Here is a 245,698-nt window from a genome sequence, read left to right as displayed (position 1 = left end):
TGTATATTCATTATTTCAAAACAAGAAAAGTGGACTTCTAATGTGCTTTTAAGGCACATTGTGTGAGTGTGAATTATTTTGATACTGAATTAGGTAACAAAGCATCTATACCTGAGCTGAAATACAACGTATGTTGACATTACCAATAGAGGCACTCATCATAGGATTTCCCTCACAAGCAAGCCAACTGTCAGAAAAACTAGAAATTTAATCTGGAAATATCTCAACATAGCAGAACTTCTTCACAAAATAAAAAATGAAAATGAGGGTGCAACTGAAGTCTCCAAGTGACTCTCTTGTAAGCCAAGCAAGGAGAGCCGTTTACTATTGATGGTGAGTTAATTGTATTTGAACGCAGCAGCCAAAGAAATGTATCCAGAGAAAAATTGTTTAGGACTATTGGCCTTTTGGCAAGAACAGTTGCTCAGAGAGTTTAGGACTTTGTGAGCAGAATCAAGTCAATTCAGAAAGTAAATGATTTTGACTCTTGATGAGTTGCCAGATGTTACTAATACTGTTCAGGTCTTGTTTGAGACATCAGTGCTGAATTTAGAGTTACTGAAGAACTAGCTTCTATGAATACTCTGTAAGGAACAACTATGGGTATTTTTTTAAAAGTTGAGAAAACACCAATTCTGTACAACCTGAAGTGGAATCTGCTATGATGTGTTACAACTCTGGTAAAACATGCAAAGTAGAAAAAGATCTAGTTGGAAAAATATATAAAGCTTGTGAAAATGTAACATATTAAAAACCTGTGGTTATTCACTCTATTATTCACCAGCAAGTACCCTGCAGAAGATATTTGAATCTGTCATGTGTTACTGAACCAGTAGTGTTAATGGTAAATTTCATTTGCTTTCATGGATTCTAACCATGATTGAATTCTGTCAGAAATTGCTCAACCTAAATTCGATTTGCTTAGCAATTGTGAAGTTTGATTGCAATTTTTTGAGCTCAGGGTCAAGACTGAAATTTTTCTTAACAAGAGGAACTACTCTTAAACATTATTCTAGAACACTGAAAGGCTCTGGAAATTAGCTTTTGCTAATGACTTGAGAGTAATTCTTAAAGATTTTAACCTATAATTATTAGGCAAACATAACTTCATTGTGAAACTGTGGTCATCATTTCAACAACTGACATTTGAATCGCAGTATCTTGTGTTACACATTTCTCATGCTATCGAAAATTAAGAAACAAGATTTCCCTCAAATTAGCAGTGGATACATTTTCTGTGTTCAACATTTTTGGGACCTTGGTGAAAATGCAAATAAAAGGAAATTTACATATCTCAAAATCCATTTACCTATAATTGAGCTTCTACCTGCAATTGGAAGTGATTAATGTACTATGTAATGCAAATACCAAGGGAAGAATCTAATAGGGTTTTACAAATGCCTTCTAAGTGATGAATATGCCCAGTTAAAATCTTACACTTCTAGGGCGCCTGGGTGGCTCAGTTGGTTAAGCGACTGCCTTCAGCTCAGGTCATGATCCCACGGTCCTGGGATCAAGTCCCGCATCGGGCTCCCTGCTCTGCGGGGAGCCTGCTTCTCCCTCTCCCACTCCCCCTGCTTGTGTTCCCTCTCTCGCTGTGTCTCTCTCTGTCAAATAAATAAAATCTTAAAAAAAAAAAAAAATCTTACACTTCTAGACTGATGCCAGTATTCTGGCAGTATCTATCTGTGTGAAAAGACATTTTTAGAGATGAAATTTGTAAAATCTCATTATAGATAACCATTAACAGGTAATCATTTACAACTGATTTTGATGATAGGAAACACTTAGAACCCCAATTAAAGGACCAGTGTTATTCCCCCAAAAAGGAGTTACAAACAATGCAATTATATATAACCAATTATATTTTGAATTTTGTTCATTAAAATATTGTACCAACTTATTTTACCACAAAGCCTAAAATATTTACTGTCTGGCCCTACAGAAAAAGTTTGAGGACCACTTATCTAAGTCATTACAAACTCAAATGCCTTCAGAAGCGAGGCAGGTAATATAAATAGATGAAGGCAATAAATGGTAAGAAGTGTAGGAAAGTAATGAATTGGAGCCCTCATTCCTTATCTAAAGGCACTTAAAAATGATTTTTGAAACTCAACCAAACTTCCTCTCTGCAAGACCTTGGGGGTTAATTCAGCCAGGGATTGCCAGTTTGGGACTTCTAATTTTCTTCTCCTCCCTCCCTTCCAAGTGAGGAGTATGTAGGTGAAGGGTCGGAAAGCTTTCAGTAAAGGACCAGGCAGTATTTTAGGCTTTGCAAGTCATAAGGTCTCTTTTTGCTGCTCAACTCTGTTGTAGTAGCCCCCCAGAGCAGCCATAAACAATACAGAAACACTGTATGCCAAAACAACTTTATGGGCACTGAAATTTGAATGTCATATGCTTTTCACTTGTTAAAAAGTATATGATTTGGCTTTTTTCAACCTTAAAAAAATGTAGACATCAATCTTAGCTCATGAAGCATACAGAAACAGGCAGCAGTTGGATTTGGCCAGGGGTCTACAGTTGGCCTGATCTAGGTGAAGAGAATTTTAATTTGCAGGTAGGAGTAAGAATTTTTTCCTAGTACTGTACATTGATATGCTAGGTTATAATTATTAAATATGGGTACAAATGATGTTTTTATTCATGGAAAGTGGTAAGATTCTTGCCTCTATTTAGTCAAATATGCAGCCTCTATTAACATTTTAACTCCTCCCCCTTTTCCCTCAGAGTGGATAAGTGAATGTATGGAGTTATTTCATTATTTAAATCTAGGCCCACCCTAAAGTTTTAAACGTGATACCTGGTAACTGAACTCTTGATGTCCACTATTAAATGACAGCTATAAAGCTCACTGGATACAATTTTTTAAGTTTCTTAGCTTTTTGACAAGTTTTCTGTCACCTTAATTGGATTTTGAAATAATTACCACCAGTTGACAGCCTAAAGATAAGAAGCTTAGGTCAAATATTTATTGAATGAAATTAAGGAATACTAATAGTGCATTCCAACTATGATGTAAATGTATTCGATACCATTAATATCTGTTTAAAAGGAAGGTAGTTAATAGTTAAATGATGTTCTACATAATGAATTTCTCAGAACTTCTCTCAAGGATATAAATAAGGTTATTAAGTTGATGTCATTTATATGCCATAAAATAACTAGACACTTGATCTGTAAAACTTCCTGGAAATCTTAAGAAGTTTGATTACTCAGACTTGGTTCTACACAGCCTGTTGTTTATTAGCTTGACAGTTTGATATTCAACTCTGGAGCATGGATTCTGACCACTTGGGTTCAAATCCACTCTGCTACTTTTAAGTTGTATTGACCTTCTGCAAGTTAGTTAACCTCCCTATGCCTCAGCTTCTCCATCTGCTAAAATAGGGAAAATAATACTAGCATTGTAAAGATTAGGTAATAATACACAATACATGAAGCACAGTGCTTGGTGCTTAGGTAATGCTCAGTAGTTGTTAGCTATTGTTTCTGGGCTAGTATTGTACGATGTTAAAAGACTTAATTGATGTCTATGAAAGGCTTGTACAGCCTTTTGTCTCTGATAGAGGAAATCACTAGGGGGATGGGGATAACCTCATCAATTTAGAGTATTTCTGTTATTTAGTGAATTGTCATTAAGTTACCTTTCACCATTCCCTTCGCTCTAATAAGGTCAGTTAACAACTTCTTATTTGGCCTATTGAACAAAGCACAGCAATAGTAAGAACAAAATATTTACAAATGTATAAAGGTTTTGGAATTCAATTTATTTGCCAAATCAGATGCAGGCAATTTCCACAATAATGAGGTAGGCTCGAAAAACGTTTTGAAAGACTTTAAAGTGTTCTATTAATTAGTTCATTCATTTAAATACATTATACAAGGTACTGAGAACAAGTAATAGTATTTCTTTTGTAAAGGCTGGATACTGTACTTCAGCAGCTGAGTACAGCAAAGTCCTAACTTTAAGTCAACGTTCTCACTATTCTTTGAACAGATTTATAGACTGTACTTAAAATCCCACTCCTCAATTGGGGAATGCTAATAGATACGAAAAATAGAAGGCAGCCTGTGAAGTACAGACAGAACTAGACTTAAAAACAAAAAGCAAACAATTTTAATTCTGACTTTTTACTAACTTGTGTATATGATCTGAGCCTACTCAATTATTTGATGCCTTGGTTTTCTTAGTTATGAAAGACTGTTCAGGGGTCAACTATACTTCTAACTAACACAGGGGTTAGGGACACTGACCACCCACCCCCAAACACACACTGGAAAATCCACATACAACTTTTGACTCCCCCAAAACATAACTACTAATAGCCTACTGTTGACCAGAAGAAGCCTTAACACAAACATAATAATCAATTATACATATTTTGTATGTCATATGATACACTGTATACTTACAATAAGGTAAGCTAGGAAAAAGAAAATGTTAAAATAATAAGGAAGAGAAAATACATTTACGGTACTGTACAAAAAAAATCCACAGGGATGCCTGGGTGGCTCAGTCTGTTAAACGGCTGCCTTCGGCTCAGGTCATGATCCCAGGGTCCTGGGATCGAGTCCCGCATTGAGCTCCTTGCTCAGCGAGGAGCCTGCTTCTCCCTCTGCCTGCCACTCCCACTGCTTGTGCTTTCTCTCTCTCTCTCTAATAGATAAAATCTTTAAAGGGCACCTGGGTGGCTCAGTTGGTTAAACGACTGCCTTCGGCTCGGGTCATGATCCCAGAGTCCCGGGATCGAGGGCTCCCAGCTTAGAGGGGAGTCTGCCTCTGACCCTCTCCGCTCTCATGCTGTTTCTCTCTCTCGCTCTCTAATAAAGAAATAAAATCTTTAAAAAAAAACAAAAACAAGGTAAATTAAAAAAAAATCCACATACAAGTGGATTCATACAGTTTAAACTTGTGCTGTTCAAGGGTCATCTATATTGTAAAGATGAAGATGTATCTGAAATTAATACCTGCTTAAGCAAATAAGCTGGAGCTGTTACCTGTGGATATTCCACCCTAATGTAACCACAAACTTTGTTTCACATAACTTCCCTCCCATAAAATTAACATCTGTTATAATGGACATTTGATAGGAAATCCTTTAATTTCCTTGAGAAACTATGTCTCATACATGGTGGTCTATGTAACAGACTCATATAAGGTTGAGATGCTACAAATATCCATCCTCTCCACATCCAACTCTAAGCAAAATCCTGGGTATACTAAAAGTCTTTGAAGTTTCAACAGAAACTATATCAGTCTGCAATTTACTCAGAAAAATTTTGTTTAAAATGTATCCATTCCAGTCTCCAAGGTTTCATCATAAAATGAGCTCACATTTGAAGTGAAAGGTGCCATTTAAGCATTAAATTTTATTAACTTACTTCTTTGAATTTGTCATTAAAGCAGGTTAATACTCTCGTCTGGTTTATCCTAAGTGTGGCTCACAGCTGGGAACTATAATACCTTGATCAAGGTTTGTCTCACTTTCCACTGCTCAAAACAGGCACTGAGTCCTTCATATTGAGAGAGTGGCATTATCATAGGTCAAGTTTTACTTGCCACAACCTGCTGGTAGAAGGAAATATATCCACTTGTCTGGACTAGTATTAAGAACATAGGGGGAAAAAAAGGAACATTTTATGAGACGAAATAATAGACTTGGATATTAACACTAAATGTCGTGTTCAAAATGGCATTTTAAAATGTGTTCAAGTAAAACACTGTAATAAGAGAAAAACCACAAAACTTAATATAAAGTCTAGCTTTATTTTTAAAAAGATTTTACAAGTCTGTCAACCTCAAGCATACACAGGTGAATTATTCATATCTTCCATCAGGTGAAGTTTACAGCTTCAATCCCTCTCAGAAAAATACAAGTAAAAAATAAATCTTTTTCACATATATTCATCCACTATATTACTCAGCTTAGTTCTGAAATTTTCTCATAAATACTTTCACACCGCTGCTAGCGGTAGTACTGTTGCCGGGCAGCTGCACAGGGCTCTACTTTTACACGTCTGCTTTACTTTTGCTAGCTCTCTGGTTCGGCTCCTAGGTCCAAATCTTATAAAGGAGAAATAAAGGTTAACTGGGCTGCCAGAAAAGCCCACTGAATGCATCCTGTAGTGCTCTGTGACAAGCAAGAGAAGAAGTATAGCCTCCAGCAAGGTCCTGTGGAGAGGCAGCTCTGACATGGTTTAAATACCTAAAAAAAAACAAAAAGTGTAGCATTGATATAGAAAGCATATATAAATTGGTAACATTTTTAAAAGCAATAATAAAACTGATTCACGTTTTAAAGGGGAATTCTGAGATTGAAATGTTCAGACTTTATAAATGCATTATTACCCTTTAAAAAGAAACATACCAACTATATATAGAGTGCCTAAACCAGTTCAATTGTTAAACTAAATTATAAAGCAAATTACATTAAGATCTAAAAAGAGCTCTCAAGGAGGTTTCAAAAATAATACTTGCTATTAAAATGTTCACTGTTCCCAATTTTCAGAACTTGTTTTGTTGGCTGTTGTTTGGGTACCTAACTGCTATTGTCCTCCTGGCATACTCTTTTTTTTTTTTTTTTTTTTTTAGAGATTTTCTTTTTTTATTTGACAGAGAGAGAGAGAGATAGGGAGAGCAGGAACACAAGCAGGGGGAGTGGAAGAGGGAGAAGCAGGCTTCCCACCAAGCAGGGAGCCCGATGTGGGGCTCGATCCCAGGACTCTGGGATCATGACCTGAGCTGAAGGCAGACGCTTAACGACTGAGCCACCCAGGCGCCCTGTCCTGGCATACTCTTAAATAAATAAATATATGGTATCATAATACTATTGTATTATTAATATTTTTACATAAATATTGACTATTTTACATAAATATATTCTGAAATAAATATTAAATGGAGGAGGGGAGAGGAGAGACTATACTAGTTACTTCAAATTTACTTCAGCATTACAAAAATATATTGTCTCCTTCCATGCAGGAAGTGAAACCTTAGACAATTACATGCCCAAGAAATCTCCGACAGCCTGAGTTCAACAGAATGTCCCAATTAGTAAATACAGAAGTCTTTTGAACTGATCTCAAAAGACAGTGTAACAGACACCATTTTTCTTCAATCACACATATATTATTTAGCAATTAAAACTTTCTACTTTGATAAAGGTAAACAAACAGACCTAAAATATGGGATAATCCTAGCCAAAGAATGTCAACTTGTTAGCATGACTAACAGCACTGTTGGAAAACAAGTATTTCCAGCCTTGCTTTAATGTCTAGTTTAAGAAACCACATTGTTTCTTCAGGCCTCAGGAAGTAAAGGAGCTTCATTCGCCTTAGAATTACGGTTAAAGCAAATGAATAAATCAGGTACCAGAACATTTTAATAACTTGGAAACTTTTCTACTCATTCATTCAAACTTCCTGTGTGTCAAAGTCTTGATGCATGAGCAACTTATTATTTCTAACATAATAACAAGTCTGTTTTTCATTTGTATCCATGTTTAATAAGGTTGTGTGATTAAAAAATATATGGCAATATAAAAGGCCAATAGAAAAAGTGGTCAAAGTAAGACACAGGATAAGCTCCTGGAATTAGCTATAATTTATTCACACTACCACAAATCAAGGTGTTAACTCAATTCTTTGCTTCTCTGCCAACGGTGAAAGGGGAAAGTGGAAGGAGAAAGGAAATTAATATTTATTGAGCAATGATCTAAAACTTTTTTTTAAAAAGTAGGCTCTATGCCCAGCGTGAAGCCCAGTGCAGGGCTCAAACTCATGACCCTGAGATCAAGACCTGAGCTGAGGTCAAGAGTCAGACGCTTAACTAAGCCACCCAAGCACCCCTACAGACTTTTGGTACTGTACGTATAGCAGTAAAAATACTTGAGCATGTATCTCTAAAATTTGTGTACTTATTTATAAATCATATACCTATTGTATTAATACATAGTTATATAGTATATAATTATACATAATATACTAATATAGAAGCATATTATAAAATATATATAAATATTTAAAGGAGGAGATAAAGCTATTTCAACAAAAGTTCTAATATTTTCTCCCTACATCCCATCTTATAAATCTTGACGGGATGCATCCCACTTTCATTGTCAAACTCTTGATAGAACCTTAGGTCCCATGGGACTTAAACAGGGATTCACCAAATCTACCACATAGCCAGAAAAAGTATCTGCTTATTACATCCCAGGACACAATAAAATGTCCACTGTTAAGATTATGATGCATGAGAAATGATGTAAATTAAGTCATCTCACAAGTCTAAAAATCAATCTGGAACAAAATAAAATCGATTTCTCTTCCCTGAGAACTCACTATCACACAAACAAGTAATATTTAGTAGTATTTTTACAAGTATCTTAGAAATGAAACATTCCATTCCTAATATAAGTTTCCAAGTAAATTTTATCCATACACCAGATACCGCTCTATTTTTCCTTTCCTCAGACCCTCAAAAGAAAAGCACAGTCTTAGCTCCAATGGCTCTTCATTCATGGCAAAAATCAGGTACCACAGTAGAATGTCTGTCAACCTTAAGAAGCCAACTATCATAAACAGAATTGGCTTTCATAGCTGTAATGCAAACCACTATGCAACTAGTTGTTTTGATTCATCACATTTTGGTACAACTTGCTTCTGGGAAAGTTGAGTCATACCATCTCTGGCTTGGCAATTCAAGCATAAAGTTGCAGTGTACATACAGCTTTTTATATGTTATCCTGAGAAACCTGAAACAGCTGCATGGCTGGCAGGAAAACACAGGACCACCAGTAAAATATCCAAAACAGTTGCATCTTTTAATTTATGACTGTGCACTGTTTCCATAAAGAGTATATAAAACAGTTCAACTTTTTATAGGTAAAATGTAATAAACAGTCATACTCATTGATGCCATAAATGTGTAAAAAGAGTTTATTTAAAATGATTAATTAGTGTTTGAAAATAGTAATTCTTGAACAGTCATAATCCAGAGCAATGAGCAAATACTTTAAAATTTTAGTTATTAATGCTAAGTTGGAGATTCTTACTGCCAAAATCAAGTCAATTAAAACTTCTTTGCATAGCACTGAAGAAAATACATTTCCCTTCTAGCAATCATTAAACATGTCTGTGAGTATATTCTTTAAAGACCTGCTTATTTACATTACTGTTTTTGATCTCTAGTGCTGCACAAAACAGTTACTGTTAAATATTTCATTCTATTTTCACCATGGCAACCTACATTAATTCCAATTTAAAAAAATAAAACATAGTTTATTCTTGTTACTCAACTGTAGGCTTTTATTTTCTAGGTATTTTAACGTAATGTTCTTAAACCCTTTAATTATTGTGGTACACCAAAGTATTTTAAAGGATCTGCCACATTGAAACCACACAATGAGAATTTAGCATTTTGCCTACTTTTTCACATTAATTCACATCTGTGTTGTTTTAATTCTTTCATGACCATTACAAGTACATCACTGAATAGGATTCCTGGGGTTTCTGGCAAAGGTCAGTATCATTCATGTACACCTTTATAGAACAGAATGAGGAAGAAGTCTTAGCCAAATTTATTTCCAAAAGTCAAGCTCAGTTGGATTTTGGAGCCCGGAGGTAATTGCTCTGACTATTTAGTCAATCCCAGGACAGTATTTCGGTTTTTCATAGGTTTATTTTAAATACCTGTAAATCTTATAAGCAGAAACCAGGAAAGAAAAAAAAAAAGCTTTGCTTATTTTGGTATCTATACCTTATTTTTACTGAAAGCAGACTAAACTCAAAGCTTTAAGAATCATACCTTTGATTATTTTCTTAATAAGACTAAAAAAAAGTATGTTTTCAAAAGCAAGTCTAAGATAATTCCTGTACAAAGGGCATCTTGTGCCCTAATTTATACTCTGTCTAAAGTTGCCTTCCTTTGCCATTACCCATCAAAATCCCTTTCAAACAGACTTTGGAGGAGGGGGAGGAAAAGGAGGCAATGGATCCTGAGAGAGGAGTAAGAGAGGATTAAGCATTTGAAAACCACACTTGAAAGTTTGTTCCTGAACTTTGATTTCCTGCACTGTCATTTTCTTCTGTTACATTTAGCAGCTTTTGCTCCCAAAGAAGGTGGTATAATTTACACTTAGCTTCAGACAGACTTCATTTTCTCAGTTCTTTAACATAAGAGAGTTCCTCTGAGATTACTCTTTTACTATTTCCCTTCCTTTAAAAGCCCTATATCGACCATCTGGCTAAAGTCTTGGACTCAGCTCATTTTAGTGCTATTCAACAATGCTTTGAGTTCTCAGCTGGGGCAGAGGGCAGGGGTTGTCACTCAAGACCAACAGGCAGCACTCTTCCCCTCCAGTCATAACCTCCGCATGAAAACCCGTGAAACACTTTGGCTCTAGAGAATCAAAGAATCTTGGAATTCAAATTGAAATGAAAATGTGAAGTTCATATTAGTTTCCTTCACCTCAAATTACCAGGACCAATGGATGGTTAAAAAAAAAAAAAAAAAGTCCAAGTTCTTAACTCCATAGTGTTTCTCTAGAGTGAACTCTAGAGATTAAGACTTTCTTTTTATAAATGGGCCCATTTTTAAACCTGAATTTAAAGCCACCATGCATTAAACAGACCAGTTCCAAGTAGTTCTTTCTGCCTCCCAGCCTACAAAATTCAAATCTAAGTGCCATTAAGAGACATGAGCCAGCTGATCTCAGCTGTCAAGACCAAGAGCTGTTGTAAGAAATTCAGCTAAGGCTATAAAATATTTACATTAACAATGTGAAGTGTATCTCAACAGATTTAAAAACAGAGCAACAGGGTGCTCAATTATCACTAAAAAGCAGAAACATTATGAAAATGGAGGTTAGTGCTCAGGTGTCCTAAACCAATCATAATGTCAGAATAACGGACAAACTGTCTACAGAGGGAAACTGATAATCATATATTCCAACATAAATGGGGAAAGCACTTCAAGTCAGAACTACTGTCCATAATTCTATGGGCAGTTTGGTTATAAAATACCAACCAAGGCTTCATGAACTCAAACCAAAATATCACGAACTTCCACAGTCATCGTATTACTCTTCACTTCATTATCTAACCAGCAAATGAAAAACTTGAATAAACTATTAAAGCTATTTTCAGATCTATACTAATATACTTGGGAATCTAGTAACCAATTTATTCCAGACATTTAGACCAACTAAACAGCAAAGCTCAGATTTGGAAATTAAAAGCCACATGTGGTGCCCAAGTGTACAGCTGAATACAGATTGCTCAGATAAGCCTTCCTGAATTACAACTGAAGTAAAGTGTGCAATTTATTGCTATCAAATAACACAGTGGGCATTTTTAGGACAGGATAGCTGTTACTGAAAGTTAATGTAACTACATAGTGAAAGGAAAAACGATTGAACACATAAAAGAGATACTTAAGTTTAACATATTCTATGAACAATATTGTTGGTAGTTCTGGATATCTCAAATGATAGACCTCTAAGGATACACTCCATCTGTATAATACAGATAAGTACAAGAATATCTCAGGAATCGGGTGCTATCAGATAAACTTGAATACAGCCATGAAAACAGATAATACACAGTAGCAATAAATCTTAAATATATTCCTCAAAGTCAGAAGTTTATCTCAGTTATAGTATGTTTGGCTAATTTCAGTATCGTTCTTATATGCTTAAATGAGATTAAGCAGAAAACTGCTATAAATAATGTTTTTACTTATTGATTCTTAAAACATTATGATACTCATGAATTTATTCAAGATAACCTGAGAGAGAAGGCAAAGTTTCATGAAAATCTAAAAATAACAAATCATATCAGAATCATAAAAATAACAAATCACATATAGATTTTGTATATCCCAGAGAGGGACAAGAGCCACCACTTCTGTGGGGGAAATATAATAGAGATCATAGAAATAAATATCCTAGTTTCTGATTTTAAGTTCCTAAAAATTCTAGTGCCTCATTCTGGCTTGTCTAATGTAATTTTTTTTTACTGTGAATTCCATGTTAGTAACACATGTATGCCAGAAATTCCATCATATCTATAAAGACAGGGTGGTAATTTTTCCCCAAGGGTGTGAGAGGCAAAATGCAGAAATTCATATGTATGCAGTGTATTCCTTCTTAAAAAAAAAAAAAAAACTGAGTATCTACTGGGTGTCAGGTATTGAAGCAACTCTAAGAGTAAAACAGAGAGCAGCCTCCATGTTCTAATGGACCTTGTAATTCAGCAGAGGAAAAAAGATGTTAAACAACGAATATTATGAATGAGAAAGTCAGGGCTCTATCAGTGTAGTTTAAAAGGAAGCCAACATGAACAAGTTCAGAAAAGGTCTCGCTAAGGAAATTATAGTCCCAAAGGATGGCTTAGACACAAAGGATGAGGAAGAGTTAGTTAGCAACCCAGTGGAGGGAAGAATGTAGCAGCAAGGAGTCAGAGCACATATTGAGAATATGGAGGAAAGATGGCTCAGGATGAGGCTAGAGATGTTGGAAAGTATTCAAAAGAAATGTTAAGAACTATGAATTTTATTGAAAGGGCAACGGGTGGGGGGGGGCGCCTGGGTGGCTCAGTTGTTTAAGCAACTGCCTTCGACTCAGGTCATGATCTTGGAGTCCTGGGATCGGGTCCCACATCGGTCTCCCTGCTCGGCGGGGAGTCTGCTTCTCCCTCTGACTCTCCCCCATCTCATGCTCTCTCTCTATCATTATCTCTCTCTCAATAAATAAATAAAAATCTTTATTAAAAAAAAAAGAAAGAAAGAAAAAGAAAAAGAAAAAGAAAGAAGAAAGAAGAAAGAAAGAAAGAAAGAAAGAAAGAAAGAAAGAAAGAAAGAAAGAAAGAAAGAAAGAAAGAAAGAAAGAAAGAAAGAAAGAAAGAAAGAAAGAAAGAGTGGGCAACGGGAAGCCACTGAAAAGTTCCTATTAGGAACCTGATAATGTAAGCTACTTTGGCTACACAATGGATGGAAGAAGAACAGGAGTCAATTACTGAGAGACCCCTTATAGTTTCTCTATTCCAGGCTTAAGATCATGGTGCCTGGATTAGGGTGGCAGCAGAGGGAATAAAGAAAAGTACTGTTCAAAAGACATTTAAAAACCTGGGGAGAGGCACCTGGGTGGCTCAGTCAGTTAAGCATCTGCCTTCGGCTCAGGTCATGATCTCGGGGTCCTGGGATCGAGCCCCATGTTGGGCTCTCTGCTCAGTGGGGAGCCTGCTTCTCCCTCTCCCTGTCACTCTCCCTGCTTGTACTCTCTCTCTCTGTCAAATAAATAAATCTAAAAAAACCCAAAAAACCCAACTGAGTAGATATGGGAGCAAGAGAAGGGGAGAAGAAAGTAATGGCAAAGGCAACTTCCAGCTATCTAGTCATATGGAACAGGGAAAATGCCCTCACAGAGACGGTGGGAAACTGGAGGAGAAACAAATTGGGGTGGGAGAGAAGAGAACAGAAAGATCATGAGTTTAATTTTGGACTTAAGTCTGAAGTGATTATAGAAGAGAGATACAGAGTGGCAGCAGGATATATGGGTCAAGTGCTAAGAAAATTATGGAATGAAGGTAACAGTTTGGGAGTTATCAGTATTTAGATGGTATCTGAAGCCATCAGGTAGATGCTAATATTTAGGGAGAGAGGACAGAATGAGAAGAGAAAGAAGGCAAAGACCTAGAGAACAACAACATACAATGATATGACAAAAGAAACCATGGTGATTAATTTTATGTATAAACATAAAATTATGTTGAGTGAGCCACAGAATGCCCAGATTTTCTGGTAAATCATTTCTGTGTGTGTCAGTGAGGTTATTTCTGGAAGAGATTAGCATTGGTGAACTGAGGAAAGCAGATGGCCCTCCCCAATGTGAGTGCGTATTATTATCCAATCTATTGAGGACCTGAGAGTAACAAGAAGGTGAAGAAAGGTTGAATTCACTTTGCCTGACTGAGCTGGAACATCGATCTTCTCCTGCCCTTTGGTGCTCCAGACTGACATCTACACTATTCATTCTCTCTCAGGCCTTTGCACTACACCACTGGCTCTCCTGGGTCTCCAGCCTGCAGACAGCAGATCATGGGCCTTCTCAGCCTCCATAATCACATGAGCCAATACCTAATAATAAATCTCTTTCTCTTTCTTTCTATCTATCTATCTTTCATCTATCATCCATCTATCTCTCTTATTGGTTCTCTTTCTCTAGACAACCCTAACTAATACAGAAGCTAAGATATTTTGAAGCGAAGGGTATGTGTTCAGGTGTGGTAAATGCAAATGCTGCCATCCCCTACCAATACCTCATGCACTCTCTTCCTGTAGACTTGCAAAGGAGGTAGAAGGAAGGTGTAAGCTGCTTGGAAAGGACTCAACCCGCTACTTGTGCCTGACTCCTTGAAATTTTGAAGAGATGATAACAGCAGAGACAGAGATGGGAAACCCACTGGATTTCTCCATCTAGGGGCTCCAAAGGCTCTCTTCATGATATTTATAGCACTAGTGTTTTTTATAGCAAAAGAACAAAAGAAACAATCCAAATGTCCATTGACAGGAATATGGGCAAATAAATACTGTACAGCAGTGAAAACAAAGGACATATAGCTTTATGCATGTATCAACACTGCTGACTCTCACAAACAATGCTATAAAACAATGCTGTAAAAGCAACAACAAAAAATAAGTTACAGAAAATATCTACAGCATGGTCCATTTACATAAAATTCGGAAATGCAAACTACACATGGAATATATAGATATGACCGAACTATAAAAAAAAAAAAGCAAGCATATGATAATCAGCCTGTTCAGGGTGACTGAATCTCTGATGTGAAGTGGGACCACAATGAAGAGAAGAAAAATACACACAGAGAGGGCTTCTACAGCATTGGTTATGCTCCATCTCCTAAGTTAATGAGTGGAATTCAAAATACAGGACTTGAAGGAGTAAAGGAGGGAGAAACAGTGAGAATGGAAACAATTCAGCAATTGTTTTATTATTACTCTTTGTAAAATATAGATCATATATTTTTTCTATGTATGAAATACTAAAAAAAAAAGTAGTGCAAAGAGCATAGTCACAGCTTTAACTGCCATTAATCCAGTAAATAACCTGCATGTAAACACCAAACCATTCTTAGTTGGCCTTGGTTTCATAAAATATTACTACTTTGATTCCATTTATAATAATTCATGTTAATTATAATTATTCATCTTAAAATATGTTTAATACTGCAATATGTTGTGGGGCCCCAGGGTGGCTCAGTCAGTTAGGCATCAGACTCTTGATTTCAGCTCAGGTCATGAACTGAGGGTCACCAGATCAAGCCTCACCACGGGCATGGAGCCTACTTAAGATTCTCTCTCTCTCTCCCCCACAACCCCCATGAGTACAAGCTCTCTCTCTTAAAAAAAAGAAAAAAAAGGGGGCACCTAGGTGGCTCGGTCGTTAAATGTCTGCTTCGGCTCAGGTCATGACCCCAGGGTCCTGGGATGGAGCCCTGCATCGGGCTCAGCGGGAAGCCTGCTTCTCCCTCTCCCACTCCCCCTGCTTGTGTTCCCTCTCTCACTGTGTCTCTCTCTCTGTGTCAAATCAATAAATAAAATCTTAAAAAAAAAAAAAAAGAAAAAGAAGAAAAACCTGCAACATGTAACATTCATACTGTTCTCTGTATTGGTTTACAAGCAAGGTCAATATATTAATTTAAGATGGGAGAAGTTAGTAAAATCAGATTTATTTGCAAAGAAACCTTTGAGGAATATACATCTAAATAGCAAACCTAAGTACTGATGAGTGGTTAAAAAGCTGATCTACTAAAGCAGCAAAAATAAAGTGGCAGATGAAATCAGTTAAGTGGTCAAAGAGACCTCAGCCAAAGCCCTGATAATCAGGAATTTTCCCCCATGATAATGCTTCAGATGTCTATTTCTTTAACAGAATGAAACATAATGTGCTTTCTGTGGCTAATATTAAGGTAACAGCCTAGATGTATAAACCAAATCCAATTCCTCTCCCTGTCCAATGGTAGTTAAACACCCTCCCAAGTTTGCAGAAGAACTCTCCCCATTGGTGGTGTTTTTTTTTGCTGAGTGCTAACTCTCAAAATATAAACAACCTCAGTCTTCTCCCCTCTACCATTCCGTTTTCTTCCCTGTACCCAACATAAATACATAAGGACATCATGGTTTAGTAGAAAGGACAAAGATTTTGGAAACAGATACATTTGGGTTTGAATCTCTCCTTGGACAATTCCTAACATTATGATTTGGAAAGTGCTTTAATTTTTCGATCCTCATTTCCTCATCTGCAAAAGGGAGAAAATAAAACCTCATAGTAATTTTCGGAAGATTAAGAAAATGTATCTAATACATCTGGTGAAGAACAGATATTCAATAAAGTATATATCCCTGACCACCCTACTTAAATTTTCTTTGATACTCTTAATACAAAGTATACTCTCACAAGGAATAGGCCTTTCACAGCCCAAATTTTCTAAGTGTTTTACCTTCTGCTCATTAATATGTACCTCTCCTTTGCCAACTCTGTGACCTTACTGTCCATTCCCACATCTATTTCAACAATAACAGTGTTGCCTTCTCTCTTCCCCCTTTCGCTGTACCCTAAGTATAAAGATTTAAGTGGAGGTTATTTTTTAAATTAAACAAAAGGTAAGGAGTAGTCCTGCTTGTTAATCTTTTATCCCAGAGTAATAGAATAATAACCCAAGGATGCTAATACCTTCATATTAAAAGGCAAATGGGAAAAATTTACATACATACATATACATAATACCTTTATATATACATAAACATATTTGTACAGATCTGTATTTCACAAATACTATCCACACCCTAGTTTTATTTCAAAAGTGAAACTGCTACATTATTTCCACTCTCACATCCTGTATTTTGACTCTAATCACCATTAAGTGACCATTGCTCTGTCCTCATCCTCCTCAACATCTTCCTCTACCTCTCTAAATCTGGAGACAGCTTCCAGCTGTAAAATGGCCTTAGCCTATGACTTCTGTAACATATAAACCTATAATTTGGGTCACACTCCTACCACTTTCACACAGGATTCCTCAAATTTCTCTTTATCCACTTGCTTCCTAATTACTAGTTTTCTTCTTGGCTTTTCTCATCTTCTTGACTATCTCTGAAATGTATAGCTTCATTTATTACCTCTGTTCTACTAAACCTGCAAATCTTATCTTTTGGTCTTTTGGCCTTCTTTGTTAGTTACAGCCTAGCATTTTTATTTGCTTGGGTGGCCTTTCATACTTGGCTGTCCCACTGGCACTATAAATTTAATATTTTCATAACTGAACTCATCTTCCTTCACAAACCTAGCCCTCTGTGTGTGTTTCTTAATTTCTCTTAATAGTTTCAACATACTCCTAGGGTCATCTTGGAATCCTCTTCTCCCTGCATACAAATGAGAAATCTGCATCTCAGTATCTCTCTACAAACATCTATTTACTTCTCACATCATCTTCATGGCTGCTACCTAATTTTAGCTCTTTTTTACATGGAAGAGGTAAATACTCTCTTAACTGGTCTCCCTATTTCCAGGATGTTCTCTCCATTCCAATCTATTCATGGTTATCAAACTAATCTTCCTAGGGCAAAGCTCTGCATCTCTCTCATACAAATAAACATTCATTGGCTCCCTGTTGTTATGTAGAATAAAGTCTAAGTTCCTTAGCCTACCATTCAAGGCCTACTGTACTTGATTCCAACCCACCTTTCTAAATGTATTTCCCATTAATCGTCTCCATGTACCCTGAATGTAAGCCAAAACCAACCATGAGGTTTTCAGTTATTCTCTACGAAAACCTCATAACTACTCACTTCATACCTTTGCTCAAGCTATTTCATTATCTTGGAATGCCCTCACCATTGCCTGTCTCTCAAAGCCATGGTTCAAATGTCAACCCCTCAATTCTGAACAAAGACATTAAAAGCTTAACTATGCCACACAGATGTGTTATATGTGGAATAACAAAACAAAAATAATAAAATAAACTAAGCTTAAAAGCAAGAAAAGAAACTCCAGGTGCCAGAAATTATACAGGAACTCAAAATCAGAGCATAAGCAGAGCTTGAAGTTCAGGAAGATGCTGGGTACCAGTGATTCAATACCCATACAGTGACAGGAAACAGGCCTCAATCCTGTCAGATGTAGAAGCTAGAACTGGGCTTGGCTCACTGCATATAACCTGGATCCACAAAATGTTGTCCCATCTATAAAACAACTTGTAGGAATATTCTGCTCACTGGCCTGGGATAGTCACAACAAAGTCTAGGAGCATGGACAGAAAAGAATCAAACATAAAAAAATCACAATACCCGAGTCTGTTCCATTCCCAAGAAATTAAGAATAATAATATGTCACGATCCAGTGAAGCCAACAGCAGTTTGGCCAAAGCAAATAATCTCAATCCAAGGTTCATGGGAATACAACACCCACTAAAAAGAGATACACAGTTGTTTAAAAAAAAAAAAAAAAAAGGAAATAAGCCTCATTTATTAAGAGTCAGAAGACACAATCAATGGCAGCACAACCACACCCAGATAAGAGAAACTGAAAGAAACTTATTTCATGTTAGAAGAGATGAGTAAAGAAATAAATGCCGTAAGACAAGAAATCAATATGAAAAGAACAAGCATTTTCTTAAAAAAAAAAAAAAATCAAACAGCAATTGTTAGAATAAAAGTCTCAATGGACAGGTGAAGCAGTTGGTTATAGATGGAGAAAAAAATTAGTGAGTGGAAGACTATGTGAGGAAAACATGAAGAATTTAGAGCTCAAAAGAAGAAAAAGGGAAATTTCAACGAGAACATTGAATCCCAAGGAGAAGAGCAGGACACAGGGAACAAAGACGACGAGACAAACACACCAGCACTTCCACTACTACCGCCACAAACTGCTACCAAGCGGGAAAGCAGAAGGGGAGGTCTCAGGTGAGGCATTCCAAGGCCTTTGTTTTGTTCAAAACAAGGGCGAGATTTAACCTTTAGAATTTGGAAGTAACAGCTGTTAAGTCTGGGCGACATAATATTTAATATATATTACATAAATAATAATATCACTCTGTACGTCTCTATGTTTGAAATAGTTAACAGTTTCCTTAGATTCTACCTCCTCTGGATTGCCCAGGTGGAATTACTTCCTTGCTCCTCCTAATCCGCACTGCATCTTATCTTTGAGTAAGTACTGTGGCAATTTATAGTTACAAGTTCCCTGTCAGGTAAGTTTCTTGATAGCAAGATAAATACCTACTCACTAAACAGCCATTACTCTTTTAAAAATCATCCTAACTTGTAAGCAGAGAGTATATAATTTTTTTAATTAAATGAAAATTCTGGTTAGTTAAGATACAGACCTAAAGAATGGCCATGATAACAGAGGGCAAACTAAAATACAGAGGATATAAAAAGAGTTATCACCACAAATTATGAAGATGTGGAGGAAAGACAGCATAGGATTGAATGGAAGACAGACTGCACATCAGTCCCTAAGGAAGATGAGGTTTCCTGGAAATCAGAAGATGCCTATAATAATAACAGAGAGATGGGATACAATGTATAGTGTAAAGTGACTTTATTTAAAACATAAATAGGAGCGTTTTCTTAAATAGGTATATCTGAAAATTGTTTGAGATTAACATCCTCTGTCTCATAACCTAACATCTGTATGTTAACCAATTTTATACTTAAATAACATGATGGAATATAGCTATGAATGCAAAGAAAAACAAGAAAATCAAACAGAACTAAACACACCCAAAGCAAGATCTTTTGTAATATATTTATTTTTCCATTCAAAGCACCTTCTCAAAAGCTCTGTTTCATACACTGGAATCTGAATCATGTCAATAACTTAGATAAATCTCTAAAGCAAACAATAACAAGCAAAGACAAAGTCAAGTGGATAAAAATAACTGACGTTTTCTCTTAATTATGGAAAATTCTACTTTCTAGCAAGTAAAAACAGGTTCATAAAATATCTACTCAAGGGACAAGTGACTATGAGTAGTAAAATCTAAAAAAGCTCCATGAATCCTGGTTTAATGCATAACAATTTGAAGTTTTTAAGAAGCATTTTTAATACTTAAGCCCACAGAAAACCTGCACTTTCTTCCAAAAGCTAAATCACAGCATCGCTTTGGGAAAAAAATAATTCATGCCCATTATCGTAAGTAATATGCTAATGCAATCAGTTTTACCAAAAATGAAGCTTTTCTAGAATAGAATGCTTTAAAAGACTAGTTAGTTGGTTAAATACCATTTGGCCCAAAACCTTCATGTGTATAGAAAATATTTTCCTCTTACTTAAAAAATTATAGCATTATTTTCAGTTTTCTGTTTTGCTTCCAGACTACATTTTTTGGCAATGTGTTAATAACTCTGCACATGCTGGTATAATATTTTAAGTAAAAACACATCCTAATCAGTTACATATGACTTATTTTGAAAATCAGAAGTTTTAACAGTTTAAGTGTATAGAACCTGCTTCAATATTATAAAAATTATTACAGTAAACCTGGATTTCTTATTTTATCACCTGAAAAGATTAAAATAAAGAAAAGAACCCTACTGTTTCCTTGAATTCTACCTTTTGGGGGGAAAAAATGTATTTCCACCTGTCATTCCAAAGTTAATAAAATAAGGCACAGTTTTCTCATCCCTAGATTATACTTTGGGTATGTGTCAACAAAAAGTAAAAAAGAAGCAAAATCCAAACTAAGATTATTCCTGATATATTTTGTCCCTAAGCCTCCATTTGCAAAAAACTAAAGATACGAAAAATTTTAACTGAAATTATATAAATACCAAGGGGATAAAATCCCATCATTTTAAGATGGATTTAAGATTAATCAATCCTACATGTGGTTCCTGAAAATAAATTTTAAATGTTTTATAAAATAAATGAGAATACTGAGTAAAGACAGTACAGATAGTACAGTAAGGGAAATAATGCAGAATCCTAAAACTGGAAGGGAACATTTAAAACCATCTTATCCCACTGCCTCATTAACAGATAAAGCAGCTGATACTAGATCATGGTTAAACATTTTTATCTTCTTGGAAAGAATTCACTTATTCAATGAATATGAATAAATCTTGGAAACTTACAATGTGTTAGTATTATGCTAGGTGTTAAATGAGAAAACAGTCTTTGTTCCTAAGAAGCTCAAAGTCTAGTGTGAAGAAAGACATGAAAATAAGCAATTTTTAAATGTAAACAAACCAGAAGTCTCAAGAAAGGAGTGTTTGCAGAAGATATAAGTTAATATATGAAGGGAGAATGATAATTTGCCATGTAGATCAAGCGGCAAAGAGGGTATTCTAGAAAGGAGAAGGGTATACGATGCCTAGAGGCCTGAGAGAACATGGTATATTCTGAGTGTCAAATCTGAAGGGACTTTACATGTCTTGAATATTTCTTAAAATAGATAACGGGCACCCATGAAAATGTTAGTAAGTGAGTAATGCAAACTGACCTGAATTTTAGAAATCTTTGTACAAGAGATGCCTGGGTGGCTCAGTCAGTTAAGCGTCTGCCTTCAGCTCAGGTCAGGATCCTGGGGGGAAAAAATCCTTGCTCAGCAGGGAGCCTGCTTCTCCCTCTGCCTGCCATTCCCCCTGTTTGTGCCTGCTCTCTCTCTCTCTGACAAATAAAATCTTTAAAAAAAAAAAAAAAGAAAGAAATCTTCGTATGGAAAGACAGATTAGAAGAGAGGGTGAAAAGGAAGCACAGTAAATGACTATGAGCACCTCTAGGGGCTATGACCCTAAGGACCTTAATTGTCTAAATATATGTGAGACTGAAGCAAGAGGATATCTTTAACAACTCCCAAGTTGGGCTGGGCTAGGAAGTTTCACCACAGCAGGATATACAACAGAAGACGTTTCACAAAGAAGCTAAGTTCCACTGGGGATTTAAAAAAAAAAAAAGGTACTTGTCAGACACACAAGTAGAAAGATATGTCCAGGGTCGAGTTGGAAATCTGAGTTTAAAACAAGGAAAATTAGTACAGGCTTGGAACTTAATAGAAATCACTGTATTTTTTTTAAGAGAACTTCCCAGAGTCCTTGGGTTCTGAGTAAGTGCCTTCAGGGCGTCATCGAGGGCAGAATGGGGAGGAGAGCCAAGCTAGATCTGTCACCTCCACTGTAACAGAGTAGTTCTGCTTTCATCTATTTTATATTTTGAGGTCCTAAGTAAGATTTTTAAAAAACTATTCTGTTTCTTTAAAAGTTTGAAAACTGAGGGCTGCTGGAGGGGAGGGGGAATGGGGTGGCTGGGTGATGGACACTGGGGAGGGTATGTGTTGTGGTGAGCACTGGGTGTTCTGTAAGACTGATGAATCACAGATATGTACCCCTGAAACAAATAACATATTATATGTTAATTTAAAAAAAAGTTTGAGGGCCCCTGGGTGGCTCAGTTGGTTAAGCGTCTGCCTTTGGCTCAGGTCATGATCCCAGGGTCCTGGGATCGAGCCCTGCATTGGGCTCCCTGCTCTGTGGGAAGCCTGCTTCTCCCTCTTCCACCCCCCCTGCTTGTGTTCCCTCTCTCACTGTGTCTCTCTCTGTCAAATAAATAAATAAAATCTTTAAAATAAATAAATAAATAAAAATTTAAAAAAAGTTTGAAAACTATTATAATATAGCTTTAGAATCAAACAGATTTGGTATTAAATCATGACTACCCCTTAGCAGTAGACTCTGGAAAGTTACGAGTTGTTATAAATTATCAGGAACAATGTGAAAGAAGTGCCTACAACAGAGTCTAGCACACAGTAGGTACTCAATACTGAATGAGACTAAAAGATCAGTGAAGAACCTTGCACAATAACAACTTTATTAAGAAAGAAGAAGAGTTAGCCAAAAAAGATTTAAAAGAATTCAAAGAGGATGAAAGAAAACCAAAAGCCAGTCATGTCACAAAGCAAAGGAAAGACACAGTTTGAGAAATATTACAGGTAAAATAAGATAAAGAATGCAAGAACCCCACCAAATTTTGTAATTGGGAAGTCAATGGTGAATGAGCAAAATTAGATTCTAAATAAAAGTCAAGTTGTTTAAGTTTAGGGAATTAACCAGAAATAAGGAAGTGGAGATAGAGATAGCAAGCATAAAACTTCTTCCAATAGTTTGTTGTTGAATATGGTACAAAGGGCAGTAGTTAGGGGAAGATTCAGGATTGGCAAAGCGATGAATATGTTTCAAGACAGAAATTTGAATATGTTCACGTGGTAAATTAAAGTTTCAGTGCAGAAGAGAAGATCTGAAAGAGCGATGGAGACCAACTTGATGGTGTGATATCCCAGAGTTGAAGGGCCAAGTAGCCACATAACATAGACAGCCGGATTAGCCTCAGATGCAGGATAGGCCCCCTTGCCTCTATGGAGGGACAGGAGTTAACAGTGGCTGCAAACAAAGATAAGCTTATAGTTAGGGTGTGGCTTTTGAGAGAGAGATTTTCTCTGTGTACTAGGTTGAAAGATTAGCTGCTAAATGTGAAACAGGGCAAGTGGGAGTGAGGTTTGAAAGAGTGGTGATCTGGGAAAGGCACTGGGAGAAAAGAGAGAAGCCAGCAACGGATATGTAAAAATGACTGCTGAGGGGCTCCAATCTGCTCAGCTCAGTTGTATAATTTTCTTCAGCTGTACTCAGAACAAATTTAACAATTCATATATATATTTTAAATTTCCAATTACTCTGTGTATTAAATGTCATATACTGTCACAATATAATTAAAACACTAAAAATACTCATGTGATCTTGACTTATTAAGGATAATGTACATGCTTATAAAGGAATATTAGAAAGTGCCTCAGTGGCCTATGCCATTCTTGTCTTACGGTTACAGAGAAGAATGACCAAAGATTCATTTAACCTTGGGTCTGGGCTCATATTGTAAAGTGTTCCTTAGAAGAAATCCATTTCGTATTCAAATGTATTCCAAATAAAAATAAGGAATATATGTATTGATAGAATTCCTTCATATAAAGATCCACTATCTTTTTCTTGGCAAAGAGCTCTAAACAGAGGTCAAAGTACCTGACTACTATCTTACATAGTAAGTTTTCTGTAACACATTATAGACTCAAAAGATGGATTTTTAAAAATGAAAGTGCTATCTGTGTTTCAAAAAAATGTTTCTGAACACAGTAGGAGGCCATAGTTTTGGAAATACCCTTACTCCTAATGAAGTTTACCTTGAAAAAGAAAAGTACACTGCTGAGACTTGATGAGTGAAAGCACTTGAGCCTACATGATGATAGTAAGTGGTACTTAGTAGCTTTGAAACTCTGATTCATGTCTTCACATTAGCTGCTTAATTACAGACTGAATTTTTCATTAGCTGACCAAATACTTATTTTATTGGCTTTGGGAAACTGTTATAATCATATTTACAGTAAGAATTTTCTAAACATTTATTCCCTCACAGTCAACAAAGACTTAATACTCTTTAATAGCTACGTATTACATGAATATTCAGGAGTCTTACTTATTTATTTTTCTATGAATAGTTAAGACAATAAAATGGTTCTCAGTACTAGCCAGAAAACCAGAGATAATTTCTCACAGAAAATTATTAGATCTAGAAACCAAAACTGAAGTGCCTGGCTTACCAGAACTTGGACAATTTGTAGCTTTGTAATTCTTATGAAATTTTGTAATTTTTAAGGGACCAGGAGGAAATCAGCTTTTATGCTGGTATAAATGAATATATCCTGTGAACTTAAAAAATGGTTACATGTTGGCTAATTTGGGCAAACACTTCAGATACTACCTAAACAAGAAACTTTAGTTTAGCTTTAGCATTCACATTTAGTATTTTTGAAATAGCACAATATGCTCAAATCAATATAATGGACTCCCATATATATATATATGAGAGTCTACTGAAATATCTGTCAATGCATTACAGTGGATATATATAAAACTCAAACATTTAATTAGCTGTAATACATGAATGCATGAGGGGAATTCTTTAAGAGGATGGCAAATTACTTAACATACATTAGAAATATTCAGGGACTGAATACAGTAAAATATGTCTATGGAAGAGTTCTGTATTTCTACATAAAAGAACATTATATAAAACAATCAAGACCATGAAGTGTCAAACATTAAAATACTATTATAATTATGTAATAAAGATCTTTAACACTGCTGCATTTTAAGAGACAGTACGCTAAGTAGAAAAGTAATGTAAGGACATCTTTTTTCTAAAAGGTACATCATTTTCTTAATTTGCATATAAGGAGTCTTTTAAATAACAAAAAGCAGCAATAACACTATAATCAGACAGTTCAAATATGTCTACAGTCCATCTCCTCAATCCTATTGTGTTTTCCTCTAAGAGGATAATACTTTCAAGTGATTGACAGAGCGTCTTTGGGTCTTGTGTCAAGAAAATGGAAATTTATACAAGTATAAAGACAACAGAAGATTAAGAATGATGTCTAAGATGCAGAAAACCACCCAGCATTTTAATCAATTTATGCTTTAATACTCCAGATAACTGGCAATGTTTAAACTCAGATTTGATTACAGAAGACTGAAAGAAATTTAGTGATGTGAGTTTTCCCTTAGTTTGCTTCCTGTTCTTTCTCTGCTCAAGGGCAGCATTTTAGTCTGCAGTGATCCAAAAAATATGCATGTTCTGCAGTAACCATAATTTGCTGACAAAATATGTTGAACAGAGAACAGATTCACAGAGCTCCCAGTTTAACTTATTTCTACTTGATGGTTTTTGATGATTCATATTTCAATGACAAAAGAAAATAAGCCATTGATATAGTTCCACATCAACAGATTATACAATTTAGATTAACTTTACAAAGATACTTTCATGTTCAATTTCTTCTTTGCTCTTCGTAAGAACCCAATGAGAGAGGAAAGAGGGGAGGAAAGGAGAGTATCCTCAATTCATAAAAAGCAAGTTAAGGTTCAGAGAAGTTTCAATTTGCCTAAGATAACAGATACTGCCCTACCCAGAGGGGGTAACAGAAACATGATTAAGGCTATCTAGAAAGTGATTAATAATGATAGTCAAAGACATATAAATGAATTATAAAAGTGAATCAGAAGCCAGAACATGAGGAAAATGGTGGAGAAGGCAGTTCCAAGCTTCCATTCCTCCACAGAAACACAGATCCAACTTTGTCAGAACTCTGGAAAATAGCTAAAGGTTTACAGCAACCAAGGGAATGCTGAATCAAGAAAAAGGCAACTTAAAAACAGTTGGAAAGCTTTGTGACCTGTTTACTTGCCCTGCCCCACACCCTCCCCAGCTCAGCAGCCTACCTTCCCTGTGTGGAGCCATGGTTCCTGGGTCCAGAGGAAGCAGAGCAGACATTATAAGCAAATTACTGTGTTTGTCTGCTCTATCCTGAGGGCTCCTGAAGGACTAAGACAAGGCACTCATCTCTACCTGAGGGAAAAAATTACAGGTGAGACATACAATAGACCACCTAAAGCCTGGGAGGAAAAGTTAAGGAGAGACTATACATATTTTTTTAATGCACATGGAACACTCTCAAGGATAGTGCATATGCTAGGCCATAGCATATATTAGTCTCAGTAAATTTTACAAAGACTGAAATCATACAAAACATCCTGACCACAATGGAATGAAGCTAGAAATCAATAAAAGAAGGAAAGTGGAAATTAAACAATATAAACTTAAGCAATGGGTCAAAGAAGATATCCAAAGGGAAATTAGAAAATACTTAGTGATGAATGAAAATGAAAATACAACACACAAAACTTATGTGATACAGAGAATGTAGAGGCTGCTTTTAGACAACAGGCTTGAGCAATGGAAACTTCAGCAAAGCAAAAAAGGGCCCACGGTGACCACCACGGAACTAAATGCAAACAGGTTCATTAAGCAACCCAATCCGAAATAGCCATAGGCCCTAACTGACCCATTACAACCAGGCACAGTTCCTAAGATTACCAAAAAAAGGTACAATTCCATCCATCCCTATACACTCTCACTCCGCACTATTAACTGTGGCCCCTCACCACCACCTCCTCACAAAGTCTCTCCCTTGCTGTCCTGCCTGTTGGTCCCTTGCAAGGTAGTCAAAAAACTTATCTCTCGTTTGGTCTGCCTTGGTGAATTCTTTCACCAACCCCCCATCTCCACCAGCCCCCCAATCAACCAGAGACTACAGTGAACATAAATAAAAGAGAGAACATCAAAAAGAGAATCAATAAAAACAAACAGTACTTTGAAAAACAGCAACACTGACAAACCTTTAGCCAGACGGACAAAAAAAGAAGATGCAATTAACTAAAAACTATGAACAATTATATGCCAACAAACTGGATAACCTAGATGATATGGACAGTTCCTAGAAACACAAAAACTGTGAATGTAATGCATTTATCTGCTTTGGATAATTTTAGGTCTCTGACAGAAATATTTAGGAGTAAAAAAATAAAGTAAATGAAAACTCCTTTCCCTCCTCCCTGCCCCCGACAACCCACAGGCCGGACATATAAGTGATCCTAATGAGAGGATAGGAAAAACAAAAACAAATAGATGAAAGATCAGCCAGAAGGTGACATCCTAATTCTGCTGCCTGTAGGCCATATGGCCTAAAGCAAATGGCTTTGCAGCAGCTTCACCACCTGTAAAATGGATGTGACGGTAATTAAACTTCCCTGATTATCTACCAGGATTGCAGTTATGAATCAAATGAGATGATGTGCTTTGAAATTGTGAAGTGCTCTGAAATTATATCACAGTGTTAGTATTAATGAAGGCACATTTACTCAGTTAATTTTCTTTTTTTTCTTTTTTTTTTTTTTTAAAGATTTTATTTATTTATTTGAGAGAGAGAATGAGAGAGAGTATGAGAGGGGGGAAGGTCAGAGGGAGAAACAGACTCCCCGCTGAGCAGGGAGCCCGATGCGGGACTCCATCCCGGGACTCCAGGATCATGACCTGAGCCGAAGGCAGTCACTTAACCAACTGAGCCACCCAGGTGCCCTACTCAGTTAATTTTCAATTATTTTCAGTAGCAATTTATAAAGTGGCTCACAGATTTATAGCAGTTAAACTCGAAAGGTGAATTATATGTTTAACATTCATCAGAAGAATCACACATATTGATTTGCAAACACACAGGGTTCTCTTCAATTAACATAAATTTATGCTAAGTCAAAAAGGGGCACCTGACTGGCTCAGTCAGTACAGCATGCAACGCTTTACCTCGGGTTTGTGAGTTCAGGCTCTGCACTGCATGTGAAATCACTTTAAAATCTTAAAATAGAAAAAAAATAAAAATAATAAATAAATAAATAATAAATAAATAAATAAAATCTTAAAATAGGGTGCCTGGGTGGCTCAGTTGGTTAAGTGTCTGCCTTCGGTTCAGGTCATGATCCCAGGGTGCTGGGATCAAGCCTGCATCAGGCTCCCTGCTCAGTGAGGAGCCTACTTCTCATTACCCCTCTCCCTCTGCCCCCTCTTGCGCTCTCTCTCTCTCTCTCTCTCTTTCTCGTGTGTGCGTATGCGTGTGCTCAAAAAAATAAAAAAATCTTTTTAAAAAATATAAAAATTAAAAAAAAATAAAATCTTAAAATACTCATGTAAAGTCAAATGACAAAATAAGATACTATCAGCAGATTAAAAACACATCTGTAAATAAATAAATCATTTAATATTATGTAACATTCACTGTAATAAAGTGTCTTACAACTTAGTTCCATTGAAAAAAGCATTGTATCAATCAGGATAGGCTCAGTTCTGCAATAGTAATGAATAATACCTAAATTTCAGTGGCTTGGGGGACGGAGCAAGATGGTGGAGGTGTAGGACACCTGGATTTCGTCTGGTCCCGGGAATTCAGCTGGATAGGGATCAAACCATTCTGAACACCTATGAACTCAACAGGAGACCGAAGAAAAGAATAGCCACAACTCTCTCAACAGAAAAGCGACCACTTTCTGGAAGGCAGGATGTGCGGAGAAGTGAATCCGAGGCGATATTGGGGAGGATAGACGGCGGGGGAGGAGGCCTCCCACGGCCACTTCTGGCAAGTGATAGAGCCGCGGAGCACAAAATCAGAACTTTTAGAAGTCTGCTCCACTGAGGGACGTCGCTCCAGTGGTTAAGCGGGGGATGGATCCCTCGCTGGGACAGTGTGGTCTCAGGACTCTCAGGGTCACAGAAAGACCTGGGGTGCCTGAGTGCAACAGAGCTCCCAGGTATCAGAACGGGGAAGGTGGCTGCAGAGACAGAGCCGAGGAGTGGGCTCTCAGCTTGGGGTTGCCATAAACCGTGATCCGGGGCACAGTTGGGCCACTGCTCTTCTAGCAGGCACCCAACAAGCAGCAGATCCAGGGAGACTCACCTTCCTCCCCCAGGAGGAGCGGCGGGGAAGCACACTGCAGGGATCTGCTGGGTTTGGAGACTCCACTCGGGGTCATGTGCCAGAGATAGAAACACTCCGTCACAGGCCTGGTGAGCACGGAGTGCAGCCGGAGACCAGAGAGATGGGAGTGACTGACTGCTTTTCTCTGGGGTTCACTGAGGAGTGGGGCCCCAAGTTCTCGGCTCCTCTGGGGCCGAGACTGGGAGGACGCCATTTTCACTCTCGTCCTCCAAAGCTGTACAGAAAGCTTGCAGGGAACAAAAGCTCCCAGGAGCAAACCCGAACAGATTACTTAGCCCCGACCGGCAAGGGCAGGGCAATTCCGCCTCCAGCAAAGATATTTGGGAACCACGGCAACAGGCCCCTCCCCCAGAAGATCAGCAAGACAGCCAGACAAGACCAAGTTTATGGATCAATGAGAACGGCAGAACGCCAGCACTAGGGGAATACTGCACATAGAATTCATGGCTTTTTTACCATGATTCTTTAGTCTTTCAAAGTTAATTTTTTTTAACTGTCTTTTTTTTTTTTAATTTTTCTTTTTCCCTTTTTCAAACATCTTATCAATCCCTTTTTTAAAAAATATTTTTTATTTTTCATTTTTAGAGTCATATTCTATCCCTTCATAGGAGTTACCCTTATTTTTGGTATATATATATATATATGTTGTTCTCTCTTTAAAATTTTGAGATACACTTTCTTCTAACATATCAAAATATACCCTAAATCTCTAGTGTATGGCTTTGTTCCAGTCTCCTGCCTGATAACATTCTCTACCTTTTTCGTTTAAATCCTCTTCTTTCTTTTTTCAACCAACTTCTTATCTTATCAATTCCTTTTATAAAATCTTTTATAATTTTCATCTTTACAGTCATATTCCATCCCTTCATCATATTAATCCTTATTTTTGTACATATATGTTTTTCTTTAAAATTTTGGGAGGCACTTTCTTCTAACAGACCAAAATACGCCCAAAATCTAGTGTGTGGCACTGATCTATGCACTAGCCTGATCATATTTGATCATGTTCTGGTTTTTTTGTTTTGTTTGTTTTTATCTTTTTCTTTTTTTTTTTCTTTTCCTCTTTTCTTTCTTTCCCTTTCTTTTCCCCCAGGTTAAGGTCTTTTCTGATTTGTTTAGTGTATATTTTCAGGGGACGTTGTTACCCTGTTAGCATTTTGTTTTCTCATTCATCTATTCTCCTCTGGACAAAATGAAAAGATGGAAAAAATCACCTCAACAAAAAGAACAAGAGGCAGTACCGACTGCCAGGAACCTACTCAATAAGGACATTAGTATGATGTCGGAACTAGAGTTCACATCGATGATTCTAAAGATACTAGCTGGCCTTGAAAACAGCATGGAAGTTATTAGAGAAACCCTTTCTGGAGAAATAAAAGAACTAAAATCTAACCAAGTCAAAATCAAAAAGGCTATTAATGAGGAGCAATCAAAAATGGGGGCTTTAACTGCTAGGAAAAATGAGGCAGAAGAGAGAATTAGTGATATAGAAGACCAAATGATGGAAAATAAAGAAGCTGAGAAAAAGAGAAATAAACAACTACTGGATCAGGAGGGCAGAATTCAAGAGATAAGTAATACCATAAGACGAAACAACATTAGAATAATTGGGATCCCAGAAGAAGAAGAAAGAGAGAGAGGGGCAGAAGGTATATTGGGGCAAATTATAGCAGAGAACTTCCCTAATTTGGGGAAGGAAACAGGCATTAAAATGCAGGAGAGAACCCCTCTCAAAAATCAATAAAAATAGGTCAACAACCCGACATCTAATAGTAAAAATTACGAGTTTCAGAGACAAAGAGAAAATCCTAAAAGCAGCTCGAGAGAAGAGATATGTAACCTACAATGGTATAAACATTAGATTGGCAACAGACCTATCCACAGAGACCTGGCAGGCCAGAAAGGACTGGCAGGATATATTCAGAGCACTAAATGAGAAAAATATGCAACCAAGAATACTATATCCAGCTAGGCTGTCATTGAAAATAGAAGGAGAGATAAAAAGCTTCCAGGACAAACAAAAACTAAAGGAATTTGCAAACACAAAACCAGCCCTACAAGAAATCTTGAAAGGGGTCCTCTAAGCAAAGAGAGAGCCTAAAAGCGACATAAACCAGAAAGGAACACAGACAATATACAGTAACGGTCACCTTACAGGCAACACAATGGCACTGAATTCCTATCTTTCAATAGTTACCCTGAATGTAAATGGGCTAAATGCCCCAATCAAAAGACACAGGCTATCAGACTGGATTAAAAAACAAGACCCATTGATATGCTGTCTGCAAGAGACTCATTTTAGACCCAAAGACAGCCCCAGATTGAAAGTAAGGGGGTGGAAAACCATTTACCATGCTAATGGACACCAAAAGAAAGCTGGGGTGGCAATCCTTATATCAGACAAATTAGATTTTAAACCAAAGACTGTAATAAGAGATGAGGAAGGACACTATATCCTACTTAAAGGGTCTATCCAACAAGAAGATCTAACCATTGTAAATATCCATGCCCCTAACATGGGAGCAATCAATTATATAAGGCAATTAATAACAAAAGCAAAGAAACACATCGACAACAATACAGTAATAGTGGGAGACTTTAACACCCCCCTCACTGAAATAGACAGATCATTTAAGCAAGAGATCAACAAGGAAATAAAGACTTTAAATGACACACTGAACCAAATGGACTTCACAGATATATTCAGAACATTCCATTCCAAAGCAACAGAATACACATTCTTCTCTAGTGCCCATGGAACATTCTCCAGAATAGATCACATCCTAGGTCACAAATCAGGTCTCAACCAGTACCAAAAGACTGGGATCATTCCCTGCCTATTTTCAGACCACAATGCTTTGAAACTAGAACTCAATCACAAGAGGAAAGTCAGAAAACTCAAACACATGGAGACTAAAGAGCAACCTACTAAAGAATGAATGGGTCAACCAGGAAATTAAAGAAGAATTAAAAAAATTCATGGAAACCAATGAAAATGAAAACACAACTGTTCAAAATCTTTGGGATACAGCAAAGGCAGTCCTAAGAGGAAAGTATATAGCAATACAAGCCTTTCTCAAGAAACAAGAAAGGTCTCAAGTACACAACCTAACCCTACACCTAAAGGAGCTGGAGAAAGAACAGCAAATAAAGCCTAAACCCAGCAGGAGAAGAGAAATAATAAAGATCAGAGCAGAAATCAATGAAATAGAAACCAAAAGAACAGTGGAACAGATCAACGAAACTAGGAGGTGGTTCTTTGAAGGAATTAACAAGATTGATAAACCCCTGCCCAGATTTATCAAAAAGAAAAATGACCCAAATCAACAAAATCATGAATGAAAGAGGAGAGATCACAACCAACACCAAAAAAATACAAACAATGATAAGAACATATTATGAGCAACTATATGCCAGCAAATTAGATAATCTGGAAGAAATGGATGCATTCCTAGAGATGTATCAACTACCAAAACTGAACCAGGAAGAAACAGAAAACCTGAACAGACCTATAACCACTAAGGAAATTGAAGCAGTCATCAAAAATCTCCCAATAAACAAGAGTCCAGGGCCAGATGGCTTCCCAGGGGAATTCTACCAAACATTTAAAGAAGAATACCCATTCTTCTGAAACTGTTCCAAAAAATAGAAATGGAAGGAAAACTTCCAAACTCGTTTTATGAGGCCACCATTACCTTGATCCCAAAACCAGACAAAGACCCCATCAAAAAGGAGAATTACAGACCAATATCCTTGATGAACATAGATGCAAAAATTCTCACCAAAATACTAGCCAATAGGATCCAACAGTACATTAAAAGGATTATTCACCACGACCAAGTGGGGTTTATCCCTGGGCTGCAAGGCTGGTTCAACATCCGCAAATCAATCAATGTGATACAATACATTAATAAAAGAAAGAACAAGAACCATATGATCCTCTCACTAGATGCAGAAAAACCATATGACAAAGTACAGCATCCTTTCTTGATCAAAACTCTTCAGAATATAGGGATAGAGGGTACATACCTCAATATCATAAAAGCCATCTATGAAAAACCCACAGTGAATATCATTCTCAGTGGGGAAACACCGAGAGCTTTCCCCCTAAGGTCAGGAACGCAGCAGGGATGTCCACTATCACCACTGCTATACAACATAGTATTAGAAGTCCTAGCCACAGCAATCAGACAACAAAAAGAAATAAAAGGCATCCAAGTCAGCAAAGAAGAAGTCAAACTCTCACTCTTTGCAGATGATATGATACTTTATGTGGAAAACCCAAAAGATTCCACCCCAAAACTGCTAGAACTCATACAGGAATTCAGTAAAGTGGCAGGGTATAAAATCAATGCACAGAAATCAGTGGCATTCCTGTACACCAACAACAAGACAGAAGAAAGAGAAATTAAAGAGTCAATCCCATTTACAATTGCACCCAAAACCATAAAATACCTAGGAATAAATCTAACCAAACAGGCAAAGAATCTGTACTCAGAAAACTATAAAATACCCATGAAAGAAATTGAGGAAGACACAAAGAAATGGAAAAATGTTCCATACTCATGGATTGGAAGAACAAATACTGTGAAGATGTCAATGCTACCTAGAGCAATCTACACATTCAATGCAATCCCCATCAAAATACCATCCACTTTTTCCAAAGAAATGGAAAAAATAATCCTAAAATTTGTATGGAACCAGAAAAGACCCCGAATAGCCAGAGGAATGTTGAAAAAGAAAAGCAAAGCTGGCGGCATCACAATTCCGGACTTCCAGCTCTATTACAAAGCTGTCATCATCAAGACAGTATGGTACTGGCACAAAAACAGACACATAGATCAATGGAACAGAATGGAGAGCCCAGAAATGGACCCTCAACTCTATGGTCAACTCACCTTTGACAGAGCAGGAAAGAATGTCCAATGACAAAAAGACAGTCTCTTCAACAAATGGTGTTGGGAAAATTGGACAGCCACATGCAGAAGAATGAACTGGACCATTTCCTTACACCACACACAAAAATAGACTCACAATGGTTGAAAGACCTAAATGTGAGACAGGAGTCCATCAAAATCCTAAAGGAGAACACAGGCAGCAACCTCTTCAACCTTAGCCGCAGCAACTTCTTCCTGGAAACATCGCTAAAGGCAAGGGAAGCAAGGGCAAAAAATGAACTATTGGGACCTCATCAAGATAAAAAGCTTTTGCACAGCAAAAGAAATAGTCAACAAAACCAAAAGACAACTGACAGAATGGGAGAAGATATTTGCAAATGACATATCAGATAAAGGGCTAGTATCCAAAATCTATAAAGAACTTCTTAAACTCAACACCCAAAGAACAAATCATCCAATCAAGAAATGGGCAGAAGACATGAATAGATATTTCTCCAAAGAAGACATACAAATGGCCAACAGACACATGAAAAAGTGCTCAACATCACATGGCATCAGGGAAATCCAAATCAAAGCCTCAATGAGATATCACCTCACACCAGTCAGAATGGCTAAAATTAACAAGTCAGGAAATGACAGATGTTGGCAGAGATGCGGAGAAAGGGAAACCCTCCTACACTGTTGGTGGGAATGCAAGCTGGTGCAGCCACTCTGGAAAACAGTATGAAGGTTCTTCAAAAAGTTGAAAATAGAGCTACCCTATGACCCAGCAATTGCACTACTGGGTATTTACCCCAGACACAAATGTAGGGATCCGAAGGGGTATGTGCCCCCCAATGTTTATAGCAGCAATGTCCACAATAGCCAAACTGTGGAAAGAGCCAAGATATCCATCGACAGATGAATGGATAAAGATGTGGTATATATATACAATGGAATATTATGCAGCCATCAAAAGGAATGAAATCTTGCCATTTGCAAAGACGTGGATAGAACTGGAGAGTGTTATGCTGAGCGAAATAAGTCAATCAGAGAAAGACATGTATCATATGACCTCACTGATATGAGGAATTCTTTTTTTTTTTTTTTTAAGATTTTATTTATTTTTTAGAGAGCGAGCGAGAGAGAAAGAGCATGAGAGGGGAGAGGGTCAGAGGGAGAAGCAGGCTCCCCGCTGAGCGGGAAGCCCGATGTGGAACTCGATCCCAGGACCCTGGGATCATGACCTGAGCCGAAGGCAGATGCTTAACCATCTGAGCCACCCAGGCGCCCGATATGAGGAATTCTTAATCTCAGGAAACAAACTGAGAGGGGTGCTGGAGTGCTGGGGGGTGGGAGGGATGGGGCGGCTGGGTGATAGACATTGAGGAGGGTATGTGCTATGGTGAGCGCTGTGATTTGTGCAAGACTGCTGAATCACAGATCTGTACCTCTGAAATAAATAATACATTACATGTTAAAAAAAAAAAAAAGAAGATAGCAGGAGGGGAAGAATGAAGGGGGGGTAATCGGAGGGGGAGATGAACCATGAGAGATGATGGACTCTGAAAAACAAACTGAGGGTTCTAGAGGGGAGAGGGATGGGAGGATGGATTAGCCTGGTGATGGGTATTAAAGAGGGCACGTTCTGCATGGAGCACTGGGTGTTATATGCAAATAATGAATCATGGAACACTACATCAAAAACCAATGATGTAATGTATGGAGATTAATGTAACATAATAAATAAATAAATAAAAATAAATTTCAGTGGCTTAATCTAACAGAGGCTTATTGCTTGCTAACACTATCTGTCTAATGTAGGTCAGGAAGGGAAGTATCACTTATCATAGTCATTTAGGGACCCAGTCTGATGGAGACCCCACCTCACTTGCTTCCATGATTACTGAGCCAGGAGTAAAAGAATATAGAGAATCTTACAGCCATGAAAGCTTTTGCTCTGAAAAGCTCGTATTTTATTGGCAGAAGCAACCCATGTGGCCCTCTTCAAAGGGGACAGGGAAAGAATTTCCTACGTGTCCAAAGAGAGTGTTTATAAGTTGACCTTTAGCTAGCAGATATCAAATAGTAATTCATTAAAATATATATATAGTTCTGATATATTTTTATATAGTAAAAGATTAAAAGAATCATATACCCTTCTGAATTATAATTTCAATTTAAAACATACACTATTTACTTGCCATTTAGTGTTTTTGTTGCCATTTTTTATCTTTTCAAAAAATGAATTTTTATTAGTATCTCTACAAAAGGCTTAAAACATATTACTAAAATAAAATCTTTGACTTTTTTACAGATAGGACTTCAAGAGTACATTTGGTTTACTAAAATCAACAACACAAGATACAACAGGTGTTGATGAAGATGTGGAGAAAGGGGAACCCTCTTGCATTGTTGGTGGGCATGCAAACTGGTGCAGCCACTATGCAAAATAGTATGGAGTTCCCTCAAAAAGTTAAAAATAGAACTGCCCTATAATCCAGAAATTGCACTACTAGGTATTTACCCAAAGAATACAAAAATACTACTTTGATGGGATACATGCACCCCTATGTTTATAGCAGCATTATCAACAATAGTCAAATTATGGAAAGGAGCCCAAATGTCCATCAACTCATTAATGGATAAAGAAGATGTGGTATATATTACAATGGAATATTACTCAGCCATCAAAAAATGAAATCTTGACATTTGCAATGATGTAGATGGAGCTAGAGAGTATTATGCAAAGCAAAGTAAGTTAGAGAAAGACAAATATCATATGATTTCACTCATATGTGGAATTTAAGAAACAAAACCAATGAACAAAGGGGGAAAAAAAGAGTGAGGGAAGCAAACCAAGAAACAGACTCTTAACTATAGAGAACAAACTGATGGCTACCAGAAGAGAGGTGGGTAGGGGGTTGGGTTAAATAGGTGATGGGGACTGAAGAGTCCACTTGTCAGTGATGTGCACTGGGTGATGTACGGAATCACTACATTATATACCTGAAACTAACCTTACCCTGTGTGTTAACTAACTGGAATCTAAATAAAAACTTTTTTAAAAAGTACATTTGGAGAAAGCGTCTCCCAATCTTAGGAAATTCTTATTTTGAGCCTTTACAATATTCAACATAGGGTGGGGAAAGAGTATATTTAAATGAAGTTCATTGTTTTTAAAAGTGTCAAACTTACCATTTGGAATAGTAGGAATCAAGAGATAACAAGCACAGTCCTTGGAATTTATGATTTTTTGAAATCATAGGCTTATCACCTAATGCATTTTGGAGTAATCAGGCTACTACATTTGCAGTTAAAAATTACTAACAAAAACTCATTCCAGGTATCTCATAACCACGTTCTATGCCTGGTATTAAAACCTTGAAAATTTAATTATCTTTAATATAAATAAAGTAGAAAGATAAATGTTGAATACTGATAATCAGGATTATAAATTTCAGGAACAAGTGAAAACTGGACTATTTGGGATTATGAAAAACTAATGAATATTCAGAGCTCTGAAAGACCAATGACAGAGTTTTAGGTGGAATTATTTTGTGGGTAAAAGCACCAATATTTACCCATGTCCCTGACTCCTATATGTACAGAAGATTTGCTAGTAAAGAAGGTAAAGAGATGCCTTGCTGCCACCATGGTCCCTGTCAACAGAAAACCTCCCCCCTAGTGCCCTGATCACAGGCTTTATGAAAAGAACTGAGTTCTTTCCTAAGTTCTCCTTTAATAATATGACAAAAACTTTCCAATATTAACATAGAAGAATAAACAATGATAATTATTTGGTTTACTTTTCTATTTAAGGATAATGAAGGATAGCATGTACTTATTTATGTTTTATGATGTTTCGAACAGTGAAATTTTATCTGCCTCAAAACACTCATTTCAATTATGACTTTGATATATTTTCCCCTTGATTTTACATATATGTTTTTTAAAGTATGTTTTAATTTCTTTTTTTAAGTTTTATTTATTGAAGTAATCTCTACTCCTAATGTGGGGCTCAAACTCATGACCTCAAGATTAAGAGTCACATGCTCTTCCAACGGGGCTAGCCAGACACCCCTTAATTTCTAAAATAAATTGTAATGGGCATAAAATGGTCATTTCTGATATGCAAATTTCTGCCTACGATTTTGTTCATAAAAATGAGCTGATTTTTTAAAAATTCCATTTGATATAAATATCAATACAACAAAATAGAGAGACTCTTAAGCATCCAAAGTCAAGCAAAAAAAAAAAAATTTACTATTTTGATAGTTGTCACAGATTGTCTTATGCTGTGCTGGTAGAAATGTCAGTACTGCAGGACTACTATTTGAATAGCACTATTTTAAATAAGACTAAAAAGTCCAGGTTGAAAAAAAAAGGCAGGGGTGAGGAGTAACACCAGGGCCCTGCTTCCCAAGACTCTGCAAATGATGAGGACAACATCTGATTTTGGTATTGATGAACAAGCTTAAACATCCTCAACAAGTTATAGCATTTTGCTTCTGGACACTGCTTGAGAACAAGACAGAAAATGTCCAGAATAACAGGTTTCCCTATACTATTACTAGTGGATTAAGAATAAGAAGCAATGGTTGAATGAAGACAGATGTACCATTTTGGCCAAACTCTTTAAGAAAGACAACTTAATAAAAATCATTTCAATCACAGAAACCACTCCACTTCTGAGTCTGTTCCCGTAAAAGCATTTTCATCAGCTTAAGAACTTTTTAGTGGCGTGTGGAAAGAAGATATGAACAACCACTCCCTACCTTTGAATATAGAAGCAGCTTTCATTTTATTGACTTTTAATACTATGCTTTTCTTCAAACTCAACTAAGTGAGAAATTAAATAATATACATGTTTCTATATCTTATCATAATCTATGTTTTAACAATGGAAATCTTTATAAGAAACAAAGTTTTGTTTCATCATTCTAGCTATAAAAAAGTAACTTTACATTTTAAACTATTTTATTGAGAGTATAGTCAGTTTGGGGTTTTTTTTTAAGATTTTATTTATTTATTTGACAGAGAGAGAGTACAAGCAGGCAGAGAGGCAGCCAGAGGGAGAGGGAGAAGCAGGCTCTCTGCTGAGCAGGGAGGCCGATGTGGGGCTCGATCCCAGGGCTCTGGGATCATGACCTGAGCCAAAGGCAGCCGCTCAACCGACTGAGCCACCCAGGTGCCCCAAGAGTATCCTAGTCAATTGTATTGTCAATTCATTAATACAGTTTCCCAAATCATAGGGACTAACAGATCAAGGGAAGAGGGACCAGAAGAAATATTTTTAGGTAAGATATAAAGCAGTTATACAACTGAACAAAGTTTTGACTTGCTAAATTTATCATTTATTATTTAAAAATCACATAAAATAGTCACACCAAGAACTACATACTATAAAAACTAGAAATAAAACAAAATTTCTATATACTATGAAACTAACTGGAATTCTGTAAAATTGCCAGTACTTAACAAAGCCATTTAAAGAAATAATTCAAATATTAACACTAGGTGGCAGAAGGTTATAATATGTTCTTAATAATACACAGAGTTTAAATTATTCAATAGAAGCAATAAATTACAAGTCCAAAATTCACATTAAAATTTTTTTGGAAACTTGAGCTTCTCAATCTATTCTAATTTTGATCCTATTTCACATTTTGTAATGTTGAAGAGACGTAAGAAAGAATAAGGAAGAATTAAAGGGCTTCCTTTTAGATAACTCGTCATAAGGCTATCTAGTCACCGAATTCAGATAAATAACGAAGAAAGCTTGATGGTAAAAACTTCCTCCTTTGCAGTGACTTTCAAATCTAATATTGCATCCTCTACAGTTTGAAAACAGCAGCATCTGTGAGGGCCAAAAACCTATTATATAGAAATTACTGCTTATTCATTTCTCTTCCTACTCTGATCTGTACTCTTATTCCTGGCATTTTGTCAACCTTTGTCATTTTCTCTTTTCATCCTATTCTGTTTTGATACCTATATTTTTTTAAAAGAATTTTTATTTATTTATTTGACACAGAGAGAGAGAGAGCACAAGCAGGGGGAGCTGCAGGCAGAGGGAGAGGGAGAAGCAGGCTCCCTGCTGAGCAGGGAGTCCAATGTGGGGCTCAATCCCAGGATGCTGGGATCATGACCTGAGCTGAAGGCAGAGGCTTAATGACTGAGCCACCCAGGCACCCCTTGATACTACTAATACATCTGTTGAGTTAAAAAGAGAAAATAAAAAGTAATCAAAATGGACAGAGTTGTAAACAACATAAAGAATAGCATTTAGGGTTGTTGTTTTTTTTTTTTGCTTTGTTTTATTTTGCTTTGCTTCCCTTCCTTCGTGCTATAACATATGTATACAGAAGGAACTTGTGAATTGCAGAAGGAGTGGTGAAAATGGAAGACTGAAGTAAACAAATTTATGTCTTCTTCCTAGATTCCTTCCTGAAAATAATCAACGAATGAAACCTCGTATCAAAGCATATATTACTTTACAGATTAGCAAGTAAAGCAGATGATGGCATGCCCACTTTGATTAACCGCTTTCTTGAAATGATACCATTTTCTTTTTTTTTTTTTTTTAAAGATTTTATTTATTTATTTGAGAGAGAGAGAATGAGAGAGAGAGAGCACATGAGAGGGGGGAGGGTCAGAGGGAGAAGCAGGCTCCCTGCCGAGCAGGGAGCCCGATGCGGGACTCGATCCCGGGACTCCAGGATCATGACCTGAGCCGAAGGCAGTCGCTTAACCAACTGAGCCACCCAGGTGCCCGAAATGATACCATTTTCTTGATCTCTCTCAGTTGTTTTTAAGACTCTCTTACCTTAATCAAAGAATTTTACCTTATTCTTCATATTTTTGTTCCTACCATGGGATACAACTCTAATTCACTGCACTATATGACTTCAACACATCATAATCCCTTGAGACTTCAATTTCTTTGTCTCTAAAATAATAATCTTGAGAGAAATTATGTCTAAAGTCCCTTTTCTCTATAAAATTCTATGATTCATTCTTTGCCTCCCCCTAGTCTCTAAACCTTCTACTAAGCAGTATGATATACAAGGATGACTCACCTCCAAATTACAACAGTACTAATCATAAGATTATAGTGAAGAATGAGAGTGAAGAAAGTTCAAATTCCTCAACCTGACACAATCTAATTCCAACCTTTTCCCACCCTCACCTTCCACTATTCCCTTTTCTTTTTTTTTTTTTTTTAAGATTTATTTATTTGAGAGAGAGAGAATGAAAGAGAGAGAGAGCATGAGAAGGGGGAGTGTCAGAGGGAGAAGCAGACTCCCCGCCGAGCAAGGAGCCGATGTGGGACTCGATCCCAGGACTCCAGGATCATGACCTGAGCCGAAGGCAGTCGCTTAACCAACTGAGCCACCCACGCGCCCCACTATTCCCTTTTCTGCAACCAATTCTGCACTCAAGGTTCAATACTATTTGCCATTTATGCTGTCTTGCTTTCCCTTAACTTCGTCAGTTTTACATACCCAAATCACTATTTCCAGTTGAAATTCCTGAAAAAACTTTTAAGTTTGCCTGGATTTCTTCCAAAGAATAGGAAGAATATATATACTTTGGAGTTAGTTCTATGTTTAAATCTTACTTCCAAAGCTCTATGACTTTGACAAGTTATTTAGCCTCTTTAAGCCCTGTCTCCTTATCTATAAAACAGTGACGATTGTTCATTATAGGGTTGCTGCGAAATTAATGTAATATAAATGCTTAATATAGTATCTAGCAAAGAGCAGGTGTATTCAGTATTCCATGTTAGGAATTAGGGCTGTATATGCTCAAAATTAGTTCCTCTTTTTCATTCCCTCCTCTGGACCCCAAGAGTACTCTTTATTTAGTTTCTAATGGCTCACCTCACTTTTTACTTTTTCTTATAGTTACTTACTTATATGACTAGTCCGTAAGCTCTGAGAGCAGAAACCAGTTCTAATATATCTTGGAATTATTCATGATGTCAAACACATCATGTACCCACAAATGTACTCACAGTATTTATTAAATAATTAAAAATAAAGGAACATAGAAGATACTACTTTATGATTAAAGGGAATAACAGTAACACATCTGGAGGTTAATACAAAATAGTTTTCATTTCCTTCAACTAATGCAAAACGATTATCAGTAAGAACCAAAATGCCAACTTTTCATCAATGCCACATGTAAATACATTTTGTACCTTACATAAAGATTTCAATATTAATTGCAATATTAAAAAAAAAAAAAGGCACCTGCCTAGAAAGTGGCCACTAACTGTGGAACACAAATGATCCTTCCTTTACAGGAGAATATTTCTTACTAGATATAGTGGTCCTAATTGGCTAAAAAAAGGGGGGTGGGGGTGGAGGAAAACATTTACCTAGATGATTTCTGAGATTCATTTAAAATTCACTTAAATTTACTGCAATATATATGATAAACTATAAACCTTTAATAAACATCCAAGTGAAAACCCAGAAATACAGGGATGCCTGGGTGACTCAGTCAGTTAAGCATCCTACTCTTGATTTCAGCTCAGGTCATGATCTCAGGGTTGTGAGATCGAATCCTGCATTAGGCTGTCTGAGTGTGGAGCCTGCTTAAGATTCTCTCGCTCCCTCCTTTCTGCCCTCCACCCCTGCTTGCTCAGCACACTCTCTCTTAAGATAACTCAAAAAAAAAAGATAAAAAAAAAAGTACACAATTTGGTTTTTCCAAATCAGAACTACATACTCCCATTATATCATAACCTAAGATAACTTGGCACACATATTGTTTTGCTGGTATCAACAAGTAGATGCTTAAAGCACATAGCCAGACACTTTATCTTTTAAAGAAGATGACTAATTGCAGTGGGTACAGCAGTAGACTGCACAGCGGTGGTCGTGGTAGCGACAAACAGCAAGAGCAGTCATCATTTATTAAGATAGGCCCAGAATTTTCTAAGCCCCTGAACACTCTTATCTCATTCGTTCCACACAACAGCCCTACAAAGAAGATATTGTGGTTCTCATTTTAAATGTGAGGAAATTGAGACTTAGGTTAAGCCACTTGTAAAATGTTATATAACTAATACGTGATGTAGTAAGGTTTAGAGCCTACTAAGCATGGCAACTCCACTGCTTCCCCCAAACATATGCCTTAATTTTCTTACCATCTAAAATACAAAAAAGAAAAAAATAACTAATAAATAAACACAAATAAAAATGTATTAAGGTACAGAAAACTCTACCAGAATTCCTTTCATGGAAAACACTATCTGTATTTGTTTGTACTCTTTATTTGCTTAAAAAGAAACCCTTGATAAACTGGAGAAAAAGGTGAAACACTGCTCCTCCCAAGAGCACTTAAATGTGGAAGAAAGAGCCTTCCAAAGGGAAGGGAAGGAATTTCTGTAGGTAACAGAAAAAGAAAGCAAAAGAGAGAAGAAGCGAATCCAACAAAACGACACAGGATTCTAGTTGCAGGTAGGTGATACTACCCCTCCTTTTGTAACCCTCAAATCTCCTCAAGAAAACGTGAGGAGATTTTTTGGGGAATCCATAGAAGCAACAAACTTCTATATCCAAGGTACCACAGGCTGGGACAGAGCTTCTTAAAGGATTATTTCAGCATAGAACTAGAGCAGGGAGGTAAACAAGGGAAAGACATATTTACGAGGATGGCTATAGACTGACCATCAACAGCTATTGAATTGTTGAGATTCATGTTTTAGATGTGATTACGCTTTTTATTTAAATGACAAAGGAAGGGTGTATCATTTCCTCCTTTGACAACAAAAACTGTCATTAAATAAATAAGTGGGGAATTATCAGTCATGCTCCCTACCTTTTTTTCTTCACATCATTCCTTAAATTCTTTATTGTTTCAGGATTATCATGATTACTTTTTTCATTTGAATTCCTTTTCTTAAAATTGAAGTATTATTAACATAAGGTGTTATATTATATCACAATATCACAATATAGTGATTCAACAATTCTATTCATTGCTCAGTGCTATTCAAGGTAAGTATACTCTTGATCTTCTTTTAGCTATTTCAGTCCTCCAACCTACCCTCTGGTAACTACATTTATTGTCTGTATTTAAGAGTCTGTTCTTTTGTTTATCTCTTTTTTAATTTGTTAATTTGTTTTGTTTCTTAAATTCCACATAAGAGTGAAATCGTATGGTATTTGTCTTTCGCTAAGCAACTTATTTCACTAGCATTATACTCTCTAGGTCCATTGATGTTTCAAATGGCAAGATTTCATTCTTTTTTTTATGGCTGAATAATATTCCAGTGCCTATATATATATGTGTGTGTGTGTGTGTATACATATATCACATCTTCTCTGTCCATTTATCTATGGATAGGCACTTGGGTTGCTTCCATATCTTGGCTATTGTAATGCTGAAATACACACAGGGGTGCATGTGTCTTTTCAAATTAATGTTTTTGTTTTCTTTGGGTAAATACCCACTGGTGGAATTAGTGGATCAAATGGTAATTCTATGTTCCTTAAATTCTTACCTATGATTTCCCCCATTGTTTTGTTAAGAGCACAAATGAAATCATTGGGATAAAACTTCTTACCTACTACTTTGTCTGTTTTAAAACATTAAAAACCCATAGCAGTTTTCCTCAAAATTAAACTACATATTTCAATAATTAGAAAACAAATACTAACAATTAAACCCCAAAACTATAAGGAAGAATGGCAATTCAACCATTTATCATTGAGTTGATACCTTTAATTGATCAAAGTAGGGGGAAAAAAAGAAAGGAAAAGTAGGAAAACTCAATAGATCTAAAAACAGCATACCTAATACAAACAGATTCCAAGGGACTAGACTTTTCCATATTGTATTTTCATATTCTACCAGTCAGTATTCTAGGGTCTTAGATATATTGTCTCATTTGGTCAAAACAACCTGTAAGATAGGTGCTATTATTATATCCCTCTTATAAAGGAGGAAACAAAGACACTGAATGATTAAGTAACTTGTCCAGAGTAATAAATCAGCAAAAACACAGTCAAGATTTAAACCCAGGCAATATAACTCCAAAAACCCTTCTCACAATTTCTATACTACACTGCATCTTATTATTATTTACAAAGTGATTTATGTATCTTCAAATATTTATTTTTAAGATTACTATATTTATTATATCCAATTTTCAGAAAATAGAAAACATAGTGTCTGAAATTGTGATACAAAATTACGAATATTTAGCTACTCAGAAATGAGCACAACCTTTGAACATGGCTTTAAAAATGGTAAGTGCTAGAACACAGGATAAGAAATAGTTAAACAACTGTGGAGTGTGCTTAATTGTCTTCAGAATTAATGTCAATAGTGCAGACTAAGATTCCTAAGTAAGTGACATTAAATATAAGCATTATGTATGCATATAATTGTAAACCCCTTAAAATTAATGTTCTAAAGGGGTAAATTAAATGTAGCTAGCATTTAAAGAATGAAAAGGAAAAAAACAAATAGCTGAAATACCTGCATACTCTTCCTGTGACATTTTGAACCATACTAATCATTATTCAACCATATCTCTAAGGGGAAAAAAAAAAAAAAAAAACCTTCAAATTTTCTAAAAATGGTAACTTCTTCCTAAAAATGAAATGAAATGTTATACTAAGTGGAATTACATTTCTGAGATGCAAACCAATTTACGATGAACCAACACTGAACACTTACGGCATAATTTAAGGTGGTTGTAGCTTTGCAAGGAAAAAGAAAAACTAAATATTATTCTCTTAAAAAGTGTTTTATACAAAAAAAATGAAACACATTTTAAGAAATATGAATGAATAAGAAATTAGTCAGTCTAATTTTAGACTGCGCTTAACATAAAAAAAGTAATAGGGCTTTAATAACACTTGTTTGAGAGAAGTCATTTCCTGTTAAGTAATAATACTTTCCTGATGTCACTGGGTGGCAAAATATGAGTACTAAAACAAAGTGTCTGCATGCTTTTCGTAAGAAAGCCTCATTTTTTCCATGTGCAACTGGAACCAATATCATGCCAATTTGAAAGTATCTGTCTTTCATAAGGCTAAAAAAGCAGGAAGCAAAATGAGTAATACAGTTGAGTCCATAAAATGAAAAGGATTCTCTATCATTTTTTTCTGTTTGGTATCATCTATCAGTTAAGTTATGGAAAATAAAACTAGAATTAAAAATGAATGGCAATTCCATTTACAACAACATGGGTGGACCTAGAGGTTATCAGCTAAGTGAAGTAAGTCAGAAGGAGAAAGACTAATATGATTTCACTTACATGTAGATTCTATAAAACAAACACACACACAAAAAATCAAAGGCAGAAACAGACCCATAAATACAGAGAACAAACTGATGGTTGCCAGAGAGGAAGTAGGGGGGATGGGCCACATGGACGAAGGGAGTAGAGGTACAGGCTTCCAGTTATGGAATGAATAAGTCACAGGGATGAAAGGCATGGCATAGGTAATATAGTCAATGGTACTTTAACAGCATTGTATAATGACAGATGGTAGCTACACCTGTGGTGAGCATAGCATAGCCTATAGAACCGTCCAACCACTATGTTGTACACCTGAAACTAATGTAACAGTGTGTGTCAACTATACTTTAATTACAAAAAAAAAGTTTAAAAAATGAATGTCAAATAATCAATCCACTGATCATCAGAAAAGTAACATTAACATAATGGTAACTATACTGAGAGGGGCAACTTGTTTTAAATGAAGCTGTGATTTTTAAACATTAACTTAAACTTATACAGGTAGAAATCCATCAAATGGGGGCACCTGGGTGGCTTCAGTTAAGCGGCTGCCTTCAGCTCAGGTCATGATCCCAGGATCCTGGGATGGAGTCCAGCATCAGGCTCTTTGCTCAGCGGGGAGTCTGCTTCTCCCTCTGCCTGCCACTCCCCCTGCTTGTACCCTCTCTCTCTCTCTGTCAAATAAATAAATAAAACCTTAAAAAAAACCCATCCAATGATTGAAAGAGATCACTTAGCATATAAACATGATGGGGACTGGCTCTCATCACCCAATGAAGATGGTATTATTCTCCACATATTAAGAAAACAGAAGTATAAGGGGAGAGGGCAGGTTAAGAACATTACCCTGATACGATAAAATATTTTGTGCCACTAACTGTATATTTTACAAAAATGACATAATTATATCTTAGATTACAAACAAACATAACCAAATAGAATATTAAACCCAAAGACAGTCTTTGAAAGAGCTTTTGCTCCCCTGAGACAGATCACCAACTGCAGAATAAAGATTAGATGAACAGAAAAAGAAAAAGAAAAAATAAAGAAAAAAAGATTTAGCTTTCTAGACAGGAAAGCCCAAGGGGCTTATACAAAGCAAAATTAAAGACATATACTACAAGGGGGAAAAACTTGATAATTAAATATAAAGTGGATTAAAAGTAATATCCCTGTAGTATGAAGTTTGGACTTGAGAAAAATTAGTAATAGGAAGAAGTCTGAACATTGCAAAAAAGGCAAACATTTAAGTACAAGCTATCCTATGGACAAATAGCATGCTTATTCCCAAAATCAGTGAACCAAAGATTTTTTTTTTTTAAAGATTTTATTTATTCATCTGAGACACAGAGATACAGAGGGAGAGAGAGTATGAGCAGGGGGAGAAAGGGAGAAGCAGGCCTCCCGCCAAGCCAGGAGTCCGATGTGGGGCTCAATCCCAGGACCCCTGGATCATGACCTGAGCTGAAGGCAGACACTTAACCATCTGAGCACCCCTGAACCAAAGTTTTAAATAGCTGTGTAAATTTTAAGTTAGCTGTATATCTAAAGGAGTACATAACTAATTCATAATAAATATATGTATTTATATATGTATACATATATATGGATTTTAATGTAGGTAGCAGTATTCACCCACACTGACTAAATCATAAATATTAAGGGTTTCAGCATTATTAAATAAAAAAATTAGGTCTAAGGTTATCTACAGAAATAATTTTAAAATAAAGGACATTAAGACAAAAATTGGAGAAGTATCTTGAATACAAAATTTGAAGTTACATCCAATGCTACAACAGTCTTCGTTATGACAGAAGTTTTTACAGTCTACCTACTTTTACCCAGCCCAGCAGCTGTGGCAAGTGGTGACGGTGAATCACAAGGAAATGGCAGCTGCACATATTCTCTGGCAACAGAATAATGCAGTCCCTGTCCCTCTCTGACTTCTCTCCTTGGGCCTCCCTTGACACAGTAGGCAACAAGAGCAAGCTGTGAGAAATAAAGCCCGAAGCAGCTGCCTTAACATTCTGATGCTTGTTGTAGCTCTCACACATAGAGACTTGTGTCCAAGTGTCATATTCTGTAGGCCATGCAAAACTCTGAAGGAGTCCTTCTCTCTATGAAAGTCATCACAGAGTTGGGCAGGCATCCAAGCCAAAAACTTTGGCATTTTCCTAGACTATTCCTTACTCTCCACATGGTCAGTTGCAAAATCCTATTAACTCTATCCCTAAAGCTCTCTTGGATTCATTCTCTTAACTCCATCCTCACTATTTAGACCCCTCTATTTGGGGCTCTTTTTTTTTTTTTTTTTTTAAGATTTTATTCATTCATAAGAGACAGAGAGAGAGAGGCAGAGGGAGAAGCAGGCTCCCCGCTGAGCAGGGAGCCCGATGCGGGACTCGATCCCAGGACTCTGGGATCGTGACCTGAGCCGAAGGCAGACGCTTAACCATCTGAGCCACCCAGGCGCCCTGGGGCTCTTTTTTTATTTCAGCCTATTCAAATACATCATTCACACTGCTGCCTTGAGAAGTACTTTTCTAAATATAAATCTGAATATGTCACCTATTAAACGTTCTTCAACAGCTCCCAATTACTAAAAGTATTTGGTCCAGGGGTGCCTGGCTGGCTCAGTTAGTAGAACTTATGCAACTCTTGATCTTGGGGGTATAAGTTCAGGCCCCACACTGAGCGTAGAGATTGCTTAAAAATAAAATCTTAAAAAAAAAAATTAAAGGAATATGGTCCAAAACCCATATAGAGAGGACAGAAAAAACACTGGTCTTTCAACCTTGATTTAAGACAGTAATTTAAGAAGCAAATGGGAAATAAGTAGGGAAGTAAATAGGGAAAATGTGAATTATCTAAAATACTTAATATGGTAAATAAGACTCTTCATGCTCTGGAATCCTAACCAGTTTCTTGTCACTCTTTGTTACAAACCCTGTGCTCTAGTCAAACTGAACTACTTCTATCAAAGGCACCATGTTCTTTCAAATCTCGCTCCTTTTCCTCCAACAGAATGGTGTATGCATGCTACTGGCAGACTCAAATTTATCCTTTAAAATGGAGCTGAAATTCCACCATCTCTTGAAGCCTTCCTTGACCCTCTCCCAAATAATGATATACTTGTTTACGTGATAGTCTCCATCTCCACATGTCAGCTCTTGAGGGGGGAACCATGGATGATTGGTATTCATATAAGCACCCAGCACAATTAGACTTAATACACTTCCAAAAGAATAATAATCTTGGCACTTGGCACGATCATGCCTCTCTGTTATAGCTCTCAAATTCTCTTCAGTCTAAAAAGTCATTTCAGGGAAAGATGATTCAGATGATTTTATAGGACAGTTATGTCAAGAACATTCTTATGCTATTGAGACAGTTTCAGAACACAGAAAACAGTTTATGAAGTAGACAAAAGATTAACGTAAAAACCTTCAAAATACCATACTGCAATTGTGTTTAGGATTAAAGATTTGAAGGTCTTCAAGAAAACACTACCAATTTGAGTCTAGTGTTATACTAAAGAAGCAATAAAAAATAAATAAAAATTTAAAAATAAAGTCATTTCAGAAACAGTTAGTTGTGCCTTCAAGGCACTGTGGGAAGAGGTGAAGTGGGGTGCAAGGAGGTGAAAAAACAAAAATGAATAAGAGATATTCCCAGACTTAGAAGAACTTACAATCTAGAAGGAAAAAACTGACAAAAAGATAAAAAAGGAAGATGAATCTTTAGTAATAAGGATTTTGAAGGAAGATGTCTTAAGTAAATACTCTGGAATTAACTGATGATAGTATCTGCAACACAGCCAAAACTAAACACTGCCTCAATGACCTCTAATTTTCAACCTGGAAAAGCAATTAAGGGAGCCAGTTTTGCTTTACCAAGGCATATTATATTTTTCTGACCTCTGAATGCAAATATTTTGAGTTTGAAGACTGAAACAAAATTTAAACCTTTTGGCATTAGAAGGTTAGGTGTTTGAGGTTGAAAGAAGCTGGTTCCTGTCAAAATGTTTTCTGGCTTAGGAATCAGAGACCCTCTTGGATCTAAAACAGTAATAATAAATATTTACTTCAGGACTTAATTATAAATTGACAGCAAAGATGTGAAATGTTTCCTTACAGTTTTCACATTTAAAATCAAACATTCCTCATACTGAAAAAAAAAGGTGGGGGGGACGCCTGGGTGGCTCAGACATTTAAGTGGCTGCCTTCGGCTCAGATCATGATCTTAGGGTCCTGAGATCGTGTCCCACATCTGGCACCTTGCTCAGCGGGGAGCCTGCTTCTCCCTCTGCCTGCCACTCCCCCTGCTTGTGCTCACTCTCTCTCTCTCTCTCTCTGATTTAAAAATAAATAAATAAAATATTAAAAAAATAAATTAAACATGCCTCAAGCTTAATATACACCTCTGTCTAACACTCACTATTACTATTCCAGAGAGGCCCAAAGCTAAAAATGTAATTAAAAAAAAAGACAAGACAATATTCCTTAGGTCAAGAAAAAGTTCAGGACTCAACAGTCACATAGCTTTGCTTACAGTAAGAATTACTGAGGATGGTATGCAAAACACGTGGCTTTAAAGGAATTCAATGGGGAAAGGATAATTTTTTCAACAAATGGTATTGGGACAATTGGGTATCTGTGCAAAAAAATGAACTTGGACCCGTATCTCACACCATTACAAAAACACTAACTTGGCATAGATCAAAGACCTAAATGTAAAGACTAAAACTATAAAAACTTTTAGAGGAAACCATCGGAGGAAATCTTCATGGCCTTCAGGTAGGCAAAGTCGTCTTAGATATGACACCAAAAGAATGATCCGTGAAAGAAAAAAACTGATAAGCTGGACTTGATAAAAATTCAACTACATTTATGCTTCAAAAGACATCATTAACACATGAAAAAATAAACCACACTCTGGGAAAAAATAATGAGAAGTTATGATTCTAAAAAAGAATTGGTATCAGAATACATAAATAACTCTTATAACTTAATAAGACAAATGGCCAGATTTTAAAATAGGCAATAGATCTGAATAGATATCTCAACAAAAAAGATATTTGAATAGTTAATAAGCATATAAAAAGATGTTCAACATCGTTAGTCAACAGGAAAATGCATATTAAATATGCACTGGGATACTACCTTTCACCCACTAAAATGGTTAAAATCAAATTGACAAGTAATACTAGGCGCCTGAGTGGCTTAGTCAGTTAAGCACTGGACTCTTGACATTGGCTCAGATCATGATCTCAGGGTCATGAGATCCAGCCCTGAATCAGGCTCTGTGATCAGAAGGGAGTCTGCTTGAGATTCACTCTCTCCCTCTCCCTCTCCCTCTGCTCCCCACCCCTGCTTGTGAGCACAGATGCATGCACTCTCTCAAATAAATAAATAAAATCTTGGAGCGGTGGCTCAGTCAATTAAGCATCTGCCTTCGGCTCAGGTTATGATCCCAGGGTCCTGGGATTGAGCCCCACATCAGGCTTCCTGCTCAGCGGGGAGACTGCTTCTTTGTCTCCCTCTCCCTCCGTTCCTCCCGCTTGTGCTCTCTGTCAGATAGATAGATGATAGATAGATAGATAGATAGATAGATACCTTTTTAAAAATGACAAGTAATACTACCTTTGGAGCACGCTCACACCAGGGCAAAAGGGTAACAGTTTCTTAGAAATTTATTCTGTTTTGGGGATTGGAAACATTCTGCATTTTTCAAAAGCTAAACAGAAGCCCGCTCATCTCTTCCTGACTCCTACCCTCACCCTGTGCGCGCACACACACACATTGCTGAGGATATGGAAAAACAGGAACCCTCACGCTAGGGGGAATGTTAAAACATGTTACAGCCACCTTGGACAACAGTTCCTATACATACTCCTAAGTATATACCCAAGAGAAATGAAAACATATGTCCATACAAGGACTTACATACGAATATTCATAGCAGCACTATTCATAATGCCCAAAATGCAGAAACAACCCAAAAGTCCATCAACTTATGAATGGGTAAGACAGATAATAGTTAGATAAAATGAGGTACATCCATACAATGGATTATTATTCAGCAACAAAGAAAAATGAAATATGCTACAATATGAACCCTAAACCATGAAAGAAGCCAGACACAAAGGGCCACATATTGTATGATTACATTTACATGAAATGTCTAGATAGGCAAATCTATAGAGACAAAAAGGAGGTGAAAATGGTTGCCCATGTCTATGGATGGGAAATGGAGAATAATTGTAAACTGACATCTTTTTGGGGTGATGGAAAAGTTCTAACACTGGATTGTGGTCAGGCTAAGTACAAACTAAAAATGCTCAAAAAGAATTCTTTTTCTCTTTCTTCTGTGATCTCTCTAGACCTGTCATTGTACATTTTTTTTATTTTTTATTTTTTTGCTATTTAACACTGGGCTCCTTCAGGCATGAGGATATTCACTGAGTGCAGACCCTCCCAGGCATGCAGGGCACATACATCCAGTCCTGACCTTCCCTGTGTCCACAGCCCTGCTGGTGGTGGCAGCAGCAGCAGGAACTGAGCAGGGGCAGGGAGTAAATGGCCTACAACATGTTGCAGAGAGGCAGGTAGATGCATGTGGCTCCAAGCCCACTAAGGTAAGTTCCACTGTTCCATCAGACTTTACTTACAAAACACAAAATCAAAGATAAAATTATTAAGAATTTCGGGCGCCTGGGTGGCTCAGTTGGTTAAGCCACTGCCTTCGGCTCAGGTCATGATCCTGGAGTCCCTGGATCGAGTCCCGCATCGGGCTCCCTGCTCGGCGGGGAGTCTGCTTCTCCCTCTGACCCTCCTCCCTCTCGTGCTTTCTGTCTCTCATTCTCTCTCACAAATAAATAAATAAAATCTTAAAAAAAAAAATTATTAAGAATTTCAAGATGATGACCACAGAGCACTGAACTCCAAGTACAGGGCCCCTTTCTGAGCATGGGACTACACTGGTCATACATACACGAATCAGGACTTATTTGTGGTGATGGCTGCATAACTTGGTAAATTTACCAAAACTCACTGAATCATACACTTAAAATGGGTGATCTCTACAGTATGTAAGTTATACGTCAACAAATCGTTGTGGGTTTTTTTTTAGTGACTTTAAGTCTTTGGTGGCAGCATACTAAAATTTACCAAATGGGTGAAGCATCATAAGAGAGTACATGATGTCTAGAACTTTATGTCTGGGCCTAAGTGAGTAAAACAGCCTGAGGGCCTTTCCCACAGCCAGGCAAAAAATACCCTCTGATAAAGAAACTGTATCTCAGAAAGCTCCACGTGAGGTCGGAAGATAAGGTTCTCTTTTTGAATATGTAAACTGACTACCCTGTAGAGAGAACAAGGGTGATTTCTGAGGTAGTGAGTTTATCTCATAACTGGAGAAGATCTCTTGAATGTTAGAGGTTTCTAAAGAGAGAGTAAAGCCAAAATGAACAGCATTGTGTTTAAAGTCTACAATTAAGATTGAATCTCCATCGGGGAGCCTGCGTGGCTCAGTTGGTTGAGCATCCAACTCTTGGTTTCATCAGACTCTTGGTTTTGGCTCAGGTCATGATCTCAGGGTCTTGGGATTGAGCCCCGCAACAGGCTGGGTGTTCAGCGTGGAGTCTGCTTGCCCCTCCCCCCCCGCCCCTCCCCTCACTCACTTGCTCAGGCACACTCTCTAAAATAAACAAAATCTTTAAAAAAGACTCCATTAAAAGATCTCTTACACTGAGCAATTCCAAGTGCTGAATTATTTCTGACTGAGCCTACCCTGACTCAGTGAACCAGAGGCCTATACCTCTATGCTGGAGTTTCTGTGATAACGTAAGTGCTCATGAAAGACCTCACGTTCTGCCAAAATGCATCCCTAAAATTACGGGTAAAACAGGACTGAGGCAGTTCACACAAAACCTATGCAAAATTCATAATCACAGCACTAACAAAAACATTAATAACCCTCCCAAAAGTATTAGCATAGTTTATTTTAAAAGGTGGGTTAAGTTCCAAATAAATGGGTAATACAGTAAATATACCTTTTAGGATAAAGAAAAAGTAAATGTAATTTGATGGGAAAGAGTTGTAAGAAAGGGGTAAGGTAAGGTAAGGTCGCCAAGTCATGAAAACAAGGGCAAAATGCACAAAAATTGGGAAGAACTCCAAAAATAGCACTTCCAAGAGAGAGTGCATGGCAAAACTAAGCCAAAAGGAAAAACATGGTTAGAATGGGCATCATGTACAGTACTCTATTCATTCTTCTGTGGCTTGCTGCATGCATTCATCTATGTTAATGTATCTGTAATATCTGAGTTCAGCTACTATTACTAGGTAACGTAACACATTATCTACTGGAGAAAATCATGTGTGAACCAAAATGACTCTCATATTTTATAGACATCATTCCCCTATTAACATTCATATACGAGTTAATTTGTGTTACAGTGTGTGTGTTCTAGAAACAGGTGATTTAACAGAACAGACTGTATTTGATCTACTACCTGCTTCAACTTTTCTCCTACTTGTTAACTCTTTCCCTTACCCATTTCCTGGTTTGCTTTACCCAATATCCACAATGTTGGACACCTTTCAGTGATCACATCTGTGGAACATCTGTCAGATAATTTTTCTCTCTATGCACTTAGCATTTTGTTTTGAGAGCTGGGGGTGGGGATGGTGTCTACCAGGATGGCTTTAAAATACAGCAAAGAGATTTAATATATATCCTTATTTCTTCATTTTAAAATTAGATGAATGAATACAGTAGTCCCCCCAGTCCCCCAGTAGATGCCTGGAACCACAGATAATACCAAATCCTATATGTACTATGTTTTTCCTATATATACACACACATATGATAAAGTTTGTGTTTAGGCACAAACTAAGTTAGGCACACTAAGAGATTAACAACAATAACTAATAATAAAATAGAACAATTGTAATATACTATAATAAAAGTTTTGCAAATGTGGTCTCTCTCTCAAAATATCTTACTGTACCATACTCACTCTTCTTCTTCTGATTACATGAGATAAAATGCCTACATGATGAGATGAAGTGAGGTAGATGACAGGAATTGTACCACAGCATTAACCTACTACTGACCCTCTGATAATAAATCAGAAGGAAGATCAGCTACATGCAGACTTTGGATGATCTCAGGTAACTGAAACCACAGAAAGCAAGACTGTGGATTGGGGTGAGGAGGGGTGTGGCTATTGTACTTCATTTAATTCTCATATTGAAAAACAATATGTTAATTTTTCTTACTATAACACTAAATAGAAAAAAAGTACTTTCCCACCATAATCTATACCATAGTTTTGTTATTTTCAAGGCATGAAATATATTTTTTTTAAAAAACAGTCACCGAATTTGAACAGCTCTTCAGTGCTGGCAGAAGCTTCATAATATAATTTTTTGTGTAAATTGTAAGTTCTATGTATATGTGACATACCAATAAAGTAAAATGCTACTATCTCCCTAAATTAAAAAAAAAAACTATTATTACTCTAGAAATTATGGTTACAAATATTGACATAAATGTTTTTAACTTAGAAAAATCTACTGGTCAAAGAAGTTTTCATCATTAAAAAGATGCAAACTATTGGGACGCCTGGGTGGCTCAGTCGGTTAAGTGTCTGCCTTTGGCTCAGGTCATGATCCCCGGATCCTGGGATAGAGTCCCGCATAGGGCTACTTGCTCAGCCGGGTGCCTGCTTCTCCCTCTGCCTGCTGCTCCCCTTCCTTGCTCTCTCTCTCTCTGACAAATAAATAAATAAAACCTTTAAAAAAAAAAAAGGATGCAAACTATTGAGCCAAGGAAATGTAAAATACTTGTTTCCTGAAATAAGCTTTATTGTTTTACTTTTAATATTTCTTCTGTCTCTTTTAAAGTGGTGGTCATTATATTTATTAATGTTCACGTGCCAGATGTTAAAAGTTATTTACCCTCAGATGGGCCTTAGAAACATTTCTATCCTTCAATCCAGGGATTTTTACTAATGAAATAATAGGAATGTGACACAAAAATTGAGCAACAATCTATTTATAAAAACAACAAACGAAAAATGACCTAAATCTCCACAGTGAGATTTATCTCTATCTCCATCTAATATACAACTGCTCAAGTTATGATATGGAATACTTTAAATGATGCTATGGATAAATATGGAAAGATAGTCAAAACATAGTAACTTAAAAGAGGTAACAAAATAACATAGCAAGCCTACGTGTTTTTGTAAAATATATACTATACATGAATATAGGAAAAGGTCTACAAGACTATTTACCAACACTAAACCAGTGTGTTCTCAAAGTGTGGTTCCCTAATCAACAGCATCAGCATCACTTGGAACTTGATAGATATGAAAATTCTGGGGGCACATGGGTGGCTCAGTTGGTTAAGCATCTGACTCTTAATTTCAGCTCAGGTCATGATCTCAGGGGCTCAGGTCAGGATCTCCAGGTCATGAGATCCAGCCCCACATCTGGCTCCATGCTCAGAGGGGTGTATGCTAGAGATTCTCTCCCTCTGACCCTCCTCCTGCTCCTGCGTGTGTGTGTGTGTGTGTGCATGCACTCGCACTCTCTTTCTCTCTAAAATAAATAATTAAAAGAAAAAAAAAGGTATCACAATTCTGGGGCCCCAATCCAGTCCTATTAAATCAGAAACCCTGGAGGTAGGACCCAGCAAACTGTGTTTCGGTAAACGTTCCTATTGATTCTGATGAATACCAAAGTTTGAGAACCATTATTCCAGATTCCTTATTGGGATCAGGATCCCTTTGAGACTCTGATGACAATTATGAACTTTCTCCCAGAAAAATGCACATATGGAATGTTCAATTTTACATATATTTCAGAGACAAACAAGGCAGAGGGTATCTGCAGTGGTACAATACTATCCCCAATGGAGCATATCTACTGAGCCCTAGGGCTCTACCTACAACGAAAAACCATACATATAAGTTGCCAAAATTAAACTAAGAAAAATGAAGGAACCAGAAAACTGTAAACCAAACCCTCAAGTCTGGCACACCAGTATTTCTTCTGGTTTGTCTTCACTTACTCAAATTCCAAGGCTGACACAAAATCTCCTGGGTTTAACTTTCCAAACTTCTGAACTTTATTGAGTTTATAGGTTGAACTCGTGCCCTTTGCAATGGAGAATTCTCACATGATCACTATTCCATTTGACTATCAATCTGTAATTCCTGGCCTTAAGAGAAAAACTTTCAAAGTTTAAATATTTTTTTTCTGATTTCTGAACAATGTGAATGTTTTAAAAACAAAGAAGCATAGAACTCACATGTCCTATGATTTAAGCAGATCCCTGATTTCCTTTAACTTATAATAAGAAGTAACATCAACCTACACAGACTTCAAGTTATAGCCTCATAAGAAAACAAAGGCTACAAATTAAAAGATTTAATTAGGCAATCCATAATTATCTCCTAATTATATTCTTCAAAATCAATTGCAGGCTTCTGTGGAAACATATGCATCTCCTATGATAATGAAGTTTAACCATAAAAAAAAAAATTATGTTATTCTAAGAAAAATATTCCAACTCATTTTTTTAAAACAGTATATGCACACCTGCTATTCTCCTATCAATCCAAGCAGGAAACTATTTCTCCTCTACATCATGAGCAATAGAAAAGTACTTATTAAAACATTAATCACAGTCCATTATATTCTGACCCACTGCCAAAAGTTCCCATTACATCACTGAAAATATCTATTAACCCAAACTTGCTTCTGACAAGTTACAGGAGTGCAGTGTTTAGAATTTAGTAATGTAAGTCAGTTTAAAAAGAACAGTTACACAATTGATTTTGCAGGGGCAGCAAAAATAATTTTTTCCCGACATTTATTACCAAAAGGTTGATTTAACTGGTGTTTCTACTGTAAAATTATTTTAAAATTATTTCAAATTTCACCTAGCATTATTAAACACATTTACTATGAAAGTATTAAATACAGGTGACTGGTTAAAGAATTTCAAAATGTGCTGAATACACCACTGTATGTAAAACTATATTGTCTTGTGTAAATATGGGCCTTGTTTAGAGCCATGTCTCACAGGAAATTGTAGCAAATGAAAACCATCCCTGCTTTTCCACTCCCACTCTTTAGGATTTATGTTTTTACATTTAAAACCAGTTATACAGAGAAACAACAACAACAACAACAACAAAAAACATGGCAACATTACCTTCGAATCGGAATAATGACTACTTTGGGCATTCTTATCATGTTAAAATAACTGAATTTTAATAGAAGCAAAGCTTAAATATATTTTGAGTCTATACCAGCAAAACCAACGATCTAGTTTTCATTTGTTGACTATTTGTCTGAAAAGTGGTGATATGGGCTTCTTCCAGACCAGGAGGAAGGAAATCAACATTTAGATGATACAATGCTAAGAAAACAGCATAGGAGATTTGAGTAATTATTTCCCAAGGATAGACACCACTGATGGATTATGATTTGCATATTGAAAAAAAAAACCTCAATCACAGAAACACGGGCAATTTTTCTTCTATTTACTTACATTTTTTAAGTTTTTCTATAAAGAACATACATTGACTGTATAACGGAGAAAACTTAATGGACTTATTTATTTTAATGGAAGCTCTCAAGAAAGCTACATACGACTCCAAGATGACTGGAGAAGATTCTTAGAATACAAAAAGCTTACCTGTCTTAGCAGATCATATTGTATACATTTTCTTTCAAATTTAAATTTTTATAATCTCTATTTTTTCTGAAAACAGAATGAATGACAATTTCTAAAGCTTATATAAAATCTAATGTTTCTTATGCTTGATACTTAATTTAGTTAGAAAATTCATGGCAGAAGGATTTAGAAAAATGAAAAGCATGAATTATATCTTAGTTAATAAAAAGACAGAAAAAGAAAACAGACCTAGGTTACAATCATGGAACATGTTAACTATAAATTAGAGGGTTCTTTAACCCAAGAATCAACATGTTTTACATTGGAAAGGTTAAAAGAGTCACCAAGCTACACATGTCTAATAATTTCCTAACAACTCAATCTCCAGATTATTTTTCCTTTTCTTAAGGAAATACAATTTCTACATATCTAAAGAAAATTAAGTTATCTCTACTTGAAACTGGTTTTTAAGAAAATATGAAATCTTTCAGGGCACACCTCAAAATAGTTAAACTGAATCCTAAGCCTGTGATCCTGAGTTCCCACCCAAAAAATGAAGAATCAGTAAGTGATCACACACTTTACAGTACCTTCAATTAATGGACTAGACAACATATAATTAAAAGAGAGACTCTTTTCTTGCTGATGTTTTTAAAGACCCACACTTCATAAAGGCACAGATATATTATCCCCAATGTGAATATAAATATTTAAGTGATTAATTTTAGCTCTACATTTTATTACTGAAGTCCTTATTTAAAAAACTCAAAGCTGCCTCTAAAAACATTTAACATTTTTCATTAAGTCTTCTTTAGAACAAATACAAGCAAAAAATAAATGACAAAAACCTCCTAGCACAGTCATCTCATTTACTTCTTCCTTATCTGTTTAAGTCTTTAACAAGCATTCCCTGATTACTACCTCTGTTATACAACATTGACTAGAAAATAATTCTCACTGGTATGATATGTGTAAATTATATATTTTAATATTTACCTATAAACTTGGATAAAAACAAACTCTAAGGTATGATTATCCTTAATGGGTCTTTAAAAATCATTATACTTAATAAAGTGTAGAGACTGTAGAAATTCATACAGTACTAAGATTCAAAATAAAACTTCACTTTGAAAAAAAAATTGATACAGATCATGCAGAACAATTAAATGACCTATGCTACATAATTTGACAAGTGTTTTTATATTAAAGTATCTTTAGCCTGAAAATGCAATTAATCATAATGAGAAAGAAAAACAAAATCCATCAACAAAGTTAAGCTGAACTTAAACTTTAAAAATGAGTTTAAGTTCAATATTTACAGAGTTCACTACATACTAGCAATATGCCCAGCAACAAATGTTAACTCCAATGATAGCATTTATCATTCAAATAGCTAACATTTATATAGTACTTACCATGTGTCAGATATTATTATAAGGATTTATCATTTACTAACTCATTTAATCCTCCCAACTCTATGACATGGGCAGTAATATTATCTTCATTTTGAAAATGAGGAAACAAAGCACAGAGAGATTAATAAACTGCCCAGGAAACTAATTAATGAAAAACCCAGTATTGAATAAACTTAAGCAGTGTAGGTCCAGAGAATGTTCTCTTAATCTCTACACGAAAAGGTTAATGTGATAATAAACCTTAAATAGTTTTGTATTACTACATCTATATTTGATAAATTACTACATCTATATTTGATAAACTAACAGAGGAACAGAAGACATTATTCCTACTGGTAATACATCATCCCAACTACTACAGGGCATTCCTTTTGCCTATGTTAACTAGCCCACAATCTTGGTAAACCAAAATTAGACTCATTTCAACAAGTGTCCACCTCCATGAACCCTCTATACCTCTCCCTTGCTCCATAAAACCTTTACTACCAAAACAACAATAACAGTTAACGTTTATTGAATGTTTTCTAAGAACTAAAATTACTAAGCCTTAAGTACCATAAATTAAGCTTCATAATCAAAACAATCCTGAGAGGTAGATTCTACTATCATCTCCATTTTACAATTAAGAAAAGTAAGGTTCAGAGAGGTTAAGTTCTCATAGCTAAGGTACAGAGCTTGGATTCGAAGTCAGGTATATTTAACACTAAATCTACGCTGCTTAACCCTGTGTCAGGCACAGTGACACTATGAGAGCACGTATCTCACATAATGCATTGTATCCTATTCATTCACATACCAACATATCCCTCGATTCTGTATCAAGAGTTCTTTGATGACCAAAACCATGTCTTATATGCTTTTATTTCCTAAAAATAAATTGGGCTTAATGAACATCTGATGAACAAATGAATGAACAAGCAGATGATTACAACAAAAGTTGCTTATCTAATGAAAAAAATATAACAGATCAGCAATTCTCAAACTTTTTCACCTTAGGACCTCTTTACACTCTTAAAAATTACTGAGGACCCCTAAAGAGGTTCTGTTTAGGCAGGTTATACATACCTATATTCTCTACATTAAAAGTTAAAATGGAGCACCTGGGTGGTGCAGTTGGTCAAACATCTGACTCTGGGTTTCAGCTCAGGTCACGATCTCAAGTTTGTGAGACTGAGCCCCGTTTCAGGCTCTGCACTCAGTGCACAGCATGGTTGGGAATCTCTCTCCCTCCCTTTCTGCTTCCTCCACTCCTATCTCAAATAAATAAATCTTTTTAAAAAGTTAAAACTAAAAAATTAGAAAATATTTATTCATTTTAAAATAACAATTAAAGCCTATTACATGTTAACATACCATGTAACACTAGTCAAAAGGAAGCTGTAATGGCTATTTTAATATCAAATTAATTAGATTTCACAGCAAAGAATATTACCAGAAATAAAGAGAATAATTTCATAATGATAAAGAGGCAATAAATGAAGAGGTTATAACAATCCTAAATGTTTATATTCCTAATGAAAATGAATTTTCAGAGGACATGATTATTTACACACAAAAAAATCCAGTGGATTCCACAAGAAACTACTAGAACTAAGTGAGTTCTGCAAGGTTGCAAGCTTTAAGATCAACGTAGAAAATTTAATTATACCTTCATTCCAGAAGAAAGCAATTATAAATTGAAAAAAAAAATTTACATACCATTTACAATAACATTAAAATAATATATGCCACATCTTCTTTATCCATTCATCAGTTGATGGGGATTAAGTAGTTCACTTAATGTGATGAGCACTGGGTGTTCTTTGTAAATGTTGAATCACTATACTGTACACCTGAAACTAGTATTACACTATATGTTAACTAACTGGAATTTAAACAAAAACTTAAAAAAATATATAAAATAGAGACAAATCTTACAAAATATATGCAAGACATGTACACTAAAACAGATGGGAGAAATTAAAGAAGACCAAAATAAATGGGAAAATAAGCCTTGTGCCTGAATCAGAAGTCTCTATTATTAAAATAGAGCCAACTCACTCCAAATTGATCTATTGATTGAATAGACCAGTCAATAAATCCCAGTCAAACTTCTAGTAGAATTTAGAAGCAATGATACCCCAGTAACACAAGCATACTTACAGCACAGACATTAGTTTCTAATACTACTCTCCAATGAAAGAGACCAGGGCTTCTTGGAGAATGTTTGATTCTAGAACTGAGTCAGGAAATACACGTGATGAGCCTGAGGCATCTTGTAGTACCAGAAAGTAAAGAAGTACTTAAAAAAAAGGGGGGGAGGGGGCAACACAATGATGTGGGAATGACAAATGGGCACTTGAGCCAACTAAAACACCTCAAGTTAGGGCGCCTGGGTGGCTCAGTCGTTACGTGTCTGCCATCGACTCAGGTCATGATCCCAGGGTCCTGGGATCGAGCCCCACATCGGGCTCCCAGCTCAGCGGGAAGCCTGCTTCTCCCTCTCCCACTCCCACTCCCCCTGCTTGTGTTCCTGCTCTCGCTCTCTCTCTGTCAAATAAATAAATAAAATCTTTAAAATTAAAAAAAAAAAAACACCTCAAGTGGCCAAAACTGGATTATAATCCAAAGTATAAAATAAACATTCATAAGTTCTTAGTGATAGAAAAAAAGAAAAGATTGAATAAAAAAGATGGGAGAAAAGAGTCAAATCTCCCATGCAGAAGAATTCCAAAAAATTTATGTAGATACAATACCCTCAAGAAAGTTAAGCATAACTCCCCACATTTTAAGTATGGTCAGTGCATAGTAACTTTCTTCCAAGGAGTACAAGAAAGGGGGAATAAGAGTAACTTTACAGAGGAGAAACCTGACAACACTACCTCAGCCATGTTATCATGGTTAACACCAACACTAATAAGACATATTGATAGCATGTACCCTTCACTGAAGTCATGAAAATGGCATTTTACCTCTATGGTCTTCCTTGAAAGAACATATAACACTAGTCGAACCATGAGAAAAACATTAAACATATTACAATAGAAGGACATTCTACAAAATACCTGACCACTACTAAAAACTGTTAAGGTCCTCAGAAACAGGAAGGTCTGAGAAACTGTCACAGCTAAGAGGAGCCTAAAGAGACATGACTACTAAGTGTAATGTGGTATCCAAATGAGATCCTAGAACACAGAAACGACAGTAGGTAAAAACTAAGGAAATCACAATGAAGTACAGACAGTAATTAATAAAAATTATCAATATTGGTTCATTAATTATAACAAATATATCATGCTAATGTTAAGTGTATTTAATAGTAGGAAAATCATATGGGGTATAAACTCTCTATATTATCTTTGCAATATTTCTATAAATCCAAAGCTGTTCTAAAACAAAAAGTTTATTTAAAAAAAAAACAAAAACCCAGCGGTCTTTTTTTGTAGAAATGGGACAAACTAAAGCCTAAAATTTACATGGAAAATGCAAAGAACCTAGAACAGTCAAAACAACTTTGTAAAAAAAAATAATAAACTGGAGGACTGATGTTCAGACTTGTTATAAAGCTATAGCAATCAAGACAATATAGTTTTGGCATCAGGATCAACAAACCACTGGAATAGAATGGAGTTAAGAAATAAATCTACACATATATGGACAACTGATTTTTGACAAAGGTGAAAAGTCAATTCAATGGAGAAGTAACAGTCTTTTCAACAGTGTGGAAACAATTCAATATTCATGTGCAAAAAAAAATCCTTCAAATCATATATACCATATACAAAAATGAACTAGAAATAGGTCACACATCTAAATAATGTTAACCCCTTGGGGCGCCTGGGTGGCTCAGTTGTTAAGCATCTGCCTTCGGCTCAGGCCATGATCCCAGGGTACTGGGATCGAGCCCCGCATCGGGCTCCCTGCTCTGTGGGGAGCCTGCTTCTCCCTCTCCCCTTCCCCCTGCTTGTGTTCCCTCTCTCGCTGGTCTCTGTCAAATAAATAAAAATAAATAAATAAATAATGTTAACCCCTCAAAATACAAAACCTATAGAAAAAAAGGCAGGAAAATTTATTTTGAACTTGGATTAGGCAAAAATTTCTTAGATATAACACCAAAAGCATGATCCATACAAGAAAAAAAATTGGTAAACTAGACTTCATCAAAACTAAAGCTTCTGTTTTAAAGACACTTAAGAGATTAAAAAAAAAAAACAAGCCACAGACTAGGAAAATTTGCAAATCATATATCTGATAGGTAGAATATATAAAAATTTGAATACAGCATATATACAAAACTCTCAAAACTCAGTAAGAAAACAAATCCAATAAAGAAATGGGCAAAATCGAAAGCCAAATGCAAAAGAATGAAAACTGAACCATTACCTTACGCCATACCCAAAAATTAACTCGAAATAGATTAAAGACTTGACTGTAAGACCAGAAACCATAAAATTCCTACAAGAGGACATAAGGTGGTAGGTAAGCTCTGTGACACTGGTCTTAGCAATATCTTTTTGTACCTGACTCCAGAAGCAATGGCAACAAAAGCAAAAATAACAAATGGGACTATGTCAACTAAAAAGCGTCTTCACAGTAAAGGAAATCATCAACAAAACAAAAAGGCCACCTACTAAACAGAAGATATTTGTAAATCATATATCCAATAAGGGGTAGATATCCAAAATATAGAAGGAACTCATACAGCTCAGTAAAGTGTATGACTACTTCCTTGGTGGTTGCCTGAGAGGTGTGAAGGAGAAATTACAAACTGACACCAGCAATCTTTTGAGAATGACAGGTATCTTGATTGTACACATATGTCAAAGCTTGTCAAACTGTTTATTTTATTTTATTTTATTTTTAAATGTTTTATTTATTTATTCATGAAAGTCAGAGAGAGAGAGAGACGCAGAGGCAGAGGGAGAAGCAGGCTCCCAAGGAGCAGGGAGCCCGATGCGGGACTCGATCCCAGGACCCTGGGATCATGACCTGAGCCGAAGGCAGACGCTTAACCATCTGAGCCACCCAGGCACCCTCAAACTGTTTATTTTAAATACCTTATTTTTACTATATATAGAAGTATGTTATTGTTTTATCATCCTAGGGATTATTTCAATTATTCCCACAACTCTAAAAAAAAAAGAAAAAAAAAACCCTAAAATAATGAATGAAAGAATGATGGAATCAACTGGAGAATGACAGTTAAATAAATCACAACTATAAGATCAATCTTCAGTTTTGTACTGCATTGTTCAAATTATTACATCTTTTTTTTTTGCATCATGTCTTAAGAGGATTATGAAAATATTCTAGGTAATTTTCTCAAACCCAAAAATCAGTGAGTTACCAATATAGTCTTAACTGTACAATTCAATCATTTTTAGCAAATTACAGAGTTGTAAAGTCATCAACACAATCCACTTTTAGAGCACTTTCATCATCCCAAAACAGATTCCTAATGCTCATCTGCAGTCACCCAAGGGTATGTTTTTAAGGACAAAAAGGAAATATTATATTCTCTCTCTTTAAAAAAAAAAGATTCATTTATTTATTTTAGAGAGAGAGAGTATGAGCAGGAGGGGCAGAGGGAAAGGGAGAATCTCAAGCAGACTGCACTGAGTGCAGAGCCCAATACGGGGCTGGATCTCACAACCCTGAGATCACAACCTGAGCCAAAACCAAGAGTCGGACGCTTAACCGACTGTGCCACCCAGGTGCCCCAGGAAATATTATATCCCCATCCATTCAGTCATTAAACAGGATGGATTTCATTCCATAATAAATAACACAGGACAAAAACTCTGTCATTTTGCTGAAAGAATGTGTGTCAACATTTCTTTATTTTTGATGTTCGTGTACCATAATTTACTTGCTACAGTTTTTAAGTGTATAAATGTTATAGGCTGGTGCATATCCTAAGGTATTTGGAAGGAAGGATATGATGTAAAAATGAACAATTAATTGAATTGAACCTAAAGGTTGACCGAATTTTCTCTAAATCTAAAGACAGCTCATCATTCCTTGGCAGAATCTTTTTTAAAGACTTAGAAAGCAGCAATCCCACAAACCCAGATGTTACTCATCATGAATTAGCAAAGCAGATAGATTGCATGCCTGTACCACAGGCAAACGAGGGCAGGAAAGACTAAGTTGTTAACAAAAACAGCACTGAAGAGCCATCTACACTGAGTAAGGAGGTTAAAAGAAAGTGATGAATGGTTATTCTATTGTTTCCATATTTATTAGCCACAGAAAGGGTAAGATGGTTTTAGGGCTTGCTGAGGTAGGAAAGATGCTGACAAATGGTGATATTCTATTTTGTTCTCATATCCATTGGCCCCAGAAAAGTTAAGATGATTTTAGGGTTTGATGAGGCAAGATGCTGATTAAGTCCAAAGAAAAAAACTAAAGACAAAAAACTGAGGACAGGCAACATCATGAGAAATCTAAAGAAACAAAATCATTGTATTATATGTGGCTCAACTGAAAATAGTATTTACATACTCACCATGGAAATAGTGAATACTGATTCAATTTAAAAAGCATGATATAACTCTATTGAGACAAGACAGGGGAATTGAAATAAGGATAGGGAAGGAGTTTTAGAGGGCTAAATCTTTCTCACATTAGGATGTTAAGAGACTGCAGCAAAATTGTGTTATTTAGAAATATACAGATAAATATAACAACAAAAAGCTAAGATTTAGAAGCTGGGCAGAGTCAAAATAGTTATATTGAGGTATACAGAATCTAAGAATGACAATTCATTGGCTTTGAAAAATTACCTAAAATAGCATCTTGTTCTCAGTAAGTAAACAGCAAAGCTACAGAAAACCAATCAGCATTTTTTCCCACACTGAAATATTTCAGCATGAAGAGCCCAATCCTGCCTGGTCATCTGATCCACATTTTACCATCTTATTGTCAATTTTCCTTTCAAAAACAGTATTCCTTAAAAAATTCTTTCATAAGCTAAAAAATGATTAATCAGCCATGTTCATTCTGTTCCCCAAAAGCATAGCCATTTGTTTTCCAGATTCAACAATCACAAGTTTTTAACCTAAATAAGATCTAATTCCTGACCATTACTTTTTTTTTTTCCAAATCTGTTGTACATTGGTTTGTTATGATTTCAAATCCACTTGTTTATGACTTAAGTTGTTTTGATCTAAGGGTGAATTTGTTTACACTGAAGAAGCTGTGTTGGGATGTTGTCATTGACACCTGTTGTGGTTGGTTAAGTACTCAATAGTTCAACTGTTGACAGGCACTGCTGGAGACTTACTGATAGTAACATATGGAAGAGCAGCTATGATGTAATGAACATTTAAATACCAAGAGTTTGTGAGGTCTTACTGAGGAATGATCAGTCTGGACAAGGCTACTCATTGTTGATCTAAATAACTCTTCAAAGATCTTGAGGCACTTGCTCCTGCCATGACCAGGCTTCTCTTGGTTGGCAATGGCGTTAAACCATGCAGCACTCCCAGGAAGGGAAGGGACATCTGTTCCTGCTTTGGCAAGGCTACTCCTCGTAGGCAGTGGTGCAAACTGTGTAAATGGTCCCTAGAGTATCAACCTTCACAGCAGCCCACCTTGCCTGCCAACACCAGTGCCGTTGCCCATTCGCTACATGTCCCAGCAGCAAGGGACCTAAGCCAGCAGCTGATACCCAGATTTTATTTCATTTATTTATTTTTTTTAAGATTTTTATTTATTTGACAGAGAGAGACACAGTGAGAGAGGGAACACAAGCAGGGGGAGTGGGAGAGGGAGAGAAGCAGGCTTCCTGTTGAGCAGGGAGCCCAATGACATGGGGCTCGATTCCAGGACCCTGGGATCATGACCTGAGCCGAAGGCAGACCCTTAACTGACTGAGCCACCCAGGCGCCCCTGATACCCAGATTTTAGTTGGAAAGACTGACTCTTCTGTGAACCAACTCACAGAAAGGTACACCTCAACTAAATTTGGACCTTATTTCTTTCACTGCTCCTTTGCCTGAAAAAATAGTGTAATTAATCTATCATTGATTTGGAATATTTCTTTATTGGCTTATTAAGAGACTTGTGAAATACTATCAATTATAATTTCCACAATAAACCTGTTTTAAATAAATTATTGGCAAAGACAATCTCAGTCTGAGTAATATTTGCCTCAAATAAAGCAAAATCTAAGTCATCACATTCTCCTCAAAGCAATAAGACCAAATATGGACAATACATTTTTACGACTAAACTGACAAAATGCTTTGGTTCTAGAAACCTGTGACACAGGATCCTGTTCTCAGGGCCTACTCTTATCAGTCAGTTACACACCTAGAATATTAAATAACCAGAGCAGATCATTTTTTACCATACCTACTCCTCTATACAACAAAATTTTCTGTAATAATCATGAAAGGAGAATAACAACAGGCCATATAGTCAATAATATTGTAATAACTTTGTAGGGAAAGAGATGGTAACTAGACTTATCATGGGGATCATTTTGTAATGTATAAAAATATTGAATCACTATGATGTACACCTGAAACTAATAAGATACTGTATGTTAATTATACTTCAATTAAAAAGTTTCTTTGCGCATAATCAATGAAGAATATGTTTAGTTAATTTTAATTTCCAGTTTCTTCCCTGAAGCAACACATATCCAAATAGCTAGGAAATACCTTAATGATAGGGATGACTTCAACAGAGTTTCATAAAGTATTTCACAATAAATTCCAGAAACTGTAATGTCTTTGTTTCTTTAGGATTGATTCTAGTAACACCTTTCAGATGTACCGCAATTGAAAGCTTTTAAACACAAATAAATGCTCCAAGAACTTAAGTTTTATTTCTTCATATTTACAATCACTGAGCTATATCTATCTATTTGACGTTTACTCCAAATCTGATACTTAAATTTTGGAACTTATAGTACAACAGGAGAGTTGGAAATAAAAATTTTGCCAGAAAGAAGGATTCTAAAACCTTACAAACTCACTCTTGAATGAGGCTAAATATAGCTGAGTGCATAGGTACTGGAGATAGTGGGAGGTGGAGTGTAGGGCTGACTATAAAACTGGGAGTTCTCTGAATTAACTCCTGTGTGCAATACAGCATTATTAAAAAAACAAAAAATAAAGATGTACTAATTGAAAGTTTACATATATACTGTGAAGTTCAAAAGTAACAACATTAATTGTTTAGAACTTGGACCAACAAAAGATGTTTTTAAGGAAGGAGTATTTGAAAACGGACATTGTTTAGAACTGCTAGTACATGGCTATAAAAAACAGACTGACTTTCAACTGGTTTTATTATATTTTAAATTTCTCTACAGACAATTCAATTCCTTATTGTTCGCACCTGGGACAGACTATTCCTGATGCCCCACCTGCACTATCAGGTCACCTTTACCTATGCTCCAACCCAAAAGCTTGTGAGTCACTTTGCCCAACCCAATCCTATTTTCCTCACACACACATGCACAAAAAACACTGAATGAAAACTGAGAACTTGGCTTATACTTAGAATAATCTTTTTAGAATATAAATAAAATTGCTATGTAACTTGAACTCACTGCCTTTAAAATACTATCTAAAATTATAATAATCTAAAAGCAGAATAAAAATAAAGCTCATTCAGATTTTGAAAGCTCTGTATATGGCAAAGGCATGTGGTACAACAGAGAAAAAGTAGCCTAAGAGACTAAAAATCTAGTCCTAGCTTTGCATGAACCAGAGATGTGACTATAAGCAAAGAGTTTTCTTCTCTGGACGCTTATCTGTAATGGACTCAAGACAGTTCATTTTCCTACAAAAGAGGAGAGTTGCACAGAGTATCTCTAAGGTTTTTCTCCAACTCCAGCACTCTCTTCAGAAACATTTTTTAGAAATGGTTTTTAATAATGATATTTGATAAATAACTTAAGGCAATTGGCACGATTATGCTGCCTCAAAGAACCCCTCCCCCTGATCTCCCTTATCACAGTAAATGGCAGCTCTGTTGCTCAGATAAAAAACTTTGGGAAAAACTTTTTTATATCTCCCTACATCTAATCCATCAAAAATTCTCTGGTCTCTATATCAAAATTATATCCATACTCTGACCATTCTCTCAGCAACTACACTGCTACCGTCTTAGTATAAGTCACTACCATCTTAACCAGGACAGCTGCAAGTTTTCTTGTTTTCACTCTATCAATTCTCCTATAATTGACCTTTCTAAATGTAAGTCATATGACACACTGCTCAAAATTCTCTTATGACTTCCCATCTCCTTCAAAGTAAAAGCCCAAGTCTTGGCCATTACCTAAAAAATCTTACATGATCTAACTGGGGAGAGCCTGTCTCCTTACCTAAAAACCTGCTACCACTCTGATCTCATCGCCTACCATTCCCCAATTCACTCTGCTCTAGACACTGGCCTACTTTCTCCTCCTCATATACATTCCTACCTCAGGATCTTTGCACTTACACTTCATGCTGACTCTCCCCATGATATCACATGATTGGCTTCTTTGCTTAATTCATGTCTGTTCAAATATCTTCCTATAAAAGATCCTATCAGTACCTATGTAAAAATAGCACTCTCCTCCAATCACTACATATCCCTTTATCCTTCTGTATTTGTCTTCAAAGTACTAATTACCACCTAACAGATTCATTAGTGTATTTTAATTGTTGGCTTCACCCCAGTGGAATGCCAGTAGATGTTCTCTCTGTTTTGCTCACTGATGTTTCCTCAGTACCTAGAAAAGTTAAGTGGTGTACAGAAGGTGCTCCATAATTGAATAACAAAAGTAAAGGAATTGTTAAATAACCATTTTCTCAATTAGCATGAGCTAAATACTGTAAGATTTCATTTCCCAATGGAGAATACACACACACACACACACATACACACACACAGTCTACTGTATTTTATGATTTGGGAAGAATTGACCAAATTCCAATAGTAAACTGAACTTACTTTTTTTAGGGTCCTGCAAAAATCTGAATTAAAACTATATTTCATTGGAATAATTTAGTTATAATTTTATTATTTAAACTAAATAATTTGGCTTATTTAGTGCTGCTTTTCTAAGATTAATTTTTGAATATATATTTTTAATTAATATTATGATTTAATAGTCTTAAAGTTCTTACTACAAAAAACCATTCTGGAATCAACTGCATAATTACATTTCCTCAGTGACCTTGTAATCTCGTGAGCATTTACTCTAGACTAAACAGCTTCATTCAGCTGCCCTGTGTCTGACTGCCGATGAAAGAAGCTTGTTTGACAACTGCTTCAAGCAGAAACATATTTTTTTCATGATTGCATAAAAAAGATTTAAAACTTACCAGACTAGAGCCAGACTAGAACTTTAAGCACAAAGGTTCATGTTAGATGTGTGAGCTGATTTCTAATTCAAATGCCAAGAAAAACAGATACTAAAGACATTTTGCTGTCACGGCCAGTGAAAAAAAAGTTAATTTAGTAATATGTTCATAATTACAACAAAATATAACATATGTCATATATTATATACACATACATATTGCAGTCTTTTTTGTGACTTTTCAATTTTTCCATATTCTTTTATTTTCTAGTATCCCTAAGACTTTTCATAAAACTAACATATAAACTTAGATGGAGAGCATCAAAAACAAAGATAAAACAAACACCTTTTCTCCATTCTTAGACAATCCATGTATAAGTCAACAGGTAAAGACCCTGATCAAAAACCAGAAATTTCTTCAATGTGACTTAAAAAAAATGCTTCTCCAAAATGGTAAGAAAAATCACTGACGAAACACTTGAAGCATCAGAAACAAGAAACTGCAGTTATCAGAATTAGATAACACCAGGTCAAGAAGTTCTAGCCAAATTCAACAAAATATAAAACTGAAGTCAGACATAGAATATTTAAAAGAAGAACTTCATTTTTTTCAGATGATTCACTTCCAAATAAAACCCAGATATTCACCTAATAGAAGAAAATTATTAGAGTTCAGTAAAGCAGCTAGATACAAAATAAAAATAAATTTAAGAATCAGAAAGCATAATGAAAATAATTTTATAACAGTATCACAACTATAACAAAAAATTAATTTCTAAGTGAGATATATGAAAACTCAGTAAATTTTAAATACCCATTCTTTTCTAATCAGTTTATAAGTTTAAAGCAATTCCAAATAAAATTCCAAAAGGAGTCGTGCTTGGTTATTATCTAAGGAGTGAGAAGAATGGGTATATCTTAGGTAAGTAGTTGGTGGGCTTTGGTTTTTTTTATTACTGTTTCACAACACTTTTATTATGAAATTTTTCAAATGGACAGAAAGCTTGAAAGAACTGTACAGTGATTTGCTGCTTTGGCCAACAAAGTTTACTTGGAAGAATAAATGTATAAAAATGCTAAAACTACTTTGAAAAAGATAAATAGTAAAGGAAGACTTGTCCCACCTGTGGTAGGCAGAATTCTGAGGTGGCCCCCAAGATTCCCTTATGTGCATCCTTGCAAAATCCCTTCCCCATGGGGCGATATGATAGATTTCACTCCTGAGATTATATGGCAAAAGGGATTTTGCAGATGTAATTAAGATCTCAAATTGGTTGACTGTGAGTTAATAAAAAGGGAAATTATCTAGGTGGGCGAAACTTAATCAGGTAAGTAACCTTTAAAAGTAAGAGATTCAGGGACGCCGGGGTGGCTCAGTCGGTTAAGCGGCTGCCTTCGGCCAGGTCATGATCCCAGGGTCCTGGGATCGAGTCCCACATCGGGCTCCTTGCTCAGCAGGGAACCTGCTTCTCCCTCTCTCTCCCTCTGCTTGTGCTCTCTCTGTCAAATAAAATCTTTAAAAAAAAAAAAAAAAAAAAAAGTAAGAGATTCAAAGTGGTTTTCTCTTGCTGGCATTGAAGATGGAAGCTACCATAAGTTCTACATCTGCAAAAAATCTAATTCTGCCAGGGGCGCCTGGGTGGCTCAGTTGGTTAAGCGACTGACTTCGGCTCAGGTCATGATCCCAGGGTCCTGGGATCAAGTCCTACATCGGGATCCCAGCTCAGCGGGGAGCCTGCTTCTCCCTCTGACCCTCTCCTCTCTCATGCTATTTCTCTCTCGCTCGCTCTCCAATAAATAAATAAATAAAACCTTTAAAAAAAATTAAAAAAAAAAAACCTAATTCTGCCAATAATATAAAAGCTTGGAAGACAACTCCCCCCACCCCACCACCAAGCCTCACTTACATGGAACCACAGCACCTGCTGACATTTTGATTACGACCATGTGACACCTGAGTTACAAGGATCTGGGTAACCCATGCCCTGACTGCTGACTCACAAACACTGAAAATGAATGAGATAAAAATGGATGTTGTTTTAAGCCACTTAAATTTGTGGTAATTTGATACACAACAATAGAAAATAAATGCACAGATTAATATTAAAACATATAAATTTAAATTAATAATTATGTGATACTGTTAAAAAATTGAAACATAGATTAATGGAAAAGAAAGAGCAGTCGAGAAAAAGTCTTATTATATTAATAAAACACATGAGTAGAAAAAATAAGTATTACTGGATATACTGGTCTGGGCCAATTGATTCACCATCTTGAAAAAATAGATTCTTTCATAGCTCCTTATAAAAAAAATAAATTCCAGGTGGATTAAGTGCCATATTAGATATAAAAATTGAAGCTACACAAAATTTAGAATATAAATGTATATAAAGTTCTGTGTTGGTTTAGGACTTCCCTAGTAGAAGAACAATGGAAAATTAAAACATCATCAATACATCCACTGCTCAGAATTAAAACTACTGCATATCATAAACAATGTAAGAATAAAAAACTAAGGGGCGCCTGGGTGGGCACAATCAGTTAAGCACCCAACTCTTGGTTTCAGCTTAAGTCATGGTTTTGGGGTCATGAGATGGAGTCCCGCTCGTCAGGCTCTGTGCTCAGTGCGGAGTCGGCTTGAGATTCTCTCTCCCTCTCCCTCTGCCCCTCCCACTCATGCACTTCCTCTCTCCTTCTCATAATTAAGTAAATCTTTTTTAAAAAGAATAAAAAAAATAAGGAGCACCTGGGTGGCACAGTCGGTTAGCATCTGACTCTTGGTTTTGGCTCAGGTCATGATCTCAGGGTTATAGGATAGAGCCCTGCGTTGGGCTCTGTGCTCAGTGCAGAGTCGGCGTGGGATTCTCTCCCTCTCCTTCTGCCTCTCCCCCATCCCCACTCTCTCTCTCTAAAATAAATAAATAAATAAATCTTTAAAAAAAAAAGAATAAAATAAAATTTAAAATCTTAAGGATTAATAGACTTACTACACAGCTGACTCATTTAAATAAATAAGGAAAACAATACTATCCCAATAAAAAAGGAGACAAGGGGAATAAACAGACAACTCATGCATAGGGAGGAAAAGAAATTACCAGGTGGACTGTGCCACAAATATAAGACAACAGGAAAATGCTAAGGAAAGGAAACAGCATGAGCAACAACACAAAAATATGTGAGACACTATAAGGTTCTTAAGAAACACCAAGTATAAGGGGGTAGGCTATATGACTATAAAGATAGGGGTCAGATTGTACAGGTGATGATGAGCCATTGAAAGATATTAATAAGAAAGAGACACGACCAGAATGATATATTAGTCTTCTATGGCAACAACGAGTAAGTCCTTAAGAAGGGAGACAGAGTGTTATAACAAAAAATTTGATAGACTAGGTTCAATGTCTTATCTCAAATTCTTGATATATAAAATTCTAATTTATCAATTGGAAAAAAGAAAAACAGTTCTTAAGAGCAAAAGAAAAGTCATGAAAGCATCTCCAAGGTTACTGTGAAGGTGGATCTTCTATTTTGGGGACTATACCCTGTACGATTCCCTCAAGAATGAACACTTCTAATTGCTTTGCTAACAGTAATGGATTTGTTAACAGGTTAGTTAACTTTTGGTTGGTTGGTTTTATCAAGGTAGTCTATGGCTACACAAGAAAACAAAACTGATAGGTGCTGACAGAGATCAAACAAAAAACTATCTTCTAATTATTCTTAGAGTTAACTAAGTCAATTCAATACTATTACTGTCACAAATTTTTTCACTATTGATTATGTAATAATAGCTAACTAATCTTAGCATCTGGTAAGGAAGGAACTCAAGATATTAAACCATCAAACTTTACATCTGTTTTTGAAAGCTCTCATAACTTGGGGCACCTGGTTCGCTCAGTCAGTAGAGCATGCAACCCTTGATCTCGGGATTGTAAGTTCGAGCCCCACACTGGGTGTAGAGATTACTTTAAAAATCTTTAGGGGTGCCTGGGTGGTTCTGTCAGTTAAGCATCCAGCTCTTGATTTCAGCTCAGGTCATGATCTCATGGGTAGTGAGATCAAGCCCCACATGGGACTCCACAGTCAGCATGGAGTCTGCTTGGGATTCTCTCTCTCCCTCTCCCTCTATCCCTCTCAAATAAATAAAATCTTTTAATAAAATAAAATAAAAATAAAATCTTTAAAAAGTAAAAAATAAAGCTATCATAACTGATAGCACACACTCATATCAGTTACGTTAACAGAAGAGATCTTAAAGATCATATTTTATCTTATAAAACAACAGGCTTTCCTTATTTTTGTAATAAGCTCACAAATGAAAAGCTCATATTAAATAAATCACTTCCATCTACCTAAAACAGTAGAGATATCTGATTAAATAATTTGAAATTGATGAACAAAATTGATAAGCACTCATAATTTATATCATTTAAGGGAATAACTCGTCTTTGGGTGGAAGGTAGTAAAACATTAACTAGAAATCCAGTTGATTACTAAAAAGATAGTCTCAGAGTGCCAATCAATGAAACTACTAGACTAACCACGAAAGCCATTGTTTACGGAATTTCAATTAGCATTTAAGTTTTCCCAATGCTTTCTCCCACTGGCACAGAATTAATAAACATGTTTACATATTGCCTTGAGCAAACCAGAAGAATACTACCAGTGCAATGTGAACTATAATTATCCATTCATAATACCCTCCTGAATGAAAAATTTTCATTTATTCTTCTTCTGCTTCTCAAGTTTAAGTAACTTTAGAAAAGATCTTAGTAAAAAAACACCAAAAATTTCATGACAATGTACTTTTGATTTCATCCTTTTTCAAAGTTATATATAAGGACAAAAACGTAGTTCTTTGGAGACACAATGCCACCTAAGACCTTATATCACCTACTCCCCAAAATACATAATTAATATTATTCTGAAAGTGCCTGCACATACTTTTGCACTAGCTAAAGTGAAAGTGCAAAGTGTACCATTCTTAACTTCACCAAGTCACACAGATTACAAAGAAGATATAAGAAAATAGAAACAAGGTAGTTAATTTATTCTCTGTTTGCCTCTAGAAAAATTGAATTTGTTCCCTCTGTAGGATAACATAATATAAAACAGAAATTTTGTTGTAATAGGAAAAGAGAGAGGAATAGAAGCTAGAGGACTGGGGAAAGGGGGAGATCCCACCATAAAGGGATAAATGGAGCTTATTTAGATGCAAGACATGGACAAATTTTAGGACAGATGTGTAATTATTATACCTTTAGTCAACTTAAATTTATATTCCTTTTACCCTAAGAGCAGCACCTTTGAGGATATAAATCATTCTTTGAAAAGTCACTTCAGAGAACAAATTCTTCAGTTTCTCTCTAAATGTTTCTGAAAGTTAGATTAGGTAAAAATATATCCTTAGATTTATAAAGTTTTCTTTAATAAGAAAAAAATAAGATAGCATATAGCTATCTTCAAATAATAATTCCAGAAGAGAAAATGAACTAATAGTATAAGAAATCAATTTAGAATTTATTTTAGCAAATGTTTCAGTATGAGGCTATAACTCACCAAAAAGACTGCTTGAGCTGATCTCAGCTACAAATACTAAAGCTGTCTGTATAGAATTCAATCCCTTTCTCAAGGTAGAAGGCTGAAGAGATGTGGGATGAATTCTATGTTGGTAGATAAATAGTTCTATATCAGGAAAAAGTCACTGTTCCTTTAGCAGTTCTGATATCACTGTTGATGATCTAGAAATTCCTATACTACTTAGCCACAGATGGCTAAAAGAAACTGTTACAGTCAAGGTCTATTGACTTAAACATACATATTTATTTGAAATCAGAACAATTTGCCCTTGTAACTATTGTGGATATAGAATATATGTATAGTCTTTGTTAAGAGAAGCAAAAGTCTACTTCAAAAAATTCTGGGGGCACCTAGGTGGTTCAGTCAGTTATGTGTCTGCCTTTGGCTCAGGTCATGATCTCCAGGTCCTGGGATGGAGCCCTGCCACTCAGCGGGGAGTCTGCTTCGCCCTCCCTCTGCCGGGAAGTCCCCACCCCCACCCCGGCCAGGTGTGTGTGCACACACGTGTGTTCTCTCAAATAAATAAATAAAATCTTAGAAAAAGAAAAAAGAAATTCTGGAACTAACTGTATTCTAAATACTCAATGGTTAATGAAAGTCCCCCACCCAACAACACCGAAAAAAAAAAAAAAAGTAATCCAGCCTCCTTTACTTAGCTTCAAGTAAGATTTCAGGTATGAAAAACTTGGGAAAAGTACAAATGCTATGGTTATATCTTATCTAAAGGACACTTACCCTACATTTCAAAATCTAAATCATAATGGTAAAGGCAAAAGGAAACCAAAAAGGGGTCCAACATTCAGAAGAGGTGCCAAAGTTTATTAAATGTAACAATTTACTCAAAATTGTTGGGCAAAAAAGCAATCAAGCTACATCTATTTTATACAGATTTCTAATAGAGTTAGTTAAATATACACACACATATATACAGCAGCAGCACAATCATAGCAGATTAAAAGAGGAAGATAAGCGGGATATTCCATTGAAAAGACCCAATAAAAATTGGCAATATAGAACACTAAATACAAGAGGAAATGAACTTAAAAAAAAAAAACCAGCCAGGATTCAGCTGCTGGGAAAGGCAAAGGTTGGCTGCCACTGGGCGAGAAGTAGAAAACCTACTGCCACCCTCCTCAGCTCTATACTGACAAGAGCCTTCAACCACTGAGGAAAGGCATGAAACCAATTCTTACCTGTGCTAACATAATGATGCAAAGCAGTGATGGGGGGCAGGAGGAACAGAAAACTGTCTTATAGCCAACACTTCCCGTGCTATCAACATAAGACAGTTCAGTTGTAGGGCTGGGAGAGGACTAGCAAACCCACCTGCACTCTGAAATAAGAGACAAAAATTGTTTGCCTCCAAGAAAGAGATAGATACACCAAGAAAACACTACCCTGAGGTTCTAGCACACAAGATCTCATAAGGCTAAAGTTGAGAACTAAGGAGAACTTAGAAATCCCCTTGTTCCCACCACAAAACTTATTCCAAGTAAAGAGGAAAAAGCACTCTATTGCTGGGGAGGAGCACCAAGAGAGAACCCTAATGTGGCTCAGGCGGCCAGAGCCTGCTGCTGAAAGCTGAGAGTGGAGCAAGACTGAAAAGATCCCTCCAGCACTCCAAGCCTCATACTAGGCACAAAGCAGCAATAGACTATCTGGAAGAAGTTGAAGCCTTTGAGCAACAACTGGAGCAACAACAAAACCCAAACTAAAATCAAACTATAGACTTAATACTCAATTCCCTATCTAATGCCCTGACAGAAGAAAAAGACATAAATATTTTGGGGCATAAATCTCAGTCTCTGCTTTCTGTGACACTGAATATCCAATACTCAAACAATAATTATAATGAACACAAGAAAGCAAGAAAAATAAATCTATCATCATGACATAAAATAATCAACAGAACCAGACCCAGAGATGTTGGATATCAAAAAGGCATTTTAAAATAACATGATTAATAAGTTAAAAGATCTAGGAAAAAAGGTAGAGAACATATATAAACAGGGAATTTCAGAAAAGAGATGAAAATTATAAAAAGAAGTGATATGGAAATGCTAGATATAAAAATAGCAAATCAGAAACACTTTCTTTGATGAAAAAGAAATCTGTGAAGAAATAATGGTTGAGATATTTACAAAATAAAAACAACAAATTATAGATCCAAGAAGTACAGAGAAACTTGGAAAGCTCAGAGAAACTATATTTTTTTATACAATGCCAGTTCCTTATAGAAAACATATAGTAAATCTTGTTTTTAATTCAATCTGGCAATCTCTGCTTATTATTTAGAATATTTAGACCTGTGCTACCCAGTATGGGAGCCACTCACCATACATGGTTATTTAAACTAAACTGAATAAAATTTAAAACTGAGTTTTTCAATTGCATTAGACACATTCAAGTGCTCAGCAGAAACATGAAGCTGAGGGCTACTGTGCCAGACAGCATAGACGTAAAATATTTCTATCATTTCAGAAAGTTGTATTGGATGGTGCTGGTTTAGAACATTTATATGCAATGAAATTACAGACAGAGTTAAGACTAAATCTACTACCATTTTGTTTCTTAATTGTTTCATTTCTTTATTTTTGTAACCCTCTCTTCCTGTTCTCCTTTTCATTAAGGAAGTATTTTTTTATGATTTCATTATTTTTCTCTGCTATTGACTGACTGTCCCTTTTTTTTCCACATTTTTAGTAGTTGCTAGAGGGCTTATATTAAATATCTTTAACTTACCACAATCTATTTCCAGACACTACTATACCACTTCATGCATACTGTAAGAACATTACAACAACAGTTATTTCCTCTTCCTATCCTTTGTACTGTTTGTCACACATTTCACTTGTGCATTGTTATTATGCATGCCCACTTCTATAATCTTTCAAATGTAATTTTGATGAAAAAACTATTAGAAAATGCAAAACCCTGTAACAAAGGAATACTATTTTAAATACTTTGTCTTCACTAACACTAAAAGTAAAGATTTTAAGAAAACTTATTTTACAGATCTAGAATTCTGGCTCTTGCTAACCCAATAAGAGATAAGAAACCAACATCTTTATCACTAATAACTTTTTACATCATGAAACCCTATATTGTCTATCTCAAGCTTCAATTTTAGCACTTAGGCAAATTATTTGATAAATTTGTTATCTCAAACTCAAAAGGAGTTTTAGGTTTTGTTTCACATCTCCTTAGCTTCATGTTTGGAAGATGCAGGACCTTAAGAGAATACAGAACTAAAGAAAATAATAAGATCTACTAAATAGCAGCTTAGTAAATTATTTATCATTTTAATAGTCATTTGAACTTAGAGCCTCCAGTTTCATATGTATAATACTATGAGTCATGTTCAAGATTTTGGTTTTGAAGATGCATATAGGTTTTTTGTTGTTTTTTGTTTTGTTATTTTTGTATGTAGGTTTATTATCTATTTTATCTATCTTATTTTTGCTGTTGGGGTCTTTTTTTAAATTACTTTTTAATCACTTGTTTCATTGTACCCATTATTTTCTTTTCACATTATATTCTTTACACTATTTTATTTTGTTAACAAGCAATGGTTTCTAGATCATCTTTTCATTCAAAACTTTAGCTTGAGACACCAGACCAAGAAATGACTTGTCTCATTCAACAAAGTCTGTGCCTGAACTTCTCAAGGACACTATAGATACCCACCTGCTTCCCTGAGACAGACTGTGATCATCTCCATCACCCACAAGAGTCACCATCCCAAGGTTCATTTCCAAAATAGATGCACAGAATATGGCTTTTGAGCCACTGGGCCAGCCCTACATTATACCTTAAATCTAAATAAGCCTTTGTGGCTTATTTCTCATAAATATAGTTACACTGTTATCAGCAGACAATGAGTAAATCTACTCCTTTTCATGGCAAGGTCACAACTCTCATATCTTTACTGGCTTACTAATGACTAAATTAAGCTCCTATTTCTAAAAAATTACACAGTAAGCTGAAAATGAACAGCTACTTCAGTATGGCTGCCAACAACATCATTAAAAAGAACTAATATAATCCAATCTTAATCTCAAAAGACCTAACAAAAACATTCAAAAAAATGTGTACACTTAGTATTAAGCATTCATTTTTCACAAAAGAGTAAAGTTCTAAAATTCAAAATCTAAGAATTTTTTAAAGTGTAAGTTAAAAATAGTACTAACCGATAAGGCCTAAACATCAGTTACTCAATGAGAAGTTCTTAGAGACTTACCCAAGTCTTCCCAGCATCTCAAGCTCAGGAACTTGTGGTCCACATGTCTCTATCTGCAGTGGTTGGTATTCATATAGAGCTTCTTCAAGCTTTTGAATAGGTGCTAATGAAATATGCTGACCCTGTTAGAAAAATGAAGGAAAGCAATACCTTTTAATAATATTTTCATATTACTACTATTTGCAAACTAAATTCCTTCCTCACTTTAAAAATATTACCCTGGGGCACCTGGGTGGCACAGTCAGTTAAGCACCGGACTCTTGGTTCCGGCTCAGGTTGTGATCTCAAGGTCATGGGACTGAGCCCTGAGTCAGGCTCCATGCTCCGTGCGGAGTCTGCTTAGAACTCTTTCCCTCTCCCTCTGCCCTCCCCCCTACTCTAAAATAAATAAATCTTTTTTAAAAATAAGTTAAAAATAAAAATATCCATTGGGGAAGTCTTGCTGGCTTAGCCGGTGGAGCATACAACTATTGATCTCAGGGTACTGAGTTCGAACCCCACATTGGGTGTAAAGATTACTTAAATGAATAATTTTAAAAGGAAATAAAATTTAAAAATATTATCCATGAAGCCTGCGAATTCATGGGTACAATTCATTATATTACTGAAACCCACATTTTATAATTTATAGTAATTGACACATGATTTAAAAGAAGAAAACTGGGGGGCCTGGGGGACTCAGTTGGTTAAGCGGCTGCCTTCAGCTCAGGTCATGATCTCAGGGTCCTGGGATGGTGCCCTGCATCGGGCTCCCTGCTCAGTGGGGAGTCTGCTTCTCTCTCTCCACCTGCCTCTCCCCAGGCTTGTGTGCTCTCTCCCTCTCACTCACTCTCTCTCTCAAATAAATAAAATCTTAAAGATAAATAAAAATAGAAGAAGAAAACCAAATCCATCATTAAATTCAAATTTAGCCTTAAAGAGTAAAGTTATTCAACATCAATGGTAGAATTCAGCAAATATAAAAGCGTAGTCCATCCTCACATTTTCCTATTTATTATCCAGCTCTGAGAGTTTTGGTAAAATCAGTGTTTTATTGAAAGCTCTAATTAGGGAAGAATACTAATGAAATTATTCTCCACAAAATTTTGCCATATAAACATCTACTCTCTTAAGTCTTTACAATGAAATCAAACTTACTTACCAAATGTGTGTATATGATGTCTACTTACATACACACACAGGGAATTTTGTGCTAAAAACTAAGTTGAATGAAACATCTAGGATTTTTCTGAAAACAAATAATTACTGAATAACCAAAATAAAAGGACTGTATTTGATTACAAGCATACAAAATAAAATACCATTCAGCCATATAACATCATTACACTGAGATTTATCATACATCTGAGCGTAGATTCTAATTTTTAAAAATCCCTATTTTTTATATAGTCCCTGTTTTCAGATTCTAATTCTAGTTCTGTTATTTTTCTTTGTATAGTGCTCATCAAGTTCTTTATTTCCTAACTTTTTAATAAAAACCAGCTCTTATAGTTACTAATTCTACCATTTTCTAGTTTATAGTTTATTTCTGTTGTTACCTCCCTTAGTTTCCTTTACTTTTCCCCTAAATTACTAAGTTGAATATACAGTACATTTTTCTATTTTATTTAAAAAAATAAATAAAAACCATGACTTATAAGTGATAAAGTGCAACTGAGGCAGTGAGGAACAACCACTGACAATGTTTGCATCTGACTTGTGGTTTTTCTCTTCAACAAGTTTTAATCCCATGTAGCATCACCCTAGCTAGTTCACTGTCATGTATTAATAGCTTCTCTGACAATGTCACCTCAAAAGTCCTTCATCAAACACTGACAAAGGACACGAATAGACATTTCTCCAAAGAGACATAAACTGCCATTAAGCACATGAAAAGATGCTCACCAACACTAATCAGTAAGAAAATGCAAATCACCATAAGAGACTCTTAATCTCAGGAAACAAACTGAGGGTTGCTGGAGTGGAGGGGGGTGGGAGGGATAGGGTGGCTGGGTGATGGACATTGGGGAGGGTACGGGCTATGGTAAGCACTGTGAATTGTGTTAAGACTGATGAATCACAGATCTGTACCCCTGAAACAAATAATACATTATATGTTAATTTAAAAAAAAAGAAAATGCAAATCAAAACCACAATGATATACCACTTAACACTCATGACTATTTAGGATGGCTATTATCCAAAACAAATAAACAAAACCACAGAAAATAAGTTTTGGCAAGGATGTATAGAAATTGGAACTCTTGGGGCGCCTGCGTGGCTCAGTCGTTAAGCATCTGCCTTCAGCTCAGGTCATGATCCCAGGGTCCTGGGATCAAGCCCCGCACGAGGCTCCCTGCTCTGCGGGAAGCCTGCTTCTCCCTCTCCCACTCCCCTGCTTGTGTTCCCTCTCTTGCTGTGTCTCTATCAAATTTATAAATTGGAACTCTTGTGCATTGCTGGTGGGAATGTAAAATGGCGCAGCCACTATGGAACACAGGAGGGTGATTCCTCAAAATATTAAATATAGAATTACCATATGAACCAACAATTCCATTCCTGGGTATATACATAAAAGTAGTAAAAGCAGGAACTTGGAACATATATTTGTACACCCATGTTCATAGCATCATTACTCACAGTAGCCACAGGAGCAACCCATGTGTCCATGGATGGATGAATGAATAAACCAAATGTGGCATATACACACAATGGAATATTATTTAGCCTTAAAAAGGAAGAAATTTTGACACATGTCAAAATTCACATGGGTGAATCTTAAAAACATGCTAAGTGAAAGAAGCCAGTTATAAAAGGACAAACATATGATTCCAATTACCTGAGATTGCTAGAGTAGTCAAACTCATAGAAACAGAAAGTAGAATGGTGGTTATCAGAAGCTAGGGTGAGGCAAGAAGGAGCTTGGGTGTTAGTATTTAATAGGTACAGAGTTGTAGTTGGAGAAGATTGAAAAAGTCTGGAAATGGATGTGATACAACGTGAATGTACTTGATATCGAGAACCATATACTTGGGGCATCAGGATGGTGGAGTTGGTTAAGTGTCCGACTCTTGGTTTCAGCTCAGGTCATGATCTCATGGTCCTGAGATGGAGCCCTACGTCGGGCTCCAGCTAAGCATGGAGTCTGCTTAAGATTCTCTCTCCCTCTTCCCCTCCTGCTCATGCTGTCTCTTTCTCTCTCTTTCTCAAATAAATCTTAAAAAAAAAAAAAAAGAACCATATACTTAAAAAAGAATTAATAATGGTAAAGCTTACGTTATTCATATTTTACCACAATTTTAAAAAATGGGTTTTAGATATTCTTATTTACTCATTTACCTGGCTAGAGTAATACACAGGAAAAAAAAAGAAGTAAAATACCTAGAAAACTTTGTTAACATTATTTTAAGCCTTAATCTCCATATGTTTCACAACTTTTCTAAATTAACATCAAACTGTCAAGCTAAATCTTATACTATCTCAGAGAAATCCAATCTCTGAACAATGGATCTGAGTACAGGGAGTTACAGAGGTTAAGAAGAGGACTGCCTAAGTGGGATATTTTGAGTGACATTTTGATATTCCTGTTTCGAAGTGTCTTCTTCATAAGCTGCCAAGTACTAAATTCTCCTGCCATGATACAAAAAGTACAGTATTAATGTCACATTGTTAGGTTGGGGGGGGGAGAAATGAAAAAGAAAAATTGTAAGAATTAAAGAAGGAAACTTTATAGTCCTACTAACATAGTAATGCAGATTATTACTCCATTTTCATTTTATAAATCATGCAAGGTCCAGAAAAGATGATACAGAATGGCTATTTTCAAGAGCTAGAATACTTTCCAGGGAAAATAATGTTCAAAAAAGACAGGCTCTCTTAAGTCATTACAGTGGGAAACATACTAAAAGTGATCATTCACTAAACACCACCTATAAAGCCCAAGTTACTAAAGTTATGAAATCATATAATCCAAAATCTTTTCTGCAAGTTTGTGGGCACATAAAACATCACCTAGTATAATCACAGTTAACATTATTTACTCAGTGCCAGGCACTGGTCTAAGGATTTTTTTTTTTTTTTTTTAAGATTTTATTTATTTATTTGACAGAGACAGAGACAGCGAGAGCAGAACACAAGCAGGGGGAGTGGGAGAGGGAGAAGCAGGCTTCCTGCTGAGCCGGGAGCCCGATGTGGGACTCGATCCCAGGACCCCGGGATCATGACCTGAGCCGAAGGCAGTCGCTTAACTAACTGAGCCACCCAGGTGCCCCGGTCTAAGGACTTTTTATGCATTATTTCATTAGTATTCACAATAGTTTTATGAGATAAATACTGTTATTCCTACTTTACAGATAGGGAACAGGGGTTTAGATATGTGACTTGGCAAGGTCACTCTGTATTAATGGCAGGTTGAAGATTAGAAGCCAATTCTTTTAGATTCTAAAGCCTGCTTTCTTTTCCCCTAACTTCTTTATTTTATGAATAAAGAAGCATTTAAAATACAAATTTTCCAAAAGTCATGTAGTAGTAAGAGTCAAATCTCCTAATTCCTGTCCAGTATGGGTTCTACCATATACCACTACTTTTTAATATCTTATTTTTAGATAATATAATCATGGTCACTCAATTTAAAAGTTTGATCTTAATAAGTAAATCCTAGATAGTTTAAGATAAATTTTTATACAAATTCTAATAACTTATATTTGGTCAAAACAACACAGGCTCAAAAAGGATTTTTTTTAATTATGGCATTTAGAGAACAGTAAACATCACTCAGTGGTAATTCTGTTTACCATGAGGATGATAAAACAAAGTTCATAAATGATGCACAACTTAGCCTTGTAATGTTCAACTGATCTTTCCCCAAATAAACTTGGTGTGAGATAGATGCCAAATTTCTCAAATCTAAAGCTGGGGAAGAACTTACAGGACAATCATTGACATAATTAAAATTAAATCACCAATATACAAAAATGTCTTAGCAAGTCCTATGAGGAAAGTGATGGTTTTTTTTTTTAAGATTTATTTATTTGAGAGAGAGAGAGCACATATGCAGGGGGAGGGGCAGAGGGAGAAGCAAACTCCCCACTGAGCAGGGAGCCCTACATGGGGCTCAATCCCAGGACCCTGGGATCACGACCTGAGCTGAAGGCAGACTCCCAATCAACTGAGCCACCCAGGCGCCCCAGTGTTGGTAGTTTTAAGTGACTGGAGGCAAAAAGGTATCTAAAAAGTTTCTGGATGCCATATGGTAACTGAATGTGATATTTCCACCAAGAGAGTAAGTATTATATTATCCAAATTATCAGATTAAGGAAATCAAACAACATAATGCACTAGTGATCTATCACATCTGAATTAATGAACATTTCATCAAAGAAGATACACGAACGGCTAATAAGTACATGAAAAGATGCTCAACATCTTTAAGAAAAATGCAAATTACGACCACAATGAAATACTACTTCACACCCACTAGATTGGATATAATCAAAAGGACAGACAATAAAAAGTTTTACTGAGGGGCGCCTGGGTGGCTCAGTTGGTTAAGCGACTGCCTTCGGCTCAGGTCATGATCCTGGAGTCCCGGGATCGAGTCCCGCATCGGGCTCCCTGCTCGGCAGGGAGTCTGCTTCTCCCTCTGACCCTCCTCCCTCTCATGCTCTCTGTCTCTCATTCTCTCTGTCTCAAATAAATAAAAAAAAAAAAAAAAAAAAGTTTTACTGAGGATGTGGAGAAACTCTAACCTTTATACATTCTGATGAGAGTGTACAATGGTGCCACCACTTTGGAAATCAGTTCAGCAGTTTTTCTTAAGTGTACAAATAATGTACTATAACTTAGTACTTCATAAGTGTCTAACCAAGAGAAATGAAAACCTATGACCACACAAAGACTTGTATGAGATATTCCTAGCAGCACTATCCATAGTAGCCAAGTATCCATAGTAGCCAACCTGCCATTAATACAAGAGTGACAGGAAACAGTCTACATGTCCATCAACTGGCGGATGAATTAGAAAATGAGGTATATGCAACCTCAGTATGAATATTAACTCATTATTTAATATTAATAAAATATGCTGAATACTATTCAGCAACAAAAAGGAATAAAATATTTATATGTGCTGCAACACAGATGAACTTCAAAAACATTATGCTAAGTGAAAGAAACCAGGCAAAGGACTACCTATTGTAAGATTCCATTTACATGAAATGTCAACCAAGGTTGGTAAAATTACATGGCTGTAATTTTAAGTATAATTTGAAATATATTCTTTAACTTTTCTTACTTAGCAAATTTCAAGTCTACTATAAAAAATAGTTTACTATTTACTAAAACTTAACTGTTAGAGCATCTATACATCATTATTGTTTCTCCTCAAATAAAGGAAAAGCACAGACTACCTTTTGTGCTGACTCTAAACTCAGGATTTAATTCCAAATGAAAAATTATATGATCTAGATTTCTGGAATCCACTCAATAAGAAATGAAATTAACTCTGAAATTTGCTTTAAAAAACCTCTGGTCATTATGTTAAAAGACACACACACACACACACACTTTTGGAATGCAGAAACCATTTAGAATAACATTACTAAAGAAAATATATTATTTTCTAATAAAAATAACAGCAACAGAAATAGTTCATTAGTAATCATTAGTGCATAGGTTGTTGAAATAAGCAATAATAAAAATACTAAAAATGAAGGAGTGAACTTGTCGTGATGAGCACCAGGTGATACAAGGAATTGTTGAATCACTATAGTGTACACCTAAAATATATTACTGGATGTTAACTAACCGAAATTAAAATAGAAACTTGAAAAAAATATTAAAAATGAAAATATCCTTTCATATAAATCAGTATACAATTTTTTGCTAAGTACCATGTAAGTTCTGAGGCTGTAATTTATAAAGTATTAGCAATTTAGGGTGATAGGTTGAATGATTCTGAAAATCCTTTAACACAATTTTAAGGACTCTCTTAATTTTTCTGTCTTACTTAAATGACTTACTTGCCAAGCTAGTCTCATCTTTAGTATATTTGCTAATAAGCCCTGTAAGTTTGTTAAACTGTGTAGAGTTATCTGTTTAACATCTGTCTCTCCCATTAGACTAAAAGGCCTTATGTTCACTGCCATGTCTACAGCACAGTGCCTGGCAACAAAGAGCTACTCGATGTTTTGTTAAATGAATGAATAATATAAAAGGGCATGTGAATGGTCATATGGTATAGCAATATGAACACTAGGAAAACTCTAAGAGTCAGGTTTCCATATTCAATAAATTTAAGAACACTCTTACTAAGCATAAACAATTGAAATTTTGTTAATCACATGTACTATAAGGGCACATAAGGAATACAACTCCACCTTCTCCACACTTAACTATTGTTTTCTTTCACTTATTCATTACAGAAAGTCTGTGGATGCTTTTTCTCCCTAGGCTGGAAATGTGTCTTTTAGCCACTTAAGAACTCATTTTAACAAAATTTCAGATGATACTGTGGTATTCTGTGGCTATCATCACCTATTCACATAACAAATACTGAATACTGGGGCGCCTGGGTGGCTCAGTCACTGAGCGTCTGCCTTCGGCTCAAGTCATGATCCCGGGGTCCTGGAATCGAGCCCCGAATCAGGCTCCCTGCTCTGCGGGAAGCCTGCTTCTCCCTCTCCCACTCCCCCTGCTTGTGTTCCCTCTCTTGCTGTGTTTCTCTCTGTCAAATAAATAAAATCTTAAAAAAAAAAATACTGAATACTAACTATATGTCCAAAACTAAAAACTCCAGCAGTGATCAAAACAGATACAAGCCTTGCACTCAGGGAGCTTACATTCTAATAACTTTTCTTTTTTTTTTTTTTTAGATTTTATTTATTTATTTGATAGAGAGAGATAGCGAGAGCAGGAACACAAGCAGGGGGAGTGGGAGAGGGAGAAGCAGGCTTCCTGCCAAGCAGGGAACCCGATGTGGGGTTCGATCCCAGGACCCTGGGATCATGACCTGAGCCAAAGACAGACGCTTAACGACTGAGCCACCCAGGCGCCCAGCATTCTAATAACTTTTCAATGAGACCGTGCCTTCTACTTTTAAGTCTCTGAATCATCTAAATGCAAAATAAAAACAAAAAACAAAAAACTAAAAAAAAAGAAAACAATGATAGTGGTAGTTGTTTTCATAAACTGAGTCCTCTCACATCTTAAATTTATCAAATCCTACAGAATGTGTCACACTGCCAAAGGGAATTAAAAAACTGAATATTTCAGTGTTCTCGAAACATTAAACCACTATAACCTGGTTACTATTTCCAGAGAAACTATCTATAGGAGACCTTTTAGAAAATCAACTCTTTTTTTCTGAAATACTGTTTCTATGTTGGTTAGTGTCCTATGTGCACATATGTACATATGATTCTATGTGCACATATGTACATATGATTTTCATTTGTGCATATATATGTATGCATCTGTATATGGATATAGATATATTTTTTAATTGTGTGGTATGTGTGTGTGTTCTCACACAATTTTGTAACGGCATAGAGAATACTTATATATCTGGCACTGCCTTCAACCTGCTCATTCTAAATAATATTTTTTTGGTAACTCAGTTGTTTTTAATTTTTTGGGTAGCAAGCACAGCAATTTTTATACTATGCGGTTCTGTATATTCTGAGTGATATCAGCTTGTCATCACTGCAACAGCTGCATGGTAATAACTTTCTGGTAGCACAGAATTTTATGGTAAGTACAATTCATTTTCCCCCATAGAAATGGCTTTCTCTAATTTCTTTCAAAATTTATAGTAAACAACTTTAAGGTCAATGAGGGATAAGACCCTGCATGTTAAGAGGTAACTCTGTAGGGGTACCTGGGTGGCTCAGTCGTTAAACGTCTGCCTTCAGCTCAGGTCATGATCCCAGAGTCCTGGGATCGAGTCCCACATCGGGCTCCCTGCTCAGCGGGAAGCCTGCTTCTCCCTCTCCCGCTCCCCCTCTTGTGTTCCTGCTCTTGCTATCTCTCTCTCTGTCAAATAAATATATAAAATCTTTAAAAAAAAAAAAAAAAGAGGTAACTCTGTATTTATGCTGGCACTGCCTCTAAACTAAAGTGAACTGAGGGAGGGATGCCTGGCTGGCTCAGTTGGTGGAGCGTGTGATTACTGGTCTCAGGGTTATAAGTTTGAGCCCCACATTGGGTGAAGAGATTACTTAAAAATAAAATCTTATTTTTAAAAAATAAAATAAAATGAACTGAGGTGATAAAACTCTCAGCTTCGTTTTCATAATCTAAAATGGGGAGGTGGAGAGTGAATTGGGGGTTGGACTAGATGTTCTTCCAGGTCTAACCTGCTATGATTTCATGACCACTAAGCAAAAATAAGCCACTACCTCATAATGTATCATAAAAATAAAAAGAATTTCCCCCAATTTAAATGATCGAAGAATGAGAATTGAGGAAGTAGAAACACTGAACAAACGTGATTATTATTTTCATCAAATTAGAAGATAAATAGAGAGCTATGGCAGTAGCTTAAAGAAAAAGTAGGGTCCAAGGAAGAGATTTTATTTTGTTTCATTTTTGTGGTCCTAGGTTTTATTTTTCCTTAAGCACTGATAAATTAGGCAGTGTTGAAAAGCATTATTTTTACATTCTTTCTCTGATGCTTGTCTTGCTACTGAACTACGATTTGTTGCCAAGAGGACAGAGCGTCCAGCAAATCATATCTGTTTCTATAAAAAGATCAGAAAAGAAAAACATCAAGGAGACTATTCGGTGAGACAAAACCTGCCTTCTTAAAAGAGTCTACATTAATTTTAAGAAAAACAGCATTTGCCAGAAATTTTTAAAACTTTAGATATATAGCATTTTAGTTAATTTACTTATAGTAATTACAAAAACAGTTTCCAGAAAGAATTCTTATCTTGGCACTTTAGGTGAACTTTTAGTTACCCAATGACAACTTACCTACATTTCTGAATGTAATAAAATAAGAAAATTGCTTTATATAGTTCTCTACAAATACTGTATTAGCAAAACAAAAAATATCATATGGTAAGATTATTAGTCTTTTGAAGCAGAAATATTTATTAGTGAAAAGGTAGCAGAAAGCTTCTTTATACCATAATAAAGACAAGTAATTCAAGGGATGATATTTTATTTAGAACTAAACTTTCTGTGCCTAGTACAGTGCTTGGTACATATTAGGAATGTTTGCTTCATGAATGAACAAATGTTTTATAATGACCCACAGTATCCCACTTACTCCAATCCCCTACTCCAAAGTTTTCTCCCGAGAAACTATATAACAAATCTGATTCTATTTGAGATCATTGAACTACAGAATGAGCGGTTAGTGTGCCATTCCCATTGCAGAAAATAAGTAAAAACCTAAGCCAAGCTGGAACTGACTTTATCCTTCTTCTGTCCTAAAAGGAAACACCAAATAGTATGAATACCCTAACCATCCCAAACTGCTTTCTTCAAACACACATAACCACTACCACCATCACCAGCACCACCACCACATTCACAAAAACCACTATGCAATTAGATCTACATTCTTTTTTTCCCAAGATTTTTTTTATGCAATTGCCACACCCAACGTGGGACTCGAACCCACAACCCCCAGATCAAAAGTCACATGCTCCACAAACTGAGCCAGCCAGGTGTCCCTAGCTCTACATTCTAAATGCATAATAGAATAGAATGTTTAGGATTCTCTGATTCCCTTTTCACTTGCAGTTTTGCCTAAACTGTCTTTTACTTTAGTAAAAGTCATGCATATATAGAATGTGATTATTAAAGTGGGGTTCCATGCAAAGGACACAAAATATTTATTGAACATCTACTATGCCATGCACTGTACTAGGCACTACACATACATTTGAAATAATAATTATTTTGCCTATTTTCGAGGAAAAGAAACCTACCCATATTTTAAAGCCTCTACTGCCAGAATCCACCAAGCACTCTTCTATTACAGGACTAGAGTATGAAAATTCAGTTATTTGTCCAAACACTTAGTGGATGTTAGGCACTGTGAAGGTATGACAGAAAGGATACACCACCAGAACTGATTCTACTGTCAAGTATTTAACAACGTATCTTTATATTTATGAAACATAAAAAACTCACTCTCTCTGTCTCAAATAAATGAATAAAATCTTTAAAAAATATATATTAGTATATAGGTAGTTTTTAAATGAAAGTTACCCTAGTTCAATAAAACATATAACTTTACTTTCAGAAAATATTCACATTCAACTTTTCCATAATACATTGAGAATGATGCAAATTTCACCTGTACTGAGATATGTGCTTCATCCTTTCTATTTTTTTCTTAATCCTTTTTAAATACTCTCTTAGTACAGTCTCCTTTTCAAACAAGCAAAAATACTACCTTCCTCAAACAATAATACAAATTGGTGCCTTGTTTATAAATCCATGTAATTAGAATGTAATTTGAAATATGAACCAGAAAGACTATTTCAACTAGAAAGAAGACTTCCTAACAATGCAGAAATAAACTACCTTCCTAGAAAGTTGACTATAATATCCCATCCTTTAAATCATATTTTACTATACTTTAACAGATCATTTTTCATAATTTACAGATATATTTTATATTTATGATATGAATTACAAAAGCAATGCACAGGTATCACAATACTGGTAAATTTTTCATCTGGGAACACTATGTGTTCACTAAACATAAATGATGGTTCCACAAATACAACAGTATACAGACTATCACATAATTTTAGTTTTTAAAATTAAAAAAATTAACTTTATTTTTATAATCTTCATAAATAAATACATAAATACCTACATAAATAAATAAAAATAGAGAGGTACATTTAGCAAAACAGTGCCCCAGAGGACAAAGAAAGTAATTAGTATGGGAGGCTTTAATGAACACAGCTTTGAAGCCCTTCTGGAAATTACAGGCTTGATGAAAGCACTAACATTCTACCAGTTGCTGAGACAGGTGCTACTGCCAATCAGCTGCATTTGCTGAAGCATATTCTAACAGATTACTAATTAATCTCTATACTGAAAACAATGGCTGCCTGCCATTTTCATCACCATTAAAAAGAAAAAAGAAAAAGTAAAAGAAACAGTCACTCTACGACCAGATACAACTCCAGGTAAAACATAACTCTAGGTAAGCTTTGCATCTACTTAATTACTTAGTTCTATCATTTTCTGGTGTTCATTATACTAAACTCAAAACTTGCATTGGCTGGAGTCATGGGTCTTATAGTCTCCACCTGCTATTTCTGAGTTATTTCTACTTAACACAAAGGTATGAAAGTACATATCTGAAGGAAAAGATTCATGTAAGATAGCATTTTCTTTGTTGTTAAAGTCTTTCAATAATAACCTCAGGAGCAATATGACCCCTGGAGGCCTTCTCCTTTAGATCACATCTGCGTTTTCATTAGAATTTACCCACACTCCTTTGGGCCCACCCCCCAACACACACACACACACATTCATTTTACCATGGTCATATACCCACACTCCTTTGGGCCCACCCCCCCAACACACACACACACACACACACACACACTTCATTTTACCATGGTCATATCCTACCTTTATTATACGAACTCTGTTCAGAACACTCCTCAGAATTTTACAAACATTAAAGTAGTCAATGTTTCCAAGTCTGGGCAATTATTATGAAAGTGATTATGGGGGCGCCTGGGTGGCTCAGTCAGTTGAGCATCCAACTCCTGGTTTCAGCTTAGGTCATGAAGTCAGGGCCCTGGGATCAAGAGGCCCGTCCACCAGGCTCCACATTCAGCAGAGTCTGCTTCTCTCCCTCTCTCTCTGACCCTCCCCCTGCTCTCTCTAAAATAAACGAATCTTAAAAAAAAAAGTGATTATGAAGTTATTTTAAAATATGCTGAGTAAGTTGACAAAGAAATTGTTTTAAATCCATTTGAAAACATAAAGTGAAAAATGTATGTGAGGGTTCTTTTTATGATTTTCTATCCTTTTAATGTTTTACGTTAACATCTATTCTTGAATCTTAAATAACACTATCTGTTTTACCATGTTTTTAAAGTTGCTTTCATTCAACTGTACATGCCTGTGACCTCTACAATGACCTCTACAAAAGCAGTTGTGCACTTTACTGTGGTGCAAATCCTCACAGACAAGTTGAACCTGTTCTTTTTGGCACGGAGCCCTTGTGCTGAACACACAGCTGAGATTTATTATAAAAGGGGAACTAAGGGGCATTATTGCACAACATTTATCCTTCACATATAGCCAAGTATAATCTTTTACAACCTTTGAGAACTCTTAAACAAACAGATCTTCTCTTAATTGCACAAAGACTTTCTTATTTGTCACCAGTCATATGGCATATTGAGATTCATTTTACATTAGGAAAAAGCTAACAACACACAAAGCATATGTACTAAGATGTTAAATTTAATCTCTTAATATTTATTCAAAAATAATAATACTTCTAATACTCAGACCTAGATAATTACCTGCCTTGCTGCTTTTAGCAAGGTCAATGTAATTAAGTAATAAATATGTCCTCAAGGATCTATACTTTAACAAGTTAAAAACAGTACGGTACTCTTATATAGACCTTTAAAAACATTTGAGAGAAAACACTAACCTTTGCTTCTACACTGTTTTGCGTTTTCTTTTTTTCAAAGTTCAATTTTAATTAGCTTTCCCATAGTGTTTTAAAAACACTTCCCATTCTAAACAATTCCAAACTCAGCTCAGATACACAAGACTGCTGCCAGGCTACTTCCTCGATTCAACAGCAGATCTGATACCCTGGGGGAAGGAGTTCATGAGTTCTAAGAAGTATCTCTTATAACAGGAATTACCCACACCATTTACATCAATTCTTCAGGATTTGCTAATTGATATATCATCAAGATTTGCCTTATTGAAGACAAAGAAACTAATATAACTTCAAAAGTATTCTATCCTGGAAGTCAGGTTCAAACTAGCTTATCGGCTAATTGCTCAACATAAAGGAAACTAAAATATGTTGATTCAGGTGAATATTTCCTTGTTCTAAATTCTTTTCATTTTTTCATTACTAGTAAGTATATAAACAATTGAAAAAAAATGTCTGTAGACCTATGGAGGGGGTGGGAGTACTGTTTAATGGGCATAAAGTTTCAGTTTTACAAGAGGAAGAGTTATGGAGATTGATGGTGGTGATTGTTGCACAGTATTAATGTATTTAATACCACTGAACTGTACACTTAAAAATGGTTAAAATGGAAAACTTTGTTATGTGTATTTGATTGGAATAAAAAATTTTATTTTATTTTTTTTTAAAGATTTTTATCTATTTATTTGACAGAGAGAGACACAGCAAGAGAGGGAACACAAGCAGGGGAAGTAGAAGAGGGAGAAGCAGGCTTCCCGCGGAGCAGGGAGCCCGATGCGGAGCTCGATCCCAGGACCCTGGGATCATGACCTGAGCCGAAGGCAGACACTTAATGACTGAGCCACCCAGGCACCCCTGGAATAAAAAATTTTAATTAAAAAAAATATTTTTTAAAAATTGACCACTGAACTGATTTTTTAGTGGTGAAAAAAATCTGACACATTTTAGGAATCAGGTTCAACAGTGAGAGAAACAGACATGTTCAGCGATGGCACCAAATATATTGCATAAAGACAAAATAACTGAAGAGTTAAATAAGAAATTTCTTTCATTAATGTTTAACATTTTAAGCAACATATTCATGTTGTTTCACTTCTAAGAAAGAATGTTTTAAACAGTTTATATCCCTAATACTTTCTCTATCTAGAGCATACAAGTAGAAGTTTATGAATTTGGACATATTTTTTATTCATTGCTGAAACATTTTTTCTCAAAATATATGATCTTTCAGGAAAAACTGAATTATATTAAATTTTAAGTGTTTCTGCAGGCATTACATCTTTAGATATAATTAACATGCAAGAAAATTACTAACCAGTTTTATTCATTGTATTAATCTATACCACATGAGACAATATAAAAATCGATGAGAATAACTATAAAATATGAATCAAATATGTAAAAAATGTCTCAAGACCTGATTTTACACTATGCTCTAATACTATGTCAACACGGGTGGTATTTTTTAAATGCCTAAGCTCTCTAACTCATTTTGAAATGCATGTGCTTCATGATTTCCAAAATATCCAAAACTACTCTTAAGTGTAACTGTAATTAAAAATAACATCCAAAGAACCCATAGTGACAATGTCAAGCAGGTTAACCCAGGTTAACCTCCAAATAACTTAAAGCAGCTGTAAGAACAATCCCAGTCTCCACTTATTGTGGTTCTTCACACTACAACAGCTTTCCCATCTATAGCTCATCTGGCCAGCAAGAATGCAAGCATACACATTACATGCCTATAATACCCTATTCTTTTAAATTCCCCATATTGTGTGTCCCCTTATAAGAAACAATGCTAAATACACAGGCTTTGGAGTCTAAAGAGTCAAATCCTAGCTCTACCTTAAGCAACTTTTTTTTTAGCAAGCCTCAGTTTCACTTGTAAAATTATTTTACAAGGATCAAATAAAATGTATTTAAAGGACATAGCAGAGTCAAGTGTCTACAAAAATGCTAGCAATTATTACTACTACTACTACTGTATCATCACCTTCATGAAGATGAGGAATATCTCACACCATCTTCACAGACCATCTCTTAGTCACTTTCACCAGATAGTCACCACAGGCAATCAATATATGAATGGTAACCTATCAAAAGTCTGCTTATAAGTTAGAACTCACTCAAAGCATCTTTCTACAGAAACAAAGTTGTAAATGATGGTACAATCCTAGGCCAACAATATATAAAACAAATTAATTATCTTAAATTTAGTCTTGAGCCTTGGGAGCAATACACGAGAGAAAACTTCCTTGTTTACTTCATCTTTCCTGGGTGCAACCCTGGCCTTAGGCAAAAATTCTGAATTTCCAAAATTTTAGCTTCTCTCGTTTTGCCTTTTGCATTCCTATCCAGCACCCAGCGCCTTTCCCAGGCATTATTATGTGCCCACAACACTGTTAATACTAAGATCCTAATTGGAAACACTCCACTCAAACTTACTGACTTGACTCCTAATGTGTTCCCCCTGATCTGAAGTCACCAACCTGTATCTCACTGCAATCAAAACTTCCTGATATCACTAAGGTGTTAGGAAGAAAGAAATTGAATTGCATGATTTTGCTTGGTGGACATCTGGTTTTTATTAGATTATTATTGCTTTTAAAAAGAACATTTGTAAAACTTTTTTCTCCAGAACAAAATACAAACCAGCAGTTGCTTTTTAAAGTCATGGGCTAAGAAATATTCACTGATCATTTTGTATCTTGCTTAATGTTTTTGTATTTTTAGTAAGTGTCAACAAATTATCTGGGCCAATTTTTTTCATCTTCATATTTTCTTATATAAAAAAAGACTCTCAAAAAGCATTAACATTTTTCACAAAGACTCAACTGAAGTACCATGATAAAGACTGGGAAGGTAGAAGCCCTGGCTAAAATCTAAGTGTCTAAAAATGAAATTCAGACAATCTCAGAAGTAGGTAGACAGGATGTTAAAGATCACCTCCAGTCTTAGCAGACACTGGATTTTTTAACCCCTTCTTCAATATCCCTGTCTATGGCTAAATACCTCACACTTACCAAGATAGGCCAAAGCACCAAAATACTCTTTAAACATGCCTCTGTACCCAAACAAATGCATAAACATACACACCTAACTAAATGGAGATGAAATGCAGAGGACAGAGATAAAACTCTACATATCTGTTAATACACACAAACCACAATATCTCTTATAAAAGTTGAATTAGAACTTCTCTTCAGTTTCTTTGTTTCATAAGACTTCCTAGGATATATGATTCTTATTGAAGAAAGGTATGTTCTGACTGAGAAAAATGGATTGACATATATCACCATAGTAATACAAAATACAAATTCATACTTAGGAAGCTTCTTAATCTACAGTTATTTTAGTAAAGAAAGCACCAGATTGTTTCTTAACTATGAGCTGATTTAAGGCTTTGACTTGCTCTGAATTCTTGATTTCTGCTTCCAATAATTCGAATTGATGGCCAGATCAAAGGGTTTTTTGTATATATATTCACCAGACAATATCTGCTCAATAGAAATTCTTATAAAATGTGAACCCAGGGGCACCTGGGTGGCTCAGTCATTAAGCGTCTGCCTTCAGCTCAGGTCATGATCCCAGGGTCCTGGGATTGAGCCCCACAAAGGGCTCCCTGCTCCGCGGGAGGCCTGCTTCTCCCTCCCCCACTCCCCCTGCTTGTGTTCCCTCTCTCGCTGTGTCTCTCTCTGTCAAATAAATAAATAAATAAAAATCTTAAAAAAAAAATGTGAACCCAATAAAGAATGGAGTTACTTTTGGGGTTCCTACTATCTGCAAAATGAAATTATCCTTAAGTCATCCTTCAACAACTTAAAGAGTCATCCTTCAACAACTTAAAGAGTCATCCTTCAACAACTTAAAGAGTCATTTTAATGAAATATACCACTATTTCCTATTGCATATTTATAACTTAGAATAGATGATTCTCCCTTTGTCTTTAGACCACTTAAAATTTGGGCAATTCTATATCTAGTTCTAAGATTTATCTTATATTTGGAATTAGTCACTTAATCACTCTCCCCCTTTTACTTTGTTGTTGTCAGTTTCTTTAAAACAATAATTCATCTACTGTGCTATCAATGGAAGAACTACTATGTTACATCTGGAAAAGAGTTTGTCTTTATAATTGATAATATCTAAGAAAATCATTCAAAATATCTTCTCTGAGGGACGCTTGGGTGGCTCAGTCAGTTAAGGGTCTGCCTTTGGCTCAGGTCATGGTCCCAGGATCCAGGGATTGAGTCCCACGTTCAGGATCCTTGCCTAGCTGGGAGTCTGCTTCTCCCTCTACCTCTGCCCTTCCCCCCTGCTCTTTTTCTCTCTCTCGCAAATAAATAAAATCTTAAAAAAAAAAAAAAAAAACCTGCCACACTGCAAGGTACATTCCAGTGAATAAGGTTTATATTATTCCAAATGAATAAAGTTATTTACCTATGTCCCATAAGCATTAACTTACAGAGCCAGAATTTTAACCCACTCAGTCTGACATTAAAATCCTTATCTATTCCTAATCACACTGCTATCCTACCTACCTTCTGTAAAAAGGCAAAAAAATAAACACAAAAATAAGAGGCACATTCTGTAATATTGAATAGAATGACAGGAGCCTACAATTACTTCCCATTACTTTCTCAAGTCAAATGCTCCTACTGGAAAAGTGCAAGTTGCCACTATAGAGAACAGAGGGGAAAGTTTGATAGCCTTTGATAAAACATAATGGAACTTTGCTAGAACTGGTGACAGCAGTGAAAAAGTATGCAACATTCTTTCACCATTTCAAAGATAAGAGGCCTTGCACCAGAAATGCGCAATTACACGTATGGCTCTAACTTCTAAAACTAAAATCAGTAATACAGAAATAAAAAGACTATTTCACAGAGCCATATCATTATCAATAATCCTCATTCAAGAGCCTAAGCATACACAAGGGCAATGTACCACTGATAATATGGTTGGTTCAGGTCTAACGTTACTTTTTTTTTTTTTTAACATTACTTCTTATAACAAATTATTTTCCTTCTTTCATTTCTGCCTTTACCCATCTCTCTCCTACTTTTCATTCTAACTCAAGAGACACTATGAAAATGAAAAAAGAATTGAACTATGAATCTAAAAGCTCTCTGCAAGAATCTAAATACTCTCACTCTGACTCCTAGTTTCCTCCTGGGCTGAGAGAACCTATCAGCTAAAAAAGGAGAAGTTAGGACTAGTAATATTTATGCTTCACATTTACATGCAAGTATATTAAATGATATACTCTTCAATCACAAGATCTTTTAATATGATTACAAATATAGAAATCTAAAACCAAAGACATTTCAAAATTCACTATAATGACTTAAAATGTACCCTAAAAAGTCCATTCCCACTAATAACATTCATTTGTAGAGCAGAATATAATTCAAGAAGGCTATACCCAGTAAGTTATGAATGAATGCCTAGCATATACTTGCATTAGCACCATCCAATTTAAATTTATGTTTATGATCCCCCAAATATATTGTCATAATAGGATTTGAAAGAAATCACTGTTACTTATCTTTTGAAAAGGTAAACCCCAGAGGGGCCCCTGGGTGGCTCAGTTGGTTAAGCGACTGCCTTCGGCTCAGGTCATGATCCTGGAGTCCCTGGATCGAGTCCCGCATTGGGCTCCCTGCTCGGCAGGGAGCCTGCTTCTCCCTCTGACCCTCCCCCCTCTCATGTGCTCTCTCTCTCTCTCTCATTCTGTCTCAAATAAATAAATAAATAAAATCTTTAAAAAAAAAAAAAAAGTAAACCCCAGACATGAAAAATTCCAGCAAAATAATCATAACTGTGTTTATATTACATGAATGATTTGCTGTTTCTCAAAAATAGCATATAGGAAGTCAGTAATTCTCAAATGTGCAAAGTATTTCCATGTGCTTAACAAGAAAACTATCCAAAAGAAACAATATTATGAAATTTTTTAATTATTTTTATTTCCCTGCCATCTGTTTTAGTCTTTCTTTTTTTTCTTTGTCCCACTCACCTTCTTTCCTTTTGTTGCCTGCCTATAGCTCATAGTAACACTTCTAAAAGAATAAGGCAGCAAATTAAGGTACCCAGCTGGGAACTCTAGTTCTAGATGTTCCTTGACAATGACACAATCCAGACTAAATATTTATGGACATAAACTCCTAAAGAGACTAATACATGCCTCAATACAAATACTAAATATGCTATGGTATCTTCTATGTAGTCTTAAAGATTATCATTCAATATTCATCAAAAGGAAAACATATTAAGATCATATATTTCTTAAGAAAAATGAATACATTTTATTCCTATAAGCTTTATTTTTTATATGGATTTTTAGCTGTCAAATATATGGAAAATAGGTGTACATGGATCTATGTGTATAAAATCTCATGAGGCAGGAGAAAAATCTGAAAGCAACAATATATAATGCCACAACATGAAATAAAACAAAAAAACTAAAACAGTACTACCATTTCTTGCTAGCAAAGATGCTTAAGTAGCCCCTCCACAAACAAGTATTACTGAATTACAAAGCTGTGAAAACTTGAGGAAAAAGCAAACATACAAAAAATAAGTTTAGGCTATAAGTATTTTTTTTTTAATTTTATTTTATTTATTTGACAGAGAGAGAGAGAGACAGCTAGAGAGGGAACACAAGCAGGGGGAGTGGGAGAGGGAGAAGCAGGCTCTCGGCCGAGCAGAGAGCCCGATGCGGGGCTCAATCCCAGGACCCTGGGATCATGACCTGAGCCGAAGGCAGACGCTTAACGACTGAGCCACCCAGGTGCCCCTAGGCTATAAGTATTTTTAAAACACAATGAAAATCTATGGAATTTTTCTTTTAAAGCTTAATTCTAAAGTCAATAAAAGCTGATAAAGTTAGGGAAGTTGAAGCCCTAGTGGGGCCTACAAATGCAGAAAGACAAAAGAGAAAATCTTGAAAGTGGCAAAAGAAAAATGGCTCCTCACAAAAAAGGAAACCCCAAAAAGATTACCAACTGACTTCTCATTAGAAACCCTGAAATCAGAATATAGTGGAATGCATATATTCAAAGTGCAGAAAGAAAAATTCTGTCAACCAAGACTTGTTTTCTCCAATTAAACTATCCAACAAAACAGAGGCAAAATCAAAGATATTTCCAAATAAACAAAAACTGTTGCTAGTAGCCATGCATTTAGAAAAAAGAAAAAGAAGCCCCAAAACCTAAAGAAGACCTTCCGGCTACAAAGAAACGACAGCAGGCAGTAACTTAAATTCTCACAAAGAAATAAGGAACACCTCTAAGGAACTACATAGGTAAATATAAAAGATTCAATGAAAATATTTCTTCCTCTTTTCTTCTCTTAACTGATTTTAAAAATAACTGCAAAAAAAATGGTAAGACTATATGGTTGGGCTTATAACAAAACATACCACATATGACAGTAACAGTATACAAGATGAAAAAGAAATAGAGCTAATTTGGATCAAAGATTCTATATTACTGGTACTGAATTGGTATAATATGAAGTAGTAAGATACATATTGTAACTACGAAAACATAACAAAAAATATACATAGTAAAAAAAATTACAATGTGCAACAGAAAAATGTCTACTTAACACAAAAGGAAGCAATAAACAAGGAAGAGGGGACCAAAAAGGACTATGAGATATACAGAAAACAAATACCAAAATCGTGATGTAAATCAAACCATATTGATAATTATATTAAGTGTAAATTGATTAAGCACACCAATCAGAATGCAAAGATTGTCAAACTGGAAAAGTAAGATCCAACTATATGCTGCCTACAGGAAAGACACCTTAGAATCAAAGACATAAAATAGACTGAAAGAAAAAGTGTGGAATAAAATAAACTATAGAAACAATAATCATGAGAGAGCCGAAGGGGCTACCCTAACAACAAAATAGTCCTTTTTTTTTTTTTTTAAGATTTTATTTATTTAAACGACTGAGCCACCCAGGCACCCCATGACAAAATAGTCTTAAAGGCAAAAACTTACAAGAGACAAAAATATTCTCAACTGTATAAAAATGAAAACACAACATATTAGTGCAGCTAAAGCCATGTATAACAGAGAGATTTGTATCTTTAAACGCCCATATTAGAAAAGAAAGATCTCAAATAAATAACCCAAGTTCCCACCTTAAGAAACTAGGAAAAAAAGAGCAAAGTAAATCCAAAGTAGAAGGAAGGATATAATATTAAAATGGAAATCAATAAAATAGACATTAGAAAAAACAATGAGAAAGAACTCAATAAAACCAAGGTTTGTTCTTTGAAAAAAATCAACAAAATTGCCACACTGTTAGCTTGACTGACCAAAGGAAAAAAAAAAGAGACAAACTACCACAAGAAGAAATGAAAAGGGGAGATCCCTCCTGACCATATAAAAATTCTACTTAGATGAAATTGATCAATTCCTAGGAAGACTGAAATTACTAAAAGAAGGGAGGGAGGGAGAGGAAGGGAGGGAGAGAGAGAGAAAGAAAAAAGAAAAGAAAATGTCTGAATAGAACTATACCAAGTAAAGAAATTAAAATAGTACTTAGAAATCCTCCCATTAAGAAAAGCCAAAGTCAGACGGCTTCACTGGTGAAATCCATCAAACATTTAACGAAGAAATAACACCAATCCTTTTCAAATTCTTCCAGAAAACAGAATATTTTCCAACTCATTCTATGAGGTCAATATTGCCATGATACTAAAGCCAGACAAAGCCATGCTGTAACGTGGATTAAGCATAAAAACATTATGCTAAGTTAAGGAAGCTAGACTCAAAGAACCACATACTGTATAATTTCCATTTACAGAAAATGTACAAAAAGGACAACTTTAAGGAGACAGAAAGCAGATGAGTGGTTTCCTGGGGCTGGGAGTGGGAATAAAAATTAAGTGCAAACAGGGAAATACTTCTGGAGCGATGAAATACTCTAAAACTAGATTGTGGCTGCACATCTCTTTAATATACCTAAAAGTCATTAAAATTTACATTTAATACATGTGAATTTTATGGTATATAAATTATACTTCAATAATCCTGTTTAATGGCTTACTGACTAAATCAACAACCTCTAGCTAGACTGATCAAAATAAAAGTGAGAGTCTAGGAATTTTTATTTTTTTTAAGATTTTATTCATTTATTTGTCAGAGAGAGAGAGAGCACAAGCAGGGGGAGCAGCAGGCAGAAGGAGAAGCAGGCTCCACACTGAGCAAGGAGCCAGATGCAGGACTCGATCCGAGGACCCTGGGATCATAACCTGAGCTGAAGGCAGACACTTAACCAACTAAGCCACCCAGGCGAGAATACTAGGAATTTTTAAAGGATCATCACTATAACTTATAGGCATTAAAAGAATTTTGAGGAAATATTATAAACAACTTTATGTCAATACATATAACTCATGCTCAAATTCCTTGAAAAATGCAATTTACAAAAAAATACAGAAAATCCAAATAGCTTATATCTATTTTAAAAATTAAATTTATGGGACACCTGGGTGGCTCAGTCAGTTAGGTATCTGCCTTCAGATCAGGTCGTGATCCCAGGGACCTGGGATTGAGTCCCGCATCGGGCTCCTCGTTCAGTGGGGAGGCTACTTCTCCCTCTGCCTGCAACTCACCCTGCTTATGCGCTCACTCTCGCTCTCTCTGAAAAATATTTTTTAAAAATCTTAAAAATTAAATTTACCATTATAGTCCAGTTTCTCTTCACATTAAATTTACCAAAAATCTATATATTAACAAAAGTAAGAGTTCCAGATGATTTCAATAGTGAACTCTAAACATTTCAGAAGAGGGACACCTGGGTGGCTCAGTCAGATAAGCATCTGCCTTCGGCTCAGGTCATGATCCCAGGGTCCTGGGATCGAGCCCCACATCGGACTCTCTGCTCAGCAGGGAGCCTGCTTCTCCCTCTCCCTGCCGCTCCGCCTGCTTGCGCTCTCTGTCAAATAAATAAACTCTTAAAAAAAAAAAGTTTAAACATTTCAGGAAGAAATAATGCCAATTTCATATAAACTCTTCTCAAAATGAGGCCAAATATCCTGACAAAAACCACTGTGGACATTACTGGTAAAAACATTATCAGTATTACCCTGATACCAAAGACAAAGACATCTAAAGGCAAAGAAAATGGTCAGCCAATACCCTCCTGACTACAGACACAAAAATCCTTACTAAAAATAAGAGCAAACTGCATACACACTCTTCATGACCATACAGAATTTATCACAAATATGCAGTTAATTTAACTTTGAAAAGGAATCAATTTAACTCACATTAACAATGCAAAGAAGAAAAATCATCTTTAATAGATGTAGTAAAAAGCATTTTACAAAATTCAGCACCTACTCATAATTTTTAAAATTTCAGTACACTACAAACAGAAGGAATTTTCCTCAGTTCAACTGAAGGCATCCATGAAAATTCTCAGCTAATACAATATATAACATTAAAAGACTAAATATTTTCCCTTGTAGGTGGGGAATAAAGCACTGCAATATGGCAAGAAAACAAAGTTAAAGACAGAAAGGAAGAAGTAAAACAGTCTCTACATGCAGATGACATGACTGCCTAAAAAAAAAAAAACTAAAAGCACATACTAAAAATAATAAATAAAATGTTTAAGTACACAAGATACAAGGCCAGTATAGAAAATACCTATGAGGAGTAAGCAATAGGAAAATGAAATCTGAAATAATTATTTCCTTGAAAACAGTATCCAAAAACATAAAATGCTTAGGAGCAAATTTGACAGTGCAATGTCAACCACTAAAAACCAAAAAACACTGCTGAGAAAAATTAATGAGGCCCTAAATATATAAAGAGATATACCAAGTTCACAGACTGCATGGCTCAATATTATTAAGATCTCAATTCTCCCCAAATTGATCTACAGATCCAACAGAATCCTAATCATAATTTCACCAAGACTTTTTATAATAATTAACAAATTGATTCTCAAATTTTGAATCTACAGAAAAAATAGAATAAAATAAAATTTTGAGTCTATGGAAAGCAATCTTGAAAAAAAACAAAGTTGGGAGATTTAACATTAACACTACCTGACTTCAAGAACTGTAGGGGCACCTGGGTGGCTCAGTTGGTTAGGCGACTGCCTTTGGCTCAGGTCATGATGCTGGAGTCCAGGAATCAAGTCCCGCATCGGGCTCCCTGCTCAGTGGGGAGTCTGCTTCTCCCTCTGACCCTCCCCCCTCTCATGTACTCTCTCTCTCATTCTCGCTCTCTCAAATAAATAAATCTTAAAAAAAAAAAATTGCTATTAAGCTACAGTAACCAAGATGGAGTTATAAGAACTGAATAGAGAGAACAGAAATAGACCCACATTTACATACAGACAATTGATTATAAACAAAAGCACCAAACATATGTAAGCAATCCAATGGAGAAAAGAAAGTCTTTTAAGCAAATAGTGTTAGAATAAATGGATATCCATGTGCAAAAAAATGAACCTCAACGAGTACCTTACACCGTACACAAAAATTAATCCAAGATGGACCAGGGACCTATCTGTAAAAGCAAAAATTCTAAAGCTTTTAAACAAAAGAATATCTTTGTGACTTTAAGGCAGTAAAGGTTCCTTATAGAAGATACAAAAAGAAGTAACCTTAAAAGAAAAAAATATCATAAATTAGACTTCATTAAAAATAAAAACTTCAGGGGCCCCTGGGTGGCTCATTCGTTAAGCGTCTGCCTTCGGCTCAGGTCATGGTCCCAGGGTCCTGGAATTGAGCCCCGCATAGGGCTCCCTGCTCCACGGGAAGCCTGCTTCTCCCTCTCCCACTCCCCCTGCTTGTGTTCCCCCTCTCTCTGTGTGTCTCTCTCTGTCAAATAAATAAATAAAATCTTTAAAAAGAAAAAGAAAAACTTCAGCTCATCAAAAGATAATGATTAAGAAAACGAAAAAGTGAGCTATATACAGACTAGGAGAAATCTGTTAAACAGGTATCTGACAAAAAACTTGTATACCATGTATTTTAAAACCTTTTATAAATCAATAATAAAAGGACACCAATCCAATTACTTAAATGGACAAAAGATATGAAGAGACATCATAAAGGGAGATATAAAAAAGCCAAACAAACAAATGAAAAAATCCTCAAAACCATTAGTTCAAAAGGAAATGCAAATTAAAATTACAACAAGATGCCATTAAACACCCACCAAAATAGCTAAAATTAAAAACGCTCATAGCACTAATTGATGACAAAAAGTGGAACAATCAAAACTCTCATATTATTGGTGGCAGTATAAAACTATGTAACGACTACTGGGAAAAAGATTGAGATTTTCTTCTAAAATAAACAAGTAACTACCCTACAAATAGCAATTTCACTTGTATATTGACCCAAGAGAAAATAAAAGATGGATTCACAAAATCTTGGGTAAGTTTACCCAAGGAAGTTCATAGCAGCTTTGTTAAGAATAAAAAAAAAAAAAAAAACAGCTCAGATATTCATCAGTAAGAGAATTGCTAAACTGCATATTCAAACAAATAAAATACTACAAAGCAATGAAAAGTAACTAATTCCTGATACACAAAACAATATGAATGAATCTCAAAATATTATTCTGTTTTTCTTGCATATGACCATTTTACAATAACCAGGACTGGATGGCCCATTCCCCAACTTAAGCAACTAGAAAAAAAAAAAAAAACCACAAGAATCAATGGTTTTACAAATTGACTATCAGCCAGTACAGGACTATGATGTCCAAAGGAAGGGAAGCAAACGAAGTGAGTCCTATATTGTCTCAACTTACTACATGGAGGCAATTTCCAGGCCAAGATATGTGGAAAGGAACCCAAAAAAAGCTAGGGAGTCAAAAAGACTGAGATCAGACATTATGGCTGTCAAGGTGGCAATAATTTCCAGGGCAGATTACTAGAGAGGAAAATGCTGCACAGAGAGAAAACTCTAAAGCAGGAGTCAGCAAATGTTTTCTGTAAAGGGCACATAAATATTTTAGGTTTTGCATGCCATGCAATCTCTGTCATAGCTACTCAACTCATTAAAACATGAAAGCAAACAAAGACAATATGTAAATGAATGAGTATGGCTATATTCCAATAATACTTGAGTTAGAATAACAGGTGGTAGGTGGGATTGGCCTGGGTGCTATAATTTGTCCACTTCTGCTCTATAAATCTACAAAGCGATGTCCTTAATTTATGCCTAGGTATTGATATGAATGTGACAAAGAGTAAACTTCTCAAGGCCAAGAAAATAACCTGGGACCCAATAGGTAAAACAATTTCCAAAGCTCACACAGTTATCAGAATAGTTCATATTCTCAATAAACAAGGTAAAAAGGTCTCAATACATGGGGCATCAGGTACAGTCCTCTAAATGTATCACCTTGAAAGTGGAGCTAAATTAGCCTAACATTAAAGTCTTCTCCTATATACCCTAATGATGCTTATAAACAATCCTTGCAAGGATCTAACAGATTATAAGTAACTTAACTGGGGCGCCTGGGTGGCTCAGATGGTTAAGCGTCTGCCTTCGGCTCAGGTCATGATCTCAGGGTCCTGGGATCGAGTCCCGCATCGGGCTCCCTGCTCCTTGGGAGCCTGCTTCTCCCTCTGCCTCTCTCTCTCTCTGTCTCTCATGAATAAATAAATAAAATCTTTAAAAAAAAAAAAATAAGTAACTTAACTACAACCTCAAACAAAGTCTGAAAATATTTACTGGAATACCATAAACTACCAGGGTATTCAAAACCAAGGCAAAAACAGATGACCCATACAAGGAGAAAAAAATCAGTCAAAAGAAGACACAGAAATAACAAATGATTAAATTAGCAGACAAGGACATTAAAAGAGCTGTTATAAATATGCTCTACATGCTTAAGAAGGTAGAGAAAAAACATGAACATGATGAGAGAAATGGAGATAAAAAAAAGACTCTCGGGGCACCTGGGTGGCTCAGTTGGTTAAGCAACTGCCTTCGGCTCAGGTCATGATCCTGGAGTCCCGGGATCGAGTCCCACATCAGGCTCCCTGCTCAGCAGAGAGTCTGCTTCTCCCTCTGATCCTCCCCCTCTCATGCTCTCTGTCTCCCATTCTCTCTCTCAGATAAATAAATAAAATCTTTAAAAAAAAAAAAAAAAGACTCTCAGGGGCACCTGAGTGGCCCAGTCAGTTAAGTGTCCAACTCTTGGTTTTGGCTCAGTTCGTGATCTCAGGGTCGTGAAATCAAGTCCCACGTGGGGCTTGCACTCAGTGGGGAGTTGGCTTAGGACTCTCACTCCCTCTCTCCCTACCCCTCCCCCTCCACTCCTCAAGCACACTCTTTCTTTCTCTCTAAAATAAATAAATAAATCTTTTATTTTAAAAAAAAGTTTCAGGGGAGCCTGGGCAGCTCAGTCAGTTAAGTGTCTGCCTTCAGCTCAGGTCATGATCTCAGGGTCCTGGGATCAAGCCCCACGTCAGGCTCCCCGCTCAGCAGGGAGTCGGCTTGTCCCTCTCCCTCTGCCCCTCCCCCTTACTCATGCACACACGCTCTCTCTCTTTCCTCTCTCTCAAATAAATAAAATCTTAAAAAAAAAAAGGTTCAAATGGAATATATAGAAATTTAAAATGCATACTACCCGCAATGAAAAATATAACAAGAAGGATAAACAGCAGATGAGGCACTAAGCAAAGTAAAAATCAGTGACCTTGAAAGCATAGCAACAGTAGTTAACTAAAGCACAAAGAAATAAGACTAGAAAAATAATCAGCAAAGCATTGATGAACTATGTAACAATATCAATTATATGTAATTGAATTCAGGGTGGGAGGAGAATAGAAAAATATGTGAAGAAATAATCACCAAAATTTTTCCAAATTTGATGAAGGTAAATTTAAACCAAACCATATCAATAATTACCTTAAAACAATAAGCAAAGGGAGATTGTCAGATTTAATTAAAAACCAAGATCCAACTGTACACATTAAGAAAGCAACTCACACCGGGGCGCCTGGGTGGCTCAGTCAGTTAAGCGACTGCCTTCGGCTCAGGTCATGATCCTGGAGTCCCTGGATCGAGTCCCTCATCGGGCTCCCTGCTTGGCGGGGAGTCTGCTTCTCCCTCTGACCCTCCTCCCTCTCATGCTCTCTGTCTCTCATTCTCTCTCTCTCAAATAAATAAAATCTTTAAAAAAAAAAAAGAAAGAAAGAAAGCAACTCACACCAATCAAAAAGCTAGAGTGACTATATTAACATCAAAAAAAGTAGTAGTTAGGAGCACCTAGGTGGCTCAGGTCATGATCTCAGGGTCCTGGGATCAAGCCCCACCTCGGGCTCCCTGCTCAGCGGGGAGTCTGCTTTTTCCTCTGCCACTCCCCCTGCTTGTGCTCGCTGTCTCTCCCTCTCTCTCTCAAATAAATAAAATCTTAAAAAAGAAAAAAAAAGAAATAGTAGTTAGAACAAAGAATATTACCAGGAATAAAGAGGAATATTTCATAATAAAGATGTGAAAGTATGAAAAGGATGTAACTATCCTACATGTCTATGCAACTAAAAACAGAGCTTGAAAATATATAATGCAAAATTGATTTTTTTAAATCCACAATCATACTAGAATATTTCAACACTGCTCCCTCAGTTAGAAAAGAAAAAAAATCAATGAGGAAACAAGACTTAAATCAGTTCACTTCACCTAATTCACATTTAAAGAGTACTCTGCCCAAGATCATAACACAAATCATTCCAAATTCACAAAAAACTTCACCAAGATAGACCATACTCTGGGCTACAGAGCAAGTCTCAATATGTCAAAGATGTCTAAAATCATACAAAGCACATTCTCTCACTACAAACAAATTAAACTACAAATCAAGCAAAAAAGTATTTAGAAAATCTGGAAACATTTGGAAATTAAACAACACATTTCTAAATAACCCATGGGTCAAGCATGAAATCGAAACCAAAATTACACAATTATTTTAACTAAATGAAAATGAAAACACAACTATGATGGCTACATGAATGCACCTCTCATCTCCCAAGTGCAGGAGCATAATGGAGTAAGAGTCCCAGCAGCTACACTATGAAATCCAGTTCCACATTTGCACTAAGGCCATCTTCTAGCCAGTGACTGAGTGAGGCAGGAATACGAAGGCAGTTCTGTAGTTAGGACAACTTGTGACAGAAATGTCTGTCACAAGAACTCCCCAGTCGCCTTGCCAAACTTTCCTTAGAAATACACTATAGTGTAACAAAACAAACAAAAAAAGAGAGAGAGAGAGAAAAGGGAAAAATACACTGTAGTCTGAGACATTTCTACCCAACCTTTTTTTTTTAATGTTTCCTTTTTTTAAGATTTTTTTTTTAAAGATTTTATTTATTTATTTGAGAGAGACAGACATAGTGAGAGAGAGCACAAATGGGGAGGAGAGGGAGAAGCAGACTCCCCGCTGAGCAGGGAGCCCGACATGGGGCTCCATCCCAGGACCCCGGGATCACGACCTAAGCCAAAGGCAGATGCTTAACTGACTGAGCCATCCAGGTGCCCCTACCCAACCTTGTTTCTTTCTCCACTTGGGATCAAACCCCCTTCACCATCCAATGATTTTCTCCGTCTCCTACAGCTGCCTCCTCATTTTCTCTCACAGGTATTTTCCCTAACACATTTCTTGCACATTTAAACCCATCTTGGTAACTGCCTCTCAGAGGACTCAAACCGTCAAAATAGCATGTCAAATGTGTGAGATGCAACTAAATAAATGGCTAAAAGAACATTTATAATAACATTGTCAGTAATAAAAAAATCAGAAAGTCCCAAATCAATCATCTAAGCCTATATCTTTAGAAATTAGAAAGGTAGAGCAAGTTATACCCCAATTAAGGAGAATGAAAGAAATAATAAAGAGTAAATATCACTGGTATGGAAAATAAATAACAACGTAAGAAACTGGTTCTTTGACGGGATCAAGAAAATTGATAAACCTCTAGTCAGAATGACTAGAGAAAAGAAGTAAGAAGATATAAATTACCAGTATCAGGAATGAAAGAGGAACAGTACTAGAAATCCTACAGGAATTTCCCAACTTAGAAAGAGTCCAAATAGTAATGTTGCTACAAATATTATTAGACAAATAGTAACAAGAACACTACAATTAGTTCAAGACAATACTGTTCGTGCGCTGATAAAATTACAGAGAAAAAATAAATTTGCTTAACTAAAAAATTAAAGTACCACATTGACAAGCACTGCAGAAATTATTTGGTCATGCACATGTGCAGATGCAGCCTTGTAAGACTGCCAAATATTTGTGGCAGCCAGACTTCTCAGAAAAATATTGTATGTATCATAGTCCTTAGCAAACACCAAAAAATGGATTTATTTCAGCATTTCCAAATATCAATTTTAGTAACCTTTAACTTATTCAACTGATTACTACTAAAAAGCTCTTACTGACATGTGAAAATAATTCTAGGTATTTGAATTTCATAGCATGACCTCAGGAGCCAAAGAAAGGATGAGCATTTTGAAATTACTGTGCAAGTTCATCAGAAGAAAACTCCTGGCTGGGAACCACAGAATGAACTTTGCTAAATTCACTCCTTCCATTCTTTTGCTCAGAATGCTCCTACATATCCATTTTAAATATGAAATGGCTTCTTTCTTCCCTTCCATCTTTCTTAAAGTTTACATTTCTCGAGGCTTAATTCTAGTTCACCATATTCCACAAGGATTTATTGAATTTGGGTCCCTTGGTAGAAAGCCTCACTGTTTTTAGAAACAATACTATTCAGTTCATTTTTACATGTTAGTTTTCACTTCCCACTTAGACAACTTTTGGAAGACAAAGACCATTCAGGTAAAGTAGCAGAAAACACTTGAAATCTGTCAGACTTGCCTGAGCCTAAATCCTAGCTCTCCCACTTAGCAGAATTATGAGTCTGAGAGACTTATTTTATCTGAGTCATCATGTTTCCTCATAAACAGTAATATCACTATCAACCTTGTAGGATATGTGTGAGGATTAAATGAAATAATATTAAGGGACTGCTTTAATCACATCTTCCTTCTTTTCCCCCACTTAATAAAATTATCATATCTTCAACACCAGCAGCTAACACCACCCTGCAAATATAATAGGTATTTGATAAAACCCTATTGTGAGGGGGTGCCTAGGTGGCTCAGTCATTAAGCGTCTGTCTTCGGCTCAGGTCATGATCCCAGGGTCTTGGGATCGAGTCCCACATCGGGCTCCCTGCTCAGTGGGAAGCCTGTTTCTCCCTCTCCCACTCCCCCTGCTTGTGTTCCTACTCTCGCTATCTCTGTCTCTGTCAAATAAATAAATAAAATCTTAAAAAAAAAAAAAAACCCTATTGTGATGGGCTGATTGGTACCTAATAAAAATATCTGTAAGACTGAAAAATCTGTCTCATTACATTAAGCAATACAAAATGAAGTGTATAAAACACTGTAGAAAATGCTTGTTGAATATATTAATTCAATCAGGAAACCATTATTTCTGCATTCCAGACTGAGTATTTCCACATTTTCACATATCTAGAAAGTCCTCCAGACTGTGACTAAAGGATCAAGGCTTCCCACTATTCCTATCTTACTGATTTTAACTTGTTCCTATTACAATTAAAATAACTGATATAATTCACAACTCCCTGATTCATTATTTCTGCTTATGCTCATGTCCAGACCATCAGACAAGTTTCCTGGAATAAATTCAACCACTGCAATAACTCCTATAGCCAATAGTTTGATCAGTAACTGCTTTTTTCCCTTCACCATAGTAAGGTATGGGAAAGAATATAAAGCTCACAGTATATAATTAGTTATTTCTAAGTTTCCTCAACTATGGACACTAAATATTTCAGTTTCTTACATGTCCATAGTATAACTGAAATGTTATCTAGAAATATGGAATATAAAAAAAAGGTTTCTTTTTTTTTTAAGAGTTTATTTATTTAGGGGCACCTGGGTGGCTCAGTTGGTTAAGCGACTGCCTTCGGCTCAGGTCATGATCCTGGAGTCCCTGGATCGAGTCCCGCATCGGGCTCCCTGCTCGGCAGGGAGTCTGCTTCGTCCTCTGACCCTATCCCCTCTCATGTGTTCTCTCTCTCTCATTCTCTCTCTCTCAAATAAATAAAATCTTTAAAAAAAAAAAAAAGAGTTTATTTATTTATTTGACAGAGAGAGAGAGAGAGAGCACAAACAGGCAGAGCAGCATAGGCAGAGGGAGAAGCAGGCTCCCCACCAAGCAAGGAGCCCGACTTGGGACCTGAACCCAGGACCCTGGGATCATGACCCGAGCCAAAGGCAGACATTTAACCAACTGAGCCACCCAGGCGTCCCTTAAAAAAAGGTTTCTAAAGGCATTTGGGGGCCTATAAGGAATATCTAGTCAAAAAGGTATGGTATAAATTTAGAAAGTCACAAACTCTACCTGCAATCAAAATTCACTGGTCTATTATAGTTTTTACCTATATCTATACCCATTTATACTTACAATGGGCCAGGCACTTTGAGTTTTATGTAATTATTTCAAAAAATACTCAACAACCCTATATTAATTCAAAGGGATACATGTACCCCAATGTTTACAGCAGCATTATTTATAATAGCCAAATTATGGAAACAGCCCAAGTGTCCATCAACTGATAAATGGATAAAAAAGATGTGGGATATATATACACACACACACATATACATATATATAATAGACTATTACTCAGCCATAAAAAAAGATTCTTACCATTTGCAATGACATGGAGGGAACTAAAGATTTTATGCTAAGCCAAATAAGTGAGTGAGAGAAAGACAAATACTATATGACTCCACTCATATGTGGAATTTAAGAAACAAAACAAATAAACAAAGGGAGGAAAAAAGAGAGAGGAAAATCAAGAAATAGACTCTTAACTATGGAGAACAAACTGATAGTTACCAGAGGGGAGGTAGATGGGGGTGGGTAAAATAGGTGATGGGGATTAAGGACACTTAAGTACACTAGCTGAGATGAGCCCCGGGTGTTGTAGGGAAGTGTTGAATCACTATATTGTATAAATGAAACTATTATTGCACTGTATGTTAACTGGAATTTAATTTAAAACTTTTTAAAATTTTTTTAATTAAAAAAAAAAGAACTTAGTAACTTAAGGCTTTATCAGGTTAAGTGATTTGTCCAAGGTCATACAGCTAGTCCGTATGTAGCAGAGGAGCCACAATTTGAACCCCTTACAATAATATTATATGACAACCCATTTTAAATAACTCTAAAAATAATAAAATTCAAATTTACAATTTTAATCATGAGCAACTATTCATTTTATAAAAGGTTTACGTATTAAAGTACTCAAGATTATCCTAATTTATAAGAACCTCCATTTCCTTCCAAATATGACTGAACTAACAAAACTTCTATATACTTACATATAAACTCTTCAAAGATATCTATGGTGAAAATTAGAATAAACTACAATTTTATCGAAATAACAAAATAGCTAGAGACATTTATTTATTTATTTTAGCTAGAGACATTTGTTAAGAGAAAGTAATAAATAGCTCAATCATTTATGTATTAATGGATTTCATAATGCATAACAACTGATAAGGCTATTTTTAATGTTAATTTTACTAATTGAAAACACATTTAAAGATAGAAACACACAAACAGAATTCATTTTTTTTTTTTTTTTAAGATTTTATTTATCTATTTGAAGAGAGAGACACAGCAAGAGAGGGAACACAAGCAGGGGGAGTGGCAGAGGGAGAAGCAGGCCTCCCGCCGACGGGAGCCCGATGTGGGGCTCGATCCCAGGACCCTGGGATCATGACCTGAGCCGAAGGCAGACGCTTAACGACTGAGCCACCCAGGCGCCCCCACAAACAGAATTCAAATACTACTTGCATCTTCATAAGACTTGATAAAGGACACATGACTTCTTTGGTTGCTACACTCTGATTTGCTACGTAAATGCAAACTGTCTATTAAAAACAGAATTAGGGGCGCCTGGGTGGCTCAGTCTGGTAAGCATCTGCCTTCGGCTCAGGTCATGATCCCAGGGTCCTGGGAGCAGGCCCACATCGGGCTCCCTGCTCAGCTGGGAGTCTGCTTCTCCCTCTCCCTCTGCCCCTCTGCCTGCTCATGTTCTCTCTCTCTCTGAAATAAATAAAATTCTTAAAAAACAAAACAAAACAAAAAACAGAATTAATGGAGCACCTGGGTGGCTCAGTGGGTTAGGCGTCTGACTCTTAATCTTGGCTCAGGTCATGATCTCAAGGTCATGCAATGGAGCCCTGCATTGGGCTCTGTGCTCAGCAGGGAGTCTGCTTGAGGATTTCGCTCCCTCTCCCTCTGTCCCTCCCTCTACTCGTGCTCTCTCTCTCTCTCTGACTGGTTCTGTCTCTAAAATAAATAAATCTTAAAAAAAAAAAAAACAGGATTAATAATATTTGGTCAAGTTTTATTCTCAATTTTTAGACAAAATGGTCTTAAAGCACTTAAACTGGCTCAAATTTATGGTTTTATAGGACAAAACTGACTATTCAATATAATTTTTATTTTATTTCAGATACAACTGGACATTAATTTTCTGTAACATTTTAACAAAGAGTTTAATCTTCAAATGAGATCAGAAGAATAAACAATGATTGATATAAATAGCTAAATACTATTTGTTGCAGTCACAAAAGCCAATGTATATCACAAATGAGCTCTGTTCTGGCTTACCCATAGATAATATAAAATTTTTTAAACATTAGGGTTAAAATACTCAAACAGCTTTCCCCTTTGGCAATGAATGGCACATTCCCCTAAACTACTCCCCAGTAATCACCCACAAAGGACCAAAAGCTATACTTAAAAATAATTCTTAGGGAACCTTTGTTGACTGTTTCCAGTTTGCATACAAAAGCACAGTGAAGTTTAGAACACCATCTTATCTGAAAAAGCACCAGATTCCCAGCCTTAGATTCTGGCTCCTAATTTTATGACCTGACCAATGTGGCTTTTCTCCCTCCCAAAAGACTAAGACCTATGGGGCGCTTGGGTGGCTCAGCCGGTTAAGTGTCCAACTCTTGATTTCAGCTCAGGGCATGATCTCAGGGTTGTGAAATAGAGCCCTGTGACCGGCTCCATGCTGGACGTGGAGCCTGCTTAAGATTCTCTCTCTCCCTCTAACCCTGCCCCCCAATAAAGACAAGACTAAGACTTAGTTACTTAAATCTGTAGATTTTCTGTATGGAAAATTTAATAATTTAACTACACAAATTATCAACAAATGGGGGTAAAAACCTGGTTTACTGAAGTCTATTCATAGGCTCACCTGAGAATGATGTAATCAGGAATGGTAGCCATATCTATTCTTTTGGGAAAAAGATTAGAATTACTTATGATATGAAGAAGAAACAGAAGACCCTAAAATTATATTGCTGGGATTTGAAACAATGAAATTAAAATAACAAATGCCTGACTGAGAAACAACACTGGAACTCTTATTTTAAAAGTTCAGGGGCACCTGGCTGGCTCAGTTGGTAAAGCATGCAACTCGGTCTCAGGGTTGTTAAGTTTGAGCCCCACATTGGGTATAGACATTAGTTAAAAAAATAAAACCTTAGGGAAAAAAAAAGGCTCAAAACTATCACTACAGTAAAGACAATATATATATATAATGAAGTTTCTTCTGGGGCACCTGGTTGGGTGGCTTAGACGGTTAAGCGTCTGCCTTCAGCTCAGGTCATGATCCCCAGGTCCTGGAATCAAGCCCCGCGTTGGGCTCCCAGCTCAGCAGGGAGTCTGCTTCTCCCTCTTCCTCTGCCTTCCCTTGCTGTGCTCTCTCTCTCTCTCAAATGAATAAATAAAATCTTTAAAAAAAAAAAATGAAGTTTCTCCTATTCATGCATAAGACAGTGATTAAATGGAAATCTCTAAGGAAGTCAAGTCACAAATTATACAAATAATTTTTCTAAGATCCCACCCCTAACATGTCCCCACCCACTGAGAGTTTAATTCCTAGGAAATATAATTCAAAGAATTCATCAGGCACAATATATGTGAACATCCCTAACCAAAATCTGTTCACTGATGACTGTCTCAACTCTACATATCTCAATACATAATAATTAAATCCTCATTTCTTACTCATTATATCATGCCAATTTTTAACCCTTTATCTTTCTCTAGGTTTAGTAAATAAATTTTGTCTTCTCAGTCACATCTCAAAGGATCTATTTCTAAAACCCTTTATCACATTTGTATGTCTTCCTTGAACCTTCTCCAAGTTCAGTATATCTGACTTAATTTGTTGTGTTGGACTTTCTTTAAGTAGAGCAGATCAGGAAAAGAAAAGGTCATTGTGCTGGCTCCTGTCTCTTACATTACCCAGTCCATACAATCAGCCCACTATTAGAAGCAGTAACTCAAATCCTAGCTCTCTTCAAATCAGAAAGATACCTGAAGGAGAATTTATAAATTCTGTTTTTTAATATTCTCATTAATTAAATAATGAGGTATAATAGAAAGATAATGAGTCTCGGTGTCACCTTTTATATGTGATCTAACTTCTCTGAGACTCAGTTTTCACATCTGCAAAAATAAGAATACCATTTCATGGAGTTATAAAAACAAAAGACAAGAACTTTTATTAAAAAGAATTGTCAAAGGTCACAAAGTCCTAAGCAATGTTGGCATCCTTACCAACATTTGCTCAATAAAATCAACCCCTGGGATATAGATGCTCAATAAATGTTACTTTTTATTCTGCATTTTAGGATTGATTTTTCCAAAGAGTATAAAAACATTCAACTACATAAACATTGGATTTTCACCTACATTACGTTCAGCCTCCCCATTCAGTGGTATTAATAAATTCACATAAAAACTGTCATTTAAAAATTTCACCTTGCCGTTGAACCAAAAGCTGAATTGTTACAGGACACAATAATAATAGGTATTCTATCATACACTTAAGTTACATGAATCTCAACAAGCATTAAAGTAATTAGATCACCTACCTTACATCATATCAAAAAAAAAAAATCAGGGCGCCTGGGTGGCTCAGTTGGTTGGGCGACTGCCTTCGGCTCAGGTCATGATCCTGGAGTCCCGGGATCGAGTCCCGCATCGGGCTCCCTGCTCGGCGGGGAGTCTGCTTCTCCCTCTGACCCTCCTCCCTCTCATGCTCTCTGTCTCTCATTCTCTCTCTCTCAAATAAATAAATAAAATCTTTAAAAAAAAAAAATCAATTCCAGGTGGATAATAAAAAAGTAAAACAATAAAGGTATCAAAAGATACCCTCAAGAAAGTGAAAAGAAACAAGCCAGGAGTGAATTGCTTGTGGGTTTTTTGCGGGGGGAAGGGGTAGGTAAAAGAAAACACTTTTATTTCTCAGAGCAAGTTGGAACAGAAGTATGAAGGTGTGCAACAGATCACAAATGCCACTACTGAAATCACACAGCCAAAAATCCCTATATCCCTTGAGAGACAGCACATGATTTTTTTTAAGATTTTATTTTGAGGTAATCTCTACACCAAACATGGGGCTTGAACTCACAACCCCAAGATCAAGAGTCATATGCTCCACTGACTGAGCCAACCAGGTGACCCAGCAAATAATTTAAATTCCTACAACACATATGATTAATAAAAGACTTAGATACAGAACATATAAAAAACGCCTACACATTAGCAAGTCTTGAGCAGGCATTTCAGAAAATAGGATAGCCAATGCTCAATGTCATTAGTGATCAGCAAAATAAAATGCAGATTAGAATCACAAAACACTACTAAATGCCCACCAGAATGGTAAAACTGGAAAAGACAGAAAATCACAAGTGTTGACAAAAACATGGAATAACAAGAACACTGCTGGTAGAAGTACAATTGGCAAAAACCACTTTGGGAAATGATTTGGCAATACTGCCTAAAAATCGCTATGACCTGATAAATCTATTCTTAGGTAAACAGCCACCAAAACAATATGTGTACATGTGCACCAAGAAATATATATTAACACGTTAGCATAATTCATAATACCCAAAACTCAAAGGGATCCAATCATCCAGCAACAGTAGAATGGATAAATAGTAGTATGTTCCTCCAATGGAACATTATCCAACAATGAAAAAGAAAAAAAAAAGCGCTATATGCAAAAAACATGGATGAATCTCACAAATATAATATGAACAGGCCCAACATTAATCAGGTTAAGACATATATGCTTAGATGTTAAAGTTATTTATAAGAGCAAGAAAGGGACTGCCATAAAAGAAGAATGACAACTTTGGGATGCGTGGGTGACTCAGTCAGTTAGGCGTCTGCCTTCGGCTCAGGTCATGGTCCTGGGGTCCTGGGATCAAGTCTGGCATCAGTGAGGAGTCTGCTCAGTGAGGAGTCTACTTCTCCCTTTCTCTGTCCTTCCCCCCATTTGTGCTCTCTCTCTCAAAATAAATAAATAAATAAATAAATAAATAAATAAATAAATAAATAAATAAATAAATAAATAAATAAAATTTAAAAAAGAAGAAGAAGAAAAGTGACTACTTTGAGGAAAAAGAATGGGGAACTTACCAAGTCTAAGGGGTCATAAGGCAGGCTTCTAGAGCATTGACAATACTTATTTTTCTTTTACCTCTGTGATGATTACACAGATGTTCACTCTGTGATAATTGGTTCTGTGTACTTTTGTGTATATACACTACATTTCACAAAACAAAAAGTTGTGAGAGAGGGAAGAATAAAGAAAATAAATAATAAGGTCACAACCTTTTCTAAAAAGATACCTAAGTATTAAAGTAAATGCTAAGAGCAAATGAAAAACTGATAGCAAATAAGCACATGAAAAAATGCTCAACGTCACTAGTCATCAGGGACATGCAAATTAGAACCATAATGAAATAACATTACACACCTATTTTGAATGCCTAAAATATTTTTAAAACTCAAAATACCGAGCACTGGCAAAGATACAGAGCAATTGGAACACTAATAAAAGGTTGGTGGGAATGCAAACTGGTACAGCCACTTTGAAAAACAATTTAGCAGTTTATTACAAAACTAAACATAGCCTTACCATATAATTCACCAATTTCATTCTTAGTATTTAGCCAACAGAAATGAAAACTCACGGACACACAAAACTGTATACAAATGTTCATAGCAGCTTCACTCATAATCATTAAAAAACAAAACACAAATCCAAATGTCCTTCAACTGTTGAATGGATAAAAAAACTGGTATATCCATAAAACGGTAATATTACTCAATAAAAAGGAACAACAACAACATGCATGATCTCAAATACATCTTGCTAAGTTAACAAACCTTGACTTAGAAGGCCTGTATGCATGATTCCTTTTATATGACATTCTACAAAACCCAAAACAATAGAGACACAGAACAAACCACTAGTTGCTTAGGGGGGTTGGAGGTACAGGCTATGAAATGGTAGAACAAAGGAATTTTGAGGAGGGATGGAACTGCTCTATATTATGACTAGGTGACAACTATGCATTTGTCAAGACCCTGTATACCACAAAGAATGACCTTTACTATATATGAATTAAAAAATAAATTTTAAAAAACTTTAAAACACTATGGTCACAGCACTACCATAGATTTATAGAAGTATCAAAATGACAAATTTATCATAAAATTCCCTCAAATTCAAGAACCTTGGAAATATTTTATTACCTAATTACACAATGTAAAAAAATCATTATGTAATTCACTTAGATATTTAACTATAATAATAACAATAAACATTACTGATGGGGCACCTGGGTGGTGAAGTTGGTTAAGCAGCTGACTCTTGGTTTTGGCTCAAGTCATGATCTCAGAGTCATGAGATCAAGCTCGGCATCAGACTCTGCCCTGGGCATAGAGCCTGCTTAAGATTCTTTATCTCCCTCTGCCCCTCCCCCTCCCTCTCTTAAAAAATTACTGATAACATTAAAGATGCACGTGGTTAACATTTTATATATATATATATATTTTTTTAAAGATTTTATTTATTTATTTGACAGAGAGACAGTGAGAGCAGGAACACAAGCAGGGGGAGTGGGAGAAGGAGAAGCAGGCTTCCTGCCGAGCAGGGAACCCGATGTGGGACTCGATCCCAGGACCCTGGGATCATGACCTGAGCTGAAGGCAGACGCTTAACGACTGAGCCATCCAGGCGCCCTATATATATATTTTTAATCCTCCAAACAATCATATAAAGTGAAAATTATCTCAACTTTACCAATGAGGAAACAAACCCAGCAAGAATAAAGAAGTATCTTACGCATGCATAGACATCTGGTGAGTGGTGAAGCTGAAGTTTAATCCCCTTGTACCTGAGTCTTTCCATGCCTATTTTCTTTTCTCTATACTGTCTCTTAATTCAAAAGCTTTTGTAATTCCTTAATAATTTTTTTCTTTACATTATATGAAAATGTGTTAATACTTCCTAAATTTGTAAATTTAAAATTGATCGGGAATATTTTATATTATTCAGGTACCCACATATTCATAATTATATAAAACAAAAAAATATGCAGCCTCTGCCCTCAAGATGTTATAATCTAATAGGCGGCACACGTATGACTAACAAGGTAGGCAATTTTAAAAATCAAAAAACAGTAGCTGGGCGCGTGGGTGGCTCAGTCGGTTAAGCGTCTGCTTTCGGCTCAGGTCACGATCCCAGGGTCCTGGGATTGAGTCTGCTTCTCCCTCTGCCCCTCCCCCCTGCTCGTGTGCCTGCGTGCGCTTTCTCTCTCTCTCTCTCCCTCTCTCTCTCCTGCAAAAATAAATAAATAAAATCTTTAAAAAAAAAAAACAGTAGCTGAATGGGCAGTTGGGGAGAAAAACATTGGTAGTGTGAGTACCTCATAATAATAAGACAGTTCTGCTTCCTCCTGTATCTTACATCATCACTGTCATTCACTTTACTTATATAAGTGAGTGTGTGTGTATACACATACACATAAGCAAACGTATTCAAATACAGTATTCTTATTAAACTGTTATCTGTTAGATTAAGAATAAAAAAGTAAGTTTTTATTTTACCTTCATTCTTTTCTTCTCTGATGCTCTTCCTTTATTTAGATTTGAGTTTCTGCCTTTATCATTTCCTTAGCTCTAAAAGAACTTCTTTTAACATTTCTTGCAAAGAAGGTCTACTGGCAAAAAACTCGTTTGTCTGATAGTCTTTATTTCTCCTTCACTTTTTAATTTTAGAAAGAGAGAGAGACAACGTGCATGCACAAGGTGAGGGAGGGGCAGGAGACAGAGAATCCTTGAGCAGAGGAGACTCCCCCATGAGCTTGGAGCCCAACGTGGGGCTCAATCCCAGGACCCTGAGATCATGACCCAAGCCAAATCAACATTAGGCCACTTTACCAACTGAGCCACCCAGGCGTCCCAATTTCTCCTTCACTTTTTTTTTTTTTAAAGATTTTATTTATTTATTTGACAGAGAAAGACACAGCGAGAGAGGGAACACAAACAGGGAATGGGACAGGGAGAAGCAGACTCCCTGCCGAGCAGGGAGCCCGATGCGGGACTTGATCCAGGGACTCCAGGATCATGACCTGAGCCGAAAGCAGTCGCTTAACCAACTGAGCCACCCAGGCGCCCTCTCCTTCACTTTTAAAAGATAATTCTGCATGGTACATTATTCTAGGTTGGTGATTTTTTTCTCTCATCACCTTAAATATTTCACTCCACTCTCTTCTTGTGATTTCTGAGGAGAAGCCAGATATAATTCGTATCTTTGCTCTTCTATAGGCAAGGTATTTTTCCCCCTCTGGCTGCTTCAGGAATTTTTATCTTCAATTTTCTGATATTTGAAAATGATGTACCTAGGTGTAGTTCTTTTGGCACTTATCCTACTTAATGTTCTCTGAGCTTTCTGGATCTTTGGTTTGGTATCCGACGTTAATTTGGGGGAAATTCTCACTTGTTACTGTTTCAAATATTCTGTGACTTTCTCTCATTCTCCTTCTGGCATTCCCGTTACACATGTGTTATACCTTTTATAGTCACCCCACAGTCCTTGGATATTCTGTTCTGGTTTTTTTTATCCCCTCCGGGCTTTTTCTCTTTGGTTTTCAGTTTTCAAGGAGTGTACTGATGTATCCTCAAAGATTTTTTTGTCAGGGTGTCTAGTCTACTAATAAGCCCATCAAAGCTATTCCTCATTTCTGTTAGTGTTCTTTTCTCTAGCATCTCTTTTTGGTTCTTTCTCAGAATTTCCATCCTTCTCCTTACCATTGCCCACTTTTCTGACATGTCATCTACATTATCCATTAGCACCCTTAGCATATTAATCACAATTGTTTTATATTCCCAGTCTAATCATTCCAACACCCCTGCCATATCTAAGCCTGGTTCTGATGCTTGGTCTGTCTCTTCCAACTTTGTTTTCTGCCTTTTAATATGTTTTATTATTTTTTTCTTGACAACCAAGGCATAATGGACTGGGGAAAAGGCACTGCTATAAATAGGCCTTTAGCAATGTGGTGGTGAGGTGTGGGGGATGGCAGAGCATTTTATAGTTCTATGATCAGGTCCCAGTCCTTTAGAGCGCCTGTGCTTCTAGACTGTGAACTTCACAAGAGCTTCTCAATCCATCCCACTGCCCCTTAGGCAGGGCAGAATGGTTAGAGTACGCTGAAGCTATTTGTTTCCCTTCTCCCATACAGAAGGCTTGAACAGCTGGAATTGGGTATTTCCCTTCCCCTACATCAGATAGGTTCTCATAAACTCCAGTAGGTTAGACTCTGACGAAATAGTTTATCCTGATGGTAGGCCTTATTAAGAAGAACGAAATGCTCTTGTATATTTCAAAATTGTTCCTTTTCCTTTTTCTCTGCTAAAAGCAAGAGGGGATTTTTCTCTAATATTCACTGAGAGAACGTGATAGAGATGCAAGAGGTAAAACTCACAAAAGTGCAAGGGCCCTCAATAACTGGTTCCCCCCGAGAGTTCTGAACTCTCAGAGTTGTCCACACTGAGCCTCCAGCAATTTGTCAATTACAATCAGACTTACCTATACGAGCACTAGTTCCTGGCGAGGTTGCTACTCTAGTTAAGTTGTGATTCCCTGTATTCTCTACCGATCTCTCCAATTTTGAGGGCAGTGGTTTGCCTTATGACCTCTTTTCATTCATGGATCTAAGAAAAGTTGTTGGATTTTTCAGTATGCTCAGCTTTTTACTTGTTGTTAGAATGGGATGACAATATCCAAGCTTCTTACATGCCATACAAGAAATCAGAAGTCTGCATTTTCTTTAAGAATGTTTTTCTACACTACAAGCTTCAAAATTTATGTAAAATAAGAAAAAAAACCATACAAACCCAATTTCACGTACAACAAAATTGTGTTATATACTTTGAAAATTATTTATTACTTTTCACTTTCCCCTTTCACTGCGTGTATTCATGTTTCTATAGGTCTAGCCTAGATCAGATACTGTTCTAAAAGCATCTGAACCTTCCAATTTAACTGCAGAAATCAGTATAAAGTTATAAAGTGCAATCCTTGAAATACATTCTTCAAACAAGCCATTAAAATACAGCTTACCATTTTGATGCCTGTGGAGAATGTCACTGGTTTTATAGGTTTAGGTTTCTCAAGTTGCATTTCCAACTGGGTAGATCGATCTTTATGCTGAGCCAAAAGGAGAGCAACAGGGAGATCAGAACTCTCCTGTAAGAAAAGTAAAAGTGCAATATGAAAGTTAAAAAGGAAAAACTAATGAGCAACAAGTCTTTTATTTTAAATTATGCCTTTTCATATGCATTTGATGTCAACCTAAATATTCACTTTATGGAGAACACTTCGCAAAAAAATTTAACATTCCATAATAAGAAAAGGCTGTTTGAGATTCATAAATCAAAATAACCTGCAAAAAAAGTACTTTTATAAAATCCACATTAAAGACAATATAATAGAGTCTTATTTCATCTAGCAAAGCCAACCATATTTATTAAACTAAAAAAATTTAAAAGCTGATCACAAAAAGAGTAATACAAAGTACTATAACTTAGATCAGATGTTTATCTAAGACACATTCTTCTACCAGTGAATTCAGACCAGTCTGCAATTGTTTCCCATTAGATTTCACCTGAGGCCGTTTGGAAATGATCCTTGTTCTGTTTTGCACAATGGAACAATTGTTAAGTACAACCAAAAATATATTTATTCTCCTTTATGGACTTATTTTTAGAAATTAAGTCTAGATTTTCTTAATTAACACAATGATAGTAAATATTTCTAGTATCTTATACTGATACTAAACCAGGGCTACTATTTACACAAATCTGCACACATACATATTAATAACAAGCAAATTACTAATTCTTATACATAGGCTTATTTATCCTGTTTAACATGAAGTTCTCTTATATGTTTAAAGTGCTGTGGAACTAAGGTCTAAACTAAATGTATCCAGACCTCTTCCTTTCTGAGTTTTCAGTTAAATAAGAACACAGAAACACATGCAGAAGGAAGCCAAGAAGGAAGGAGATCATATATACAAACACAGTACTTTATATGTGCAAACAAAAATGAAGGTTACAAACAAATTTCTATCTCCTATACCAAGGCTACCTACAAAAACACACATACTCTTCAAATGGCCTACAGATTTTTAAAATAACTACCTAGAATTTAATCCTTAAAAAAACTATATTGTTAAACATTTCATAGTATGAAAGTAAAAGTACAGCAGAATCTAATTTTCTTTCCAAATCAACAACTTAAGAATATTTTTAAGGCACAAATGTAGTTAATTAACATACTTAAAGGAATTGTTTTAAGGCTACAGTACAGAAGTAATTCAAATAACAACCAATTTATTTCAACAGAATTGCCCTAGAATAAATTTGTACCTAAAGACTTGGTAACAGAAGTGCTTTGCAACAGCAATTTACAAAGATTAAATTTTTTTTAATGAAAGAACACAAGTTTTATTTATAAAATAGAGCCTTGGGACCTTTAGCAATAATAAAGGAGAATGAATGAAATATACTATGAGAATATACTTCAATACCTTTCATATTCTATAATAAAGCATTAGTTCTGCATTAGTAACAGTATTACTGTGAATTTCTGCAGCTATTCTAGATTTCCATTAAGAATTTTATAAAAAAGGGGTGCCTGGGTGGCTCAGTTGTTCAGGTGTCCAACTCCTGATTTCAGCCCTGGTCAAAATCTTGGGATCATGAGACTGAGCCCCACATCAGGCTCCATGCTCAGTGAGGAGTCTGCTTGTCCCTTTACCTCTGCTCCTCCCCCCCCACCCCTACTCCCCACCCCTGCTCATTCACTTTCTCAAATATTTTTTTAAAAAAGAACTTTAAATAAAATGTAAAAAAAATTTATAATAAAATGTAAAATTAAGAGAGATTTTAAATGGGCTGTGGCCCAAAATAACTTTTGAAACCCATTACTATCTTTTCATATGTAAAAACTAACAGAAGAAAAATAAATTTCTTTGGCATTCCTTCTCAACTTATACTCTAAGTGAATTCAAATGCTCTTCCATACCTGGTATTTACTCTAATAAGTGAACGTCCTTGTGTAAAAGCAAGACAATGTGTTCACTTCAAAAAGTTGCTAATCAATACTTCGGCCCATTTTAATCCTGGTTTTGCTTTCACATAAAAGGACCTGAATATTAAAATGTCTTGGTAATACAGCTGAAATTTAATAAAAAATAAACGTTCTAGGAGTCTAAAACTAATTCTGACATTAAGGCATACAATTTACTTCAATCTGCTTTATTCCATTTTAGCATTCAAAACTCTGAAGGCTGAAAATCTTTGTGAATGTTAAATTAGAATGAAGCAGGAGCTCTAACAACAACAAAAATCTACAGAGTAAAATAAACTATGGGAACATACATGCTCTCAGGAATACATAAAATGCAGATTCAGCCTTGCAAGTTATTTAATTTTTCTTAGCTTTCCAGTCTATCTTGAAAGGTTCTCTAAACTACATTAATTGCCTGAAGGTATACTGTTTAATATTTAAAGAAATTTTAATAAGACTGCCTGTAATACTCATTAAAAGCTTTATAATGACCATTTTTTAAAGATTATTTTAACTGACTTTAAGCAAGCCATCTGGCAAACAATATTTCTAATAAAAATCAGCTACTACATTTGACAACAATATTAGCCCTTAACAAAATTTAAGACATAACTGAAGAGAATTTTCAAATAGGAATATAAAAAGATTTAATAAGTCAGGACCTGTTTAAAAATCTTTTCCCAAACTGTTAAAAAAAATTGAATTTACAGTTAGGATTAAATAAATGGACTTTTTAGGCAACATTATGGTAAATGCTAAGCCATAAACATTAAGACCATAACATTAAAATCCTGTCACATACAGTATAACGTAATGCGTTTTAAAGGTTAAAAAGTGACCATTAGCACAAAAACCAAACCCAAACACAGGAGAAAAAAATTCTAATAAGTAGTACTTGTTGCCTAAATTAGATCCAGAGAATAATTCTAAGATTTAAGCTTCTAGACATATTTACAAATGCCAAATTATCTATTTTATAGAATCTAATACATGAACAAACATAGAGAAAGAAATAGAATGTGTTTTTTTACTTACTAGGGATCCAGGAAGATAAAAAGAAATTTAATAAATACTTTCAATTAGTCAATAAGAACTAAAACATATGGTTACATTTTAACAAAAAATTTAATGATTATTAAAAAATTAAAGTAACAGAATTTTTAAAAATAAAATTACGAAACCAGAAATTCAAAACGTACTGATATTCTAAAACAATCTATTGTAATTCATTGTTCTAATGAATACAGTAAATTGCTAAGGATTATTTAACCACCATGTTACATGATCTAAATGGTGAAGAAAGTATGTGCAGTAATGACTTGCAGGTGAAGAAAACAGGAAGTTGCGGGGGGGGCGGGTCTCACAAAAACCAATATTAACTCCAGATTATACACAATGTACAACATTGGCAGTTTCACATCTTGCTTCATGCCCCACTGAATTAAAGGGGAGCTTCATGCCAATAGCAGCTCAATGAGGCAGCAAAACTTATTACTTTGAGGGCTAAAAAAATATGCAAGAGTAATTGCTATGCAAAGCTAGCTAACCTCAAAATTAAATCTAAAAACTATTTAGATGCAGTATTTTTAAATGTTAAACTGTACCTTCATTTCATATCTAAGTACTATATTTTGAATTAATTCAATTAATTGAACAAAGGAGAAGGGTTACCAAGGAAAGTGTGTTCTTCTTTGTATAAAATGATGGGGGAAAGAAACTTTAAATAAAATAATTTTAACACTACACCAAAAACTAATGATGTAATGTATGGTGATTAACATAACCTAATAAAATAAAATTTAAAAAAAATAATTTTAACATCAATATATACTAATTCATTCTTTAAAGTTTTCAATTTCTCACAAGATAATATCAACAAAAAATGTGAAATACATGTGTCATTTCAACTGTTAAAAGCCACAACTGGGCGCCTGGGTGGCTCAGTCGGTTAAGCGGCTGCCTTCGGCTCAGGTCATGATCCTGGAGTCCCAGGATCAAGTCCCGCATCGGGCTCCCTGCTCGGCGGGGAGTCTGCTTCTCCCTCTGACCCTCCCCCCTCTCACGTGCTCTCTCTCTCTCAAATAAATAAAAAAAATCTTAAAAAAAAAAAAAAAGCCACAACTGACACTTAATAGTTTCAAGAAAAATTAATGGAAATTGCTAAGGAAAATACCATATTCTATTTTATATGCTACTGTCTTCATTTTTAGAAACCAATTCATATTCCACTTATACAAAGTAGATAGGGTTTATGATAAGCATTTTCTATCTAAGCCTCATTAATGCCCTTACTCTTTCCTTTACTTTCTCACCTACTTCTAATTTAATTATCTTGCTTTCTCTTTTTATTCCTGGTTAGCTAACTTTTGGCCAAAAGAACAGTAGAAAAATATATACATACACATTTACCCAATCATACAGTAACAAACACCGTATCAACTAGACCAAAGAATTAAAGTATGTTAACACCACATAGAAATTAATTAGAGGGGAGGGGGATGGGGGGATGGGTTAGCCTGGTGATGGGTATTAAAGAGGGCACGTTCTGCATGGAGCACTGGGTGTTATACGCAAACAATGAATCATGGAACACTACATCAAAAACTAATGATGTAATATATGGTGATTAGCATAATAAAAAAAAGGTTAAAAAAAAGAAATTAATTATGTGGACAGAAAAGGAAAGAGAAGAATGCAAATAGATTTTCTGGAGAGGATCATTTCTACTGTGATTTTATCAGTATGACTCCAGCTTATAAGCATCAAATAATATATTGTCAAATCTATGAAACACTTCATAAACCTTAGTTATTATTATTGCTGTTATCTAACAATGGTGAATACTTGGGGAGCTAACTATTCGGAAACACAACTCACAAAACACTGCCATTTCTTTGGAAATGGCATTTGCATTTTCTCATGCAAAAATATGAAACACAGTTCTCACAGAGTAACTAGAATCACTATAAATTTCACCATGAAGCCCAAATACTTAAAAAGGAGCTAGTTAAGCAATGTCCACAATAGCCAAACTGTGGAAAGAGCCAAGATGTCCATCGACAGATGAATGGATAAAAAAGATGTGGTATATATATATACAATGGAATATTATGCAGCCAACAAAAGGAATGAGATCTTGCCATTAGCAACGATGTGGATGGAACTGGAGGGTGTTATGCTGAGCGAAATAAGTCAATCAGAGAAAGACATGTATCATATGACCTCACTGATACGAGGAATTCTTAATCTCAGGAAACAAACTGAGGGTTGCTGGAGTGGGGGCTGGGGTGACTGGGTGATAGACACTGGGGAGAGTATGTGCTCTGGTAAGCGCTGTGAATTGTGCAAGACTGTTGAATCTCAGATCTGTACCTCTGAAACAAATAATGCAATATATGTTAAGAAAAAAAAGAAGAAGAAGATAGCAGGAGGGGAAGAATGAAGGGGAAATCGGACGGGGAGACGAACCATGAGCGATGATGGACTCTGAAAAACAAACTGAGGGTTCTAGAGGGGAGGAGGTGGGAGGATGGGTTAGCCTGGTGGTGGGTATTGAGGAGGGCACGTTCTGCATGGAGCACTGGGTGTTGTGTACAAACAATGAATCATAGAACACTACATCTAAAACTAATGATGTAATGTATGGTGATTAACATAACAATAAAAAAATTTTTTTTTAAAAAGGAGCTAGTTATAAGAGATCCAGTACTATTCAGGAGAAAATTGCTCTGAAAACAATGAGTTTTAGTCAGTAAGTTTAAAAACACATAAATAACCTATAAATAGTACACTGTCTAACATCAGTTATATTCCTTTCTCATCTGAAAATAAACCGGATATTGACAAACTGTTTTTTTTATGAAGGAACAGAAGTTGAATACACCAGCATTGAATATACCAGTAGAAATGCCATTTAAATGCCATTATCCAGCATAATAAATAGGAATGCACTATTTATTAATACATACCAGTTCATCTAAAAAAGCCTGCTTATTCTTCCTTTTTAGAATCTGCTGCAGTTGTTCTTCTTTTTGTATAAACAGTCTTCTTTGTTCATTTTCCTGTCTTTCTACCTCTAAAGCCTCTTCCAATTCCTCCTGTTCCCGAGTCTAAAATAGAAATATTTATATACAGCATGGAATAAATTTAGTAACCAAAATCAATCCTAACTACACTCTGACACTTTCTTTTTTGGAAGCATGAAACACACTAGTCACAGTTTAATAGAGCAGCATTTCTACTCTGAGGGAACTAGAGTTCATTTAATTTCATGTGGACATGGTACTATCAAAGAGAATGACACCTACCATTAAACAAACACCTAAACAAGTACACTGCGCCCATCTGCAGGAAATGTGCTTAGTAATGGATTTATTTATAATTATTACAGATAGTTTCAAGTCATTCAAAACCAAAAACCCAACAAAAACAACAAAGAGACAGTCCATATACAGAGCTACTAACTGAAAGACTCCATTGAAAAGACTGGCTTATTTAACAGAAACAATTTCCAGAACATTCCAGATAATGAAAAGTTATCACTGTACTGAACTGCTTTTTCCCAAGCTGAAATAAGTCTTCATGATGCTAGAGTTCCAAATAGCATTCACTTAAGGGAAGCTGTAAAAAACTGAAGTTATTTTTTAACATAAGCACATAAATTTGTGCACTGAAAAATTCAAAATTCAAAGCTAATATGTAAACAGAATGAACCATAGTTCTACTCATTCTCCTTTAATGGAATTCCTCAGAAATAATTCCAGGCTCTGAAATTTATTACAATTCTAAGTCATACTTCAAAGCAATCATATACCTAGTCTTTGCTCTTTAATTCTTATGAATGAAAAATACAGTAAAATCTAAATGGCTTTATTTTAAAGCTCTTTTTTTTTTAATTTGACAGAACACTGAGAAATTATGGCACTTCAAGTAAATACAGAATAGAGGAAGAGAGCATAATAGGTTTGAGCATCATGAATATAATATATGAATAATGAAGACCTCAGAGAAAAATATATATTTTACATAAATATTTAAAACCCTCTATTAGATTTTTTTTTCAATTCACACATTAGATAAAGTTCTCAAACAAAAAGATGTTTCACCTACAATTCAAACTCACTACTAGACCCAAAATTAAGTTTAGCATCTGATCTCCCAAAGCTGATCATACTCCTATATTCCTTATGTCCACTAAGTGCACACCTACATCTCAGTCAACTCCATTTGAAACCATAAATTCATCCCTGTTTACTTCCTCTCTGCCACCCCACCCCCGTTCCCCTTAAATCAGTTGCTACATCCTACTAGCATCTCTCCCTATAATTTTACAAACTCTTCCTTCTCTGTTGGCAAGGTTGCTACTCTAACTCAGGCCCCCAGTGGAGAAGAGAATTCAAACTTTAGCTAGAAGAATTAGTAGGAATAAATGTAGAAAGTTAGGGGCTGAGATATGAAAGGGAAAAGTAAACTACTTGATTAGAGGCATATAAGCAGAAAAAGATGAGCCTCACAGTAAAATAGTGACATGTAATCAATTAAGTGTAACAAGTGTTAAAGAGGGTACAGTGAAAATAGAATCGATAGACTGGTAAACTCTCCTTGCAGTGATAAAGGACACACAGAGAAAGAAAAGATTTCATATAGAGTGTTGTGGGTTAAATATATCCCCCAAAATATATGTTGAAAGTCTTAATTAACCCCTGGTACCTGTAAATGTGACCTTATTTGAAAACAGGGTCTTTGCAGATGTAATCAAGTTAAGATGGAGTCATACTAGAAATGCAGACACAGAGGAGAAGGCCATGTGAAGACAAAGGTACAGATCAGAGTAACACTGAAGGTTGCTGACAACCACCAGACGCTAGAAGAGGCAAGGAAGGATTCTTCCCTAGAGCATTTAGAGAAAGCATGACCTTGATAACACCTTAATTTCAGAATTCTAGACTCTAGAACAATAATAAATTCCTGTTATAAGTCACCCAGTTTTTAATAATTTGTTACAGCAACCCTAGGAAACCTAAGAGGTTGAGCTAAGACTTCAAACAGTAGGTATTTGCCCCCATTAGAGAGTAGAACAGCTATTCAGGCAGACAAAACAAAGATGCAAAGACATGAATAAAGCTGGAATGAGTGGTATGGCCAAGTCATGAAGTATGGGGGTGGGGAAAAGTTCTAGATAAAACTGAAAAGGCAAGCAGAGGGCAGATCATGGAGGGTCCTCATACCACACTACGGCAATGTGAGCCATACTAAGACAATCAGAAAAAAATTAGGGAAATTTGAGGGATAACTTTAGAAAGACAACTAGAAGCAGTAAAGTATACAGATCAATCGGGCCATCACTGAAAACAGGAAAACCAGATAAGAAATGATGAGAGTCCTAAATAAGGTAATAATAATAATAGAAATGGAGGGGGAACCAGATTTGAAAAATGATGAGCAGAGACTATCAACAGTATAGTAAGACAGACCAGATACAGCTTGAACACTTGGATAAAGAACATAATAGTAGAAACAAGTGCTAAAGATTTAAAAACTCAGCTCTGGAATGCTGAATTAAAAGTGCCTATAATACATCAAGAAATAAATATCTATTAACTATTTATAGATATATGTATATATTACATAGTATAATTCTAGGAGCTCAGGAGAAAAAACAATGTGCTACAGAAACATTTGAAAGTAATTAGTATAAAGGGGTAACTCATAAAGAGAAGCACTGAAAGGAACCATGTTTTAGGAGTCAGGAAGGAAAGCTAAACCTCTTAAGAAGATGAAAGGGGAAGGTGAGAGCAGCAGGATGAGGAATGGAGTGGCCCCACAGAAGTTAAAGAATAGGGTTTCAGTATCAAGGGAGGAGGCTACACCAAACACTGCCAACAGGCCAAATGAGATTCAGACCTAATAGTCTATCGTTTTTAACAATAAGAAACTGGTAGCCTCAATTTTCTCACTGAAATAGAATATGCGAGTATCTTGGACATAGTAGGCCTCAATAAATATTGATTAGCTAGCTAGCTGACTGAATAAATGGAAAAACAGCCATCATTAAAAATCAAACACTGGGGACAATGAAGAAGGTATTGGACTGAGAGAAGGGAAGCAGGTTGAAAACTAAAGGTCTCTGTGTTCTTCCTAATACTACCTTACCCAATCAACCTCCCTTGCCTTCACCTCCCACTCCTAATCCATCAGTAGGACTTGCTATTTTAAACTCAAACTATCTCTCCAATTCATCCCCACCTTTCCATTTCTTGTTTAAGTCACCTCTAAATTCACCAACATAACTGCAATAACTTCCCATTGGCTTCCCAAACTCCAAGCTTGATTCTCTCAAATTCAACCTCCACCAAACCACTACATTTATTCTAACACAGACAATACCTTATTACCACTTGGTTTAAAACCCTTCAATGAAAATCATCCACAGCCACGTTTTTGTAACATTACTCCAAGGAATCTTGGAACTCTCTAATAAGATGCCTAAGGTACACCACAGAAAAGATTAAATAAATGGAAATTCAGCCTATCCCTCCTCCCATTATCACTTTAACAACAAAAGTATTCCAAGCAAGCTTTCATTTGAAGTAAAGGTTCACCTATTAAAACATAAAAACAACTGGACACCTAGGTGACTCAGTCAGTTAAGCGTCCAACTCTTGATTTCAGTCATGATCTCAGGCTTGCGGGATCAAATCCCACGGTCAGGCTGTGCACTGCATGTGGAGCCTGCTTAGGATTCTCTCTCTCCCTCTGCTCCTCCTGCCACTTTCTCTCTCTCCCTCTAAACACACACACACACACACACACACACAGCTGGTCTATTTAAGCCCAAATTACTTTTCATAATAAATTTCCTTATGTGACCTACGCCCTTTCTACTTCTCCAACTTCAACTCTCTCTCTCTCTGTTGAACTTTGGCAATATAAAACTACTAAAACCTCTCAGAACTTCTTGCCTTTGCTTATGATTTCTTTCTGCCTGGAATGTCCTTGTTCAGTGTCCCTATTTCCACCCTTGTCCCATCTTCTTCACCTTAAGTTCTGCTTGTCCTTTAAGGCTCCCATTCAGGCATCATCTCACCTGGAATGCCTTTCCCAATATTATCAGAATGGATTAGTTACCCCTCCTCTATACTCCTATAAAAACAAGCACACAGCACTTTCCACATGCTTATGACATTGTATTGAAATTACCTGGCTTCTTATTCATCTTTCTGTACAATATGCTTAGCAGATGTTCAACAAATGTTATGAACTGATTTTTTTTATTTTGCTAAACTGACATTCTACACAGCAATCTCTGCTGCTCATGAGAATCTAGAAAATTGAAAATAAAAATTAAGCTAATTTTAAATAACAAGTGTTGGCCAGATGTGGAGAAAAGGAACTCTTGTGCACTACTGGTGGAAATGTAATGGGTATAGTCACTGTGGAAAACAATATGGAAGTTCCTCAAAAAATTAAAAATAGAAACACCATATGGCCCAGTAATTCCACTGCTGGATATTTACCCAAATAAAACGAAACAATGATTCAGAAAGATATGTGCACGCCTATATTTATTGCAGCATTATTTATAACAGCCAAGATATGGGAGGAACCCAAGTGTCCAATGACAACTGAATGGATAAAAAAGATGTAATGTACATACACACCCTGCCCCCCCCCACACACAAACACACACACAGGGATATTACTCAGCCATAAAGATAGGATGAGATCTTGCCATTTGCAACAACACAGATGGACCTAGAGGGTATTATGCTAAATGAAATAAGTCAGAAGTCAAAGAAAGACAAATACCATATGATTTCACTTACATGTGAAATCTAAAAAAAATAAAACAAATGAATAAACAAACAAACAAAAAGCAGAAACAGACGAATAAATGCAGAGAACAAACTGGTGGTTGCCAGTGGGGAAAGGGGTCGGGGGAAGGCAAAATGGGTGAAGGGGAGAAGGAGATACAAGCTTCCAGTTATGGAATGAATAAACTAAGAGATAAAAGGTACAGCATAGAGAATATAGTCAGTGGTATTATAATAATGCTGTATGGTGACAGAAGATAGCTACACTTGTGATGAGAATAGCATATTGTATATGCTTGTTGAATCACTATATTATACACCTGAAACTACTGTTAACAATGTAGTTACAACTGTAGTTCAATGAAATAATAAATAAGTAGAATAGAATAGAATAAATATTTAAAGCTAATCTTCACTAAGACTCTACTTCAAGATTAGATCACAAAACTGATGATGTAATGTATGGTGATTAATATAACATAATAAAAAAAAAAGTCAGAAGATTAGATCACATTCAGTTTCTGCATGTTCACACTGATTGATGATAGGTACCAGCTCCATGAAACAAATAAGATCTCCTTAGCAGACAGCTCAATAACAGTTTCTCTATGTCAGAAATGGGTTGCTTTAGATGACTAATCATGCAGAAGACTTTTTTTCTTTTCTTCTTTGATACAACTTTGATGTTTTTAGAACAGTGAGACTTCAACATTCACAGAGACATGAAAAGCAAGTTGCTGTCTTAGGTTAGTAAAAAGACATCAGCCATGTAAGTTAGTCCATACTTCACTGGCCACAAGAGAGCTGGGCTCTACTCAATGATACCAAGTTACTGGTAAAGGTCAACTAGCATCGTCTTAAAAAATGTGGTCCTATCTCTGTATGTTTATGCAATACCAAATACCCAGGTCAGTATCACTAGTAGTTATAACATTCTGCACAGAATGATTAGTTAATAAATGTTAATGAATTACTGACCAAATCACTTAGTTAAAACATAGCTAGGTATTAAACATTAATAGAATAAAAAGAATAAAAGCAATTCAAATATTCCCATTGAAAGAATTTGTTTTATTCAATAACCTATCATTATAAAGTTTTCAGATAATCAGAAATTTCTGCCTTAAAATAAATAACCAGCTTGAAATTAGATTATTCTTTTACAGCAACTGTCAATATTTCCTAGCTTAAAATGCTGAATGAAAAAAAGTATTCACTTGAAAGGAACATCCTTCTATTAATGAGTTAAATGGGGCTAATGCAACAAGTTACCTAGGCATACCTATTTTGCATGTATTTTCTAATGTACCCAGAGAAGGCTACTGGGCAAAGAGAGTCTTTTTTTTTTTTTTTTAAAGATTTTTATTTATTTACTTTAGAGACAGAGCACAAGAGGGGGGAGCAGGAGAGGGAGAAGCAGACTCCCTGCTGAGCAGGGAGCCCAATGCGGGACTCGATCCTGGGACTCCAGGATCATGACCTGAGCCGAAGGCAGTTGCTTAACCAACTGAGCCACCCAGGCACCCCAAGAGAGTCATTTTTATGGCACATTGATCCTCTTAGAAATGAAACACCTTTCTAAGGAAGTCAGGCTGGGTATGAATGGAATGAGAATGTAGTGTCAATTCCTTGAGAGCTTTATGGCAAGAAAGAAGTACCTAAATGAAACAGTCCTAAGACTATAAGGAGGAAGTCCTTCTAAACACAAAATGAAAACACAAGCTATGTGATCCAGATATGACTAGTATCATTTTGACCAACAATCACAAATTCCTGATAAATTACCTCAAAAATAAATACTTCTGCTTTCCTCCAAAACTAGAAAGGCAAGGGTTAAAGAAATAACAGCTAAATTGTGTTAAGTTTGTATAAGTACAAATCTCTGCATGCCCACAATTCTTCCTTTACAGAATATATTTTAATAATGCTATCAAAGTTGTTATAGCTACAGTGTGCCTCCTATCTACGTGCCTATATACATATACAGTATTTCTGCTCTGGACTTCAGCTAAATTCTTTGTAAATTTAATTCGTTTTAGAGGAAGATAGCTTTTCAGGGATCATATGGAAGCATTCATTTCTAATACAAAAGAAGAAAATACTCAGCAACCAACCAGCTTTAACTTATTTTTCTGAATGACATCTTTGTTTTCCTTTTGATACATCTCCATTTTCTTTTTGGTGTTATCCAAATCCACATTGTTGGTCAAGTTGAAAACTGCATCAGAAAGCAAACAATGACAGGATATATAGCTTTAATATAAATCTTGAGTAGATAATAAATAAATTCATCACAGTGACTTAATTCATCAGGTTATTACTTACAGCTCCTTTTATGTCCTTTTACCTACTGGCTATTTTAGAGGCTAATCCTAGTTCAGCAACTATGTTTTCAAAGCCAACTATACAACTATCTGACTATCACACAGAATATCTAAATTTCTGAATCACCCCCAGAAAACCTAAGATATATGTTTGCCATAATATTAGATTTGATTTTTATAGGCCCCAGTCTAACTTTAAAAGCATATAAAAGATTACTTAAATTTTTTAAGTAAAAAGAGTAAGTCTGGGATCTACTACACTGGTCAGAATCAATACTGAAAAGAATCTGTTAGGGCGCCTGGGTAGCTCAGTCGTTAAGCATCTGCCTTCAGCTCAAGTCATGATCCCAGGGTCTTGGGACTGAGCCCTGCATCAGACTCCCTGCTCAGCAGGAAGCCTGCTTCTCCCCACTCCCCCTGCTTGTGTTCCCTCTCTCGCTATACCTCTCTCTGTCAAATAAATAAATAAAATCTTTAAAAAAAAAAAAAACTGTGCTACACAAACAGAAAAATTATCCAAAAGAATAAAAAATATTATATATTTGTATAATTTACAGCAAACAAAAACAAGGTTTTTTTTAAAGATTTTATTTATTTATTTGAGAGAGAAAGAGAGAGCACAAGCAGGGGGGAGGGGCAGAGGGAGAAGCAGACTCCCCACTGAGCAGGGAGCCTGACACAGGGCTCAATCACAGGACCCTGGGATCATGACCTGACCCGAAGGCAGACACTTAACCAACTGAGCCACCCAGGCGTCTCCACAAAAACAAGTTTTATTCACATGCCAATGGTCTCCAACATGGCTGGACACAAGCCTGAATTATTTCCATATAGTCTAGATTTAAAAGAGTATGAAATAGAGCATAGATTAACTAGGAAGGTAAAGGATAAACTGGCATCCAGACCGAAGACTGAAATAATTTCATAAGAGAAGCCACTGAGGTATGTTCAAAAAAGTGATAAATTTTCAATGAGTTAGAATATTTTATAATTTTTTATTTTTTATTAATTTTATAATTTTTATATAATTCCAACTCAAAAGAATGCCTTACTCCCTTCTAAGTTTACATATATAAATCAGTCACTATGGTACTCTGAATACCAACCAAAAGCACCTCTTTTGGTATATACAAATTCATATTATAAAGTACCAACCCACTATCCTACCCCTTACAGCGTTTGCACCAACCTGTCTAGAGAAAAATCCGTATCATTAAGATTCTCCTAATCCATAATTCAATTCAGACCTCGCTTGGCTTCTCTGTAATCTTTCTCCATCCATTATTAGCCATTCTATCCCTTCTCCAATTACTTACCCTTACTTCCTGCTTGTCCTATAAACAGGTTTGATCTACCCTAAATAACTATGCTCTAAGCCATGTTTTTACAGATTTCTTCCTCATCTCACTCCTTCCTTTAACAAACATCTCAAATAGTTCCTAGATTTTTTCTTTTACTTTTCTCCTTTTTTTTCTTATTTGAGCATAGTTGCCACACACTGTTACATTAGTTTCAGGTGTACAACACAGTGAGTCAACAACTATAGGTTATGCTGTGCTCACAAGTGTAGTTACCATCTGTTAAATACAACCCTATTACACACTATTGACTATATTCCCTATGCTGTACCTTATATCCCTGTGACTTATTCATTCCATAACTCAAAGCCTGTATCCCCTACTCCCCTTCACCCATGTCGTGCATCCCCTCACCCCCTCCCCACTGGCAATATCAGTTTGTTCTCTATATTAATAGGTCTGATTCTACTTTGTTTGTTTTATTCATTTGTTTGTTTTTTAGATTTCACATATAAGTGAAATCATATGGTGTGTCTCCTAAGGCAAGGGAAACAAAAGCCAAAATATACCACTGGGACTATATAAAAATAAAAAGTTTTTTGCACAGGGAACAAAACCATCAACAAAACAAAATGGCAACCTGCTGAATGAGAGAAGATATTTGCAAATGATATATATGATAAGGGGTTAATATATATAATTTATAAAGAACTGATACAACTCAACACCAAAAACAAAAAATCCAATTAAAAAGCAGAGGACCTGATTAAACACTTTTCCAAAGAAGACATACAAATGGCCAACAGATACATGAAAAGATGCTCAAAATCACTAATCATCAGGAAAATGCAAATCAAAACCACAATAAGATATCATCTTACACTTGTAAGAATGGCTAAAATCAAAAAAGAAAGAGATAACAAGTGTTGGCAAAGATGCAGAGAAAAAGGAACCCTCGTCCACTGTTGGTGGGAATGTAAATTAATATAGTATCTGTGGAAGACAATATGGAGGTTCTTCAAAAAAGTAAAGGTGGAAATACCATATGATCCAGTAATTCCACTACTGGGTATTTACCAAAGAAAACAAAAACACTAATTCAAAATATATATGCACCCCTATGTTTACTGCAGCATCATTTATAATAGCCAAGATACGGAAGCAACTCACATGCCCGTCAATAAAGGAATGAATAGAGAAGATGTGGTGTATACACACACACACACACAATGGAATATTAGACAGAAAAAAAGGTGAGATCTTGGCATTTGCAACAACATGGACGGACCTGGAAGGTATTACACTAAGTAAAATAAACCAGAGAGAAAAAGTCAAATAGCTCCTAGACTTTTGGATTGTAGAAGCTTATAAGAATTGAAAAGTAATATTGGGAGACCAACATAGGGTTACCTATTTTGTTGAGTAAGGCATCAAACATACTCTAAAGACCAATCTGATCCATTATTTCATTTTTATCTCCTCAAAAGGCCAAAGGATTTCAGAACATCAACTTACCATAATCACTGTTAAAAACCCAGGCTCACCTACATATGTAGAAAAAACAAAAGCAATCATCAATGCTATTATATGCAATTTTAAAACTCTAGGAGAAATGAGAGAAACCGAGAAACAATAGTCCTCTAGCTACTTCTCCAGCTTTTTTACCACAAAGTAGAAAAGAAAATAGTAATGGTGGTAAACCAGGGAATCTGGCTAACATGCAATGGAAGGCATTCCCCATAAATTCCACTCTGGCCCCAACACAAAACAAAGAAGGAGGCTCAAAACTAGCAATTGCCCTTAGAAAGTCAACTGTGATCCATTTGTTAATGGAGTGTGATTCTGCTATCTTTGCCAATCACTCACAATTTACTCCTTATATTTAACAGGTCATCTACTGAGCCACCAAACCCAATAATCTTTTACAACCTCTACCATCCTCAGTATCTATGCCCACTTAACAATACTGATCACTTATTTTTCCTTAGGCACTTTCTTCTCTTGACTAATTTAATACATTCTCCTGATCTGTCTCCTACTACTCCAACTACTCCTTCCTGTTTCCATCTCTGGCTCTTCTTAGTCTCTAAGTAATCTGTATGATTCTGGCTTTTGCCCTCTTTCCTTCCCTCTCTATTCCTTGGGCGATTTCATCACTTCCCATAGTTTCAACCAAATAAATGCCAGGAAAAGCTGACACTATCTCAAAGTACATTTCAGAAAGCCAAACACATAATTATCTCCAAACCTGTTCCTCCTTGTAAAACCTTTATCTGTTACGATTCTCATGCTAAGACACCAAGATTTAACACCTGATTCATCTGACCCACTCTCCTTTACATTCTACAAGCAGCAGTAACCAAATCCTACAGATTGTACCATCAAAACCTCTTTAAAGCTGTCCTTATTCTCAAAGTGCCCTGACAATATACCATGCCAGATCGTATTTCTCCCCAGATCATTTATAATAATCTCTGATTTAACTTCCTATCTCCAGAATCTTTGCATCTGACCCTACACTCTAACGCAATCCATAATATACAATGCTGTCACACTAATATTTCTGAAGCACACCTCTAATGACCTTGCACCTCTACCATCCTATAGTCCTCTCATCCCTTCTGCCTTTCCTCTTTTTACTAGAAAAAAAAATCAAACACTTTTAGAATTCAGAACCCTTCACAATCCGGCTATAACTATTTTTCTCTCTCCTTTTTCTCTCTTGGAAGTAGACGGTCTGCATTTCCCAACTGTCCCATACATTTCCTGTTCCAGTTCCTTTGATCACACCGTTCTGCCTAGAATGCCTGATCCCCATTCTTACTACTGAAATTATACCCAATCTTTAAATGTCTACCCAAAAACTACCTTTTCTATGAAGTTCTCCCTGACTTCCCTAACTGGAAAGAATTTCCTTCTCTTATGTTGAAAACATTATTTACAGCTCATATAAAAATCTCTTTCTACTTCATATAATATGTATACACATACACAGTGTTCTTTACTTACACTTTATCTTGCACTCAAAGACCATATTTTATATAATCTCTGTATCATCCAGACATAAGGAAAGGAAAAAAGAAATTCAATGATTATCTATTCGGTTCCCAACACTATGGGGCTATAAGCATACAAAGAATTTCCTATTTTCAAAGGCTAAAGATCTCTCATTAAGGAGATCACCCCTAAACACATAAACTCAAGTAATAATACAGGACACTATAAGATCAAGTGACAATAAGGAAGAACTAAAAGTATCCTTGCTTCATGCATTAAATAATATCTAGCACTGTGCTAGCTGTTGAAGAAGTATTTATTAAAGGAATAAACTGTCCTTTTAATGGAATCAGCTACCAATTAACCCTACTAAAACAAAGTTCTGATTATGTCATTCAGTCACTCAGTTCACTCATTGCTCCTGCATCCACAATGCCTTGAAAAGGGAAAATCCAATCTTATCTCTTACAATGCTTTTCCCCTCTCTACTCTGTGAGTTCTGCAGATTCCTCAGAGCCTCTTCAAGAACCAATGGAAAGACTAAGCCATTCCAACCAGAGAGGCTTTGCTTCATTTGCTTGCTTGAAGTGATCCCTTCAAAATTTTGCTTGAAGAATACACTCTACATACACTGTGTGTGTATCAAGTATCTACGAAGTACATATGACAGGCACTATGTCCAGCATCTGGTCTAATGATATCACTTAATCCTCCCAATAACCTTCTGAGATAGGTACTTCTATTATTCACTTTAAAGATAAGGTTTAAAGACATTAAATAACTACATCCAAGTTATACAACCAGTAAATGTTGTAACTAGGATTTTAACATAGGCTATCTGATTCCAAAGCCTGAACTTTTATCTACAACACTAGTTGTATTGTTTCTCTCAATGCCTGAAAAACACTGGTAGCACAGTTCAGCTCTTCCTCTGCACCTATACAGGCTCCGCACTTTCCTACCATACTTGTGATCATACTGCTCCCAGAGAACCCCTATCTTAGTACCAACCTCAACCCAGAACTGTGGATGTCCATATCTGGCCCACCTTTCTATATGCAGCTTAATCACCAGCTCTTTCTTTATAACTCACTTTGCAGGTACAATCTCTCCATCCCTGAGTGCCCACAATACATTGCTAATAACATACTGGTGGCACTTATCCACTTTCTACCCTATAAAATTATTTTCAATGTACATATCTATTTGACCTAATAGAGTGTTCACTGAGGGCAGATTGTAGGTCTGATTCATCTTTATCACTTCCAACACTTCAATAAAATATTTCCAGTACATACCCATTAAAATGACCAAAATCCAATACACTGACAACACCAAATGCTGACATGGATATGGAGGAACAAGAACTCTCATTCATTGCAGCAGCAATGCAAAATGACACAATACTCTGGGAGACAGTTTATTTCTTACAAAATTAAACATATTCTCACCATTTTATCCAACAGTCACACTGCTTCGTATTAATCCAAAGGAACTGAAAACTATGTCCACACAAAAACCTGTACACAAATGTTTACAGCAGCTTTGTTCATAATTGCCAAAGCATGGAAGCAACCAAGATGTCCTTCAATAGGTTAATGGATAAATTGTGGTACATCCAGACAGTGAAATATTATTCAGCACTAAAACAAAATGAGCTATCAAATCATGAAAAGACAAGGAGGAACCATAAATGCATATTATTGCTAAGTCAAAGAAGCCAATTTGAGAAGGCTAATACTATATGATTCCAACTACATTACAATCTTAAAAAGGTAAATCTACAAAGACAGAAAAAGATCAATGGTTGCCAGAAGTTAGGGGAGGAAGAAGGGACAAATAGGCAGAACACAGATGAATTTTAGGGCAGTGAAACTATTCTGTAAAATATCATAATGGTGGACACATGTCATTATATATTTGTCCAAACCCATAAAATGCACAACATGAAGAGTGAGCTCTCATATAAACTATGGTCTTTGAGCAATAATGATATGTCAATGTAGGCTCATCGATTATAACAAATTTACCTCTCTGGTGGGGGGGATGTTGATAGCAGGGAAGTCTGTGCATGAGTGGGGCAGGTGGTATATGGGAACTCTGTACTTTCCACTTAATTTTGCTATGACTCTAAAACTGCTATAAAAAATAGTCTATTAAAAAAAAAAAAGGAATTTCCCATCTGGTAAGAGTTCAAGAAATACTTGGGAATTACCATAAGAGAAGAAAAAATAAATAAACCAATGCTAATGTTTATTATTACCTTTATAATTACAGATTTAATTAAAATGATCTTTATAATTATAGAACTGAATTCTACAGAATGGCAAAGCAAGCAGATATAAAGTACATGAAAAAAATTATCTTGGTTTCTTTTGGTTATAAATCTGAGAAGTAAAGGTAATCAAATTGATATCCTATACTGAACTCTAACAGAATATTTAGAGCAGTTAAGGAAAACAAAAAGTTTATCAGCAAGCTAGACAGGGTACTACTGATTCAAATTTTCTATTAAGTAGAACCCAGAAATAGGTAAAGTTGAATCCTAAGTGAAATTTATCTGTATACAACTTTCTTTTATGCTCATTAAAAACTTTGTAATCAATTCCAATAAAACTAAAATAACCAATTTATTTCATTTTTTCATTTAGAAAGCCAAGGTAATAGCAATATAATAGATACAAATTTATAATCATAAATAATACAAATTGCTTCCTTTAAAAAGAAAAAAATAGTTTTTTTAAAAAGTAAAGTACTATTTTAAAAACTTTTCAGATGAAGCAAGTCTCATTCATGCCATATGAATCAGGTTGGTATAATAGTCTTGAAGAAAAAAGAATACAAGATAATTTTCTATAACAATCATTTGCCCCTTTATCTGGCTGCTGGTTTAGCTCAGATGTTGACCTGCCTTTAGTCAAGTATTAAAAGGCAACAAAAAACCTATTGTATTTTCTGAAAGATTTAATGTTATTTAAGTACAATTTTGAAGTCTTTTTGACATCCAGAATTTATAATTAAAGCCCTTAGGACTTTCTCACCCTTTCAAAATAAGCATACCCTGAACCAAAAGAATAATCTATTTATTATGAAACTAAGAACAAACCTTTGAGATAATCCCTGTGGCCAAAAGGAACAAGAATTTTTATGTTTAGATTGTCATAACCACAGAAAGGAGCCTATTGTTTATGCTATAAGAAAGTTCATCTTCATGTGTGCCCCTTCTATTGTAATTTTATGCCATTATTATGCCAGTATCTTAAAATTTTTATATTTGTGATGTTGAAAGGATTCAAAATGAAATTTATTTAACCAAATGACCAATCCCCAATTTATAAATCCTCAAACATTGACTCCTTAGCCACCCTACCAACTCTATTCCTCTCACTCTAAGCCTAAACATCTTCAATAGCACCCTTCGACCTTTATTACTGAGTTCAATCTTCTTTTTCTTTTTTTTTAAAGATTTTATTTATTTATTTGACAGAGAGAGACACAGTGAGAGAGGGAACACAAGCAGGGGGAGCAGGAGAGGGAGAAGCAGGCTTCCCGCCAAACAGGGAACCTGATGCAGGGCTCCATCCCAGGACCCCAGGATCATGACCCAAGCAAGCCGAAGGCAGAAGCCCAATGACTGAGCCACCCAGGCGCCCCAAGTTTGATCTTCTTTAAGGTCCTTCAAAATATGGCCCCAATCTACTTCTTCTTCTTTCATCTCCTATTTCCCTAATTAGCACCCCATGTTCTAGACTCAGACTAGTAACTACTCTGAGACTTGCTAGCAAGCACTTTCATGGATCTAAGAGTCAGAAAAACCTATGTTCAAAATTTGGCTCCATTATTTACCAGCAATGTAATCCTGAGTACAATACTTAAGCTCCCTTTACCTCTTCTCAATATGCAAAATAAGGAATAAAAGTGCCTCTCTTAGAGCTGTGAAAATTATTCGAGATAATGTGAATACAGCATAGTCTGGAACTTAACATGTGCCCATTAAATTAACATTTTATACTTTTGATTAACACAGAGATCCAATACAGATATCATATTGAATTAATCATCTTTGAAAGCATGAATAAAACACAAAGTAGATAGCTACTGAAACAAGATTTTAAAAGAAAGTTTTATTTATACCATAACAATTAAAACAATGACACACAACTAAGAGGTGGAGCCACACCCTAACAAAACTTCAAAGAGCTAAAACTAGTCGTTCTCTCATTGCTTCACTCTCCACCCAACAAAACAATAAAAAATACTGCCTGTCCTCCAGCTTTTATTTTCTTGATGAATACTATCCTACTGCTTAAGGTCATCAATTTTAACTCATCCCTGCCTGCTCCTTCTCCCTCACCACCTATATCAAATTAGTCCTTGAATATTCTGTCTAAAACATCCCCTTTATCTATTCCACTCCCCTACTACCTGCTCGAAGCTCTCATTATTTCTCATCCACAACCCCTTAAAAATGTGCCCAGACTCAAGGATCTCCTGTCAATATTCCACATCGCTACCACACTATCCTGCTGGCTCACTATTGACCATAGAATAAAATCTTACCCTGAAAGCCTAGCTTGCAAAGTTCTCATTAACCCAGGTCTAGTCTGTTTCTCAAGCCTCATTTCTAGTAATTCCCCATGTTCTACTTACCTATAACATTACTTGCTCATTCTCCAACATATTCAATACCCTTATATCTCTGTTAATTTTGTCTTTTGCTAGAAATGTTCTTCCATCCTCTTCCCACCTGGTAAACTCCTATTCCATCTTTTAAGGTCAAATTCAAATATGACCTCTTCTCTGATCAAACTATACTTCTATTTCCCAATGTTGAATTAATTGTTTGTTACCTGTATTCCCATAACACTTTACAAATAAATGCCTATACTACTTTGGCATTACATTATAGTTATTAGTTTTTATAATTATTTCCCCCTTTAGAGTCTGTACTTACTGAAGGCAAAGATCATATATGCCCTGCAAGTAAAGTAGTTCACATAGAACAATTAATATCTGCTAAACTGAAGTTCAGAAAATAAACTCTAAGTCGAAGAGGCTAGACCCCAAATTTCATCAATATTTTCAAATACAATCAGAACTGCTCTTTATGCAGCATGATCAAGATTAGTAGCTGATTACTTACAAAAGTCTGTTAAGGGAGGGAAACACACATACACACTGCTTAAATATTTTAACTTAAAACATATATAGTGGGCGCCTGGGTGGCTCAGTTGGTTAAGTGACTGCCTTCAGCTCAGGTCATGATCCCAGGGTCCTGGGATCGAGTCCCACATCGGGCTCCCAGCTCAGCGGGGAGCCTGCTTCTCCCTCTGACCCTCTCCCCTCTCATGCTGTTTCTCTCCTGCTCACTCTCTAATAAATAAATAAATAATCTTTAAAAAAAAAAAACCATATATAGTAAGTACACAGTCATTCTCTAACTTAATGACCTATAGCCAATATCTAGTCTTTAATTAGTTTCTTTCGTTGCTTCTTTCTTATATAAACCATACTTGTCATCTATATTGTTCAGTTTCCATTTTCTAAAGTGGAGTAAGAACTTGAGAAGCAGAATCCTTTAGAAGGTGTGCACTTTTCTTCCCAACCATATAAACTACTTAATTAAATTACATAATTACAAGTATAAATAAATAAGAAGGCCTGGTTACCAATGCAAACAACTCTCAGTATATAAATGAACTGGTAAGAGAAGTACAGAGATGTACTTGTCATCTTCTAATGAACAAGGTTCATCATGTATTCATTATGCTTTGGGCTTCAATCAGTATATTTTATGGAAGGACTGAGAAATGTCAGTTACCCCAATGGATCAATTAAGTGGAGGTAAGTTAAGAAATCTTCGACATAACTGCAACTGAAGACAGTCCTTCATGAATATACATGATAGCAGAATCACTTTCAAATTAAATGCTCCAAGCCACCATTTTCTTATCTGTTAAGGAAAGGACTACATATGGTATAGCTGTAATAGCCAGACTTGCTCTTACCTGTCAATCCTGGCTCCTCCTTCTGGACATAAACATGGTCTTACCTATGGGCCCCCAGTTGTTCATATCTTCCAACTAATTCATCCCATAGAAAAAATATGTATGTTTAAAAATAATGGCTCAACCAGAACCTTATTCTAGAATCAAGATCCCCGCCTCCCTTCCCCACCTTCTTTGTCCATCGGTTTCTTTAGATTATCTATCCTACCTGCCTGCTTGGACTTGTAACCATGTATTACACCTTGCTCTCCGACATCTATAATCTCCTTTCTCTTTATTACCTGACCAGACTCTTACCTAATCATATTGCCTTTAGAATAAACATGAGCTGGATTTATTCCTGCTACTATCCAACTGTCTGTCCTATACTTAATATGTATATTCTATAGATCTAATCAGAGTTCTACACTTGCCCAGTTCTTACAGATTTCTTTCAGTTTATCTTCTCAGTCAATATCATAACTTTTCTACTTTGACTTGGCACTCCCAATTCTACCACTTTTTCAACTAAAATCCAAGCCACTGATGGTTGCTAAGATTACACATAAAGTGCAATGAATACCATCAGAATGAAAAAACTATGGCCCCAAGGCACTAAATGATCCCAGAAAAAGCTTAAGTTATATTCTGTACATGCTATTTGCTATGACATAATAAATGAACTTAGATATTTTGGAAAAGTTTCCATAACAGTTGAAATAAAAAGATTCTCTGGGTTTTTCTCGGTTAATAAAGAAGTTAAAGGCATTAGAATACTCCATTCCTCAAGAGTTTAAATTTTCTAAAAATTTTCCATATATAAACCTTCCTCTAAAGAATGATCAGTCTGTGGGCGCCTGGGTGGCTCAGTTGGTTAAGCAACTGCCTTCGGCTCAGGTCATGATCCTGGAGTCCCTGGATCGAGTCCCGCATCGGGCTCCCTGCTCGGCGAGGAGCCTGCTTCTCCCTCTAACCCTCCCCCCTCTCATGTACTCTCTCTCTCTCATTCTCGCTCTCTCAAATAAATAAATAAATCTTTAAAAAAAAAAAAAAGAATGATCAGTCTGTTATATTCATACTTTAAATATGAAATAACATAAGCACAGCTTGGCTATCAAGTTTGAGAGAAGAATAAAAAAGATGATTTAATTCTCTAAGTCTCATTCTTATTTCAGTCTGTAATTTTTGTCTCATTTCCAAACCTGTATTGAGGAATAATAATTATGGCAGCTAAAAAAAAACATTAATTTTTTTAATTGATGTGTAACAACTTCCAGGCTTTTTAACATCTCTGAAATCTTATTTAAGAAAGCAAAAATAATTCTTTCTAGGCTCCTGGGTGGCTCAGTTGGTTAAGTGACTGCCTTCAGCTCAGGTCATGATCCCAGGGTCCTGGGATCGAGTCCCACATCGGTCTCCCTGCTTGGCGGGGAGCCTGCTTCTCTCTCTGCCTCTGCCTGCCACTCCCCCTGTTTGTGCTCTTTCTCTCTGTCAAATAAAGAAATAAAAAAATCTTAAAAAAAAATTAATAATTCTTTCTTTTGATGAACATTTCCTTTTGACTAATCACAAAAGAAAGAAAAGGAGCTAAGATTACCCTAACCTCTGAGTCTAGAATAATACTAAATAAAAGAATGCCACTTCAATAGTCAACTGCTTCAAACTATTTTCAAACTACTATATGCACAGAGACATAAATGATAAACAACATATGGCTTTAGTCACCATAGGCAGATAATAGAAATCCTATTTTTAAAAAATCTGTGTACCTTTTCCTTGTGTTGACTCTAATACCTCCTCAACATATAGATAATATATACAGATACAGTCTTTCTTCCCAGCTATAAACTGATACTACTGTGGCGGCTGGGTGCCTCAGTTGGTTAAGTGTCTGCCTTTGGTTCCAGTCATGATCTCGGGGTCCTGGGATCAAGCTCTGTATCAGACTCTCTGCTCAGCAGGGAGCCTGCTTCTCCTCTGTCTCTGCCACTCCCCTGCTTGTGCGCTCTCTCTCTCTCTTTCTCAAATAAATAAATAAAATCTTGGGGGAAAAAAAAACAGTGATACCATTTTCCCTGAGACAAAATGTTTATTACTTAAGTATGTCCTTTACTTAAGTATGGCTTCAATTTAACAAACATGATTCCAGTACAACAGAAAGTAAATAGATAAAACATCAGCTATCACAATAAAACTTGTTAGAGATTTTATATGAGATGTTTATCTTTTAGGCATCTAAAAGATAAAAGCATACAGGGTAGCACACCAAAAGTACAAGCATCAAAAAACATACCAATTTCTTCCACTTCTTCCAGGAAATCATTATATTCTCTTAGACTAGGAAAGTCTTCTTCTCTTTTATTGTATCTTTAATAGAAGAAAAAATTCAACATATTACATATCTCTTGCTTCCAATATTATCTAAGTGGTTTGTTTCTTCTTACATATTTTATTCATGATACATAGAAAAGCACTGCTTATTACTTACTGCGTAAAACACTGTTTTCTTGACACCACGTTTGTAATTAGACCAAGAATGTTGTTCTTAAATTCTTATGATTACAGAGAAGGAACAGAATTAAGAGAGAATGATAAAATATGTTAAATCCTTCTAAAACTTAAGGAAAAGAAAGAAATTAGGAGCCTGATTTACTTCTTATAAATAGATTTGCTAATTTTCAGAAAGCTAAAAATTAATTCAAAAAACACCTTCCAATTTTTCATGACAATTATAATCTAAAGAATACCAGATCAGGAAATTCTATAAATATTGTAATGTCCCTGTGAAGAATTAGAAAACTACAAGGGATCAATTTAAAAAAAATTAATATAAAAGAGACTATCTAGGGCGCCTGGGTGGCTCAGTCGGTTAAGTGCCTGCCTTTGGCTCAAGTCATGATCCCAGGACCCTGAGATTGAGCCCCGCATCAGGCTCCCTACTGGGTGGGGAGTCTGCTTCTCCCTCTACCTCACTGCCTGCTTGTGCTCTCTTTCTCTCTCTCAGCTCTCACTCATGCTCTTGCTCTCTCTCAAATAAATAAATAAAATATTTTTAAAAAAATAAAATAAAAGAGACTATCTCCCAGAAGCAATACAAGTAATAAAAGAGCAGCCTGGGACATTGATAAAGTAACACAGGTTAAGTACCTAGAAAGATGCTGCTAAAACACTGGTGACCTAGGGGGCACCTGGGTGCATAGTCATTTGAGGGTCCAACTCTTGCTTTCAGCGCAGGTCATAATCTCAGGGTTATGAGATCAAGCCCCACATCAGGCTCTGTGCTGAGCATGGAGTCTGCTTGAGAGTCTTTCTTCCTCTCCCTGCCCCTCCCACTTCTGCATTCACTCTTTCTCTCTCTCTCTCTCTCTAAAATAAATAAACAAATCTTTAAAACACTGGTGACCTAGGTTGAAACATATACCACCAAAAAATATAATAATAATAATACATTAAGTTTTATATTAATTTGTTAAACTTCAAAAACAATAAGGTCACTTTTAATAAAAGGACAGATAAAATAAAACCCAAAACTATTCACAAACAGTAAAAACTAGGGGCACCTAGGTGGCTCAGTCAGTTAAGCATCTGCCTTTGGCTCAGGTCATGATCCTGGGATCCTGGGATCCTGAGATAAAGCCCGCATCGGGCTCCCTGCTCAGCGAGGAGTCTGCTTCTCCCTTTCCCTCTGCCCCTCTCCCTGCTTGTGTGCTCTCTCTCTCATTCTCTCTCTCAAATAAATAATCTTAAAAAAAAGAGAGAGTAAAAATGAAATTATAAATGAAAAAGATAATATTAAAAATAAATATATTGGGCACCTGGGTGGCTCAGTTGGTTAAGCGACTGCCTTTGGCTCAGGTCATGATCCTGGAGTCCCTGGATCGAGTCCCGCATCGGGCTCCCTGCTCAGCGGGGGGTCTGCTTCTCCCTCTGACCCTCCCCCCTCTCATGTACTCTCTCTCTCTCATTCTCGCTCTCTCAAATAAATAAATAGATCTTTAAAAAAAATAAAATAAAATAAAAATAAATAAATAAATATATTATGTACACACACAGATATATATGAAAATAAATTATAGCTAACACATTATTTTCTCTAGCACACTTCAAATCTCAACTTAAATGATACCTTCACAGGCCCCACCTGATATCAGTGATCCACACCAACACTCAGTCACTAACTTCGTAATATTCTTCTCAATTTATAACCATACAGTTGTTTAGTTTGCCTGTTTTATTATCTATCTCCATGCTATTCTATACTACTATACTGTAAGCCTTATAAGGGCAAGGTTCATAGCTATTTCACTCATTTCATACCTAATGCCTAATATGAATAACACAGCATTCACACACAGTAGGTACTCAATATGTATTTAAGTAAATTATAAAATAAATAGTAAATAAATTGTAAAGCTATCAAACAAAATGATCTACTCTTCTCTAACAAAGGCTAGATAACTATTCTTCAAGTACTTAATTTCTGTTGAACAAATGCATAGACGAATTTGTGCATTTATTCACTTGCCAAACTATCCATATTTCCATCAGTAAATAATTATAGCAATTATTGAAATAATACTTAAAGTCCTCTTTGTATACTGAATCATTCAAACAATAATAGTTACATTTTTAGGACTTTTTTCCGAATCTCAACCTCCTTGTCCACAGTAGGATCTTCAAAGAGTTGTACCCTGAAGTTGCTCTTTCTAAGTGGAGTGCCACACTCAGGACAGTTTCCAGCTCCTCTCATAAACAGTAAATCCACACAACTTTCACACCTGTAAGGAGAAAATACAAGGTAAACTTAAGCCAATACTCAAATCCACAACAATTTGTATATAGTTTACCCTTTTTTTGTTGTTTTGGTGGTTTTTTGTTTGGGTGCGTTTTTCTGGCAGGGGAGCAGAGATAGGAAAATTAATCATTGCTACTTAAAAATCTCACACACAAAAAAACACTTTTAGATATTTATTTTCATTTGGAGCTTACATTTTAGACATAGGTACCCCAAGGGATACCAGTTTCACTTTACAAATTAAACAAATTTACAAATTAAAAGAAATTGTGTTGGGGGCTAGGCAGATTCAGAGGTAGCAGGATAGGGAAAAGTCAAAGAGGCATGTAAAAGAATGATCTATGGTCACCTCCATTCTCAGTCTAGTAACACTCTTAGATCTAGGCAAGAGAAGCCTCCTCCAAAGGCCTACACTTTAAAGCACTCTGCAAGAAGATGTGGTCCATATATACAATGAATATTACTCAGCCATCAGAAAAGATGAATACCCAACTTTTACATCAACATGGATGGGATTGGAGGAGATTAGGCTAAGTGAAATAAGTCAAGCAGAGAAAGTCAATTATCATATGGTTTCACTTATTTGTGGAACATAAGGAATAGCATGGAGGACATTAGGAAAAGGAAGGGAAAAATGGGGGGGGGGATTGGAGGGAGAGATGAACCATGAGAGACTCTGGACTCTGAGAAACAAACAGGGTTTTAGAGGGGAGGTGGGAGGGGGGATTGGTTAGCCCGGTGATGGGTATTAAGGAGGGCACGTACTGCATGGAGCACAGGGTGTTATACGAAAACAATGGATCGTGGATCACCACATCAAAAACCAATGATATATTGTATGGTGACAAACATAAAAAAATAAATAATAATAATAATAATAATAATAATAAAGTACTCTGCAAATCACAATCACTAAAACAAAGACTTTTTTTCTCTTTCAGCCTTATAAGATAGAAGTTGTTTTGTTGTTGTTGTTGTTGTTTTGTTTTTGGGGTGTTTTTTTTTTGAAAGTTCAGTAAGCAATTGAACAAATAGAAATTACAAGTGATAGTTGAAAGAGGTCTTCTCCACCCCTGCCCCACCCCAGGCCAAAGGAGAAGGAACTGATGGTACCCCAGTATCTATGGAGAAAGCAGAAAAATCACCACAGCTTCTGCCCTGAGAAATCACAGAAGGAATGGTTCCTCATAAAAGTTTTAATCAGTTAAAGTTGGCTGCCCCAAATCCACCAGGACTGCCTAGGAAAGCCATATTTCCCAGATACCTGCATTCCCTCCTTTCTTCTTGGGAAGTACAATTTGGGGAAGAGTTTAGAATCTCCTGGAAGTCTGGAGTTGGAAAAACAAGGACCTAAAGAGGTCAACCTCTCTATACTGGATTCCTAGGAACCTGAGAAGATCAGTTCACACTGTTTTTGATGGGTCCAGGCACCACTCAACCATCCTTGCCCTGTCCCAAGATATCCATGCTACTAATCACACTAATAAAGTAGAAAGGCTGGCTATAAGAAAACCAACAGTTCCTTTAGCCTCTGGGTCTTGAGGATGCAGCCCTGGGAAGTAAGTGGACAGCATGGGAACTCAAGACTGTGCCAAGGGTGTAGCTTGGTTCTTAACCAATATTTAAACATTTTGATATACAGTCCTCTAGTTGCAATCTTGCCCAACTCCACATACATTAGGGCTATACCAGCCCTAATCACTTCTTTCTTAGCATTATCTGAAACTATTTTTTTAAAGATTTTATTTATTTATTTATTCATGAGAAACAGAGAGGCAGAGGGAGAAGCAGGCTTCCCGCAGAGCAGGGAGTCCAACAGGGGACTCGATCCCAGGACCCCAAGATCATGACCTGAGCCAAAGGCAGACGCTTACCCAACTGAGCCACCCAGGTGCCCTGAAATTATTTACGCGTTGATTTTCTGTAACCTCTATGAGGATGGAGGATGTATTTACACCTCATGAGAGTAGGAATCTGGCCTACCTGTTCTCTATCCCCAGTGCCTCACAGATAATAAGTACTCAAAAAACTATACATAATAAAAAAAAATGAATATAAAAGGGGAAAAGAGAAAATTTAATGAGTAAGGGGAACATTTATTTCTTCCAGGTATGTAGCTGACATGGTGCCCTGAAATTATTTACGCGTTGATTTTCTGTAACCTCTATGAGGATGGAGGATGTATTTACACTTCATGAGAGCAGGAATCTGGCCTACCTGTTCTCTATCCCCAGTGCCTCACAGATAATAAGTACTCAAAAAACTATACATAATAAAAAAATGAATATAAAAGGGGAAAAGAGAAAATTTAATGAGTAAGGGGAACATTTATTTCTTCCAGGTATGTAGCTGACATGTGGAATAAGCTAAATGAGAAGAATGACATAGGGAAATAAGAATTTTTAAGGTTGGTTATTAATAAAATAATAACATTGACCTTTGCAATTTCTATCTTAACAGTGCCATCAAATATTAGAGGGGAAAAAAAGTTCCTAAGAGAACACAGATACAGCTGTCATTATCATGATCAACAAAACCCCAGAAAATTCACTTTAGGATTCGCAAGATTGGGAGTGGTACATTTCCCCTAATCTTTGTGGTTAGAGAAAATGAAATCTAACTACAGAAGTTGAAAATGAGCACACTTTAAAACTATACTAACTAGGGGTGCCTGGGTGGCTCAGTCAGTTGAGCCTCTGACTCTTGGTTTCGGGTCAGGTCACGATATCAGGGTCGTGGGATTGAGCCCCGGGCTGGGCTCTGCGCTGAGCCAGAGTCAGCTTAGGATTCACTCTCTCCTCTCCCTCTGTCACTCCCGCTTGTGCTCTCTCTCTAAAATAAATAAATAAATCTTTTAAAAAATAAATAAATAAAACTACACTGACTAAAGATATTTATAAGCAAGGAGCCATCTAAAATACTCAAAAAAAAAATCAAACCACAAATAATATTCTATATTTCAAGGCCCTGGAGAGTAGACTCAGTTGAGAATTCATTTAACAAGGTAATACAGGGGCACCTGGGTGGCTCAGTCAGTTAAGCTGAGGTCATGACCTCCAGGTCCTGGGATGGAGCCCCGCATAGGGCTTCCTGCTCAGCAGGGAGTCTGCTTCTCTCTCTTTCTCTCTCTCTCTCCCTGCCCTCCCCACCACTCGTTCTCTCTCTCTAATAAAATCTTTTAAAAAAACGTTAAAAAACTGGGGCACCTGGGTGGCTCAGTCGGTTAAGCATCTGCCTTCGGCTCAGGTCATGATCCCAGAGTCCTGGGATCGAGCCCCGCGTTGGGCTCCTTGGTCAGTGGGGAGCCTGCTTCTCCCTCTCCCTTGCCTGCCACTCCCCTTGCTCGTGCTCTCTCTCTCTGTCAAATAAATAAATAAAATCTTAAAAAAAAAAAAAAGTTAAAAAACAACGTAATACAGAACACTTAAATATTTCTAAAAGTTATATACTAGATATATTATTTGTTTCCACAATCAGTTCTGTATCTCTACTTTTTAAAAATCTGCTTTAAATCATAAGGATTAACAGTATTTAAGAATTTTTAGAATAATTTATTTTCCTACACAACTTTTTCCCTTTCTGATTTTAACTGCTATAAGAACAAATAACTCTTTCCTTAGAGCTCAAATATATAAACACACAGAGAAAAAAACTTAAAGCTCCGCTTCATTCTATTCTCTCTCACTTCCCACAAGTAACATACTACTTTTAGAGTTTATGTGACCAATCTTTTTCTACATATCTATGAAATACATATTTACAAAGTATTTACATGAAAATTAGTTATATAAAAAAGAACAAAAGAAAAAGTTAATAATTGCTAGTTCACTGCATCTGGCAACAGAGCAACCGAAACAGCAGTATATGGATAATCTTTGGCCTCCAAGAGTGCAAGAAAGTTTTTCATACAAAATCTTGTATTTTCCAGAGCACAGGAAAATTTGTGGAAAAGCCCAAATCCTTAGTCATTACCCACTCCCAAAGATATCACTATGGTTTTCTCTTGTTTTTAAAAACCAGAATGGTGCCTACCTTCTTCTCACTCTAAACAAGTTATTTTTAGATTTTGTTTTCCTATATCAATATTTAACTGCTTATATTCCTTTGTCAAGATTTTTTAATTGACTTATTTGCTTTACTTTTTCAAAAGGAATTATATTTCATGCAGAATTTCAATACCTATTAAAATAGATTAACTGACTTAGAAAAGGTAAATAATCACAAATTTTGTGTTTAAAGACTTTCTTTGAAGTAATCTAGTTTTATCAGGACTTTCTATTCTTCTTCAGCTCACCAGCTCTCTAACAGAATCTGTGGTCTTGGGGTGCTCAGTTTAGAGTCTGCCTTCAGCTCAGGTCATGATCCCAGGGTCCTGGGATAGAGCCCCGCAGGGGGCTCCCTGCTCAGCAGGGAGTCTGCTTCTCCCTCTCCTTCTGCCAGCCACATTACTCCTGCCCCCTCATGTACACACACACTCTCTCAAATAAATAAATTAAATTAAATTAAGAGAAGTCTATGGTCTTGAAAGATAAACAAGTAATAACTTTTATTAAAGAAAAAATTTTCCCTATAATAAATTATTCCTTAAACCCATGTACACTGAACTCTATAGGGTAGGAGCTAGGTATTATTAAGGCAATTTTTTCTCTCAAAATATGCTGCCTAACTTTTCTAAGACCTGCAAATAACTTTTCTGTAACCTAAGGTTACATTGGTATGTATCACTTTATACCTAAAAGGGAATTCATTATCTACTCCAAAGCTTGAGGAAAAAAACTACTGCAACACAGTGTTTTGAGATATCAAGCAAAGAATTCATCCATAAAAACAGAAGGGATGGCCTGGAACTGCAAGTGTTAAAACATTACAAAACATTATAAATTTCCCCTCACAGCCTTTGGAGAATAAAATTTACTCTCAAAATTAAAAAGAAAGAAATTATGTAAACCCATTTTTTCCAGTCTTAGAACTCAAAATTAGTAACTATTCAATCTTCTGTTGGCTATTACCATTTAGCATGGCAACTTACAACTAACAAGCAAGTAATATAACGCACAAATTCAAATATTATGTTTAAGCCCATTTTGAGCCAGAAAAATAGAGCTAAATACGGGGGGAAAGGAAAGAGCTAGTAATTTAGTATAGCTGTGCCAAGAAAACATGAGCCCGAGCCCCCGCCCCCTGCAGCAAAAAGTGGATTTGTACCCTCCTTACAAACAGCAAGGACCATGGAATACATCTAATTTCCCTTTTTGCCCTCTTGCCAGTAAACTCCTAAGCCAAATTTAAATGCTTTGTTAAATAGCACTGTATATATTTTCTAGAAAAAGGCTGGAAAAGTATGAAGGAAGTTAGAAGGATAACATGTATTAGGGATCTTATGACATAGATATGACTTTATGATTTTCCTTACTATACAGATGAGGTCACTGAGCACTAGGGAGTCAAATAACTGGCTTTAACTCATTTAACTAGTAAGAACTGACCATGGTCTGCTTCACATTCCACATTCTCTCTTTCAATCTTATTCTTACTCAAAACTTTTACAATAACCTAAGTAACAATCCCTAGTGTCTACCTCTAGCCCAAATCTCTCTCCTGAGTTCCTATTAGACACTGCCTATTGCACAATTCCTCTTTGATAACCCACGGGTACATTTTTTTTATTTAGAAAAAAGTTACCTCAAACTCGATATCTCCAAATCCAATATCCTTCACTCTATTAAGGATACAAGGAGAATAACACAAACTTTGTGCATAAGGGCTCATAATATAGTGGTCAAAATAGAAAAAAAAAAATGAAACTCTATGATAAAGGTATATTCTGAATACTATCATAAGCTCTCAGCCAATAAGCAATAGCTCAACAAATTATACTGCACACTCTTGGCCAGTAAGCATTAACACATCACACTCCAAATGCTCCAAGCCAATGACAGTTCCAAATGCACTATCCTGAGTGAAGTATTTCCTAAAATACATGGACTCTACTCTTCTGAACCCATTCTTGTTGCCACTGATGAATAGTTTTGACCTAGAATAGCCAAAAAGTGTGTGGAGGTTATAGTATTAAATGCTGAGACCCAAGTTTTACAGAGGCTCAACGCCGCTTCAAATATATGGTTGAAGAAACAGAGTGAGAGTCAATTAGAAATTGAAAGTCCTCTAGCTAACTTTATGAAGAGCTTCAGAAATAATACTACACACTGGGAGACCTGATAAACAATTATATGAATGGTAAAGGAACACAACATGACCACCAGGAACATTCAGAGCTTTGGAGAATTTAAAGAAAACAAGTTGCCAGTATACCAAGCCAGGAACGTATCTTTATAGGGACCATTACTGTAAGTCTACCTTGGGAAAGCTAAGGGCAAATTCAATTAGTACTACAATATCCAGAAATGCAGGTCATACACTAAATAAGACATCCCTTTACTTTCACAATGATTCAAATATATATTTACCTAAGCAGGACAAAGAATATTTACATTATCTGAAAAAGCTATCAACAGGTTCCTCCATTTTCCAACTACATATCTATGGAGGCCATATCATCTTCATACATTTCAATGGAAATAACATGTAACAATATAGATTCACTACAGAAGCAAATATCACAATCTGTCTTAACCCTTACATCAAAAGAATTTGCAAAAATGTAAAACAATACTACCCCCAAATTTTTGTTTTGGAAAATATATTTTATAAAATATTTATATTAATAGGTAATATGTTTATAATTTTTAATGAATCAATATTTTCAAATTTTCTCAATTTTAATGTTCAATATGGTAAATATTAACAGATACGATCTTTATAAATAAAAGCTCTTGGGGAGTCCTTAGTAATTAAGGTACTGAGACCAAAATGACTGAGAACAAAGTTATATGTGATCAATAAAGATTTATTTATCAAGAAATACAATCATAACTTGAATGTGAAAGGGGAGGTGTAGAAAGGAACCACTTTGAAATACACCAGTGCACTCTAGCCTTCTCAATAAGGCCTGCTCTCAGGTGAAACTACTTAACCAAAGCCTAATCAGCTGGGGTATTATCAGAGCCTAACTAAACTGGGAGAAGGTAAATAACGAACTGCAGCCAAGTCTAGCCATCCAGTCCATCTAACTAGGAGGGAGAAAAAACAACTTTGAAACACTTGTGAACTTCACAGTCCAGAAGCATAGGCTCACTAAAATCCTGAGACCTAATCACAAGAATAGAGACCACTTCCCTTCCCCCCAATACCTCTCCACAACACCACTAAAGGCCTACTTAGAACAATTCCTTTTATACAATACATCACATCTAGCTATCAAGAAAAACTTACAAGCCACACCAAAACACAAAAGTACATAATTGGAAGACACAGAGCAAGTTCAGAACCAGACATGACAGGGATGTTAGAATTACCAAACTAGGAATATAAAAAAACTATAATCAATATGTTAAGCGTTCTAACAAATGAAGTAGACAAGATGCAAGAACAGGTGAGCAATGTAAACAGAGATGAAGAATGCCTTTGATGGTCTTATTAGTAGACTAGACACAGCTGAGGAAACAATCTTTGAGCAAAAAAATATACCAACAGAATCCTCGAAAACTAAAAACGAAAAAGACTAAACAAAGAGAATATGCAAGGACTGTAGAACTACAAAAAGTGTAAGATATGTGCAACTGGAACACCAGAAAGAGAAGAATGAAAGGCAGAGAAGAAATGTTTGAAACAACAACTGAAAATTTCCCCTGTATTAACATCAGAGACCAAACTGAGGATCCAAAAAGTTCAGAGAACACCAAGGAAGACAAATGCCAAAAAAAAACAAAACCCAAACCAAACCAAAACAAACAAACAAAAACCCTAGGCAGATCATTACCAAATTACAGAAAATTAGATATAAAGAAAAAAATGATGAAAGAAGCCAGAGGGGGTAAAACACCTCACTTATACAGGAACAATGATAAGAATTACATTCAACTTCTCCCCAAAACATGCAAGAGAAATAAGTGAAATATTTAAGGTGTTTACAGAAAACCACCTCCAACCTAGAATTCACTACACTGCAAAATTACCCTTTAAAAGTGAAGAAAAAAATGAATACTTTATCAAACACTGAAAAAATTTATTGCCAATAGACCTGTCTAGTAGGAAGTGTTAAAAAATATTCTTTAGAGAAAGAAAAATAATGGGCCAGAAACTCTGATCTCTACATAAGTAAAAGAAGAGCACTCGAGAAGAAATAGATGAAGGTAAAATAATAACTTTGTTATTCTTAATTGATCGCTTCTCAGCCTTTTGGCTAAGATCAAGTGTATTATTCTAAACAGCAATAACATATCTGATTATGTAAACTTATGTATATATATTATGTGCATATATATGTGCCTATGTATGATTATATATAAGTGTAATGAACAATAGCAATAATACAAGAAATAGGAGGAAGGAACTGGAATTATTTTGTTATTATAAGACTCTCACACTACTGCTCAGTTGTATAGTGTTATGTGACAGTGGATTTGGATTAGTTGTAAATGTATTATTGTAAACTCTAGGGCAGCTACTATCAAAAGTAAAAAAAAGAAGTATAAGACTGATATGCTAAGGAAGAGAAAGTGGAATCACATAAAATGCTCATTTAAAACCACAACAGACAGAGGCTGGGAAGATGGTGGAGTAAGAGGACCCTAAGCTCACCTCGTCCCATGAATACAACTAAAAACACTCACATCAGCATAAATAACACAGAAAACAACCCTAAGACTGGCAGGAAAAACTCCACAACTAAAGGTAGAGGCCACATCAAAGAGGATAGGAAGGGCAGAGACATGAAGGGGAGCCAAAAGGACTGCTACATCTGGGGGTTGGAGGGAGCTGCCCACAGAAAGAGAAGTGAGAAAGAGACTATCACACCAGGGAGCCTGGACCAGGAAGACAAAGTCCCATAATATTTGGCTTTATAAACAAGAAGAGCCAACTTTCATATGTTCTTCTTTATTTTTAAGTTTTATTTATTTTTTTAGTAGTCTGTACATCCAACATGGGACTTGAACTTAAGACCCCCAGATCAGGAGTCTCATGTTCTTCCAACTGAGGCAGCCAGGGACCCCTCCTGAGTTCTTATAACCACAGGGACCTAAAACCTGAAATTTCAAAAATCAGCAAGCTTGGTTCAGGGAGAGACCAAAGGGCATAACAAGTGAGTCCTCACACTGAAAGAGATAGCACAACAAACAGCTCATGGAGATACAGTGTACAATCAGCAGTTTGAAAAATGCCTGTGGCATATAGGACAGAGAGCTATTTACTCATCTCAGAGGGTATCCTGGAGGGGCAGGGATCATTGGAAGACCCCGCCAGGAACAAAGGAGCTATCAGGCACCTTCTCCCTCCCCTGCCCCTAAGCATAAACACACAGCCACCTACAGGAACAAGTGTGCCAACACTCACTACCTAACTTGCTTACACCAAGACCCACCCTCTCATGCTTCAGCAGATGGCCCTTTCTAGTCATGCTTCCATCAGTCCAGGCGCTCTGGGTTCCTCCCCAGAAGACCTGGGCAAACCTTGACACCACAACATCACCCAACCACCTTGATGGGTCCTCAGTTCTGGCAGCCATAGTGGCGCACCAGTCCCTATGGAAACCTGAGTTGTAGCTTGTTCAAATTGCACACCCCGCCCACACAGCCCCTAGTGCCTATGACAGCATCTGCAGGTCTCATTTCACAGGCACATCTGCATACATCTTGTTAAAACTATTGCCCCAGGATATAAAATCAATGCACAGAAATCAGCTGCATTTCTATACACTAACAATGAGACAGAAGAAAGAGAAATTAAGGAGTCGATCCCATTTACAATTACACACAAAACCGTAAGATACCTAGGAACAAACCTAACCAAAGAGGCAAAGGATCTGTACTCAGAAAACTATAGAATACTCATGAATGAAACTGAGGAAGACACAAAGAAATGGAAAAACGTTCCATGTTCATGGATTGGAAGAACAAATACTGTTAAAATGTCTATGCTACCTAGAGCAATCTACACATTCAGTGCAATCCCTATCAAAATACCATCAACTTTTTTCACAGAGCTGGAACAAATAATCTTAAAATGTGTACAGAAGACCCTGAATAGCCAAAGGAATGTTAAAAAAGAAAAGCAAAACTGGTGGCATCACAATTCCGGACTTCAAGCTCTATTACAAAGCTGTGATCATCACAACAGTGTGGTAATGGCACAAAAACAGACACATAAATCAATGGAACAGAATAGAGAACCCAGAAAGGGACTCTCGACTCTATGGTCAACTAGACTTAGACAAAGCAGGAAAGAATATCCAATGGAAAAAAGACAGTCTCTTCAACAAATGGTGTTGGGAAAACTGGACAGCCACATGCAGAAGAATGAAACTGGACCATTTCCTTATACCACACATAAAAATAGACTCAAAATGGAAGAAGGACCTAAATGTGAGACAGGAATCTGTCAAAATCCTAGAGAACACAACAGCAACCTCTGTGACCTCAACCACAGCAACTTCTTCCTAGACACATCACCAAAGACAAGGGAAACAAAGGCAAAAATGAACTACTGGGATTTCATCAAGATAAAAAGCTTTCGCACACCAAAGGAAACAGTCGACAACACCAAAAGACAACTGACAGAATGGGAGAAGATATTTGCAAATGATATATCAGATAAAGGGCTAGTATCCAAGATCTTTAGAACTTCTCAAACTCAAAACCAAAAAAACAAAGAATCCAGTCAAGAAATGGGCAGAAGACATGAACAGACATTTCTCCAAAGAAGACATACAAATGGCCATCAGATACATGAAAAGATGCTCAACATCACATGGCATCAGGGAAATACAAATCAAAACCATAATGAGATACCACCTCACACCGGTCAGAACGGCTAAAATTAACAAGTCAGGAAATGACAGATGTTGGTGAGGATACAGAGAAAGGGGAACCCTCTGACACTGTTGGTGGGAATGCAAGCTGGTGCAGCCACTCTGGAAAACAGTATGGAGGTTCCTCAAAAAGTTGAAAATAGAGCTACCCTATGACCCAGCAATTGCTCTACTGGGTATTTACCCCAAAGATACAAATGTAGTGACCCAAAGGTGCACCTGCACCCAATGTTTATAGTAGCAATGTCCACAATAGCCAAACTATGGAAATAGCCCAGATGTCCATCAACAGATGGATAAAGAACTATGTATATATACAATGGAATACTACTCAGCCATCAAAAAATGAAATCTTGCCATTTGCAGCGACATGGATGGAACTAAAGGGTATTATGCTAAGCAAAATAAGTCAATCAGAGAAAGACTATCATATATCACCCATATGTGAATTTTAAGAAACAAAACAGAGGATCATAGGGGAAGAGAGGAAAAAATAAAACAAGACGAAATCAGAGAGGGAAACAAACCATAAGAGACTCTTAATCATAGGAAACAAACCCAAGGTGGCTGGAGGGGAGGGGGTAGGGGGATGGGGTAACTGGGTAATGGACATTAAGAAGGGCACGTGATGTAATGGGCACTGGGTATTTATATAAGCTTAATGAATCACTGAACTCTACCTCTGAAACCAAGAATACGTTATTTGTTAATTAATTGAATTTAAATTAAAAGAAATACCATGACCTATAAAAAAAATTTTTTTTAATTAAAAAAGGGATTGTCAGAGTAGATCAAAACACAAGGCCCAACTATATGCTATCTACAAGAAACTCACTTTAAATACAAAGACACTTTAAAAGTAAATAAATGGTGAAAAATATACTGTGCTAACACTAATCAAAAGAAAGCAGGAGTAATTTCAAAACTTGGAAGCAACCCAGATATCCTTCAGTAGGTGAATGGATGCATAAACTGTGGTATATCCAGATGATAAAATATTATTCAGTACTAAAAAGAAAAGAGCTATCAAGCCATGAAAAGACTTAAATGCATGTTACTAACTGAAAAAAGTCAATCTGAAAAGCCTACCCAGTATGATTAAAACTATATGACATTCTAAAATAAGCAAAATTCAAGACAATAAGAACAGAGGTTGTGGTTGGCAGAGGGAAGAAGATTTTTATAGCAGTGAAAAAACTCTATATGGTATTATAATGATGGATATATGTCATTACAGTTTTGTCCAAACCCACAGAATGTACAACATCAAGAGTATATCCTAAAGAAAACTATGGACTCTGGATGATAATGATGTATCAATGTACGTTCATCCTTGGTAAAAAAAAAAAAAAAAAAAATGTACCATTTCTGATGAACGATGCTGATAACGGCTATATGAGAAATCTCTGCACCTTCTTCCCAATTCTTGTTATAAATATAAAACTGCTCTAAAAAAATTAAGTCTATAAAGCAATAATAATGTTAACATTTTTGTTTCTAGAAAGCAAGTATACCAATGTTTGCTCAACATTTATTAACATTTTCAATTAATCACTTTAAATATCCAATAAATACTAGAGAAACTCAATAAAATAACAGACAAGCTCGAGACCTATTCCTCAGATTGTTTTAAAACCCATGTCATATTTTAAATTTGTAAGTAACTTTTACTTTTTGAATAGTAGAGACGATTTTTTTTTTAATTTCAGTAATAAAAAGAAAACTCAAGCCTTTTAAAAACCAAATGGCCATCCAATAATCAACTTAATGAAATGAGTTATTATATATAAAAGAACTTAAACCAGTCTCTGGCACATAGTAAATGCTCAACAATTGTTAGCTGTATCTCTACATTTATCAAGTCCTTTCCATCTGACCAAACAATTCCTAAACTATCCAGACACAATATTTTCCACTTACCTTTTTTTTTTTTTGAGAGAGAGAAAGTGCATGCACATGCGCATGTGAGCAGTAAAGGGGCGGGCACAGAGGGAGAGGGAGAGAGAATCTTAGCAGGCTCCATGCCCAGGGCAGAGCCCAAAATGGATCTCAATCTCACAACCCTGAGATCATGACCTAAGCTGAAATCAAGAGTCAGACAGTTAACCAACTGAACCACCCAGGTACCCCTCCACGTATTTAAATTTTCAGCAACTTTCAATATCCTGAATTCTGGTATTTCTATAAAATTGGTGCATATTTCTTCCATTTTCAGTGACACCACGAGCATATTCTATGACAGGTATTTATGGGAAAAGTATTTCTCAAAAACCATTTAAAGTTAAATTAAAACAATTACCTCTAGAAAAAAAATTTTTAATATTGAATACAAATAAGCATTACTTTTGATAAGTATTCTTGAGTTTTTAGAATATGAGAGGGTAAGTTTACTAACTCCATTAGTAAAAGCTAGCTTAGTGATTTGCCCAATTATTCAAATATATGTAGCCAACAGAATTTAAGACTTTTTTTTCATAAAAGGCCTAGACTAAGGATGGAAATATCTAAGTATTTAGAACTCAACATGAAGAAGGAAACCTCAGTAAGGTTATAGCTGATGCCTGCGTTTTACATTATCAAAACTTTGAAGATTTGTTTCTTTCAAAGATACAATAGCTAGGCAAAAAAAGAAAAAAAAAAACCCAACAACTTTATTTTCAAGAATTTAAGATAAAATCACCTATTTCTTTTTTTTTTTCTTAAAGATTTTATTTATTTGACAGAGAGTGACACAGCGACAGAGGGAACACAAGCAGGGAGAGTGGGAGAGGGAGAAGCAGGCTTCCCGCCAAGCAGGGAGCCCGATGCGGGGCTCGATCCCAGGACCCTGGGACCACGACCTGAGCAGAAGGCAGACGCCCAACAGACTGAGCCACCCAGGTGCCCCAAAATCACCTATTTCTTCACACTTGCTCATTGCTGTTTTGAAATTAATTCTAAAGATAATCTATATTAACATTGGCCCTTTTATCTTCAAATATGAAGTATTATTTTTTTAAGATTTTATTTATTTATTAGAGAGAGAGAAACAGCGAGAGAAGAAACACAAGCAGGGGGAGTGGGAGAGGGAGAAGCAGGCTTCCCGCCGAGCAGGGAGCCCGATGTGGGGCTCGATCCCAGGATCCTGGGATCATGACCTAAGCCAAAGGCAGACACTTAGTGACTGAGCCACCCAGGTGCCCCTGAAGTATTATTTTTATGACAAAATACAAAATAGCTTTCTGAAACGTTCTTAAAGTGAAGAAACTTTACTACTCATTCTACATAAAACACCAGTGAATAATAAGCTATCTTATGCGATATTCTTACCTATTACATCTAATTATACAGATAAAAAATTATAAATTTTATAAATTGTAATTGTACACTTACAAATAATATAGCAGAAATGTTTGTAAAAAATTTACCTTAAAAATATTAATTTATTATTTTAAAAATCAAAGTTATATCCACATGCAAAAGAATGAAATTGGACTCCTACTTCACACTATATACAAAAATTAACTCAAAGTGGACCAATGACCAGGCGCCTGGGTGGCTCAGTTGGTTAAGCGACTGCCTTCGGCTCAGGTCATGATCCCAGGGTCCTAGGATCGAGTCCCACGTCGGGCTCCCAGCTCAGCGGGGAGCCTGCTTCTCCCTCTGACCCTCTCCTCTCTCATGCTGTTTCTCTCTCGCTCGCTCTCCAATAAATAAATAAATAAAATCTTTTTTAAAAAAAGTGGACCAATGACCTAAATATAACAAACTCCTGGAAGAAAGACTCTTAGAAGAAAACCTAAGAGAAAATCTTCATGACTTCGGATTTGGCAACGGATTCTTAGATATGACACCAAAAGCACGAACAACAAAAGAAAAAAAAAGTCCACTGACTTCATTAAAATTTAAAAATTTAGTGCATCAAAGGACATTATCAAAAAAGTGAAAAGACAACCTACAGAATGGGAAAAATATCTGCATATCATATATCTGGTATGTGTGTAGTATCTAGAACATATAAAGAACTATTACAGCTCAACAACCAAAAGGCAAACAACCTAATTAAAAAATGGACAAAGATGTGAACAGAAATTTCTCCAAAACAGATATACAAATGCCCAACAAAAACATGAAAACATTTTAGGCATCATTAGACATTAGGGAAATGCAATGTCACTTCACATCCACTAGGATGGCTATTTAAAAAAAAGAAAAAGAAAAGAACAATAACAAGTGTTGCTGAGGATATGGAAAAACTGGAACCCTCATACATTGCTGGTAGGAATGAAAAATAGTTCAGATGCTGTGGAAAACTTTTTGATCGTTCCTCAAAAAGTTAAATATAGAATTACTATATTCCCTAGCAATTCCACTCCTAGGTGTATACTCAGAAGGACTGAAAATAGGTACTCAAACAAATGCATATACAAACATGTTTGTGGCAGTTCTACTGACAATAACCAAAAGGAGGACAGAACCCAGATGTCCACCAACGTATGAACAGAGAAACAAACTGTGGTGTATATACATATACATATACACACACACACACAATGGAATTATTCAACCATAAAAAAGTGAAGTATTGATACATGCTACAATTTGGATGAACCTTGAAAACATTATGCTACACGAAGAGGCAGACACATAAAATATCTAGAATAGGTTAAGTCCATAGAGACAGAAAACAGATTAGTGGTTACCAGGTACTGGGGAGGATGCGGAAACAGGGAGTAACTGCTTAATGGGTATAGGGTTTTCTTTTATAGTGATGAAAATGTTTCAGAAGTAGATAGAGGTAGTGGTTGCACAACATTTTAAATGTACAAAATGCTGCTGAACTGCTCACTTTAGAATGGTTAATGTTACATAATATGAATTTCACATCGATAAAAAAACTTAGAAACTGAAGTTATATATTCTTACTATAAGATCAAGTTTATGTATTCATTTACCATTTTCAACAAAGAATGAAAAACCTGGATTCTTACTCTAATATTAGCTTGCTGCGGGAATGGGGGGGGGGGCATCTTTTGTTTGCCTCTCCAGATATCAAGGCAAACCTTCTCCTTTTATAAACTAGTAAGACTATGAATTTCCCAATCACACAATTTGGATGAGTTTGATCTCACTCCTAAATCAAGAGGTGATCACTGACTGGCTTAATCCTATCAGTGAATGCCATCCTCTTTAACAGTATGGTTGGTTGAAGATAAGCAAGCAACCCAATATGCCCCAGTGAAATATTAGGAGAGAAAATAGCAGGGAAAAAAGCTTCCCATCATACCTTTTATTTTTCTTTTTAATTTTAATTCCAATATAGTTAATACACAGTGTTATATTAGTTTCAGGTGTACAATATAGTGATTCAACAATTCTATATATTACCCAGTGCTCATCAAGATAAGTGTACTCTTAATCCCCTTCACCTATTTCACCATACCCCTACCCACCTCCCCTCTGGTAACCATCTGCTTGTTCTCTATAATTAAGAGTCTGTTTTTTGGTTTCTCTCTCTCTCTTTCCTTTGTTCATTTGGTTCTTAAATTCCACATATGAGTGAAATCATACAGTATTTGTCTTTCTCTGACTGACTTTGCTTAGCATTATGCTCTCCAGCTCCACCCACGTTGTTGCAAATGCCAAGATTCATTTTTTTATCTGAGTAACATTCGTGTGTGTGCGTGCACGCACATGCTCACAACATCTTCTTTATCCATTCAGCTATCAATGGGCACTTGGGCTGCTTCCACAATTTGGCTATTATAAATAATGCTGCAATAAACATAGGGGTGCATGTATCTTTTCAAATTAGTGTTTTCTTATTCTTTGGGTTCCTGTCATTCCCTCTAAGCCTGTAAGATAAAGCAACTATTTTGTTTATCTAGATGCAAACTTAGAAAGATGGCACTGTGGGGGCGCCTGTGTGGTTCAGTCGTTAAGCATCTGCCTTTGGCTCAGGTCATGAGCCCGGGGTCCTGGGATCGAGCCCCACATCGGGCTCCCTGCTCAGCGGGAAGCCTGCTTCTCCCTCTCCCACTCCCCCTGCTTGTGTTCCCTCTCTCACTGTGTCTCTCTCTGTCAAATAAATAAAATCTTTAAAGAAAAAAAAAAAAAGATGGCACTGTGAAGAGAAAATAGAAGCCAAGATATAGAATGAACAAAATAATCGTTACATTATTGAGCTACTGGATTAAGCCTTATCTACAGCTGTACTTTTCAGTAACAGGTCAATAAATTCTTTAAGATAGTTTGAGTTGAGTTTCCTATTATTTACAAACAAAAGCATCTAAAATTATATACTACCTAAATGACCTTTCAAAAACAGTCTTCAATTACCTTACCCATAAAAGCAATAATCCCTAAATTAACTCTCTCCCAGAAATGTTATTCAAATGAAAGACATATGTGAAAGCACTATGAGAACTACCTACATGCCCTAAGATCAAGCCACTGATGTTTTTTTATTCTAGAATGCATTTCCTTAAATAATAAATCCAGCATTTACCACATGAAAGTTAGTTTTCTTACAAAGATAATTCTTTTACTCTAGAATCCATTTCTTTAAAAAGATAAAGCTATGACTGACCACATAAAAGTCACTTATTAAAGACACGATGATATAATTAGATCTGCACTGGCAATCAGAAAACCTAGGCTGCCATTCCAGCTGTCTCTTATCATACGGGGAACTTTGAGGAAGTCAAATACTCATTTATAAAATATTTAAGGTTTCTTCCAAGTTTGATAATTCTAGATACCTTGAGTTGTTACAAAGGTTGTTAATTTTTCTTTTTCTAAATAGGAATAAATACATTTTTTCAATATAACTGATGATTATTAGTTTAACTTTTCCATATCACCTATAATTACAAACTTTATATACTATAGACTTTTCCTTAACACTTAAATTCCATCAAGTGTAACATATGGTATTGTATTATAGGGAAGTGATATAGAAGATGCTATGACAGATGGAGTTAGCAATACAAATAATAATAAGACACAGCCCCCCAGAATCTCCTCAAAAGTTTATATAATAATTTTTGCCCAGTAAAAATATATTATATTCAGCATTTTTAAAAATTGTTTTTAAAAACATTTAAAAACATATATTTCAGTATATATACATAGCAACACACATATGTACACACACACATATATATGGGCATATAGAGAAGAGGTTCCTTCAGAAGAAAAAGTTATTTTACTAAAAACTTTTTTTTTAAGAACTTCGTTTCTTAATCTTAAATTTCTCATACTAAAAATAAAAGCAAAGCTATGCTGATAATACATTCTTTTGAATTTGTACCAACATAACATCATATAAGTTATTATAACAAAGTATAAGAATATGATACTACTTTGAATGCATACAACTTTTCTTCCAGAAAGCTTTAAAGTCTATACAAAATAAAGGCTAAGCTAGATTTTCCCATTTCTACAGGTGGTAAAACAAAATGACTTGTCAAAGGTCATAAGCTGGGGCACCTGGGTGGCTCAGTTGGTTAAGCACTGACTCTTGATTTCGGCTCAGGTCATGATCTCAGGGTCTTGGGACCCAGCCCTGTGTCAGCCTCCTTGGTCATTGCAGTCTGCTTGAGGATTCTCTCCCTCTCCCTCTGCCTCTCACCCTCTCACTCGCTCACGCAGCTCTCTCGCTCTCTCTCAAATAAATAAATAAATATTTTTTAAAAAGATCATAATTTAAGTGCAGGCCAGAAATATGTCTCACCTAATTTCTAAGCATATCTTTCTACCAATGAAATGTTACAAATCTAGCCAAGCCCCACCACCCCCGAACCAGGGTATCTCACAGTGCTATCTTTGGTGATAGAACAGCCAAACCATCAGGTAACTACTTAACATGAAAAGACTTAGATCCATTTGACAATGAATTATAAGGTTTATTTTACTCTATGGCAAGTCTAAGGGTCAAACTGAATTCACTACCAGACCCTTATCTACAAACATCTACTGGGCACTTATTATATGCAGTGGTTCTACCTAAAGTTTAAAGTAAAATTATAAAGAAGTATAAGATTTGATCACTATCTTCAGGTATATACTACGTAGTTAAGCAAGAGGACACACCCATAAAACAATAGGACAAGTTTGTGTCTAAGTGTAAAAATAGTAGATTCACTCCTTGAACAATTGATTAATTATTGCACAACTGAGAAGGAAGGAAAGCATGGTTAAGTACACAGATTGTGGGAGCCATTTTGCCTCCTTTAGTCATTTGCTAGGCCTGCAACCCTAGACAAATTATTAACCCTCACTGTGCCTCAATTTCCTTGTGAAAAAGAAAAATAATACCTTCCAGGGATTGGGATTGATGGGGAAGGGGATGTATGATCTGGATTCACAGACTTGGTAACATTTATACCCATTAATGCAGATAAAAATGTTAGAAATATATCAGGCATAGTACACTCTCAATAAATATCAGCTATTAAAACTAGTATTTACTGCAAGGAATGACCAATAAGGACCAAAAGCCAGTATCAAGGATTACCAATGGGAAAGGACTCAGGAAACAGGCTGAAAAGAGATGGAACTTGAAAAATCTGATGGCTGTGAAGTACAAAAGAAGGATGATATTCCAGGCAGAAATCACAGCAAGAACAAAGGTATCAGTACTCACAATTTATACACAGATCAATAAATATAACACTTTTAAGGGGAAAAAACAAGAATTCATGTAAGCGTGCAAGGTAGTCTCTTACCCTTTGCCACCAAAGTACTCTCAAATGGCAGAGAAAAATATATCTCCTGGAAGACTGCGGACACAGGCTCAAATGGTCTCCCACAAAGTCAACATTTCTTCGAATTATATATTTTATCTTAAAAATTTATAAATGTTCAATTTGTCTCCATAATATAATCCTATTTATTTTCACTGAAGAAACACCTTAAGTAATTATTAGTAATTCAATTACTCAAAATTTTTTTCATATTCTTTAGGTAAATTTGACATCCCAGAAAGATGTCCATAGATTCATGTACCACTAATGGACCAGCACACTTCAAGAATCAAATATACTTTAGTTAAAGAAACAAGATAAAAAAAAGAAATTCCACGTATACCTGGGAATCTAGCATATGAAAGAAATAGTATTACAAATCAATGATCTGTAAAGGAATGACGACTCAATAAATGGTCGGGACACCACTGACTTGCTAGATGAAAGGGGTGGGAGACTAGATCCCTATCTCTTAGACTGTACACAAAAAGAAATTCTGTTTGAATAAATGATCTAAACATGAAAGTGAAAGCTTTAAATTTAAGAAATTATAAGAGAATATAATTAGGACATCAGAGCAGAATTTCCTAAAAGTGACTAAAAAACTTTAACAAATATAGGAGACCAATAAATTTCATTTTATCAAAATTAAAAACTTCTATATGGGGAGAGGGACACAATACTACTAAAAAACTCACCACAGCTGAGGAAGTTACTTTTTCATCACACATAAAAGATAATATTCAAACTATATTTAGAGGTTCTATAAATGAGTAACACAAACAATGCTACAGAAAAATGGGTGGACTATATGAACAGGTAAATTATACCATGCAAATCTACTTGCTTCTTAAATAAATTCCCTAGCTGGGAACAGCTCTTAAGGATTCTACTTACTTTATTTCCATGGGAAACTTCCTAGAGAAAGGGACAAACTACAGCCCCAATGCTACCATTGATTTCCTGGCCAAAACTTATCCTCATCATTCCGCTCTAAATTCTCCTCACCCTCCACTAGCACCTCTGCTGATCTAGGCAGCCTGCTACCAAGCTGACCCAGACCCTTACTCTTAAGGGATCTGAACCCCTGTTTACCATTCTCTGTTTACGCTGTGCCTGCTGTACTTACACATTTACTATAATAACAGAATTGGGAGCACCAAGAGACACTCCAATGAATCCCTTGAATGCCAGACATACTCTACCCTGTCCTCATTGTGATGATGATCAGAATCAATTACTCTTGCCAGAAAGATGACTCCTTTTCTTCCCTGGTGTCCTCTGAACCCAAGGATCCAAAATAACCAGACAATAGGTATGGTATAAAGACTAATGGAGGGGAGCCTGGGTGGCTCAGCTGGTTAAGTGTCTGCCTTCGGTTCAGGTCATGATCTCAGGGTCGTGAGACTGAGCACCCACATTAGGCTCTGCGCTCAGCAAGGAGTCTACTTGAGATTTTCTCTCTCTCCCTCCTCCTCTGCCCCTCCCCCTCTACGTGCTGGCTCATGCATGCTCTCTCTCTCTCTCAAATAAATAAATCTTAAAAAAAAAAAAAAAAAGATTTGCAGCCAAAACTAAATCACTGAAAGTGTCTGGGCAGAATGAGCATAACGCAGAAACTGGGCTGAAAAATTAATAAGGATCTTATAAAGAATCAAAACAAACCCAGTATCATCAGTTTAGGTTCAGCAAAGACCTTGAGACCTGTGTGCAATCCTTGGGCTACTGCCAAAAAATGAACTCTCAGATTTCTTCAGTATAGTCCTAAACGCAGCCCATTAAACTCAGCAGACTAGGCACAACTATCTAAACATTTGTATGGACATTAAACTTACTAAGTCTACTTTCTCAGCCTAATCTTTCCACTAGAATATGCTTCCATAGATAATATGCATTCTCAATGCAACTTTTTATTTTCAGTTGGGCACTTTGATGGCATAATAACAGACCATAAAATCAACTAGCTATAAACATAAAAGCTATTGGCATAGAAATAACCATAAACTTCCCAATATTTACTATGGAATGAGAATGGGGAGGAAAAAAAGAGGACTTTACCAGATGAACCACACGAATATTAAAAAAGTCCTTCATAAAAGGTAAAGAATAACAGTGGTAAGTAAGTTTTAAAAGTATGCAGAAGGGGCGCCTGAGTGGCTCAGTCTGTTAAGTGTCTGCCTTCGGCTCAGGTCATGATCCCAGGGTCCTGGGATCGAGCCCCACATCGGGCTCCCTGCTCAGTGGGGAGCCTGCTTCTCCCCTTCCCTCTGCCACTCCCCTTACTTGTGCTCTCTCTCTCAAATAAATAAAATCTTTTAAAAATAAATAAATAATAAAAGTATGCAGAAAATACATTATTAAATCAAATACTTTCATTTGGATCATTTGGACTCCACCCAAAAATTATATAAACAAAAAGTATCTCCAACCAATTGGCATACCTACCACCAAAAACATAATTTTACATGCATTAGTGTCAAAATGGGATTATATAGAGAATGAACACATATCTTAGAGAGCTAATTCCCTAAAGCTAAATAAGCACACTCCCACTTCCTCAATTACCCAAATTAATTTTTTAAACACTATGCAATCCCTTAAACTATCTCAAATGCAGTATACCTTTTTTTCCTGTCATGGTCACACTCAATTCTCATGTCCTCCACAGAATGATGAATATGATCCACAGTAGTCCCAATATCTATTCACATGGTCCACATGCTTCAACCAGTGCCATACTGTTGTGAATCTCACCATCTTTACCTGCACTTATGGACTCCCTTAACAGTATCCACTCTTCTTTTTCCCTAATACAGTTTTCTATATCTGGCTTACAATCTTCCTGTTAACCACTATTCCTATCATCATTTTTGGCAACTTGAATATCCTCATAAATGAGCCAGCCATTATTCCAGGCACCTAATTCCTTGACTTCCTTAACCCCAATGAATTCTTGTCCCATCCCACTTAAGTCACCCACCCTCATACCTTTAACCCTATTATCAATAGACACATCTCTGATTTCTTTATTTCTAGCATCCTATTCTCACAACACTTCTTCTTTCAGATGACTTGTATTAAGTACCATCACTCTATCCTTTGACCCCAAGGGTCCCATCCACTGACCCTACTACTCTTCCCCATTCATCGCCCCCTTCAAGGTCCGATCCTACACAAGCTTACATTCCAGCATCTAGTATTATAACCTATCCTTTGCAAATACACTAAACTCACATGTCACTCTCTCTACTCTCTGTGATTGAACCCAACCATCCACTAGTCCATGCCTGTATCTGAGCTTCTGAATTTTGCTGAGGAAAACATCTCATAACCCTATGGACTGAATTCACTCTAAAATTATCACCACAGATCTCAAATGAGCATTCAATATCGCCAGACATTCCTTCTATAATTTCCAAGTATATTCATTTTCCCAATCTCTGAGAAAACGATTTTATACTTTCTCTTCTCTCCTCAGACTTCCAACATTTCCTATTCTCACTTTAATCATAGCTAGTGACCTAGCCTCATACTATGTTAATATGGGATGTAATCAGACAAAACTCACCTCATTTCTGGACACCAATTCTATCAGTCTGCTTCTTTAACCATATTAACTGTATTATTTTATGTTAAAATGAAAAAAGCATCCCTGCTCTTATCTAGAGCCAACCTCTCCTCTCCACTTGCACTCTGCATCTCATTTTTTAATCTCTACTCAAATACTTTAGTTCTGCAACTTTCTCCTCTTTCTCCCTCATTACGACTTTCTTCCTCTCCTGAATCAACCCAACCCTCACTTGCCTCCTTCCCCAAAATTTATTCTCTATAGAACAGCCACATTAATCTCTTTAAATTGGAAATTGGCTCATTTCATTCCCTGTTCATGATCCAATGGCATCTCATGTTAAATAGCACAAAATTCAATTCCAAGAACCTTGAAGACCCTACGTGACCTGACCCCTACCTAACTTTCCAGCTTCATGTCCTATCAATCTACTTTTGTCTTCTTTCTGCCCTTCCAACATGCCAAGGTCATTCAAGTTTTAGGACAACTGCACTTGTCTTCTCTACCAAAAACTCTCTTCTTCCCAATCTTCCTATGGCTATCTCTTCTTATTACTCAAGTCTGAAACCAAAAGTATCTGTTCAGAAAGGCTCTTATTGAGGGGCACATGGGTGGCTCAGTCATTAAGTGTCTGCCTTCAGCTCGGGTCATGATCCCAGAGTCCTGGGATCGAGCCCCGTGCCGGGTTCCCTGCTCAGCAAGAAGCCTGCTTCTCCCTCTCCCACTCCCCATGCTTGTGTTCTCTCTTTCACTGTCTCTCTCTCTGTCAAATAAATAAATAAAATCTTTAAAAAAAAAAAGGCTCTTATTGAAAAACTGTCCCTGTTCCTATCTAAGGCTAAGTCCTCTACTTGTGCCATAAAATAGCCACAATTCTTGTTAGAAACTGATCTCTCCGTATTTTAAAAGATCTTATCTACCAGATATGTCTCCTCTTTACAGACACATTCTTTACCTCCCAATCTAAAGTTGGTACCCTGTTATTTTCTCTCATAGTTAACTATGGTAGATTATCTTATGGCAACTCAACACCATTTTCATCATTCAATGCTCTTTCCGGAGACTAAAAATCTGGGAACTACATTTTCCAAAATCTCTGGCAGCAAGTCTACTTTTGACGCTAACTCTTGAGAAGCATATGCAAAAGATTTGGAAGGCAAAAGGACAGTGGAAGCACTATTGCTCCTTCAGCAGCAATAATGGACAGGGATATGGCTGTCCGCAGATTACACCTGAAGTTTCACTAACAGCTTTCAGGTGTTCTCCTATGAATCGCACATTTCACTGATACAAAACTAGGACAAGCAGCAGCAGTTTTTCTACAACTCCAGCTCTTCCTGACATCTGAATGTAGCAGTTTCCCTTCTCTTATTGTTCCAGTCCTTTTAGTGGGTTTCTAAGCTTGTAATTGCCTGTATTAAATTCCTAATGGCTTAAAATATCTAAGGTGGTTTTTGTTTTCCTAACTAAACCCCAAATGATATACATCCTGCTCTCTAGAGCCCACTTATCAAAATCAATAATTTTATATTTGTTAATTTTTGTGTTTAATATCTTTCCCTCCTACTAGATTATTCCACAAGCACAGAGATCACATTTGTTATGCTAATTATTAATACCCCAAGCCTTGTATTTCAGGACAAATATTGGTTGAATGAATATAATACCTTGGTAAAATATAGTTCCACTCACTGTAACAAACATAACAACTCCAGCTTTCAAAGTTTCTCTATCATCTACCACAATTTCAACCGGTTAAAAACAATAGCTCCTGGACTTTGCCTTCCTCTCTTCATTTGTTTATTCAGCCACCCAGAGCCTGGGAATTACTCTTCATTTCTCCCCAGCACTCTGGCACTCCACATCCTGCACTAGAATACAACCAAGAACTCCCAAGTTGGCTTTTTACTTTTAGACCCATTAGATTGTCTCATTTGTGATTAACATGAAATGAGCTTATCTCTGTGATGAAACCAATAATGCCATCAGAGTTTCTGATCTAAATACCTAGCTCTGATCTTAAAAGTACCTATTGATCATCCTTTTATAAAATACATATAAACAAAAGTTATATTATATCCCTTAAAAATGTGCTCTCTAATTCATCTAAATAAGTGTTCAACAAGGAAAAATGAAACCTTTCAGTATATAACTAAAACCAAGTATAAAATTACTCCCCATTATTACAGTTTTATAGAAAATTCCTATTCAGAGAACTAAAATATTTCTGAGGAAAATCTACACACTACAGAAAGTGGGCATTTATTTAGTTGTCTGATTCAACTTTATTCAATAAATATTCATTAATGTGACAGGCACTGTTGGAGGCACTGGGTATGCCTCAGGGAGCAAAACAAAGATCCCTGCCCTCAGGAAGCCTATCAGAGAGGCTGGAGAAATATCATGTAAGACAGAAGAGACACTGTGAGGACTCTGGCTTTTACTGTATGTGAAATGAGAAGTTACTGCAGTTTAGAGCAGAGAAGTGATGTGATATAAATTACTTATTTAAAGGATCACTCTAGGGGTGCCTGGGTGGCTCAGTTAGTTAAGTGTCGACTCTTGATTTCAGCTCAGGTCATGATCTCAGAGTCCTGAGATCAAACCCTGCAGCAGGCTCCATGCTGAATGTGGAGCCTGCTTAAGATTCTCTCTCTCGGGGCTCCTGGGTGGCTCAGTCATTAAGTGTCTGCCTTCAGCTCAGGTCATGGTCCCAAGGTCCTGGGATCGAGCCCCACATCGGGCTCCCTGCTCAGCAGGAAGCCTGCTTCTCCCTCCCCTGCTCCCCCTGCTTGTGTTCCCACTCTTGCTGTGTCTATCTCTGTCAAATAAATAAATAAAATCTTAAAAAAAAAAAAAAAAAAGATTCTCTCTCGGCGTGCTGGGTGGCTCAGTCAGTTAAGCATCTGCCTTCAACTCAGGTCATGATCTCGGTCCTGGGATTGAGCCCCATGTCAGGCTCCCTGCTCAACGGGGAGCCTGCTTCTCTCCCTCTGTTCCTCGCCCTGCTTGTGCTCTCTCTAATATAAATAAAAAAAAAATCTTTTAAAAAAAATATATTCTCTCTCTCTCTCTGCACTTCCCCCCCACCCTCCCACCTCCGGTCCCTGCTTGCATGTGCTTGTGCTCGCTCGCTTGCTCTCTCTCAAAAAAAAAAAAAAAAAAAAAAAAAGATCACTCTGGCCGGTATGGACAAAAGCAGATAAACAAAGTCATAGGCTATTACTGTAACCTAAGAAAAAGATGAAGTACTCCAAACAAGGCAACAGCAATGAAGATGGACTGAGAAGTGCTCAAATTCTCACATTATACATTAACAGAAAAGGAACCAGAAACTACCAAAAGCATGAGAAGATGATTAGGGAAATACATTTTATAACTGTAGTGAAAAACCGTTTCACATATGAAAATTTTTTAAAATTTTAAAGTCTGACAATACCAAACGTTGGCAAATATATAATAAAAACCAGATTTTCAAACTACTGATAAAAGGGAAGACTGTATAACTTCTTTGGATAACTGATAGGCATTTCCTAGTAAAATTAAACATGCACCTGCTTTATGACCTAACAATTCTAATCTAGGTATATCCTAGAGAAATCCTAACCATGTGCACACAGGAGACAGGTACAGAAATGTTATGCAAGTATTTCCTATAGCAAAAATAAATTTAGAAACAACCCATATGTCCATTAACAGAATGGGATAAATAAAATGCAATATAGCATAGTCATGCAGTGGAATGCTACACAGCAGTGAAAAGGAACAAATTACAACAATATGTATCAACATGGATGACTCTCAAAAGTACAACTCAAAAACAATGCTAAACAAACAAACTTGAAAAAGAACAATATATAAACTATAACCCTTGTACACTGCTAGTAGGGATGTAAAATGGTACAGTCACTATGGAAAATAGTATGGAGGTTCCTCAAAAAATTAAAAATTAACATATAATCCAGCAATCCCACTTCTGGGTATATATATCCAAAGGAACTAAAATCAGAATCTCAAAGAGATATCCACACTACCATGTTATTTATAGTATGATTCACAATAACCAAAATATGGAAATAACCTAAATGTCCACCAATGATTGAATGAATAAACAAAATATGGTATATACATACAATGGAACTGAGCCTTAAAAACAGGTGACCTTGAGGACATTATGCTAAGTGAAATGAGCTAGTCACAAAAGGACAAATACTGTTGGATTCCACTTATATAAAGTATCAAAAGTAGTCGAAATCAGAGAAACAGAAAATAAAAAGGTGTCTGTAAAGGCTGGGGGGGTGGGAAAAGTGAGAATGAGTGTCAATAAGAGTTCCAGTTTTGCAAGATGAAAAAATTATGGAAATCTCAGGTACACCAATGTAAACATACTTACCACTACTAAACTAGACACTTAACAATGATAAAGATGGCAAATTTAATGTTATTTTTTGCCACAAAAAAAAATCTTTAAAAAAAAGAACCCATATATATATAATACATACACTTACATAAAATTCAAAACTAAATAATATACTGCTTAGAGATCCAGCAATATGCAGCAAATCTATAAAGAAAAGAAAAAAAAGGAAGAATGATTAACACAAAATTCAGGGTAGCAATCATCTCTATGGGAGAAGAAGGAAATATGACAAAGAAAGGACATGGTTAACAGAGGGCAGACAGTGGGAGGGATGGGTCAAATAGGTGATGGTGATTAAAGAGTACACTCATCATGATGAGCACTGAGTAATGTACAGAACTGCTGATCACAATACTGTACACTGGAAACTAATATAACACTGTATGTTAATTATAACCAGAATTAAAATTAAAAACTTGGCACTCCTGGCTGGCTCAGTCCATACAGCAAGTAACTCTTGACCTCAGAGTCTTGGGTTCAGCCCCACTTGAGGCATAAAAATTATTTTTAATTATTATTTTATTTTTATTTTTAAAAAATAATAAAATAAAAATTAAATACTTAATTAAAAATTAATTTTTTAATTTTTAAAATTAAAAATTAATTTTTTAATTTTTAAATAAAATAACAATTAAAAAAGGACAAAGTCTTCAATGTCATCAACAATATCCTACTTCTCGGGGCACCTGGGTGGCTCAGTCGTTAAGCGTCTGCCTTCGGCTCAGGTCATGATCCCAGAGTCCTGGGATCGAGCCCCGCATCGGGCTCCCTGCTCAGCAGGAAGCCTGCTTCTCCCTCTCCCACTCCCCCCTGCTTGTGTTCCCTCTCTTGCTGTGTCTCTCTCTGTCAAATAAATAAAATCTTTAAAAAAAAAAAAAAATCCTACTTCTCTTTTTTTATAATATCCTATTTCTTACTCTAGGTGGTAAGTACACAGGCGTTTATTATTTATTAAGCTAAACATGTTATACACATACTTTTGTATGCAAAAAAAAAATTTTTAATGTAAACTCAACATTATAGCCTTGGGGACTGGGGTAACTTTTTTAAAATGTATGGCCTTGCCGTTGACCCCCATTCTGATACAGAAGAGAAAGACAAAAGGGGTTTGTGGGAAGTAAATTTCAGCATGGTGATTTAGAAGCAGATTTGTCACCAATTAGACCTAGATGAATCCAGGCTGAGCCATTTACTAGTTTTGTTACCTCAGGCAAGTTACTTAAAGTCTCTAAGCCTCAATTCCCACATCCATAAAAAGAAGATATTAACAGTACCTACCAATTAGACTTATTATAAAGATTAAATGAGATAATGAATAAAGAGCATTCAGTACTATGTCTAGGACACAGTAAGCATTTCTGTAGGAGTGATAGTACTCTTTAAAAACTTCCTAGGTTATTCTAATCCTTCTCTTGCCCCACCTTCATTTGAAAGACTTTGTTGTTATCCTGAAAGAAAGATTAGAAAAATCCTGTTAAAAGATATAACTCTAAAACCCATTAGAATTTTTCCTTGTGTTTCTATGGATCACATCACTTACAAAGATCATAACAAAGTTTTTTTACAGGTCAACAAAGACTTTTAAAAGTCAACCAAGAAGAAAATTATTAAAATGCAACTCTTCAAAATTACAAATACCATTAAGGACAACCATTCTATTTTTAAGTGGATATATTTTAGAGCTCTTAATAAACAGGTAATAATACTATATACTCAACCTCAAGCAGGATAAAGTTCGTCATAATTCAAAAACTTAACTGTTCTTGCCTCCAAGATCATTAGAAGTCCCAGAAGGGTCTGACAGATGAATTAACCTTTGGATTTTTGTTTTGTTTTGCTTCCCCTAACCATCCTCATTGTTTTATATATCTTATGTCCCTGAGATCAGGCCCCAAAACTGGCCTCAATTCTCTCAAAAGTTAAGTGTATCCAAGAAAGATTCCAAAGGGATGAACCGTAGTAAAAGAAAATTCTGGGCCAGACTAAGGCTGTAAGTTGGCCAGACAGAGTAAGGTGTATTAGACTCCAGTTTTGTGGGGGAGTAATTTCTGTGTACCAGAAACTCACAAAACCCTAAGTCACAAATCCACAAAGCACAAGGGTTTCTTGTACATATTACCATTGAAATGCTCCTCCACTCACCTTCCAGAATGTAGTTTAGGTTTATATTGCATTCCCAATCCAAAAGTGCATTGTTAACACCTCAAGAAGCATATGGAAACCATTTCCCTGATCTGCTCCTATATTAAAAATGTTTACTATAAGAGAAACAGATCTCTGAAACTGAACCTTAACAACTTATTAAAACAGAAACTCTCAAACTTGATTTACCTACAAACATTAGTTTTTATTATTGAACTGTAATTCCCTACACTCTCTCCATATTATCTGAAAACATTTCCTATTTCTTAAAAAACGTTTATTCTTTTTTGTTTCAAATATCAACTGTAATATATTTTAAGTTCTAACAAGAATCTACACAATACATTTGTTTTTAATAATTAATTTCTTAAACTATGTTAATAAACCTCCCAAAAATGAAATCCAAATAGTCATACAATGAATGGTATTAACTGTCCAGTAAATTTATTGTTTGTCCTATATCTGAAAGTTTCTCAAAAAATTTGAAAAACAAGATGGGTGCCCAGAAAGGGCGGGAGGAGTAGTTTGTATTATTTAACACATGGAATTCCTTTACATTAACTGAATCATCATCTTAGAACATCACTAAAAATATGGAAAGTTAAGAGACTCATTTAAAAATATTTTTTTCAAATTATATTTCTACTTTTGTATGTCAAGATTTTATATATAATATGTATGTATCATAAAATATATATACTTCTAAGATTGCAGGTTTAAATTGTATAGATGCAGAAAAGTATTTACACTTAAAAGAAAGTTACATCCAACCTCTGCTAAAACCAGTCATATGATTAAGTTCAAAAATTTTTAACACAGCACAGTATGTGTTAGGTGGGCTAGAGGGCAAGATTTTTATGTTCAGTTTAACTGTAAATATAAGCCATCAGTAATAAACCACTCTGGCTATGCCTCCGATTTCCAAAGTCACCTTAATTTTAAGAAGCTCTGTTTTTTTTACTCTCTTAAACTTTTTTTGTCCGGTGTTTAGCTTTCTTGTCACTAGTTCTCCAGCAATATCCGCCTGTTTAGTTATATTCTAAACTCTGGTGGCTCAGTCGGTTAAGTGTCTGCCTTCAGTTCAGGTCATGATCCCGGGGTCCTGAGACAGAGCCAGGAGTAGGGCTCCCTATTCAGCGGGAAGCCTGCTTCTTCCTCTCCTGCCTACGCTCCCCCTGCTTGTGTGAGTGCACACTCTGTCAGATAAATAAATAAAATCATAAATAAATAAGTAAATAAAATAAAATAAAAATATTCTAAACTCTGGCCACAAGCTGAATTATCAGCTTTCAATCCCTCATTACCTACACTGCTCTCCTTGATCTCACCCAGACCTCCAATACTTCGATACTTCCTTTTTCTCCTAATTTCAGGTAACTCCTAGTTACACTACCTTTCATAACCAACCTAGATTCCAAAACCCACTATTTCAGCTATTACCATTTGTTAATTTATTTGCCTGTTTATTTACTGATATATTCCCTGCCTTGTTCCAGAAAGAAAGGCACTGAATCTTCAAAATCCCATTCTTCACCTAATCATCAATATCCCAAATGTGAGAATTATCCTAGATTACTTTTTTTTTTTAAGATTTTATTTATTTATTTGAGACAGGGAGTGAGAGAGCACAAGCAGGGGGAGTGGCAGAGGGAGAGGGAGAGACACACGGGGCTCGGCTCTGCTTGATTCCAGGACCCCAGGATCATGACCTGAGCCAAAGGCAGATGCTTAGCCAACTGAGCCACCCAGGCACCCCTAGACTACTCCTTCTTAGCCTCATAGCCAACAGATCACCAAATCCTTTCAATCTACCTCCTAAATCTGTCTCAAATCTTCCCTACTTTGAATTCAACTCTAATGCCTTAGTTAAGGTACTCTTCACATTCATTAATTCAACATAAAACAAGTGGCTAAAATATAGATTCTAAAACCAAATAACCAATTAACTTGTAACTGTTTATGGTAAGTTTTATCTATTTATGAGACTTTGACAGTAAGCAGTATAATATCAAAAGACAATCAGCTTCACTATCTAATAGAGAAGAAAGGCTTCCTTAGCAATTGGTCACTGTTATTGCAGACATAAAATCATAAACAAGGAAAAAGGAAGAATGTACTGACACAAACAGACCTTCCAGAAAAAGAGGGTTATAACAGTATTGTACAATTTAAGTGTATAAATGTATAAATCTGATGTTTATTTTCTATTTCTGAACTTTATAACTTTATACTGCAATAAATACCATGTACATATAAACTTTTCATTTTACATATATACAGTAGTTGAACAGGTAGATCACAACACTACCATAACACTTTCATAACACTATAAAGAGAGAATAATTAAGTCAGATTTAACTGCATTAAAAAGTGAACATTAAAAGACAGTACTGTGTATAGCCAACAAAACCAATCATCTTCCATGCTGGGCAATGAGTCAAGAATCTCGAACTGTCACCAGCACCTGCATTAAACATAAACCCAGACAGTAAACAACTGTCAATGAAAGATAAATCCATGTGACTACATCTCTGAAGCTTAAGCAAAACTAGTTTACATGAAGCAAAACAGCTTATTAAATGACCATATCTAAAGCAGTTCTTTGTTTTGACAATAAGCAATTTAATCATTTTTTTCCATCACTGTGGATCTAAAAGGTATGTTAAAATGTTATATTCTGCCAGGTGGATTAATACGTATGTATTAAACTATGCTTATACTAACACTGCTTCCTGGTCATTGTAATTCTAAATTACAGATAATGATAGGTTTACAGAAATGATTTTGCTCAATTACTACTCACCATGCATTCTGAATTTTCACTGCTTGATAACTGACACTAAATAGGAAAGCAGATGATACAACACATTCATAAACTGGAATTTAACCAAATGAAAGTTGGAGTCAGTTAGCATTAAGGTCTCTAACTTTACTAAAACACAGTAGAGGAAAGCATACAAAATACTTTATGGTCATGGAAGATTAGACAAATAATTCCACCACTTTGTACCTTAGTTTATTAATCTATAAGATAGGAACATGGACTAGATACTCTCTAAGATCTCTTCCAACATAAACAGTCTATGATTCTAAGAAATTAACATATACGCACATTTTAGAAAAGTATAAGCCATTCCCTTTATTCATTTAAAATGACACAGGCTATAGCTGTTGCGTTCGTAGTAACCAGCAATGCAGCAATAGCCATTTCATTCATAAATTAACAATTAAAGATGAGTGATAAAGATAATAGTAAGAACTTCATTTGAACCTCAGTAAGAAACTTCATTAGCACTAATGAGAACTGTATAAATCAACTCTTTAGATATTATTTTTTTCAACTTCACTAACTTATTAGTTTAATTGAGAAAGAGGCCAATCTGAATTTGCAAAGTTTCGGTGCCAGAAAAGCTTTAAAAGAAAAATCTATTCTCTCATCCGTTAAAAGCAAGAAATTGTACTAGATGATTTATAGGTTATTTTGGGCTTTAAAAAGTGTATACATGAGAATAAGCTATCTCTATACAGCAGTTGATAAACCAAACTGCAAACTGGGCTAGAAGAAACATGTTTCATTTTCTTTTTTTATTTTGCTTATATACAATACCAGTGCTCAGTATAAATTTCTAGCCAAATGATAGTCACATTTTTCGGTGAAACATACATAAAACTCATAGAAAAACCACTTAAAGAACCCATAACATAGAACTATTTTACCAGAGAATGTACTAAAATATCTTCCACATTCACTTTCTTGATAATCTATTTGAAACCAACTATAATCCATTACAAAGTATTGGAGTAAAGAACTAAAAATTTTCTCATAAAGATGAGACTTACCCAGAAAGTACAGTAATTATATCAAAGAATTCTATAGGATTTTTTCTCCTGAGAATTAAGCATGAGATTTCCAAAAGAAAGAGGAGATTATGGTCTTCAGTTGATGCACTACAAACTTAAAGCCACTGACTCAAACTGAAGCAGCAATTTGCTATGTGAGAAGCAAGAAGATGATTTACATAAAGGGAAAAACTGAAGAAAAATAGAATCAATAAAACATAGGAAAAGAGGAAAATACGAATATCTGATTTGAAAAAAAATGCTACAAAATATAAAGTACCAGAATTAGAATTTATCAACTCACAGATCTAGATGGTTTGATCCCACAATTAGCCACTAGGCCATTTATTTATATATACTAAAAATAGTCAACCCACACAAGTAAAGGTTAAATAACACATTTAAACTAAGCTATTATTTACAAAGCAAGATGTAAGAAAGGAAAAGCAACCCATAAAACCTTTAGTTATATTCAATAACTGAAGAAACTTAATAACCAGGACAAAAGATAGTATCATTCTGTAACTATGAGTATGCTTGCCACATAGTAGTACTCAGTATTTTTTTAACGAAAGCAATGAAACTTTAAAAGGAAAATACAACCCTAAAAAGAAATGTACTCCCCACAAAGAAATATAACCTAAATAACATTTCATTGCAACTCTTTGAAATATTTACTAAACATGGACATAAAATAAGCTCTTTGGGGTATGATAGTTTAAGTTCATACCTTAGTGCTAACAATTGAAAAATAAACAACTTGCAAACCTGAAAAAATGATGACCCCAAACTTTAAAGTAGCAAGTACTTTCTTTTCCTCAATTATTAAGGACTCTCAGGTAGATTATAGTTTTCACTCAGAAATCTGTTCAAAGAGTTCCTACATTAAGATTACTCTGAAATGTTTTCCTTAGCTAAAATCCAAAATGTATTTTAGTACTGTGATTTGAGAGCCAAGTGAATATCAAATGATGGGTAACCTCAGATGACTATCTAAACTTGCCTATTCCTAGAATCTGGGACATGGATTACCTTCTGTAACAGGGGATCCTTTCCACTCTAACTTAACCCAGTTTATGGGCAAGAAAAGAACTTCTAAGTCAACATACTTTGCTTCATGTTCTAAATTAAATAAATAGATCATAACACAGAGTCCATGCAGAAAGAAAGAAAGAAAGAAAGAAAGAAAGAAAGAAAGAAAGAAAGAAAACTACATATATTACATACATTTTTCAAAGGAGTCACAGTTCATAAACATCTAGCAAGAAAAAGTGTAATAGGTTTAGGAAATTCATTTCTTGTACTCAAAATGAGAATCTCTGTTTTTTTCTTTGTGCTCTTTTGCAGAATTTGCTAAAACCGTTGCTGAATGAGAACACCTAGACTGCCATCATGAAAACCAATAATGCACCTGGTAAGAACATAAAAGACTGACTCACCTGTGTGGAATCCATTATCCTCTGAAAAAAACCCAAGTCTGGTACCAGAGGGCACAATGTACTTTCTACCGGACAAGAGGAAAATGATTTTTCCTTGTCCTGCTTTCCAGCTGCCCAAAGAATAGATCCCATACTAATTGTAATATGACTCTTTTACAAAAATAAGAGGTGGATAAATGGCTTACAAACAATAGCCATTTCATGCAACTGTATTTCTAAATGTTCTTTCAGACTTATATTACTCATCAAGTCAAATGATTTTAAACTATAACTTGACCCTGTGCATTTGCTTAAAGCACAAACATCAAGGAAAAAAATACTTTATTTCTGTATTCATACAATCATATTGGAGACCTGCTGCTCAATACAAATATGAAATGCAAAAGGTGTTAAGTGTGACTGCAGTAGATTAAAACCAATTTAGCCTTTACAAAATTCTCAGTGTTGCAAAAGTGTATGGGGAAACAGGCACCTTTATATACTGTTGTAGGGAATTAACTGGTACACTTTATTAAAAAAAAAATTAGGGCGCCTGGGTGGCTGAGTTGGTTAAGCAACTGCCTTCGGCTCAGGTCATGATCCTGGAGTCCCTGGATCGAGTCCCGCATCAGGCTCCCTGCTTGGCAGGGAGTCTGCTTCTCCCTCTGACCCTCCCCCCTCTCATGTGCTCTCTCTCATTCTCTCTCTCTCAAATAAATAAATAAAATCTTTTAAAAAAAAATTTAGAAAGCTATCAAAATTTCATATTTCTAAATACTCATCAATAGGAGAAACATCCATACAATGAAATATTAAGTGCTAAAAAGGAGGTAAAGTAGTTCCTGCTAATACTCAAGATCTACCACTAATTGAAAAAAGCAAGGTTAAAGTGTACTATGATGTCAATTGTGCAAATTTCAAATTAATACGACCATATGATTTCATTAAGGTATAAGTCTGTATTACCTACTTGGAATACACATATTACCTAACCGCACAAAAGTTGTGTGCAACTTTAATTTTTCACATCTCAGTTTCATTTATCTTCTCCCTATCCCAACTGGTTACAATTTTCTATTATTTAAACAAAATCTAATTAGAGGACTTACATCCCCATGAGAGTATATTCCCCTAATGGAACAAAATATCTACATAAGTAGAAATTGCTCTTTCTAAGTAAACAAAAAAAAATCTTTTAAAATCATAGAATGATTATAAAGCCTGTGATCTGAAAGTTATTTAGGGACAGTATGGGCAAGACTTTGGGACGCTAGGATATAAACCACGAACATAAATTGAGAATGACTTCCACATTTCTGACTTGGACCCTCTGGTATACTTGTTGGTGCCACTATACTCCTTATACCCCACCATCTGAATTATGCTCCTCAGATGACTCCAACAATTTATCATAACAATTACTACACTGTATTGTAAGATTTTATTTGTCTACCTTCCATACATAGCTGTAAGACCTCTGGGCAAAAATTACCTCATATTCAACTTAGTATCATCAACTATACTAGGAGTAAGTGCTAAAAGAAAGTTTGAAATAAGAACCAAACTTAGAGCACTGCCTGGAAGAGGGAGAAAAAAAAAAATCTAAAACCCAGGGAATGCATGAACAGCTTCTCCTATTTCATATTCTCTGTTCCTAACTTTTTGCTCAATATATTCTAGAATTAAGAATAGAAAGAGAAGCTCTATGACTAATAACCAAATTTTCTAAGATAACTAGGGTGTAAATACTTTACAAGTATGAAATGAAATCAAACTGCAGTTTGTCTGCTATATTTTTCTGACATAATTTAAGAATAACAAGAGTGATATTCTAGGAAATAAAACCTTGCCCTAAAACCCCAAACTCATCCAATGATTGAAAAGTGAATTTTTTTAAAAACAACACATATAGAACCAAGGAATAAAAATTACCTAGGAATAAATACAATAAAAGTTGTCTAAAACCTCAACTTTAAAACTATAAAACACTGCTGAGTGAAATTAAAGTCTTATATAAATGAAAAGATACACCAAATTCATTGATTTGAATACTCAATATTGTCAAGACGGCAATTCTCTCCCAATTTAAAGCAATCCCAATCAATATTCTAGCAGGCATTTTTACCAAAAGTTGACAAACTGATACTAAAATTTATATAGAAATGCAAATGACCTAAAATAACCATGCAATTTTTAAAATAAAAAACAAAGTGGGAGAACTTACACTTCCTAGTTTCAAGACTTACCATGAAGTTGCAGTAATTAAAACAGTTTGGCTGTACTAGCAAAGATAGGTATAAATCAATGGAACAGAACAGAGGGTTCAGAAACAGACCCATAGTTAGTTAACTGTTGACAAAAATGCTAAAGCAATCCAATGAAAAAGGAGAGGCATTTCAACAAATAGTGCTAGATACCCTAGATATCCCTGTAGGAAAAAAAAAAAACACTCTTACCTCACACCATATACAAAAGTTAACTTCAAATGGATCACAGATCTAAATGTAAAATCTAGGGGCGCCTGGGTGGCTCAGTCATTAAGCATCTGCCTTCGGCTCAGGTCATGATCCCAGAGTCCTGGGATCAAACCCCGCTTTGGGCTCCCTGCTCCCGCAGGAAGCCTGCTTCTCCCTCTCCTACTCCCCCTGCTTGTGTTCCATCTCTTACTGTCTCTCTCTGTCAAATAAATAAATAAAATCTTTAAATAAATAATAAAATAAAATAAATAAATAAATGTAAAATCTAAAACTAGAAAACTTAAAAAGTTAAACATACACCTACCATGCAAGCCAGATATGCCACTCCTAGGTATTTACCCAAGAGAAACAAAAGCACATGTCCATACAAAAACTTTTACATGAAGTTCATAGCAGCTCTTTTGTAATACTAGTAACCAGAAACAAGCCAACTGTCCATTAACTAGTAAATGGATGAACAAACTAGTATATCTATACAAGAATGTTATTCAGTAATAAAGAGGAATGAACCACTGATACACACAATAAAAGAGATGAATCTCAGAATAATGGTGTTAAAGAAGCCAAGCCAAAGAAACAGAAAATAAAACAAACTATATAATTTTATGTAAAATAATAGCAAACGCAAACTACTCTATGATAAGAAAAAGCAAATCAGTTGCTGCTTGGGGGTGGGAGTAGAGAGAAGATTACAAAAAAACATAAGCAAATCTGGGGGATGACAGAAATATTTGTTATCTTAAGTGACCACTTCATGGGTCTATTAATATGTCAAAACTGATTAAATTATACACTTTAAATATGTGCAGTTTAATGAACATCAATTCCACCTCAGGAAAGTTGAAATAAGTAAAACAAATAAAAAGAAAAAAAATTAGTAATGTCTAACAAAATTTTAAATACACATTTTGCTGTTAGAAATTTACCCTATTGCTGTCCTTCACAACAAGCTTGTAAAACAGGTAGCATTATTTTTAGCACCATTTTAAAGATTTAGGAATCAAGGGGTCAGTCAAAAAAGCCTTCGCTGCAGGTCACTAGTAAGTGGTAGCACAAGGATTTAACTCAAGTTTCTTTGATTTCAAAGTCGATGCTTTTAACCACTGCACCAAAATGTCTTTCTATAAGCAAAATCTAGAAACCAAAAACCCATAAATGAACACAATAATTGGGAACAGTGCTAGTAAAAAGAATATAGTCAAAAAGCATAAGTTTATTTCTGGCTCTTCCTTTTGAAAGAAAACAAAACAAAACACCTGGTAGTATTTACATTAAGTAAATAATTGTCTTCTGTGAGGTATTCTATTAATCCATTTGGCCTATATGATTTCAGTAATTTCTAGCTTGTTACATTCTAACTCCTACATATAACATGTTCATTTCTATTCTAATTCCAAATAACATAAACCCAAAATACATAAAGCAAATAGGAGGCACAAAAAATATATTTCCCAAGGGGGAATTACAAGCACTAAACTTATACTAGCTGTAGCAATTTATTATTACTGACACCATTCCTACTTTAAATCGTATGTTTTTGCATTTAGCTGCAACACATTATAGATTGCTTTTTGCAATTAACCTCCATAAGGAATTAATTATTAATGAATATGCCAAATACAATTATGAGAAATAAGACATTCATAATCCAAATAATGCAGAGACATCTACTGTAACGTATTACAGTTTAGATCTTAGAAATATAAACTACCTTAAAGTAAGAATTTTTTGTCTTTAAAATTTTGCTTATTAACCTCAACTTTCTAGAGAAACTCACTCCTTTTACTATGATCTGATTAGGCATAGACAAAATATAGATAAAGAATCTTCATCTGCTAACACAATATTTTATTAAATTATAAGATATCAATTATGTATTCATTTGATTGGCAATATGAGCACTTCTAAAAAATAAAATAATATGTAGCTCAGCAAATTCCAGCTCCATAAAAACCACACATTATATAAAACTGATTTCTAAGTAGAATCACTCACAAGAATCAGAAGGTAAAAATTAAAATAAATGCTCTGTAAAAATATTATATGCTATTTTTCTGTTGTCAGAAATGTTTTATTTTTTTAGAAATGTTTTTAATAGTATCTTTTCAATAAACTAACACAATACACATTTTAAAATAAAAGCATTTTAAAATAAGACCTTTGAAAATAAATACAAATATTGAAAGTTATATTCCTAATGTCAAAGAACATAGAAATAGACGCTTAAAATGCTCCTCATGTATCCTCCAATAGATCTCAAAACTATAACATCTGCCATGTCACACCACAATCCTATAACTTTTTAAAAAATTTTCCCCCATGTTTTCTATTCCAAGTCCACAGATCAGTAACAAGAAATAAGATCAAATGACATGTTTTGGTACATTATCTAAAACAGTCCTAAAAAAGGATGCTCTCTTTAGAAACAACTTAGTTATAGCCTGGAAGTAAACACTGTAGAATTATTTATGAAGAAATTATACTTAATATTGGTAGATTTCAAGGCATTTATATTTTAATGGAATGAATTGTTTGTAAGTAAATCAGAGTTAGTGCTAGATGCAGTTTGCTTCAGTTACCTGAAATTAGAATAGCAAACTCATTAAATATATATAAATCAGTGATGCAGAGGCACTGCACCATATTGATGGAGCCTTCATTAATTTTCAATGATATAGCCACTATCATATTTGTGTTCTAAAGAAAACTGAATGAGGTATACAACCATTTTTCTTCATCTCAAAATTCTGGTTTTTTTATATATTCTAACAGTGAATGAAAGAAAACCTAATACTTCAAAACAGTTCTAACAAAGTCCATAAATATTACATTTTCTTGTCTTTTTGTGGGGAATATACTTATTTGTTTGTACAAGTATATATCCTTGATACAAATCAAAAATGAAATATGCATATAATTAGTTACCCTCTAAATCATTTCATCGTATAAACAATACACTTAGGCTTCCCAATTTGCATGTTTTGTTTTTTGGTTTTTGGTTTTTGTTTTTAAATATTTTATTTGACAGAGAGAGACACAGCGAGAGAGGGAACACAAGCAGGGGGAATGGGAGAGGTAGAAGCAGGCTTCCCGCGGAGCAGGGAGCCCGATGCGGGGCTCGATCCCAGGACCCTGGGATCATGACCTGAGCCGAAGGCAGTCGCCTAACCGACTGAGCCACCCAGGTGCCCCCAATTTGCATGTTTATACCTCAAAAGCCAAATACTATGACATTGTTTATATATTATCAATCAAATAAGATGATATGGCAAAATACAGGATTGGTGGAAAAGTCATTATTGAACATTTAAAGTTTTTTTTTAATGCTAGCATCCTGGAAACTAAAACATAAAAAGAAAATTATTCTAAGTGTATCAAAGTGATTTTGATAATATTGTAGTATTTTCATTTTTTAAAAAGGTTTGAGGAGCGCCTGGGTGGCTCAGTCGGTTAAGCATCTGCCTTCAGCTAAGGTGATGATCCCAGGGTTCTGGGATGGAGCCCCACGTCGGGCTCCCTGCTCAGGGGGGAGTCTGCTTCTCCCTCTCCCTCTGCCCCTCTCCTTGCTTGGGTGCTTGCGTGCTCTCTCTCTCTCAAATAAATAACCCTTTAAAAATAAATAAATAAATAGATAGATAAATAAATAAATAAATGGGTTTGAGTTGCAATCTAGTTGCGTTATATCAATAAGAATTTTATTTAGCAAACATGGTTAAAATTTAATTGAATAATTCTTAACTGGGATTTACATAGAAAGAAAAAAGTACAGCTGACCATGTGGGCAATGCAACCATTTAACCTTAAATAGGCTTTGGTTTTCCCATCTGTTAAAAAAAAAAAAAGGCGGGGGGGGGGGGGGACAGGTGTAAAATAGAACTAAAAAGATGACTGCTAGACTCCTTCCAATTTTAAATTAACTGAGTTTGCCAACTTCCTATCAATCCTTTTGACAAAACAACACTTTGAGGGATGTACTTTTACACAGGCTTCCATGTTCAGCATGACAGCCAAATTAGACATCACATTCCACCTTCCTAATGGGGCTAATATTTAGATCTTTCCTCTTCGGTGGCTACTTCACAAAAACATTTATGCATTTTTAACCACCTAAACTTTTTGTTCCCTTGATGCTAATCTTACAAAAATTCATAACTTTAGGATATACCCACAAAAAATATGTGCTTCCCCTAAATCAGCAGAATGGTGACAATTAAGTTTCAGGATTTCAGGTTTCTGGTTTTCTTTTTTAAGATTTTATTTATTTATTTGAGAGATAGAGAAAGCACAAGCAGGTGGGGTTGAAGAAGGAGAGAGAATCTCAAGCAGACTCCACGCAGAGCAGAACACAGGGCTCCATCTCACAACCCTGAGATCACAACCTGAGCTAAAACCAGGAGTACCACGCTCAAAAGACTGCACCACCCAGCGCCCCTGGTTTCTGTTTCTTTAATAGCACTTTTTCAACAAATAGTTTAACAAATATGGGGCATATTTGTTAAAGCCCACTTTCACACCTTAATTACAAAGAATATTTTTATAACTCTAAACTTCCTTTTCTTCCTTGTAAAGAGAGAAAAACTAATTCCCTTTTAATGACTCAAAAGAGCTCAAACACTATAAAACTAATGCAGGCAGTAATCATGTCTGCCACACTCACTGTTGTATACTCACACCTTGTCTTCCAACACTGCTTGAACACAAGACTCTCCTAGATTGATAGTATAAAATAGAAGGTCTCTCCCCCAGAGATCTATGTTGGAGCCCAGAAATTTGTAATTTAATCATCTTGCACCCAAGATGATTCTTAGGATGAAGCAAGTTTGGGTATCAGTAATCTGGAGATTTTATTGAGTGTACACAAGAGAGACTGAAAACTTATATTTAATAGTAAGCAACAACTAATGAATTACTATTGACTCTTTTTTCTCTTTGAAAATAGACTTAACACATTTGACGCTTGAATAAAACCATTAAAATCCCGGGTTAAATTTTCTTTCAATTATTCTCATTCTATTTACTATCTCAGGGACTAACTGCTAAGTAAACAAGAAGTAAATTGCCAAAAAGATTGACACTTAACCTAAAAACTGTGTTGCTACATTTAGAATACTAAAAACAACTCTTTATAGTTGATTACAGATTAAGTTTACTCTTAAATTTACCTGAATCTTTAAACTTACTTGAACTGTGCCTAATCTAATCCTCACAGTAATCTTGTGAGATATAGGCTACTGGTAAACTCACTGTACAGGTGAGCAATCAAAGGCTTAAAAAATATGACTAATTTTCCCTCAATCACACAGCTAATAAGTAGCAAACCTACGATTCAAACTCAAGCAGACTATCATTACATATTCATTAGACATAACATTTTATGTCCAAAGCAGAAAAAAGGCAATGAGAAAATAAATTAGAGGTGTCTGGGTGGTTCAGTCGGTTGAGCATCTGCCTTCAGCTCAAGTCATGATCCCAGGGTCCTGGAATCAAGCCCTGCATCGGGCTCCTTGCTCAGCAAGGAGCCTCCTTCTCCCTCTCCCTCTGCCTGCCACTCCTCCTGCTTGTGCTCTCTCTCTCTCTGTCAAATAAATAAAATATTTTTTAAAAAAAGAACTTAAAAAAAAAAAGAAATCCTCTCTGTTTATACTTGTATTCCTAAAGGAAAGTAATATGCTACTGTTTCAGGTTCTTGCAGAAAAAAATAATTTGTATTTTAACAAATAAGTGTGAACATCTCATAAACAGCTTCATATTACCTGTTTGAATCTTAGAACACGAATTTGGTAATACAACTTCTAGGGAAAGAAATCCTAAAGAATGCCCATTCATGAAGCCAAAGTTCCTACGCAACTTTCTGATACCTACAGGCAAAATCTCACAAAAGTTTTCCTCCAAAACAGGAAAAAAGAAAAAAAAAAAAAATATATATATATATAGAGAGAGAGAGAGAGAGAGAGAAAGCCATACAGCAGATAAAATGAATCTTTAAAAAGGATTGCCAGTAAGAAGAAAAGAATTAGAAAGGAGGAGCAGTATGGAGATAAGATACAAAGAGACACATTACAAATAACATAATTACTATTAGTAACTATAGTTTTAAAGAACTATAACATTAAGTTACACTAGATAAGAAAAGGAACTGAAATAAGTATATTAGCACACATGGCATCTTAAAGACTACAGTACACTAATTATCACTTCCAGTCAAAGCCAAAAATATATATCACAGCCATAACATAATCAATCCATAGTGAAGTACTCATATTCTGTAAATAGAATGTTCCCCATATTGGAAAAGAACAATTACAACTAACAAAAATGACTAAATTTTTTGTATCTTATGAGTTTTATTAATGATGTGAAGTCAAAGACCAAAACTACTGACCACAATACTGAAACAAATAATACATTATATGTTAAAAAAAAAAAAAGAAGAAGATAGCAGGAAGGGAAAAATGAAGGGGGGGAATCGGAGGGGGAGACGAACCATAAGACACTATGGACTCTGAGAAACAAACTGAGGGTTCTAGAGGGGAGGGGGGTGGGGGGATGGGTTAGCCTGGTGGTGGGTATTAAAGCGGGCATGTATTGATTGGAGCACTGGGTGTTATGCACAAACAATGAATCATGGAACACTACATCAAAAACCAATGACGTAATCTATGGTGATTAACATAATAAAATAAAATTTAAAAAAAAAACTACTGACCACAATAATCTTATTAACTATTAACTAAATTACCAAATTTTAAGAGATTAAAGGCAGATAAAAATTATTCCAAACAAATGATCAATTCAAAGTTAAATGGCTGGCATAAAACTGGCCAGTTATGTCAAAACACGAACATAGATATTCTTTCTCTTTTTTTTTTTTTTAAGATTTTATTTATTTATTTGAGAGAGAGAATGAGATAGAGAGAGCATGAGAGGGGGGAGGGTCAGAGGGAGAAGCAGACTCCCCACTGAGCAGGGAGCCCGATGCGGGACTCGATCCCAGGACTCCAGGATCATGACCTGAGCCGAAGGCAGTTGCTTAACCAACTGAGCCACCCAGGCACCCTCTCTTTTCTTTTTTTTTAAGATTTATTTATTTAGGGGAGCCTGGGTGGCTCAGTCGTTAAGCGTCTGCCTTCGGTTCAGGTCATGATCCCAGCACCGGGCTTCCTGCTCCACAGGAAGCCTGCTTCTCCTCCCTCCCCTACCCCACCTGCTTGTGTTCCCTCTCTCGCTGTATCTCTGTCAAATAAATAAATAAAATCTTTTTAAAAAAAAGATTTGAGAGAGAGTACACACACAAGTGGGAGGGGCAAAAGGAGAGGGAGAGAGAATTTCCAGTTCGATCTCACAACCCTAAGATCATGACCTGAGCTGAAACCAAGAGTCAGACACTTAACAGACTTCGCCACCCAGGCACCCTGAGAACCTAGATTTTCTAACTTGTGATTTGGTGTTCTTTCTGCTACTCAGTAGATTTGGATTATGAAAATATACAGGACACCAACTCATATATGTAGTGAAAGCAAAAAGCATCTCCTTTAGGAAAATGATCTTGAGATGTTCAATGCAATTGCCATTCAGAAGACATGAGACATGAATTTTCTAGAGCTGTCCTGCAACATTATATTCTAATCAACTTGAAAATATTCACTCCATTGAAAAGAAAAGAGGAATTGGGGTGCCTGGGTGGCTCAGTCAGTTAAGTATCTGCCTTCGGCTCAGGTCATCATCCCAGAGTCCTGGGATCGAGTCCCACATTGGGCTCCCTGCTCAACAGGGAGCCTGCTTCTCCCTCTGCCTCTGCCCGCTGCTCCCCCTGCTTGTGCTCTCTCTCTCTCTCTCACTAGCTCTCTCTCTGTGTCAGATAAATAAAATCTTAAAAAAGAAAGAAAAAAGAATGCTTACAAAAGTATTAGGGAAAAAACTAAGGTGGTGAAAAAATTAGAAACTACAAAAGGAAAGAAATGTTAATATGTTAAAAGCAATTGCCAATTTGAGGTAAGAAAATGAACATATACACACAGAACTAAGACTATAGGAAGCAAATGACTCAACAACAGCAAGACCAGCTTTTCCTTAAAAACATGATGGAATAACTGATGCCAGACTAGTATTCCCCCCCCCCATAAGCAACCATAAAACAAACAAATGTATGAGACGTGGGTTTAGAGGCATTGGACAACAGACAACACAAACACTATAATCCCTCAGAGATGGGAAACTAACAAAGTGAGCCCTACAGTTGCCTCAGTTTTCTACCTGGCACAATTTCCATGACCATGCCCAGCAAGTAAGAGTTTGAGAGAAAGGGAGTCTGCTTATCCCTCTCCCTTTGCCCCTTCCCCAGCTCATTCTCTCTCTCCCTCTCTCAAATAAATAAATAAAATCTTTATTAAAAAAAAAAAAGAGTGGTGGACATACTGTGAAGTTCCCACCCAGTCAGAGTAGAGACACCACATTATACCTTAACACTTAACACATCCAGCTGAAATACCAAAAAGGCACCAACTAAGAGTAAGGACCACATCCTAAAATGAGACTTATTCCAGACTCCCCTAACAAAGCTTAAAATCAGGACCCAACAAATTTTGCAAGGAATTAAAAGTTTGGACGTTAAGTTGCACTAAAGTAAGGAAACACACTGGGATCTCTGCAGATCTATCCTAGCAAAGATTAAAACCAAGCTTACAAAGTTCAAGGTGATCAGCCAGTAAAATGAACTACCTACAAAATTAAAACACACACAAACACACACACAGAAAAATAAAATCCAAGATCTCTAAAATGTAGCAACTACAGGATCCAGTTTACATTTAAAAAAGTACAAAACATTCAAAAAAGGAAAAAGAAAAACATGACCCATAGTCAAAAAGAACAGTCAATAGAAATCAACCCTGCAATAGCCAAGATGTTCAATCTAGCAAACAGAAACTTTAAAAGCAGCTATTATAAATATTTTAAAAGAATTAACACAAAACATGTTCAAAGAATTAAAGGAAAATACATTCAAAGAACTAAAAGAAAAATATGGTCTTAATGAATGCATGAATAGAAAATCTAATAAAAGAGGGGCGCCTGGATGGCTCAGTCGTTAAGCGTCTGCCTTCGGCTCAGGTCATGGTCCCAGGGTCCTGGGATCGAGCCCTACATTGGGCTCCCTGCTCCGTGGGGAGCCTGTTTTCTCCCTCTCCCACTCCTCCTGCTTGTGTTGTGTCTCTCTCTGTCAAATAAATAAATAAAATCTTTAAAAAAAAAATCTAATAAAAGAAATGAAAATTATAAAAAAGAATAAAATGAAAACCCTAGAGCAAAAAGCATAAAAATAAAAATATACTGAATGAGCTTAACAGAAGATTAGAAATAGCATACGGGAGTCAGTGAACTTGAAGACAGATCAACAGAAAGTAACTAAAGAACAGAGAGAAAAAAGACTGAAGAAAAATAAATCATACCACCGGGACTTACAGAATATCAAAGAGTCCAATATACATGTAACTGGAGCTCCAAAATAAGAAGAAAGTGCAAATAGTTCAGAATCACTGAAATTTTCCAATAGGATGAAAAATACTGACTTACCAATCTAAGTGCAGCAAACCTCAACTAGGATGAATATAAACAAACAAAACAAACAAAAACAAACACACCTAGAACATACTCAAACTGCCAGAAACAAAAATTAAAGCAGCCCCAAAAGGTTTTTATGTAAAAGGAACCAAAGACGTGAGTAACAGCTAGCTTCCCATGACAAACAACGGAGATCAGAAAACAGTACCTTTCAAGTGGTGAAATGCCAAACTGTAATTTCATATTCAGCAAAAATATCCTTCACACAGTAAAGCGAAATAAAAACACTTTCGGATAAACAAAATCTAGGAGAATCCTTCACCAACAATCAAGACAACTGTAAAATCAGATCCAAAGGAAAGAAGGAGGACACCAAAGATAGTAAATAAGTAAGTGAATATAAAAGACTACATTTCACCACTTTACACCCACCAGGATGGCTATAATCCAAAAAAGTTAAATAACAGGTGCTGGCAAAAGATGTAGAGAAACTGAACCTTCATACACCACTAGTGGGAATATAAAATGCTGCAGCCACTCTGGAAAACAGTCTTACGGTTCCTCAAATAGTAAAACTTAGTTATCATATGATCCAAAAATTATACTCGTAAGTACACAACTGAGAGAAACAAAATCATCTGTCCATACAAAAATTTGCACATGAATGTTCATAACAGCATTATTCATAATAGCCAAAAAGTGAAAACAACCCACATGTCCATCAATTAATGAATGGATAAATAAAATGTGATATAGCCATACAATGGAATACTACTCAGAACAAAAAGAAATGAAGTCCTGATTTGCTACAATATGGATGAACAATAAAAATATTATTCTAAGTAAAAGCCAATCACAGAGGGCTCCTGGGTGGCTCAGTTGGTTAAGCGACTATCTTCGGCTCAGGTCCCGATCCCGGGGTTCTGGGATTGAGTCCCGCATAGAGCTCCCCGCTCAGCAGGAAGCCTGCTTCTCCCTCTGCCTCTGCCTGCCGCTCTGCCTACTTGTGCTCTCTCTCTCTGTCAAATAACAATAAAATCTTTAAAAAATAAAATATTAAAAAAAAAAGCCAATCACAGAGGACCATATATTGAATGATCCCATTTATGTGAAATGCCCAAAATAGGCAATCTATAGAGACAGAAAGTAAGATTAGTGGTTGCCTCGGGCTAGGGGAGGGCAATGGGGGAAAGGGAGTGTTTGGAGGGTGCTGGCTAAGTGATGAGGAGTTTCTTTATGAAGTGGCAAAAATGTTCTAAAGTTGATTATGGTAATGGAAGCACATCTCTGAGAATATACTGAAAGCCACAAACTCTACACTTAAAATGGATTAATTTTATGGTATGTGAAAAATTATATCTCAAAAAAATGTTTTTATAAAGACTATTTTTCAGTTGTCTACTTTTCCTTAAAGACAACTGACTGTTTAAAGCAAAAATAACAATACTGAATCATATATAGAAGTAAAAGATACATCATCAGCATAAAAGATGAGATGGGTGAGTAAACAGAACTATATTGTTCACATTTGCGAAGTTATTAAATGGGAAGTTAAAAATGAGGAGTGTCAGATGATGACTCTAAATAGACTTTGAGAAAGATACACACTGTTATACCTAGAGAAACAACTCAAAAAATATTAAAAATATTAAAATAACAACAAAGAACTATTGCTAATAGGCCAATACTTTAAAATATGCAATTAATCAAAATAAGGCAAGAAAGGAACAAGAACAAAAACCAAAAGGAACAAATAGAAAACAAGCAGACTTAAACCCAATGAGTTCAATAATTACATTAAATATAAAGGGACAAATACACCAATTAAAAGGCAGAAATTTGGGGGCCAGGTAAAAAAGCAAGATGTTAACTATCTCCTAATATAAATTGGTTGAAGGTAAAAGTATGGAAAAAGATATACCATCAAACAGTATGCGTAAGAAAGCTGACATGACTATTTAATTCAGACAAAAACTTCAGGACAAAGAGTACTACAAGAGACAAAAAGAGACATTTTTCACGATGACAAAAGGTGATAGTCATCAGGAAGACAGAGCAATCCTAAATATCTATGTACCTGATCAGAAAACTTCAAAATACATGAAACATAACAGAACTAAAAGGAGAAACTGACAGATCCACAATCTAGTTGGAGTAATTGATAAAATGAGTAGACAAATTAAATTTGTAAAATATAGAAGATCTGATGGGGTGGCTGGGTGACAGACACTGGGGAGGGTATGTGCTATGGTGAGCGCTGTGAATTGTGTAAGACTGTTGAATCACAGACCTGTACCTCTGAAACAAATAATATATTATATGTTAAAAAAAAGAAGAAGATAGCAGGAAGGGAAAAATGAAGGGGGGGAATTGGAGGGAGAGACAAACCACGAGAGACTATGGACTCTGAGAAACAAACTGAGGGTTCTAGAGGGGGAGGGGGGTGGGGGGATGGGTTAGCCTGGTGATGGGTATTAAAGAGGGCACGTACTGAATGGAGCACTGGGTGTTATATGCAAACAATGAATCATGGAACACTACATCAAAAACTAATGATGTAATGTATGGTGATTAACATAATTTAAAAAATATACAGAAGATCTGAGTAACACTATCAACCAAGTTGACCAAATTGACATTCATAATACACTATACCCAGCAGTTGCAGAACATTCTTTTCAAATGTACATTGCTCACCAACACAGACCATTTGCTGGACCATAAATAAGTTCTAAGAAAATTTCAAAAGACTGAAATTTAATAGAGTATCTTCTCTTACCACAACAGAAAATTTGAAATTAACAACAAATACTGAGAAAGTCCCCTTTTTCAAATTATTTTACCAGAATGAGTGCCTTTTCCTACTTTGCCTGCCCAAAGTAGACACTGTTTCCTAATTTGCATATAGGTACTATATAAGTCCAAAATACCAGTCAGAACAAATAAATGCCACTTATGAATCATTCTTTCCAACAATAAATAAATTGAACCTTAACCTGATAGAGCTTCTAAATATAACTAATAATTTAGAGAAAATACAAAGGAACATATTAAACAATACCACAGAGATGCAATCAGCAAAATTCATAGTAGAAACTCTCAGTAATTCATCAGTAGGTGAGAGAGAAACAGGAACAGAGGAAGGGAAGAGACAGAGCAAGAAAGATCTTAAGTAAATATGGCAAAATACTGACTTTTATATATCAGGACATATTTGCTTTTTCTACTATTTTGTGTCTTATGCATGTTTAAAATGAAAAAAGTAGATTCAGTAAAATCAAATACATGTAAAGTTTCCAGAGAAGAGTTTTGCCAAAAATGGCTGGAATTAAAATTAAATTATTAAAGACCTGTTTAAATGAGAATTAGATATAACTGACTCCATCTAATTCAGTATGCTTCCAGAATTCTATGAAAGATTTCTATGAAAGGCCTGTTTCTTAAAACAGGTGGTTCTGAAAAAGAAAAAATATCACCCTTTTCTGTAATTAAGACAATTCAAGCTCATCCTTGAATTGAAAAACAAACATGGAATCCAAACTTCTTTCATGTACATGTAATCAATTCATTTGGGTGTTTGCTGGATTGAACTGATACAAAAGGGAATATGCTTCCTCAATTACTAGCAGGTAAGGGAGGAAAGTATTTTCATGTTTCACCTCTTCTCCCCTTTTTGCTCCTGCATTTTCTCCCATAAACAGTACACCCTCCTAATTAATCTTTCCATAATCCTGTACTTCTTATCTTTTATGAATCACTACTCCTACTCACTCTATCATTTATAGGGTCATTATAATTAAAACTATCATTTTAACATCTTATAGTCTCTTGAATTCATTTAAAGAAAATCATTATTGTGCAAGTCTTTCATAGTAGCCCAAATGGCTCCTGTTTTAATTTCATTTCTGCTTAGCACACATACTATCCACAATAATGATAATAAGATAGCCAATATATATTAAACAAATACTATGTTTGACAGTAGAGACAGAAACTCTACAAAACACCTCCAAATATTTTACATATATTATTTGATCCTCAAACACTGTAATAGAAGTAGTGCTGCTACCTCTATTGTACAAATAAGAAAAATGAGCACAAGAAGTTAGTAATTTGTCCAAAGCCAAACACTACAGGGACTGTGCAAAGAATTCAAAATCAGAAGTTTATTCTCTTAGCCAATACTCTATATTCTTTTATTCATTTTGTTCATATTTCAAATCAAAAAAACTATAAAGTGCAGTCTGTATCTAACAAGTTAGCAAATAAACCAAAATAAATGAAACACAAGAATAACTGACAAATTTTTTTAAGATTTTATTTTTTTAAGTAATCTCTACATCCAATGTGAGGCTCAAACTCACAACCCCAAGATCAGGAGTCACATGCCCTACCAAGTGAGCCAGCCAGGCCCCCAATACCTTAGACAATTCTTAACTCGTATGAGAAAACAAAAAGGACTAAGGAAAACAACAAAAGCAATCTCTAATTAAAAATAAATTATTTCATAATTGCCTAATAAAAATGCCATTTATTTTGCTGAAATCACAATCTTCTCCAATTAGCTAATTTCTACTAGGCAGAAATGTCTGGCAGAAAATTACATTTAGTATCCTTCAAAAAAAGCAAATTCACTTCCCTTGAGCACCAACAAACCTGATACAGGAAAATGAAGAGAAATTGAACAAAATCTTTCTAAAAACCTAACAGTCTTTATACACTCTTTGTCTCACTTCCCTTTTCCATGCATTCTACTTGATTACTTTCACCTTCTTTCTAATCTTAAACCATTCAATCACAGTTCCACTGCATTTCCTTTGCTGGATAAAGCAAAGGAAAATAAAAATAAGAAAAAAGTACCAATTAAGCAAGTTAATAAACCTTATTATAATAACTACAACTGATCATGCAAGTTTTGCTTACCCAAAGACCTAGTCTATCACACTGTAGATTATCCATCATTTTTTATTTCTAAGAAACCTCAAAGAAGCTACAGGAATATATGCTCACCATAATATATCACCTTTAATCCCGAAGTGCTTTATGAAACCACCTTTACTGAACTATATGTGACCATAAAAATGTGGTGAGAAGGGGCGCCTGGGTGGCTCAGTCGGTTAAGCCTTTGTCTTAGGCTCAGGTCATGTCCCCGGAGTCTGGGAGTCTGGGAGTCTGGGAATCGGAGTCCGGAAAGCGAGCTCCACATCGGGCTCCTTGCTCAGCCGGGAGTCTGCTTCCCCCCCACCCCCATGCCTCGGCTCCTCACTCCCCCCATCGTGCTGGCGCGCTTTCTCTCTTTCTCTCTCAAATAAATAAATAAAATCTTTTTTAAAAATGTGGCAAGAAATACGTTGACCAATTCCTGCACTTATTCTTCAAAATACACAAACTCAACCTCCCTCTTTCCTGTCCCTTTCCCAAAAATGAGCGTTCTAGAGTCAGACACGGTGTGTTCCAATTCTAGTAGGGCCCACCTAATAAGGGACCTTGAGCAGTCTCAGCCTCCTTCTCTGTGAAATGGTAATAATACTAGTACTTACTTCATGGGGCTGTTGTGGGAACGAAGTGAGACAATTCATGATAAAGGCTTAGAACAGTGCCTGGCACGTAATGTGCCCTCGTTAAATGCCAGCCATCATTCTATCTCCAAAATTAACTGCCGAGACTTTCTCCCTTTCAGGGATGAGAAATCTAACCAAACTCCATCAAGACAAATTGCTTTACAGACGGGGTTTTCAAATTAGCCTACATAACAAACAGAACTATATACTCACAGTAATTTTGTTTTCATAGCAATTTGGCCGTTGTCAATAAAAACATTTCGCGCGAAATTAAACATTCCAATCCCCCACGCTTTTACCAGCGACATGTCTGGACCCCAGTTGTCACCAGAATGTGGAAATACATGGGCTATGAAGGGGGGAACCTGACAAACTGCTGGGTACTACCTCTGGGTACCAGCAGTCCAAAGCAGGCCAGCGCGGCTCAGGGGCTAGTGGCTCGAGTCCGTTTACAGAAACAACGCTCCCCTTGCCCATTTTCCGCCCCGGTGTTGAAACTAACGACGCCCTTTTCTCCCCTGAGCCGAGGCCAAGCATCTCCCAGCTCCCGCCTCCCACCCGGCGCGTCTCACTCCCACGGAAGCCACTGTCTCCCGACTCACAGAGTGTGTCCGCACACATTCACCATCAGCTTCAAGGAGGGGTTCCGGTATTTCGTGGTCTTACACCGGGGGCAGCCCTGATCGTCCATGGTGCCTTCTTTCCTATGGGCTCTCCCCGACGCCTGCTTCAGCTACAGCCAGAGCACCCCCAAACCTCCACAGACCCGACGCCAAGCGGGCTCCTGCCAACAGGCTCTCGGCGGAGACGGTCCCTTTGCGAATGAGCACCGGCCGGAGGCGAGACACTGCAGCACAAACGTTCCGGCAGCAAGTTTTCCAGTCCTGCGGCTGCGGCTCAGTCTTAGCTTCCGTAGGCCGGCGCACTACCTTAGATTTCGGGTAGGGGTTATTAAAATGGTAAATTGCACACAAAACTCCATCGCCGTGCATCCAGCAGTATTTTTCAGGGAAAGGCTAAGAACATAGATTCCATCTTGTACTGTCTGGAAACATTACCATGATTTCAAAGATTTATGCCCTCGGTACATAATCAATAATTCAAACTGGCATTTTCTTTTTAACAATTTGATAGCCTGTGCTTTATACTCTCCTTTATACTTGCACAGTCATGCAAGCACAGAAAATACGATGCATTTGCCGATAAAAGTTTGGAAAAATGATCTAGAACAAAAGTCTCTACGCTGGCCCTAAATATTACAGATTCTCACTAAATGTCAGATACTTCTATAAATAATATATGGCATCTGCAGAGAGTCACTTACTTCAAGACTGTCAAGCATAGGTAACGGCGTCATCTGGTTCTTATACCCAACCCCCCCAAGAATATACACTTTATTTCAGCAATTGTAAGACCTGAGAGCCTGAGTCTCTTCAGCAATTGTAAGCCACATCCACTGCATTTATCAAGATTGCAAAACAAAGTCTGTAAACAGCTCTATTGGATAAACTTCTCCCTCCGTAAGGGACACATGTTCAACGCCATAATAAGGATTTGTTGATATTTATTGAATAAGTAGAGTGAAGAATGAATGAATGAGCATCAAATACTAGTTTACTGTGAAAAAATTTTTAAACCAAGCATTAGCTTATAATCTAACCCGAATTCCAACAGAAGTAGGAATGCAAAGTTTTTCAACTTAACCCATACAATGAATATCAGCTATATACACACATAGTAATTTTACCTTTTCATAGCACTTTTGCTCTTTTCAATAAAAACATAAAAAAGGAACATTCCAACTCCCACTTTTTTAAACAGTGAACTCAGTAGGAAACCCATGGTGTGGTAATACAGTTGAGGTTTCCATGGATTACAGAGGAGGAACCTGACAAACAGCTGGATACCACATCTGGGAACCAGCAGACCAAAGCAAGCTACAGCAGCACAGGGCTTATATTAGTATGTAGACATCAGGGATTCACCTGTTTTTTTTAAGCCAATACTACACTGAGAAGTCATTCATTAAGTTGGCATTATTGTTTATTACCACCAGGACACCTTTAATCATGTCCTTGAACAGGAGACCCCAACCACTTTGTGAATTGTTCTACCTTTAGCCCAAACCTTGACACCAAGGCAAAGAAAGCGCTGAAGACTGTGGGAAGAAACACTGCTACCAGCTTTATCGTTTTCCCAGGTTGTAAATTACTATCAGAGATGGATGGTAGCAACAGCTGACCTGGAACTCTTACTGGACGAGCATTATTCATGCAACTAGAGACAGCAGAAAGTAGTGCTTTTGGATTTGGCCCCTCACTCCAAGAGAGCTGGATTCAAGTGCTGGCTTTATCACTTTCTAGTTGCAGGACCTCAGGCCTCAGTTTTCCCAACTATAAATCGAGGACAATATTTGTAAAGATGAAGTGAGTTATTTCATTTAAAGTGCTTAGCACAGAGTAAGAGCTCAGTAACTGTTAGCCACTATTAACAATACTGTAAGTATTATTGTCAGTAGTAGTATCTAAAATAGGCAATGTAATGGGGAGAACCTGGACTCCTCTTAAATCAGACAGACCTGTTTTTGAGCCAAATTTCTTATCCTCCCTTACCTCAGTTACTTTCCTCCACGTAATACACTTCACGGGGTTGCTGCAATTATTAAATTACGTGACATGTGGCCCTACTACAAAGCTTTGTACATAATAGAAACTCTGAAATGCATACCATTATTACTCGTGGGGTTCACTAAGATAGAATGATCAGAAAGCTTTGAAGAGGAAAGCCCTCACAGCACCTGACTTCTGATTCAAACGGAACCTCAGCCTTTGTAAAAAAAACCACCAAACTATCAGGTTTCCTACATTTCTTAAGACAGCAGCATCCCAACTGGCCCATTATTTCTCTTCCCAGATCTGCTCATCTTCTAGCATTCCCATGTCTATAGATTCTATCTCCCTGGGGCAATGTTTCTCCAATGCAGACCCTCGTTTCCTAGCCCCCAGGCTATGGACCCAGACTGGGCTTTCCTCATCTTTAGGGGACATTTATTGTTTTGTTCCTTGTCTAAAGATAGCATCCTCCCCCTTCTTATGGAAAACAACTCCTCCCCCCCAGGCTTCTGTGGTTCTAATGGGCTTGCCAAACACAATCCTGGCCCTCTGGCCTAGAGGTTGATATACAACCCTTACTAGACCAATCAGAGATCTTCCCTAGAATTTTGCAAATTGGCAGTAAAAGAAAAGCAGTAGAAACCCTTTAATGAAGCTAGGAAATGTGAATTGAGAACTACTGGGAGCCCTGGTTCCAACTTTCTGGGGAAAGCCCTTTGAAAGACAAAAACTAACTTGACTAGAGAGAAGAGGCAAGTGACATGGGACAACAGGTCTTTTAAATTCCCACCAGTTGCATTCCAGCTTTTCACCTTGTTTGGTATCAGATTCCGATAAATTCACATTTTTGCTGAGTCCAGTTCAAGGGGGGTTTCTGGCTCCTAGGGAAATCCGTATCACCACAAAAAGGCAAGAGTGCTGCTACACCCGGGAGATGATTAGAACCTGGCACTCAGTCTCTGCCAGGATCTTCTCCCTCCACTGTCACTCATGAGACTCCCGAGGTCACCTTCCCTCCTACCTACTGCTCATCCGCATTCTCCACAGGCAGATAGCTTGGTTACTGAGAACTCCCAAGCATTACATCCAAGGCTCCTTCTACCAGTCTTAAATTTTTTCTTCATTAAAATTTGAAAAACCCCCAACAAGGATTCTGAATGTTTTGGTTTGGGGAAAGTGTCCATCCCTGTACCAATCAACTGTGGCTATGATATTACACACAGACTACTGTGGACACAGACCACTACCGCGCCCCACACCACAGCAAGCTGAGCATTCCATCAAAGACCTTCATAATCTGTCCCCAAGATGCCTACTCCCATCCCCTCTACTGTATTTCCTAATGGATGCGTTTGATCTCTCCCACCAGATTTTAAGCTCCTCAGGGTCAGAGACCCCAAAATATTCATCTTGCTATCATCCGGTACCTAGTGTAATACCTTGTACTTAATCAGGACTCAATAAATATTTGGCAAATGAATGATCCTTCAGAAATGTTGACTACATATCATCGACCGTTGGTTACTAAATAACAGTAGAACACCCCCTCTACCTGGGAGATTACTTTACAACCTAACTTAACAGTACCAGTACATGAGCTTCTGAAATGGAAAGAACCCACCAACATACAGTAATATAGGCCTTCCCTCTACTTCCCTATCAAGGCAGCCAAAGTCAGCCTTGAAAAAGGACATCTCTACTCTTGGTGGTCAACACCATTAAATACATTCAAGCAAAGAGTAAAAACGTGTGCCGAGCCAGATTTTCTCCAATACACTAAAATGGCAAAAGATTTCCATATCCGCTCATCACTATCTTCAGGCAGGAAGGAAAAGATCCAGAAACTAGCAGGTTGTTTTTCACCCTCACACAATCCCAGTCTCAACTCCGTTTTCCCAAATCACAACACCACTTTAGACTACATATCAGGACAGCAGACTCAAGTGTTTACAGCATGGCAGACGTAGGAAGTAGAAGTATTCAACAATTTTACAAATCATTTGTAAACCAGTGCTCTGAGATTAACTCCATGGACCCTCAAGTCTGGTGTTCCATTCCAAAGGAGCTGACCCAGTTTAAGTGGAGGACTTTCGGTCCCACTTTGAATTGCTGCCAGAATGAGCCTGAGGCTCAGCCTGCTAAAGGAATCCAGAGCTGGGTGTTGCATTTCACTTCTGGTTCTACAGGAATCTCCTCCTGGAGCTATATACAACACCACTGTAGCTACAGGGGGCAAATTCATAAAAGGCCACTGCTGCTTCTATATGATTTGTTGAACTTGGTGCTCTGGAGACAAAAGACATGCTCAGAAGACATGCAGAAACCCAATACATGGTCTTCCAAATAAACGCACTATATTTAATTGATAATAAGCCTGAAGAAGAGTCCTATGACCTGAACTTGATTGCCCTATAATATAGCCAAATGAGTTTTCATTAGATATATGCAACTGAAAAGTTTCCTACTTTGCACTATCAGGAGGAAGATAACAAACATTTAACAAAGATTAATTACCTGCCAGGTCCTTTTTGGCACACCTTATCTCATTTAATCCTCACAACCATCCTTTCCACCTTTTATGGTCAAGTGGCTAATAAATGGCAGAGCTAGGATTAAAACTACGTCTAGCTAGCTGATCCCCAAGTCCACATTTTTTCCACTAAACCATACTACCTCCTATCTACTTTGCTCTGATAAATACGCTTTAAAAATTCAATGAATGAAATGCAATGTCATATTCTGGAATGGATTATGTAATAGAAGACAGACATTAATGGAAAAACTGGTGAATCCAAATAAAGTCAACAGTTTAGTTAATAATATTGCAGCAATGTTAACTTGTTTGGACAAATGTATCATTGTAATGTAAAATGTCAACATTAGGGAAAACTAGGTAAACAGTAGGTGGGAACTCTCTCTACTCTTTCTGTGACTTTTCTGTAAGTCAAAATTATTCTAAAATAAAGAGTATATTTTTTTAGAATTCAAGGAAGTTATGAATCTCAGATATTGTCCTAAAGCTGGATACCTAGCTGCATATTTCCAATGGGGTGTAGGCCTGTGGTCTTTTCTATGACTATGAATTTTAAATCTGCCAGAGATTTCAGTGCTGGCTTCATTAGGCCAGTACAAAAGCAAGTCCAAAATCAAATGACATCTTGGTTGGACAGCAATGAAATGAGCCTGTCCACCAAAAAGAAAATCTCACCAAGTTGATCATGACAGCAGGTAACCTAAACAGCTGCTTTATAATATGCTGCAATAGGGAATTACGGGTAACTGGGAAGCAGAAACAACACAAAGCCACCTTGAAGGATGACGTTAGGATGATGTCATTAAAGTGTTGGATTTTGAGAAAGAATACCAGCAGGTGGACCTAACTGACCCACAGAAATCAGAGAAGCAGACATGGGTTCATCCTTTTTGGAGTTAAGACCTCATGCAAACCATGAAAGAGACATGACTGCAAACAGCAGCGGACTCCACCCCCAGGCATTTCACCTCAAACCAGAGGGCAGTCTTCCATCTGTCTATGCTGCTGAAAGGGCTGCTGATCCCACATTGATCTCATGGAAGACACCTGCACTTGGAAATGGTGTTTCTACCAAGAATATCACCTCCAAAGAACTAGTCATACACTTACATAAAAAATGTCCATACAGAATACTTGAATTTTCATACTTTATTATAATCTAAAGCTTAGATCTCTTCCACCCTATTCACTGAGATAAACACATTGATTAAAGAGTCTGTATGCTTAGTTGCACCCTGTTCAACTTTATTGTGTTGCCAGACCTCCAGGTGAGTGAAGGTTAAATGCCTTTTAGAGGTTTCTTGTTTTTGTCTTTTCAGTGGGCTCTTTTGTAGGTTTATTATTTTAAGATATTCAAGTATTTTCCCCTTTTTGATTTACCATAAATGTTTTCCCCTCGGAACATTCCCTAGTGACAGTCTATTCTGAACCCTTTTGAGTACAAAATCCTTGATGAAGACATCTTGGAAAGGGAGGTAAAGGGGAATAGGAAAATAGAGAAGCTTCTGAATCATCTTCGAAAATTTGGAATCTGGATGCTTGACGGTGGTCTCTTTGTTAAGAGTTTAGCATCCGGACCTTAAGGCCACACAATTAATATTCCCGCTGGCATCCTAAGGACTCTCTTTGAAAGAGCCTGTTGTCCAGTTTTCAGGCCCCATTAGGTAATTTCCCGCCCAGGAGCCTGGCCTAAAAAGAATGTCGGTGTTTCCCTTCAGGTATAGGTGCCTGGGGTCAGGGGGAGAGGGAAAGGCAAGGGGTGGAGTGGGAGGCGGGTGATCGACAGGGATAGAAACCGTGTCTCCTCCTCCCTCTGAATGTGAAATAGCCAATGAGGTGGCGCGGCCGGCCCGGCCCGGCCGCCAGTGCCATATAGTATGCAGCAACCCGAGGAGTCACGTTGGGGGAACAGCAGAAAGCAGCTATCCTTTTACACTACTTTGCTCTAGCAGCTATCTTAATGGTGACTGCGTGGCCGGGGGGAAACCTGATCGGCCAGATCCAGCCGAAACCGGGAGGGAGGGAGTGGGCTTTCCGGAGGGGGGGAGGAGGGAGGGAGACGAAGAAGGAGGAGTAAGAGAGGGGGAAAGAAAGAGGAAAAGAGTGCGAGGGAGTGAGGGAGGGAGGAAAATAAACAACAAAAAATGTCCTCTTCCTCCCCCACCGGGCAGATTGCAAGTGCGGCGGACATCAAGCAGGAGAATGGGATGGAAAGCGCCTCGGAAGGGCAGGAGGCGCCCCGAGAAGTGGCGGGGGGCGCGGCGGCGGGGCTGAGCCCCCCGGCTCCAGCCCCTTTCCCCCTGGAGCCGGGGGACGCCACGGCCGCCGCCGCAGGGGTGAGCGGAGAGGAAGGGGCAGTGGCGGCAGCGGCGGCGGATCAGGTACAACTCCACTCGGAACTTCTGGGCAGGCACCACCACGCCGCGGCCGCCGCCGCCGCCGCCGCGGCCGCCGCCGCCGCCGCGCAGACCCCACTGGCCTTCTCGCCCGACCATGTCGCCTGCGTGTGCGAGGCGCTGCAGCAGGGGGGCAACCTGGACCGCCTGGCCCGGTTCCTGTGGTCGCTGCCCCAGAGCGACCTGCTACGTGGCAACGAGAGCCTGCTGAAGGCGCGGGCGCTGGTGGCCTTCCACCAGGGCATCTACCCCGAGCTCTACAGCATCCTCGAGAGCCACAGCTTCGAGTCGGCCAACCACCCGCTGCTGCAGCAGCTCTGGTACAAGGCGCGCTACACCGAGGCCGAGCGAGCCCGCGGCCGGCCACTGGGCGCCGTGGACAAGTACCGGCTGCGCAGGAAATTCCCCCTGCCCCGCACCATCTGGGACGGCGAGGAGACGGTGTATTGTTTCAAGGAGAAGTCGCGCAACGCGCTCAAGGAGCTCTACAAGCAGAATCGCTACCCTTCGCCCGCCGAGAAGCGGCACCTGGCCAAGATCACCGGCCTCTCCCTCACCCAGGTCAGCAACTGGTTCAAGAACCGCCGGCAGCGCGATCGGAACCCCTCCGAGACCCAGTCCAAAAGGTGAGCGCCAACTTTCCTCCTCCTCCCCCTTCCTCTCCCCCACCCCCTTCCCAGCTTTCTTTTCCTCCAAGTGCTCGCAAACATGGCGCTTACCTTCCCCACCAGCCTGGTCCGGCTGCCCACCTCTCCCCGCCCCCCACCTCTCCCCGACCGGAGGATGGGGGGGGCGGCGGTGGCGAGAGGCGGGGGAACCTCCCTCCTTACCCTCCCCCTCCTCCCCCCAGAAGTTTCTCGTCGCCCGCCTAGGTCTCAGTCCCCGCCCCCACCTCGGCTGGTCACCGCCGCCCAGTTTCCCACCCCCATCACGCTGGCTTTGAAGTTGCCACTCTCTCTCGGGTTCTGGCGGGGCGCAGGAGCGTGTGTAGGCGCCGGAAAGGGAGCTCTGGTTGCCGCCCGAGGCCCACGAAGGTTGCCAGCGCGGGCCGGGGTCTGCACCTCCAGCGGGTCACACCGGCCGGGCGCGTGCGCGCGCTCCTAGACACTCCCCCCCCCCCCCCCCCGCCGCGGGATTCGGCTGCCCTCCCCTCCCGCCCCAACCTGCGCTGGAGGTCGCCTTGGCCGCTCTGGAGGGATGAGGGTGTTGGTGGGGGCTAGCGTTTCAGAAGGGGGGCTGGGGACGTCGAGGTTTTATGTGACAGAGTTAATCATTCACCCTGCGCGCTGTGGTTCTCTTCGCGGCCGCGGCAACGTGGGGTGTTGGTGCGGCTGGCTCTGCCGTGTTTTGAAACCTGATTCTGAGCTCCTTCGGATCGGGTTTCAGCGCCGCCGGGGCAGTGGGGCTGCGGGGCTTGCTTCCTCGGCCTCCGAACCCTGCCTGGCTCCCTCCCGGGACAGCAGTTGGGGGTGGGGGCGCTATCAGCGCCACACCTCCCAAAGTGCCCACCCTGGCGGGTTTGAACTTTTTGACTGGCAGAGTTTTGGGCCCCAACTGGTAGAAAATGGGTTTTCCACCTCTTTTGTGCGGTCCTTTCGAGTCAGACACCTGGAGGGTGTATTTGGTGTATTGTTGAGCGAACTGTGGAGAAGGTCGCCTAAAGGGATGGTGTCTCCGGCCACGCGGGCATAGGACAGAAAGAACCCAAAGCAGCTCGAAGGTTCTGCCCAGAGAAGGAACTTGGGCGCCAGGGAGCCCGTCCGGGCCGAGCGAAAGCGATCGCCCGGCGCATTCCAGAGTCCGCCGCGGTCCGCCCTTGCCGCTCCTGCCCCTGCGCCCCCGCCGGGGCCCGACGGCTCCGGCGCTCCTCGCGCAAGGCAGGGAGGGAGGCGCTGTGTCCGACCGGGCCTCGCGATTATCAAAACAAAACGCGCACTGCGACCTGCGTGCATCCTTCCGCAGACCTGCGGGGAGACCCAGAGGAGGCCCGTCGGTCACCCCGCGCCAGCTCGTGGCAGCGGATCCCGTCGCTCGGAGCTCCGTCGGAATCCTCAGGGCCCGAGGCAGGGGGTGGTGAGCGGGCGTGGCGCGCAGGCCAGCTGCCCTGCAGCCTCCACTCCCCGGCTGGGCGCGTTCCCCGTCTCCCCAGCCACACTCTGCCGGCTTTGCGTACCCCCCCCCAACTCCACACCCCCCGCCCCCGGCCCAGTTGCCTGGTTTAGGCCCCTCTCCGGATCTACCTCCCACCCGCACCCCCGGTGAGTCACCCTCGCAGACGGCGACGGCGGCTCAGCTTCAGCTCGTAAATCAAAGCGCTTTCTGCGCTCCTGGCCCCGCAGCCCAAAGCCCGGGTAATCCCCTCCCCTCCGCATGAAAGCGAACCGACCGCCGGGCACTGCAAGGGACGTGGATCTTCTGCCGGGGCCAAGTCACACCACGCTTCCAAACTGCCAACTAACTGCCCCTTTCTCCCCCGCCCAGCCTCAGACCAAATGGGAAATCCCACCACTACCCCTCGCCGGATTTGGTATTTCCCCCAAAGTCGGGGAGCTGAGGAACACAGTCCCCGTCTGGAGCAGAAGGAATGAGGGTGCTGGGGAAGGGGTCTGATGGTTACAAGGCTGCTGAGTGACCCACACCCTTTCCCTCCCACCTCACCAGGGCACTGGATGGTGTATGTTAAATAGGCCCCTATGGCTTCTTTTGGATTCAAAGGCGACTGCACATAACAGTTCTTGGGTTGAAAGTGCCTTTCCTACATCAAGGACAGCCACTTTGTTGAATGAGAGAGTTGTCAGTCTGGTGGAGTAGAAGTTTGGGAGCAGGTGAGAAAATGATCTCTTGTTAACTAACTGGCAGACAAAACTGAACACTTCCCACCTCCTGCTCCTTTGGCAGTTTCATTTACCTCCAAGATCACACTAATCTGAATTGGTTTTGAGGGGAGGGGAAGGAGTTCCTAAACAGGAAAGACTGACCACCTCATCTAGGGAGTTTTTTTCTGCAGCATAGGTAGCAGCATATATAACAGTAAGGAATAACTTCAATGCTATAAAAATGTATATACAATTCTCATAGTAAATCCTATTAGCTGAATTTACATCTTCCAGATCTCTGGACTTTGCCTGAATTTATTATTGGTAAAATGATTGGGATAGGAGAGTTTATCTTCCCACATTCTCTGGATGGTCAGAATCTGCTGAAAGTTCTCATAGCTTAAACAGGACTAAAAACTTCCTGCTCTGCTTTCCTTAAATGCTGACTTTAATGGGGTTAGAGCCTGGACTTCTAAACAAATGGCACTATGTAGAATGTCGTCCCTCTGACCTTCTGAATGTCTTGGTTTTCCCCCTCTGCAGTGAGTCAGATGGCAATCCCAGCACTGAAGATGAATCCAGCAAGGGCCATGAGGACTTGTCTCCTCATCCACTCTCCGGTTCATCGGATAGTGTCACTAACCTCAGCCTTTCCAGTCACATGGAGCCCATATATATGCAACAAATTGGAAATGCTAAGATCTCATTAAGCTCTTCTGGAGTTTTGTTGAATGGAAGCTTGGTGCCTGCAAGTACTTCACCTGTCTTTCTTAATGGTAATTCTTTCATTCAGGGACCCAATGGAGTCATCCTTAATGGATTAAATGTGGGAAACACACAGACAGTGTCGTTGAACCCACCAAAAATGGCATCAAACATTGTGAGCAATGGTATATCCATGAGTGACATACTGGGGTCTACCTCCCACGATGTGAAGGAATTCAAAGTCCTCCAGAGTTCTTCAGCTAACCCAGCAGCCACCACTTCTTACAACTCCAGTGTCCCCGTGTCATTCCCAGGGCTGATACCCAGCACTGAGGTAAAAAGAGAAGGCATTCAAACGGTGGCTTCCCAGGATGGAGGCTCTGTGGTGACTTTTACTACACCAGTGCAAATTAACCAGTATGGCATTGTCCAGATCCCCAATTCCGGAACAAACAGCCAGTTCCTTAATGGGAGCATTGGATTCTCTCCACTGCAGCTGCCTTCTGTTTCCGTAGCAGCTTCACAAGGTAAAAGTCTCATTCGGCACCGTCACGCACCAGTGAATGTTTTAGCCAGCCGCTGTAAATGACGCATTTGGTGGGAGCTATAGATTGATGTTACCGTTCAGGTACCTCGTTGGCTGCCACAGCTGCAGAATAGCCTTGATTTGTCTCTCCTCCTTCACAACACCCGTGTAAGATCCAGCTTGTTTGGTTCCCTGGCATCATGGACATGGGCTCGTATTTTCCTAACGACTGAATGGAAAAATACAGGTCATAGCAGATCTTGCCAGTTCTACAATTATAGAAATATGATAAGTCAATTGGTGCTTACAAAATAACCCATTGCTTGACATTTTAAGATTAAAAATTAATAAGATTGCTAAGAACACAAAATTAGTCAAGGCAGTTGGTACGAATGTGTACACTTTACCTAAGCATTTTCTGTTTGACCAAGAAGTATTTTAGAAGGGCAGGCTAAAAAGACTGGATCAGTTGTGTTTGATTCATGTTCCTCCTGTAATTAAAACTAACAGAACTAAAGGAAAACCAGAGGAATACGTGACTGGGTGTCTGTGGCTCTGCATGTGTACTAGCCCCCTAAATGTGTGGGTTTGTTTAGGAAGGCAACCGTAAGCCTTATTATATATGTTTGTGGCTTTACTAAAGGCAATATGCTAAAGCAGACACTGATCTGAAGTTTGGGAAGCCTGAGGCTGATATGCCACGTCTTCACTGACTTGAAGCAAGTCTGATGGCTCGGTGTCATTTTTTGTATATAGAAACAGGAATAGTCAGAATGGCAGTGGAGGTGGTATGGCCCCTTAAAATTAGGAATGGGGGATGTCACTGACTGTTTGCCTTCCTGCAAGCAAATCTGAATGTCCAGATTTCTACGAAGCCAAAATTAAGTCATTGTTTGCCTTAAAGATCAGCTTCCTGTAAAATGGCTTTATCAAAAAAATAGCCATTTATGCACAACTATTTTTTGCTTCCACAACTATGATCTACTTCAGTTTATAGGAGGCATTAATGGAAAAAATGTTGTTGAGTACATTTCATTCTATAAAATCAATTCTCAGGTAAAAGGGTAGTAAAACACGAAACTCCGGCAGCACACCATGTATTTCTTCATTGTTCCAAGTTCTGGAAAGGATTAAGTGAAATCTTTATCCAACCTAAGGCAAAAGTATGGAAACCACAAGGAAAGTCAAAGTGCTTCATTTTATAATAATTTAACGTGGATCTAACCCCTTTTCTCTCTTTAGGAAATTTCCAAACAGTAGATAACATTTTAAAGACAACAGATTTGAGCAAAAAGTCTGGTATGTACACTGGGGGAGAAGAAAAGCAGAAATAGTTTTCACATGTAACCTAGAAATATGCTACTAGAAAAGTATTATAAACTAAAGCTAATTTTTTTTTAAGATTTTTTATTTGAGAGAGAGAGCGAGAGAGAGAGCACGAGAGCAAGGAGGGTCCAAGGGAGAAGCAGACTCCCCGCCGAGCAGGGAGCCCGATGCGGGACTCGATCCCGGGACTCCAGGACCATGACCTGAGCCGAAGGCAGTCGCTTAACCAACTGAGCCACCCAGGCGCCCCATAGCTAATTTTTAAAATGGGACATTTAATATGAATAAGAATAGCATTTTCGGTTAAAATAGCTAAGATCAAATAACAGAGCTGTCAATCCTTAGACTGGGTGTATTAAAGGCGTAAGTTTAACCAGATGGGTCCAGGAAGCAACGTTCCTTTATAGTAATTATGGACTGCTGTTCTCAATAAAGCATTTGGGGATGCAGGCTTTCTCAAAAACAGATACTGAAACTTGCCTTAAAATGTGTAGACATTCAATAGTTAGTATTTATATGCGGAGTTTCTACATCTTTTACTCACTTCATAATCTGACAAAATAAGGGTTTCTTTTCCTTACCGTCATTACAAAGTTAGGCTTTTCACCTATGTCCTTTTTCGTTTGGATTTTTTTAACTGATTTTGAAATTATTGTCCAATTTATAATTCAAGTGCAGTTATACTTAAATATCAAGTTTGGGATCACATCTGCTTTTCCTCCTTCATTCATATATGTTTATAATTTCTACACATTCAAAAATATTATTTTATTTATATTCAATAGCAGTTGGGGAAAATGTCCTGTCATATTATTTATGGTTCCCTGAAAAAAATAACTAATCGTTTTGTTCGCATATACACAGGCAAATAGTTTCACGAATACATAACACATAGCAAAATAAATATTTCAAATGATTTTGCTACAGTTTAGCAGTCAACAAGAATTCTAAAGCACACTTAAGTTGAAGTCAAGTAAAAGCCATTTCATTTGTTTGGCCTGGAACAAACATTTGTGTTAGGAAAGAACCCAAACATATGTAGAGATGTTTTTATTAACACCAGTATTTCCATGAAGAATACTTTCTGGTGGTTATATTTTTTTTTAAAGCTTAAATACAGTGTTTTCTTTCTTTCTTTCTTTCTTTTTTTCATTTAAAGACATTCCTTTGCATTTAAGGTGCTTAAAAAGTGTTTGGGAGACATATAAACAGCCCTATGACATTTATTTATCAATATACGTGGTACTATAATCACAGTTATTCTAATTCAAGAAGGGAAATGTTTTAGGTGAATTACCTTTAATATTGAGCTGTTTTCTCAAAATAATAGTTTACTGAACATCTAATTCAAGATCAGGGTAAACAACCCATCTGAGTAATTCTGTCACAAAATTCCCTCAGGTCCACCTTTCAGTGGCAAGACAATTACCATCATTTTACTGTGCCTATGTAAAGACTCAAAAAGAAAAGGGTTTTACTTGATAGTAGGAGTGAGGGGAAGGGTCTAATTCATCTCCATTGTCTGAGTTACCTGATTTTGAACATCTTCTCAGCTTTCCAGTTAGGTTTCTTTTTCTACTTCTGGTCTCTGTAGACCATTATAGTGAGAGCCTCAAAATACAAACCTTTTAAAGAAGCATTAGCTCTAGTTATTTACATTAATCTGTAATTTTAGAAGTACATTTTATTATTATCATTAATTCTTCCTATCACTGCAACCCTGAAAATTCAGAACTGGCACAACAAAAGAAAAAACTATTGAATATTTTGTTGATTTGACATTACTTTATGGTTAGTTTGGTGAAAGTTTGAAACTTGTCTGTACAGGTTTATATGGTTAACTTCAGGCCCCAGGGCAACTCATTTTATGGGGATTTTCTACACATCCATTTATGTCGGTTACTGAACTTGTCCTGAACAAAGGCATTTTGTTTTGCATTTGTGTTTTCTAGTTCTAACTGGCAGAGCTAGCTACAACTATCAACTGACTGAGAGAAATCGAGTTGGTAATAGTGAACCAGAAACTTGACGGAAATTAGAACCTGGAAAAAAAGGTTTTCTCACACTTGGTTTCTAAACCAGTAGTTCTCACTTCCCACTGTGTCATCAGACTTACTTGGGAGTTTAAAATACACCTGTTCTAGGACTTACTGAGTCAGATTCTCAGGAGGAGAGCCTGGGAATCTGTAGTTTTAAGTGCTGATGGTGATTCTACTGAACCTGAGAAAAATCATGTGTGTAAAAAAGTATCTTTTTTTCTTTCCTTATCAGTTCTATCAATGATAATCTGTACTTTATTTTTTTTAGGTAATATTTCAGTAAATTCAAGCACTTCAGATGGGAGCACATTTACAAGTGAGTCCACCACAGTCCAGCAAGGAAAGGTTTTCTTGAGCTCTCTTGCTCCCAGTGCAGTGGTATACACGGTTCCTAATTCAGGCCAGACTATAGGATCTGTTAAACAGGAGGGCTTGGAGAGGAGCCTGGTATTTTCTCAGTTGATGCCTGTCAATCAGAATGCACAAATAAATGCAAACCTGTCTTCTGAAAATATCTCCGGGAGTGGCCTCCATCCACTGGCCTCCTCATTAGTTAATGTATCCCCAACTCACCATTTTTCCCTGACTCCCCCTACCTTACTAAATCCCACCGAGCTGAACCCTGACATTGCTGATAGCCAGCCAATGTCTGCACCTGTGGCAAGCAAATCTACTGTGACATCTGTCAGCAACACCAACTATGCAACTCTTCAGAACTGTTCCCTTATTCCTGGTCAAGATCTGTTGTCAGTCCCCATGACCCAGGCTGCCCTTGGGGAAATTGTTCCTACAGCTGAAGACCAGGTGGGTCACCCTTCCCCAGCAGTACACCAGGATTTTGTCAGAGAACATCGTTTGGTTCTGCAATCAGTAGCTAACATAAAAGAGAATTTCTTAACAAATTCTGAGGGCAAAGCCACAAGCAACTTAATGATGCTGGAATCAAAATCCAAGTATGTCCTAGAGGGCATGGTTGAGACTGTCTGTGAAGACCTGGAAACAGACAAAAAAGAGCTTGCCAAGCTCCAAACTGTCCAACTGGATGAAGATATGCAAGACTTATAAACTTGAGTTCCCTCTCTCTCTCTTTTTTCTGGCATCAGCAGGCAGATCTTTTCACGGAGCCCTGAGGACATAAAGCATTTTCCCATTTCCAGGGAAACACTAGTTTTGTGAGTAAATGAATTCAGGAGACTGGATTGATCTGCATGAAGATCACAGTTAAATATACAGGAATAGAACTGCATTGCTGCAGCTTTTTCGTTCACATATGTTCTCTTTTAAATAGATGGAGACAAAGGAACGAGGTGAAATATATCAAGTCAAAGTGTATCATTTGGTTGACTTAATATAATTCTAAGGTCAAATGGAACTCTATCGTTCTTTAAATTTAAACTGTATACACCTGACATCGGCATTAGAAACAATACAGTTATTTTTGTTTACTCTTACTCCATGGGCATTGATGAGGTTAAGAAGCATAAATGGTACTCCTCACTACTCTGAGGGTTTATTTTTGAATATATGCATTTCTGTTTTTCAACATTTTTGTGAAAGTCTTGGTTTGTCTCTACACATTTCCAAATGTGCTTGCTAATAGTCCAGTGGGGCTGAGAAAGTTTGCAACTCCACTAAAAACTCTGAAATAAACTTCAGTATGAGTGTAAATATATTAGTCTTATAAGCCAGGATTTGAGGAATTACAGTGAATTTTATTTATGCTGTATATGTTTCTCTTAAACTTCAGACACTATGAACTGAAAAGAAAAATGTTTTCTTACTGTTTAATTTATTTTTATTGCTTGAACAGGAAGTGAACATAGTTATTTCCAACAAAGTTTTACTTTTTGTAGGATTTTAAAAGTAATGATTTTTATCAGCAGTCTGTTATGGTCAATATTAGTAACACTGAAACAGGCAATCTAACTCCCAATATTGGAATTTTGGTACTTCTTTTCACATCCTTGTTCTTTATTTAGCAACTCTCTGATTCATTTAAATACGTTTTCTATAGAATTCTATGTGCCTTTATGCCTTGTGGCCTTTTAATTATTCTTACTAAGGTACAGACGTGTCAACAAAAGCACTGATGGCTCTTTTCTATCTAACAGGGTTATTTTCACCACAAAATTGCTTTAAGTCTGAAGAACGTAAGTTTCACTTATATAATTATGTTTATGATGTAAATGGATGAACAACTGATTATATTTGATGCTCTTCATTACAATGAAAATAACAATCATAGATTACCATGTAAAATTAATTCTGTCTATGAAAACAACCATTTTAAACTAAGGAAAGAATATATAAATTCTCTTGAGCAAAACTCTGCCCTGATGAAACTTAGTTCTAAGTGTTTTGGATCAGTTGTTACGTTATGACATACAACTGTTATTTGCACTATATTATCATGTCTTGTTTAAAAGTAAATCTTTTGGGGTTTCTTTGAGAAGCTTGCTTGATAATGTTGTGAGCTGTGGTTACAGTTTTTATCAGGACTGAACCCAAAATGGAATAATACAAATACATTTATGTAGTGAGTAAAGTCTCTGGTGTCTGCAAAGCAAGAAATGTGAGAAAATGATCTCTTCGGAGATGACTTAAAGTCGTTGAACATAAAGATGTTACCAATGTTGCTCTCTTCGAGATCAGAACAAAGAGTGTACTCTTGATCCCAACAGGCCCATCAGCTGAACATGTTGAATAACGGCCATAGAGGACTTACCTTTTCTTGTTATTGCAAATGGAACTCGCAGACATAGGTAAAGAGCCCTATCAAGACTTCTTCCCATCGTTTTGCTAAAGAACTTAGATCCCATCTTTTTTATGGAATTAGTCAATGTTCTTAAACTGCTGAAACTACAGTTTTTCATCTTTTTTTTTTTTTAACAAAGTCAGGTGTTTTAGAGTTCTCTTCTCCTCCACCACTACTTACTCAGCTTATTGTTGTTGTTTTTTCCTGTAGGTGTGTGCTGATCATGTTACTGAGATTAATTATATGGTTCTCTAGTGTAGTTTACATGAAAATGATGGCTTTTCACTTGATGGCTGCAGATAGCAAGAGTTTTTGTTCGTTATTTTAAAATACCGATCTAATAAGGGAGATGGGAACGTTTAAAAAGTTATATATATCCTATATATAACTGGAAAAGTTTCATATGTCTTCCAAAAATATAATAAGCCTCTCTTTTATTCACAGTTCTTCCTCTTTTTTTTCTCTTAAGAAAAAGAAAAGATAGCACAAAACTGAAAACTTACCTAGGAAACCCATTCATACTCCCAACATGATGTAATTATACCCATACAATTACTCCAGGTAGCTACACAATATACCAGGTAAGAATCAATGCACATTATAGAGAACTTACTGTTCTTTTCTATTCTTTCAGTAAAATAAGGGCCAGTTGGTTTATAGCCCATACATATGTGAATGAAATAAGATAAACCCCATGATCTCCTTGCACAGAATTGCAAATGTTTTTTGCAATACCAAGGGCCAGACTCAGGACCCTTGGAGTTCATGTGGCAAAATTTCTCTTACATAAACCAATGCTTGAAGATGCTGCAAATGACCCTCAAATGATCCCCGAAGAGGAATCAGAATAGGGGTAAAAACTCTCCCTGCAAAGCCCAACCCCTGCTGCTGGCTGTGGGATTTTTGGTGTGAGGCTCTCTATGCACTCTGCCAGAATTTGGCATTTAGCTCTTAGTTACAGCTAGTAAAGAACAGTTTTATCATTTAAAGAGAAGGTGCATTTGTTCCTCAATCAAGCAAAAACACCTGCGTTGTAGTGCTTCATAGCTCATATATATTTATAGTAACAAAAAGACTGAGTCGTACATGTTTCAGTGCCTTTCTTGTGTCATGAAAGGCAAGTAGACGTTATAGCCATAGGTAAAAAATGTGTAGTTAAATTGCACACTGACCTTAAATCTCCTTGTATATGCCCTTGCATCTTGCATGTCAAAAGTTGGATTATTGGGCATGTGTTGCAGCCTGCCCTGCTACGTTAGGCAAGTGGGTGTTAGTACATCGCCAGAAGTTCTTCATTCTTTTACAATGTTTTCGACAGATCATCTCATCATAAAAATATAAATAATTCAGGACATTTGTGGGGAAAAGAATTACATTTTACAAAAGATGTTTCGAAGTCTTCCTAGAACTTAGATGATAGAGCCTAAAAAGAGTTATTTTGTATCTAGTTGAGACATTTCGTGTTAATTTAATATTACCGCCGTACATTTTATTAATCAATTATGTAGCATGTGACTCTTGGCTTTCAGGGTTCTCAATTTTTGTTCTTTTGTTGCATGTACTGTATGTTTAGAGGAGACCGGTTATATACTCAATATGGTTTTACTGTGCCTTACACAAAGAGAAAATCTATACAGAATGTATATCATGGGGTGGGGTAACAGAGTCTCTACTGCACTGTTAGGTGATGGCACACAGAGCATGTCCCAGAACATTTCTGTGCTTAATTACCCAACCAAAGAGATCTAAAGTATGTATGTTGTACTGTAATAGGGGTTTATGCCTGGACAATTAAGTGTTTTATTTGTTTTCTGAAATGATGTGAACTTATTTTTCTAAACACTATGCTAAATAAACTTTATATTTATACATATGTTGTTCTTAAAAAGTTATTTATCGCTGGGAAAAAAAAAAAGAGAAGAGTAGGGAAAAAGAAAAACAAAAACCCACACAAACATTCCATAGGCTGGCAGGTACAACAACAAAAGGAGTCATTTTAGAACAATCTCTGTTGGTCTTTGTACAAGATTATGCAATTCACTTAATTGTATTGCATACCCAAAGCTAAGTGATTAGATTTCATCCTCAGTGTAAAGAAATGTTTCCTATGCATCTGGGTATTCCAAAATCTGACTCTCATACTCTAAAAGGTTTATTGGAATTAAATTCAATGATCCAAAGACCTTTCCATTCCCAACCTTACTGGATGAGCTCAATATAATGCATCTTTCAAGCATTCCCATTAACCAAAGTCTGGTTACACCGCAGTTGGGTCCACCAGTGATTTGACTTGAAGATACGGACACAACTGCACCACTGAAGACTCAGCCCTGCTACAGTTTGATCCTACCTTTAAAATTACATGACCTCTGGGGGCGCCTGGGTGGCTCAGTCGTTAAGCGTCTGCCTTCGGCTCAGGTCATCATTTCAGGGTCCTGGGATCGAGCCCCACATCGGGCTCCCCGCTCGGCGGGAAACCTGCTTCTCCCTCTCCCACTCCCCCGCTTGTGTTCCCTCTCTCGCTTTGTCTCTCTCTGTCAAATAAATAAATAAAAATAAAAAATAAATTAAAAAAAATTATATGACCTCTGATGAGGTATGCCTCCCTCACTGAAATGAAGAGGAACTTGGATAAGGGAGATTGGCACCACCTATACAATTGTATTACAAAACCAGTTAAAGGCATCAAATTAATTTCAGGCATTTCTCGACTTTTTTATGTTCTTGTCATTTGTTTCATTTGTTTAGCAATTTTCTATGTAGCTAAACCAGTTAAAGTGGATAGTGTCTCAGTGAGTCTAGGGTCAGAGTATTGTGGAGTGATTACATTTTATAACATCTTAACCAAACAGATATTTTAAAACATTTGACAGGTCATTGACCTACTTCAAACATTTGTGACTCTAGCAAACGAAATAAAAACCCTCAAGGGGAATTCAAGAGTTTCAGCTATAGGATTCCATACCACTTTTTCTGCTTCCCTTAAGAAATAATATATGTGGGGTGCTGGGCTGGCTCAGTAGGCATGTGACTCTTGATCTTGGGGTCATGAATTCAAGTCCCATGTTGGGCATAGAGCTTACTTAGAAAAAAATAATAAATGTGGAAATTTGCCTTTATACATCACCATTTTCAATAAAGTAGATAGTAAATACATAAAGATATATTCAGATAATGGCCAGTACTATAAAGTCTATAACAAGGTAATGAGATTGAGCATGGGGAATGGTAGAAGTGGGGACACACATTACATTGGTCAAGGAAAGTCTCAAGGAAGTAAACTTAGAACAAAGAGGCGTGAATGAAGAGAGAGAACCAACCCACAAGACTTAGAAAAATAGCATTCCAGACCTAGGGAACAGCAGGTACAAAGACCCTAAGGGAGGAGCAGAGTGGCTGTTAACTCCTAGTGTTAACCCTAGTAGTCATTTAGTAGGAGATGCAATCAGAGAGAGAGGCAGGTAGGTGCCAGATCACAGGTAGAACTTTATTGGTCTGTGCTGAATTGTTTGGATTTGAGTCAGAGAAGCAAGGATTGACATAACATGATTTACACGTTTTTTTTAAAGATTTTGTTTATTTGACACAGAGAAAGAGAGCGAGAGAGGAGAACACAAGCAAGGGGAGCGGGAGAAGGAGAAGCAGGCTTCCCGCCGAGCAGGGAGCCCGATGCGGGGCTCGATCCCAGGACCCTGGGATCATGACCCGAGCCGAAGGCAGACGCTTAACGACTGAGCCACCCAGGCGCCCCACGATTTACACTTTAAAATATCACTCTGCCTATTCTTTGGAGAATGGTGTTGTAGGAAGCCATTCTTGTGCGGGAAGGGATTAGGAAATTATGTCATATTGTCCTAAGCTGTTGGACAGGAAATACCTCAGGAGCTGTTGAAGCATGTATGGCCGTTTTTTCCTAAATGTCACCAGAATTTCTGCTCCCCAAGCCTTCTGTCTACTCTGCCTCTTGCTGTTAGCCAAAGCCGCCAGCCTCCTGCTATGATTGTCCCAGTCTGAACTTGTGCCCTGAACTCCAGTCTGTAGATCCAGTTCCCTAATGGATATTTTCAGAATGTCCCAGTCACCTATGACTCTACATATGAAAAATTTAAACTATTATGTTTGCCTTAAGTCTGTTTCTCACTCAGTGCTCCTCATTATATAGTAGCACTCATTTATCCACCAGCCAAATAAAAAATCTGGGACTCACTCTGGAGTCTTCTCTCCCTTTCTTCCCACCTCCTCCACCAGATCACTACATCTCTCCATGGCTGCTATTTTACTGTCTCTTGAATCAGTTCCTTCCCCTCCATTTCTAAAGTTACTGCCATAGCTTAGGCACTTATCGTTTTGGTTTCTGTGGGGTTTTTTTTTATATATATTTTATTTTTAAGCAATCGCTACACCCAACATGGGGCTTAAACTCATAACCCCGATATCAAGAGTCTCATGCTCCACTGACTGAGCCAGCCAGGCGCCCCAGCATTTACCATTTCTTGACTGAATTATTACAATCACCTCCTACCTGGTCTCAGTGTCTGGTCCTCATTCCAGGCTACATTACAATTATATTTAGATGCAACTTTCAGAATTCAAGACTTATTTCAGCCTCGCTTTCCAGTTTAGAACCTTCCATGGTCTCCACTGTCTATGAAATACCATTCAAACCCCTTAACAGGGGCGCCTGGGTGGCCCAGTTGGATAAGTTCTGATTCTTGGCTTTGCACTCAGGTCGTGATCTGAAGATCATGAGACTGAGCTGTGTGTCGGGCTCTGTGCTCAGGGCAGAGTCGGCTTGGGATTCTTTCTCGCTTTTGCTCTCGCTTGCTCTCTAAAATAAATAAATCCTTAAAAAATAAAAACAATAAGCCCCTTAACATACAAAGCCCCCAAGACCCAGGCCCTACTTCTTTGTCTAGTCACATCTGTTCCCCAAAGGGACCAGGTTCTTTCTCACCTACCCAATCACCAAGACTCACTAGATGTCACTAGTGAATCTAGTGACCTGGGAATCTCCGTCTCACCCTCATACAGAATAGTGCATGGCCCATTCTGGGACTTGACAGGGATTTATGCCTTCCCTCAGTGTAGCACTTATCACATCATTATGTGTTTGCTTCTCTGCACTTTCATCTCTGCTTCTCTGGCATTCAGTGTAATGGAGCATAGTAGGCACTTAAAAAATATTTGTTGAATGCACAGTGACTCTGTTATCCTTTCCTTTAAATCATTTCACTTGCTCTGGATTAAGGAACTTCATTGCTAGGGCACCTGCCCGGCTCAGTCAGTAGAGCATGTGACCCTTGATCTTGGGGGGTGTAAGTTCAAGCCCCACACTGGGTGTAGAGATTACTTAGAAAATAATAAAATCTTCTTTTAAAAAGAAAGAAACTTATTTGCTAAACTAGTTAAAGCATTATCTCTATTTAGAGCTCAAAAAATAAATCAATACATTTGAGGGTAGAACCTTAAAGTGGCTCTTTGAATCTTCTAGCATTAGTGGATGGTCTTCATGGTAATTATTTTCCTTACTGCTCCAAGGTTTTTTCCACTTACTTCCAAATAGAGGCTGGGTTTCAGAAGATAGAGGTTGGCTAAAGTTTGACAGACAAGTGGGGCATTAGCACAAAATATAGTCACTAAGCTTTTTTAGATCAATGTTTCAAAATAGCAGTGATGTACAGAAAAGCTATTTATACTTATGTATAGATACACTTTCTAAAAATATTCTCTCTGTGGATGTATTCCTATTACTTGTATGTGAACTGAGCAGATGTCTAAAGAGTCTATGAGGAATAGTAAATGGAACGTAGAGTTTAGGCATTAGGAGATCTGGATTCTAATTAGCTTTTAGATTTGGGAAATGTCAATTCACCTCTCTGGAACCTATTTTTTTCCATTGAAATGGATATGTTGGGTATCCTTATATTTGAGATTCATGTAGCTATAAGAAATGAAAAAGGTTAATAAAATGCATGCCCTCCCCCCACCACATAGGTTAAGAAGACCAAATCAATTACAGAATGAAAATACACTGTGACCTGCAGAGTACTACAAATGTAAAATAAAATAATGGATACTGAGTCAACAACCTGCGACCCTCTAGGATTATTTAGAGGTGTAGAGTGAGGTGAGGCAGGTCTGGGTCTACACTCTTCCACCTTCTTCACCTGTCTCTACTTTGCTCCCAACGGTTCTGCCCTTCTCTCAGGTACCGCCCTACCTCCCCAAGTGCCTTAAGTGATAACCCTGGTGTGGGTGCTTAACAGTTTAAGATATGATGAGCCCAACCCGTGCCCCCATGGTTTTGCTTTTTTTTAAAGCTCCTCCCCTCTTCTTGGGAATTTGCATTTTAAGGAAGGCTTTTAAAGACACAAAAGAACCAAGCTGTAATCATAATGATAAATTTCAGATTAATAAAACTGAGCAAGGTGTTCCCTTTTCCTAAGAGCAGCAGACGTGTGTGTGTGTGTGTGTGTGTGTGTGTGTGTGTGAAGCTGGGTATAGGGAGAGAAGGATAGATGAGCAGAGGAAAAGAGAGATTCCCTCCATTTCTCTTCTTTGTGTGCTCTACTTCCCCCCTGGATATCCAGGACCAGACAGTGGAATTTGAGCTGTTGGATCCTCTGAAAACAGTTAACAGTATAGTTTTCCCCACCCCATCTCATCCAGAGCTTGGGATATTTCCTTCAAGAGAATTCCTGTGTTGAAAAGTCATTAGCTAGAATAAGACCATAAAAATTAGCTACAGAAAAACAAAGGTTGTTCCAGGTTTTTCTGGGTTTTTTTGCTTTTAAAGATGTGAGCTATAGGGGTGCTTGGGTGGCTCAGTCAGTTAAGCGTCCAACTCTTGATTTCAGTTCAGGTTATGGTCTCAGGATCTTGAGATCAAGCCCAGTGTTGGGCTCCAGACTCAGCGTGGAGTCTTGAGATTCTCTCTCTCCCTCTGCCCCTCCTCCCTTGCACCCCACCCTGCCTTGCTCACACATTCTCTCTCTCAAATAAATAAATGAAATCCTTGGGGGAAAAAAAAAGGTGGCTCTGTCAGTTGGGTGACTGACTCCTGGTTTTGGCTCAGGTCGTGATCTCAGGGTCCTGGGTTGGAGCCCCATGACTGACTCCATGCTCCCTGGGGAGTCTGCTTCAGGATTCTCTCTCTCGCTCTGCCTCCCCACTGCACATTCTCTCTCTTTCTCTCTCTAAAATAAAGAAATAAATCTTTTTTTAAAAAAAAGATGTGAGCTATATAGGAGATGTGCCAAAGAAAACCCAAAATACACATTTGGTTGAAATTAGGGAATTTAATACAAGTTTGTGTTCATTTTTATTTATTTAATAAGTACATTCTTACTGTGTTCTTTAAAAGATGGATGACCTTGAATATCTTAGTATAAATGTATTACTCATTCCTTGGCAAATTTATTTTATTAGCATTTAATGGGGGGGGGGGAGAAAAGATGATTGAAATCCTGCCCCTGCATGAATAACCATTAGTGTTTTTAATCCTAAAGTGACTTAAGTATCCTCTCCAAATCGTCCCAGGTAGAATTTCCAAAATCTCTCCAATGAACACATAATAGTTCTAAGAATACATACAGTCTCCAAGAGTCCCTTACTTCTAGTCTCACTATACAGTCATACTCCAATATCTTAACAAACACGCATCGGTCTTCCCAAGAACAAGCACAGATTTTCCCATTAGGTAGCAAGTTGATAGTGCTGTAATACTGAGCTCCTAGTAAGAGCAAAGCTATATCAATATAGGATTTGTGGGGGTTTTTTCTTTTTGTTTGTTTTAAGATTTTATTTATTTGAGAGAGAGAGCGAGTGAGAGAGAGAGCACAGGGAGAGGGAGAAGCAGGCTCCCCACTGAGCAGGGAGCCCAATGCGGGGATCTGCTTGGGAGATGCAGGGAGGAGTCTGCTTGAGGATTCTTTCTCTCCCTCTCCCTCTCCCTCTGCCCCTCCCTCTGCTTGTGTGCTTTCTCTCTCTCTCTCAAATAAATAAATCTTAAAAAAAAAAAATTAAGTAAACTGATTCTAGCAGAGCTTTGGGAGCTTTTCAGGGTTCCTGATGTTTCCAGAGGCTGAAAGTGGTCCTTTAGAACAGGGACCCTGGGATCATGACCCAAGCAGAAGGCAGACACCCACCCAGCTGAACCCTCCAGGAGCCCCTAGGATTTGTGTTTTTCAAGGAGGAATAAATTATGCTAAAATTTGCCTTTATTTTATTTTAAATGGTGCATATTAACAATGTAAATTAAATGTATGAACAAGATTGGGTCCCTATGTAAAGTATCTAAGGTGAAAGATTATTTATCAAATGCTTAAATTCCTTAGAAGCACTCTAAAATATATTAGCTATTGAATGTTAAATACAAAGCATTTCTCTGATTATCACAGCAGATCCCCATATGGAGCCTACAAGAAAATATTTTCTAAGTTATTATAAATAAAACTGCCTTTTAATTTTTTTCTAGAATCCAAAATTTTCATTAATTGCACACTAATAGACCTCTTTTCAAGGTTGTCCTTAGTTAGGTTTCTCCATGAAAACTGTTAGATGTGTCTGTAAACCAAGGTAATTTTTATAAAGAAAAGGAACCTTTGATATAATATCCTAAACACTACTACCTAAATGCCCGATGATCATGTTACCTTAGTGCATACTCCCCAGAGGTCTGGGTAAACCGAAGTCATAGATGCCCACCATTCCTTTTCATTGCTGTAAAGAATATGGCAACATTCAGCGGAGATTCGTGTTTCCCAGTGCCAATTCGATGAAGCCAAAATCTTGACAATGACAATGCACTTGTATATAAACATAAGGCCAGGTTTGTGATTTGGGCCCAAGTTCCTATACCAGAGGCAAAAACTGTTCTAAAGGACCACTTTCAGCCTCTGGAAACATCAGGAACCCTGAAAAGCTCCCAAAGCTCTGCTAGAATCAGTTCACTTAATTTTTTTTTTAAGATTTATTCATTTGAGAGAGAGAGAGAGAGCACACAAGCAGAGGGAGGGGCAGAGGGAGAGGGAGAGAAAGAATCCTCAAGCAGACTCCTCCCTGCTGAGCACGGAACCCGACATGGGGCTCGATCCCAGGGCCCTGAGATCGTGACCTGAGCTGAAATCCAGTCAGATACTTAACTGACTAAGCCACCCAGGTGCTCCCAGTTTACTTAATTTATAGCAAACCCCAGCATACATAGGTCAAGTGCCAGGCTCATTACTGGGGTTTCAAGGATGGAGCAGTCAGTGATCTAAGAACTAAGTTAAGTGGATTGATAGGGAAATACAAACTATCCATGCTAAAGTACTAAAAAGAGGTATGTAGAACATGTCCAGAAGAGTTGTACGAGGCCCAAAGGGCAGGGTGATATTGTTTTTTAAAAATGTATTTTAAGAGTACTCTGGCACAGAGAAAGAATGTTCTAGGTGGGTGATACAGCTTTTCTAATAAGGATTTTAAACTTTAGAGGCAATGGGTCATCATGAAAAGCATTATTTTTTTAAACTTCCACTCTTTTTATTATTGCAAAAAAGATTATTTCCTATAGAAAACACAGGACACAAAAATCTTACACATAATCCCATCACCTGGAGATAATAATAGCTAACATTAAGTATATATTTACTATTTGCTAAGTACTCTTCGAAGTGCTCTTACACGTGTTGCATCCTTTATTCATTAAAACAACCCTGCGAAGTAGGTATAATTACAGACCCGGTTTTGCAGGATACCGAAGCACAGAGGACACAAGTAATTGTCCTAAATATTCATAGCAAGTAGCTGAGCTGGCTCCAAAGCATGACCCTCCCTTTTTCTAATTAAAAAAATTATTAATTTCTTAAAAAAATTTTAATTGTAATAAAGAATATATAAAATCTACCAATTTCAATCTTTTGAGGAAAGGTCATATTTTTTCCATAGTGGCTGCATCATTTCACCATCCCACCAACAGTGCACAAGGGTTCCAATTTTTCCACGTCCTTGCTAAACCTATTTTCTGTTTTTTTTTTTTTTTTTTAAGATTTTATTTATTTGACAGCGAGCAGGAGAGCACAGGCAGGGGGAGGGGCAGAGGGAGAGGGCAAGCGAGAAGCAGGCTCCCCGCTGAGCAGGGAGCCCAATGTGGGGCTTGATCCCAGAACCCTGGGACCACGACAAAAGCCTAAGGCAGATGCTTAACCAACTGAGCCACCCAGGCACCCCATTATGCTTTTTTGATAGTAGCATCTCAGTGGGTGTAAGGTGCTATCTCACTGTGGTTTTGATACGCATTTCTTGGATTAATGATAAGTATCTTTTCATATTCTTGTTGGTCATTGGTATATCATTTTTGGAGAAGTGTTTATTTAAATCTTTTGCCCTTTTTTAATCTAATTATTTGATTATTTTATTATTGAATTGTAGGAATTCTTTTCATTTTTCTTAAAGATTTTATTTTAAGTAATCTCTACACCTAATGTGGGGCTTGAACTCATAACCCCGAAATCAAGAGTTGCATGCTCTATTGACAGAGCTAGCCAGGCACCCCTTGAATTGTAGGAATTCTCTATATATTCTGGATATTAATCTCTTTTCACATATATGATTCGCAAACATTTTCTCCCATTCTGCATAGACCGCCTTTTCATTCTGTTGATTATGTCCTTTCATGAACAAAAGGGTTTTTTCCTTCTTTTTTTTTTTTTAAGATTTTATTTATTTATTTGAGAGAGAGAATGAGAAACAGCACAAGAGGGAAGAGGGTCAGAGGGAGAAGCAGACCCCCCGCTGAGCAGGGAACCCGATGCGGGACTCGATCCTGGGACTCCAGGATCATGACCTGAGCCAAAGGCAGTCGCTTAATCAACTGAGCCACCCAGGTGCCCCTTTCCTTCTTTTTATTAGAGCTGACACACAATGTTACATTAGTTTCAGGTGTACAACATAGTGATTCAAAAACTGTGCACTATGCTACGCTCATCACAAGTGTGGCTACCACCTGCCCCCATACAGCGCTATTACAATATCATTAACCATATTCCCTCTGCTGGGCCTTTCAGATGAACAAAAGTTTTTAAGTATGATGTTGCATTTGTCTATTTTTGCCTTCATTGGCCTGTGCTTTTGGCAGCATATCCAAGAAATCATTGCCATGCAATATCATGAAGCTCCTCTCCTGCTCTCTTTTAGGAGTTTTGTAGTTTGGGGTCTTATATTTAGGTCTTTAGTATATTGGATTGATTTTTGTATAAGAGTTATATGAGTCTACTTTTTTTTTTTTTTTTGGAAGGGGACAGTTTTCCCAGCACTATATGATAAAGAGACTGCCTTTTCCCCATTGAGCAAAGTTTGACCTTTTAATATATATATATAAAGTGATGCATTATAAGGAATTGACTCACTTGATTATAGAGATCAGCAAGTCCCAAGACTTGGGTAGGGTGACTCGGCAAGCTGAAGAGCCAGGGGAATCAGTGGTTTAGTTTTAGTCCACGTCCCAAGACCTGAGAACCAGAAGAGTTGACGGTGTAGTTTCAGTCTGAAGGCCAGCAGATTTAGGTCCCAGGAAGGGCCAGTATTTCAGTGTAAGTACAGAAGCAGGAGAAAATGGGGCACCTGGATTGCTCAGTGGTTAAGCATCTGCCTTCAGCTCAGGTCATGATCCTAGGGTCCTGGGATCGAGTCCCACATCAAGTCCTGCATCCGGCTCCCTGCTCAGTGGCATACAATAGAATTAGCTTCTCCCTCTCCTGCTCCCCCTGCTCGTTCTCTCTCTCTCTCTTTCTCTTTCTCTCTCTGTCAAATAAATAAATAAAATAAAATAAAAAGAAGCAAGAGAAAAGCCAATGTCTTAGTTCAAAGACCATCAGACAAGAGTTCTCTCTCTCTTTTTTTAAAGATTTATTTACTTATTTGGGGGGATGGGGAGGGCAGAAGGAGAGGGAGAGAATCCCAAGCAGACTCCCCGCTGAGCTTGGAGACCAGACTTACATGAGGCTCTATCTCACGACCTTGAGATCATGACCCTGAGATCATGATCTGAGCTGAAATCAAGAGTCAGACATTTAATAGACTGAGCCACCCAGGTGCCCCAGGCAGAAGCTCTTTCCTACTGAGAGGAAAAGTCAGCCTTTTTCTTCTTTTCAGGCTTTCAACTGATTGCATGAAGCCCACACACATTATGGAGGGCAATCTGCTTTATTCAGTCTACTGATTTAAATGTTAATGTCGGAGTGCCTGGGTGGCTCAGTCAGTTAAGTGTCTGCCTTCTGCTCAGGGTCCTGGGATGGAGCCCCACATCGGGCTCCCTGCTCAGCAGGAAGCCTGCTTCTCCCTCTCCCACTCCCCCTGCTTGTGTTCCTGCTCTTATTATTGCTCTCTCTGTCAAATAAATAAATAAAATATTAGAAAAATAAATAAATGTTAATGTCATCCAAAAACACCCTCATAGACACACACAGAATGATGTTTCACCTGGGCATCCCATGACCCAATCAAGTTGACATGTAAAATTAACCATCATAGGGGCATCTGGCTGAGACTTTCTTGATTTCAGGGTCATGAGTTCAAGCGCCACACTGAGCATAGAGCCTACTTAAAAAAAAAAATCATCATCACACACTGCCACTTGGGAGTTGAGTGACCCTGGGCAGATTACTTCCAATTCCCTGTGCATCTGTTTCCTCATCCATAAACTGGGAATAATTATACTACCTACCTCATAGACTTTTTTTTTTTTTAAAGATTTTATTTATTTGACAGAGACAGAGAGACAGCGAGAGAGGTAATACAAGCAGGGGGAGAGGGAGAAGCAGGCTTCCCGCTGAGCAGGGAGCCCGACGCGGGGCTCGATCCCAGACCTTGGGATCATGACCTGAGCCGAAGGCAGATGGTTAACAACTGAACCACCCAGCGCCCTCATAGACTTTTTTCTTTTTACAAGGACTATACAATATGATGTAAGCAAAGCACATAATAATTGCTAGTTACTACTAATAATTTTTTAATTTACTGCATAGGATTCCATTGTTTGAATGGGTTAAATTTTTTCAACTGATTCTCTACTATTAAATTTTGTTTCTAGTTGTTTTTTTTTTTAATATGAGAAATGCTTTCAAGAATATCTTTGTAGTTATATCTTTGGGTGTATCCATGATTGTTTAATTAAAATTAACCCTGGGTTGCCTGGCTGGCTTAGTCAGAAGAGCGTACAACTCTTGATCTCAGGGTCGTGGGTTCAAGCCTCACTTTGGGTATAGAGATTACTAAAAAAAAAATTAACTTTTTAAAAGATAAAAATAGGGGCGCCTGGGTGGCTCAGTCGTTAAGTGTCTGCCTTCGGCTCAGGTCATGATCCCAGGATCCTGGGATCGAGCCCCACGTCGGGCTCCCTGTGCCGCTGGAGGCCTGCTTCTCCCTCTCCCACTCCCCCCTGCTTGTGTTCCCTCTCTCGCTGTGTCTCTCTCTGTCAAATAAATAAATAAAATCTTTAAAAAAAAAGATAAAAATAAAAATAAAATTAATCCTTATAAGTGAAATCTCATAGGTAAGCAGATAACCAAAGCCACATATATCCACATCCTTTGCCATTTGACTTCGCAACATCTTGTCCTTGAGGTGATTGTATTTCTCTCTGCTTCACTGATATTGGGTTAGGGTATGTGACTTGCTTTGGCCAATATCGAATGTGACCAGTTATAATAACCAACCAAAACTCTAAATGTGTCTATTGTGGTTTGACTTGTTGCCTTGGAGTTTCTACCCTCTTATACTTTTGCCATGAGAATAACATGCCCTTGGTACCTGTTGGAATGAAGAACATGTGGATCAGATCTGAACCTAACTCACAGTCCAAAGCAGAACCATCCTAGCCAGCCTTCAGATCTGGGTATCAGGAAAAAATGTTTGTTATGTAAGTCATTAAGATACTACGGTTTATTTGTTATGCAGCATTATTGTAGCCATAACTGACGAGTATAAAGGGAGATGAGATAATCAGATTTATTGGGCATATTCCAGTAATCTAATCTGTTTACAGTAATCCCAAAGTACCAAGCCTGTTACCATCCTTCCTCCAAACCATCAAATCCATATATAAGCTCACTCCATTTTTGGGGTTACTGCCAAATTCAAAACTTCCAAAATCTATTACAGAAAATGTTCATGCTTGGCACCTGGATGGCTCAGTACGTTAAGTGTCTGTCTTTGGCTCAGATCATGATCCTAGGGTCCTGGGATCGAGCCCCGCATCAAGCCCCACATCAGGCTCCCTGCTCAGGGGGCAGCCTGCTTCTTCCTCTCCCTCTGTCACTCCCTCCACTTATGGTCTCTCACTCTCTCTCTGTCAAATAAATAAATAAAATCTTAAAGAAAAAAAAAAAAAGAAAGAAAAAAATGTTCATGCCCAGGAACGATGTTACTTTTTTAACCACACCTTAAGAACCCTTAAAAAGGATTCTTGGACTCTCACGTGTTAATTAGCTTTTCCCAGGATGTGTTTCAAAGAACATCAGCCCTTTGAAAGGCTCACAAAATCCACAAAAATGGATTAAATTTTTGCCGCTTATTATGACCACTTAAGTTTTGGAAATGCTTTTTCTGGAAATGTATTTTTCAAAGATGTACTTTATGTCACTCTTGAATGTTCATAATGCACACAAGCATAGGAAATTCTTTGAGGAAGCTTGAGGTAAAGAAATGTGATATGACCTTCCCTGTCCCCCATCCTGATTCAACACTAGCCCTTTTATTCTAGCAATATCCCGACATCTCTTATTATCTGAGAAGCTATTTTGTGAAACCTTAACTCAGAAAGAGGGTTTTTTAATGAGGAAATTTCAGGCATTGTGGAGACCACCAAGAACAGGTATTTCAGGCCTCCGTAGCACCTGTCATACTATATTCCATCAACTAAGTGCATCAGTTAGCGTACAGGCCAGTCTGCTGGTCCAGAGACCCAAAATTACTGTGACTTCAATAAGATAGAAGTTTATTTCTCTCAGGTAACAATCCAGAGGTGCGTAGTCTAGGTTGACAAGGCACTTTTGCCTCATCAGGTCATCCAGAATCCCCAGTTGGCAACTGGCCTCTGTGACCCTCAACATTGATTTCTAATCCCTGTCATTTCCTAGCCCACAGGAAAAAAAAGAAGTGTGGAGTAGCAGCTTCCTCTTTAAGAAACAATCAAGATATTGCTTGTATCACTTCTTACATGTAACTGGCCCAATCCTCATCACATGCCCAATACCTTTCTCCAAGGGAAACATAGTCTCTAGGTGAGTGGCCATATGTCCTACTAAAAAGGGAGAGAATCCTATTCCTTAAAGGAAGAAGGGGACAATAGACACTGGCAGTCAGTTAGTGGTACTTGCCACTATATTTAGTCCACTTTCTTGAAGCCTATGGACTTTCTCTTCTAGATAATAGAATGGAAGTAATCATATAAATGAGTCAGTAAATGCCACTTTCCACTACAGATCCATAGATCCCACTTCCAATCAGAATGATAAGCATCAGCAGGGCACCTGGCTGGCTCAATCAGTAAGCATGCAACTCTTGATCTCAGGGTGGTGAGTTCAAGCCCCACACTGAGTGCAGAGCCTATTTGAAAAAAAGAGAGAGAGAGAGAGAGAAAGAAAGAAAAAAGAATGATAAACATCATTTCTTTTTTTTTTAAGTAGACTACCAACAGGGGGTTTGAACTCACCACCCTGAGATCAAAACCTGAGCAGAGATCAAGACCTGAGCCCAGATCAAGAGTCAGACACTTAACTGACTGAGCCACCCAGAAGCCCCAATAAACATCATATTTATTTATTTACTTACTTCTTTTGAGAGGGAATAGGGGGAGGGACCAAGGGAGAGAGAGAGAGAATATTAAGCAGGCTCCAAGCCCAGTGCAGAGCCTGACTTGGGACTCAATCTCACAATCCTGAGATCATGACCTGAGCCAAAATCAAGAGTTGGATGGGTAACCAACTGAGCCACCCAGGTGCCCCAACATCATCTTTAAATTACCATTGTCTCCTGTCTCCTTAAAAAGTTTGAGACAATGCTAAATAAATAAATAAATAAATAGGGGCCTCTAGCTGGCTCAGTCAGTAGAGCATACAACTCTTCATCTCAGGGTCATGAGTTCAAATCCCACATTCCTTATGGAGCCTACTTAAATAAATAAGTAAATAAATAAATAAAGTTTGAGACAACGCACAATTCCTAGTTTAAAATATAACTTGAAACTGCTCCTGTTTTAGTGTTCAGATTCACTAGTAATCAAAGAAATGAAAGCTCCTTGAGGGCAAGGAGAGTGTCTTACCATTGTTGTCAGAGGAATGTCTGCACACTCTAAGTGCTTGGATAACAAATGTTGCGTGAATGGATAAGATGAAAGCTTTTAATATGAGATACTATTATCTCCTATTAAATTATGAAGATCGATTGATTTTAAGAGGGGGTGGAGGGGCAGAGGGAGAGAGAGAGAGAGAGAGAGAATCCCAAGCAGGCTCCACACCAGAATGGAGCTTGATGCGGGGCTCAATCTCACAGCCCTGAGGTCATGACCTGAGCCAAAATCAGGAGTTGGATGTGTAACCAATTGAGCCACGCAGGTGCTCTTAAATTAGTAAAGATTTAAAATAATGATGATGCATGGAGCACTGGGTGTTATGCACAAACAATGAATCATGGAATACTACATCAAAAACTAATGATGTAACGTATGGTGATTAACATAACATAAAAAAAAACTGGAAAAAAAATAAAATAATGATGACGTTGGGGCCTTAGTCTGGCTCAGTTGATGGAGTAAGTGACTCTTGATCCCAGGGTGGTGAGTTCAAACCCCACGTTGGGTAGAGATTACTTAAAAATAAATCTTGGGGCACCTGGATGACTCAGTCGGTTGGGTGTCTGATTCAGTTTTAGCTCAGGTCACCATCTCAGGGTTGTGAGATTGAGCCCCACATCGGGCTCCATGGTCAGTGGGAAGTCTGCTTAAGACTCTCTCTCTCCCTTTCTGCCTCCCTGCTCAAATACATAAATAAATACTTAAAATAAATAAAATATTTAAGAAATAAATAAAATAATGATGATGCTTAATGCTGACAAAGATGCAATAAGACAAATAGTTTCACATATGACAGGTGGAAGTATAAATTAGTACAACCTTTCCAAAGGGCAATTTGTCAAATTATAACTACAAAAAGAAACCAATTTTTGTTGATCACATGGGGTGAGACAAATAAAAACAAAAACAAAGACAAATAACAAATAAAAATTTGTTAATGCATTATCTTGATGAGGGTATCAGGAAGTATGCAATTTCATATATTACTAGTGAGAGTCCCTCTGGAATAACCATAGTGAAGACATTTTGGGAATGCCTAGCACAATAGTATTGACTCAGTACTTTCTTCTCTAGAGATTTGTCTTAGAGATATATTTGTACATTTTGATACTCCTATATATAGGGGGACTAGATACAGACTTGTTTGTAGTGTCAAAAAACTAGAAAAAGCTTAGATGTTCATCATTGCTCTCTTGCTCTCTCACAAATAAATAAATAAAATTTAAAAAAACAGGAAAAAAAGTACATTTGATAGAACATTATCGATTGTTGCCACTGGGGAGTAGCACTACGGATGTGTATTATTCTGCTTCTTTATACTTTCTTGTTTGATATCAATCAGGGCTCTTCTGATTGCAAGTGACAGAAATCCAAATCAAACCAGCTTAATTAAAAGAATACTTATTGTCTCATTGAACCAGTTACAAGCTGAGTGGAACCAGGGACTACTTTCCATCTCTGCTTTCTGCTCCCCTCTGCACATTGGGGTCAAAGACCTGCCTTCTCCATAAGCCTTATGACTCGACTGCCAGTAGCTCCTGGATTCACATTTTCTAGTTTTGCTACTAGAAAATGTTCCCCCAATTTTTTGCATGTGTGTGTGTGTGTGTGTGCTGGGGGCGGGGAGGGGGGGTGGGTAGGGTGCATTGGGAGGGGACAGATCCAGCAAAAACAATCCCAATGAAAAATTCTCATTGATCATTTTAGATCACATGTCCAACAATTGCCCTATCACAGTGGCCAGGGTGAGGGTAACCAGAGAATGGGATTGGCCAACTTGGGTCTGTTATCTACTCTTAAACCAATCACTGTAGACAGAGAGGCAGGCATATGAAAGAAGACAGCTCCACAGGGAGGTGACAGAGTCTGTTCTGCTTGAGTTTGGGGCAAGTAAGCCTACAGTCCCCATGCTGTAGCAGAATTCTTTTTAAAAAAGACAGCAGTATCCACTAGGGCCAGATGATTCGTGTGATGTACCCAGAAATGAAGAAAGCTGCTGGGCCATCAAGATAACAACTGTCCATTGAGCTGTATTTTCTTTTCTTTTTTTTTTCTTTTTGAAGATTTTATTTATTTGACAGAGAGAGACACAGCGAGAGAGGGAACACAAACAGGGGGAATGGGAGAGGGAGAAGCAGGCTTCCCGCTGAGCAGGGAGCCCAATGCGGGGCTCGATCCCAGGACCCTGGGATCATGACCTGAGCCGGAAGCAGACACTTAACAACTGAGCCACCCAGGTGCCTCTTTTGAGCTGTATTTTCAATTAGCATGTTTTACTTGGATAATCAGTAAAAACATTTTTTTAAATGAAAGAAAAAAAAACCAGGGACCTGGGTGGCTCAGTGGGTTAAATGTCTGCCTTCAGCTCAGGTCATGATCCCAGAGTCCTGGGATTGAGTCCCCCATCGGGCTCCTTGCTCAGCGGGGAGCCTGCATCTCCCTCTGCCTGCCGCTTCCCCTGCTTGTGCTCTCTCTCTCACTATCTCTTTCTCTCTGTCAAATAAATAAAATAAAATTTAAGAAAAAGAAAACAAACAAACAAATAGCATTTCCTTTTTATTTTTTTCCCTTCTTGCTCTGAAGTTTACTGGTGCCTCTGGAATACTTCCTTACAGACTTTCTGGTCATTTGAAAAAACAATGGTCTCCATCTTCTGATTACAACTTGAAATCAAACTTGCTCTCCCTCAAATGGCCTGGTAAAATAGTTTTCTGAAACCCAGCACCTGGCTGGGTGTTTTTTTTTCCCAAGACACCTTCCAGTCAACAGAAACACAAATTACATCTGAGTCCTATTCTGTGGTTTGAATTTTGGGGTGAGGCTCAGTTCTAAAGGCCCTGGTTTCTACATCTCTCTGCCTCTCCTAAATGGGCCAAGTCTGAATTTATTGACCTTACAGCACAATACAAAATACCCTTGTTTGCTTTGGCTGTCCTGATGAGTAAGGAGTCCAAACTCCTGTTTCATTTGCTAATTCTATTGTATGTCTTAGTAACTTTCTGTACACATCACTAGGCACCTTTCTTAATGACTCATTATTTCAATGTTTAGAAAAAAAGAGATTACACAATGTACTCTACTTTCTTATGACTTAATTTACTTCTTTCTGTAAAATTATGAGACTAGGTGCCAACCCATAGTTGGAATACTTATTAAAAATTTATTTCTAAGTCCAGCAGAAGCAGCTACTATTATATTAGATATAAGATATATATTAGAGGAACGCCTGGGTGGCTCAGTGAGCTGGGCGGCTGCCTTCGGCTCAGGTCATGATCTCAGGGTCCTGGGATCGAGTCCGGCATTGGGCTCCCTGCTCAATGGGGAACCTGCTTCTCCCGCTGCCTTTCCCCATGCTTATGCTCTCTCTCTCTCAAATAAATAAACAAAATCTTTTTTAAAAAGATATATATTAGATATATTAGGGTATATATATATTAGATATAGGATAAAAATTACATAGAATTATAAAAAGTTGAAGACAAAACTTTTATTTTTAATTGTGGTAAAAGACACATAGTATAAAATCTACTGTTGTAACCATTTTTAAGTTTCCTGCTCAGTAGCATTAAGTACGTTCACATTGTTGTGGGACCATTTCCACAATTTTTTTCATCTCGCTAAACTGAAACTCTGTATCCATTAAACAATAACTTTCCATTCCATAGCTCCTGGTAACTACCCTTTTCTTTTCTGACTCTATGAATTTGACTACTCCAGGTACTTTATACTAGTGAAATCATGCACTGTTAATAGGCCCTTTCGTGTCTGACTTATTTCACCTAGCATAATGTCCTCAAGTTTCATCCATGTTATAACATGTGTCAGAATTTCATTCTCTCTAAGCTGAGTAATATTCCATTATATGTATATGCCACATTTTCCTCATCCATTCATTCAACAATGAACACTTGGGTTGCTTCCATCTTTTGGCTATTGTAAACAATGCTGTTAGAAGAATGGGTATACAAATAAATAGCTCCTCAAGACCCTGCTTTTAATTCTTTGGGGTATATACATAGAAGTGGAATGCTGTTTATATAGTAATACTTTTTTTTTTAAGTAGGCTCCATGCCCAATGTGGGGCTCGAACTCACAACCCTGAGATCAAGTGTAGCATGCTCTCCTGACTGTGCCAGCCAGGCACCCTTATGGTAATTCTATTTTTAATTTTTTGGGGAATTACTATACTGTTTTACATAGAGGCTGTACCATTTTATATTCCTACCAATGGTGCATGAGGGTTCTAATTTCTCCACATCATTACCAATATTTGATTTTTTGGTTTTTGGTCATGTCCATCCTAATGGGTGTGAGGTGGAAAATTTATCTGTCTTTAGATTCTCATATTGTGCATGAGGAACTGAGACCCAGCCATTAAAAAAAAAAAAATTGTCAGGGCACCTGGGTGGATCAGTCAGTTAAGTGTCTGCCTTCAGTTTAGGTCATAATCCCAGGATCCTGGGCTCCCTGCTCAGCGGGGAATCTGCTTCTCCCTGCCTCTCCCCCCATCTCCAACCCCCTACTCTCTCTCTCTCTTTCTCTCTCTCGTTCTCTCTCTCGCTCTCTTTCACATAAATAAATAAATCTTTAACAAACAAACAAAAACAAACCAAAAAAAACCCATTGGATTCTGGAGCTAGATTACCACTTTTTAATCCTGGCTCTCCCACTGAACTGACTATATAACCTTGGGCAAGTTACTTAACTTCTCTGTGTCAGTTTCCTTGTTTGTAAAATGAGTATAATTTAAGGGTACCTACCTCGTAGAGT

At 36.9% G+C, this 245,698-nt stretch overlaps 2 protein-coding genes and 1 pseudogene across 11 annotated transcripts; 2 read left to right on the top strand and 1 right to left on the bottom strand.

Annotated features, from left to right (window-relative positions):
* Positions 1-5,750: 5,750 nt before the first annotated feature.
* Positions 5,751-215,503, bottom strand: MNAT1 (MNAT1 component of CDK activating kinase). 8 transcript variants are annotated; one of them, XR_010405207.1, is made up of 9 exons: positions 207,493-207,723; positions 154,084-154,236; positions 151,752-151,825; positions 138,967-139,070; positions 132,008-132,148; positions 126,027-126,152; positions 81,824-81,945; positions 26,348-26,474; positions 5,751-6,209 (listed from the first exon to the last, which is right to left on the bottom strand). XR_010405207.1 is itself a non-coding variant. In XM_064571144.1 (9 exons), exons 2-8 carry the CDS (start codon positions 154,206-154,208, stop codon positions 73,382-73,384), a joined length of 825 nt encoding a protein of 274 aa, XP_064427214.1. In that variant the 5' UTR covers positions 154,209-154,236; positions 215,355-215,503; the 3' UTR covers positions 5,751-6,209; positions 73,338-73,381. The 8 variants fall into 8 exon arrangements, 7 of the variants coding, with proteins under 7 accessions (XP_064427214.1, XP_064427213.1, XP_064427211.1 ...); XM_064571144.1 differs by lacking the exons at positions 26,348-26,474; positions 207,493-207,723 and adding exons at positions 73,338-73,514; positions 215,355-215,503; XM_064571143.1 differs by lacking the exons at positions 26,348-26,474; positions 207,493-207,723 and adding exons at positions 73,338-73,514; positions 215,151-215,281.
* Positions 162,536-162,645, top strand: LOC123862788 (U2 spliceosomal RNA; annotated as a pseudogene).
* On the top strand, positions 213,929-226,471 carry LOC123861664 (homeobox protein SIX4). Of its 3 annotated transcripts, XM_064571138.1 has the most exons (4): positions 213,929-213,998; positions 214,207-215,057; positions 217,791-218,479; positions 222,112-226,471. In XM_064571138.1, the coding sequence occupies exons 1-4, from the start codon at positions 213,996-213,998 to the stop codon at positions 222,906-222,908; spliced, it is 2,340 nt and encodes a 779-aa protein (XP_064427208.1). In that variant the 5' UTR covers positions 213,929-213,995; the 3' UTR covers positions 222,909-226,471. The 3 variants fall into 3 exon arrangements, 2 of the variants coding, with proteins under 2 accessions (XP_064427208.1, XP_045756941.1); XR_010405206.1 differs by lacking the exons at positions 213,929-213,998; positions 222,112-226,471 and adding an exon at positions 217,093-217,256 and having other exon boundaries at positions 214,083-215,057; positions 217,791-217,926; XM_045900985.3 differs by lacking the exon at positions 213,929-213,998 and having other exon boundaries at positions 214,087-215,057.
* Positions 226,472-245,698: the final 19,227 nt, after the last annotated feature.

This window comes from Mirounga angustirostris, unplaced genomic scaffold (genome assembly GCF_029215605.1).
Source record: "Mirounga angustirostris isolate CCGP_5_RB_7025 unplaced genomic scaffold, mMirAng1.0.hap1 SCAF_9, whole genome shotgun sequence".
Classification (NCBI taxonomy): domain Eukaryota; kingdom Metazoa; phylum Chordata; class Mammalia; order Carnivora; family Phocidae; genus Mirounga; species Mirounga angustirostris.
Note: the sequence above shows the minus strand (reverse complement) of the source record. Positions and strands in the feature narration are given on the sequence as shown.

Excerpts from the sequence above, each read along its gene's own strand:
- MNAT1 (XM_064571141.1), bottom strand. The coding sequence starts at position 207,581 with ATGGACGATCAGGGCTGCCCCCGGTGTAAGACCACGAAATACCGGAAC. Across the intron at positions 139,071-151,751 it reads GGAAGAAGTGGAAGAAATTG|TTTTCAACTTGACCAACAAT; the intron begins GTATGTTTTTTG and ends TTTCTGATGCAG. Across the intron at positions 126,153-132,007 it reads AGGCTTTTTTAGATGAACTG|GAGAGTTCTGATCTCCCTGT; the intron begins GTATGTATTAAT and ends CTTTTCTTACAG.
- LOC123861664 (XM_045900985.3), top strand. The coding sequence starts at position 214,180 with ATGTCCTCTTCCTCCCCCACCGGGCAGATTGCAAGTGCGGCGGACATC. Across the intron at positions 215,058-217,790 it reads TCCGAGACCCAGTCCAAAAG|TGAGTCAGATGGCAATCCCA; the intron begins GTGAGCGCCAAC and ends CCCCCTCTGCAG. Across the intron at positions 218,480-222,111 it reads TTCCGTAGCAGCTTCACAAG|GTAATATTTCAGTAAATTCA; the intron begins GTAAAAGTCTCA and ends TATTTTTTTTAG.